At 43.6% G+C, this 288,358-nt stretch overlaps 1 protein-coding gene across 2 annotated transcripts; it reads right to left on the reverse strand.

Moving 5' to 3' along the window:
• Positions 1-28,491: 28,491 nt before the first annotated feature.
• On the reverse strand, positions 28,492-217,966 carry SHC3 (SHC adaptor protein 3). 2 transcript variants are annotated; one of them, XM_077299832.1, is made up of 13 exons: positions 216,200-217,966; positions 214,639-215,272; positions 174,717-174,787; positions 111,786-111,849; positions 81,022-81,141; positions 68,381-68,434; positions 65,041-65,092; positions 64,829-64,955; positions 64,292-64,448; positions 63,185-63,281; positions 62,504-62,698; positions 59,653-59,939; positions 28,492-40,534 (listed from the first exon to the last, which is right to left on the reverse strand). In XM_077299832.1, the coding sequence occupies exons 2-13, from the start codon at positions 215,176-215,178 to the stop codon at positions 40,406-40,408; spliced, it is 1,893 nt and encodes a 630-aa protein (XP_077155947.1). In that variant the 5' UTR covers positions 215,179-215,272; positions 216,200-217,966; the 3' UTR covers positions 28,492-40,405. The 2 variants fall into 2 exon arrangements, with proteins under 2 accessions (XP_077155947.1, XP_077155942.1); XM_077299827.1 differs by lacking the exon at positions 216,200-217,966 and having other exon boundaries at positions 214,639-216,142.
• Between the last annotated feature and the right edge of the window lie 70,392 nt (positions 217,967-288,358).

Below are 288,358 nucleotides of genomic sequence, written 5' to 3' on the forward strand. Positions count from 1 at the left end.
ATACGCTGCTCACACATACACAAATGTGTACCCGGCCTAACCCCTTGGTGACAGAGCCAATTTTGTCCTTAATGACCAAGCCAATTTTCACAGTTTTGACCACTGTCACTTTAAAAGGCTATAGCTCTGAAACGCTTCAACGGATCCCACAGATTCTGAGACTGTTTTTTCATGACATACTACATATGTACTATATGTTCATGGTAAAATTTATTCGATATAACTTGTGAGTATTTATGAAGAAAAAGTAAATTTGGCAAAAATTGTGAAAATTTAGAAATATTCAAACTTTTAATTTGTGGGCCCCTAAATCAGAGAGTCATATCGCACAAAATAGTTAATAAATTATTATTATTTATTTATATAGCACCATTATTTCCATGGTGCTGTACATGTGAAAAGGGGTTACATACAGGTTAACATTTTCCACATGTCTACAATATTTTGGAAACACAATTTTTTTGGTTAGGAAGTTATAAAGGTTAAAAGTTGACTAGCGATTTCTAATTTTCAAAAAAAAAATTAGCCCAAAAGTGACAAAATTCTAAAAACTGCACCTCTCAAGGTGCTCAAAACCACATTCATGATAGTGATCACGATACTGGGGATGGTAAAAACTGACCCGAATCATGTTCTCTGGGGTCTCAGCTACACCTGGAGATTAGCCGAAACCCCGGAGATTTTCCGACGCTGGGCGGCGCTATAACCTTATTTCTGCCGCCGTTAACTGCCGCCGTTAAAAGGCATATCGGCAGTCATTAAGGGGTTAATCCTCTGCTCTTTCTGGGATTTTTGGTCCAGTGGGTGGTCCTTTCAGTGATTGACAACTATTTGTGTATAAGTGTGCATACAAAGAAAACTGTCAACGCCTGATGGGACTGCCCACTGGACCAAAAATTCCAGAACATCAGATGATTAAATTATTTAAACACAGGTGATACTGAATCATTTCTCACAAAACTACATATCAATCTACTCAGCTTTTCCTGCTCTGCCACATGATGTCTGCAGATGGGACTGCATTTTCATGACAACAGCTTCACTTTAGTCCTTTTTTAAAGTATAGAAAATCTTTGATTCTGCACATAAAAACATATAGAGAAAAAGCACAAAAAATACAGATCAAAAGCGATTTTAGATACACATTGGACAGGAGTTTCCATTAAATCTCATCCAGTTTGCTTGGACATTTAGGCTGTATACACACAGCATAAATGCTGCATTTTTTTGCTGCATTTAACTCTCTAATTATAGTGGATGTCATTTCATGAAATCTCCTGGACACTATGCATCCAAACACATTGTTGAAAACATGCAAATAGTAATTAGCATTTAACCCCTTCACCCCGAAGCCTGTTTTCACCTTCCTGACCAGGCCAATTTTTACAATTCTGACCACTGTCACTTTATAAAGTCATAACTCTGGAACGCTTCAATGGATCCCACTGATTCTTAGAATGTTTTCTCGTGACATTTTGTACTTCATGAAAGTGGCAACATTTATTTTACATGACTTGCGTTTATTTGTGGGAAAAAATGAAAATTTGTCGAACATTTTGCAATTTTCAAACTTTTAATTTTTATGCCCTTATATCAGAGAGTCATATCGCACAAAACAGTTAATAAAGAACATATCCCACATGTCTACTTTACAATAGCACAATTTCTTAAACATAATTTTTGTTTTGTTAGGTTTGTAAGTTTTGTTAGGAAGTTATAACGGTTAAAAGTTGACGAGCCATGTCTCATTTTTACAACAAAATTTGCAAATCCATTTTTTTTAGGGACCACCTCACATTTGAAGAGACGTGACTTTGAGGGGCCTATATGACAGAAAATACCCAAAAGTGACACCATTCTAAAAACTGCACCTGTCAAGGTGCTCAAAACCACATTCAAGAAATTTGTTAACCCTTCAGGTGCATCACAGGAATTTTTGGAATGTGGAAGGAAAAAAATTAGCATTTACCGGTACTTTTCTTTCACAAAAATTTTCCTTTAGACCTAATTTTTTTTACTTTCGCAAGGGTAACAGGAAAAAATGGACCATACAATTTGTTGAGCAATTTATTCTAAGTATGCCAATACCCCATATGTGGGGGAAATCTAAAGTGTGGGCACACGGCAGGGCTTGGAAGGGAAGGTGCGCGATTTCACTTTTTGAATGTAAAATTTGCTGGTATAATTAGCGGAAGCCATGTCATGTTTCGAGAGCCCCTGATGTGACTAAGGCCGGCCTCACACTAGCGAGTTTTACGGACGTATGAGCGCATAAACTACGTCCGTAAAATACGCATTACACACGGCCCAATGAATCTCTATGGCCCAGCTCCTATCTGCCGTATATTACGCATCCGTAATATACGGTCTTGTACGGACGTAGAAAATCGCAGCATGCTGCGTTTGTCACCGTATTGCGCAAAAAAATCGCCAATGAAAGTCTATGGGGGTGAGAAAAATACGGATTCCACACGGACCAGCAGTGTGACTTGCAAGAAATACGCAGCGGTGTTAGTGAAAAGCCGGTAATTCAATTGCCGGCTTTTCATTTCTCCTTCACAAACCCGACATGATATGAGACATGGTTTACATACAGTAAACCATCTCATATCCCTTTTTTGCATACTCCACACTACTAATGTTAGTAGTGTGTATGTGCAAAATTTGGGCGCTGTAGCTGCTAAAATAAAGGGTTAAATGGCGGAAAAAATTGGCGTGGGCTCCCGCGCAATTTTCTCCACCAGAGTGGTAAAGCCAGTGACTGTTGTGACCCCAATGGCGAGGGTCTCAGAGGAACGTGGAAGTCTGCAGAATACAAAAATCCAGCTCATAGGGCAGTGGTAACTGGGTTGACCATATATCTACTCCTAACGCCAACACTAGAAGTAGCCGGGGATCATTCCTACGTTGATTCTAGATGACACGCGCCAGCCGGAGAATCTAGCTACCCCTAGTAGAGGAAAACAAAGACCTTTCTTGCCTCCAGAGAAGGGGACCCCAAAGCTGGATAGAAGCCCCCCACAAATAATGACGGTGAGGTAAGAGGAAATGACAAACACAGAAATGAACCAGGTTTAGCACAGAGAGGCCCGCTTACTGATAGCAGAATAAAGAAAGGTAACTTATATGGTCAACAAAAACCCTATCAAAATCCACACTGGAAATTCAAGAACCCCCGAACCGTCTAACGGTCCGGGGGGAGAACACCAGCCCCCTAGAGCTTCCAGCAAAGGTCAGGATATAGATTGGAACAAGCTGGACAAAAATACAAAACCAAAACAAATAGCAAAAAGCAAAAGGCAGACTTAGCTGATATAACTGGAACCAGGATCAGTAGACAAGAGCACAGCAGACTAGCTCTGATAACTACGTTGCCAGGCATTGAACTGAAGGTCCAGGGAGCTTATATAGCAACACCCCTAACTAACGACCCAGGTGCGGATAAAAGGAATGACAGAAAAACCAGAGTCAAAAAACTAGTAACCACTAGAGGGAGCAAAAAGCAAATTCACAACAGTACCCCCCCCCTTAGTGAGGGGTCACCGAACCCTCACCACGACCACCAGGGCGATCAGGATGAGCGGCATGAAAGGCACGAACTAAATCGGCCGCATGAACATCAGAGGCGACCACCCAGGAATTATCCTCCTGACCATAGCCCTTCCACTTGACCAGGTACTGAAGCCTCCGCCTGGAGAGGCGAGAATCCAAGATCTTCTCCACCACGTACTCCAACTCGCCCTCAACCAACACCGGAGCAGGAGGCTCAGCAGAAGGAACTACAGGCACAATGTACCGCCGCAACAAGGACCTATGAAATACATTGTGAATAGCAAACGACACAGGAAGATCCAGACGAAAAGATACAGGATTAAGGATTTCCAATATCTTGTAAGGCCCAATAAAACGAGGTTTAAATCTGGGAGAGGAGACCTTCATAGGAACAAAGCGGGAAGAAAGCCACACCAAATCCCCAACGCGTAGTCGGGGACCCACACCGCGGCGGCGGTTGGCAAAGCGCTGAGCCTTCTCCTGTGACAACTTCAAGTTGTCCACCACATGATTCCAGATCTGCTGCAACCTATCCACCACAGAATCCACCCCAGGACAGCACAAATGACCGCACATCCCTTGACAAGGAAGGCCACCAAAAGGACCTGGCCACCAGATCTCTGGTGCCAAAAATTCCCGGGTGACCTGCCAACACCGAGGAATGAACCTCGGAAATGACTCTGCTGGTCCACTTATCCGGGACAAACAGTCTGTCAGGTGGACAAGACTCAGGCCTATCAGCCTGAAATCTCTGCAACACACGTCGCAGATCCGGAGAAATAGCTGACAAGATAACTCCATCTTTAAGAATACCAACAGGATCAGCGACTCCAGGAGCATCAGGCACAAAGCTCCTAGAAAGAGCATCGGCCTTCACATTCTTTGAACCTGGTAAATACGAGACAACAAAATCAAAGCGGGAGAAAAACAATGACCAGCGGGCCTGTCTCGGATTAAGGCGTTTAGCAGACTCGAGATACATCAGATTTTTGTGATCAGTCAAGACCACCACACGATGCTTAGCACCCTCGAGCCAATGACGCCACTCCTCAAATGCCCATTTCATGGCCAACAACTCCCGATTGCCCACATCATAATTTCGCTCGGCAGGCGAAAACTTCCTAGAGAAAAAGGCACAAGGTTTCATAACAGAGCAACCAGGGCCTCTCTGCGACAAAACGGCCCCTGCCCCAATCTCCGAAGCATCCACCTCAACCTGAAAGGGAAGTGAGACGTCAGGCTGGCACAAAACAGGCGCCGAAGTAAACCGGCGTTTCAACTCCTGGAAAGCCTCCACGGCAGCAGGAGCCCAGTTAGCTACATCGGAGCCCTTCTTGGTCATATCCGTCAAAGGTTTCACAATGCTAGAAAAATTAGCGATAAAACGACGGTAGAAGTTAGCGAAGCCCAAGAACTTCTGAAGACTCTTAACTGACGAGGGCTGAGTCCAATCAAGAATAGCTCGGACCTTGACTGGGTCCATCTCCACAGCAGAAGGGGAAAAAATGAACCCCAAAAAGGGAACCTTCTGTACACCAAAGAGACACTTTGAGCCCTTGACAAACAAAGAATTTTCACGCAAAATTTTAAAGACCAACCTGACCTGCTCCACATGCGAATCCCAATTATCAGAAAAAACCAAAATATCATCCAGATAAACAATCAAAAATTTATCCAGATACTTCCGGAAAATGTCATGCATAAAGGACTGAAAAACTGAAGGCGCATTGGAGAGCCCAAAAGGCATCACCAAGTACTCAAAATGACCTTCGGGCGTATTGAATGCGGTTTTCCATTCATCACCTTGCTTAATGCGCACAAGGTTGTACGCACCACGAAGGTCTATCTTGGTGAACCACTTGGCACCCTTAATCCGGGCAAACAAGTCAGACAACAGCGGTAAAGGATACTGAAATTTGACAGTGATCTTATTTAAAAGCCGATAATCAATACAAGGTCTCAAAGATCCGTCCTTTTTTGCCACAAAAAAGAATCCCGCACCAAGAGGGGAAGAAGACGGACGAATATGTCCTTTTTCCAGAGACTCCTTGATATATGAACGCATAGCGGTATGTTCAGGTACCGACAGATTAAACAGTCTTCCCTTAGGAAATTTACTGCCTGGAATCAAATCTATAGCACAGTCACAGTCCCTATGAGGAGGCAGTGCACTGGACTCAGACTCACTGAAGACATCCTGATAATCAGACAAATACTCCGGAACTTCCGAAGGCGTAGAAGAAGCAATAGACACAGGCAGGGAATCCTCATGAATACCACGACAGCCCCAACTTGAGACTGACATAGCCTTCCAGTCCAGGACTGGATTATGGGTCTGTAACCATGGCAGCCCTAAAACGACCAAATCATGCATTTTATGTAAAACCAGGAAACGTATCACCTCGCGGTGTTCAGGAGTCATGCACATGGTAACCTGAGTCCAATACTGCGGTTTATTTGCTGCCAATGGTGTAGCATCAATACCCCTAAGAGGAATAGGATTTTCTAATGGTTCAAGAGTAAATCCACAGCGCTTAGCAAATGAGAGATCCATGAGACTCAGGGCAGCACCTGAATCTACAAACGCCATGACAGGATAAGATGACAGTGAGCAAATCAAAGTTACAGACAGAATAAATTTAGGTTGCAAATTACCAACGGTGACAGGACTAACAACCTTAGCTATACGTTTAGAGCATGCTGAGATAACATGTGTAGAATCACCACAGTAGTAGCACAAGCCATTCCGGCGTCTATGAATTTTCCGCTCATTTCTAGTCAGGATTCTATCACATTGCATTAAATCAGGTGTCTGTTCAGACAACACCATGAGGGAATTTGCGGTTTTGCGCTCCCGCAACCGCCGGTCAATTTGAATAGCCAGTGCCATAGTATCATTCAGACCTGCGGGAATGGGAAAACCCACCATAACATTCTTAATGGCTTCAGAAAGGCCATTTCTAAAATTAGCGGCCAGTGCACACTCGTTCCAATGTGTCAGCACGGACCATTTCCGAAATTTTTGGCAATACACTTCAGCCTCGTCCTGCCCCTGAGACATAGACAGCAAGGCCTTTTCTGCCTGAATCTCAAGATTGGGTTCCTCATAAAGTAAACCGAGCGCCAGAAAAAACGCATCAAGATCAGCCAATGCCGGATCTCCTGGCGCCAGCGAAAAAGCCCAATCCTGAGGGTCGCCCCGTAAGAACGAAATAACAATTTTTACTTGCTGAGCAGAATCTCCTGATGAACAGGGTCTCAGAGACAAAAACAATTTACAATTATTCACGAAATTCCTAAACTTAAACCTGTCTCCGGAAAACAGTTCAGGAATCGGTATTTTAGGTTCTGACCTAGGATTTCTGATAACATAGTCTTGTATGCCCTGCACACGAGTAGCCAGCTGGTCCACACTTGTAATCAAGGTCTGGACATTCATGTCTGCAGCAAGCATAGCCACTCTGAGGTAAAGGGGAAGGAGAAAAAAAAAAACTCAGAATCTTCTTTCTTATAATCCCTCTTCTGCAATGCATTAAACATTTAATACTGGCCTGGCAAACTGTTGTGACCCCAATGGCGAGGGTCTCAGAGGAACGTGGAAGTCTGCAGAATACAAAAATCCAGCTCATTGGGCAGTGGTAACTGGGTTGACCATATATCTACTCCTAACGCCAACACTAGAAGTAGCCGGGGATCATTCCTACGTTGATTCTAGATGACACGCGCCAGCCGGAGAATCTAGCTACCCCTAGTAGAGGAAAACAAAGACCATTCTTGCCTCCAGAGAAGGGGACCCCAAAGCTGGATAGAAGCCCCCCACAAATAATGACGGTGAGGTAAGAGGAAATGACAAACACAGAAATGAACCAGGTTTAGCACAGAGAGGCCCGCTTACTGATAGCAGAATAAAGAAAGGTAACTTATATGGTCAACAAAAACCCTATCAAAATCCACACTGGAAATTCAAGAACCCCCGAACCGTCTAACGGTCCGGGGGGAGAACACCAGCCCCCTAGAGCTTCCAGCAAAGGTCAGGATATAGATTGGAACAAGCTGGACAAAAATACAAAACCAAAACAAATAGCAAAAAGCAAAAGGCAGACTTAGCTGATATAACTGGAACCAGGATCAGTAGACAAGAGCACAGCAGACTAGCTCTGATAACTACGTTGCCAGGCATTGAACTGAAGGTCCAGGGAGCTTATATAGCAACACCCCTAACTAACGACCCAGGTGCGGATAAAAGGAATGACAGAAAAACCAGAGTCAAAAAACTAGTAACCACTAGAGGGAGCAAAAAGCAAATTCACAACAGTGACTGAGGGCAGATATTAATAGCCTACAGAGGGTTCATGGTTATTGGCCCCCCCTGGCTACAAACATCTGCCCCAGAAAAGGCACATCTGGAAGATGCGCCTATTCTGGCACTTGGCCACTCTCTTCCCACTCCCGTGTAGCGGTGGGATATGGGGTAATGAAGGGTTAATGTCACCTTGCTATTGTAAGGTGACATTAAGCCAGATTAATAATGGAGAGGCGTCAATTATGTCACCTATCCATTATTAATCCAATTGTATGAAAGGGTTAAAAAACACACACACACATTATTAAAAATTATTTTAATGAAATAAACACACAGGTTGTTTTAATATTTTATTGCTCTCTCAATCCACCTGAAGACCCTCGCTTGGCAAAATAATAAACCAACAATATACATACCTTCTGATGAACTGTCACTTCCCACGAAGTAAATTCATCTGAAGTGGTTAAATCAATTTACAGGCAGGAGCTATGCTAAAGCACTCGCTCGTGTCTGTAAACCCCGGGTACTGAAAGGAAAGCAGGGTGATCTGTACTTACATTGAGTCGCGGTGAGGCGCCCTCTGCAGGATGAACTCACATGAACTCGAGCATGGGAACTTTTCCAAGGCTGCAGTTCATGAGAACATCCAGCAGAGGGCGCATCACCGCGACTCAATGTAAGTACAGATCACCCAGCTTTCCTTTCAGCACCCGGGGTTTACAGGTCCGAGCGAGTGCTTTAGCACAGCTCCTGCCTGTAAATTGATTTAACCCCTTCAGATGGATTTACTTCGTGGGACGTGACAGATCATCTGAAGGTATGTATATTGTTGGTTTATTATTTTGCCAAGCGAGGGTCTTCAGGTGGATTGAGAGAGCAATAAAATATTAAAACAACCTGTGTGTTTATTTCATTAAAATAATTTTTAATAATGTGTGTGTGTTTTTTAACCCTTTCATACAATTGGATTAATAATGGATAGGTATCATAATTGACGCCTCTCCATTATTAATCTGGCTTAATGTCACCTTACAATAGCAAGGTGACATTAACCCTTCATTACCCCATATCCCACCACTACACGGGAGTGGGAAGAGAGTGGCCAAGTGCCAGAATAGGCGCATCTTACAGATGTGCCTTTTCTGGGGTGGCTGGGGGCAGATGTTTTTAGCCATGGGGGGGTGTTGTGAATTCTGCTCTTGGGCTCCCTCCGGTGGTTGTAAGTGGTAGCGCTGCTGTCTCTGAATCACAGCATTTATCAGGTGTGTTCACTTTGTGCAATTTGGACTGGGCTATTTAGTCTTGCTTCACCCTTTAGTTAGTGCCAGTTGTCCATTGTTCCTGGAGGATTCACATCCCTGCCTGGTCTCTTCTGCTTTGCAGTTCTTTTCAACAAAGATAAGTTCTGGCCTTGATTTTGCTGTCCACATGCTGTGGTCTTATTGTTCAGTTCTTTTCTATGTTTTGTCTTGTCCAGCTTGGTCTGTATAAGGATTTTTTTTAGCCAAGCTGGTTTCTCTGGAGATGCAGATATACCCTCCATATCTTTAGTTAGCTGTAGAGTTTTTGTATTTTCTGTGGTGGATATTTTCTAGTGTTTTAATACTGACCGCATAGTACTCTGTCCTATCCTTTCTATTTAGCTAGAAGTGGCCTCCTTTGCTAAATTCTCATTTCAGTCTGTGTATGTTTTTTTCTTTCTCCTCTCACAGTCAATATTTGTGGGGGGCTGCCTATCCTTTGGGAATTTTCTCTGAGGCAAGATAGTTTACCCTTTTCTATCTCTAGGGGTAATTAGTCCTCCGGCTGTGTCGAGATGTCTAGGGAGCGCTAGGTACATTCCACAGCTACTTCTAGTTGCGGTGTTAGGTTCAGGGTCTGCGGTCAGTACAGGTACCACCTTCTCCAGAGTACGTCTCATGCTGCTCTTAGACCACCAGATCATAACAGTACAACTGGCCAACAATGAGTTAGCCGCATCTCAGAAGAAGGGAAGGAAAGTGCTGAGCCATTTTTTTTTCTGTAGTCTGTTGTTTTTTGTTTTTTTTTTTCTCTTCCCTCTTTGCCTCTGGGTGGCTCAGTAGTTCGGCGCCGGTATGGATGTTCAGGGATTGGCTTCTCGTGTGGATCAACTTGCTGCTAGAGTACGGGGTATTTCCGATTATATCGTTCAGACTCCAGTTTTAGAGCCTAGAATTCCAACTCCTGATTTGTTTTTTGGGGATAGGTCCAAATTTCTGAGCTTTAAAAATAACTGTAAACTGTTTTTTGCTCTGAAACCCCGTTCCTCTGGTGATCCCATCCAGCAGGTTAACATTATTATATCCCTGCTGCGTGGTGACCCCCAGGATTGGGCATTTGCCCTGGAACCTGGGAATCCGGCGTTGCTTAATGTAGACACCTTTTTTCAGGCGCTTGGGTTATTGTATGACGAACCTAATTCAGTGGATCATGCTGAGAAGACCTTGTTGGCCCTGTCTCAGGGTCAAGAAGTGGCAGAATCATATTGCCAGAAGTTTAGAAAATGGTCTGTACTGACTAAATGGAATGAGGATGCCTTGGCGGCAATCTCCAGAAAGGGTCTTTCTGAATCCGTTAAAGATGTTGTGGTGGGGTTCCCCACGCCTGCTGGTCTGAGTGATTCTATGTCTCTGGCCATTCAGATTGATCGGCGCTTGCGCGAGCGCAGAGTTGTACACACTATGGCATTGTCTTCCGAGCGGAGTCCTGAGCCTATGCAGTGTGATAGGATTGTGTCTAGAGCTGAACGACAAGGATTCAGACGTCAGAATAGGTTGTGTTTTTACTGCGGCTATTCTGCTCATGTTATTTCTGATTGCCCTAAGCGTACCAAAAGAATCGCTAGTTCTGTTACCATCAGTACTGTACACCCTAAATTTCTGTTATCTGTGACCCTGATCTGCTCATTATCGTCATTTTCTGTCATGGCATTTGTGCATTCAGGCGCCGCTCTAAATTTAATGGACTTAGAATTTGCCAGACGTTGTGGTTTCCCCTTGCAGCCTTTGCAGAGTCCTATTCCTTTGAGGGGCATTGATGCTACACCATTGGCTAAAAATAAACCTCAGTTTTGGACACAGCTGACCATGTGCATGGCACCAGCCCATCAGCAAGATTGTCGTTTTCTGGTGTTGCATAATTTGCATGATGCTATTGTGCTGTGTTTCCCATGGTTACAGGTGCATAATCCGGTATTAGATTGGAAATCTATGTCTGTGACTAGTTGGGGTTGTCAGGGGGTTCATGGTGACGTTCCTGTGATGTCAATTGCCTCCTCCCCCTCTTCTGAAATTCCTGAGTTTTTGTCAGATTTCCAGGATGTAGTCAATGAGCCCAAGTCCAGTTCCCTTCCACGGCATAGGGACTGTGATTGTGCTATTGACTTGATTCCAGGCTGTAAGTTCCCTAAGGGCCGACTTTTCAACCTGTCTGTGCCAGAACATACCGCCATGCGTAGCTATGTTAAGGAGTCCTTGGAGAAGGGGCATATTCGGCCATCTTCTTCACCATTGGGAGCAGGTTTTTTTTTTGTTGCCAAAAAAGATGGCTCCTTGAGACCCTGTATTGATTATCGCCTCTTGAATAAGATCACGGTCAAATTCCAATACCCTTTGCCTTTGCTTTCTGATCTGTTTGCTAGGATTAAGGGGGCTAGTTGGTTTACTAAGATTGACCTTCGAGGGGCATATAATCTGGTTCGTATTAAGCAGGGTGACGAATGGAAAACTGCGTTTAATACGCCCGAGGGCCATTTTGAATATCTTGTGATGCCATTTGGACTCTCTAATGCTCCATCTGTGTTTCAGTCCTTCATGCATGATATATTTCAGAATTATCTTGATAAATTCATGATTGTATATTTGGATGATATTTTGATTTTTTCAGATGATTGGGAGTCTCATGTGAAACAAGTCTGGATGGTATTTCAGATCCTTCGTGATAATGCCTTGTTTGTGAAGGGGTCTAAGTGCCTCTTTGGAGTACAGAAGATTTCTTTTTTGGGCTTCATTTTTTCTCCCTCATCTATAGAAATGGATCCGGTTAAGGTTCAGGCCATTCATGATTGGATCCAGCCCACATCCGTGAAGAGCCTTCAGAAATTTTTGGGCTTTGCTAATTTTTATCGCCGTTTCATTGCCAACTTCTCCAGTGTGGTTAAACCCCTGACCGATTTGACGAAGAAAGGCACTGATGTTACGTATTGGTCCTCTGCGGCGGTTTCTGCCTTTCAGGAGCTTAAACGCCGATTTGCTTCTGCCCCTGTGTTGCGTCAGCCGGATGCTTCTCTTCCTTTTCAGGTTGAGGTTGACGCTTCTGAGATTGGGGCAGGGGCCGTTTTGTCTCAGAGGAATTCTGATGGTTCCTTGATGAAAACGTGTGCCTTCTTTTCTCGAAAGTTTTCGCCTGCGGAACGCAATTATTATGTCGGCAATCATGAGTTGTTGGCTATGGAGTGGGCATTTGAGAAGTGGCGACATTGGCTTGAGGGGGCCAAGCACCGTATTGTGGTCTTGACCGATCATAAGAATCTGATTTATCTCGAGTCTGCCAAATGGCTGAATCCTAGACAGGCCCGATGGTCCCTGTTTTTCTCCCGTTTTGATTTTGTGGTCTCGTATCTTCCGGGTTCTAAGAATGTTAAGGCTGATGCCCTCTCTAGGAGCTTTTTGCCTGATTCTCCTGGGGTCCTTGAGCCGGTCGGTATTCTGAAGGAAGGGGTGATTCTTTCTGCCATCTCCCCTGATTTACGACGGGTTCTTCAGAAATTTCAGGCTGATAAACCTGACCGCTGTCTAGTGGGGAAATTGTTTGTTCCTGACAGATGGACTAGTAAAGTGATTTCGGAGGTTCATTGTTCTGTGTTGGCTGGTCATCCTGGGATTTTTGGTACCAGAGATTTGGTTGGTAGGTCCTTTTGGTGGCCTTCTTTGTCACGGGATGTGCATTCTTTTGTGCGGTCCTGTGGGACTTGTGCGCGGGCCAAGCCTTGCTGTTCCCGCGCTAGTGGGTTGCTTTTGCCTTTGCCGGTCCCTGAGAGGCCTTGGACGCATATTTCTATGGATTTTATTTTGGATCTTCCGGTTTCCCAGAGGATGTCAGTTATCTGGGTGGTTTGTGACCAGTTTTCTAAGATGGTTCATTTAGTACCTTTGCCTAAGTTGCCTTCCTCTTCTGATTTGGTTCCGTTGTTTTTTCAGCATGTGGTTCGTTTGCATGGCATTCCGGAGAAGATTGTGTCCGATAGAGGTTCTCAGTTTGTTTCTAGGTTTTGGCGGGCCTTTTGTGCTAGGCTGGGCATTGATTTGTCTTTTTCTTCCGCATTTCATCCTCAGACAAATGGCCAAACCGAACGAACTAATCAGACTTTGGAAACTTATTTGAGATGCTTTGTGTCTGCTGATCAGGATGATTGGGTGGCTTTCTTGCCATTGGCCGAGTTTGCCCTTAATAATCGGGCTAGTTCTGCTACCTTGGTTTCACCCTTCTTTTGTAACTCTGGTTTTCATCCTCGTTTTTCTTCAGGGCAGGTTGAGCCTTCTGATTGTCCTGGGGTGGACTCTGTGGTTGACAGGTTGCAGCAAATTTGGGCTCATGTTGTTGACAATTTGGTGTTGTCTCAGGAGGGGGCTCAGCGTTTTGCTAACCGTCGTCGCTGTCTTGGTTCCCGGCTTCGGGTTGGGGATTTGGTCTGGTTGTCTTCCCGTCATGTCCCTATGAAGGTTTCTTCCCCTAAGTTTAAGCCTCGGTTTATTGGCCCTTATAGGATTTCTGAGATTATCAATCCAGTGTCTTTTCGTTTGGCCCTTCCAGCCTCTTTTTCCATCCATAATGTTTTTCATAGATCTTTGTTGCGGAAATATGTGGTGCCCGTTGTTCCCTCTGTTGATCCTCCTGCCCCGGTGTTGATTGATGGGGAGTTGGAGTATGTGGTTGAGAAGATTTTGGATTCTCGTTTTTCGAGGCGGAGGCTTCAGTATCTTGTCAAATGGAAGGGTTATGGCCAGGAGGATAATTCTTGGGTTGTTGCCTCAGATGTTCATGCTGATGATTTGGTTTGTGCCTTTCATTTGGCTCGTCCGGATCGACCTGGGGGCTCTGGTGAGGGTTCGGTGACCCCTCCTCAAGGGGGGGGTACTGTTGTGAATTCTGCTCTTGGGCTCCCTCCGGTGGTTGTAAGTGGTAGCGCTGCTGTCTCTGAATCACAGCATTTATCAGGTGTGTTCACTTTGTGCAATTTGGACTGGGCTATTTAGTCTTGCTTCACCCTTTATTCAGTGCCAGTTGTCCATTGTTCCTGGAGGATTCACATCCCTGCCTGGTCTCTTCTGCTTTGCAGTTCTTTTCAACAAAGATAAGTTCTGGCCTTGATTTTGCTGTCCACATGCTGTGGTCTTATTGTTCAGTTCTTTTCTATGTTTTGTCTTGTCCAGCTTGGTCTTTATAAGGATTTTTTTAGCCATGCTGGTTTCTCTGGAGATGCAGATATACCCTCCATATCTTTAGTTAGCTGTGGAGTTTTTGTATTTTCTGTGGTGGATATTTTCTAGTGTTTTAATACTGACCGCATAGTACTCTGTCCTATCCTTTCTATTTAGCTAGAAGTGGCCTCCTTTGCTAAATTCTCATTTCAGTCTGTGTATGTTTTTTCCCTCTCCTCTCACAGTCAATATTTGTGGGGGGCTGCCTATCCTTTGGGAATTTTCTCTGAGGCAAGATAGTTTTCCCTTTTCTATCTCTAGGGGTAATTAGTCCTCCGGCTGTGTCGAGATGTCTAGGGAGCGCTAGGTACATTCCATGGCTACTTCTAGTTGCGGTGTTAGGTTCAGGGTCTGCGGTCAGTACAGGTACCACCTTCTCCAGAGTACGTCTGTGTGAGGCCGGCCTTAACAGTGTAAAGCCCCACAAGTGACACCATTTTGGAAACTAGACCCCTCAGAGAACTTATATCGATGTGTATTGAGCACCTTGAATCCACAGGTGCATCCCAAAAGTTTATAAAATAGAGCCGTGAAAATATAAAAATAACATTTTTCCCAGATAAATCATTTTCTAGCTCAGAATTTTGCATTTTCATAAGAGTAAAAGGAGAAATTGCACCATACAATTTGTTGTACAATTTATTCTGAGTGCTCAGATACCCAATATGTGGAGGAATACAACTGTTTGGATGCACAGCAGGGCTTGGGCTAATAAGTGACACCATTTTGGAAATTAGACCCCTTTGGGAACTTATCTAGATATGTATTGAATACCTTGAATTCCCAGGTGCTTCACAGAAGTTTATAACGTTAAGCCGAGAAAATAAAAAAAAAAATCTAATTTTTCTAGTAAAAATCTTTTGAGCTCCAAATTTTCACAAAGGTAACAGGAGAAAATGGACCCTAAAATTGTTTTGCAGTTTCTTCTGAGTTCACCAATACCCCATATGTGGTCGAAATCTACTTTTGAGGCACAGTGTAAAGCTCAGAAGACAAGTAGCGCCATATGACAGTGCAGATTTTGCTACACTGGATTGGGGATTCCATGTCACATTGGCAAAGCCACTGAGGTGCGAGAACAGCAGAACCCCCATAAGTGACCCCACTTTACAAACTAAACCTCTCAATGATTTCATCTAGGGGTGCAGTGATTATATTGACACCACAGGTGTGTCACAGATTTTTTTTTTAACCATTGGGCAGTGAAGAAAAAATAATTTACATTTTTACCACCAAAATTTTGTTAGCCCCAAATTTTAGATTTTCTTTCTGGGAAAACAGTAAAAATGGCACCAACAGTTGTCTCACAATTTCAGCTGAATGTAGAAATACCTCATATGTGGCTGCACAATACTGATTAGCCATAAGGAGAGACTTGGGAGGGACGAAGCACTATTTGCCTCCTGGAGCACATATTTTCCCAGAATAGTTTGTGGATTCCATATACAGAGCCCCTAAGTGCTAGAAAAGCAGAATCCCCCCTCAAGTGAACCCATTTTGGAAATTATACCCTTTTGGGAATTTATCAACAGGTGTAGTGACGATTTTGACTCCATGGGTTTTTTCAGAAACAAGCAGCAGTGGATATTGCTGAGTGGAAATTGCAAATTGCCGGTGTAGTGACCAGTACGTTGCAGTCACCAGTACACTATGCCCAGCCTGTGCTTCTGGAGGAACGCACCTGTAAGTTAGGCAAACCCTCATCATTACAGAAACACCAAGCATGTGGGCGCTAAATGTGGTTTAGTCACACTGGGGCTCAAAAGGGATAGGGGCATTTGGATTGGGAGCAGAGACTTTGCTGAATTTCATTTGGGGGGCAAGGAGCCATTTCGCTTTTCAAGAGCTTTTGTGCTGCCAGTAACCTGGAAGCCCATATATTTCCATTAACAGATGGCAGACCTGGATGAGGGCTTACTTTTTTGTGGATTGAGTTGAAGCTTTTATTGGAAACATTTTACATAAAATTTAACTCATTTATCCGGCGCTTTATGCTGATGTAGAGATCAGATTGAAGAATCCATTTTGTCTTCCTCTACTCAGAGACGTATATGAAGAAACTTGAGCAAGGTAGACATTTCCTTTTATGGACGCATTCCTTTGCCATATTGTAACCTGCATTCCAGAAGTGAACGTTATCAGTAGAATAGATACTCTTTGTTAGAGAATATGAGCCCTTGTACGCATGTCTGTAAATGCTTATCTCATTCCTATATAAACAGGAGGGGTGAGCCCAGTGAGTCAGAGGCGAGCTCCTGGGCGATCCCTGCATATGAATACACATCTCTTGTGCTGTGTGTTATTACTTGGATCTCTCTACATCAGAAAGCCAGGGACGGATGAGGACTCAACAATTTTGGCGCCCGAACAGGGACCTGAGGAGAGAGTGTTTGCTCGAGATTTACCTGCGGATACGGACAACGGAGATCTCGGATAATGGACGGCAAATGAACTGAAAAACCTGGCCAGGTAAGAGACATTATTAGTTCTCTTTTATCTGCCCTGTATTATCCGAAAGATCTCTATGAGCCGTGTCACGCTGGGTTAGTCTAGTAGTGAGTAGATACCTATAAAACTCGGGTTACCATATTGTATAGATTTATGAGTCTAGTCCCTGGCAGTGTGTGAACAGTGTGTGAACAGTGTGTGAACAGTGTGTGAACAGTGTGAAGGTTGTGACATGTTGTGAAAGAAGAATAGAAGTACGTAGAACAATAAGCCACGATTGTTAGAACAAGGTTATTGGTGAAGTCAGCCTAACTGGGTTATGAGGTAGCGTCCTTCTGGGAGACCTCCGCCCATGCTTGACTCTCCTATAGAACTTGTTTCTACATTCCCTGGATAAGGTGTGATAGAATGAGCCCAGGACGCGGTTTTCATGAGCCTGGGACAAGTATGCTAACTGACACAGAAAGTTTTGTGATCTGTATGGTGTTGCTGGGTCTGTGTGCATAATAGCACTTAAGTACGTCCTGCATATTAGAAGAAACAGAGCAGACAAGCCCTTCAATATTTTAGCTCCCTAGGAGAGAAGGCAACGAGACGCCACCAACAGAGGAAGTGGTTGTCCAAACGTCACCTGGGGTAGAAATAGCAAATATTGAAAGGATATTTTAGCTCCCTAGGAGAGAAGGCAACGAGACATCACCATAGAGTAAGTGGTTGTCCAAACGTCACCTAGGGTAGTCATAGCTAATATTGAAAAGAAAAATGGGAAATAAACAGACCAAAACTGTCTTAGGACAAGTGGAAGCAGCAGATATCATACAGGAAAGATGTGGAAAGATAGTCAGAAGACAGATTAGAAGAGTAAGAGGAAAATTGGGAATTTCAGAAGCACTTATGTTCAGTACAGAATGGGAAAGACTGAGTAAAGAACGAGGTGGAATTATCAAAGACAATGGGTGGGAAGAAATCATACATTGTATGATAGAGGTCTCAAAAACAGCAAAAGAGGAGAATTGGAAGTATGATCCAGACACTTCCAAATGGATCATGGGAAAGGGAAAAAGTTGTGACATAATCCCACCACCTTACCTAGATCCAAAAGCCCAATCATTTGTACCATCTGGAAGAGCAGAAGGAGGAAAACAATTTCCAGCCTTGTATCCCAATCTTGGTGGGGTAGGAGGATGGGAATGTTCACACTGTGGACAACAAAATCCAGATTGGAGAAATGATTGCCTAGCCTGTGGTACACCTAGATATGGCGCTGTACTTGCCCCTGTTAGGGTAGTACCAAGACCTTTTAGAGAAGCTGGTGCTGACGGGGTAATGAACACCAGATATCATCAGACCAGACAATACTTCCCTTGGTCCCCTGCTGAGGGTATGTCCCTCTTACATAACGCACCAGATCCTATCCAGTTTCCAGTTAGATTTGCACAGTATATACAACAAATCATGCAGACTCATGCTGGGGTCTGGGCGGACGGGGAAGAATTATGTAGAATGAAAATGTCCCCCGGACTTTTTCAGGAATTATTGACACACTTACAGCCCAATAGACCAGTGGCAGAAGGGGGTGCCTTACAGACAGAAGCATCAGGTACCCAGTTCACAGAGGCATTAATAATTTTCATGAGGGGAAAACAGAGGGAAAGGGGGTCTACAGGTGTGATTATGCAGAAATTTGGGCAAAATATTGAAGAATATAGTCAGGAACTAGAAAATAGCTTTAGGGATGAAGGATTGGATTTGACTGATGCTTCAGTAAGGAGACTTTTTACAAAACAATTAATAGAGGGGCTAGATCCGAAAATCAGAGAAAAATTTAAATCCTCTACTCCAGATTGGAGAACAATTGAACAACCAAATATTGTGAAACAACGATGTTTAGGAATAGCCATGGATATGAGAGAGAATCATAAGCCTGTTAGAATAGCACAAGCTAATACAGGAGGAAGAATGAGACACAATTTTCCTTGTCACTACTGTAAAAAGCCAGGTCATTTCCAAAGAGAGTGCAGGAAGAAGTTGGCAGATATAAAGTCAGGCAAATTTGTTCCCAGAAATAACCCTCCCCAAACGGACAACCAGCAGAAATCTACCATCATAGATGGTTCCATACCAGATTCAGATTGACTCGATGTGTTACAAACTTCCCTACCAGCTAGGAGACCTATGATACAGGTGAATGTGGGGGGGAGAGAGATTCCATTTTTGATAGATACAGGTGCAACTTCCTCAATTTTGAATCAAGATTTTCTTCCAAATCCGGAAGATATTTCAGAACAAACAACTTTTGCTGAGGGTTATGATGGGGTAATTCGAACACTGCCATATACTGTGCCCCTAGAGGTCTCATTAGGACCTAAATGTTTTGCATCCAGATTTTTGTATGCCAGAGGTGCCCCAACATGTTTGTTAGGAACTGATGTCCTAAAGAAATTAGAAGCTAACATCCATTTTAGGGACGATGGCACAGTTATGTTGACTATCCCTGATGATGCAGAAACATTAGAACAATATGTCAGAATTCAGGCTTTTGAGGATTATGCTGAAGAAAAAGAGTACACCATAGATCTAGACCTCTCAATGGTCCCAGAAACACTGTGGGCACAGGGTGACACTGATGTGGGATTATTACATATCTCTCCTGTAAAATTATCTGTGCAACCAGGAACTGTTCTCCCACAGCTCAGACAATACCCTGTGAGTGCCCAGCAGGAACTAGCGATTACAAAACAGATAGAGGGATATAGAGAGAAAGGAGTTTTGGTAGAGATACAATCACCTGCTAACACTCCTCTGTATCCAGTCAAGAAGAGAACTCTTGATAAGAGTTCTATGCCCAAATATCGTATGGTACATGATCTAAGAGAAATAAACAAAGTTCTAGATCCAATCACCCCAGTTGTACCCAATCCTCATACGTTACTATCACAGATACCAGCCAGTTCTCAAGTGTTTACTGTAATAGATCTTTCAAATGCATTTTTCTCGGTTCCTTTACACCAAGATAGTTGGCATTTGTTTGCATTTACATTTAAGGGCAAACAGTTGGCGTGGACACGCCTTCCACAGGGAATGATACACTCCCCTACTCTTTATTCAAATGCCCTACAAACAGTTCTTCAAAGGTTTGAACCTGAATCACAGGTAGTAATTTTGCAGTATGTGGATGACCTACTACTTTGCTGCCCAGATCTAGAAACAGCAGAAAGGTCCACTGTGAGTTTACTATGTTTTCTAGGAAAAGAAGGGTGTAAAGTGAATAGACAAAAGCTACAAGTTTGTCAGATCAAAGTGGTCTTTCTAGGTCATTGCATTTCTCAAGGTAAAAAGCATCTTACACCTCAAAGAACTGAAGCAATAAGACAGATGAATGAGCCTAGAAATCATAAACAGCTACGAGCATTTTTAGGAATAGTGTCTCATTGTAGACAATGGATTATACATGCCAGTCAACTAATGCAATCACTATATGACTGTGTAAAAAGTGAACCTTATTTGTTGACAAAAGAAGGTCAGATTTCGTTCCAACAATTAAAAGATGCCCTTGTTTCAGCTCCAGCGTTAGGGCTACCAGACTACACCAAACCATTTCAGCTTATGGCTGCAGAAGTTGATTCCCATGCTACAGGAGTTCTTACCCAGAAGCATGCAGGGAAACAAAGACCAATTGCATATCTTTCAGCAAGGTTAGATCCAGTAGCCAGGGCAGCGCCAACCTGTGTACGTGTGGTTGTTGCTGTCTCGCTATTGTTGGACAAAGCATCAGAAATTGTCCTAGAGTATCCACTCACAGTTCAAACTACGCATGATGTTTATGGGATATTAAACCAGGTCCAGCCAAAACACATTTCCATGGCCAGACATTTGCGGCTACAGTGTTCTTTGCTGCTCCCCTCTACTATCACATTTGCAAGGCTTCAGACTCTCAATTTAGCTACACTGCTACCTCTCGAGTCTGAAGGGGGGAATAAGGACACTGATCCACACGCAAATTTTTTCCCTACAGACACACATGATTGTACAGAGCTCATTTTACAAGAAACGGTAGGCTTACCCAATGTATCCGAAACACCACTTCAAAATCCAGATTTAGAGCTGTTTATAGATGGTAGTAGGTTTGCAGATGACACAGGTAATTTCCATACAGGGTATGCAGTTGTGTCAGAATCTGAAACTCTCAAAGCAGAACCTCTTCCACCGAAACAGTCTGCACAAGAAGCAGAACTAACAGCATTGATTGAAGCGCTAAAAATAGCTGAGAATCAGACAGCTAATATATACACTGATTCTAGGTATGCACATGGTATTGTGTTTGATTTTGGAGTAATCTGGAGAGCTAGAGGTTACATGACAGCGTCAGGACAACCTGTAAAACATGCTTCTTTGATCAAACAGATCTTAGAGGCTGCACAAGAAACAAAAGAAGTAGCAGTAATTAAGGTAGCTGCACATGTGAGATTCGACACTAGGGAATCTAGGGGAAATGATAGGGCTGATAAAGCAGCCAAGGCAGCAGCGGTCAAACCCTTACAGCAGGTTCATACTGTAAACCCCACAGAAAATACTGAAGATAGACTGAGACAAGCACAGGAAGATGCAGGAGAAGAGGAGAGGGACAGGTGGAAAAAGGAAGGGGCAGAAGAACAAGCAGGAATTTGGAAGAAAGATGGACTAATATGTCTACCTAGAGCCTGGTACCCGATTGTAGTTGGTGGACTGCACCACCCTACTCATGTGTCTGCAAATGCAATGACACTACTGGCAAAGCAAGTCTGGTTGGCTCCAGGTTTTGGCAACTACGCAAGAGACTATTGTGCAACATGCGCTATATGCCTGGCACATAATCCTGGACAGACAACAAAGACCCCTATGAAGCACCACGTCCGACCTCTCTATCCGTTTCAGCGATTACAAATAGACTTTATCCAGCTGCCAAAAAGTAATGGGTATGAGTATGTGTTGGTGTGTGTGGACATGTTCTCAGGGTGGCCAGAGGCCTATCCAGTTCGGAAGGCTTCAGCTAAAAACACTGCTGTAAAGCTAGTTGCCGAACTGATACCCCGTTACGGTCTCCCTGAAGTGATCGAGTCAGATAGGGGTACTCATTTCACTGGAGAAATATTTCAAAATGTACTGAAAATGTTGGGTGTTGAAAGTCAGTTACACACTCCGTACCATCCTCAAAGTTCTGGTAAGGTGGAACGCATGAATGGAACTTTAAAATTAAAAATACAGAAAGCCATGGCTGAAACAGGAAAGCCTTGGACAGAATGCCTTCCACTGGCCCTTTACTCAATACGCAATACCCCAAGGGGTAAGACTAAACTGTCTCCATATGAAATTTTGTTTGGCAGGACTGCCAATTTAGGATGTTATTTTCCACAACAACTTGTGTTAAATATTGAGTCATTGACTTCTTATGTGCAAAATCTTCAGAAACAATTAACTAAGGTGCATGCACAAGTTTTTACTTCCCTTCCAGATCCTGACAACACTGAAGGAAGTCACAAGTTGGAACCAGGTGATCAAGTCTATGTAAAAAGACACACCAGAAAGGCTCTTGAACCAAGATTTGACGGACCCTTCCAAGTCCTGTTGACAACACCTACATCAGTCAAGCTCGAAGGAAAGGCATCATGGATACATGCAAGCCATTGCAAAAGAGCAGTATAAAACTCAGAATATTGATGTTAATAGTGTTAACCTCAACGGAGGCATGGGATAGACTGAATTCTCTAACCCCTTTGAACAATAGATTCGTACATCATAGAAAATTAGTACATGACTTGTTAAATAATACACAACCCCTAGCAGATTGTTGGATCTGTACCCATTCACCAGTATCAGCCACAAGTATACCTTTTCTAGCAGTTCCCGTATCAGCAGAAGAAATATTCGCTTGGCCTAATTGTTCAGACAACCTGGCCAACAACCAAACTGGTAATGCTAGGCTGTGGAATACTACAATCGCCATACCAATTGTGGGATGGGTAGAATTTCCTTGGTGGCAGGGTAATCTCTCAGGGAGTAATACACATCTACAATATTTAGCATTCAGGGGAGGAAAATGGGTACCTAGAAATAAGACTGGATTAACTGATTTAGGACAGGTCCCCACTGAAAATCTACAGCTCAGTTTCAGTACAACCACCGACTCTTCTTATGCTTTCAAACCTACAATGTTGGAAAGGTACATACATAATAGAAAATGGGAACATTCTGCGTTGTTCCCCCAAGGTGATGCAAACAGTTGTACAAGTAAGTCAGGAAACCTGATTTGTAATGAATCTGATGAGTATGTCAACGGAATGCATGTATGTGGGAATCCCGCAGCCGGGTACTGTAGCCCCTTGGGACAAAAACCCTCTTGGTGTATGCTTCAGAATGTATCTAGATTTGTGGATTTGGCTCACAGATTGGTATTGCAGCACTCAGCTCTATGGGATCTGCCTGAAGGTACATTTTGGATATGCGGAGAAGGAGCATATAAATGGCTTCCCGTAGGTATAAAGGGTACTTGTACATTAGGACGCCTAACCCCAGCTACTTTCATAATTTCGAATAAACAAGTGAATATGCAAGCCGTGCCCAAGCACACACTGTATAAAAGAGCTGCAGATAACTCACCACGTCCCTCAGGGAGACCACACATAGTGCAAATGGGTATAGCCAATAAAATTGTCAGTTCTATTTTTATTTATCCTATGTTAACACAAATGTGGGATAAATTAGTTAGAGCCACGGATTATTTAGATGATCAGATCTGGGATATATTGGATATACTAAACACTAGTATAGCTGTACAGAATCAGCTTATAATAGTCGTCAACCAACATACCCTGGTATTGGATTATCTAACTGCCTCACAAGGGGGTATGTGTCAAATCATCGGACCCACCTGCTGTCATTATATAGACCCGAATAGTACGATGAGTATGACATTCAAATTAAAGGATGTACAACGACTCAGAGATCAGTATGATAAAGACAATGACCAGAATAAGGATAGCTGGTGGTCTGATACTTTCTCTTTTCTCAACCCAGCCAACTGGTTCAGAGGAATCGGCGGGTGGGTTGCTGGGATTATGCAGAGCATAATACATATAGTTATGATTATTGTAGTCATATACGTACTATTCCAGATTGTGCTCAAGAGTATCTCAGTATGCACAGATAAATTTTGTGTAATGGATGCAAGAGTATAAATTTTCTTCTTCATTCTTATGTTATCCTCTAGTGATTCTAATTAATATTACTGTACTAATTTTTGTTTTTATATTTTAGTATACTTATTGCAGAACAAAGAAAAGGTTGTGAGAGTTAAACGGAAGAATTGATAGTAGATTTGATTCTCTTATTGAATACAAGCGTGTACATGTGTAATACCAAAAATAAAGGCTTTGTCTTTGGCCCTGTGGTAATCTAAAATATGGATATGTTAAAGGGGGATTTGTGATAGATTATAAAAGGAATATGTCAAAGGGGGGAATTGTAGAGATCAGATTGAAGAATCCATTTTGTCTTCCTCTACTCAGAGACGTATATGAAGAAACTTGAGCAAGGTAGACATTTCCTTTTATGGACGCATTCCTTTGCCATATTGTAACCTGCATTCCAGAAGTGAACGTTATCAGTAGAATAGATACTCTTTGTTAGAGAATATGAGCCCTTGTACGCATGTCTGTAAATGCTTATCTCATTCCTATATAAACAGGAGGGGTGAGCCCAGTGAGTCAGAGGCGAGCTCCTGGGCGATCCCTGCATATGAATACACATCTCTTGTGCTGTGTGTTATTACTTGGATCTCTCTACATCAGAAAGCCAGGGACGCATGAGGACTCAACACTGAGCACTTACTTTTTCCATCTAAACCTCCAAGTGACGTGACAGATGAAACCCCTGATGGATTCATTTACTATAATGAGGCAGCAGATTTACTCTGGACTCCGTCTGGCCACTGTTCAGTGGTGTCCTTCTTTTCAGAAGCGCACAAAACTGTAGCTGACGGCACTTTTATGTAATCCTAAAAAGACGGACACTACTGGATCATAGGTCCTATGGCGTCCACAGTGCCTCCATCTACCTCATTATAGGGAATCTTCAGCCAAAGGTTCCATCCGAATTTCATATTTCAGAGATTTACATGGAAACCCCGGTGTAGGTGCTCAGCGCAAAGTGCAGGATAAATGTGCGAGGTACTAGTACTGCTGTTTGTGAGAACACAGTTCCCGCAGAGCAGTATTAGTATGGTGCATGTAAGGTAGGGGTTAATCTACATGTAAACACAATCTTATAGATGTGTTTGGCAAAATGATAAAAAAATACAGCTCATCTCACAAAAAAAGCAAGACCTTATATAGTGAAGCTTATGTAAAACTGAAAAGTTATGGCTGCTACAACAATGAAAGGATGACCAAAAAATAAATCTGTAGGTCCCAACCATTCTTGACCCAGTGAGATGGTCCCAGACTTGGGTCCACAACCTGTCATCCGGGGCAATAGGGCGTGGCAATAAATTTGCCGTAGAGCGCTATACATACAGAGGGGGAAATAAGTATTGGATCCTTTGCTGATTTTGTAAGTTTGCCCACTGACAAAGGCATGAACAGTCTATAATTTTAAGGGTAGGTTAATTTTATCATTGAGAGATAGAATATCAAAAATAAAATCCAGAAAATCACATTGTATAAATTATATAAATTTATTTGCATTTTGCAGTGAGCAATAAGTATTTGATCCCTCTGGCAAACAAGACTTAATATTTAGTGGCAAAACCCTTGTTAGCAAGCACAGCATTCAGATGTTTTTTGTAGTTGATGGTGAGGTTTGCGCACATACCAGGAGGAATTTTGGGTCCACTCCTCTTTGAGGATCATCTCTAAATCAAGATTTTAATGCTGTCGCTTGGCAACTTGAAGCTTCAACTCCCTCAATAAGTTTTCTATGGTGTTAGGGTCTGGAGACTGGCTAGGCCACTGCATGACCTTAATGTGCATCTTTTTGATCCACTCCTTTGTTGCCTTGGCTATAGGTTCTGGGTCATTGTCTTGCTGGAAGACCCAGCCACGACCCGTTTTTAATGTCCTGGTGGAGGGAAGGAGGTTGTCACTCAGGATTTTACGGTACATGGCTCCATCCATTCTCCCATAGTGAAGTAGTCCTGTGCCCTTAGCAGAGAAACACTCCCAAAATATTATGTTTACACCTCATTGCTTGACAATGGGGATGGTGTTTTTTGGGTCATAGGCAGCATTTCTCTTCCTCCAAACATGGCAAGTTGAGTTAATGGCACAACATGAAGAGCAGACTCACCAGAGCCTTGTCAGATGACAAATGCACTCTCAGGGTGCAGCAGGCCCCCAATAATAAATGCTAAAGCAGCACAGGTGCAAGCTACTGATGAGAGCAACCACCCACTTGCCCAAACATTAGAGGGGTTGGCTGCCTAGTAGCAAAAATGCACACAGGTATGGCTTGCATAAGACACTATTCACACAGATAAATGTGATGCACAGTGTCTGGGCAACCTATTGATCATGCCCATAGTATTAGCAGGCGGGCCGTCCAGCACTATATATATACATGCAACACACAAGAAACAGCATAAAGGGGCCCTGCTGCACCTTGCAAAATGATAAAAAGTGCGAAAAAGATGAAAAATTAAATAATGTATATAATACATGAGATGAGGTATTAGTTACAATTTTGGCCTTTGGCCCTGCGAATGCATTTGTCATCTGACAAGGCTCTGGTGAGTCTGCTCTTCATGTTGTACCTTTTTTTTTAGTTTTTAGATGTTAGCAAGTTGAGTTAATGCCAAAGACCTCAATGTTTGTCTCATCTGACCACAGCACCTTCTCCCAATCACTCATAGAATCATCCAGGTATTAACTGGCAAACTTCAGACGGGCCTGCACATGTGCCTTATTGTACACAGGGACCTTAAACCTTTACAGCGTAATGTGGTTTTCTTGGTGACTGTGGTCCCAGCTGCCTTGTGATCATTAACAAGTTCCCCCTGTGCAGTTTTAGGCTGATCTCTCACCTTTCTCACGATCAAGGATACCCCACAGTGTGAGATTTTGCATAGTGCCCCAGATCGATGTCGATTGACCGTCATTTTGTATTTCTCCCATTTTTTACTATTGCACCAACAGTTGTCTCCTTCTCACCCAGCATTAAGGTTTTGTAGCCCATTCCAGCTTTGTGCAGGTCTATGATCTTGTCCCTGACATCCTTATAAAACTCTTTGGTCTTGCCCATGTTGTAGAGGTTAGAGTCTGACTGATTAACTGAGTCTGTGGACTGGAGCCTTTTATAAAGGTGACTATGTAAGACAGCTGTCTTTACTGCAGGTAACGAGTTGATTAGGAGCGTCTACCTGGTCTGTAGGAGCCAGAACTCTTAATGGTTGGTAGGGGATCAAATACTTATTTCTCACTGCAAAATGCAAATAAATTTATGTAATCTAGACTGTGTGATTTTATGGATTTTATTTTTGATATTCTATCTCTCAGTGGAAAAATTAACCTACCCTTAAAATTATAGACTGTTCATGTCTTTGTCAGAGGGCAAACTTACAAAATCAGCAAGGGATCAAATACTTATTTCCCCCACTGTACCTCATCTTTTACCTTCTTTCGCTTCCATAAATGTTAAAGGAATTGTGTCATGTTTATATTTCAGGAGTACACTGCTCCCATGCCCCCGAACCTCATACCTGCTGGGAGGCAGCGTGCTCCTTCTTGATGGACAGTTTGAACCGGTGACATTGTTGCTCCGCTGGACTGAATTGTGCTCTTTTCAATGCTGCTTACAGGGGAAGTTTTTCCTTTGCAACATCAAAGATGCGCAGCGCCACTGAAGCTGGCTGGATCCAAGGAGCCGGGCTAAGAAGTTCTATTCATAAGAAGTTGTAAGTGATGTGCTCCTTACCTAGAAGACCAGTCACCACTGCTAGACTGCAGCGAAACCCCGGAATGATCAGTATTTCTGCTCTCCTACAAGAAACTGAATGTATCAAGATGTTTTGGAACTTTAGTTTCCATTTTCTCATCATTTGCATATCATTAACATGTCTATCGATACTGTTATTTCCATAATAACCCATCAATTCCTTCTTAGTAATGCAATTTCAATGCTAAGGAGTGTGTATGTGTGTCTGTGGTTTGTGAATTTAGTGTGTTATACATATTGATGAGGTTGGTGTATACGTAATATATACAGTATGGTGCGTGTGCACATAATTTCTTTATATTGCCATCAGAATGACAGACATCGCATCATAACCAGAGTTATACGAACCAATTGAGCAGATGAGAACTTATCCTAGAGTATATTGAGTGCATAAAGAAAGCTTGGATTGTATGTGTTTAACGTTGTGTGTGTATTTCTATGTATATGGTAGTGCTCCTTGTATATAATGTGTGTAAACTATAGAAGGAATATGCATGTAGGAATGATTATTTTTTGCAAGAGGTGGTGGTGGAGAGAATACTTGTGGTATTTTCACTCGCAGGGCAGGGTTCTCTCTCCTCCTGTACAAGTCGTGACTAATGCTGTAAAAAAATTCCTGTTTACAGATATTTTGCAAATTTTAGTACAAAAATAATGTTATAGTAATATATGAATCAATAATATCCAAGATTAAAAAAGACATGCACAAATGTTAAGTTTTTTTCCCATACGGGATTTTTGCCATTAGCATATTTTATTAAAGATAATTATTTAACAGTGCCCTTAGCGCTCATTTTCAACAAATTCAAATGCAAGAAATACATTGGTACAGAAAGCATACTGGAAACAAAGAAAAAGAATGATCTGACCAAGTTTTATGCTAATCTTTGCTTCACTAAATCGGATGTTGGCTGGATTTAAAGCTGCAAAAGTAAAAATTTTTGTTTCAATAGACTATAAACCAAAAGGTCTCCAATTACAATACAGAATAGAAACGTCTTTTCTTGATCTTTTCTGGATATAAGATCTTTTTCATGTTACTCGTGCACATTTTACAATTGCCATAAATTTATATGGACACAAAGAGAATATTTTATTGTCAATTGAACAAACTGTACAAGATAAAAATTTATTTCGGTACAATTCTGCCAATAATGCTAAATTCAGCATAGCAAGCATTCGTCTTAAATTGCTGTTATCTGTGTTTTGCGTTAAGGCATTTGCTTAGAAAACTCCTCCAGTATTATTACATTATGTACTAATATGTGTATAGTTAAAAAGTGTGTTGAACTCGACTATAACAAAAAAAAACATAGTCGCTAACATCTTGGCTGTAAAACTAGCCATGATGGTCAACGTCCAAAAAAGTTGTACAAATTGCTGTTTTTCATTTCTTCGAATATAGAGTTATATCACTGGTTTGTTTAAAAGCAGCAAGAAGTAAAAGTCTTAATATGTCAGGAACTAGTAGCATTGTAGACATCTAAAGAAAAAATCATTTTATTCCAGAAAAAGAAAACAACACTCCAAATTCATATATATGTAGATACCATAAAACTGAATAAATATAAAAGAATACAGTGCAAATGGCTGCTATGAGAATAAAGAGAAACCAACATTTTGCAATACAGGGAATAATTACTGTAACCTAATTTTGACACAATTTTCACATTTGCATGATAAATTCAAAAAATACATTATTTACAACTTTATCATAGTAAATACTAGGAATAAATAGTAATAAATAGACATTTTTATTCTAGAACTAAAAGAAAATACATATTAAACACCCTGCACTCATAGAAATACACCTCAGGCATTAAATTGACCTTTATTTTTTACGATTTTCACAAACTTTTAAGGGATTTCCAGACTGATACATACTATAAAGAAAAAAAGGTGCCATGATTGGAATGGGAGGAGTGATCCACCCCAAATAAACGACCTTTCTTAGAAACTTGCTACACTGAAAATTGCTCTTTTCCATAAAACTTCCAGAGCATTGAAAAAAGGCAGGTTCATAAAGTCTCGACAAATGTGATGTCCTTTACGTTCAAAAAGCATTTTATCCTAAAACTCATTGGATTCACAATTTAATGCAAATACCATGCCTTTTAATGGAAAAAAAGATTTGAATATTACCATGCCATGCTTCAAAGCACACCACTCGAGTACGAAAAGCATCAAAGAGGTTAAGAGCATCGATAAGTGACATATGTTTGTATGTATATATGATATGTATAGATAGATGCATATATATAGAGATATACCGTGTATGTGTATATATACATAGATATATATATGCATATATATATTGTATATAAATTAAAAAAAATAGCTCATAATTGCATAGGAGAAGCTGGGTTTATTCTATAACCACAACGTAGTGGAAAACAATACTAGATCAACATGATCTGGGAAAATGAATGCAGAAAATACTTTGTATACTGCCTCCATTTACGTGAACGCGTACCTAGCTGAAGTCATCTCTGCCTGCTTTGTACATATCCATGGACCATGTAATTTTTGGCAGAAAATTCTGCAACTCTTTTGTTCATATGAAACAAATCCATTCAGATACATAGAACCAATTTACAGTTGCAAAAATTTGTGCCACAAAATTTGCAGGATAGGAATTTAACCCAAAAGGTACATTTCCACTTGACAAGTCCTTTGTAGAATTTCTGCAGTGAAAGATCAGCAGTGAAATCCGTTAATAAATACGTCTGGCTTTCAATGACAGAAAGGTACTGCCTTTACTCACATCCATATGCATTGCACAAATTGACGTGCTACAGATTCCAAATCCACAACCTGAGTCAATTTCTGCAGCTAATCTTCCTTCAGTATGGGAATTAGGTTTTGTTTTTTTTAATTCACAATGCTGTTCCTGTAATATGCAGCAGATAATTCAAAAGGGAATCCACAGCAGAAAATCCACTCCAATTACACTATATGGAAACATATCCTTACTGTAATTATATTAACCCCTTAGTGACAGAGCCAATTTTGTACTTAATGACCGAGCCAAATTTGCAATTCTGACCACTGTCACTTTATGAAGTTACAGCTCTGGAACACTTCAACTGATCCCACTGATTATGAGAATGTTTTTTCATGACATATTGTACTTCATGATAGTGGTAAAATTTCTTCGATATGACTAGTGTTTATTTATGAAAAAAAAACAGAAATTTAGCAAAAATTTTGAAAAGTTTGCAATTTTTCAAACTTTTAATTTTTGTGCTCCTAAATCAGAGTTATAACGCACAAAATAGTTAATAAATAACATTCCCACATATCTACTTTGCATCAACATAATTTTGGAGACACAATTTAATGTTCTCGGGACGTTATAAGGATTAAAAGTTGACCTCACATTTGAAGCGAGTTTGGGGAGTCAATATAACAGAAAACACCCAAAAGTGACACGATTCTAAAAACTGAGGTACGGAAAACCACATTCAAGAAGTTTATTAGCCATTCAGGTGCTTCACGAGAACTAAAGCAATGTGAAAGGAAAAAATTAAAGCTTTACTTTTTTCACAAAAAATTTACTTTGGAACCAAACATTTTTATTTTCACAAGGGTATCAGCAGAAAATGGACCACAAAATTTGCTGTGGAAATTTCTCCTGAATGCGACAATACCCCATATGTGCGGGAAAGCCACTGCTTTGGCGCATGGCAGGGCTCTGAAGGGAGGGAGCACCATTTGACTTTTTGAACACAAAATTGGCTAGAATCAAGGCAGGCACCATGTCGTGTTTGGAGACCTCCTGATGTACCTAAACAGTGGAAACCCCCAATTCTAACTCCAACCCAAACACAGCCCTAACCCCAACCCTAACCCCAACACACCCGTAACCCTAATCCCACACCTAGTTATACCTCTAACCACAACCCTAACCCCAACACCACCCTAACCACAACACCACAACCCTAACCCCAACACACCCCTAACCCTAATCCCAACCCTAACCATAACCCTAACCACAATCCTAATTCCAACACCACAACCCTAACCCCAACACTACTCTAACCCCAACACCACCCTAACCTCAACCCTAGCCCCAACCCTAACCCTAGGCCAACCCTAGCCCAACCCTAACTCTAACACTAGCCCCAACTCTAACCCTAGCTCTAACCATAACCCTAACTCTAACCCTAGCCCAATCATAACCATAGCTCTAATCCCAACCCTAACCCTAGCTCCAACCCTAACCCTAGCTCTAACTCCAACCCTAACCCTAGCTCCAACCCTTACCCTAATGGAAAAATGGAAATACATTTTTTTATTTTATTATTTTTACCTTACTAGGGGGGTGATAATGGGGGGGTTGATTTACTATATTTTTATTGTGATCACTGTGATAGGGTGTATCACAGTGATCAAAATTAACCAATAGGAAAAATCTCCTATTGTTGCTGGGTGCGGCAGATCTCGACAGGCGCCATTTTCTTCCCGGTAGAAGACACCGAGGGCTGGAGGACAGAGCCGGAGAGACTGGGGGACACCGGAGATACCTGGCAGGCTCAGGGGACCCCATTTCACTCTGCTCTGATGTGCTAGATCATATCAGAGGAAAGAGAAATAAATAGGAAATCTGACTTTTTGTTTTCTTGCGGTCAACGTTATTCCGTGAATAAAAGTGATCACAACACTGGGGACAGAAAAAAATGAACTGAATCATGTTCTCCAGGGTTTCAGCTACCCCATTAGCCGAGACACCAGAGATTTTCCGACTCTGGGGGCCCTATAACCTTATTTCTCAGCGTCGTTAAAAGCAAATAAGTACCCTTATTTGCCACCATTAAAAGGTGTATTGGCGGTCATTAAGAGGTTAAAGGGCACATATCACCATGAAAATGCTGTCCAGTCCACTGGAACCATGCTACAGAGCATGGGGAGCATATAGATTAATGAATTTTGCAAGAACAGATTCAGTATAACCTGTGTTTTAATTGCATAAACCTCTGCTCTTTCTGGGATTTTGCTCCAGTGGGTGGTCCTATCAGTCACTGGCAGCTTTCTTGTGCATATGGAGATAACTGTCAATCACTGATAGGAGCAACCACTGGATAGGACCATCCACTGGATAGGACCGCCTACTGAACCAAAAATGACAAAAATAACAGAGGTTTCTGTGACTAAAACAGAGATTCTACTGAATCTTTTCTTTGAAAACTATATATCAACCTGCTCTGATCCACCCTGCTCTGTAACATCGTGCTTGCACATTGGATCACATTTTCATAGAGACAGGTTTCCTTTAGATATAAGGTCATTTAATGCTTTTCTCCTAGAAGGCTGTTTAGGTTTTTTTTCCAACAACTTGTACCTCCATGTGCCCAAACACCCTAGATCACGGCTTCTCAAAGATTTTCTGCAAAGGTCTCACTAGAGTAACCAAGGTGAATCCTGGATCTCACTAGACAGACTAGGCATGTCACTATTGAGGCCCCTGGCTGTCTATCAATGTGCCAGGGAGTGATTAAAGTGAGAAGAAACAAAATCCAGCTCACCATACTGACATTCCCAAAGACTCGGAGCACGGAACCGCTGTGTCAAGGCGTGGACGAACAGGAAAAGGAAGAAGATCCAGCTCAACGATGTAGTGAAAAATCCATAACTTTATTCACTTCCAATATATCGTGTAAGGATAAAACATCAGCATGCAATAGAATTAAAAACAAAATCCAAGATCAACGCGTTCCAGTGATTAAAGTGCCCTCACTGTATATTGAGCGATGACTGTAACAGCTCCCTGCACCGCCTTGATTAGGTGAAGTGATTTTCTCCCTATAGTCATGCTTCCAGTAAAACATGGTTAAAATGCTATTTACCTGCCCATTAACATTATATCTGCAGGTAAATATAAGGAGGAGACAGATTTCCATTAAAGGGGTTTTCCCACAAACAAAAGTTCATTTTAATAAATGATCCCCTGTTGTAATGTCTGTATACCCTTTTGCTTCCTCCCCTGCTTAGGAGCTGTGGTATGATGAGACCATGTCCCTGTACGGTCAGACACAGCCATTACACAGTACACAGCAGGGACACATTTATAAGATTATCTCAGCGCAGGAATATTTTATTTAAACACATCCAATTGTGGAACTTATTATTATTCCAAGATCAATTGATTAAAATTAACTTTAGTTCCTGGGAAAACCCCTTTAACGACAAGTAGGAGGAAGCAAACTCGCTCATTTTAGGTACATTCAATACTTGACTACTTTCCTTAGCTCAAGAGTACATTGCATTTCAAACCTCTTAAAATACAAGTTCTAAGCAAAATGTTTATATTTTATCTTAGCTAATTAGATATATTTAGCCAAGCTTTTATTTACCCATAGTTCTAGTGAATGATTTATCTATATATACAATTTATTGTAAATTTATAAAACATATTCTCATACTGTCCCATATTACAATGGACAAGGAACCAGTTATATACATAAAAAGAACGGATACAGACATAGGGTAAATGTGAAAACAAGATCATGATAAACGTTAACTCTATCCCCAAATGTGTTGCTTTTAATGCCGTTGTATTAATATTAAAGCTGTTGCTTTCAAAACGGTAATCTAAATACTTAGGAATTATTTCTGAAATATTACACATAACGTCATATATACTGTACATACTGAATTTTTTCTCAAGTATCAGTCATCATGTGCAATCCTTAAAAAATTTCTTATAAATTGGCTGCCGAACATGACCACTTACAGCCATAAGTGTAAAACCAATCTAAATATAAGAGATCACCCACGGCAAGATTTTGCTATATCTACAATGTACAATTATTTTTTTTCCATACAATATTGTTCATTTGTTTAATAAAGAAATACGTTGATTCTTGTCTTTTTGGTGAATATTGAATTTATCTGCACAGCGAAGGCATGCAAGACTCATGTTTCCCATACAGTGTGAATATCAATGCATATGAGCATAGCTACACAAACTTCTAGACTTACTACTAGACAACCTGAACAATATGTCAGCAGGTACTTGTAACTTGCAAGAATTTTACTAATTCGGATAATGGAATATCTATTAGTACGAGAATCAGGACTTCCTCTCCTAGTAAAACATAGGTCAGGGAAACCCAACCTATTCCGTTAATAGCACATAAATAGTTAAGAAGCATTAAATGAGAAATTCCATAAAGTGCTGGTCAAATTTCCAGGCAGGTTATAATTTACACTATTTACCCTTGGACCTTTTTATTCTATGTTTTCCCATGACATAATCTGGTTCATCGGACAAAGTTATAGTATAACTTCTTCATTGCTGTCAAACTTGATACTGGCTCAAAAGCAGAAAAAAATAATTTTGAGTTGTGCAAATGGATTATGGAGGGGATACTGTGGACTGGTACAATAATATGTGTGACACCAAGCTAGTCCTCTACCGACCTAAAACTGTAGTCTGATTCTTTAAGTTATTAAGTAAATCCAACCAAGGGGCCAAAATCTTAATCTCAGATGCTGGAGAGCTACCTTCCCTCTTGGTATGTACCATAAATTTGTGACCATCTACAACATACACACAAAGAGAAAGAAAAAGCCAATAGCTGGAAGACAAATCTGAAACCTAGAGAAACATGATTCATACAGAACCCCGGTGGAGAATGTCATTATAATGAGGCAAACAGAACCCAAATTCTACAACTTTGGGCTTTGTTTGATATTTTTTCTGGTGTCAGACTATTGAGTCAGACATGAAAGATAGACACCGCTGGTAAAAAAGTCAAACCTAGTCAATTGTTGCAGATTTTGGGCTTTGTTTGCCTCATTATAGTCAATGGCTTTGTCTGAGTTCTGTCTGAGTCCCGATTTATTGGGTTTCAGACTGAAGCCCCAGACAGACAGCAAAGAAAGCACTAGCATAATGTGAAACTAGCCTAAGAGGCAAAACGGAAATGTGATTCTTCCAGTAAAGATGTGAGAAAAACAGGTAGAGAACAAAATTGCCCTTTATGGACTTAACGAAGAGGTTTGTTCTGTATGTCCGGTTGTGAATAAACAACATTTATTTTTTTAATTCTGTTGAATACACAGTAGATATTTTCTACATATGGACTGGAGAATCTATCGGGAATACCAACCCCAAATTGTCCTATTGCTCTTCTAGAGGCAATATAAGTTCTCTTCGTGACCAAGGAAAGCTTGTATGTATGACATCTCCCACCTAATTTTCCTTGATGTCTGTGGGATGGACAATTTTTCAGCTAACTTTTTAAATTGGCTTGAAAACTTGATTTCTTAATGAAGGCACATTGGATTTGAACAAGAAAGGTGTCATTTACATTGTTACTCTATGCGGCCACGCCACTTTTTTGATTAGAAAAATCATCCTGACAGGTTCCCTTTTAATTATAATCACAATTTGTTTTATTTTGATATGCTGAAAAAAGTATCACCAAGTAGTAAAACCAGTCTAACATATTCTAAATCAGCAGTATTATAACCCATACTTAGAATTTATTTAAACTTGCACTACAGAGTCCTCTGCAGTTTTAGTCAGTCTTTCCTAAGATTGTAGACAGCAAGAGTACCACAGTCTTCAGTGCTAATTTTTAATAATCAGAAAAGCCCTTACAGATGCCTGACAGATCCCATTTAAGTAAATGTGGTTTGTCAAGATTCATATAGATCCATATGAAAATGAAAACACAACGGTCATAGGTCCATTAGGTGCAGAAGCAATGATGCTAGTTTGTAAAGAACATAACCATTTTATGCTTACCTAAAGGATGATCACTGAATCTATCTGGAGGTAGCGAAATTATTATTATACATTTGTATAGTGCCTTTCATTCCATGGTGCTTTACATATGAAAAAAGGGGCAAATATAGACAAATACATTAAACATGAGCAAAAAACAAGGCACACAGGTACATAAGGAGGAAGGATCCTGCCCGCGAGGGCTCACAGTCTGCAGGGGATGGGTGATGATACACTAGGAGAGGATAGAGCTGGTTGTGCGGTGGTTCAGTAGGCTGAGGATCACTGCAGGCTGTAGACTTGTCGGAAGAGGTGAGTCTTCAGGTTCTTTTTGAAGGTTTCTATGGTAGGTGAGAGTCTGATGTGTTGGGGTAGAGAGTTCCAGAGTATGGGGGAAGCATGGGAGAAGTCTTGGATGCGGTTGTGGGAAAAAGAGATGAGAGGGGAGTAGGGAAGGAGATCTTGAGAGGATCGGAGGTTGCGTGCAGGAAAGTACCGGGAGATCATGTCACAGATGTATGGAGGAGACAGGTTGTGGATGGATTTGTATGTCATTGTATGGGTTTTGAACTGGAGTCTCTGTATATTGTGTATGTGTATTTTAAGAAAATGGACTGATATATTTTTGGAACTAAGAATCAAAAATCATAATAATTACTGCATCTCTATTATTTTTTTCAATGTTGTACATAAAATGTTTAAATTATAATAAATTTAAACACCACTCCAGCATTTTTATTTTTCACTGTTGCAGAGATAGCTTGACATAATGTTACAAGAGCCCTGGGAAAGCCAGTGTGGCTATCTCTAGAACAGGACCGGCACAGGAGGTGAGTATAATTGTTATTATTTTACTAGGGAGAAACATAGGGATTAAGAATGGCTTGTTCATGTAGTGGACAATCCCTTTAGGCAACTTTCTAAAAAGTCTTCATAAAACATGTACTACCACCTTGCTGTAGCAGAGTGTTTACAATTCCTTTATCTGTGCTATACCGACATGTTACAAATTTGTCTGTTCTCTTCTCTCAGTGTTAGAGATAGCAGGAGAGAAGGGGAGTGAGTTTAATACAATTCTGCAATGGGCAGTTAAGAGAGGATCTCAGAGTGCACACAACACTGACTCTAAACAAGGAGGAAATGCTGATACATGAAAGCCGGAGACATGGAGACAGCAACACCCTCTATACCCAGAGACTTCACATCCAGCCTGTATTACTTGAAAAGCCACTCCCACAAGAGAAAAATGTAAAACTTGGATCAAATTGTAAACTGCACATCAGAAGGTCTAAAAATGAAAAAAATAATGAAGATTGCATACTCAACTAAAAGTAGCTACTAAAATAGGTGAAAAACCTTTTCTTTTCAACTTCAAAGGTATCCATAGATTTAAAAGCCACTGCTTGGGCGCATGGCAGGGCTCAGAAAGGAGGGAGCACCATTTGACTTTTTGAACACAAAATTGTCTGGAATCAAGGCAGGCTCCATGTCGCATTTGGAGACCACCTGACATACCTAAACAGTGGAAATCCCCCAATTTTATCTCCAACCCAAACACAGTCCTAACCCCAACACACCCGTAACCCTAATCCCAACCCTAATTATAACTCTAACCACAACCCTAACCCCAACACCACCCTAACCCCAACACCACAACCCTATCCCCAACACACCCCTAACCCTAATCCCAACCCTAACCATAACCCTAACCACAATCCTAATCCCAACACCACAAACCTAACCTCAACACAACCATAACCTCAACCCTAGCCCCAACCTCAACCCTAGCCCCAACCTAACCCTAGGCCAACCCTAGCCCAACCCTAACTCTAACCCTAGCCCCAACTCTAACCCTAGCTCTAACCATAACCCTAACCATAGCCCCAACCCTAATCCTAGCCCAATCCTAACTGTAGCTCTAATCCCAACCCTAGCCCCAACCCTAACCCTAGCTCTAACCCCAACCCTAACCCTAACACCAACCCTTACCCTAATGGAAAAATGGAAATACATTTTTTTATTTTTTTACCAAACTAAGGGGGTGATAATGGGGGTTTGATTTGCTATATTTTTATTGTGATCACTGTGATAGGGTGTATCACAGTGATCAAAATGAACCAATAGGAAAAATCTCCTATTGTTGCTGGGTGCGGCAGATCTTGACAGGTGCACTGTGCATGCGCCCGCCATTTTAGGTGAAAAACCTTGTCTTTTCAACTTCAAAGGTTTCCATAGATTTAAGTAATATTTGTCTATAATTGAGAATACTGATAAAAACACAGCGACAAATATTCTGAGCTGTAAAATAATGATACTTACAATCACATATTCCTCCATCATCTTCTTCAGCTTCAAAAACAGCAACATACAATCTATTTTTTCAATTTTGGTCAATTACGGACACTGGGGGCTTTTGTGGAGATTTTGAAATTTGATCAATTCAATGCATCAAAATAGTCTTTGAAACAAAGCCTATTGATTACTATGTAAAAAAGTGCAATTCCCTACAAATAGGTGAAGCAAGATGTTACACAAAAAGAAAATAAAAATGTCTTAATTCATAATTAATCATCATACCGCTCATTAATGCGACGTTGACATGATCTTACCAACATCCATGTTGTCCGTTTGGTATATTTCCTTATGTTACACAAATATATGGTTACCATGAATCCTTGACCGAAATTCAGTTTTGATGGTGTACCACTGTCTACCATTCCAAGATCTTTTTAAAGTTAAAAGCGCTTCTTGTAGCATGCACCAACAATAAATGATATATACTGTATGGGAAGAAATTGGATGACATTCTACAGTACATAATGCTGCCGTTCAGTGGCAGCTAATGCTACATCCTAGTAATGCATTACAAAGATGAAAAAATATCTATGCTCTTCACTTATGTCATTGTAGGAATAATACATATAAAACTATTTAGAAATGTGTACAAGAAATTGTAGATAAAAATAACAACTTTATAGGCTCAGGCACAAATAGGCCTTCAAATATAATATCATATAGAATATATATTTTGTTACATACAGCAATACACCTGAAATACAATAAACCAAACATTGCATCATATCAAGTGATGCCGTAAAAGATACCAATTATACATTCTTTTCTTATTTTTTTTGATAAAATGCTTTTTGAATAAATAGGTACCACTATGCTAGCCTTATCAGTGCAAAGTTAGTTAAAATTTGTAGTACAATAGGATATTAATACCCCTGACCCTATAACCAGCTTATATCACCTGTGTCTCATAGCAGCTAGAAAGCTGCATGTTCTCTAATCGTACAGTTTGTAAACTGCTAACAATATAATTAAAAGCCTATAAAAAAAAATCCCAAATCGCTGGATTTTTTAAATTCTATATAACAGTACATATTGGTTGGTGTATTCAAGCAATCACATCCACCAACAGAAAAAAAATCATTTTGAAAACTGCGGGTATCTCCAAAGGTTTTTGACACCTTGCAGCACTAAATAGTATTTCTCTATTTTTTGTCCAGTCTTCTTGTTTTGTGCTTATTAGGTAAAACCATGATCAGATCATGCAGCATTTTACTTATTAAATCAGAACACTGCATTTGATGTCAAGCTGAAATACCACAATTATTGTTCTGTTATCAATAAAACATACCAGTCTTATTCTTTTTTCCATAGTCTCCAAAAATATAAGTATATTTATATCTATATATACATATTTCAGTGTATATATACACACACCGTATATTCACATTAAGGGATCGAACAATTTTATAAAAATTATGGTTCAAGAAGCGCCACTTATTGTATGGATCAAGTGTATTGGCTTGACCCATAAGAATAGTGTTCCTATTGCACCGGCTTCTGATGCGGCCTCCATAAAGATACACTGGCGTAGTGGAAGTGACAATAGTATCAAGGCCTTCCCTCTACAGGCTGTTTCAAGCATAATTCACTTCCAGAGGATACAATAGGCAAATGGTTTTCCAGGTGGTGATTGATGAGATGACCAATGCTGTCAAACACACGATCTTTCGTTCTAACCTGAAAAAAGACAAATTTGAAACAAAATCTTTGATCAGTATTCGTTAACCCCTTCATGACCCAGCCTATTTTGGCCTTAATGACCTTGCCGTTTTTTACAATTCTGACCAGTGTCCCTTTATGAGGTAATAACTCAGGAACGCTTCAACGGATCCTAGCGATTCTGAGATTGTTTTTTCGTGACATATTGGGCTTCATGTTAGTGGTAAATTTAGGTCGATAATTTCTGAGTTTATTTGTGAAAAAAACGGAAATTTGGCGAAAATTTTGAAAATTTCGCAATTTTCACAATTTGAATTTTTATTCTGTTAAACCAGAGAGTTATGTGACACAAAATAGTTAATAAATAACATTTCCCACATGTCTACTTTACATCAGCACAATTTTGGAAACAAATTTTTTTTTTGCTAGGAAGTTATAAGGGTTAAAATTTGACCAGTGATTTCTCATTTTTACAACAAAATTTACAAAACCATTTTTTTTAGGGACCACCTCACATTTGAAGTCAGTTTGAGGGTTCTATATGGCTGAAAATACCCCAAAGTGACACCATTCTAAAAACTGCACCCCTCAAGGTGCTCAAAACCACATTCAAGAAGTTTATTAACCCTTCAGGTGTTTCACAGCAGCAGAAGCAACATGGAAGGAAAAAATGAACATTTAACTTTTTAGTCACAAAAATGATCTTTTAGCAACAATTTTTTTATTTTCCCAAGGGTAAAAGGAAAAACTGGACCACGAACGATGTTGTCCAATTTGTCCTGAGTACGCTGATACCTCATATGTGGGGGTAAACCACTGTTTGGGCATACGGCAGGGCTTGGAAGGAAAGGAGCGCCATTTGACTTTTTGAATGAAAAATTGGCTCCAATCTTTAGCGGACACCATGTCGCGTTTGGAGAGCCCCCGTGTGCCTAAACATTGGAGCTCCCCCACAAGTGACCCCATTTTGGAAACTAGACCCCCCAAGGAACTTATCTAGAAGCATAGTGAGCACTTTAAACCCCCAGGTGCTTCACAAATTGATCCGTAAAAATTAAACAGTACTTTTTTTTCACAAAAAAATTATTTTAGCCTCAATTTTTTCATTTTCACATGGGCAACAGGATAAAATGGATCCTAAAATTTGTTGGACAATTTCTCCTGAGTACACTGATACCTCACATGTGGGGGTAAACCACTGTTTGGGCACATGGTAAGGCTCGGAAGGGAAGGAGCGCCATTTGACTTTTTGAATGAAAAATGATCTCCATCGCTAGCAGAGACCATGTCACGTTTGGAGAGCCCCCGTGTGCCTAAACATTGGAGCGCTCCCACAAGTGACCCCATTTTGGAAAGTAGACCCCCCAAGGAACTTATCTAGAAGCATAGTGAGCACTTTAAACTCTCAGGTGCTTCACAAATTGATCCGTAAAAATTAAAAAGTACTTTTTTTTCACACAAAATTTCTTTTAGCCTCAATTTTTTCATTTTCACATGGGCAACAGGATAAAATGGATCCTAAAATTTGTTGGGCAATTTCTGCTGAGTATGTTGATACCTCATATGTGGGGGTAAACCACTGTTTGGGTGCATGGCAAGGCTCGGAAGGGGAGGCGTGCCATTTGACTTTTTGAATGGAAAATTAGCTCCAATCGTTAGCGAACACCATGTCGCGTTTGGAGAGCCCCTGTGTGCCTAAACATTGGAGCTCCCCTACACGTGACCCCATTTTGGAAACTAGACCCCCCAAGGAACTTATCTAGATGCATAGTGAGCACTTATAACCCCCAGGTGCTTCACAGAAGTTTATAACGCAGAGCCGTGAAAATAAAAAAATAATTTTTCTTTCCTCAAAAATGAGTTTTAGCCCAGGATTTTTTAATTTTCCAAGGGTAATGGGAGAAATTGGACCCCAAATGTTGTTGTCCAGTTTGTCCTGAGTACGATGATACCCCATATGTGGGGGTAAACCACTGTTTGGGCACACGGCAGGGCTCGGAAGGGAAGGCACGCCATTTGGCTTTTTGAATGGAAAATTAGCTCCAATCATTAGCGGACACCATGTCACGTTTGGAGAGCCCCTGTGTGCCTAAACATTGGAGCTCCCTAACAAGTGACCCCATTATGGAAACTAGACCTCCCAAGGAACTAATCTAGATGTGTGGTGAGCACTTTGAACCCCCAAGTGCTTCGCAGAAGTTTATAACGCAGAGCCGTGAAAATAATAAATGTGTTTCCTTTCCTCAAAAATATTTTTTTAGCCCAGAATTTTTTATTTTTGCAAGGGTAACAGGAGAAATTGGACCCCAAAAGTTGTTGTCCAGTTTCTCCTGAGTACGGTGATACCCCATATGTGGGGGTAAACCACTGTTTGGGCACATGCCGGGGCTCGGAAGGGAAGTAGTGACGTTTTGGAATGCAGACTTTGATGGAATGCTCTGCGGGCGTCACGTTGCATTTGCAGAGCCCCTGATGTGCCTAAACAGTAGAAACACCCCACAAGTGACCCCATTTTGGAAACTAGACCCCCCAAGGAACTTATCTAGATGTGTGATGAGCACATTCAACCCCCAAGTGCTTCACAGAAGTTTACAACGCAGAGCCGTGAAAATAAAAAATCATTTTTCTTTCCTCAAAAAAGATGTTTTAGCAAGCAATTTTTTATTTTCACAAGGGTAACAGGAGAAATTGGGCCCCAATGTTTGTTGCCCAGTTTGTTGTGAGTACAGTGATACCCCATATGTGGGGGTAAACCACTGTTTGGGCGCACGTCAGGGCTCGGAAGGGAAGTAGTGACATTTGAAATGCAGACTTTGATGGAATGGTCTGCGGGCGTCACGTTGCATTTGCAGAGCCCCTGATGTGCCTAAACAGTAGAAACACCCCACAAGTGACCCCATTTTGGAAACTAGACCCCCCAAGGAACTTATCTAGATGTGTGATGAGCACGTTCAACCTCCAAGTGCTTCACAGAAGTTTACAACGCAGAGCCGTGAAAATAAAAAATAATTCTTCTTTCCTCAAAAATTATGTCTTAGCAAGTAATTTTTTATTTTTGCAAGGGTAACAGGAGAAATTGGACCCCAACAGTTGTTGCCCAGTTTGTCCTGAGTACGCTGGTACCCCAAATGTGGGGGTAAACCACTGTTTGGGCACACGTCGGGGCTTGGAAGGGAGGGAGCACCATTTGACTTTTTGAATGCAAGATTGGCTGGAATCAATGGTGGCGCCATGTTGCGTTTGGAGACCCCTGATGTGCCCTAACAGTGGAAACCCCTCATTTCTAACTTCAACACTAACCCCAACACACCCCTAATCCTAATCCCAACTGTAGCCATAACCCTAATCCCAACCCTAACCCCAACACACCCCTAACCACAACCCTAACCCCAACACACCCGTAACCCTAATTCCAACCCTAGCCCTAATTCCAACCCTAACCCTAAGGGTATGTGCCCACGTAGCGGATTCGTGTGAGATTTTTCCGCACGACTTTTGAAAAATCTGCAAGTAAAAGGCACTGCGTTTTACCTGCGGATTTACAGCAGATTTCCAGTGTTTTTTTGTGCGGATTTCACCTGCGGATTCCTATTGAGGAACAGGTGTAAAACGCTGCGGAATCCGCACAAAGAATTGACATGCTGTGGAAAATACAATGCAGCGTTTCTGCACGGAATTTTCCGCACCATGGGCACAGCGGATTTGGTTTTCCATAGGTGTACACGGTACTGTAAACCTGATGGAAAACTGCTACGAATTCGCAGCGGCCAATCCGCTGCGGATCCGCGGCCGATCCGCTGCGGATCCGCGGCCGATCCGCTGCGGATCCGCGGCCGATCCGCTGCGGATCCGCGGCCGATCCGCTGCGGATCCGCGGCCGATCCGCTGCGGATCCGCGGCCGATCCGCTGCGGATCCGCGGCCGATCCGCTGCGGATCCGCTGCCAAATCCGCACATGCCATAACCCTAACCCTACCCGTAACCCTAACCCTAGTTCTAACCCTAACCCTAGTTCTAACCCTAACTACAGTGGGAAAAAAAAAAAAAAAATTTTCTTTATTTTATTATTGTCCCTATCTATGGGGGTGATAAAGGGGGGGTTTATTTATTATTTTTTTTATTTTGATCGCTGTGGTAGAACCTACCACAGCGATCAAAATGTACCTGTAAGGAATCTGCCGGCCGGCGGGCGTACTGAGCATGCGCCCGCCATTTTGGGAGATGGCGGCGCCCAGCGAGGAGACGGCCGGACACCGGGAGGATCGGTAAGTATGAAGGGGTGGTGGGGGGGTGGATCTGAGCACAGGGGGGGTGATCGGAGGACGGGGGAGCGGACAGCAGGACGGGGGAGCGGGCAGGAGCACGGGGCAGCGGAGCACAGGACGGAGGGGACCGGACCCCATAACGGAGCGGTGGGGGGGCGATCGGTGGGGTGGGGGGTGGTCACTTCAGGTTTTCCAGCCATGGCCGATGATATTGCAGCATCGGCCATGGCTGGATTGTAATATTTCACCTGTTTTTTAGGTGAAATATTACAAATCGCTCTGATTGGCAGTTTCACTTTCAACAGCCAATCAGAGCGATCGTAGCCACGGGGGGGTGAAGCCACCCCCCCTGGGCTGAAGTACCACTCCCCCTCTCCCTGCAGATCGGGTAAAATAGGAGTTAACCCCTTCACCCGATCTGCAGGGACGTGATCATTCCATGACGCCACATAGGCGTCATGGGTCGGATTGGCACGGGTTTTCATGACGCCTATGTGGCGTCATGGGTCGGGAAGGGGTTAAAGGGATAATTCAGGTAATATATTACTTTGTAAAATAATTAAGATCCTTGGAGATCCCCCTCAGCTCTGGTTTTATTTATTTAATTTATTTATTGTATTTACAGTTGTGCTCAAAAGTTTACATACCTCAGCAGAATTTCTGCTTTCTTGGCCTTTTTTCAGAGAATGACAACACCAAAACTTTTTCTCCACTCATGGTTAGTGGTTGGGTGAAGCCTTTTATTGTCAAACTACTGTGTTTTCTCTTTTTAAATCATAATGACAACCCAAAACATCCAAATGACCCTGATCAAAAGTTCACATACCCTATTTCTTAATGCCGTGTATTGCCGCCTCTAACATCAATGACAGCTGGAAGTTTTTGTGATAGTTGTGGATGAGGTTCTTTATATTGTCAGATGTTAAAGTGGCCCACTCTTCTTCGCAAAAAGCCTCCAGTGGGCTGTCTAGCATGAACTGCACGCCTGAAATCTCTCCAGAGTGGTTCAATGATATTGAGGTCAGGAGACTGAGATTCACACTCCAGAACCTTCACTTTGTTCTGCTGTAGCCAATGACAGGCCGACTTGGCCCTTTGTTTTGAATCATTGTCATGTTGGAACATCCAAGTACGTCCAATGCACAGCTTCTTTGCTGATGAGTGCAAATTTGCCTTCAGTATTTGCTAATAACGTGCTGCATTAATCATTCCTTCAACTTGGACCAAGTTTCCTGTGCCTTTCTAGCTCACACATCCCTAAAACATCAGTGATCCACCTCCGTGCTTTACAGTAGGAATGGTGTTCCTTTCATCATAGGCCTTGTTGACCTCTCTGCAAATGTAATGTTTATGGTTGTGGCCAAAAAGTTCAATTTTGGTCTCATCACTCCAAATTAACTTGTTCCAGAAGTTTTGAGGCTTGTCTCTGTGCTGTTTTGCTTACTGTAAGTGAGATACTTTGTGGCATTTGCGCAGTAATGGGTTTCTTGACTTGACCATGCAGCCCATTTTTCTTCAAGTGCCTCCTTACTGTACACCTTGAAACAACCACACTGCTAGTTTTCAGAGAGTCCTGTATTTCAGCTGAGGTTATTTGTGGGTTTTTCTTTGGATCCTGAACAATTTTCCTGGCAGTTGTGGATGACATTTTTGTTGGTCTACCTGACTGTGGTTTTGTTTTTACAGAGCCGTGTTTTTCCATTTGTTAATCATAGTTTGAACGCTGCTGACTGGCATTATCAATTCCTTGGATATCTTTTTTGTATCCCTTTCCTGTTTTATACAGTTCAACTACCTTTTTCCATAGATTGTTGACAATTCTTTTGCTTTCTCCATAACTCACAATCCAAAAACGTCAGTGGCTGGATGAAAGATGCAAGAGTCTGTCTGGATCCCAGAAACTCACTCAGCTTTTATGCACACACATTGATTATAAGCAAACAGGTCACAGGTGAGGATGTTACCATTCAAACCCATTTGTGTCAACTTCTGTGCATGTTATCAGGCCAAAATCACCAGGGTATGTGAACTTTAGATCATAGTCATTAGGATGTTTTGGGTTGTCATTGTGATTTCAAAAGAGAAAACACAGAAGCTTTACCATAAATGGCTTCACCCAACCACTAACCATGAGTGGAAAAAAAGTTTTGGTGTTATCATTCATACTCTCTGAAAAAATGCCAAGAAAGCAAAAATGCTGTCGGTGTATGTAAACTTTTGAGCACAACTGTATCTTACTTATAAAGTGTCATTACATGGAATCTGTCAGTAGGATCAACCCTCCTATTGACATGTAGGCTCCAGGATGTTACATAAAATGGTACCTTGAGATCTGCAATCTGATATTTTATTTCAAAGACATTCACGTTTTTCTTACATGTAAATGAGCTGCTCGGGACTATGGGCTGGACATTGATCTGCATGAGAATCTACAGACATTACTGTAAATAAAAGGGGAGTTACCAGTGTGAGATCAGTAACTAACACAGAACTGAATTTTGTCTCCTTAGAAACACTTTAGCAGATTCTCCTGCAGATCAGTGTTTGGCCCATAGTACTGAGCAGCTCATTTACATACAAGAAAAACATGGATTTCTCTGGAATAAGATGTCAGATCAAGGTATCATTGTATTTAGCTTCCTATAACCTACATGCCTTTATAGACAGCTTTGGAAGGTTAATCTGACTGACAGATTCCTTATAATTCCGCATCACTTTACAGACATCATCATCACTGTCCTCATTGGGGCTCACAATCTAAATTTCCTATCAGTAAATTCTTGGAGTGTGGAAGGAAACTGGAGTATCCAGAGGAAACCCATTTCAACATGGGGAGTACATACAAACTCCTTACAGATGTTGTCTTTGGTGGGATTTAAAGCCAGGACCCCAGCACTGCAAAAACAACAGTGCTAACCAACGATTTTGAGGTCCACCCAGTCTTCTAGTTTGTGCTTGTGGTCTCAAATCAGACATACTCACCACACAGCTTGTCATAGGCTACACTGCAATTACTGGCTATTTCCCTTGCGGAACAATTTACATTTTACTCAAAAATATACATATAAAGAGAAAATTCAGACAAACTAAAAATTTTACAGTGGTCTCTTAATTTTTGCCAGAGCTGTATATTCAACACTACAGATTTGCAACTCAAATTAATTAAATGATAATCCAAGTATTGATAGTATTTTGTTTTCAACTCAATCAAGAGCCTTTTGATAAACAACATTTTTGGCTTTTCCTTCCGATGCAAAGATGAACAGATTTTTGGCAGTTCCAACTCTTGAACAGGCCACGTAAAGTTGACCATGAGAAAAGCATGGTGATTGCAAATCAATCCCTACTACTTTCAAGGACTGTCCTTAATCCTTGTTAATGGACATTGCAAATGCCAGTCGAACTGGAAACTGGAGGTGTATAAAATCAAAAGGCAAATCAGATGGAATGAGTGGAATTCTCGGAATGAAAATGTCCTCTCCTTTGGCACATCCTGTCAAAATGATTGCTTCAACTACATGTGTAAACTGGTTCCTAATCAAGAATCTTGTTCCATTACACAGCTTTGGTGGATCTAAATTTTTCAACAGCAGAATAGGTGCTCTAGGTGTTAGAAGGAGTTTATGCGGGCTGTGTATCTAATCCTATCCTGTGTGATACTGTCTGCTGAGCTGTGTATCTAATCCTATCCTGTGTGTTACTGTCTACTGAGCTGTGTATCTAATCCTCTCCTGTGTGATACTGACTGCTGAGCCGTGTCTCTAATCCTATCCTGTGTGATACTGTCTGCTGAGCCGTGTATCTAATCCTATACTGTGTGATGCTGTCTGCTTAGCCGTGTATCTAATCCTATCCTGTGTGATGCAGTCTGCTAAGCTGTGTATCTAATCCTCTCCTGTGTGATGCTATCTGCTGAGCCATGTATGTAATCCTATCCTGTGTGATACTGTCTGCTGAGCCGTGTATCTAATCCTATCCTGTGTGATACTGTCTGCTGAGCCGTGTCTCTATTCTTTTCTGTGTGATACTGACTGCTGAGCCGTGTTTCTAATCCTCTCGTGTGTGATACAGTCTGCTAAGTTGTGTATCTAATCCTCTCCTGTGTGATGCTGTCTGCTGAGCCATCTATCTAATCCTATCCTGTGTGATACTGTCTGTTGAGCCGTGTATCTAATCCTAACCTGTGTGATACTGTCTGCAGAGCCGTGTATCTAATCCTATCCTGTGTGATACTGTCTGTCGAGCTGTGTATGTAATCCTATCCTGTGTGATACTGTCTGCTGAGCTGTGTATTTAATCCTATCCTGTTACTGTCTGCTGAGCTGTGTATCTAATCCTTTCCTGTGTGATACTGTCTGCTCAGCCTTATATCTAATCCTATCCTGTGTGATACGGTCTGCTGAGTGGGTGGGGATATGTGGAGTGGGCGTGGCTTGATACATACATACACGCACACACATACACTCAGCTTTATATATATATAGATACCCCCTTCTTATAGACAAAATGTTGGTTATCATAGGGCAATCAATTGATCAGACAGACTTGATTGAAGAAAAATTACCCAAACAAATGTGGATTAAAGTAACCAATTATTCAAATAGCACATCTTATTATAATATGGCTAGGAATCATGAAAATTATCGAGTTCCCTGCAAATAATAGGAATATGATGAGGTCGAGTACCCATGAAGTAAACACTCTTCACATGGCCCGACACAGGTCATGCGCCGCTTAATTGATTCCATTTACATTGGTATATACACATGTGGTCAAAATTGTTGGTACCCCTCGTTTAATGAAATAACTTGAATCTGACAAAAATAATAATAAATTAAAAATCTCTGAAAATGAACAAATGAAAGTCAGACGTTGCTTTTCAACCATGCTTCCACAGAATTAAAAAAAAAACCTCATGAAATAGGCCTGGACAGAAATGATGGTACCCTTAACTTAATATTTTGTTGCACAACCTTTTGAGGCAATCACTGCAATCAAACGATTCCTGTAACTGTCAATGAGACTTCTGCACCTCTCGACAGGTATTTCGGCCCACTCCTCAAGAGCAAACTGCTCCAGTTGTCTCGCGTCTGAAGGTTGCCTTTTCCAGACGGCATTTTCTGCTTATTACAAAGATGCTCAATAGGATTTAGGTCAGGGCTCATAGAAGGCCACTTCAGAATAGCCCAATGTTTTCCCCTTAGCCTTTCTTGGGTGTTTTTAGCTCTGTGCTTTGGGTCATTATCCTGCTGCAAGACCCATGACCTGCGACTGAGACCAAGCTTTCTGACACTGGGCAGCACATTTCTCTCTAGAATTCCTTGATAGTCTTGAGATTTCATTGTACCCTGTACAGATTCTAGACACTCTGTGCCAGATGCAGCAAAGCAGCCCCAGAACATAACATAGCCTCCTCCATGTTTCACAGTAGGGACAGTGTTCTTTTCTGGATATGCTTCATTTTTCCATCTGTGAATATAGAGCTGATGTGTTTTTTCCAAAAAGTTCCAATTTTGACTCATCTGTCCATAGGACATTCTCCCAGAAGCTTTGTTACTTGTCAACATGTGGTTTGGCAAATTTCAGTCTGGCTTTTTTATGATTTTTTTTTTTCAACAATGGTGTCCTCCTTGGTCGTCTCCCATGACGTCCACTTTGGCTCATACAACGACGGATGGTGCGATCTGACACTGATTGTCCTTGAATAAAGAAAATTGGCGCGCACTCAGGATGATGAGGGAGCGAGGTGCAGGTGTAGTGGGCTGTGAGGAGCCCCATGTACATGGAAGGCATAGTACACCGCACACTCCGTAAGTATTTTGCAACAGTGAAAATTTATTTAAAGAAACAACTATGCAATGTGAAAGCGACCAGAAGTAATTATGACGTTTCGGCCCTACCAGAGCCTTAATCATATAATCGCTAGGGAAAAAAACAGAAAAACATACATGAGTATACGGTATACATAATAAACAATATTCAACATAAACAAAATAAAAACCCGTCTGGATAAAATAGCAAAGAGAGTGGAAAAGAAAAAAGGAAAAAACATAGTAACTGTGGGAACATGATATGCACAATATCAGAAACACCGCGCACATCTGTGGAACAGAAGGCATAAGCATTGTTGCAATCATAGGGGAAGAGAAGGCTGAGGTAGCCAGGTCACATGACTATATACATATGAGAAACAAAAGGATGTTTTTACCTTATTAATGCAGAGGAGAGAGGATAAAGATCCTTGAAGGGAGAGGCAAAAACTGCAGAGAAAATAGTTGAAGCATATAAGTAGGAGGAGGTACAAGGAGGACACACTGGTCATAGTTGAATGGTGTGTAATCTACCTTAAGTGCCAGATTGCTGAGGGCATACAAACGCATAGGCTGCCCTACTGTGAGGGTCTGTGGACAAATGAGAGTGGATAGGTAATGGTAAATAAAAATAGTAACAGCGCCTGCATATGCATAGAAAAGAAGGTGGTGTCAGGGTCCAGGGAGTAATGTAAGAAGATTACCTAATGTATAAGTTTGCTAAGCGGCGCTCCCGCGCCCTGCTGTCAGTATGTAGCGTGGCCGGCGGTGTTATGCTTTAAATGCGCATACCGCATTGGCCCCTCACATATAGGCTCCTCCCCCTGGTGGGGTCTTTTGATATAGAATTCTACTATACTACCATCCCCGTAAATATCAATCATCAGACTTTTGCCTACATAATTTCTGCATTTGCCCCTTTCATATAGGCTCCTCCCCCTTGGCACCTTATAAGTCCGACCTGTTGTCATTTTACCTACTCAATACTTATGTGCATTAACGTTGTCCTTTTATATTACACATGCCATTACATAATGTCCTTTTAATCACAATATCAGGGCCTGGATAGCGCCTGCTATCTCTAATATTTACCACTGACTTGTACGCAGACTCTTCTATTTTCTACTGGTCCTGGGAGCCGTACACTATAGCGCCTGTGTCACCTAGCAACAGGGCACATATAATTCCACCGCACTCTCAACGGTTACACTCTATGCTGCTGACCAAGCGCTGCGCCTGGGTTCCCTAGCAACCAGGTATACACAGAAGCGCTGGCCGCGCATGCGCAGTAACTTCCTTACACCGCCGACATCACTTCCGGTTTCGGAAGCCCCACTTCCGGTACGCGCGTTTAAAGCATAAAACCGCCGGCCACGCTACATACTGACAGCAGGGCGCGGGAGCGCCGCTTAGCAAACTTATACATTAGGTAATCTTCTTACATTACTCCCTGGACCCTGACACCACCTTCTTTTCTATGCATATGCAGGCGCTGTTACTATTTTTATTTACCATTACCTATCCATTCTCATTTGTCCACAGACCCTCACAGTAGGGCAGCCTATGCGTTTGTATGCCCTCAGCAATCTGGCACTTAAGGTAGATTACACACCATTCAACTATGATCAGTGTGTCCTCCTTGTACCTCCTCCTACTTATATGCTTCAACTATTTTCTCTGCAGTTTTTGCCTCTCCCTTCAAGGATCTTTATCCTCTCTCCTCTGCATTAATAAGGTAAAAACATCCTTTTGTTTCTCATATGTATATAGTCATGTGACCTGGCTACCTCAGCCTTCTCTTCCCCTATGATTGCAACAATGCTTATGCCTTCTGTTCCACAGATGTGCGCGGTTTCTCTGATATTGTGCATATCATGTTCCCAAAGTTACTATGTTTTTTCCTTTTTTACTTTTCCACTCTCTTTGCTATTTTATCCAGACGGGTTTTTATTTTGTTTATGTTGAATATTGTTTATTATGTATACCGTATACTCATGTATGTTTTTCTGTTTTTTTCCCTAGCGATTATATGATTAAGGCTCTGGTAGGGCCGAAACGTCATAATTACTTCTGGTCGCTTTCACATCGCATAGTTGTTTCTTTAAATAAATTTTCACTGTTGCAAAATACTTACGGAGTGTGCGGTGTACTATGCCTTCCACTGATTGTCCTTGAGCTTGAAGTTCACCTTAATCTGTTTAGAAGTTTTTCTGGGCTCTTTTGTTACCATTCATATTATCTGCCTCTTTGATTTGTCATCAATTTTCCTCCTGCGGCCATGTCCAGGGAGGTTGGCTACAGTCCCATGGATCTTATATTTCTGAATTATATGTGCAACTGTAGTCACTGGAAGATCAAGCTGCTTGGAGATGGTCTTATAACTTTTATCTGTAACATGTGTGTCTATAATTTTCTTTCTAATTTCCTGAGACCTCTCATTCCTTTACTTCCTCTGGTCCATGTTGAGTGTGATACACACCATGTCACCAAACAGCACAGTGAGTATCTGTAGCCCTATATACAGGCCCACTCACTGATTCCAAGATTGTAGAGACCTGTGATGCTAATTAATGGACACACCTTGATTTAACATGTCCCCTTTGCCACATTATTTTCAGGGGTACCATCATTTCTGTCCTGGCCTATTTCATGAGTTTTATTCATTTTTTCTTAATTCTGAGGAAGCATGGTCGAAAAGCAATGTCTGACTTTCATAGTGCATTTTCATAGATTTTTAATTTATTATTACTTTTGTCAGATTCAAGTTATTTCTGTGATCATTGTGGGTTTTTCTGTCATTAAACGAGGGGTACCAACAATTTTGGCCACGTGTGTACATGCTGGCAGCACACTAAACTCTTACACATCTCCTTAAGAAAGCAACAAGACGAAACAGAAGTCGGGGCAGTGTGGAGAGCGTTTCCTTTATATACCATGGGTAAGTTTAACACATTGATGTGTTATCCATTTTATAACCACATTGGTCATATTTATGGGCCGGTCTTTCTAGATTCTGTGTGCTTTCCTTTTCTTCTCAGTTACTTGGATTATTATATTTTTATTCAAGTCATTATTTGTGTTGTTATAGGATGCACACATTGATACATTTAATACCAATATTCATGGTACTCTGTGATTGCTTGTTTAGCAAGCTATGGGGTTGGTGTTGATCTTTTTTATTAATATACTATGATACATAAGGTAGTATTTAAGGTTGAAGGAAGACTCATTTTATGTTTAGTGTCATGTGTGGACCATTACCATTTTAGTGTTTCCCATGGGTTACGTTACAGTATACATTGATAGTTCTCCATTTTCTTCATTCCTCTTACCATTGTTCTCACAGATTTTTTATGTACTGTTTTTAATGTGTTTCAATAAAACATGATTTTTATTATACTTGGTAGCTTATGGGTACTACGTCTTTGCTTCTTTTTGCTAGAGATGCAGCGTAAAATAAAGAAAAGGGGGTTACATACCCAAGTTTATTATGTAAGAATTGCTAGGTAATTGTAAAAGGCTATTATGTAGTACATCCAACCCAAGGACATATAATTCCAGTGAAAGGTTTTTATACTTGCAATACTGAGAATGTAATTTATGTTTTAAAGTGCCCTTGTGGTAAAGCATATGTGGGTCAAATATCGTATCCAGTTAAAACCACTTGACAAAACAATTTGGAGAAACAATAGAAGCACAATATATTCATGAGGGTGGACATAGAGAGTGTAATCAATGGTGGTTTGTTGAGGAAACAATTTTTGGAAAAAACACACAACAAATGGAGAAGAAACTTCGCCAAACAGAAATATTTTTGATTTATACGACGGACACTGTAAGTCCAAAAGGAATTAATCAGAATTGTAATTTTAATGTGCTCTTGTAAGGAAAAGAAAAAAAAAACTCCATGCACACGTTAGGGGTTAGTAGATGCCCATATAATGGAAGGAGCTCAAAGCGAACCTGTCAGCAGGAATGTGCACAGTAACCTACAGACACTGTCAGGTCGGCACCGTTATACTGATTAATAATACCTGGGTTGATTAAATCCATCTTGTGGTTGTTGTGTAACCTTTAATTTCAGTTCTGAGTTAATGATATGCTCGTGCTCTGGGGCGGCCTGTGGGGGGGCAGATCAGTGAGGCATCAGTAACCTGTCAGAAGCCATACTGATGAATACCTAAGCAGAGCACCACATGAAGACCCCCACAGGCTGCCCCGGAGCACGAGCATATCATTAACTCAAAACTGAAAATACAGATTAACCCGTTCATGACCGTGGGATTTTTCGTTTTTCCGTGTTCGTTTTTCACTCCCCTCCTTCCCAAAGCCATAACTTTGTTATTTTTCTGTCAATTTGGCCATGTGAGGGCTTATTTTTTGCGGGACGAGTTGTACTTTTGAACGACATCATTGGTTTAACCATGTCGTGTACTAGAAAACGGGAAAAAAATTCCAAGTGCGGTGAAATTGCAAAAAAAAGTGCAATCCCACACTTGTTTTTTGCTTGGCTTTTTTGCTAGGTTCACTAAATGCTAAAATTGACCATTATGATTCTCCAGGTCATTATGAGTTCATAGACACCTAACATGACTAGGTTATTTTTTACCTAAGTGGTGAAAAAAAATTCCAAACTTTGCTAAAAAAAAAAAAAATTGCGCCATTTTCCGATACTCGTAGCGTCTCCATTTTTCATGATCTGGGGTCAGTTGAGGGCTTATTTTTTGTGTGCCGAGCTGGCGTTTTTAATGATTCCAATTCGGTGCAGATACGTTCTTTTGATCGCCCGTTATTGCATTTTAATGCAATGTCGCGGTGACCAAAAAAAGTAATTCTGGCGTTTCGATTTTTTTCTCGTTACGCTGTTTAGCGATCAGGTTAATGCTTTTTTATTGATAGATCGGGCGATTCTGAACGTGGCGATACCAAATATGTGTAGATTTGTTTTTTTTTATTGATTTATTTTTATTGGGGCGAAAGGGGGGTGATTTAAACTTTTATATTTTTTTTATTTTTTTCACATTTTTTTAACTTTTTTTTTTAACTTTTGCCATGCTTCAATAGCCTCCATGGGAGGCTAGAAGCAGGCACAGCACGATTGCCTCTGCTACATAGCAGCGATCTGCTGTTTGCTGCTATGTGGTAGAAAATCAGGTGTGCTGTGAGCGCCGACCACAGGGTGGCGCTCACAGCTACCGGCAATCAGTAAACATAGAGGTCTCAAGGACCTCTATGGTTACAATGGAGAAGCATCGCCGACCTCCGATCATGTGACGGGGGTCGGCAATGCGCTCATATCTGGCCGCCCGGCCGGATGCGGTAGTTAAATGCCGCTGTCTGCGTTTGACAGCGGCATTTAACTAGTTAATAGCGGCGGGTGAATCGCGATTTTACCCACCGCTATTGCGGGCACATGTCAGCTGTTCAAAACAGCTGACATGTCCCGGCTTTGATGCGGGCTCACCGCGGAGCCCTGCATCAAAGCAGGGGAGCTGACATCGGACGTACTATCCCGTCCAATGTCAGTAAGGGGTTAAACAAGAACAACAAGACGGATTTCATCAACCAAGATATCATTAATCAGTATAACGGCACCGACCTGACACTGTGTGTAGGTTACTGGGCGCAATCCTGCTGACAGGTTTCCTCATTGTGCACTCTCAGCAAAACTGTGTAACCCCGACATTTGTATGTACTTCAGCACGCCCACACGTGGATGCACAGTATATGTCATATGTCCATTATGTGCTCAGTGATCACATGACATATGCCATTTAAAAGGTACTTAGGATGCATTATGTATGTGAGAAGAAGGGGGAACTATCCCCAAAATGAGGCATTGGTGGGCAGGCGGCCAGTTCCTTCCTGCAGTGTCTCAGCACGTAGGAGTTTCTTCTGTCTATCTACAGCAATGTCCGTTTAATGTAGCAGTATGCTCCGACAGTTAACTGCTTTTTTTGTATATATCCTTGCTGGTCTGTGGTTTTTGCACTTTATTATATAAAAACATTTCTATTTGAAGAATACATTCGTCAGATGTTTCTTTCAGCTTATATGGCATATTCTGATGTGTTATACATTTAGCATTGGAAATGCTCCCAAGTGTCCTTTTCGCTGGTGATCTGCTGCAGTGGAAAATCCGCAGCAAAAGAAAATTAGTGGGATTGACGCATATTTCACCCGTTTTATTTAAAAAAAGAAATCCATTGTGACATTGAAAGCATAAATTTACATCCAACTGATTTTGAATCAGTAGCCAAGGATAGTGTACACATTGGTGAATGCTCATTACTCGAGATTTCCGAGCATGCTCAGGTGTTCTCCGAGTATCTTGGGCATGCTCGTAGATTATGTTTGTGTCCCCGCAACTGCGTGATCTGCAGTTGTTCGACAACCTGAACACATACAGGAATTGCCTGTTTGTTAGGGAATCCCCACATGTATTCAGCAGACGCAAATCATACAGCTGCGGAGACACAAACATAATCAACATAATCTACGAGCACGCCCAAGATACTAGGAGAACACCCGAGCATGCTCGGAAAACACGAGTAACGAGCACACTCGCTCATCACTACCCAGCACTCATCCCTGTATTTAGGACCAGATACTGTGCAATATACTGTTTTATTATTATTATGATGGATTTATTTGAATGCATGGCCATCCCTAGACACCCAGGCACATGCTGCGATTACTTCCAGAATTTTATGTGCACTTGCAGCTATATATACACCAATTAACTTGCAATACCTAGAAAAACAAGCCATAAGGTTATGCATATCGAGGAGTGTCGCTCAGTAGCTAGTAAGCTTCTCATCTTTGGATGTCTATCCCCACACTGAGGCTCTTCTCAGTACTTTGAGCTTTTTGACCAATCTCATACGTCAGTCTGAAAATATGGAACCTGAGCAGCAGATCCAATAAGTAGATGAGGATGAAGAGAAAGACGTAAATGGGATGGTCCAAGAAAGGAACTAAGTAAGAGAAAGCTTGGGTCATGAGCATCCAATTGTAACAAAAAAGATATCTTTGCAGACTTGCTATAGTTTTGCTGTTTTGAAACAAAGTATTAGGCTAAGTGCACACGTTGCAGAATTGCCGCGGAAATTTCCGCGGCAATTCTGCAACTCCTGCCGCGGGTATATCGCATGCGGAATTGGCATGCATATTCCCGCAGAAAACTAACGTTTTGCAAGCATAATTAGCTTGCAGAATGCTGGCATTTTCCAAGCGATCTGTAGCATCGCTTGGAAAACTGATTGACAGGTTGGTCACACTTGTCAAACATAGTGTTTGACAAGTGTGACCAACTTTTTACTATTGATGCAGCCTATACTGCATCAATAGTAAAAGATAAAATGCTAAAAATAATAAAGAAAATAAAAAAAATGGTTATACTCACCTTCCGCAAACAGTCGATCTCCTCAGCAGCTTCCGTTCCTATAGATGGTGTGTGTGCAGGACCTTCGATGACGTCGCGGTCACGTGATTGCGACGTCATCGCGGTCATGTGACTGCGACGTCATCGCAGGTCCTTCACACACACCATCTATAGGAACGGAAGCGGCCGCGTGCACTGATGAGAGGCGGGAAGGCTCCGGGGCCATCAGAGGGTGAGTATATCACGATTTTTTATTTTAACTCTTTTTTTTTAACAATTATATGGTGCCCAGTCCATGGAGGAGAGTCTCCTCTCCTCCACCCTGGGTACCAACCGCACATGATCTGCTTACTCCCCCGCATGGTGGGCATAGCCCCCTGCGGGAAGTAAGCAGATCAATGCATTCCTAGGTGTGCGGAATCCCCGAGATTCCGCAAATTTAATGAACATGCTGCATTTTTTTCCGGAATGCGATTCCGCTCAGGAAAAAAATGCTGCATGTGCACAAAAAATGCGGATTGCATTCTATTAAATAGGATGCATAATGTGAGCGTTTTTTTCACGGTTTTATAGCGTTTTTATAGCGAAACCCCCCCACAAAACGCTAAAAATCTGCTACGTGTTACATTAGCCTTAATGTGTACGGCTTTTATCTTGGATGCAATCATATTACTCTAAAAACAACGTGGGCAATGCCATGAAGAGGCCCTCACGAGGGAACATCACACCGGTGCTGCCTAGGACTATGGTATGGTGTTGCATAATGTATGGTAGCTGGTCCCATCTAGTCTTTATTCCAGTAACATTATTAGCTCAGTGCTACATTTCTTTGGTCATGAAACCATTGGTACAGCTATTTCTAAAAAGTGCCCCAGAAGATGTTTTTTAACACAACAGCGCCAGGCCACATGTTGCTCATGCTACTTGTGAGCAGGCTGTGTGGCCAAAACATGCTACCATGGTTTTCAGTGTCTCCAAACTTGTCTCTCATAGAGCATACTTGAAACATCATTCATCTGCAATTACTAAGGGAGCTTCCATCAGCGGATCTTGATGATTTTCCCAAGTGCATTCAGCGTGGCAGAAAATTCCTCACACAACCATTATTACCCCATTAATACCATGCCAATGCATGTGAGTGTATTTAAAGTATATGTGGGGAACTCTTACTTGAGATTGAATAAATCGAAATATTTTAAAAATTTTACTTTCATTTTTTTGGCCATATGCATATCACTAACATGTCTAGCATTCCTGGGATTTCCATATCTCCACGACTCTTCATTCTTGTTGTTGCAATTTCAATGTTTCATTCTTGTTGTTGCAATTTCAATGTTGAGGTGTGTATATTGTAAAAAATGGATCATTTTATTATTTTATTTAAATCCCTTCCTTACTGGTTCTAACAAGAGTTGCAAGCCCCAATCTATTGGTACAGGACTCTTATGTCCTGGTCCTCGATTAGCTTAAATTTTAACATTAATTATTGCCAGGGCAACGTTTCAGTATTTCGCTGCTTTTGATCTCTATGCAATACCAGAAAACGGGGATTGAATCCCTGATTGTTACTATTACAAAAATAACTTACATACAAGAAAGAATGCATTAATTTAGGCATAAAACTTAAAGTACAGGTTATCACAGTTGTTTTCTGATCTAAAAACGCAAAGTACTTACCGTGCCTTCAGGATCTACCAGAAGAAGGTGTTTGGCTTGTCCATTGTGCATGCCAGTCAGCACATAAGAACCGGGATTATTGATGCTTTTTCTAACAAGGAAATCTCCGTCCTTCGTAAGTAATTTCTCGGCCTCCTTCCTGCACATTTCTCCTACATACCAGGTTTCTGATTTCAGTTCTTCATTAATAGTTAAGATGGCAGCTCTGGATAACAGTGGACTAGAGCAGTCTACTGAGGCATCTTTATTTAACATGGGCTGGTGCTTCAAAGCATCTTCAAATGGTTCTGCAGGAAGGTTATTAACATTATTGTTAAAATTATTACTGGTTGTAAATAGATGATTCTCAATATAATGGATACTAATAAGGGATGAGTGACCGTGCTCTGCTAAGGTGTTATCCGACCATGTTCATGTGCTAACAGAGTGTCTGCGACGTTCTCGAAAACATGCTCCTTCATGTCTCGCAGCTGTTTGACATCCGAAACACATACGGGGATTGCCATTTTGTTAGACAATCCCTCATGTGTTGCTGGTGTCCAACAGCTGTAAGACATACAGGAGCAGGGACTCAAACATATTTTTTGAGCAAGTTGAAGACACTCTGTTAGCACCCGAGCATGCTCCGATAACACCTTATCAGAGCACGTTCACTCACCACTAATACTAATCTCATTTTAAAGCTAGGAGTACGTGAAGAGATATTGGTTAAAGATTAGAAAGGACAAAGATAATAACTATAAATGTCATATGCATATGATTCTATGTAGGAATATTTGCTTTTCCCGAAGTCTTCTGCCCTTGCACTCTTATCTATAATCCCTATTTGAATTTATGCGAGGGAGAGAGAAAAACAGAATTATTCAGCACACATATGACACATGTGAAAGTGGAACTGTTCACCTACGATCACAATTTAAATTACTGGGTTGTTTTTAACAGGCTTGAGAAAGGCTCATTGTAGCCGAAACATTGCAACACCACAAGGGCTGTTAAAGTCCTTTTTGAATTTTGATAAGTATTGGAGTGCTGCCTCTTTTTTATATTTTCTAGATAGATAGATAGATAGATAGATAGATAGATAGATAGATAGATAGATAGATAGATAGGCAAACAAGATTTAATTCTTGTTGGCAAAACCCTTGTTGGCAAGTACAGCAGTCAGACATTTTTTGCAGTTGATGATGAGGTTTGCACACATCAGGAGGAATTTTGGTCCACTCCTCTTTGCAGATCATCTCTAAATTATTAAGATTTTGAGGCTGTTGCTTGGCAACTCGGAACTTCAACTCCATAAGTTTTCTATGGGATTAAGGTCTGGAGACTGGCCAGGCCACTTCAAGACCTTAATGTGCTTCTTTTTTCTTTTTGAGCCACTCCTTTGTTGCCTTGGCTATATGTTTTGGGTCATTGTCTTGCTGAAAGACCCAGCCATGATCCAGTTTTAATGTCTTGGTGGAGGGAAGGAGGTTGTCACTCAGGATTTTACGGTACATGGCTCTATCCATTCCCCCATTGATGCGGTGAAGTAGTCCTGTGCCCTTAACAGAGAAACACCCCCAAAACAATGTTTCCATATCCATGCTTGACTGTGGGGATGGTGTTCTTTGGGTCAAACATGGCGAGTTGAGTTAATGCCTAAGACCTCATTTTTTGTCTCATCTGACCACAGCACCTTCTCCCAATCACTGAAAGAATCATAAAGGTGTTCACTGGCAAACTTCAGACGGACCTGCACATGTGCCTGAGCAAGGGGACCTTGCGGGCACTGCAGGATTTTAAACCTTTATGGCATAAAGTGTTACCAAAGGTTTTCTTGGTGACTGTGGTCCCAGCTGCCTTGAGATCATTAACAAGTTCCCCCATGTAGTTTTAGGCTGATCTCTCACCTTCCTCATGATCAAGGATACCCCATGAGGTGAGATTCTGCATAGTGCCCCAGATCGATGTTGATTTACAGTAATTTTGTATTTCTCCCATTTTTTTACTATTGCACCAACAGTTGTCTCCTTCTCACCCAGCGTCTTACTTATAGTGATGAGCGAGTGTGCTCGTTACTCAAGATTTCCAAGCATGCTAGTGTGTTCTTTGAGTATATTGGTCGTGCTCGTAGATTATGTTTGTGTCGTCGCAGCTGCATGATTTGTGGCTGTTAGACAACCTGAATACATGTGGGGATTCCCTAACAAACAGGCAATCCCTGCATGTGTTCAGGTTAACTAACAGTTGCAAATCATGCAGCTGCAGCGACACAACCATAATCTACGAGCACGACCAAGATCCTCGGATAACACCCCAGCATGCTTGGAAATCTCAAGTAACGAGCACACTTGCTCATCACTACTTACTTATGGTTTTGTAGCCCATTCCAGCTTTGTGCAGGTCTATGATGTTGTCCCTGACATCCTTATAAAGCTCTTTGGACTTGCCCATGTTATAGAGGTTAGAGTCTGACTGATTAATTGAATCTGTGGATAGGAGTCTTTTATTAAGGTGACTATGTAAGACAGCTGTCTTGAATGCAGGTAACGAGTTGATTAGGAGCGTCTAACGGGTCTGTAGGAGCCAGAACTCTTAATGGTTGGTAGGGGATCAAATACTTATTTCTCACTGCAAAATGCAGATAAATTTATATAATTAATACAATGTGATTTTCAGGATTTTATTTTTGATATTCTATCTCTCAATGTTAAAATTAACCTACCCTTAAAATCATATACTGTTCGGGTCTTTGTCAGTGGACAAACTTACAAAATCAGCAAGGAATCAAATACTTATTTCCCTCACTGTAGATAGATAGATAGATAGATAGATAGATAGATAGATAGATAGATAGATAGATAGTACTTACTCATATCAAACAAATCTTTTCTAGGGCTTATATCCTTACAGCTGTCCACTGATCCACAGAACAAACCATCCACACTCCGCTGAAGCGCTCCTAGCATTTTCTTGTTCATGTGTTGTGTGTTCACATATGTGGGTGCATTGTTTGCATTATTAGCTGTTGACTTTCCTTCTGGAACACTGTATATGTCCAAAGAAGCTGAAAAAGTTATTATATTATTTAACAAAATGCAACAATAGGAAAGTAATATTTTTCTCAAGCCTACGCATACCAAACCATAAGAGGTTGTCCAAAACTACCAGTGAATTTTATACTATACATCTATTAATTTAAACTACTTTTCTAATGTACTTCAATTAAAATTCCATATCTTTTCCTCCCTTAACTTCTTGTCTGTGTTTTTTTTTTTCCTACTTCTGATGACCATTTGTTTGCATCTCAAAGTGCGCAGTGGATGTTCTCAAAGGGGTCATCATCGGAGGACTTGGGTTGCTGACACTACCACCGCTTATTTTTCCTCCCTGAAACAAAGCTTTTCAGCGGGCACTTACCACAGTTTCTTTTACCTTTATGCCCTAATAGCCTCAGATTAACAGGGGTTAAAAAAGCCCAAACACAAACTACAATAGACTATTTCTGTAGGAAATTGACATCTGCTAAAAGAAATGCTGTGTGACATCTTACCTTGTCTTTTTACAGCTTGCTGAAAGTTTTCAATAGACTTTTCAACCAGATGACGACCTTGGTAGTAAGTTTGCTCTCTTCCAGTAGAAGTCATAAACTAAATTAACAATAACATAATTTGTATGAGTTATATGAACATTTCCTGTATAATATATTTGACTTACATGTATTGTCTCAATATTACAATATTACAAGCTACTAAAAAGGAAACAAGATGTTTTTGTTATTAGTAATTGCAGATATTACAGTATGCTACATCTTTTCAACAAATCCGAAGATTTCGGGCTTAGTAGTGTGATATGATTATATATATATATATATATATATATATATATATATATATATATTATATTAGATCAGAAAACATAACAGTTCCATGTGCCAATGTGCCATTACTGTCTGATCGCTACGGGTTGAATTGGAACAGATAATAATGGAGAGGTGCTGCTACTTTTCCACTGGGAGTTCTCGGGGATCAATGTGGATACTACTTGTTGGAGATTTACAGTATAGTGTAGCAAATCTTTATTTCTTTCATTGAAATTACATTAAAGTTGTACCTATAATTTCACCCAAAATCAGAGTAAAAGAAAAGTTTTGCTTTCTCATCGCCCACGTCAGTTTAATATGTGTAGAAAATGTCCAAATTCTCATGTTCTTCACCTTGGCATTCTGATAAGGCAGTTCTTTTTCATCAGCATTCTGCCAGTACAATAGGTGCTGGAAACTAATTTCTCTCTTTTAACTTTGTTTCAGCCCTTACTTATTTCATTATAAAAAAAAAGGGCTATGACAAATAACTTAGGGGTTCTATACTTATTCAGAAAGCTACAGGGATAGGGACAGCTTTGTAACATATGCTGATGCCCCCCACACCTGTGAAGACATAGGACAGTATGTTCTGATGACTTACTCAGAAGGTGCAGTCTTACCTATGTAATTTGAACCGCAGAAGGAATCCCCCACATTGTTTCTAGGGAATAATAATTCTGATATACTCCAAATGACAAAACTACATGATATACCGTGTAAACCGCTCATACGTACATACTTAGAATAGGGAAAATAAAAACCCTCCTGACTACTTCATGGGTTTATGGTATATACCTGTGAGTTATCTCCATGATTTAGATGCTGAGCTCTTAATCTCTCATCAATGATTCCTCCTGGGGGTGGAATTTTATTAGGAATACTGTTATAATATTGGGGTTCTGTTGTAGTTCCGTCTTCTTCAGGCCATAATGGGTCATCTAAGCTTTGCATCCTAAAAAAAAAAAAAAGAAAATCATAATTTTTGTTGATCGTGGTAAACTATGCTGCTATTCGTACAGTAATTCAACCTTCTGCACATATTTGAATCTCTGCACTAAATCACACATATAACAGTATAAATGTGAAAAATGGTTACAAACGTTGCCAGAGGCAGAGAAAAGTAGGGGCGGACACAGACAGAAGGGGCCCCTGTGGAAGAACAATAAATGACCCCTTTGTAGTCCAATATCCCATCATGATGCACAATTTCACCTAATTTGGAGGTAGAGGTGGGCCGCATACTACTTGGGCAAAGGTTGCACCAATGGTACAGTATGTCTGCCCAGGAGGAAAAGCATAAAAGCAAAGATATGGCCTGTGAATTAATATTACCGGTCAGGAAATGCGGGCATCTTAGAAGGGCACTGCAAATACTGTTTGAATCGAAGCTCAAATGCTTGGCCTATAGTGCTGATAACATCCTGAGCCAGTCCGTCACTGCACTCCAGAATATGACAAGCTGGAGGAAACACGAAATGTGCAGATATCTTAGTATAAGCCCTCCAATAGCAGCAGTAGTGATCATTTATCATAATAGATCTTACCTCTACGATTAACAGGATCTTTCGCCACATAGGCAACATAGTCTGTAGCATCCTAGTAGACAAATAAAGGCGTTACACTTTTTGTTTAGATTTTTTGAGGATAGTTTATCCATATAAAGAATTTGATTTTTTTTTTCCCATTTTATATTTGATTAGGTTATACTTATACTTTTACATACCTTTACTTTAGATATTGATTAAGGCTTAGTACTCATTCTTTATCAAAAATTCAATAATGGCAGTCCAGCCAATACATATTTCATCATTACTATAACATAGCATCCCCATCTTATTCTTTCTACGCAGTGTTGAGAAATGAAAAACTACAGTTACTACGTTGCTCAACATTGAAATTGCACTAAGAATGGAAAGTCTTGGAATTATTGAAATCAAAGGATCGATGAACACGTTACTGGTATGCAAATTATGAAAAACGCAAAATTTTCAAAACATCTTAATTTATTCAGTACTGAGTATTAGCCTGACACGCAGAAATACATGCACTTGGCATGCTATCAGTGAGGTTATTAATGGTCGTCTGAGGAATGCTTTGCCAGGCTGAATGCACTAGGGCACACAAATCATCAAGATCCGCTGCTGGCAGCTCACTTTGTAATTGACAATCAATGACATCCCATATGTGCTTGATAGGAGACAGGTCTGTAGACACTGTAAGCCATAGCAGTACATTTTGGTCACGTGCCATGCTCACAGTAGCACAAGCAACATGTGGACTCGCATTGTCATGAAGGGGTCACAGTCCTAAAGATGCTCCGAGGACCATGGGATGCTAGTTACACCCCAGAGACATACATGTAACCATTAATCCCTTAAGAACCAGGGGTATTTCAGTTTTTCCGTTTTCATTTTTCGCTCCCCTTCTTCCCAGACTCATAACTTTTTTATTTTTCTGTCAATATGACCATGTGAGCACTTGTTTTATGTGAGACGAGTTGTAATTTTGAACGACACAATTTGTTTTAACATATCATGTACTGGAAAATGGTTAAAAAAATTCCAAGTGCGGTGAAATTGTAAAAAATTGCAATTCAACAGTGTTTTTTTGTTTTCCTTTTTACTATGTTCCCTAAATGCTAAAACTGACCTTCCATTATGATTCTCCAGGTCATTACAGGTTCATAGACGCCAAACATGTCTAGGTTCTTTTTTATCTAAGTGGTGAAAAAAAATTCCAAACTTTGTTTAAAAAAAAAAAAATTGTGCCATTTTCTGATATCCGTAGCATCTCCATTTTTCATGATCTGGGCTTGAGTGAGGGCTTATTTTTATTGATACCATTTTGGTGTAGATAATATCTTTTGATGGCCCATTATTGCATTTTAATGAAACATCACAGCGACCAAAAAAATGTTATTCTGGCGTTTTGACTTTTATTCTCGTTATGCCGTTTATCGATCGGGTTAATTCTCTTTTTATATTGATAGATCGGGTGATTCTGAATGTGGCAATACCAAATACGTGTATGTTTGATTTTTTTATATTGTTTTATTTTGAATGGGGCAAAATTTGAACTTTTATATTTTTTTATTTTTACAAACTTTTTTTACTATTTGCATGCTTCAATAGTCTCCATGGGAGAATAGAAGCTGCAGTACTTCGATTGCCTCTGCTACACACAGAAGATCAGATCGCCTGTATGTAGCAGAAATGCTCAATTGCTATGAGCGCCAACCACTGGGCGGCGCTCATAGCAATCTGGCTATGACAACCATAGAGGTCTGCTGGAAACCTCTGGTTGTTGTGCCGTCCATTTGGCGACCCGCGATCACGTGACGGGTCACCGATGGGAGAGATAAAGGACGCACTTCAGGTAAGCGCGAGTTAAATGTCATTGTCAGAAATTGACAGCGGCATTTAACTAGTTGACAGCCGCGGGTGGATCCCGATTCCACCTGCGGCTGTTGCAGGCACATGTAAGCTGTATAGATAAGCTAACAAGTGCCCGGAAAGGTGCGGGCTCAGCGCCGGAGCCCACACCAACCAGGGTGAGTCCAACAAGGGCGTATTATTACGCCCAACGTCGGAAAGGGGTTAAAGTGTATGGCCAAGTTGGAATATATGTAAGGATATTTTTTGGTGGACAAACTATAGTGATATGGATGTTTCATCTTCAGGGGGACATCACTCCCCAGTCTCGTGGCTTCCTGTTTAAAATGGCATAGTTTTCTAGTAATGAAACATTGTTTAGACCAGTGACAGGGATGCTCTCCTGGACATCTTCAATGCTGCAGCAGCGCAATAGAAAGCTGGCCTCTGACTGGGTGCTTCAGCGATCTTAGTAACTTTAGACCAGCTCTTATAACCTCTATTAGAATGAGCCTGTACACATTGGGCATTGAGACATGACTGCCAGACTGCAGTGGTGGCCAGTACCCTGGACCATGAGCATTAAGATTGAAAATGTCTCCTTTCTTGAAAGCTGCGGCAAGTTGCTTGTTTACACACTTTCTAATTGGAACTGTTAGTAATGTTGAGAATAATACTTTTATTTTATTTATATAACTAAAATGAAATACAGTATGCATATAATAGCACTAAATGCAATCGGACTTTCAGGTCTGTCAACTTCATCTCTGAACTTAGAAATACTCCGCCGAAACCATCTCTTTACAGTAAAAATGCTGCATTCAAAATGCCCTTTTTCAGTTTTTTAAAAAAATTTCACTGTGTTTTTGCAGTGCTTTTTTGCAGCTTTTACTGGTGCAGATTACTTTAGCGATTTGTCTACAGTACATGTTTAATAAAGTTAGTTTTATTCACCAAAAACGCTTAGTAGCATTTTTGCAGCATCCTTGATCTTTCTCATTCCTTTTTTATGGGTGAAAAAATGCTGCAAAAACGCTGAAAGAATTGACATGTTGCAGATTTCAAAAACAATGCAGTTTCCAGTTCAGTCAAGAAAAAAAAAACAGGCATACATTTTTACTATGCAATAAAAAAAAAGCTGGAAAAAAAAAGCAGCAAAAAAAGCATTGTGTGAATGTAGCCTAATAGCAAGCATGTAATACAGCAAAGCTCTATAAAATAAGGAAATTACTACTAAATAAATTAAAATGAATACTGTTTTTCTATTTTTACAAACCTCTGCCCCGGCTGAGAGAAGAAGTTTAAACACTGCCTGTGACATGTTTGCTGCTGCATATACGAGATTTTAGCCTCTCGTGTGCTATGACCCTACTTCAGTTGTCAAAAGAGGGAATTAGATAAATGCTTTTATAATATCACCATGGTAAGAAGTGATAGGAATCATTTCATGTGTCTGCTGGGTTTTCTCTTTATTGCTAGTAATTACATGAAACCAAATATGTTACGTACTTACCGGATCACCACCAGATGCAAAGGAAATGGACTGCATATGATGGTTTGCTATGATCTGTACAAGAATAAACAGTGGAAATAACCAGTTATCAACTGTATATTTGTTTTTAGATACCTAAAAATATTAATTTATACAATAGTAATAAAAATAGTAATTTCAATATGTATTATATGATGTTTAGGAATTCATTTCAAGAATGTGGGCATTTAAATATATTCATAGCACTAGCAAATAAATAATATACAGTGCCTACAAGTAGTATTCAACCCCCTGCAGATTTAGCAGGTTTAATAAGATGCAAATAAGTTAGAGCCTTCAAACTTCAAACAAGAGCAGGATTTATTAACAGATGCATAAATCTTACAAACCAAAAAGTTTTGTTGCTCAGTTAAATTTTTATAAATTTTAAACATAAAAGTGTGGGTCAATTATTATTCAACCCCTAGGTTTAATATTTTGTGGAATAACCTTTGTTTGCAATTACAGCTAATAATCGTCTTTTATAAGACCTGATCAGGCCGGCACAGGTCTCTGGAGTTATCTTGGCCCACTCCTCCATGCAGATCTTCTCCAAGTTATCTAGGTTCTTTGGGTGTCTCATGTGGACTTTAATCTTGAGCTCCTTCCACAAGTTTTCAATTGGGTTAAGGTCAGGAGACTGACTAGGCCACTGCAACACCTTGATTTTGTGCCTCTTGAACCAGGCCTTGGTTTTCTTGGCTGTGTGCTTTGGGTCGTTGTCTTGGTGGAAGATGAAATGACGACCCATCTTAAGATCCTTGATGGAGGAGCGGAGGTTCTTGGCCAAAATCTCCAGGTAGGCCGTGCTATCCATCTTCCCATGGATGCGGACCAGATGGCCAGGCCCCTTGGCTGAGAAACAGCCCCACAGCATGATGCTGCCACCACCATGCTTGACTGTAGGGATGGTATTCTTGGGGTCGTATGCAGTGCCATCCAGTCTCCAAACGTCACGTGTGTGGTTGGCACCAAAGATCTCGATCTTGGTCTCATCAGACCAGAGAACCTTGAACCAGAGTCAGTCTCAGAGTCCTCCAAGTGATCATGAGCAAACTGTAGACGAGCCTTGACATGACGCTTTGAAAGTAAAGGTACCTTACGGGCTCGTCTGGAATGGAGACCATTGCGGTGGAGTACGTTACTTATGGTATTGACTGAAACCAATGTCCCCACTGCCATGAGATCTTCCCGGAGCTCCTTCCTTGTTGTCCTTGGGTTAGCCTTGACTCTTCGGACAAGCCTGGCCTCGGCACGGGAGGAAACTTTCAAAGGCTGTCCAGGCCGTGGAAGGCTAACAGTAGTTCCATAAGCCTTCCACTTCCGGATGATGCTCCCAACAGTGAAGACAGATAGGCCCAACTCCTTGGAAAGGGTTTTGTACCCCTTGCCAGCCTTGTGACCCTCCACGATCTTGTCTCTGATGGCCTTGGAATGCTCCTTTGTCTTCCCCATGTTGACCATGTATGAGTGCTGTTCACAAGTTTGGGGAGGGTCTTAAATAGTCAGAAAAGGCTGGAAAAAGAGATAATTAATCCAAACATGTGAAGCTCATTGTTCTTTGTGCCTGAACTACTTCTTAATACTTTAGGGGAACCAAACAGAATTCTGGTGGGTTGAGGGGTTGAATAATAAATGACCCTCTGAAAATACTTTTCCCAATTTAAAAAAAAAATAAACAAAGAAATAACATTCTTTTTTGCTGCAGTGCATTTCACACTTCCAGGCTGATCTACAGTCCAAATGTCACAATGCCAAGTTAATTCCAAATTTGTAAACCTGCTAAATCTGCAGGGGGTTGAATACTACTTGTAGGCACTGTATTTGTGTACCTTGAAGAGTAACCGTCATTTTAATTTTAATTTAATAAATAACATGAAAATAAACAACTTTGTAATATATCTTATCACTGAAATCAGCTTCTTTCTCCTCCTGGACTGATCATTCATTCTAAATTCAAGAGTAAGGACAAAGTCAAAGTTGGTACTCATAAGACTCTATGGAGAGAGTAGAAGGCAAAACAGGAGCTAAAGGCAGACACAGACATTCTGCTGCAAGTCCTCCTGAAACGATAATTAGGCCGGAGTCAGACTAAACATATGACAAATCGGTCCGAGTCTCCCTGCCGAGAGTCGCACGAGTGTTCTCCGTATGGTCATCCGTGTGTGATGCGTTTGCAATGTGATGATGCGATTTTCTCCCACCCATTTATCTGTATGACATCCGTGTGATACGCGTATGGCTTGATATTTCTCACTGATTTTCCCCATTTAATTTAATTGCTCAATGGGCTGAAATGAGGAAAATGTGTGCGTATTAGTCGCAAGCTAGCGTGTGGTGTCCGAGTTTTTCTCGCACCCATAGGCTTGTATTGGCGAGTCTCGGACGATATATATATTGCAGCATGTTGAGATGTTACATGCACGTCGAATACATCTGAGAAAAAAAAGCTGATTTTCTACGGTAGTGCAACGCCGGCTTTACACTTTAACCGCTTTACCTTCCCAAGTCTGTTTGCATTTTCATGACCGGGTGAAATGTTACAATTCTGACCAGTGTCACTTTGTGAGGTCATAACTCTGGAATGCTTCAATGTATCTCACTGTTCTGTTTCTGAGACTGTTTTTTCGTGACATATGGTACTTCATGAAAGTGGTAAGATTTATTCAATATGACTTGCATTTATTTGTGAAAAAAACCCTGAAATTTGGCAAAAATTTTGAACATTTGCAAACTTTTGATTTTTATGCCCTGAAATCAGACTTATGTCACACAAAATACTTAATAAATAAAATTTCCCACATGTCTTCTTTTTTATATAAAGTTATAAGGGTTAAAAGTTGACCTGCGATTTCTCTTTTTTTCAACAAAATATACAAACCAATTTTAGGGACCACATCACACTTGAAGTGACATTGAGGGGTCTACATGACAGAAAATAAAAACTGCCCCCTTCAAGGTGCTCAAAACCACATTCAAGAAGTTAGTTACCACTGCGCACGCTTCACAGGAATTTTTAAATGTGGAAGGTAAGAAAATAACATTTAACTTTTTATCGCAAAAATTTGACTTTAGACCCCAATGTTTTTTTTTCTTCACAAGGGTAACAGAAGAAAATGGAACCCAAAATTTGTGGTGTAATTTCTCCTGAGTAAGCCGATACCACATGTGGTCAAAAACTACTTTTGAGGCACAGTGCAAAGCACAGAAGAGAAGAAGAGCCAAAATTAAAGTTCAGATTTGGCTGGACTGGTTTGAAGGTGCCATGTCATATTGACAGATCCCCTGAGGTGCCAGAACAGCAGAACTCCCCATAGGAGACACCATTTTACTAACTACGCCTCTCAATTAATTCATGTAAAGGTGCCGAGATCATATTGACACCACAGGTGTGTCAGAGAATTTTATACCATGCCAATGAAGAAAAAAAAATTAAATTTTTACCACCAAAATTTTGTTTTGGTCCTTACCGCGTTGCGTACCCAGCTCCTAATAACGTGGGCGGTCACCTGACACACTGCGTCATGCTGGTCCTAGACGAGCCGCCATCACTGCTCGCACCTCGCGTGGCGCTTCCATACAGGATCTCTGCCCCCCATAGGAGCGCAAAGATGGAGTAGCTGCCACTGGCCGGGGCAGCTCTCCAACTCTACGTCTGGAAGATAACCTGCTTACCGCACTTACTGCTTCCAGGAACATTGAAAAACCACGGAGCTGCATGCATCAACGCTTGCCAGTAAGGTTTTGATTACTACTTCATTTTCTGCCTTTTCCTTTAACCAGCTCCGGTTTTTGGTATTGATGCATCTTGAATACAGTGGCAGGCTGTAAATCACTTTTCAGACTTTATTTTAGTTTTTCAACTTGGTTGGCTTTACTGGTGGTACCGGTATAAATAGTTCGGTACAATTCCTCCTTTCATACCAGCACAAATTATTGTAGTTTTATTTTTTGTATCCCCTACAACAGTGTGGTTATTGTTTTTTTGCTGCAGGTATTATATTTTTTTGACACCTGCGCCGCTTTCACTATATCTAAAATTTTGTTTTAGCCTAAAATTTTGCATTTTCACACTGGGAAATGATACAAATGGCACCAAAATGTGTCTCACAATTACACTGAATGTGGAAATACCCCATATGTGGCTGTATAGTACTGCTTAGCCACATGGCGTGATTCGGGAGGGACAGAGCGCTATTTGCCTTCTGAAGCGCAGATTTTCTTTGAATAGTTTGTGGACTCCATATACAGAGCTCCTAAGTGATAGAAGAGCAGAATTTCCCCTCAATTAACCCAATTTTGGATTTTATACCCTATAGATGTAGTGACGATTTTGACTCCATGGGTGTTTTCCAGAAACAAGCAACCGTGGCTGTTGCTAAGTGAAAATTGCAAACTGACGCTGTAGCTACAGAAATGTCAAGCTTGTGGACACTAACTGCAAGTTTATAAGCAGGCAGCTGGTATTCTATCTGTAATGGAGTGGCCAGCACAGTCACCAGATCTCAACCCCATTGAGCTGTTGTGAGAGCAGCTTGACCGTATGGTACGCAAAAAGTGCCCATCAAGCCAAACCAACTTGTGGCAGGGGCTTCTGGAAGCATGGGGTGAAATTTCTCCAGATTACCTCAGCAAATTAACTGCTAGAATGCCAACGGTCTGCAATGCTGCAATTGCAGCAAAGGGAGCATTCTTTGACGAAAGCAATGTTTGAAGGAGAAAATTATGATTTCAAATAAAAATCTTTTTTTCGAACCTTGTCAATGTCTGGACTAGATTTTAGATTCATTTGGCAACTCATTTGATTAATAAAAGTATGAGTTTTCATGGAAAACACAAAATTGTCTTGTGGACCCTAAACTTTTGAACGGTAGTGTATACAATCAGTACAGTGCATGTGCAGCTTACTGTACATGTATTTAATTATTAAAAGATTATTTTTCTGAAAAAAAATGGAGTTGGCTCCCTTCAAAAGTTTCTTAACCAGTAGAGGGAAAGCCGATGGCTGGGGGGCTGTTTATAGCCTGGAAAGAGGGTAAAACCTATGGAGCTTCCCAGGCTATTAATATCAGCTCACAGCTGTACACATAGCCTTTACTGGCTACTAAAATTTGGAACCCCCCCAAAATGATGTAGGGTCCCCCTGTATTTAATAACCAACAAAGGCTAGGCAGACAGCTGATATTAATAGCCTAGAAAGGGGCCATGAATATTGCCCCCCCAGGCTAAAAACATCAGCTCTCAGCCCACCCAGAAAAGGTGCATCTATAACATGTGCCAATTCTGGCACTTAGCCTCACTCTTCCCACTTGTCCTGATGTGGTGCAAGTGGGGTAATAGTTGAGGGTTGATGGGGGAATTTGTTTTGCCAGGTGACATCATGTGAAGAGATTAGTAATGGAAAGGCGTCTATAAGGCTTCCCCATTACTAACCCCATATTGTATAAAAACACACACCCAGAATAAAGTCCTTTATTTGAAAGAATGACATAGATTCCTTTAATAAATCTTAATTATGCCAAACTTATAGCATCGCCCATTCCAGTGATGCCATTGTCCTCTGCAAGAGGACGTTCTACCCACACTGTAATCCATGTCTTGGGTATAAACAGTTTTCCAAGTTGCAACTGACCAGTTGCAACTGCTTGCCTGCTAAATATTGTGATTGATATAGGTCGCAGTATTTAGAGGGTTAAAGTGCCAAGAGCAGTGCGGGCATTGCTCCTGCTCTGAGATCCGGGTGTCAGCTGTCAGAATCAGCTGACACCCTGCAAGAATCACGCATGCACAGCCTCTGTGCACGCAAAAGCTCCAAGGTCATAAAGAGGTTAAAAAGGTCAATAGGTATGTAATTTTTTTTATACTTGGTATAAATGCTGTTGTTCTCTTGAGCCCGCTGATGTTTTCTTTAGTTCCTGCATCTCTCTAGATATGGCCACATTTTCCATGAGCAAGCGGGGGGCCCACTCGTTGTCAGGGACACCGGCATACTATGGAGCTGGTGCTTCAAACTGAAATTCTTACCTCTCCTCATTCTCCGCTGGCCGCAGGTCCAGTCTCTTCTGCGTCTTCTAACTCTTTGACGTCTCAGGGCAGAGGACGCAGTGATGTCACTACAGTGCGCCTTCTGCACTGAGCAGTGCAAAGAGCCAGAATAGGCTAAAGACACCATAGTTGAGTAGACTGAGCTGCGGTCATTGGGGAAGGAGGAGAGGGAAGTATTTGATTATTTATTTTTTATCTATGGAGTCTATTCTCTGTGGATCATTACATGGGGACCATTCTCTATGAAGCATTATATGGGGCACATTATTCTGAATGCTGCATTATTGTCATTCTGTGATAGGGGAGCGGGGCCTCTAACTGTCCCTGGTACTGGGACCCTAACTATCACTGTCTCAGGGGTACTCTTTGACCTCACTATGCTCCTGTTAATCCCTGGTCTGTCTCCTCCCTCACCCCATGTAGTAATGTGAACAAGACACAAAAGACAAACCAAGGATAACAGAAACCCTCTATCATACAAAAGCACCAACCAACAAAAGGGAAGAGGATAGGGACAGGGAGGAATAAACTAAACAAGAACAGGTTGCATATGCCAAATAATTTAAGAAAATACAAAAATACACAAGACCCCCAAAAAGGAAGAAGCTATTTCGAAATGTGTGTCGGGGCACCACCTGCAGCCAGGTTATGTATATTCTATTCATGCAAAACTTGTATCTCCTCACCACTATTACCTAGTTACTGAATAGCACTATGCATTTGAGTTTATGCACTATGCTGATTAAAGCTTGATAATGACATTATACATGTGCCTTCAGCATTAACTAGCATTGCCATAAGCACCATTGCTACTATTAATATGAAGGGTGAATATCGTTTTTTAGGTGAGGATTGTTTTCCTGTGATATTCTTTTAGGTCTTGACCTTGTGATTTTCTACCTAGCACTGAAATCTACTAGTTATTTGATTATTTACTAGGTATACTACTAGACCTTAACAATACAGTATTTATTGGATATATATTTTTTTTATATATATATATATTTTTTAATATAAATTTGGAACTTTCCAATACTATTTATTACTTATACTGTTGAAGGGTCTATTAGTATAAGGATACGTTATCGATTGGAAAATTCTTTGCTTATTTGTCGAATTTTATAAGCACTAACTGTATGAAAATTATTTCTCATAAATGAATTAATGTTGATTCCTTTTTGCTTTTACTAACCATGAGAGACCAATTTATCTAAAAGAAAATGAATCACTCATATAGCTACTTAGATATTAATTATCCTGTGCTTGCAGATCCATTTGGTGCTTACCCACTGATTAATTCTTTTAATTTATGTATGTTTTTCAGTATTTAATAAAGATTTTTTGTATTTTCTTAAATTACGGTATTTGGCATATGCTTCCTGTGTAGTTGTAGTAGGTTTAATCTTTAATGTGGAAGTGCTGCTTATAGCTAGGCCAACTCTTGTTTGTTTTGCAAACAGTAACAGGGACCGGAAGATAAACACACAAGTACTACAGAACACCTCCACAACAACTTCTGTCCAAACAGTTAGCTTAAGTACACAGCACAGGAAAACGAATCCCCAATAGCAACAACAAATTCGTATTCAGCAAAGCGTCTCCTAAGAGCAAGGAAGCAGAGCTTTCCCTGGCAAGATAGAGAGGGTCTGGACAGGTTTTATAGGAAGAGGCAACAACCCTATCAGAAACAGCTGAAAATGGAGCTGCAAGTTTCTGACCAGCATAGAAAGGGTTGTTAACGTCTTCAGCACTAAAGGAAACCAAATACGCAGAGATCTTCTACCCCAAGATCTCCCTGGCTGATGTGACACAATGGTGACAATTATATGGGACCCATTATTCTGTATGCAGTATTTTATGGAGCTCATTATTCTGTAAGGAGCATTATATGGGGTTCATTATTCTGTATGCAGCATTATATGGGGTTCATTATTCTGTATGCAGCATTATAAAGGGGTCCATTCTATGTGGAGCATTATATGGGGCCCATTCAGTATAGAGCAAAACATGGGGCCCATTCTGTATAGAGCATTATATGGGGCCCATTATTTTATATGCAACATTATATGGGACCCATTATTCTGTATGCAGTATTTTATGGGGGCCAATTATTATGTATAGAACATTATATGGTGCCCATCATTCTGTATGCAGCATTATATGAGGCCATTATACTGTATGGAGCATTATATGGCATCCATTCTGTATGGCACATTATACGGGGCCCATTCTGTATAGAGCAAAACATAGAGCCCATTCTGTATGGAGCATCGTATTGTGCATATTATTCTGCATGGAGCATTATATGCGGCCATAATACCGTGTAGAGCATTACATAGCACCTATTATTCTGCACAGCGCATTATGTGTGGCCATTATACTGCGTGGAGCATTACATGGCACCCATTATTCTGCACGGTGCATTATATAGGGCCCATTATTCTGAATGGAGCATTATGTGAGGCCCATTATACTGTATGGAGCATTACATGAGGTCATTATACTGTATGGAGCATTATATGGGGTCCATTATACTGCATGGAGCATTATATGCGGCCATTATACTGTATGGAGCATTATATGGGGTCCATTATTCTGTATGGAGCAATATATGGGGCTCAGTCATTATATTGTATGGAGGACTATGTGGTGCTCATAATACTGCATGGAGGACTATACTGTCCTGTCTAAAATGAAAACTTTTGAAACACCCGAGGGCACGCACTGTGCTCTACGAGGACTCTCTGGTTTCTGAGCTATTGTAGAATTTACAATAGATATCACTCATGTAATGTAAGAAGTGAAATTTTTGGCGTTGTACTATACCTATATTTCTCTGCTGGATCGGTGCATCATGAATCGTGGTATGTGTTAAAGGGGCCACTGAGGCTTTTCCGCCTGAGCACATGAAAACCTGGAGCCGGCCCTGTACCTGGCTATAAAACCTTCACTATCATTAAATAACAGAACACAGCCTGATAAGTGACAAAACGCTAAATTCTGTGTTTTGATCCATACCACATGCTGTCCTAAGATTACATAGCGCAAACCTGCTGATAGATTCTCTCCAAAAAGTCTAGTGGCTTAATTCATTAAGATTCACATAGCGCAGTCTTTTGAAGAGTGTGCTTGAGAAAGATGTGCCTAATTCATTAAATGGACTCTGTCACCCCAAAAATCGTATCAGAGCTAAGCCCTCCGGCATCACGGGCTTATCTACAGTATTCTGTAATGCTGTAGATAAGCCCCCGATGTAACCTGAAAGATGAGAAATACAGGTTATATTATACTCACCCAGGGGCGGTCCCGCTGCGGTCCGGTCTGATCGATGTCGTGATCCGGGTCCAGCGCCTCCCATCTTCATTCGATGACGTCCTCTTCTTGTCTTTTTGCAGTGGTTTCTGCGTACTTTCAGGCGTACTTTGTCTGCAGTGCACAGGTGCCGGGAAAGGTCAGAGAAGTTCCGCGGCAAGAAGACAAGAAGAGGACATCATCGTAAGAAGATAGGAGGCCCCGGACCGGACCGCGACACCCATCGGACAGGACCACAGTGGGACCGCCCCAGGGTGAGTATAATCTAACCTTTATTTCTCATCTTTCGGGTTACATCGGGTCTTATCTACAGCATTACAGAATGCTGTTGATAAGCCCCTGATGCTGGTGGGCTTAGCTCACATACGATTTTTGGGGTGACAGAGTCCCTTTAAGAGGCACACAACTAGCATGTTCTTCTGTGGACCTGTGCTAGAAATGTCACTACTGGAGTAACATTTCTGGCATTAGGTACGTTAGGGACACCACAACTTTTCATGAATTTCTCAAGTGGACTCTTCCTGGCCCATCTATGTCCACTTTGGCAGAGCTGTACAAAATTGGCATGAAACCGGCAAAAGCTGCTAAATTTTGTATGGATCTTTGTGTTGCACAAAAATATTGTGACATTTGAAGGTGTTTTAAACCACAATTCTGGCAAAAAACATCTTAATGAATTGGTCTTAGAGTTACATACAGGGAAGAAGAGACCATATCTCGAAAATGGAGACGTACTGGTGAAAAAAATAATGCCAGATTCACGAGAACAGTAGCATTTCCATTAGTTAAAAAATTGACAAATTTCTGAGAAGTGGCAAGTCATCTTTCAAAGGGGTTGTCTGGCCTTGGGATGCAAATTTGCAGTCACTCTACACTGAGCTCTGTGATAATTCTCCGATGTCGGCACCAAGAGTGGGCGGTCATCTGCATTGCATACTTACAGCCACATTCCGACTAAATGAGTCCGGCCTGGCACAATCCACTTGCACTGAGCTAGGCCACGCACGTCTAGTAGGCATGTGACCGCATGTATGCTTATCGTATACTTGTGGGTATGTGATCCTGGCACCACAGAACCTTCAGAGAAGAAACCCCAAAGTCAGACAACCCCTTTAACCTTATGTTGTAATCATTGATGATGAATGCTTCTCTCATAACAAGACATGACCCCATCCCCTGCAGATTGTGAGCCCTCGCGGGCAGGGTCCTCCCTCCTTATGTACCTGTGTGCCTTGTTTTTTGCTCATGTTTAATGTATTTTTCTATATTTGCCCCGTATTCACATGTAAAGCACCATGGAATAAATGGCGCTATAAAAATGTATAATAATAATAATAATAATAATGTACTGGACTGTTGTCTCTTCCAGTTTGTTTTATGGAACCACTGTACATTATCATTCATTCTCAAATATAAATCTTTTAAACTAATTCCTGTTTTTAAATGCAACGATTTGGGTGCAAAACCTGGGCCACGAAAGAATTCACATTCCTTTCCATCTTTCTTTAGCCACCATTAGCAGAATAGTGATGGCTATAGGAATTTGGTACTTTGAAAATGGAGGTAACAAAGGGGTTGTCTCAAAGCTGTAGACAAAATTGGCTAGAACTACACATTAAAAAAGTAAAAGTTTAATAGCCCCACCGCGATTTTCTAGTAAACCAAGATGGTCACCTTGACAGATGCTAACTGCATGTAGCACTAAGGACACTCGCATTTTTTTATGATCCTCCTCTTTCAGCCACTTCTTCACTCCCCATTCTTCTCTGTTAATATGTTAGTCCATGCATTTCTCCATTATGTACATTTATTGCAGACACCGGTACTCGGCCTTCCTGCCTTGTATCCTTTTCCATGACAAATGTATTTCGAACTGTTGCTTTGGTAACCGCTGCCTGCCTCAGCCAACATTTTGCGGGGGCATTTCATGTTCATTCATTGATGTGATTTGCTTAATACAAGGAAGAAGGACCACTAACTAACCATCTAAGCTTCATATTACACTCGGAGAATTTGGCTTCTTTTTGAATATTTCCATCAAATTTATAACTGGACTGCAACAGAAATTCTACATTCGCATGATCAGCAACTTAACGTGGGCCTGTCACCGGGTCAAAAGTCGACATCTGTCTCTCTTATTTTATTCCTGCTGCTCACCTGAGTTTTCTTTTATTTCATTTTTTTTTTTTATCCGCCTTACAGTTTCAGAGATACGAGACTTTGTATTTAGCCCTAATTTTTGTGGTCTCAAAGAGTAATAATGCAAAGCAGCCTAAAGATAAGTCCCAAATAATACTGTGAGCAACACCCCCTTGGCAACAACCATAAAAACTAGCACTATTAAAAAAAGCCAATTCTTCTGGAGTAGAGATAACTAAATAGAAAAAAAATAGACATGCTGGGGTGTCCATCGTGAATGGTTTGAAATTCTGGCCATTTTCAGACCAATGTGAATGTTGATGGGTAGAGGAGACTCAGGGATAAACTAATTAGGCTGGGGTCACACTTGCGTGTGCAATGCGTGAAAGTCGCACAAGTCTCTCGCATCAATACCTGGCACTGCCGCCAGCACTCGGGAGCGGAGTGTGTGGCTACATGTATTTCTATGCAGCTGAACGCTCCGGTCCCGAGTGCCGGCGGTATTGAGGTGAGAGACTCGTGCGACTTTCTCGCATTACACTCACAAGTGTGACCCTGGCCTTTGATGAGGTGTTTTCAACCTCTAAAACCTCCATTTGTGGGTATAAAACACAGTATCTGGTCAACTAAGGTGAGTTCATAAATATCACTAAGAAATAACTATTCTTTAGTAGGATCTTGTTTATAATGATCAGTTTTCATTTTTGACACAACAGGACAACCTCTTCGTCCATCTTATCATACTTATATTCTTTTATATGTACTTAATAAAACAAAAGGGGAAGAACAAAATAAAAACTAATAAGCAGCACTAAATAAATTCATGAACATCATTCTGTTTTTTTCTATAGAATTGCTCATCTCATTCTTCCACGTCAGCGTTTCATAAAATGCCACATTTTTGATACTGACAGATTTTAGGTAAAATATGAGTTATTATGGTTTATTATGATTTTACTATGCTATAGAATGATACAGTGCCGCAAAAAAAATAAAAAGAATTCTTTAGGCAGACTGGACTATAAAAGATAAATGGGTGATATCGCAAGAAAGAAGCAATGTGTTTTTTTTTAATCAGTTTATCATAACCTAAAAAAGGCATTGTCTATATGGAGAGTTGTTCATACCTGTTTTGAATCAGGAGTCATCATATTTAAGCTGGTTGTAGATATATTCAGAGTTATACACATTCCTGCAAACTGGAGGTTGCTCTTCCCTAAGATGCTTGAGAGGATTTTATTTGCTGGCTAGAAAAAAAAAACACACTTGCATGAGAAAAAGAGGAAGCAAGGGCTGGTGCATTCCATTTTTTATTCTTAGAGCATCGTTAATTGTTTCATTTCCTTTATTACAATAGAATAATTCAACTAACTATAATATCCTTCTATTATTATAATAGATATAATACACCTCTCTGGAGACAGCAGGCCCCCAAAAACACTTAAAGGCAACCAGTTATCTGATTCATGCTTCCCAAACTGCGGCCATCATGAGTCAGAGCCAGGCTGCACTATCTCAGACACGTATGCCGGAAATATTTCAGCGTTTCAGAAACAAAATACTTTGAAGGGAATCTGTCATCAGGTTTTTGTTATGCAATCTAAAATCTGCATGACGTAGTGTCAGAGACCCCGATTCCAGCGATGTACAGTGGGTACGGAAAGTATTCAGACCCCTTTAAATTTTTCACTCTTGTTTCATTGCAGCCATTTGGTAAATTCAAAAAAGTTAATTTTTTTCTCATTAATGTACACTCTGCACCTAATCTTGACTGAAAAAAACAGAAATGTAGAAATTTTTGCAAATTTATTAAAAAATAAAAACTGAAATATCACATGGTCATAAGTATTCAGACCCTTTGCTCAGACACTCATATTTAAGTCACATGCTGTCCATTTCCTTGTGATCCTCCTTGAGATGGTTCTACTCCTTCACTGGAGCCCAGCTGTGTTTAATTAAACTGATTGGACCTGATTTGGAAAGGCACACACCTGTCTATATAAGACCTCACAGCTCACAGTGCATGTCAGAACAAATGAGAACCATTTTGTAAATATTTTTCCCAGCAATATGCGCTCCTGAAGGATGATGATGGAACTCGATATTCTGATTCAAGGATGATTTTTATTTCAAACTAAAATTTTAGTTTGAAATAAAAATCATCTTTGAATCAGAATATCGAGTTCCATCATCATCCTTCAGGAGCGCATATTGCTGGGAAAAATATTTACAAAGTGTTATCGCCTATGAAAGCACTGTTCAGTGCGCTCATCAGTTCCCAGATCTCTGCAGCAAACTGAATGGAAAGAGGAATGGAGTGATCCATGGATTGGATCTATACGCAGTATATCAAGACACCAAAAAGGTGAGTGGATTCACACTGAGTATACACCTTTGTAAACTAACTACTCAACTCAGAAGTCTGCGCTTCCCATTTCTCTCCCTATAATCCCCTCTTGTTTTATACAAATGAGAATCATGAGGTCAAAGGAACTGGCCAAGGAGTTCAGAGACAGAATTGTGGCAAGGCACAGATCTGGCCAAGATTACAAAGAATTTCTGCAGTACTCAAGGTTCCTAAGAGCACAGCGGCCTCCATAATCCTTAAATGGAAAAAGTTTGGGACCACCAGAAGGCTTCCTAGACCTGGCCATCCAGCCAAAGTGAACAATTGTGGGAGAAGAGCCTTGGTGAGAGAGGTAAAGAAGAACCTCAAGATCACTGTGGCTGAGAGATGCAGTAGGGAGATGGAAGAAAGTTCCACAAAGTGAACTATCACTGCAGCCCTCCACCAGACAGGCAGTCAGGCCCACCCAGCTCTCCTGCTGTCTGTCTGTGAAGTGCACATAGTACATCACCCAGCTTTGCGCATAGACTTTCCTCTGCTCCTAGCATTGTGATGGTATGTTCACCCACCCAGTCCACCCAGCTCTCCTGCTGTCTGTCTGTGAAGTGCACATAGTACATCACCCAGCTTTGCGCATAGACTTTCCTCTGCTCCTAGCATTGTGATGGTATGTTCACCCACCCAGTCCACCCAGCTCTCCTGCTGTCTGTCTGTGAAGTGCACATAGTACATCACCCAGCTTTGCGCATAGACTTTCCTCTGCTCCTAGCATTGTGATGGTATGCCTTTCAGCTAACCCCCAATTTACTCTGTGATATTTATGACCTTGTTTACTTAGTCTTGATTGTATGCATCTGGTCCACCCTTAATTCTCTGACCAAGATGAGCAGAGACCACTCCTCTCTGCTCCACACCTGAACGCACTTAGTTTTCCATATATTGCATAGCACAAGTCTGCATGACTTCAGTCTGCAGTGTGATTTCTAGAAGTGTGTTCTAAAAGTGTGGATTACATTAGAATTAAAACCTGAATTGAACCTGAAGGGAACTGAAGGTAACTGGCCAGTCACTGCAAACAATGTTTCTGCTTTTTTTCACTTTCACCCCTATAATCCTTCACTTTCTGCTACCTCCCCTGATCCCCACACCAAGTAAGGAACTGTTTATCTCTGCTTCAATCCTCCCCATCCATCTCACCTCCTCCTCAGAACTGTTCATTAACATACAATCCTCTGTCTCAAAGCACAGGCAGCCCCCTCACGCCCTCTCCTGCTCCCACCTGCTAACACTATCTCTGCTCCTTCTCACTGCTGGTGATATCTCTCCAAATCCTGGTCCTCCTCACCATATTCCCACAGTCATTTCTACCTCCCTCCCACCCACGCTCCATCACAAACTTCCGTAACCTCTCTAACCTTATACCCATTCACCCAGCCCCCGCTTCCCCAGTCCCACTAGCAGGAGCTCTATGGAATGCTCGCTCTGTCTGTAACAAGCTTTCCTACATCCATGATCTTTTTGTTACTACCAAACTTTCCTTCCTCGCCATCACCGGAACCTGGCTCACCCCTTCTGACACAGCCTCCCCTGCTGCACTCTCTTACGGTGGCTTCCACCTTTCTCACACACCCCGCCCCAGCAGCAAGCATGGTGGAGGAGTTGGTTTTCTCCTGTCAGATAACTGCTCCTTCACCCCAATCCCACTGCCACCCTCTGTTACCCTCCCTTCCTTTGAAGTGCACTCTGTGCGCATCTACTCCCCCTCCAACCTCCAACTGGCTGTCATTTACCGCCCCCCAGGGCCAGCCACCATCTTCTTTGACCACTTCACCACCTGGCTACTTCATTTCCTTTCTGCAGACATCCCCACTATCATCATGGGCGATTTCAACATCCCCATTGACACTTCCCTCTCAGCTGCCACTAAACTTCTATCTCTCTCTTCCTTCTTCGGCCTCACTCAATGGTCTTCTGCAGCCACTCACAAAGATGGTCACACACTGGACCTCATCTTCACCCGCCTCTGCTCCCTATCTAACCTCTCTAACTCACCTCTTCCTCTCTCTGACCACAACCTTCTCACATTCTCATCTCTCTCCACTCCATGTCTAGAGTCCCCACCCCACAAACTTTCACACCCTCGCAGAAATCTTAAACATCTTGACCTACATTCATTCTCTGAATCCCTCCTCCCTCTCACAGACATAAGTTCCATACACAATGCGGATGACGCTGCCGCTCTATATAACACCACAATAGCTGTAGCTTTGGAATCTGCTGCCCCACTTACACATACCAAAGCTCGCAAAATCAACAGACAGCCCTGGCACACCAGCCTGACCAAAGAACTGAGGCGAGCTTCCAGGGCTGCTGAGCGCAGATGGAAAAGATCCCACTCCAACGACCACTTAATCGCATTCAAACAGTCCCTCACTACTTTCAAGACTGCACTCGCCACAGCTAAACAAACCTACTTCTCATCTCTCATATCCTCCCTGTCTCACAACCCTAAACAATTATTCAACACCTTCAATTCTCTCCTCCATCCCCCAGCACCTCCTCCCTCCCCACTTATCTCTGCTGAAGACTTTGCCTCATTCTTCAAGCAGAAGATTGATAACATCAGAGACAGTTTTGGTCAACAAGCCCCAGAGCCCTTCCTCCCAACTTCCCTACCCTCCACCTCCAAAACCAACTACTCCACCATTACAGAAGATCAACTCGCCACTCTACTCTCAAGATCGCATCTCACCACCTGTGCACTTGACCCGCTCCCATCCCACCTCATCCCAAACCTCACCACAATCTTCATCCCAACCCTAACCCATCTCTTCAACCTATCACTAACAACTGGTGTTTTCCCCTCAAGCTTTAAACATGCCTCCATCACACCTATCCTCAAAAAGCCCTCTCTTGACCCATCCTCTGTATCTAGCTATCGCCCTATATCACTTCTCCCCTATGCCTCCAAACTACTGGAACAACACGTCTACCTTGAACTGTCCTCCCATCTCTCTTCTTGCTCCCTCTTTGACCGCTTACAATCTGGCTTCCGGTCACACCATTCCACTGAAACTGCCCTAACTAAGGTCACCAATGACCTCTTAACCGCCAAGAGCAAGCGACACTACTCTGTTCTCCTCCTCCTCGACCTGTCGGCTGCCTTTGACACAGTGGACCATTCCCTATTATTACAGACCCTCTCATCCCTTGGCATCACAGACTTGGCCCTATCCTGGATCTCATCATACCTAACAGACCGGACATTCAGCGTCTCCCACTCACACACCACCTCCTCACCTCGCCCCTATCTGTCGGAGTCCCACAAGGTTCAGTCCTTGGGCCCCTGCTCTTCTCCATTTACACCTTTGGCCTGGGACAGCTCATAGAATCTCATGGCTTTCAGTATCACCTCTATGCTGATGACACACAGATCTACATCTCTGGACCAGATATCACCTCCCTACTAACCAGAATCCCTCAATGTCTGTCCACTATTTCATCCTTCTTCTCCACTAGATTTCTGAAACTTAACATGGACAAAACAGAATTCATAATCTTTCCCCCATCTCACGTGACCCCCCCAACGAACCTATCCATTACAGTAAATGGCTGCCCACTCTCCCCAGTCTCACAAGCTCGCTGCCTCGGGGTTATCCTTGACGCTGATCTCTCCTTCAAACCACATATCCAAGCCCTTTCCACTTCCTGCCGACTTCAACTCAAAAATATTGCACGAATCCGTTCATTCCTCAACCAAGAATTTGCAAAAACCCTAGTCCATGCCCTCATCATCTCTCGCCTTGACTACTGCAACCTCCTGCTCTGTGGCCTCCCCTCAAACACTCTCGCACCCCTCCAATCTATTCTAAACTCTGCTGCCCGACTAATCCACCTGTCCCCCCGCTATTCTCCGGCCTCTCCCCTCTGTCAATCCCTTCACTGGCTCCCCATTGCCCAGAGACTCCAGTACAAAACCCTAACCATGATGTACAAAGCCATCCACAACCTGTCTCCTCCTTACATCTGTGACCTCATCTCCCGGTACTTTCCTACACGCAACCTCCGATCCTCACAAGATCTCCTTCTCTACTCCCCTCTTATCTCCTCTTCCCACAATCGTATACAAGATTTCTCTCGCGTATCACCCCTACTCTGGAACCCTCTACCACAACACATCAGACTCTCGCCCACCATCGAAACCTTCAAAAAGAATCTGAAGACCCACCTCTTCCGACAAGCCTACAACCTGCAGTAACCACCGATCGACCAAACCGCTGCATGACCAGCTCTACCCTCACCTACTGTATCCTCACTCATCCCTTGTAGATTGTGAGCCTTCGCGGGCAGGGTCCTCTCTCCTACTGTACCAGTTATGACTTGTATTGTTCAAGATTATTGTACTTGTTGTTATTATGTATACCCCTCCTCACTTGTAAAGCGCCATGGTATAAATGGTGCTAAAACAATTAATAATAATAATAATAATAATTTATGGCAGAGTGGTACGACGGAAGCCTCTCCTTAGTGCAAGACATATGAAAGCCCGCATAGAGTTTGCTTAAAAAACACATGAAGGACTCCCAGACTATGAGAAATAAGATTCTCTGGTCTGATGAGATGAAGATAGACCTTTTTGGTGATAATTCTAAGCAGTATGTGTGGAGAAAACCAGGCACTGATCATCACCTGCCCACTACAATCCCAACAGTGAAATATGGTGGTGGCAGCATCATGCTATGGGGTGTTTTTCAGCTGCAGGGACAGGACGGCTGGTTGCCATTGAAGGAAACGTGAATGCGGCCAAGTACAGAGATATCCTGGATGAAAACCTCTTCCAGAGTGCTCTGGACCTCAGACTTGGCCGAAGGTTCACATTCCAACAAGACAATGACCCTAAACACACAGGTAAAATAACAAAGGAGTGGCTTCAGATAAATTCTGTGACTATTCTTGACTGGCCCAGCCAGAGCCCTAACCTAAACCCAATTGAGCATCTCTGGAGAGACCTGAAAAAGTCCACCAACGTTCCCCATCCCACCTGACGGAACTGGAGAGGATCTGCAAGGAAGAATGGCAGAGGATCCCCAATTCCAGATGTGAAAAACTTGTTGCATCATTCTCAAGAAGACTAATGGCTGTACTAGCTCAAAAGGGTGCTTCTACTCAATACTGAGCAAAGGGTCTGAATACTTATGACCATGTGATATTTCAGCGTTTCTTTTTTTAATAAATTTGCAACAATTACTACATTTCTGTTTTTTCAGTCAAGATTAGGTGGAGAGTGTACATTAATGAGAAAAAAATGAAATTTTTGAATTTACCAAATGGCTGCAATAAAACAAAGAGTGAAAAATTAAAAGGGGTCTGAATACTTTCCGCACCCACTGTATCATTTCATTTACTTGATTCAGCAGTTACAACAAAATCACAGTTTTCTTTGCTGCAGGTATAGCAGAGCTTGAAATGCTGAGCCCGGTGTAACCTCACCCACACCACTGATTAGCAGCTTTCTTTGTACATTGCATGGCATATTGACTGAAAGCTGCTAATCACTACTGGGGGTGTCATTGGACTAGGAGGCATGAGGCAGCTTGTCATCTAGTTATTTTGTCCTGAAACAGCAAAACACAGCCAAGTATGTGAAGCATTGCTGGAATCAGGGTCTAAGCCCCTACATCATGATGATAGGTTACATAGCAAAAAACCTGCTGACAGATTCCCTTTAATGATCAGGATGGGGACTATTGCCAGGGACATAACTAGTCTTGTGGTACCACTGGACAGCTTTTCCCAGTGCTGCTGCAGCCGACAGACAGGTCTTCAATCATCTAGAGTGGAAAATGGGATCTTTGAAATAATTTTTTTCTGAAAAAAACTTGTGTTTCATAGAGAAATATACCAAGTATAAGCCAAGATTTTCAGCCCATTTTTTTAGGCTGAAAGTGCCCCTCTCGGCTTATACTCGAGTCATTGTCCCAGGGGGGTCGGCGGGGGGAGGGGGAGCGGCGGCTGTGACATACTCACCTGCTCCTGGTGAGGTCCCTGCATCTCCGGTCTCCGGGTGCTGACAGCTTCTTCCAGCTTTGAGCAGTCACATGGTACCGCTCATTACAGTAATGAATATGGACCCGACTCCACTCCCATAGGGGTGGAGCTGCATATTCATTACTGTAATGAGCAGTAACGGTGACCGCTCAATGCTGGAAGCAGCTGTCAGCGCCCAGAGACCGGAGATGCAGGGACCGCGCCAGGAGCAGGTGACTATAATGGTGAGGGGGAGCACTGCGCGATATGCACCTGTCCTCATTCCGGGCGCTGCTCTGTCTTCCGTATCCTCTGCAGTGACGCTCAGATCAGAGGGCACGATGACGTGGTTAGTGCGCGCCACCCTCTGCCTGGGCGTCAGTGCAGAGGATGCGGAAGAAACAGCGACGCCGGAACGAGGACCGGTGAGTATTGCGAGTGCCAGGGGCCTGAGTGACAAGAGGTGTGTATGTCATTTTTTTTTTCTTATGGGGCCATATTCAACGTTTGTGCAGCACTATATGGGGCAAAAATCTCTATGGAGCATCTTATGGGGGCCATACTCAACGTTTGTGCAGCACTATATGGGGCAAATATCTTTATGGAGCATCTTATGAGGCCATAATCAACGTTTGTGCAGCATTATATGGGGCAAATATCTTTATGGAGCATCTTATGAGGCCATAATCAACATTTGTGCAGCATTATATGGGGAAAATATCTCTATGGAGCATCTTATGGGGCCATAATCAACATTTGTGCAGCATTATATGGGGCCCATCATGAACTGTATGGAGCATTATATGGGGCTCCTGATTCAATATGGATATTCAAAAACACTTAACCTACTGATATCTCAATTAATTTCACTTTTATTGGTTCCTATTTTTATTTTTTAAATTTACTGGTAGCGGCTGCATTTTCCACCCTAGGTTTATACTTGAGTCTTTAAGTTTTCCCAGTTTTTTGTGGCAAAATTAGGGGGGTCGGCTTATACTCTGGTCGGCTTATACCCGAGTATATACGATATGTATATCTTCAGAGTTTCCTGGCCTTGGACCCAAAATTTCAATGTTTTGTTCATCGAACTACTTAGTTATCACTTTTGCCTTCTGACATGATGCTGCATCATGCTGGGAAAAGTATTCTTCATCACCAAATTACCAGAAAATTCCCCTGATATCGATCCCTGTCAGAACATATGGTCAATCATCAAAACACAGGTGCATAAATATGAACACAGATATTGTTATAAACTACAATCACTGATTAAACAAGAATGGGCTGCCATCAGTCAGGATCTGGCCTAGAAGCTGATATCCAGCATGTCTGGGTGAATTGCGGAAGTTGTGAAAAATACTTGCCTTTCAAAAAGCACAATAAAAGCTAGATACGATTTTCTGTGTCATAGCCTGAATGTTCAGAGTTAGAAGGGTAGGAAAGGGCTGCATAAAAAAACTTATAGTCTACCAGTCAACTATACCAATAATGGTGGCCATACAATAAGGCCATATAGAAGTTTCACAGGGTTGTGACTGTGTGAGATGTGTGTTGGCTCACCAGGGTGGTTTAATTGCAGCTAAATGTGATTGTACTCACATCTGAATAATCTTTATACTTGTTGCTAATAGATTTGTTTCTTTGTAGTTAATGTTGCTAACTGACCAGAAGATGTCGCTGTTGTTTGAGCATGTTTAAAAATGAAAGACAGGAAGAGGAAGTGCAGTCTTCTTAGGCAGAGTCTGCAGGAATGAGGAGTGTATGAGGCTGTGCTGGAGAGGATATGGTGACATCCCCTCGTGACAGCACACGACTGAATAAAGAGCAGTGGCAGATTGAAGCTGAACTGAACCATTATCTGAACCTGTCTGGATGCGAGGGAATTCCTGCTGTAAAAGCTGTTAAAGAGCAGAAGGGACTCAGGACCTGTAAAGTGAAAGGTGCCGCATCCTGTGGACGTATGTAGTGCTCTAAAATTTCCTGAGCTGACTTTGGTCTTGATAAAACACAGTTGACCTATACCAGCAGATGACATGGTTCCCAAAATCATCGCTAATTGAGGAACCTTCACACTAGACCTCAAACAGCTTGGATTGTGTGCCTCTCCACTCTTCCTCCAGACTCTGGGACCTTGATTTCCAAATAAAATGCAAAATTTACTTTCATCTGAAAACAACACCTTGGACTACTGAGCAACAGTTCAGTTCATTTTCTCCTTGGCCCAGGTAAGACTCTTATGGTATGGTCTATTGGTCATGAGTGGCTTAAAACAAGGAATGCGACACTTGTAGCCCATGTTCTGGATACGTCTGTGTGTGGAGGCTCTTGAAGCTATGACTCCAGCAGCAGTCCATGTAATAATAGAACAACACGGCACTCGTAGTAGTGTATAGAGTAGGTGCTCAAGTAGGGTATACAGCACAACAAATCCAAATCCGAAAAAACTTGGCACTCTAGATGGATAATTATCATATGCAAAAGGTTTATTGATGTGCGTCCATAAAGGCAAGTCGAACGTTTTCGGTCCACATCCGGACCTTCATCAGAACAAATATAAGAGATGTGGTGCAAGGAGAACCGTTAATCCTGTCTCTATAAATTCCAATAGTGGTAGGGTAGCCTGGATGCAGCAAGAAGTCTCTGTCCACATAGGCGCACGTGTAATGTGGCCGGAGTCGCTGGGTAAAGCAATTAACGGTTCTCACCAGCACCATATCTCTTATATTGGTTCTGATGAAGGTCCAGATGTGGACCGAAAACGTTCGACTTGCCTTTATGGATGCACATCAATAAACCTTTTGCATATGATAATTATTCATCTAGAGTGCCAAGTTTTTTCGGATTTGGATTTTCCAGCAGCAGTCCAATCCTTGTGAATCTCCCCCAAATTTTTGAATGGCCTTTTCTTAACAATCCTTTCAATGTTGCGGTTATCCCGGTTGCTTGTGCACCTTTTTCTATCACACTTTTTCCTTCCATTCAACTTTCCATTAATATGCTTGGATACAGCACTCTGTGAACAACCAACTTCTTTAGCAATGACCTTTTGTAGCTTACCCTCCTTATGGAGTTTGTCAATGACTGACTTCTGGACATCTGTCATGTCAGCAGTCTTCCCCATGATTGTGAAGCCTACTGAAACAGGGGCCTCTTTAAACTCTTAGGAAGCCTTTGCAGGTGTTTTTTTGTTAATTATTCTAATTTACTGAGATAATGACTTTTGGATTTTCATTGGCTGTAAGCCATAATCATCAACAATAACAGAAATAAACACTTGAAATAGATCACTCTGTTTGTAATGACTCTATATAATATGAGTTTCACTTTTTGTATTGAAGAACTGAAATAAATTAAATTTTTGATGATTTTCTAATTTTGTAAGAAGCATCTGTGTATAAATTCATAAACATTGTGAACCACTGTGCAAGACCACAGACGAGCCCGTGATTTGCACTCAATTAAACCAATTTTCTCTCAGGGTGTAATAAGGTAACTGCGGTACGTTCAGATGGGCATGCCAACAGGTAAATTGCCATAAAGTAAATAGCATAAACAGTTCTCTTGGGTGCTAAGCTGTCCGGCACAGTGGATATAGTCTTCTGGAAAAATGTTTGTTTGGTGTGTTTTCTATGTCTGCTTATCAAAATCGAGTAGGAATATCTTCGTTCCTAAGTAAAATAGTTACTGACACTGAACTGTGTGGAAATTAGATCTTTTCTCGTCTGTGACTCCGTTGTCTCTTGAACAACACCCTCAGTGCATGTTTTACAAATGTGAGAAAAAAAATATATATATATTCTAGCACATTCTATATTATGGATATATTTTACCCTGATAGTATTGTTTCTGTCGTTGTTGTCCACAGCAAATTTTCAATTTTTCAAGACCACTAAAAAAAATTAAAGATGGGCTGAAATTGTTTTTTATGGGCGTAAAAGACAGGGTTTTTTGGACAATTTTCATACACACTCCAAATGAGTGCATTATGGAGGCACTATGCGATGGCAAAAAGCGTGCCTACAGGTTCAAAATACATATCCATGAGCTCATTGAGACAGGGCTATAGTGATGCAAATCTTTTTTTTATTACCGCATCTACAGAATACAGACTTATGTGAGTTGTCCAGACTAAAAGGGGCTGGGAGCTGTAACAACAAAACAAGCTAAATGATACTCACCAACTCGCACCTACCTTGATCCAAAGCAGACCAAGGAGTAGACACAGAAAGAGGAAATATCACCATTCTATCAAAAGCAGGACCTGTGATTGGCTGCAGTGGTCAGATGACTTGACCAGCGTGCCATCAGATGTTTTTCTGATGATGCGCTAATCAAGTCGCAGCCAATCACAGGCATGGTGATGGTGATGTCTACTCTTCCACTATGAGCACTGTAGTGCCGCGGTGTTCACACCATGCAGTAATGAGACAGTAACCCAGGAAAGTTCACAGTAAATGTATTTAATGTCCAAACAACTCACAAATTGAACAGTACACTATATCCTCTGGATCGCAGCCGAGGTGTCACAACAGTTCCTATCCGAGATCGATGCCGAAAGAGACTGCACCACCGTATCATGCTGCGGGGTGCCAGGTGTTCGCTGCTCTTGGCTCTGTGTTACCTCACACAAGCTGAACGTTGCAGAGCCACCTGCTCTGCCACTTGCAAACAAACACTGATATACCCAACCCTTTTCTACAGGGTTTTTAAATGGAATATGTGGCCGTGGGCCACTTGTAAAACCCAACCTGGAGGCGTCAAACTTTCCCACTACCATTCTGTAGTTCGCTCCAAAAAAAAGCCCTTAACGGCTTTTTCTAAACATTGCCATAGTCAAATAACTTGACCAGGTCCACACTTATTTTTATTTAGCATTGCAACCACAGCTATGTCTGTGACTGCAATGCACTACAGCAGGTTTAATACTGTTCTATATGCTCCTGGGAGATACATAGCGACCCTCACAAATAATACTTGTCACTGCCTCACATACCCCCCCTGTTCAAACTTGTGGGGTTGAACATTTGTCACCATACATGGAGCCTGTGACAGGGCATCTGCATTTCCCTGCGACTTTCCCACCTGATGTTCCACTGAGAAACTAAAGTTTGGTATGGACAGGAACCATCTGGTTACCCGAGCATTCCTCTCTTTTGCATTGCTCATCCAGATGAGAGGTGAATGGTCCATTATCAAACGAAACTGATGCCCAAGCAAATACTAGCATAGGGACTCAAGGCCCTTTTAATTGCCAGGCACTCCTTCGCCACTACGCTATAATTTTTCTCCACCGGCATCAGTTTCCTGATTAAGTAGGTGATTGGGTATTCATCCCTGTTCACCAATTGCCACAGTACTGCTCCTAGACCTACCTCTAAGGCATCTGTTTGCATGATAAATGTTCCCTTGAAGTTGGGGCTGATGAGGACAAGCTGTCCACACAATGCCAACTTCAGAGACTGGAATGCTTCCTTCACTTGAGGATTCCACCTGACCATAACTGACTTCTTAGCTTTTAACAGATCAATTAGGGGTGTCGATCTCCCTGCAAAATTGGGTATAAACCAGCGGTAGTATTCAGTGATGCCAAGGAATGCCTTCACCTGTTTGATACTTAACAGCTTGTGCCAGTTTTGAATGGCATCAACTTTGTTTATTTGGGGTTTGATAACCCCAGGGCCAATCACATATCCTAAGTACCGTGCTTCGGTAAATCTTACTGCACATTTTCTCGTGCATACAAATGTCCTCATAATATCAATGAGACCCCTCCATCAATAAATAATGGGCATACAAAGAGAAAAATGAAGAGACTAGATCCAAGGTAAATATAACAATAAAAACAATCTATTTATTAATTAGCAATAAGGTAAAAACGACTTGACATAACACCAATAACAAAGTGAGAAACAATCACATGAACGGAGTCGTTACAGAGCCAGAGACTGAGATAACCTCCCTCTAATACAAATATCTGCCACTCACGGCACGGCTGGCTTGACTATGTATACACGGCATACTATAGGGGAACATCATAGGTCTGATCTAATAAATAAAAACCTCAAAAATATAAATGGTCTAAACCTAACTTAAATACCGTATATACTCGAGTATAAGCCGACCCGAGTATAAGCCGACCCCCCTAATTTTGCCACAAAAAACTGGGAAAACTTATTGACTCGAGTATAAGCCTAGGGTGGAAAATGCAGCAGCTACCGGTGAATTTCAAAAATAAAAATAGATGCTCCATACCGTTCATTATGGCCCCATAGCTGTGCCATATAGTGCTCTACACCGTTCATTATTGCCCCATAGCTGTGCCATATAGTGCTCTGCACCGTTCATAATTGCCCCATAGCTGTGCCATATAGTGCTCTGCACCGTTCATAATTGCCCCATAGCTGTGCCATATAGTGCTCTGCACCATTATTGCCCCATAGCTGTGCCATATAGTGCTCTGCACCATTATTGTCCCATAGCTGTGCCATACAGTGCTCTGCACCATTATTGCCCCATAGCTGTGCCATATAGTGCTCTGCACCATTATTGTCCCATAGCTGTGCCATATAGTGCTCTGCACCGTCCATTATTGCCCCATAGCTGTGCCATACAGTGCTCTGCACCATTATTGCCCCATAGCTGTGCCATACAGTGCTCTGCACCATTATTGCCCCATAGCTGTGCAATACAGTGCTCTGCACCATTATTGCCCCATAGCTGTGCCATATAGTGCTCTGTACCATTATTGCCCCATAGCTGTGCCATATAGTGCTCTGCACCATTATTGTCCCATAGCTGTGCCATACAGTGCTCTGCACCATTATTGCCCCATAGCTGTGCCATATAGTGCTCTGCACCATTCATTATTGCCCCATAGCTGTGCCATATAGTGCTCTGCACCATTATTGCCCCATAGCTGTGCCATATAGTGCTCTGCACCGTCCATTATTGCCCCATAGCTGTGCCATATAGTGCTCTGCACCATTATTGCCCCATAGCTGTGCCATATAGTGCTCTGCACCGTCCATTATTGCCCCATAGCTGTGCTGCTGCTGCTGCTGCAATAAAAATAATAAAACACATACTCACCTGTCTTGCTTGCAGCTCCTCGGCGCCATCTTCCCGGCGTCTCTCTGCACTGACTGATCAGGCAGAGGGCGGCGCGCACACTATATGCGTCATCGCGCCCTCTGACCTGCACAGTCAGTGCGGAGAGACGCCGGGAAGATGGAGACAGCGCCCGGCGTGTGGAACGAGGGAAGGTAAATATGTAATACTTACCTGCTCCCGGCGTCCCGCTCCTTCCCCCGGACAGCTGGTCTTCGGTGCCGCAGCTCTTCCTCTGTCAGCGGTCACCGGCACCGCTTCATTAGAGAAATGAATAGGCGGCTCCGCCCCTATGGGAGGTGGAGCAGCCTATTCATTTCTCTAATGAGCGGTCCCACGTGACCACTCAGGGGAAGAGGCTGCGGCACCCGGAGACCGTGGGACGTGTAGGGGGGGCGACAGGAGCCCCGGAAGCAGGTGAGTATATGACAGTGCTCACCCGCCGACCCCACCACCGATCATGACTCGAGTATAAGCCGAGGGGGCACTTTCAGCCCAAAAATTTGGGCTGAAAATCTCGGCTTATACTCGAGTATATACGGTATATATGCTCCTCCTACATCAGTCAGATGCCGGTTAGCTAGCCAAGGCTACACCAACAGTAAAAAACAAGATGGTAGTAATACCTGCAGTCATGTTGTATAGCCGAAGAGAGAGGGAGGTATCCCAGCCTAGAGTGCACCTCACATTTTCTCGTGTTCGCTGTTAACCCCGCGATTCTGAGAGAATCCAGCATTGCTTGTATTTGGGACAGGTGGGAATTCCACATTGGCTCAGTGGTTAGCACTGCAGCTTTGCAGTGCTGGGGACCAGGGTTCATCCCACCAAGGATAACATCTGCAAGGAGTTTGTATGTTCTCCCCGTGTTTGCGTGGGTTTCCTCCAGGTACCCCGGTTTCGTCCCAAACTCCAAAGAGATACTGAGAGGGAATTTAGATTGTGAGCCCCAATGGGGACAGTGTCAATAATGTCTGTGGAATTAATGGCACTATATAAGTGAGTAAAATAAATAGAAAAACAAATAAAATAAATATTCCAGTTGGTACTAAAGATGACAATATCCTTTAAATATGCTGACGCGTACTTCCGATGAAGCTCTAATACTATGTCCATCAGCCTCTACAATGTGGCCGGAGCCCCATGTAATCCGAAAGGCAAGACAACATAGTGATAGCGACCCTCTTGTGTTATAAAGGCGGTCTTTCTTTTGCCGATTCTGTCAGTGAGACCTGCCAGTAACATTTGGTGAGATTGAGCCTGGTGAAGTACTGGTCTTCTCCCAGTCTCTCAATTAGCTCATCCACCTGGGGCATTGGATAGAGGTCAAACTTTGATACCTCATTCAATTTCTTGAAGTAATTACAAAAGCGTAATGACCTATCTGGCTTTGGAACTGGCACAATGGGGCTAGCCCACTCACTCCAGGATTCCTCGATGACTCGTAACTGGAGCATTTGCTTCACTTAAGCCACAATGGCTTGCTTCTGGGCCTCTGGCACTTGGTACAGTTTCATCTGTACCCTTACCCGAGGCTCGGTGACAATGTCATGCTGGATCACTGAGGTCCGCCCTGGCAGCTCCGAGTTTACGTCTGTATTCCGTTGCACCAGAGCCCGAGCCTCCTGTCGCTGCTGTTTTGTGAGAGCATCATTTATTTTAACCTCAACCCCCAGCCACGTCCTTGACTGGTGACTCTTTTATTATACGGGCAGCTCTGCGCCGCCTGGGCATCCATCAGATGCTCCTTTAATATGGGCTGGACTGCCTCAATCTGGTCCTGCATGCTTGCCACGTGCTCAATGACACTCTTATGTGGAGTTGGCTCCTGTTCCCACAACTCCTTGTCTGCATCCAGCAACCCCCTTGGATGCTTACTATACAATAGCTCAAACGGAGAGAAACCCGTGGACACCTGTGGTACCTTGTGGATAGTGAACATTAGGTAGGGCAATAACATGTACCAATCCCTCCCTTCCTTGAAGACCACCTTTTTGAGCATGGCTTTGAGGGCCTTGTTTAACCTCTCCACCAACTGTTAGGTTTGTGGGTGCTACACGGACGTGTGTGGCTGTTTAATCTGGAGCAGCTTACATAGCTCCCTGGTCACCTTGGACATAAAAGGAGTCCCCTGATGGGTAAGAATCTCCTTTGGCAGCCCAAGGCAACAAAGCATTGCAAACAGCTCATCGGCAATTAATTTTGCCGAGGTGTGGCAAAGTGGTATTGCCTCTGGGTACCGTGTGGAGTAATCCACTACGACCAGAATATTTTGTTGGCCCTTGGCGGATTTCACTATTGGGCCCACCAAATCCATTGCTATCCCCTCAAAGGGTACCTCTATGATGGGTAGAGGCACCAGTGTACTTCGGAACCTTGCAATTGGTGTGGTTAGTTGGCACTCGAGACATGACTCAAAATCCCGTTGGACCTCCGTTCTCTTTCCAAAAGAACCACTGCAGTATGCGTTCTTGGGGTTTTTTTTACCCCTAAGTGCCCTCCCAGCATGTGTGTGCATGTGTGTACCATCTCTAGCATGGCCCAATGGTACGACTGGGTCACCACCAGCTATACTACTACTTCATCTCGGATTTTATCCACCCTATCACCCTATACAATAAGTCTTGGTTGACAGCCATTCGGGGAAAAAACGTTTCTGCACCCGGGTGCTGAGCCACTCCATTTATTTCCACCACCCTTTCTCGTGCCCATGCCAGGGTGGGATCCTGGAGCTACAGTCCCAAACATACCAGGGACATTTCCACCTATGGGATCACTGGGGTCTCCTTAAACTCTCCTGCCAATACTTCTAGGGGAAACCTATCGGGGTAACACTCTGTCCCTAGGTTGGCGACCCCTATGGCAGGTATTCCTGACTCTGGATCTTCAGGTTCTGTCCCCAAAATAACTTTTACACTCGGAGGGTTAACCCTGTGCTCCCACAGGGACCAGAACAGGGGCCAGTCCCTTCCCAATACAGCCCCATATGGAAGTCTTTACCATTTTACCACCACGACCTATTTCTCCACATGGGGTAGAAAACGTAGCCTCTGCTGTTGGTACTCTTGGAGTTCCCCATGTATGCCCACCACCCCAACTTTCCAACCATTAGGGTTGCCTCTGGCAACTAGTGACCCATGAACCAGAGTCACTAAGCTTCCTGAGCCCAAGAAAGCCTCCATCCGGTACCCATTGACGAGTACCTGACACAATTGGGGTTCGCTGCATGCAGCGCCTGGGGATGCAGTGCAGGCTTACTGGGCACACATAGAGTCTCTGCGCATAAACCCACAGTCCATGCCACATGTCCGGGCCCTTGATATCACCAGCACCTGATAGTGGAGGCGCCAGTAGTCATTGAGACCATTTTGGGGGAAACTAGTCTCCTGCCACTCTCGTTCTGAGGTACTCCATCAGTAGGGACTCAGGGCTGACTGGCCCCAGCAGAAGGTCATGGACTTTTTCCAACTCCTTGGCTGGCGGTGCCCGTCGTGACAGCTGAAGTGGAGCAGTGTCCCGTATAAAATCCTGAGTGGCCGTATATTGCTTAATCAGTCCAACCACCTGGTCTAGAGTGCCCGGGTCCCCTTGCCCCACCCAACGCTGTATGGCTGCTGGCAAAGCTCTCACCAACAGTTCGACCACCACTCTCTCCACCATCTGGGTCAAAGTCACAGGTTGGTGCCACCTTTTCCCAGGCTGCAGTAAGTTATAAACCTGAGACCGGAAAGGCTGGTCCTCCACAAAAGTCCATGAAAACACCCGTTTGGCTCTCAATTAAGTATTAACCCCCAATTGGGCAAGGATCTCACCTTTTAGCTTTGCATAGTCCTGGGCATCCTCCCAATTGAGGTCAAAGTAGGCCTTTAATGCATCTCCCCTCAGGAACAGAGCCACCACTTGGGCCCACTGGGACTTTGGCAGGTTCTCCCGTTCTGCAGTGTGCTCATAAATGGTGAGGAAAGCTTCCACGTCGTCTTCCAGACTCAGCTTTCTCAATGCGGAACGGACCTTGTCCCGGACCTTAAGACGCCCCATGGTCAGTGCTGGAGGGGCCTCACTCAGGGCTGCAATCTTCTGCAGCAACAGGTTGTTGGTCTGTTGCTGTTGTTGCTGTGGGAGGACTAGCTGCCTCTGCATTTCCTCCATCTTGTCCACCTGCCTGGCTTGCAGTGTGGCAGGTCTAACGACAGACATGCAGCTGGCGATGGGTTCATGCTGCCAGCATTCTCCCACCAAATGTAGTGCCACGGTGTTCACAGTAATGAGGCAGTGACCCATGAAAGTTCACAGCAAACGTATTTAATATTCAAAAAGCACCAACAACAGTTTTTTGTCCAAAATATCAAAAAAATACTTTATTTTCATAAAAATATTAAACAGGTTCAGGGGGAACATAGGGAAACATGCAGCAATGCGACACGAAAAATGCCCAATGCATGCAAGTATGTTTCTAACTATACTTTTTTCTATGCTATACGTGTTTTGTCACATATAGATTGTCACCTGGATATCTAATTATGGGTATACATCTGTTAATGGCTGTGCTGTGTACCAGCCGTATTATGATTACTCTTGATGGAACCCTTGGTTTATATATATGATTTATGCGCTGTCCAATGCATTGGACATTTTTTGTGTCGCATTGCTGCATGTTTCCCTATGTTCCCCCTGAACCTGTTTAATATTTTTATGATAATAAAGTATTTTTTTGATATTTTGGACAAAAAAACTGTTGTTGGTGCTTTTTGATTCTTTCTTTTTGAGTTTTGCAGTTTGTCCTACAATTGTCCATATGAATATTGGGGGTTACCTTTGGGCTCTATTGTTGGGTCTTTTTCTCTGTCATCTATTCCCCGATTGTATATGATGTCATTTTCTTTATACTTAGTATTTAATATTCAAACAACTCACAAAATAAACAGCACATGGTATCCTCTGAATCACAGCCGGGGAGTCACAACAGTCCATATCTGAACTGGATGCTGAGTGCGACTGCACCACCGTATCATGCTGCGGAGTGCCAGGCATTCGCTGCTCTAAATTACCTCACACAAGCTGGACGTTGCAGAGCCACCTGCTCTGCCAATTGCAAACAAACACTGACACACCCAACCCTTGCTACAGGGCTTTTAAATGGAATCTGCAGCCATAGGCCACTTGTAAAACCCAGACTGGAGGGAGTGAACTGCCTTACTACCATTCTGTGGTTCACTCCAAAAATAAAAGCCCTTAACGGCTTTTCCTAAACATTGCCTTTGTCAAATAACTTGACCTGGTTCACACTTACATTTATTTTGAACTGCAGCCACAGCTATGCCGGTGACTGCAATGCACTCCAGCGGGTTTAATTCTCTTCTATGTGCATCCTGGGAGATACTTAGCGACCGTCGCATATAATACCTGTCAATGCCTCACAGCACAGACCGCAGAGTGGCTTGCACTGGATCCGGTTGGATGCCGCTTGGTAAGAATTAGTTTCTTATTTTTTTACATTTCCCAGCCAATGGGAAACTTTTATAACCCCTCTAAATAAATACTGCCTGTATTCTGCCAGAGATCAGCCGATACGGTGACTATCCTCTGCAGCTCAAGGAGATTACTAGTAAAACCCCTCAGAACCTAGATTCTCCTTACAAATATTTTGCATTATGACTTTATGAGTCATGCAAGTACTAGATCTACTCATTCTTTTTTGGTGTCATTGATTATATGCATTAAATATGTTCATAGGAACTAAAGGCCACTTCAGCTCAGAAACTAAATAAAAAATCTACATACATTAAAAAAAAAAGAAAGCTTGTCATATGAACGATGCAGCTATCTTCCAGAAAATGTATTCTCAGGGCTTCAAATCTGCATAGTATGAGTCACGACACGAGTAAATCATGGCAGGATTCTTCAGCCTTGCGAGGATTGCTGGTGTTACCAAAAGGCCTTCATTGTATGTATTAGGCCGGAGACACACTGGTGCGAGATACGGCCGAGTCTCGGTGGTTAAAAGCAAGCTGTGGCATCGGCACTCCGGAGCGGAGCGTGCGGCTCCATGTATTGCTATGCAGCTGCACGCTCCGCTCCGGAATGCCGGTGCCACAGCTTGCTTTTAACCAGCGAGACTCGGCCGTATCTCGCACCAGTGTGTCTCCGGCCTTATTCAGACTCTGTCTTATACCATATTATTAACGTTAGAACATTAACTATAGGTGATGGAACTCAGTATTATTATAGAGTTTGTATTACAACATATGCTAATGAATTCCTCCCACCAAACAATGTGGAGATATTCCTGTCCATGATCCCTAGGAATACAGGAATACACAATTTAATATTGTCCTGGTAGCTTGTTAATCTACATATTGGAAAAATAACATTTACTAGAAGTGGTGGAACTTGAAGCTCATGGGCCCCAATGCAAAAGCTCAAATGGGCCCCCAATTATTGCACATCTTCAACTTTTCATATGGGTCAAAACGACCCCCTAGGCTCCAGGGCCCGGATGCGATTGCAACCCTACCTCTATTATAGTTAGCTACTAGCTAGTTGACAACTAAAAATGAATTGTATGCCCTATCTGCATTCAAAAAGACCTTCTATGAGTTAAAATTTAAGTTCTAACGGTCAAGGTATGTTCACACATAGTTTTTTGCTTTGGATTTTTTTGGATAAAACGCTTCTAAAAGAAATACGGTTTCGTAAGAATATGTATTTTTGAGCATCACTGTTGTTTAGTGGGGTCCTGGGTTCAAATGCCACCTAGGACAACATCTGCAAGGAGTTTGTATGTTCTCCCTGTGTTGTGTGGGTTCTCCGGTTTCCTCCCAAAGACATACTGATAGGGAATGCAGTTTATGAGCCCCAATGGGGACAGTAATGATGGTGATGTCTGTAAAATGCTACAGAAAATGGTGGAGCTATATAAGCAAGATTTTTTTTTTCAGGCATTGCTTCGTGTTTTCACACACGATTTCGGCTTTTTTTATTTTGTTTTAACTATAGTATGGGGTGTATCAGTATGGTGGTGTTGTTTCTAGCATGTATTCACTTTGGGCTGCCCGCAGGGAAAATGCAAGGCCTCTGCATTAGGGCTAGATGTGGACTGCCCTTGTCAGGGCGAGAGTTAAGGTACCTTCACACTAAGCGATGCTGCAGCGATATAGACAACGATGCCGATCGCTGCAGCGTCGCTGCAGCGTCGCTGTGTGGTCGCTGGAGAGCTGTCACACAGACAGCTCTCCAGCGACCAACGATGCCGAAGTCCCCTGGTAACCAGGGTAAACATCGGGTTACTAAGCGCAGGGCCGCGCTTAGTAACCCGATGTTTACCCTGGTTACCAGTGTAAATGTAAAAAAAAAAACCACATACTCACATTCCGGTGCCCGGCGTCCGCTTCCCTGCACTCCTCCTGCATCCTGTGTCAGCGCCGAACATCTCCGGCATCTCCCACAGAGCAGAGCGGTGACGTCACCGCTCTGCTTTACGGCCAGCACTTACACAGGATGCAGGAGGAGTGCAGGGAAGCGGACGCCGGGCACCGGAATGTGAGTATGTGGGGGGTTTTTTTACGTTTACGCTGGTAACCAGGGTAAACATCGGGTTACTAAGCGCGGCCCTGCGCTTAGTAACCCGATGTTTACCCTGGTTACCAGTGAAGACATCGCTGGATCGGTGTCACACACACCGATCCAGCGATGTCTACGGGAGATCCAGCGACGAAATAAAGTTCTGGACTTTCAGCAACGACCAGCGATCTCACAGCGGGATCCTGATCGCTGCTGCGTGTCAAACACAACGATATCGCTAGCCAGGACGCTGCAACGTCACGGATCGCTAGCGATATCGTTTAGTGTGAAGGTACCTTTAGGGGGAATGAGTCTATGTAGCCCAAATAGTGATTTATAGAGCTACAGTAGACTATTCACCCTCCTTCTTGGAATTATCAGGATTGTTACTACTCCCTTCCCTGATGTCTGACTACTAAAGGGCGAAATTATATTTTTCTTAACCTATTCAGTATATTAAGATTGGCTCATCATCACCCTTTGAGCAACACTCTGCATCTCTTTTGCATCAACCATAGACTTTATCATAGTCATTATCATGATTTGGCAACTTCACTCTTCGACCATTGTCAGTCATTCATTGATTGTTTATCCTGCCTAGTGGGACCTACTTTACTATGATTATCTGTCCATATTACTGATTAGATGCTCATTGTCTAGTCACTCTTGTTGACCGTAGAGTTGGATATTTGGTATGTCTGTGGCCCATTTGAAGTATTAGTAATCCTCTGATGCATTAAGAGCGTCCGTTGGGTTCCTGGATTTATCGTTGCTACTACTGATGAGCGAACATGCATGGATAAGGTGTTATCCGAGCATGCTCGGCGGGGAAACTGAGTGTCTTTGGCGTGCTCGAATACTATATTCGGCACCAGCAACACATGAATGCATTGCCTAACAAACTGGCAATTCATGCATATGTTGCAACTGTCGTGCACGTTTGCTCATCACTAGTTGCTGCCTTTATAGTCTGAACATTTGTATTGGAGATGGTTCATGATTATAAGTCAATATAGAGGTGGCACAGGTGACATATGTCTTGACACGTTTCATTGCAAAAACCTTTTTTTTTAAAAAAAAAGTGAAAACAACTATAAAATAAAGCGTGAGAAGTACATTTTTCCCATAGTGTATGTGCAGAAAACACACAAAAAAATGACATAGCCTGTTTTTCTTACCGCACCAACATGTGCACTACACTTGCGTTTTTGGTTTCAAAAGAATTGGAAGTGTAGAGATCAGATTGAAGAATCCATTTTGTCTTCCTCTACTCAGAGATGTATATGAAGAAACTTGAGCAAGGTAGACATTTCCTTTTATGGACGCATTCCTTTGCCATATTGTAACCTGCATTCCAGAAGTGAACGTTATCAGTAGAATAGATACTCTTTGTTAGAGAATATGAGCCCTTGTACGCATGTCTGTAAATGCTTATCTCATTCCTATATAAACAGGAGGGGTGAGCCCAGTGAGTCAGAGGCGAGCTCCTGGGCGATCCCTGCATATGATCACACAACTCTTGTGCTGCGTGTCATTACTTGGATTCCTATATTAGTAAGCCGGGGACTGATAAGGACTCAACATTTCCTGGCGCTCGAACAGGGACCCGAGGTGAGAGTATTTACTCAAGATTTACCTGCGGATACGGACAACGGAAATCTGGGATAATGGACGGCAAATGAAAAAAACCTGGCCAGGTAAGAGACATTATTAGTTCTCTTTTATCTGCCCTGTATTATCCGAAAGATCTCTATGAGCCGTGTCACGCTGGGTTAGTCTAGTAGTGAGTAGATACCTATAAAACTCGGGTTACCATATTGTATAGATTTATGAGTCTAGTCCCTGGCAGTGTGTGAACAGTGTGTGAACAGTGTGTGAGCAGTGTGAAGGTTGTGACATGTTGTGAAAGAAGAATAGAAGTACGTAGAACAATAAGCCACGATTGTTAGAACAAGGTTATTGGTGAAGTCAGCCTAACTGGGTTATGAGGTAGCGTCCTTCTGGGAGACCTCCGCCCATGCTTGACTCTCCTATAGAACTTGTTTCTACATTCCCTGGATAAGGTGTGATAGAATGAGCCCAGGACGCGGTTTTCATGAGCCTGGGACAAGTATGCTAACTGACACAGAAAGTTTTGTGATCTGTATGGTGTTGCTGGGTCTGTGTGCATAATAGCACTTAAGTACGTCCTGCATATTAGAAGAAACGGAGCAGACAAGCCCTTCAATATTTTAGCTCCCTAGGAGAGAAGGCAACGAGACGCCACCAACAGAGGAAGTGGTTGTCCAAACGTCACCTGGGGTAGAAATAGCAAATATTGAAAGGATATTTTAGCTCCCTAGGAGAGAAGGCAACGAGACATCACCACAGTGATTGTCCAAACGTCACCTGGGGTAGAAATAGCTAAAATGAGAAATAAACAGACCAAAACTGTCTTAGGACAAGTGGAAGCAGCAGATATCATACAGGAAAGATGTGGAAAGGCAGTCAGAAGTCAGATTAGAAGAGTGAGAGGAAAATTGGGAATTTCAGAAGCACTTATGTTCAGTACAGAATGGGAAAGACTGAGTAAAGAACGAGGTGGAATTATCAAAGATAATGGGTGGGAAGAAATCATACATTGTATGATAGAGGTCTCAAAAACAGCTAAAGAGGAGAATTGGAAGTATGATCCAGACACTTCCAAATGGATCATGGGAAAGGGAAAAAGTTGTAATATAATCCCACCACCTTACCTAGATCCAAAAGCCCAATCATTTGTACCATCTGGAAGAGCAGAAGGAGGAAAACAGAGGGAAAGGGGATCAACAGGTGTGATTATGCAGAAATTTGGGCAAAGTATTGAAGAATATAGTCAGGAACTAGAAAATAGCTTTAGGGATGAAGGATTGGATTTGACTGATGCTTCAGTAAGGAGACTTTTTACAAAACAATTAATAGAGGGGCTAGATCCGAAAATCAGAGAAAAATTTAAATCCTCTACTCCAGATTGGAGAACAATTGAACAACCAAATATTGTGAAACAACGATGTTTAGGAATAGCCATGGATATGAGAGAGAATCGTAAGCCTGTTAGAATAGCACAAGCTAATACAGGAGGAAGAGTGAGACACAATTTTCTTTGCCACTACTGTAAAAAGCCAGGTCATTTCCAAAGAGAGTGCAGGAAGAAGTTGGCAGATATAAAATCAGGCAAATTTGTTCCCAGAAATAACCCTCTCCAAACGGCCAATCAGCAGAAATCTACCATCATAGATGGTCCCATACCAGATTCAGATTGACTCAATGTGTTACAAACTTCCCTACCAGCTAGGAGACCTATGATACAGGTGAATGTGGGGGGGAGAGAGATTCCATTTTTGATAGATACAGGTGCAACTTCCTCAATTTTGAATCAAGATTTTCTTCCAAATCCGGAAGATATTTCAGAACAAACAACTTTTGCTGAGGGTTATGATGGGGTAATTCGAACACTGCCATATACTGTGCCCCTAGAGGTCTCATTAGGACCTAAATGTTTTGCATCCAGATTTTTGTATGCCAGAGGTGCCCCAACATGTCTGTTAGGAACTGATGTACTAAAGAAATTAGAAGCTAACATCAATTTTAGGGAAGATGGCACAGTTATGTTGACTATCCCTGATGATGCAGAAACATTAGAACAATATGTCAGAATTCAGGCTTTTGAGGATTATGCTGAAGAAAAAGAGTACACCACAGATCTAGATCTCTCAATGATCCCAGAAACACTGTGGGCACAGGGTGACACTGATGTGGGATTATTGCATATCTCTCCTGTAAAACTATCTGTGCAACCAGGAGCTGTTCTCCCACAGCTCAGACAATACCCTGTGAGTGCCCAGCAGGAATTAGCGATTACAAAACAGATAGAGGGATATAGAGAGAAAGGAGTTTTGGTAGAGATACAATCACCTGCTAACACTCCTTTGTATCCAGTCAAGAAGAGAACTCTTGATAAGGGTTCTATGCCCAAATATCGTATGGTACATGATCTAAGAGAAATAAACAAAGTTCTAGATCCTATCACCCCAGTTGTACCCAATCCTCATACGTTACTATCACAGATACCAGCCAGTTCTCAAGTGTTTACTGTAATAGATCTTTCAAATGCATTTTTCTCGGTTCCTTTACACCAAGATAGTTGGCATTTGTTTGCATTTACATTTAAGGGCAAACAGTTGGCGTGGACACGCCTTCCACAGGGAATGATACACTCCCCTACTCTTTATTCAAATGCCCTACAAACAGTCCTTCAGAGGTTTGAACCCGAACCACAGGTAGTAATTTTGCAGTATGTGGATGACCTACTACTTTGCTGCCCAGATCTAGAAACAGCAGAAAGGTCCACTGTGAGTTTACTATGTTTTCTAGGAAAAGAAGGGTGTAAAGTGAATAGACAAAAGCTACAAGTTTGTCAGATCAAAGTGGTCTTTCTAGGTCATTGCATTTCTCAAGGTAAAAAGCATCTTACACCTCAAAGAACTGAAGCAATAAGACAGATGAATGAGCCTAGAAATCATAAACAGCTACGAGCATTTTTAGGAATAGTGTCTCATTGTAGACAATGGATTATACATGCCAGTCAACTAATGCAACCACTGTATGACTGTGTAAAAAGTGAACCTTATTTGTTGACAAAAGAAGGTCAGATTTCGTTCCAACAATTAAAAGATGCCCTTGTTTCAGCTCCAGCGTTAGGGCTACCAGACTATCACATTTGCTAGGCTTCAGACTCTTAATTTAGCAACACTGCTACCTCTCGAGTCTGAAGGGGGGAATAAGGACACTGATCCACACGCAAATTTTTTCCCTACAGACACACATGATTGTACAGAGCTCATTTTACAAGAAACGGTAGGCTTACCCAATGTATCCGAAACACCACTTCAAAATCCAGATTTAGAGCTGTTTATAGATGGTAGTAGGTTTGCAGATGACACAGGTAACTTCCATACAGGGTATGCAGTTGTGTCAGAATCTGAAACTCTCAAAGCAGAACCTCTTCCACCGAAACAGTCTGCACAAGAAGCAGAACTAACAGCATTGATTGAAGCACTAAAAATAGCTGAGAATCAGACAGCTAATATATACACTGATTCTAGGTATGCACATGGTATTGTGTTTGACTTTGGAGTAATCTGGAGAGCTAGAGGTTACATGACAGCGTCAGGCCAAATTGTAAAACATGCTTCTCTGATCAAACAGATCTTAGAGGCTGCACAAGAAACAAAAGAAGTAGCAGTAATTAAGGTAGCTGCACATGTGAGACTCGACACTAGGGAATCTAGGGGAAATGATAGGGCTGACAAAGCAGCCAAAGCAGCAGCAGTCAAACCCTTACAGCAGGTTCATACTGTAAACCCCACAGAAAATACTGAAGATAGACTGAGACAAGCACAGGAAGATGCAGGAGAAGAGGAGAGGGACAGGTGGAAAAAGGAAGGGGCAGAAGAACAAGCAGGAATTTGGAAGAAAGATGGACTAATATGTCTACCTAGAGCCTGGTATCCGATTGTAGTTGGTGGACTGCACCACCCTACTCATGTGTCTGCAAATGCAATGACACTACTGGCAAAGCAAGTCTGGTTGGCTCCAGGTTTTGGCAACTACGCAAGAGACTATTGTGCAACATGCGCTATATGCCTGGCACATAATCCCGGACAGACAACAAAGACCCCTATGAAGCACCACGTCCGACCTCTCTATCCGTTTCAGCGATTACAAATAGACTTTATCCAGCTGCCAAAAAGTAATGGGTATGAGTATGTGTTGGTGTGTGTGGACATGTTCTCAGGGTGGCCAGAGGCCTATCCAGTTCGGAAGGCTTCAGCTAAAAACACTGCTGTAAAGCTAGTTGCCGAACTGATACCCCGTTACGGTCTCCCTGAAGTGATCGAGTCAGATAGGGGTACTCATTTCACTGGAGAAATATTTCAAAATGTACTGAAAATGTTGGGTGTTGAAAGTCAGTTACACACTCCATACCATCCTCAAAGTTCTGGTAAGGTGGAACGCATGAATGGAACTTTAAAATTAAAAATACAGAAAGCCATGGCTGAAACAGGAAAGCCTTGGACAGAATGCCTTCCACTGGCCCTTTACTCAATACGCAATACCCCAAGGGGTAAGACTAAACTGTCTCCATATGAAATTTTGTTTGGCAGGACTGCCAATTTAGGATGTTATTTTCCACAACAACTTGTGTTAAATATTGAGTCATTGACTTCTTATGTGCAAAATCTTCAGAAACAATTAACTAAGGTGCATGCACAAGTTTTTGCTTCCCTTCCAGATCCTGACAACACAGAAGGAAGTCACAAGTTGGAACCAGGTGATCAAGTCTATGTAAAAAGACACACCAGAAAGGCTCTTGAACCAAGATTTGACGGACCCTTCCAAGTCCTGTTGACAACACCTACATCAGTCAAGCTTGAAGGAAAGGCATCATGGATACATGCAAGCCATTGCAAAAGAGCAGTATAAAACTCATAACATTGATGTTAATAGTATTAACCTCAACGGAGGCATGGGATAGACTAAATTCTTTAACCCCTTTGAATAATAGATTCGTGCAACATCATAGAAAATTAGTACATGACATTTAAATTAAAGGATGTACAACGACTCAGAGATCAGTATGATAAAGACAATGACCAGAATAAGGATAGCTGGTGGTCTGATACTTTCTCTTTTCTCAACCCAGCCAACTGGTTCAGAGGAATCGGCGGGTGGGTTGCTGGGATTATGCAGAGCATAATACATATAGTTATGATTATTGTAGTCATATACGTACTATTTCAGATTGTGCTCAAGAGTATCTCAGTATGCACAGATAAATTTTGTGTAATAGATGCAAGAGTATAAATTTTCTTCTTTATTCTTATGTTATCCTCTAGTGATTCTAATTAATATTACTGTACTAATTTTTGTTTTTATATTTTAGTATACTTATTGCAAAACAAAGAAAAGGTTGTGAGAGTTAAACGGAAGAATTGATACTAGATTTGATTCTCTTATTAATGATATAAGCGTGTACATGTGTAATACCAAAAATAAAGGCTTTGTCTTTGGCCCTGTGGTAATCTAAAATATGGATATGTTAAAGGGGATTTGTGATAGATCATAAAAGGAATATGTCAAAGGGGGGAATTGTAGAGATCAGATTGAAGAATCCATTTTGTCTTCCTCTACTCAGAGATGTATATGAAGAAACTTGAGCAAGGTAGACATTTCCTTTTATGGACGCATTCCTTTGCCATATTGTAACCTGCATTCCAGAAGTGAACGTTATCAGTAGAATAGATACTCTTTGTTAGAGAATATGAGCCCTTGTACGCATGTCTGTAAATGCTTATCTCATTCCTATATAAACAGGAGGGGTGAGCCCAGTGAGTCAGAGGCGAGCTCCTGGGCGATCCCTGCATATGATCACACAACTCTTGTGCTGCGTGTCATTACTTGGATTCCTATATTAGTAAGCCGGGGACTGATAAGGACTCAACAGAAGCTTGGGGTAAGCAGATGTGAAGAGTTGTTTTAGTGTGGATTTTGGCACCCAATGCACACCGCACCAAAAGACCGTGTGTGAATATACACTAACAGATGCTCCCTTTCTAGCCTATTAGACTGGTCCTTAAATTACATGTTTGCTTTTTTTTTTTTTTACACTACATTCCCTTATAGAAGCTTCCTTAGCTGTCATGGCTTTTCATGGCAACATCTGCCGACCGCCAAAGGTGGGTAGGAATGATGGGTCTTATTTATCGAATCTGCCCAATAGAAAATCATCTATCTAGTACGGTACGTGAATCAAAGGTGTGAAGTCTCGTTGGTTAGCTTTTTGATCCCCAATAAATGACCAGCACAATAGTCGAGATACACTAAATCTGGAGCTGTCAAGAAGTCTAACTGACAATCATAGGCAGCAGAGTGGCACAGACAGTGTGCCATCCTAAATAAAAATAAAAATTTTTGGTAAATAATTTTAAAAAGGGCATTCTTCAAATTTTTGTTTGGTGTGGGGGGGGTAATTTTTGCACATGCTTAGTAAAACAGTATAAACTACCTCTAGGAAGTAATGACAGTAAAGTTACCACACATAATCCCGCCCCCCACCACATTACCACACATAATCCCGCCCCCACCACATCACCACACATAATCCTGCCCCCCACCACATTACCACAGATAATCTCGCCCCTCCACCAAATTACCACACATAATCCCGCCCCCCACCACATTACCACACATAATCCCGCCCCCACCACATCACCACACATAATCCCGCTCCCCCACCACATTACCACACATAATCCCGCCCCCCCAACACATCACCACGCATAATCCCGCCCCCACCACATCACCGCACATATTCCCGCTCCCCCACCACATCACCACACATAATTCCGCTCCCCCACCACATTACCACACATAATCCCACCCCCACCACATCACCACACATAATCCTGCCCCCCACCACATTACCACAGATAATCTCGCCCCTCCACCAAATTACCACACATAATCCCGCCCCCCACCACATTACCACACATAATCCCGCCCCCACCACATCACCACACATAATCCCGCTCCCCCACCACATTACCACACATAATCCCGCCCCCCCAACACATCACCACGCATAATCCCGCCCCCACCACATCACCGCACATATTCCCGCTCCCCCACCACATCACCACACATAATTCCGCTCCCCCACCACATTACCACACATAATCCCGCCCCCCCAACACATCACCACGCATAATCCCGCCCCCACCACATCACCACACATAATCCCGCCCCCCACCACATTACCAAGATGAAAAGTACCTTTCTTCTCTTGAATACTCCTTTGGTGCCTGGGACAGCTTCACACACTCTGCTGAAAGCTTCTCTACAACAAAGAACATAAAATCACATTACTTAATTTATTCTTTAATATTAACCCATTATCTACCAATGTCCTTTTTTTGGGACGCCTAATCTTTAGCTTCTAGCAACTAAGATTTTATCATTTTTATAATTAGGTCTAATTTTTTGTGTTGTGTTTGTAAAATGAATGTTTTCAAAATAGGAAATCATGTCATTATCATGCCTTTTCCAGCCGGCATGTTTCAGCTCTTTCCAAAGATGCTCAATAGGATTTAGGTCAGAGCTCATAGAAGGCCACTTCAGAATAGTCCAATGTTTTCCTCCTAGCCATTCTTGGGTGTTTTTAGCTGTGTGTTTTGGGTCAAGACCCATGACCTGTGACTGAGATCAAGCTTTCTGACACTGGGCAGCACATTTCCCTCTAGAATCCCTTGATTTCTTTGTACCCTGCACAGATTCTAGACACCCTGTGCCAGATGCAGCAAAACAGCCCCAGAACATAAGACCCCCTCCTCCATGTTTCACAGTAGGGACAGTGTTCTTTTCTTGATATGCTTCATTTTTCCATCTGTGAACATAGAGCTGATGTGCCTTGCCAAAAAGTTACATTCTTGTCTCATCTGTCCATAGGACATTCTCCCAGAAGCTTTGTGGCTTGTCAACATGTAGTTTGACAAATTCCAGTCTGGCTGGATGAGTCCTCCTTGGTCGTCTCCCATGAAGGCCACTTTGGTTTATACAACAACGTATGGTGCGATTGACACTGATGTTCCTTGAGCTTGAAGTTCACCTTAATCTGTTTAGAAGTTTTTCTGGGCTCTTTTGTTACCATTCGTATTATCCGTCTCTTTGATTTGTCATCAATTTTCCTACTGCAACCACATCCAGGGAGGTTGGCTATAGTCCCATGGATCTTAAATTTCTGAATAATATGTGCAACTGTAGTCACAGGAATATCAAGCTACTTGGAGATGGTCTTATAAGTTATAACCTTTACCTTTGACATGTTTGTCTATAATTTTTTTTCTAATCTCCTGAGACCTCTCATTCCTTTGCTTCCTATGGTCCAACTCTTACCAGGAAAACGCAAAAGTAAAAAAAACAGACAGCTTTTAATGTTTGGATGTATTTATTAGAAGCATCATAGGCTCAATTACTCTGTCTTGAGTGATTTTCCAAACTTGTTAGTTATGTTCTGTGATATGATCTCCCCAGAATCTGCAAATATCACCTAGAAAGGAATAAAAGAAATTGCAATTATTATAAAGCTCACCTTCTGCTTAATTTTCCTGTAAATGGTTGTTCTCTTCCCCAATACACGCTTATGTCATCTCATCCTTGTAACAAACAGGGAATCCCCGTATGTGTCGCGGCTGTCGAACAGCCGAGAGACATGCAGCCGCAATGTCTCGAATATATTTTTTGCGCACACCGGTTAGCACACAAGCATTACCCTGTTGCCCTCTAAACCCCTTTTATAAAGGGGTTTTCCAGAGAGGTGAAATTATTTTAAAAACTGTTTGGAAGATTATTAAATAACAAAACAAAGATTTCTCTATATCTGCAGGTGAATAGCATTTGTACACATAAGACATAACAGGTTCACTTGAAATAATTTATGTGATCCAGACGGTACCAGAACCGTGATGTAGGATGCAGTATTTCTAGAGGAGCATGTAACTATAGTACATGCAACTATCTACTCTATGATGAGACACTGCTCAATCTGTGGCCATCGCATGTACAACTTATTTTTAAAGTACTGTAGGTTTGTCAGAACAAAGTTACGCTATGACGTAAGCACATATTCATGTAGGACAAGTTTCCGGAGAAGAAGCTTACCTGTAGGTCCGAAATCTGCAGATCAGTTTTGCAGAAAAAGATCTTTGAAGTGATATGTTAATGACGTGCTTGTTGACCATCCGTCAGTCAATCAGCTGACACAGCTCCTCCCTCTGCTTTATTGATTGACAGCGCTGGCATTATTTGGGCGCTTTACTTAAGCTGCTTGTATTTGGATGAGACATTCCTGAAGAAAATAAATAATATATGTATTACATTCAAAATACAAATTCTAGACACTGCAGACTGCTATAATGTCACACATGCATTATGAAGCCACTGAGACAGAGGGTGTTTCATGCTGTTTACATTACTGGGGGTGCCTAAGGAGGATTTTTTTTTCTACAAAACGCTTAGATTAAATTAAAAAAAAAAGAAATAGAAAAAGAAGCAACACTCACCTTACCAATGCTGACACTGACAAATCCCTACCCCCGTGCCCCCTTCCCACCTGGTATCTAGTTTCTGCTGCCACAATGGTATCCTGTAACAGGGGCATGTGACCTTGCAGCTAACCACTGGCTATCATGGATAATAGCTGAGATCAATGATTGCCTGCAGCGGTCAAATGTTCCTGTTATGCATGAGACATCATAAGGGAACCAGGAGGTAAAGAGCAGCAGAAAACCAGACAGTACTAGGATAGGATCAGTGGAGGATCGGTGAAGTGAGTATTGCTTTTTGGTTTATAATCAGTCTGAAGATCTTTAAAAAATGTCCCTCCCTAAAAAAAACCCTTTAAACTCAAATCCAGAGCATAGCAAGCTTATTAAGGACAACATATGCCATGCCATGAAAACAACAAAGACACCCCATGCATATGATAAAATTAGTTACCTTTCCTCATTGTCTGCATATTTCCCCAGTCGTTTCTATTGACCATTAAGGACAGTGGCTTTGTGTTTTGCATTTCTGTTGGTATTCTGCAAGTCTACTGACATTATCACTAGGACATAAGTAATTTTAGCACTTGGATTTGCGTTCCATATAATTCACCTATTTGTTTTCTGATAGAACATTATGTTAAAATTCCATAATTGATTGATTCAGTAGTTCGGGTTAAAAAAAACTCATGTTCGATGAATCTGAAGCACACCTACTGCCAAAAATGAAAAAGTTATAGTATGTTAAGAAATGTAGTGCTGTTTGGCTTTTGTAAAACACTTTGTGATGAAACGCTGAGGGAGCCACACCTTGCCACCCCACCGGACGTCAAAATTACGTCAGAGAGATCACGTGGTACGGCCTCGCCATGTGCACCAACGTGACATTCCACACCCCCTAGGGACACATAAGGTCAGCTTGGCACAGTTTTACACAGACCCACCCCTGTCCACACGGGCCCAGGGAGGTACAGGGAGTGAGAGAAGGTGGCCCATGCAGTCACTGACGTGGAACCACACTCACCTACAACCATGACAGGCTGAGAGGCCCCTTTCACTAGCCCCAGTGAAACAGAACCTTATCACCCCGGTAGGACAGCCACCAGTTCCTGATTCGATATACTCCTGGTCCGTTAACAGGGTTATATCGGGCCAGAAACCAGCCCCCAGTAGCATATGGGTTTGTGGATTAAGGTAAAAGAGCAGCCCAAGGTTAAATTATATATTTAAGGTCACACTAGACAATACACTATATATACACAATGGTTTCACACATGTAATGGTCAGATATGCAAATACAATATTGGTAGGACAAAGGGTATACGAGGAACATATAGTCAGTTACCAGTTAGATGAAAGACCTGGCTTGCAGGGGAGGACGGCCACATGGGAGGCTTATGGTGTTCTCTGTGTTAGACTTGTCCTCACACGATATCCTCACAACCTCCCAGAGAAAAAGTCAGGGGAAATGCTTCACACAAACCTTTAACCCTTTGGGTCACTTCGCCTCCTGCCCTCTGGGCTGAACCTAAATATCCTCCCCTGGAGGTTTGGAGATAACTCTCCCAAAACCTATGAAGTATTATAACTCCTGTATGGGTGGTCCTAGGGCAGTGGTTCTTGTGCCATCAGATCTGACCGGGCCCCTGCTACTCATAGAGACTAAACACAATTTTGCTACCTAGCGGCTAGTGGCTGTTCCATGTATCTTCCTTACTGTGTGTGTTAGAATGACTGGAGACCCTGACAGATGTTTGCCCTGGTTTGAGGATCTCAGAAATATATATGGTGTACAGCTAGGACATATAATATTTCCAGAATTCCTTCATGAAATCCTAGCTGGCTGAGCAAAGGACTCAAGCATGGGACAGGGCATGGCTTCGATCCACAGGGGGTCTTCCTATAGAAGGTTGCATACCAGCCCTAGAGAGGGGGGTGGGAATTATTTTCTTTGGTTGAGCTGGTCAGGTGTCATGTTGCCATACACATGCTGAAAGGGTTTGATCAGGCCCCATACTATACAGCCGATTGACATGGAATTATATCTCTAATATTCTTCAAACACTTGTATCAAGCTTTCAGTTGCTGGGACAAGAATTAGGTATCTGACACCAGTTAATGTCAGTCATTATCTGCCAACCATTAACCCATAGAATCTCTTTACTCTGTTAGGTTTCCCAGAGCTCTCATAATAGTAGGTGCCTTTCTATTCCTCTCCTCTCATTTTATTATTTTCACAAATCAATAGTACAAGTGAACCAAATAAACCTTGTAATAAATCTTGTAAGAGAAAAATGCTTCTTTCCCAAATTATCGACCACTTCTACTGTTTCCTGTAGTGACCATTCACTCTCAAAAACTGCTCAGATCTGTCTGTAGTTCTGTATTTAGTGAAGGATCAAATTTCAGCTGCTGCAGTCTATGGAGAGGGAAAGGAGTTGGAGGGAAACAAAACCTGATAGACACATATAGATTTAACTTCTAGTGCAAAGGTAAACACAAATATTTTAGGAGCCAGGAGTCCTCTTATGTCCAGAATGTGTGTTATTTCAAATGTATATGCATATGAGAGCTTATCCTGAACATACCCTGAAAGTGCAGTTACAGTGCCATGAAAAAACAAAGGGAAAATAAGCAATTGTAAGTATACAGTGTTATATAATATGATGATTGCAATATATTAAGAGGATAAAAACTTTGATGGGAGGAGTGCTTCTTTAAAATAGGGTCTTGAAGCTATGGCTTGGGCTAGTGGTTGAGTTTTGTGCTTTTATTTTATTTTTTTATCTTTAAATATATTTTTACACTGTACAACCATAAAGACATAAAAACTTTTGAAGGGTATATTACCTGAAATTATTTTTTTTTATTGCCGATTTCTTCGGTAACTGCATCTGACATGTTATCCCTAGTTACAGGAAAATATAGCCTCCTGAAATACCCTTTTTAGTTGATTGGGATTCACTTAAACCCAGGGACTACTTACTCCTAAATGACAATTACACTATCTACTGTACAGCTGCGTTTATAAAGACAAGGGCAGCAAGCGCCTCTCTTCTGCAGTTGTATGATTTGCATTCAGATGCTTACAGGAAGATATTTTAAGACATTTGCTGGTCTACAAGTAATTATAATTAATTTGTCACCAGGTTTATGCAGTCCTATCTGTAGGCAGGGTGATGTAATGGCAGACTCCCTGATTAAAGCAGTGCTTTACTTACTTGTTTAGATGCTACAGTTTTGACAAAGTCACAGTTGAAAGGTTGTAGCATGAGCCAAGAGTCTTCATATTAAATATAGCCTTACTTTGCCCTAGTGCCACTGATTGACAGCTTTCTCCCTACTCAACATGAGCCAACTTTTTGGGAAAATGTTCGCCAATCTCAAATTCAGCACAAATGTTGCACATTCGGATTCGTGTTTGGATTAGCGAGCATTTTTGCTAAAAATTGGCAAAACTCAGCCAAGTTTGGTAAATTACTGAGTTCACGAAGGGCTCTTGTAGATGTCAGTGTTTCTGGTAGCAGCACGGGCCGCAAAACGTCCCGAACAGATGCACACTGATGACACAAGGATAACAACTTTTCCCACTTTTTCTCACTGTGCTAGCGATGATCTAACCGACGTCACCGCAGTTCAGGGGCCCAGCTGGGAACGCAGCCTCTATGACCGGCAGAAACCTCGATGACGTTACTGCTAGTCATTGATGCTGCGCTTGCAGCAGCTCATTCCTCAGTGATTCTCAGCCTGGACGGTCGCATCTTGGCACCATTCAGGTTGAAAACTGTTTATCCCCAGACATAGATTGTGGTGTGGGACAGAACGACGGACAGGTGAGGGATATAGCTGTTTTTTATTTTTGTTTTATTACAGGAGACCCTGACTTTAGTGGAATGGTTGATGACTTGAGTATGGTTTAATTTAGATTACTTAAAGGTGTCTGTGTCATTCTTTCAATTAAAGAACTTTATTGCGGCTGTGTGTTTATTTACAATATATAGGATTAGTAATGGATAGGCATCTTGTAGATGCCTCTCCGTTACTAAGCCGTGGGCTTGATATGGCTGGAAAACACAAAGGTGAAATCAACTCCACAAACATGAACCCCACTTGCCATCACCCCAAGGCAAGTAGGAAGCGCCGGGCAAAGAACCCGAATTGGCGCATCTAATAGATGCACCTTTTCTGTGGTGGCTACGGGTTGCTATTTTTGGGCTGGGGTGGGGCAATATCTATGGCCTCTTACCAGCCTGAGAATACCAGTCCCCAGCTGTCAGCTTTAGCTTGGCTGGTTGTCCAAATGAGGGGGACCCCACGCCATTTTTTAAAATTATTTATTTAAATAATTTAAAAAACAGCTTGGGGACCCATCTATTCCTAATAAACAGCCTTGCTAATGCTGACAGCTGAGGGTTGCGGCCCACAGTGCATTTGCCAGTTTTGCCTGGCTGGTGTTCAAAAATATAGGGGAACCATGTCATTTTTTAAATTATTATTTATTTATATCACAATCGATGGGTCAATTCATGCCACTTTTCCTGGTGTCTTCCCCTAATTTTAGCTGTTTTGGAAGCTTTGGAAGGTGTTGTCTATGCGTTTGGTTTTGCCCCCCATTGAAGTCAATGGGGTATATTCGTCAAACCGTTCAGCAAACATGTTTGTTGAACATAGGGATGTTCGCACATCCAAACTGACCTGAAGCTTGAAAGGCTCATTCATCTGTACTCCCTACTACTGTGCATCTGTAGAAAACTGTCAACCAATGGCAGGTGGGTAGGACATGATAGCAGCTTATAAATGCAAGAAATTCAGATAAAAAAAAAAACTTTTAGAGACTGGCAAGCTGCACTAAGATTACCGTAGTATTCATTTGGTCACATGTGAGTTTTAAAATTGTTGCAATATTACAGAATCGCCCATATATATGGAAAAAAGTATTGATGTTGCAGTGTAGTCTAAGTAGACATGTGTAACAAAAAGAGAATTCTGCAATGTCCCTAGGTTCTGTAATGCCCATGGCCAGATTGCCCCGATTATAATGCAAAGCACTGGTGGTAGAGACTCAGCAATGGGCAATGCAGCACCGTTGCCTGTCATATACAATCATACATTCCTCCTATATAATTGACTATAGTAGTATTGCAGCATAAAGCTTTCCCTGGCCAGTACCCTCTATATAATGTAGGCGGTATAATGATGTCATTGCGCTTCATGTATCCGTAGAGGTGTGACAGAGACTGTTGTGTACCTGCCCCTGAAGACATCAATTTACGCACTTTGAAAATTAACTAACGCTTTTACTGCATTTATTGTGTAATGTGAAACATGTAAAGTGTAATGTGATTAATGCAAAGTGTTATACGTACTGATGCTGTTGTGTGGGTAGTGTAAGGCAACACTTAATTTAACTCTAGTACACTCAGATCAGGGGTAGGGAAAGTATAGAATCTTGGCTAGTTCTTAAGTAGTGATAAATAGGAACATTAGGATAGGTAAGGCAGTGGCGGCCCTTATTAGTGGGCAGGGATAGGAATAGTATAGGATACAGATAAACATTTGGGACCAGCCCAGAATGGAAAGGGACAAGGTTCGGAAAAAAGGGGAATTTGTTCCTGATTTAGTTAGGGAAGGAAAATATGAGGATTGTGACAAGTGAGAGTTTAAGGTGCAGTAGACTGGAGGCAAGTGGAGTACATATCATTCTGGTAACATAAGGTGGTACCAAATTTCCTGCTGACCTTACTGTAATGTCAGGAGCCTAAAGCCAGAACTAGGCACTGAGTGTAACTTAATCCCTTCCATACAGAGGAAGGCAGATGAGGAACCGTGAGAGGGAGATGTAAAGGATCTCGGGAGTGTTGTGGGGCCAGACGTGAAATCCCTGAGGCTGACAGGAGGGTCAAGCGTAGGATAGTCCAAGTTGAACGTAAGCAAAGGCTTGAAATGTACTGTGTTGATGGAACTGGAACCGGAGGGTGCTGTGCCCGATACTGTGTGTTAAAGACTGATGTAATTGAACTGTCCAGTAAAGTTGAACTTGTTAAAGTGAACCGAGTGTCCCCTGATGTGTGTGCGGCTGACCCAGGAGCCAAGGAGGTGGATGCAGCAGAGGCTTCCGGCCTACAAGTGAGTGCAAAGCAAACTTGACAGCATAGCGAATATGACCTGACACATTTATAACACTATTAACTTGCAAATTAACCCTTTTCCTTTAGGATAATAGCATTATCTGATGTGACAGGTTCCCTTTAACCTCTTCCCGACCTTTGATGCAGCGTATGCGTCATGAAAACCTGTGCCAATCCGACCTGTGACGCAGCATATGCGTCATGGTCGGATCGCGCTCCTGCAGGCCGGGTGAAAGGGTTAACTGTAATTTCACCCGACCTGCAGGGACAGGCAGGGGCGCTGCTATCATGAAGCAAGTTGAGCACTTTGCTTCAGGCGGCAGCTCATCCCTCAAGCCAGGGGGCGGCAGAGCGGCGGTCAGAACACGTGGTGCTGTTGCCGACTCTCCCTGTAATCCCTGCAGACCCTTGCCTTGCTGGCACTCGGAACCTAACGTGACTGCTACCTTACCAGCAGCAGTGCCCTGTCTCCCGACCCTGGGGACACACATTGCTGTGTGCTGGGACTCGCAGAGCAGTAAGTAAACATCTCCTGACTCCTGCCCATGCTCTGCTGCACCACGGCTCCGTGACTCCATCATAGTTCACCGCTTCCCTCCATCAGACTCCTCAGCCTTGTCTCTGCCTGTGTGCACACAGTAGGCAATGTTTGCTCCCACTGGCATCCTGCCCGGCATCTCTATATGCTGCTGCTGCACTGTGCATGTATGTGTATGTAATGTATAGCGCTGTTCACATGCACAGGATTGGATCTCGGAGTTGCACACTACTTATACAATTGTGTAGTGATACAGCAGCTATGGGTCTGCCCCCTAGTATATAGTCCTATAAGTCTGTATTCTGTTGCACACTTGAGCACTATAAAAAACTGTGTCTATGGTGATAACTGCACCCAAGTAATTGTGCCACATCCACAGCAGTGTGTCTGTCTTGTCTTGCACACTTGAGCCCTGTGTGTGTGTATATATACTGTAAATCCCTTTGATTTAAGGGTGTGTGTCCTAAAAGCATTTCACCCACTTCTTAATTTTTGGTGGTGCTCAGTTATGACACATCAGGACTGACATCACCACTCGGCGCAAGTTGGCAAGTGCCAGAGTCCACAAACTGTTGTGGACATGGCATGCTATGGGGCTCGTAAGTCGTGGGGCCCCAGTACCAGTGCCAACACAGTTGAAAAAAATGATGAGTGAGGGAGCCACCCGCTGATGCTCCCTCTCCCATCATTCCCCCTCTGTGTCTGAGCTCTGTGACGTCTTAGCGCAGAGGGCGCAATTACATCACTACAGCATATCCTTTGCGTCGGGCAGTGCAAAAGGTCAGAATACGCTGAGGAGACCAGAGCAACAGGCTACAGGGAGAAGTGAGTATTTAGTTTTTTTTATGTCTGGAGTATATAGGGCCCATTATACTGTATGAAGTAATATTTGGGGCCCATGATACTGTATGGAGTAATATATGGGGCCCATTATACTGTATGGAGCATTATGTGGGCCCATTATACTGTATAGAGGACTATGCGGTGCCCATAATTCTGTATAGAGGTCTATGCGGTGCCCATAATTCTGTATGGAGGACTACGTGGTGCCTATTATACTGTATGGAGGACTATACTGGCTACACTCACCGTGTTTCACTCTGTGACTACAGACTTTCTAATCCTCCCAGGACTCGCACTGTGCGCTGCGTGGATTCGCCAGTTTCTGAGCTATTGTAGAATTCATAATAGATATCGCTCATGTAGTGTAAGAAGTAAAATCTTTGGCATTGTACTATACCTATATTTCCCTGTACATCATATGTAAGTATCTCTTTTTATCCAGGAGAATGGGATGATTTTTTTTCTCACTTGTTTTTTGTTTGCAGTCAGTTTTTTTTCTGAGCAGTTATTAATCTTTTACAGGATCATTTACAGTCCCCTATGTTATAGAATTGTAATGTAACCGTAAATATTGCATGTTATACTGAGGTATCCATTTTTTTCTCCCACCCATAGACTAGAATGGGTGAGTCATTCAATTGCAGAGCCAAATCGCAGCATGATCTGAATTTCTCACGCCGGATCAGTTTGAGAAAAAAAATGTTTCTCTGCGTGGCCCCATTGTATAACATCGGTCAGTGTGCTATCTGATAAAAAATCCTGCCTGATTTATACACTGGTTTGCACGAGCATTGGACTACTGGATTGTCATTATTGCTTTATTTTCTACATTCCTATAAATGTAATAAAAATACCGCAAGTCATGAAAAACCTGTTTAAGCTATCTCAAATTTGGAAGTTCTCCCCTATCTTCTGGATAGGGGATGACTTTCTGTTTGTTGTGGATTTTACTGCGGGGACCCCGATGATCCTGGGAAATATAGCTTTGAAGAGCACCATGTAAACGGAGCTGTGGTCGATCATACACACTGCAGCACCATTCACATGTGGCTCTTAAAATATCTCCTATAAGAGAGTGGTGAGGAGCATAACAAAGCATAGCAAAAATTCACTAATCTGGGGTGGGACATGTTATAACGTGTTATGTGGGCTGGAGGGGTTTGTGTGGCAGGGCTGCTTTTTTGTCCCAGTCTGGCCCTGCTACAGGACCGCTCTGCAGCCATCATTGTCTGTCTGTATGCTTGTGCCAGGCCCGCCATTGCCATTAATAATCCTTGTTCTGGATTCTTCTGTGTGGTTCCTGTATGTACGGTGATGGCGCTGATGTACCATATTTTCTGGTGTATAAGACGACTGGGCGTATAAGACGACCCCCAACTTTTCCATATAAAATATGGAGTTTGGGATATACTCGCTGTATAAGATGGGGGTCATCTTATACGCCCAGTCATCTTATACGGCGTGTGCGGTGCGGATGGTTCCCAGGATCTGAGGAGAGGAGACTCTCCTTCAGGCCCTGGGATCCATATTAATGTAAAAAAAAAAAAGAATAAAACTAAAAAATATGGGATATACTCACCCTCCGATGGCCCGCAGCTCTCAGCAGTGCAAGGGCCGGCCTCCGTTCCTAAGGATGCAATGAGCAAAGGACCTTCGATGACGCGACGTCATCGAAGGTCCTTCGCTTATTGCATCCTTAGGAACGGAGGCCGCCACTTGCACCGCTGAGAGCTGCGGGCCGTCGGAGGGTGAGTATTTCCTATATTTTTTATTTTTATTCTTTTTTTTACACGAATATGGATCCCAGGGCCTGAAGGAGAATCTCCTCTCCTCAGATCCTGGGAACCATACAGGACCGCTCCCTGCACGGCACCCGGCGTATAAGACGAGCCCCGACATTTGAGATGATTTTCAGGGGTTAAAAAGTCATCTTATACGCCGGAAAATACGGTACTTGTGTTCGGACATAATTTTTTCTATTTCTCTAAATTCAAATGACCACTATTGCACAAATGTTTACAGGATAGAAAGAAATCTGTATGAACAAGGTTAAGTTCTACCGATTTTAAAAATGTACTAGGGGGGGGGCGCCGTTTTGCACTTCGCCTCAGGCGGCAGAGAGGCTAGGTTCACCCCTGGGGACAGGGGGAGTGGTACTTGAGCCCAGGGGGGGGTGGCTTCGCCCCCCCGTGGCTACGATCGCTCTGATTGGCTGTTGAAAGTGACGTTTCAGTTTCACTTTCAATCAGAGCGCTAGTAATATTTCACCAATGAAAATTGGTGAAATATTACAATCCAGCCATGGCTGAAGCTGCAATAGCATCAGCCATGGCTGGGGATGGCGATCTGCCCCCCGCCACCGATCTTGTCCCCACGGTCCTCCGTCCTGTAATTGCTGTCCTCCGCTCCCCTCCGTCCTCCTGTCTGCTCCCCCCGCAGTCCGATCCCTCCCCCCGCTGTCCGATCCTCCCCCCTCATACTTACAAACCTCCGGTGTCCCTCCCGTGTCCGTCCGTGTGCTCCATGGGCACCGCCATCTTCCAAAATGGCGGGCGCATGCGCAGTGCGCCCGCCGAATCTGCCGGCCGGCAGATTCGTTACAGGTACATTTTTATCGCTGTGATAGGTTCTATCACAGCGATCAAAATAAAAAAAATTATAAATAACCCCCCCCTTTATCACCCCCATAGGTAGGGACAATAATAAAATAAAGAAAATTATTTTCTTTATTTTTTTTTTACACTAGGGCTAGGGCTAGAACTAGGGTTAGGGTTAGAATTAGGGTATGTGCACACGGTGCGGATTTGGCTGCGGATCCGCAGCGGATTGGCTGCTGCGGATTCGTAGCAGTTTTCCATCAGGTTTACAGTACCATGTAAACCTATGGCAAACCAAATCCGCTGTGCCCATGGTGCGAAAAATACAGCGCGGAAACGTTATGCTGTATTTTCCGCAGCATGTCAATTCTTTGTGCAGATTCCACAGCGTTTTACACCTGTTCCTCAATAGGAATCCGCATGTGAAATCCGCACAAAAAACACTGGAAATCCGCAGTAAATCCGAAGGTAAAACGCAGTGCCTTTTTCCTGCGGATTTTTCAAAAATGGTGGGGAAAAATCTCACACGAATCCGCAACGTGGGCACATAGCCTTAGGGTTAGGGTTGGAATTAGAGTTAGGGTTGGAATTAGGGCTAGGGTTGGAAATAGGGATAAGATTAGGCTGTGGTTAGGGTTATGGTTAGGGGTGTGTTGGGGTTAGGGTTGGGATTAGTGTTAGAGGTGTGTTGGGGTTGGGGTTGTGGTTAGGGATGTGTTGGGGTTAGGGTTGTGATTAGGGTTATGGCTAGAGTTGGGGTTAGGGTTAGGGGTGTGTTGGGGTTAGTGTTGGCATTAGAATTGAGGGGTTTCCATTGTTTAGGCACATCAGGGGTCTCCAAACGCAACATGGCGCCACCATTGATTCCAGTCAATCTTGTATTTAAAAAGTCAAATGGTGCTCCCTCCCTTCCGAGCACCGACGTGCACCCAAAATAGTGGTTTACCCCACACATGGGGTACCAGCATGCTCAGGACAAACTGGGCAACAATTATTGGGGTCCAATTTCTCCTGCTACCCTTGTGAAAATAAAAAATTGCTTGCGAAAACATAATTTTTGAGGAAAGAAAAATTATTTTTTATTTTCACGGCTCTGCGTTGTAAACTTCTGTGAAGCACTTGGGGGTTCAAAGTGCTCACCACATATCTAGATAAGATCCTTGGGGGGGTCTAGTTTCCACAATGGGGTCACTTGTGGGGGGTTTCCACTGTTTAGGCACATCAGGGGCTCTGCAAATGCAACGTGACGCCTGCAGACCATTCCATCAAGTCTGCATTTCAAAAATCACTACTTCCCTTCCGAGCCCCGTCGTGTGCCAAAACAAAGGTTTACCCCCACATATGGGGTATCAGTGTACTCAAGACAAACTGGGCAACAACTATTGGGGTCCAATTTCTCCTGTTACTCTTGTGAAAATAAAAAATTGCTTGCTAAAACATCATTTTTGAGGAAAGAAAAATTATTTTTTATTTTCACAGCTCTGCGTTGTAAACTTCTATGAAACACTTGGGAGTTCAAAGTGCTCACCACATATCTAGATAAGTTCCTTGGGGGGTCTAGTTTCCAAAATGGGGTCACGTGTGGGGGGTTTCTACTGTTTAGGCACATCAGGGGCTCTGCAAACGCAACGTGACGCCCGCAGACCATTACATCAAAGTCTGCATTTCAAAAGTCACTACTTCCCTTCCGAGCCCCGACGTGTGCCCAAACAGTTGTTTACCCCCACATATGGGGTATCAGTGTACTCACAACAAACTGCGCAACAACTTTTGGGGTCCAATTTCTACTGTTACTTTTGTGAAAATAAAAAATTGCGGGCTAAAAAATAATTTTTGAGGAAAGAAAAATTATTTTTTATTTTCACGGCTCTGCGTTATAAACTTCTGTGAAGCACTTGGGGGTTTAAAGTGGTAACCGCACATCTATATTAGTTCCATGGGAGGTCTAGTTTCCAAAATGGGGTCACATGTGGGGGAGCTCCAATGTTTAGGCACACAGGGGCTCTCCAAACGCGACATGGTGTCCGCTAACAATTGGATCTAATTTTTCATTCAAAAAGTCAAATGGCGCTCCTTCCCTTCCGAGCCCTGCCGTGTGCCCAAACAGTGGTTTACCTGTTGTGAATTCTGCTTTTGGGTTCCCTCCGGTGGTAGTAGGTGGTAATGCAGTTGTCCCTGGGTTGCAGTCCTGGTCAGGTGTGTCTGCTGATTGCAGTTCTGACTGGGGTATTTAGGTGTGCAGGATTCATTAGTCCTTGCCAGTTGTCAATTGTTGTTGGGAGGTGTTGGACCTCTCCTGGTTCCTCCTGTCTTTCTGCCAAATCAGCAAAGATAAGTGTCTGGTTTTTTTTTCCTGTGGCACACATGCTCTGTGCTTCACAATTCAGTGCTATTCTTTGTGTTTTCTTGTCCAGATTAGATTGTGTCAGTATTTTCTCAGTCTTGCTGGATTCTCTGGAGTGGCAGATATACATTCCATGTCTTTAGTTAAATTGTGGAACTTTTTGTATTATCTGTTGTGGATATTTTTGGAAGGGTTTTAATACTGACCGCCTAGTAATCTGTCCTATCCTTTCCTATTTAGCTAGAGTGGCCTCTTTTGCTAAATCCTGTTTTCTACCTGCGTATGTCTATTCTTCTCCTACTCACAGTCATTATTCGTGGGGGGCTGCCTATCCTTTGGGGGTCTGCTCTGAGGCAAGATAGCATTCCTGTTTCCATCTATAGGGGTATTTAGTTCTCCGGCTGTGTCGAGGTGTCTAGGGTTTGTTAGGCACACCCCACGGCTACTTCTAGTTGCGGTGTTAGTTCAGGATTTGCGGTCAGTACAGGTTCCACCGACTCCAGAGAAAGTTTTCATGCAGCTCCAAGGTCACCGGATCATAACAGTACAACTGGCCGATAATGAGTTAAATGCATCTCAGAAGAAGGGAAGAAAGGTGTTGAGCCATTTTTTTTTCTGCAGTCTGTTTTGTCTTCTCTTCCCTCTTTATTTATGGGTGGCTGAGGAGTGACCGCCACGCGACCAATCACAAGCCGCGACGTCATCTAAGGTCTTTCAAGCGCTCATTCTCAGGAACGGAAGCTGCCGGTTACATCGGTAAGTGTTATGACCCCAATGGCGAGGGTCTCAGAGGAACGTGGAAGTCTGCAGAATACAAAAATCCAGCTCATAGGGCAGTGGTAACTGGGTTGACCATATATCTACTCCTAACGCCAACACTAGAAGTAGCCGGGGATCATTCCTACGTTGATTCTAGATGACACGCGCCAGCCGGAGAATCTAGCTACCCCTAGTAGAGGAAAACAAAGACCTTTCTTGCCTCCAGAGAAGGGGACCCCAAAGCTGGATAGAAGCCCCCCACAAATAATGACGGTGAGGTAAGAGGAAATGACAAACACAGAAATGAACCAGGTTTAGCACAGAGAGGCCCGCTTACTGATAGCAGAATAAAGAAAGGTAACTTATATGGTCAACAAAACCCCTATCAAAATCCACACTGGAAATTCAAGAACCCCCGAACCGTCTAACGGTCCGGGGGGAGAACACCAGCCCCCTAGAGCTTCCAGCAAAGGTCAGGATATAGATTTGGAACAAGCTGGACAAAAATACAAAACCAAAACAAATAGCAAAAAGCAAAAGGCAGACTTAGCTGATATAACTGGAACCAGGATCAGTAGACAAGAGCACAGCAGACTAGCTCTGATAACTACGTTGCCAGGCATTGAACTGAAGGTCCAGGGAGCTTATATAGCAACACCCCTAACTAACGACCCAGGTGCGGATAAAAGGAATGACAGAAAAACCAGAGTCAAAAAACTAGTAACCACTAGAGGGAGCAAAAAGCAAATTCACAACAGTACCCCCCCCTTAGTGAGGGGTCACCGAACCCTCACCACGACCACCAGGGTGATCAGGATGAGCGGCATGAAAGGCACGAACTAAATCGGCCGCATGAACATCAGAGGCGACCACCCAGGAATTATCCTCCTGACCATAGCCCTTCCACTTGACCAGGTACTGAAGCCTCCGCCTGGAGAGGCGAGAATCCAAGATCTTCTCCACCACGTACTCCAACTCGCCCTCAACCAACACCGGAGCAGGAGGCTCAGCAGAAGGAACTACAGGCACAATGTACCGCCGCAACAAGGACCTATGAAATACATTGTGAATAGCAAACGACACAGGAAGATCCAGACAAAAAGATACAGGATTAAGGATTTCCAATATCTTGTAAGGCCCAATAAAACGAGGTTTAAATTTGGGAGAGGAGACCTTCATAGGAACAAAGCGGGAAGAAAGCCACACCAAATCCCCAACGCGTAGTCGGGGACCCACACCGCGGCGGCGGTTGGCAAAGCGCTGAGCCTTCTCCTGTGACAACTTCAAGTTGTCCACCACATGATTCCAGATCTGCTGCAACCTATCCACCACAGAATCCACCCCAGGACAGTCAGAAGGCTCCACATGACCCGAAGAAAAGCGAGGATGGAAACCAGAGTTGCAGAAAAAAGGCGAAACCAAGGTGGCGGAACTAGCCCGATTATTAAGGGCAAACTCAGCCAACGGCAAGAATGTCACCCAATCGTCCTGATCAGCAGAGACAAAACACCTCAAATAAGCCTCCAAAGTCTGATTGGTTCGCTCCGTCTGTCCATTAGTCTGAGGATGGAAAGCAGACGAAAACGACAAATCAATGCCCATCCTACTACAAAAGGATCGCCAGAACCTGGAAACGAACTGGGATCCTCTGTCTGACACAATATTCTCAGGGATGCCGTGCAAACGAACCACGTTCTGGAAAAACACAGGAACCAGATCGGAAGAGGAAGGCAGCTTAGGCAAAGGAACCAAATGGACCATCTTGGAGAAGCGATCACATATCACCCAGATAACGGACATGCCCTGAGATAGCGGAAGATCAGAAATGAAATCCATGGAGATATGTGTCCAAGGTCTCTTCGGGACAGGCAAGGGCAAGAGCAAACCGCTGGCACGAGAACAGCAAGGCTTAGCTCGAGCACAAGTCCCACAGGACTGCACAAATGACCGCACATCCCTTGACAAGGAAGGCCACCAAAAGGACCTGGCCACCAGATCTCTGGTGCCAAAAATTCCCGGGTGACCTGCCAACACCGAGGAATGAACCTCGGAAATGACTCTGCTGGTCCACTTATCCGGGACAAACAGTCTGTCAGGTGGACAAGACTCAGGCCTATCAGCCTGAAATCTCTGCAACACACGTCGCAGATCCGGAGAAATAGCTGACAAGATAACTCCATCTTTAAGAATACCAACAGGATCAGCGACTCCAGGAGCATCAGGCACAAAGCTCCTAGAAAGAGCATCGGCCTTCACATTCTTTGAACCTGGTAAATACGAGACAACAAAATCAAAGCGGGAGAAAAACAATGACCAGCGGGCCTGTCTCGGATTAAGGCGTTTAGCAGACTCGAGATACATCAGATTTTTGTGATCAGTCAAGACCACCACACGATGCTTAGCACCCTCGAGCCAATGATGCCACTCCTCAAATGCCCATTTCATGGCCAACAACTCCCGATTGCCCACATCATAATTTCGCTCGACAGGCGAAAATTTCCTAGAGAAAAAGGCACAAGGCTTCATAACAGAGCAACCAGGGCCTCTCTGCGACAAAACGGCCCCTGCCCCAATCTCCGAAGCATCCACCTCAACCTGAAAGGGAAGTGAGACGTCAGGCTGGCACAAAACAGGCGCCGAAGTAAACCGGCGTTTCAACTCCTGGAAAGCCTCCACGGCAGCAGGAGCCCAGTTAGCTACATCGGAGCCCTTCTTGGTCATATCCGTCAAAGGTTTCACAATGCTAGAAAAATTAGCGATAAAACGACGGTAGAAGTTAGCGAAGCCCAAGAACTTCTGAAGACTCTTAACTGACGAGGGCTGAGTCCAATCAAGAATAGCTCGGACCTTGACTGGGTCCATCTCCACAGCAGAAGGGGAAAAAATGAACCCCAAGAAGGGAACCTTCTGTACACCAAAGAGACACTTTGAGCCCTTGACAAACAAAGAATTTTCACGCAAAATTTTAAAGACCAACCTGACCTGCTCCACATGCGAATCCCAATTATCAGAAAAAACCAAAATATCATCCAGATAAACAATCAAAAATTTATCCAGATACTTCCGGAAAATGTCATGCATAAAGGACTGAAAAACTGAAGGCGCATTGGAAAGCCCAAAAGGCATCACCAAGTACTCAAAATGACCTTCGGGCGTATTGAATGCGGTTTTCCATTCATCACCTTGCTTAATGCGCACAAGGTTGTACGCACCACGAAGGTCTATCTTGGTGAACCACTTGGCACCCTTAATCCGGGCAAACAAGTCAGACAACAGCGGTAAAGGATACTGAAATTTGACAGTGATCTTATTTAAAAGCCGATAATCAATACAAGGTCTCAAAGATCCGTCCTTTTTTGCCACAAAAAAGAATCCCGCACCAAGAGGGGAAGAAGACGGACGAATATGTCCTTTTTCCAGAGACTCCTTGATATATGAACGCATAGCGGTATGTTCAGGTACCGACAGATTAAACAGTCTTCCCTTAGGAAATTTACTGCCTGGGATCAAATCTATAGCACAGTCACAGTCCCTATGAGGAGGCAGTGCACTGGACTCAGACTCACTGAAGACATCCTGATAATCAGACAAATACTCCGGAACTTCCGAAGGCATAGAAGAAGCAATAGACACAGGCAGGGAATCCTCATGAATACCACGACAGCCCCAACTTGAGACTGACATAGCCTTCCAGTCCAGGACTGGATTATGGGTCTGTAACCATGGCAGCCCTAAAACGACCAAATCATGCATTTTATGTAAAACCAGGAAACGTATCACCTCGCGGTGTTCAGGAGTCATGCACATGGTAACCTGAGTCCAATACTGCGGTTTATTTGCTGCCAATGGCGTAGCATCAATACCCCTAAGAGGAATAGGATTTTCTAATGGTTCAAGAGTAAATCCACAGCGCTTAGCAAATGACAGATCCATAAGACTCAGGGCAGCACCTGAATCTACAAACGCCATGACAGGATAAGATGACAGTGAGCAAATCAAAGTTACAGACAGAATAAATTTAGGTTGCAAATTACCAACGGTGACAGGACTAACAACCTTAGCTATACGTTTAGAGCATGCTGAGATAACATGTGTAGAATCACCACAGTAGTAGCACAAGCCATTCCGGCGTCTATGAATTTTCCGCTCATTTCTAGTCAGGATTCTATCACATTGCATTAAATCAGGTGTCTGTTCAGACAACACCATGAGGGAATTTGCGGTTTTTCTATCACATTGCACCGAATTAGGTGTCTGTTCAGACAACACCATGAGGGAATTTGCGGTTTTGCGCTCCCGCAACCGCCGGTCAATTTGAATAGCCAGTGCCATAGTATCATTCAGACCTGTGGGAATGGGAAAACCCACCATAACATTCTTAATGGCTTCAGAAAGGCCATTTCTAAAATTAGCGGCCAGTGCACACTCGTTCCAATGTGTCAGCACGGACCATTTCCGAAATTTTTGGCAATACACTTCAGCCTCGTCCTGCCCCTGAGACATAGACAGCAAGGCCTTTTCTGCCTGAATCTCAAGATTGGGTTCCTCATAAAGTAAACCGAGCGCCAGAAAAAACGCATCAAGATCAGCCAATGCCAGATCTCCTGGCGCCAGCGAAAAAGCCCAATCCTGAGGGTCGCCCCGTAAGAACGAAATAACAATTTTTACTTGCTGAGCAGAATCTCCTGATGAACAGGGTCTCAGGGACAAAAACAATTTACAATTATTCACGAAATTCCTAAACTTAAACCTGTCTCCGGAAAACAGTTCAGGAATCGGTATTTTAGGTTCTGACCTAGGATTTCTGATAACATAGTCTTGTATGCCCTGCACACGAGTAGCCAGCTGGTCCACACTTGTAATCAAGGTCTGGACATTCATGTCTGCAGCAAGCATAGCCACTCTGAGGTAAAGGGGAAGGAGAAAAAAAAAACTCAGAATCTTCTTTCTTATAATCCCTCTTCTGCAATGCATTAAACATTTAATACTGGCCTGGCAAACTGTTATGACCCCAATGGCGAGGGTCTCAGAGGAACGTGGAAGTCTGCAGAATACAAAAATCCAGCTCATAGGGCAGTGGTAACTGGGTTGACCATATATCTACTCCTAACGCCAACACTAGAAGTAGCCGGGGATCATTCCTACGTTGATTCTAGATGACACGCGCCAGCCGGAGAATCTAGCTACCCCTAGTAGAGGAAAACAAAGACCTTTCTTGCCTCCAGAGAAGGGGACCCCAAAGCTGGATAGAAGCCCCCCACAAATAATGACGGTGAGGTAAGAGGAAATGACAAACACAGAAATGAACCAGGTTTAGCACAGAGAGGCCCGCTTACTGATAGCAGAATAAAGAAAGGTAACTTATATGGTCAACAAAACCCCTATCAAAATCCACACTGGAAATTCAAGAACCCCCGAACCGTCTAACGGTCCGGGGGGAGAACACCAGCCCCCTAGAGCTTCCAGCAAAGGTCAGGATATAGATTTGGAACAAGCTGGACAAAAATACAAAACCAAAACAAATAGCAAAAAGCAAAAGGCAGACTTAGCTGATATAACTGGAACCAGGATCAGTAGACAAGAGCACAGCAGACTAGCTCTGATAACTACGTTGCCAGGCATTGAACTGAAGGTCCAGGGAGCTTATATAGCAACACCCCTAACTAACGACCCAGGTGCGGATAAAAGGAATGACAGAAAAACCAGAGTCAAAAAACTAGTAACCACTAGAGGGAGCAAAAAGCAAATTCACAACAGTAAGGTCCAGGCTGTGTCGGAGAGGTGAGTATATCAATATTTTTTATTTTTATTCTTTATTTTACACATTAATATGGATCCCAGGGCCTGAAGAAGAGTTTCCCCTCCTTCAGACCCTGGGAACCATACAGGATACCTTCCGATACTTGGTGTCCCATTGACTTGTATTGGTATCGGGTATCGGTATCGGCGATATCCGATACTTTTCGGGTATCGGCCGATACTATCCGATACCGATACTTTCAAGTATCGGACGGTATCGCTCAACACTAGTTATGGCGTTTGTGGATTCAGGCGCCGCCTTGAACTTAATGGATTTTGAGTTTGCCAGGCATTGTGGTTTTCCCTTGCAGCCTTTGCAGAATCCTATTCCTTTAAGGGGGATTGATGCTACACCTTTGGCTAAAAATAAGCCCCAGTTTTGGACACAAGTGACCATGCACATGGCGCCAACCCATCAGGAAGATTGTCGATTTCTGGTGTTGCATAATTTGCATGATGTTATCGTGCTGGGATTCCCGTGGTTGCAGGTACATAATCCTGTGTTGGATTGGAAATCTATGTCTGTGACTAGTTGGGGTTGTCAGGGGGTTCATAATGATGTTCCTTTGATGTCAATCTCCTCTTCTTCCTCTTCTGAAATTCCAGAGTTTTTGTCTGATTTTCAGGATGTATTCGATGAGCCCAAGTCCAGTTCCCTTCCACCGCACAGTGACTGTGATTGTGCGATTGACTTGATTCCAGGCAGTAAGTTTCCTAAGGGCCGACTTTTCAACCTGTCTGTGCCTGAATATACCACCATGCGGAGTTATGCTAAGGAGTCTTTGGAGAAAGGGCATATTCGGCCATCTTCTTCACCGTTGGGAGCAGGTTTTTTTTTGTTGCTAAGAAGGATGGCTCCTTGAGACCTTGTATTGATTATCGCCTCTTGAATAAGATCACGGTCAAGTTTCAATACCCTTTACCTTTGCTTTCCGATTTGTTTGCTAGGATTAAGGGGGCTAGTTGGTTTACGAAGATTGACCTTCGGGGGGCATATAATCTTGTTCGTATTAAGCAGGGTGATGAATGGAAAACTGCGTTTAATACGCCCGAAGGCCATTTTGAATACCTTGTGATGCCATTCGGGCTCACTAACGCTCCATCTGTATTTTAATCCTTCATGCATGATATCTTCCGGACTTATATTGATAAATTCTTGATTGTATATTTGGACGATATCTTGATTTTTTCCGATGATTGGAAGTCTCATGTGGAACAGGTCAGGATGGTATTTCAGATCCTTCGTGACAATGCTTTGTTTGTGAAGGGGTCTAAGTGTCTCTTTGGGGTGCAGAAGGTTTCTTTTTTGGGCTTTATTTTTTCTCCCTCATCTATGGAGATGGATCTGGTTAAGGTTCAGGCCATTCATGATTGGATTCAACCCACATCCGTGAAGAGCCTTCAGAAATTTTTGGGTTTTGCAAATTTTTATCGCCGGTTCATTGCTAACTACTCCAGCGTGGTTAAACCCTTGACTGATTTGACGAAAAAAGGCGCTGATGTGGCTAATTGGTCCTCTGCGGCTGTCTCTGCCTTTCAGGAGCTTAAACGCCGATTTACTTCTGCTCCGGTGTTGCGCCAACCAGATGTTTCTCTTCCGTTTCAGGTTGAGATTGATGCTTCTGAGATTGGGGCAGGGGCCGTTTTGTCTCAGAGGGAGTCTGTTGGTTCTTTGATGAAACCGTGTGCCTTCTTCTCCCGCAAGTTTTCGCCTGCTGAACGCAATTATGATGTCGGCAATCGGGAGTTGTTGGCTATGAAGTGGGCGTTTGAGGAGTGGCGACATTGGCTTGAGGGAGCTAAGCACCGTATTGTGGTCCTGACCGATCATAAGAATTTGATTTACCTCGAGTCTGCCAAACGGCTGAGTCCTAGACAGGCTCGATGGCCCTTGTTTTTTTCCCGTTTTGATTTCGTGGTTTCGTATCTTCCGGGTTCTAAGAATATTAAGGCTGATGCCCTTTCTAGGAGTTTTTTGCCTGATTCTCCTGAGGTCCTTGAACCGGTCGGCATTCTGAAAGGAGGGGTGGTCCTTTCTGCCATTTCCCCTGATTTACAGCGGGTTCTTCAGGAATTTCAGGCTGATAGACCTGACCGCTGTCCTGTGGGGAAATTGTTTGTTCCTGACAGATGGACTAGTAGAGTGATTTCTGAGGTTCACTGCTCTGTGTTGGCTGGTCATCCTGGTATTTTTGGTACCAGAGATTTGGTTGGTAGGTCCTTTTGGTGGCCTTCATTGTCACGGGATGTGCGTTCTTTTGTGCAGTCCTGTGGGACTTGTGTGCGAGCCAAGCCTTGTTGTTCCCATGCTAGTGGGTTACTTTTGCCATTGCTGGTCCCTGAGAGGCCCTGGACGCATATTTCTATGGATTTTATTTCTGATCTTCCGGTTTCCCAGAGGATGTCGGTTATCTGGGTTGTTTGTGACCGGTTTTCTAAGATGGTCCATTTGGTGCCTTTGCCTAAATTGACTTCCTCTTCAGAGTTGGTTCCGTTGTTTTTTCAGCATGTGGTTCGTTTGCATGGTATTCCGGAGAATATTGTGTCCGACAGAGGTTCCCAGTTTGTTTCTAGGTTTTGGCGGGCCTTTTGTGCTAGGCTGGGCATTGATTTGTCTTTTTCTTCTGCATTTCATCCTCAGAAAAATGGCCAGACCGAACGAACTAATCAGATTTTGGAGACTTATTTGAAATGCTTTGTGTCTGCCGATCAGGATGATTGGGTGGCCTTTTTGCCATTGGCCGAGTTTGCCCTTAATAATCGGGCTAGTTCGGCTACTTTGGTTTCGCCTTTTTTTTGTAATTTTGGTTTTCATCCTCGTTTTTCTTCTGGGCAGGTTGAGCCTTCTGACTGTCCTGGTGTGGATTCTGTGGTTGACAGGTTGCAGCAGATTTGGGCTCATGTGGTGGACAATTTGGTGTTGTCTCAGGAGGAGGCTCAACGTTTTGCTAACCGTCGTCGGTGTGTTGGTTCCCGACTTCGGGTTGGGGATTTGGTTTGGTTGTCTTCCCGTCATGTTCCTATGAAGGTCTCTTCCCCTAAGTTTAAGCCTCGGTTTATTGGTCCTTATAGGATTTCTGAGATTATTAATCCGGTGTCTTTTTGATTGGCGCTTCCGGCCTCTTTTGCTATCCATAATGTCTTCCATAGATCTTTATTGCGGAAATATGTGGTGCCCGTTGTTCCCTCTGTTGATCCTCCGGCCCCTGTTTTGGTTGATGGGGAGTTGGAGTATGTGGTTGAGAAGATTTTGGATTCTCGTTTTTCGAGGCGGAGGCTTCAGTACCTTGTCAAATGGAAGGGTTATGGCCAGGAGGATAATTCTTGGGTTTTTGCTTCTGATGTCCATGCTGCTGATTTGGTCCGTGCCTTTCATCTGGCTCGTCCTGATCGGCCTGGGGGCGCTGGTGAGGGTTCGGTGACCCCTCCTCAAGGGGAGGGTACTGTTGTGAATTCTGCTTTTGGGTTCCCTCCGGTGGTAGTAGGTGGTAATGCAGTTGTCCCTGGGTTGCAGTACTGGTCAGGTGTGTCTGCTGATCGCAGTTCTGACTGGGGTATTTAGGTGTGCAGGATTCATTAGTCCTTGCCAGTTGTCAATTGTTGTTGGGAGGTGTTGGACCTCTCCTGGTTCCTCCTGTCTTTCTGCCAAATCAGCAAAGATAAGTGTCTGGTTTTTTTTTCCTGTGGCACACATGCTCTGTGCTTCACAATTCAGTGCTATTCTTTGTATTTTCTTGTCCAGATTAGATTGTGTCAGTATTTTCTCAGTCTTGCTGGATTCTCTGGAGTGGCAGATATACATTCCATGTCTTTAGTTAGATTGTGGAACTTTTTGTATTATCTGTTGTGGATATTTTTGGAAGGGTTTTAATACTGACCGCCTAGTAATCTGTCCTATCCTTTCCTATTTAGCTAGAGTGGCCTCTTTTGCTAAATCCTGTTTTCTACCTGCGTGTGTCTATTCTTCTCCTACTCACAGTCATTATTCGTGGGGGGCTGCCTATCCTTTGGGGGTCTGCTCTGAGGCAAGATAGCATTCCTATTTCCATCTATAGGGGTATTTAGTCCTCCGGCTGTGTCGAGGTGTCTAGGGTTTGTTAGGCATACCCCATGGCTACTTCTAGTTGCGGTGTTAGTTCAGGATTTGCGGTCAGTACAGGTTCCACCGACTCCAGAGAAAGTTTTCATGCGGCTCCAAGGTCACCGGATCATAACATTTACCCCCACATGTGAACTATCAGTGTACTCAGGAGAAATTGCCCAATAAATTTTAGGATTCTTTTTATCCTGTTGCCCATGTGGAAATGAACAAATTGAGGCTAAAATAAATTTTTTGTGAAAAAAAAGTACTTTTTCATTTTTACGGATCAATTTGTGAAGCACCTTGGGGTTCAAAGTGTTCACTATGCATCTAGATAACTTCCTTGGGGGGTCTAGTTTCCAAAATGAGGTCACTTGTGGGGGAGCTCCAATGCTTAGGCACACAGGGGCTCTCCAAACGTGACATGGTGTCCGCTAACGATTGGAGCTAATTTTTCATTCAAAAGTCAAATGGTGCTCCTTACTTTCCGAGCCTTGCCATGTGCACAAACAGTGGTTTGTGACCACATATGAGGTATCGGTGTACTCAGGAGAAATTGCCCAACACATTTTAGGATCCATTTCATCCTGTTGCCCATGTAAAAATGAAAAAATTGAGGCTTAAAGAATTTTTTTGTGAAAAAAAAGTACTTTTTCATTTTAAGGATCAATTTGTGAAGCACCTGGGGGTTCAAAGTGCTCACTATGCATCTAGGTAAGCTCCTTGGGGGGTATAGTTTCCAAAATGGGGTCACTTGTGGGGGAGCTCCAATGTTTAGGCACACAGGGGCTCTCCAAACGCGACATGGTGTCCGCTAAAGATTGGAGCCAATTTTTCATTGAAAAAGTCAAATGGCGCTCCTTCCCTTCCGAGCCCTGTTGTGCGCCCAAACAGTGGTTCCCCCCCATATATGGGGTATCAGCGTACTCAGGACAAATTGTACAACAACGTTCGTGGTCCAGTTTCTCCTTTTACCCTTGGGAAAATAAAAAAATTGTTGCTAAAACATCATTTTTGTGACTAAAAAGTTAAATGTTCATTTTTTCCTTCCATGTTGCTTCTGCTGCTGTGAAGCACCTGAAGGGTTAATAAACTTCTTGAATGTGGTTTTGAGCACCTTGAGGGGTGCAGTTTTTAGAATGGTGTCACTTTTGGGTATTTTCAGCCATATAGACCCCTCAAACTGACTTCAAATGTGAGGTGGTCCCTAAAAAAAATGGTTTTGTAAATTTCGTTGTAAAAATGAGAAATTGCTGGTCAAATTTTAACCCTTATAACTTCCTAGCAAAAAAAAAATTTGTTTCCAAAATTGTGCTGATGTAAAGTAAACATGTGGGAAATGTTATTTATTAATTATTTTGTGTCAGATAACTCTCTCGTTTAACAGAATAAAAATTCAAAATTTGAAAATTGCAAAATTTTCTAAATTTTAGCCAAATTTCCATTTTTTTCACAAATAAACGCAAAAATTATCGACCTAAATTTACCACTATCGTGAAGCCCAATATGTCACGAAAAAACAATCTCAGAACCGCTAGGATCCGTTGAAGCGTTCCTGAGTTATTACCTCATAAAGGGACACTGGTCAGAATTTCAAAAAACGGCAAGGTCATTAAGGCCAAAATAGGCTGGGTCATGAAGGGGTTAATGTTTGGAAATGTCATGTTTTGTATGAGTATTATTATTCATATTTTCTAAATGCGGGCTGCCGCAACTTTTCTTCCCTTTCACTCATTAATTAAATAAAATCCAGCTCATTCCCCACATTTCAAAAATAAGTGGATAAAGAAAACTCTCAGGAAAAAAAAATGTAAGCAAAATAATAGAACACACAGAAGCTTTCATAGCTTTCTTCCAATAATATACAATTTATTTTCAGGATATGCTGTGTACTTTGAGGTTACAGTATTAGTAACAAGGTTACCGAATAAAAACAGTCTAGACAATAAACAAATCCATTTTCACAATCTGAGCTTGTCATGCCAATCCGCAAAACCTGCTGCTACTTTATTGTTAGACTGCTTTGTGAAATACAGATGTGGTAAAATGTTGTTGTATATACGTAGGTATCATACCTGTCACAGCAAAACTTTATATGGGGAAATGATTTGTCTATTACTAATGGTATAAGGTAATAATGGCAGGAAATAGCACACTACCATGATATGTCAAGGCAATGGGAATTAAAGAGAACCTGTCACTTGCTCAAAAAAAATGTAGTTAAATCCCATGTACAAACTCCTGAGCGCCGTAATTCTGCCACTCTATTCTGTTTAAGGATACAACACTCCATTGAAGAGATATTCACCTTTTGTTTTCTCTGCAGGGCAGTATGTGAGATTTCTGTTCACTGTCTACATCTGAGTGTATTTTCAGAGTCTTCTCTGGGGAAAAGCGCTTTCACCCCTCCCACCTAGATGCTGCCAATCACAGCTCAGAAGACGGTCTAGCGTGCTATCACTCTCAGATGCTGCTGAGCTGTGATTGGCAGCATGTGAGAGAGAGGGTTGAAAGCACACGCCTTCAGAGAGGACTCTGAAGAAAGGCCTAGTTGGAATGCAACGCTAAGATTTTAGATAGTGAGCTCCAGAAGAAACAAACCTGAATATCTCTGCAGAGGAGCAACACAGCACAAAACGGAAAAGAGCGGCAAAATCACCAGAGCCCAGGGATTCATTTTTAATTCAATTTTTTTGTGCACGTAACAGGTCTTCTTTAAACAGTATTATTGCTTTACAACAATGATTAGATCTGATGGGAAAACAAAACATATAGTAATTTGATATAAAAAAGAATAGCAATTGTACCCACATTTTCACCTAGCTAGATGATCAATTAGAATTTGTTCAAGAACTGTTAGCGCCCACTCATGAGTGCTATTCACTGTTTTATCGGATAGCACTTGGACCAATGTGATACTATTGGGGCAGTGCTGATCTGCATTTTTTTTCTACACACCGAATTAGCCTTTGAAAAAAATTGCAGCATGCAGCGAGTGGCTCTGCAAATAGAATCACATGCACCCATTCAAGTCTATGGGGTTATGTAAAGCATCGACTTCTCCTGGATGTCATCTGAGTACAGTCTGATTTATGTGGACAGTGTCCACTGGACACAGAAAATGGAGAAGATGGAGAAATTAAATTCTCCGTTTTCTCTGCACCTGTGATACAATTCTCTCATCTGAGAGAATCGGATGACAGTAAACTTACACTAGGCTCAAACTGTGATCAGGGTTTGAGCCAAGTGTCATTTACATAATCGATCTGATCTTCTCACATGAGAGAATCAACTCTTGCGTGAACGAACCCTTATAGTATTTTTTCGGTTTTTGCACCAAAAAAGCTCATGGGAGTTTCAAACAGCAGTCTAGTTTCTGTTATTATTTGCATAAAAATAGAGATGAATAAATACATTACCAAAGTCCCTATTTTGAAACTAGACCCTTTATTTTTATGATCACACCCTCAAATACTAGACAACTTTGATGCTTACTATTGCTCAGAAAAAATAGCTGCCACTTTTTAGGATGCTTTTTAGGATGGCTTATAAAGTAATTACTTTCTATAAATCTTATCAAAATCTATTACTATATTAGATTATATAACTATAGCTTACAGATATTTGGAAAATTCTAAAATTTACAAACTTCTAGGAATACTGTAAATACACAAACTTACTCTTATATAGTGTTTGCACATGAACAACTAAAATCAACTGGTTTTATTATTCTGCTGTTATAAATTTAACATTTGCCAGATTATAACATTTGTTCAGTTTGCATGTTAAATCAAGGAGCCTTATTTTTGGTCAACTAGGGCATGCAGTTACAATCAAATTTATTCAACCTCCTTTACAAATTAGGTTTATTGCCAAAAGTAACACACCTTCTGCTATCTATGATGAACTAAAGAACAAATGTAAATAGCTCAACACAAATGATATAACAAATAGAGATGAGTGGATCGATCCGTGGAAGGTCAAGTACTGTGACTTGTACAGTGGTGGTCAGTACTTGGACCCTCACAGATCAGTGGTTCCCAGAGGAGCACAGATTGTATGGCATTTCCTTCTCCACAGTCACTGGATATGTCTCTTTGTTCTGTAGTGTATAATCTCGTAAGGTCAGCGGAGTCCTCGCTCTCTCTTTCTCCCCTACAGAGTGTAAGCTCTTAAGTCAGCGGAGTCCTCTCTCCTGTAATGTATATTGTCAGCAGGGTCCTCCCTCTTTCCCTTACTGAGCTTAAGCTCTTATAATCAGCGGAGTCCTCTCTCTTTCCCCTACAGAGTATAAGACTTATGGTTAGTGGAGTCCTCTTTCTCTCTTGCCTGTAGAGTGTAAGCCCTTATAATCAGCTGAGTCCTCTCTCTCTCTCTCTTGCCTGTAAAGTGTAAGCTCTTATGGTCACCAGGGTACATTTGTTCTCTCTCTCTAGTATACCATAAGCTATTATAGTCGGATGAGTTCTGTCTCCCTCATCTGTAAAGTGTAAGCTCTTATGGTCACCAAAGTCCTCTTTTTTCTCTCTTCTGTAAAGTGTAAGCTATTATGGCCAGCAGGGTCCTCTATTTATCTTCTGTACCTCTTATGATCAGCAGAGTCCTCTCTCTCCTGTGCAGGGCAATATTTTATGGTTAGCAGAGTCCTCTCTATCTCCTGTAGAGTCTAAGCTTTTATGGTCAGCGGGGTCCCCCCTCTCTCTCTCTCCTATAGAGTGTAAGCTGTTATGGTCAGTGGGGCTCTCTCCATGGGCGCAGAGGTTGCAACCGGGCTTGTGCGCATGGAGGCCTATGCGGGTGAGCGATCCACCGTCGCCAACTTCCTCCGACGCACATCCAGTTGAAGGGTATTGCGGCGCATAGACCTGTCACGTCCATGTGTGGAAATGCAAGCTAGTTTCAGAAGAGGATGCCACATGGGTAGGTATGTATAATTTTTTTTTGAGCATGAAAGAAAAGCGGCAAATTGTGGGACATATACCAACATGGAGCCAAGGATAAGGGACATATACCAGGATGCAACATGGAGCCAAGGATAAGGGACATATACCAGGATGAGGGACATATTACCTGGATTAAGCACAGTATAAAGGACATAAACCAGAATAAGAGACATATTACCAGGATGGGTTTATATACAGTGGATAAAAAAAGTATTTAATACACTGCCGATTTTGCATTGCAAGTTTTCCCACCTACAAAGAATGGTGAGGCCTGTAATTTTTATCGTAGATACATTTCAACTGTGGGAGACATAATCTTAAAAAAAAAAATCACACTGTATGATTTTTACATAATTAATTTGCATTTTATTTAATGAAATAAGTATTTAATGCAATAGAAAAACAGAAGTTAATATTTAGTACAGAAACCTTTGTTTGCAATTACAGAGGTCAGACGTTTCCTGCAGTTTTTGGCCAAGTTTGCACACATTGCAGCAGGGATTTTGGCCCACTCCTCCATACATATCTTCTTCAGATCTTTCAGGTGTCAGGGTTGTCGCTGGGCAACATGGAGTTTCAGCTGCCTCTAAATATTTTCTATTGGGTTAGGGCACTCCAGGACCTTGAAATGCTTCTTACGGAGCCACTCCTTAGTTGCCCTGGCTGTGTGTTTCATGTCATTATTATGCAGGAAGACCTAGACATGACCCATCTTCAATGTTCTTACTGAGGGAAAGAGGTTGTTGGCCAACATCTCGTGATACATAACCCCATCCATCCTCCCTTTAATATGGTGCAGTCGTCCTGTCCCCTTTGAAGAAAAGCGCACCCAAAATATGATGTTTCCCCCACAATGCTTCACAGTTGGGATGGTGTTTTTGGGGTTGTACTCATCCTTCTTCCATCTCCAAACCTGGCGAGTGGGGTTGATGCCAAAAGGTTCTATTTTGGACTAAGCTAACCACATTATCATCTCCCATGCTTCCTCTGGATCACCCAGGTTGTCATTGGCGAACTTCAAACGAGCCTGGACATGTGATGGCGTGAGCAGGGGGATCTTGCGTACCATGTAGGGTGTTACTAATGGTAATGTATGAGATTGTAGTCCCAGCTCTCTTCATGTCATTGACCAGGTCCTGACCATGTCATTGACCAGTAACCTTTCTGTGAATCATCCTTACCCCATGAGGCGAGATCTTGCATGGTGCCCCAGACCAAGGAATACTGACAGTCATCTTGTGTTTCTATAATTTTCTAATAATTGTGCCAACAGTTGTTGCCTTCTCACCAAGCCGCTTGCCCATTGTCCTTTAGCCCATCTCAGCCTTGTGCAGGTCTACAATTTTGTCCCTGGTGTCCTTAGGCGGTGCCTTGCATTTGACTATGGTAGAGAGGTTGTAGTGTGATTGATTGTGTGGAAAGGTGTCTTCTTTATAGGTAACAAATTTAAACAGGTGCAATAAGTGCAGGTCTGTGAGAGCCAGAATTCTTGCTGGTTGGCAGGTGATCAAATACTTATTCCATGCAATAAAATGCTATTTAAGTATTTAAAAATCATACAATCTGATTTTCTGGTTTTTATTTTTAGATTTTGCCTCTCACAGTTGAAGTGTAGCTACGATAAAAATTTCAGACCTCTTCAGTCTTTGTTCTTTGTAGGTGGGAAAATTTGCAAAATCAGTGGTAGTGTATCAATATTTTGTGAGGATGGGGCCCAGTGTAAGGGACACATACCAGGATGGGGAATATATACATACCAGGATGGAGGATATACAGTATATACTAGAATGGGTGATATACAGTGGGGCAAAAAAGTATTTAGTCAGTCAGCAATAGTGCAAGTTCCACCACTTAAAAAGATGAGAGGCGTCTGTAATTTACATCATAGGTAGACCTCAACTATGGGAGACAAAAAAATCCAGAAAATCACATTGTCTGTTTTTTTATCATTTTATTTGCATATTATGGGGGAAAATAAGTATTTGGTCAGAAACAAAATTTCATCTCAATACTTTGTAATATATCCTTTGTTGGCAATGACAGAGGTCAAACGTTTTCTGTAAGTCTTCACAAGGTTGCCACACACTGTTGTTGGTATGTTGGCCCATTCCTCCATGCAGATCTCCTCTAGAGCAGTGATGTTTTTGGCTTTTCGCTTGGCAACACGGACTTTCAACTCCCTCCAAAGGTTTTCTATAGGGTTGAGATCTGGAGACTGGCTAGGCCACTCCAGGACCTTGAAATGCTTCTTACGAAGCCACTCCTTCGTTGCCCTGGTGGTGTGCTTTGGGTCATTGTCATGTTGAAAGACCCAGCCACGTTTCATCTTCAATGCCCTTGCTGATGGAAGGAGGTTTGCACTCAAAATCTCACGATACATGGCCCCATTCATTCTTTCATGTACCCGGATCAGTCGTCCTGGCCCCTTTGCAGAGAAACAGCCCCAAAGCATGATGTTTCCACCACCATGCTTTACAGTAGGTATGGTGTTTGATGGATGCAACTCAGTATTCTTTTTCCTCCAAACACGACAAGTTGTGTTTCTACCAAACAGTTCCAGTTTGGTTTCATCAGACCATAGGACATTCTCCCAAAACTCCTCTGGATCATCCAAATGCTCTCTAGCAAACTTCAGATGGGCCCGGACATGTACTGGCTTAAGCAGTGGGACACGTCTGGCACTGCAGGATCTGAGTCCATGGTGGCGTAGTGTGTTACTTATGGTAGGCCTTGTTACATTGGTCCCAGCTCTCTGCAGTTCATTCACTAGGTCCCCCCGCGTGGTTCTGGGATTTTTGCTCACCGTTCTTGTGATCATTCTGACCCCACGGGGTGGGATTTTGCGTGGAGCCCCAGATCGAGGGAGATTATCAGTGGTCTTGAATGTCTTCCATTTTCTAATTATTGCTCCCACTGTTGATTTCTTCACTCCAAGCTGGTTGGCTATTGCAGATTCAGTCTTCCCAGCCTGGTGCAGGGCTACAATTTTGTTTCTGGTGTCCTTTGACAGCTCTTTGGTCTTCACCATAGTGGAGTTTGGAGTCAGACTGTTTGAGGGTGTGCACAGGTGTCTTTTTATACTGATAACAAGTTTAAACAGGTGCCATTACTACAGGTAATGAGTGGAGGAAAGAGGAGACTCTTAAAGAAGACGTTACAGGTCTGTGAGAGCCAGAAATCTTGATTGTTTGTTTCTGACCAAATACTTATTTTCCACCATAATATGCAAATAAAATGATAAAAAAACAGACAATGTGATTTTCTGGATTTTTTTGTCTCAGTTTGTCTCCCATAGTTGAGGTCTACCTATGATGTAAATTACAGACGCCTCTCATCTTTTTAAGTGGTGGAACTTGCACTATTGCTGACTGACTAAATACTTTTTTGCCCCACTGTATATTCTAGGATAGGGCCCAGTATAAGGGACATATATACTAGTATGGGTGATATACTGTATATACATATATATTTAATATATATATTAATATATATTTAAATATATATATTTTTGCAATTTCACCGCACTTGGATTTTTTTTCCTGTTTTTCAGTACAAGATATGGTAAAACCAATGGTGTTGTTTAAAAGTACAACTCATCCCACAAAAAACAAGCCCTCACATGTCCATTTTGACCCAAAAATAAAAAATGTATGGCTCTGGGAAGAAGGGGAGCAAAAAAAGGAAACGCAAAAACGAAAATATCTCCGGGGTTAAGTGGTTAAATATTTGGAACACAGCGGCAGAGATGCACTTACAGGGGTTCTCCTGTGAAAAAAAGTAATCACCTCTCCACAGGATAAGTGAAGACTTATTAATTGGTGGGAGTCTGACTGCTGGGACCCAGTTGGTAGATTGTGGAAGTTTTATCTCCATTAGACTTGAGTGGCATGTTCGACTTGACCACTGATCCATTCATTCCCTCAGTGGCTGCACTTGTTTTGTTCTGGAAGCCCAAAGAAAATGAATGGAGCCGCGGTCAGACATACCACCTTCCGCTCGATTTTAAAATGGGGATAAGTCTCTTATCATGGATAGAACTTCCTCATTCTTCCGATCGGTGCAGTTTCTAATGGTCGGACCTAAGCGATCACCTATCTTGTGGAGCCCATGGATCAGTGATGACTTGTTTCAACCAAAGAACCCTTTAATGTAAACTACCGTAATTATACATCCCAGTTATGGGGGCGCACAGTGGATGTGCAGGAGCCGCCTGTGTTTTACAATCAATGCACCACTATAATGCGAGAAACCTGAAACTGCCACCAGCACTCGGGATCAGAGCGTTCAGCTGTATAGAAATACATACAGCCGCACGCTTTGGTCATGAGTGCCGGTGGCAGTGGTGGGTATTGATGCGAGAGACTCGTGCGAGTTGCTCTCATTGCACTCGCAAGTATGACAGTGGCCTAACAAGGATAACGGCTTACAGATATTTGCATATAGCTGTAGGGTGGGCCCCTAGAGTCCATTCCCTTTGTGGCCCAAGACACCCAGTCCGACCCTGTCTGTACCCATAGCAATTAGATCAACATGTGTACAAATATTAGTGGGGCACTTCATACATAATGCAACAGCTAATCCCATATAAGTTTATATAAGACAAAGAAGGCTTTTTTTTAACAATAATAAAACATTTGTTTTTATTGTACTCAGTGGGATCTCTTCCTTGTCTTATATATACTTATATGGAATTAGTTGTTGCCGTACCCATAGCAGTAAAGAGGAATTGTTTGCAGTTTTGCAAATGGAATGGAGCAAGATCCCTCAGGATGTCTTGAATACCCTGGAGGTTACAATGCCCTGTTGGTGTGGTAATTAAAGTAAAACGTTATGCTGCAAAATACTAAGTTATGGCATTATAAACAATGAATTACTCTCTATGTTAATAAATGATAAATGAAAAATCATTTTTTGTTTAATTAAATGACAATACCGATATTCCAAAGCATTTTGGTTAAAATAAAGGTCTTACATGATGACAACTTCATGCACTTTCAGTTCAGCACCAGGAAAATGGCATCACAATAACCAGACAGATGTCATCACACTTTAAAAAAAAAATGCAAAATTATACATGTCTCTTGTTGCATTACATAACCTGGCTCCTTCATAAAGAATATTAACACAGCTCGCACGCTTTATATTGTGCCAACTGATACTTTTCTGAGCAGATGGTGACAGAGATGACTAACACCAGTACAGTCATATCTGCGGAGCTGTATACATTTAAATCCGATTTTAGTATTTTAATACATTTATCCGGCCTCTGCCAGTTATTTTACTTAACACCATTACCAACATTTCTTATTTTCTATTTGTAACAAAGAAAATCATACACTTTTCTAATATACTGTACGTGTCTTTAAAGTGAACCTGTCAGCTGAATTTGGCGGGACCGGTTTTCGATCATATGGGCGGGGTTTTCGGGTGTTTGATTCACCCTTTCCTTACCCGCTGGCTGCATGCTGGCCGCAATATTTGATTGAAGTTCATGCTCTGTCCTCCGTAGTACACGCCTGCGTAAGGCAATCTTGCCTTGCGCACGCCCAGTATGCTTTGCCCAACTGCGGGCAAAGCCGAAAAGCATTAGTGTGCATGCGCCGGCGCACTATGTCCTGGGAGTATTTCACTGTGTTCCGGGACGTAGTGCACCGGCGCATGCGCACTAATGCTTTTTGGCTTTGCCCGCAGTTGGGCAAAGCATACTGTACGTGTGCAAGGCAAGATTGCCTTACGCAGGCGTGTACTACGGAGGACAGAGCATGAACTTCAATCAAATATTGCGGCCAGCATGCAGCCAACGGGTAAGGAAAGGGTGAATCAAACACCCAAAAACCCCGCCCATATGACCGAAAACTGGTCCCGCCAAATTCAGTTGACAGGTTCCCTTTAAAGGGAACCATCATGCAAAAATGGCTATTAACCTGCAGGTTAACCCTTTCACCATTTGCATTTTTTTTTCTGTTCCCCTTCTTCCCAGAGCCATAACTTTTTTATTTTTTCGTCAATATGGCCATGTGAGGGCTTATTTTTTGCAGAATGAGTTGTACTTTTGAACAACACCATTTGTGTCACACAAGACACATTCATGTGCTTACTTAATATGAGAAGTGGTGGAATAATTACAAATACTATGGTTACCCAATAATAACATTAATAATGTGTTAGGTGATATATAAAATGACTGCTTATATTTAGGTTATATTGTTAATAAATTAAATTGTTTAAGGCAGAGATGGGGAAACTCCAGTCTGTGAGCTGCATAAGGCCCATCGTGGATTCCTTAATCAATGTCATATCTATTTCCAGATGCAGCCTTCTCTGTTTGCCAGTGATAGGAAAAAGGTTCTTTTCATCATTAATTTTCTGACAGATGAAGCTCTTGCATGGGCTTCACCTTATGTGGAAAAGAGTACTGACTTACTAAATTACTTAGTTTTCTTCATCACAGCTATGGATCAAGTGGATCCATATGGATGACCCGAATCATTGTGCTACAGCTGAAACCAAGTTGCATAGCCTATGTCAAGGGCGGCGCTAAGTAGCAAGATATACCTTTGAATTCCGCCACTGGATAGCAGACACCACGTGGAATTTAGCTGCCCAGAGGAGTCAATTTTGACAAGGATTATCAGAGCTACCGTATATACTCGAGTATAAGCCGACCCGAGTATAAGCCGACCCCCCCTAATTTTGCCACAAAAAAACTGGGAAAACTTAATGACTCGAGTATAAGCCTAGGGTGGGAAATGCAGCAGCTACTGGTAAATGTCAAAAGTAAAAATAGATACCAAGAAAAGTAAAATTAATTGAGATATCAGTAGGTTAAGTGTTTTTGAATATCCATATTGAATCAGGAGCCCCATATAATGCTCCATAAAGTTTATGATGGCCCCATAAGATGTTCCATATTAAAATATGCCCCATATAATCCTGCATAAAGGTTAATAAAGGCCCCATAAGATGCTCCATAGACACATTTGCCCAATATAAGGCTGCACAAATGCTGATTATGGCCCCAGAAGATGCTCTATAAAGATATTTGTACCATATAGTGCTGCACAAACCTTGATTATGGCCCCATAAGGTGCTCCATACAGACACTTGCCCCATATACTGTAGTGCCCTACAAACGTTAATTATGGCCCCATACAGACACTTACCCCATATAGTGCTGCACAAACGTTATGGCCCCATATAGTGCTGCAGAAACATTATGGCCCCCATATAGTGCTGCACAAACATTATGGCCCCATATAGTGCTGCACAAACATTATGGCCCCATATAGTGCTGCACAAACGTTATGGCCCCATATAGTGCTGAACAAACATTATGGCCCCCATATAGTGCTGCACAAACGTTATGGCCCCATATAGTGCTGCGCAAACGTTATGGCCCCCATATAGTGCTGCACAAACTTTATTGCCCCATATAGTGCTGCACAAATGTTATGGCCCCATATAGTGCTGCACAAAGGTTATGGCCCCCATATAGTGCTGTACAAACGTTATGGCCCCCATATAGTGCTGCACAAACATTATGGCCCCCATATAGTGCTGCACAAACATTATGGCCCCCATATAGTGCTGCACAAACATTATGGCCCCCATATAGTGCTGAACAAACATTACGGCCCCATATAGTGCTGAACAAACGTTATGGCCCCATATAGTGCTGCACAAACGTTATGGCCCCCATATAGTGCTGCACAAACATTATGGCCCCATATTGTGCTGCACAAACATTATGGCCCCCATATAGTGCTGAACAAACATTATGGCCCCATATAGTGCTGCACAAACGTTATGGCCCCCATATAGTGCTGAACAAACATTATGGCCCCATATAGTGCTGCACAAACATTATGGCCCCCATATAGTGCTGCACAAACATTATGGCCCCATATAGTGCTGCACAAACGTTATGGCCCCATATAGTGCTGCACAAACATTATGGCCCCCATATAGTGCTACACAAACATTATGGCTCCCATATAGTGCTGCACAAACATTATGGCCCCCATATAGTGCTGAAAAAACATTATGGCCCCTGTTGTGAATTCTGCTCTTGGGTTCCCTCCGGTGGTTGTTGGTGGTAATGCAGTTGTCCCTGGGTTGCAATCCTGGGCAGGTGTCCCTGCTGATTGCAGTGCTGACTGGGGTATTTAAGGTTGCAGGATTCATTAGTCCTGGCCAGTTGTCCATTGTTCTAGGACGTTTTGGATCTCAGTCTGGTTCCTCCTGCCCTGCTACCAAATCAGCAAAGATAAGTGTCTGTTTTTTTGTTTCTGCAGCACACATGCTGTGCGCTTTACAGATCAGTGCTATTCATTGTTTTTCTTGTCCAGCTTAGACTGTGTCAGGATTTTTCCAGTCTAGTTGGATTCTCACGAGATGCAGATATACGTTCCATGTCTTTAGTTAGATGGTGGAATTTTTGTATTATCTGCTGTGGATATTTTCAGGGTTTTAATACTGACCGCTTAGCATTCTGTCCTATCCTTTCTATTTAGCTAGAGTGGCCTCTTTTGCTAAACCCTGTTTTCTGCCTGCGTGTGTCTTTCCTCTTATACTCACAGTCAATATTTGTGGGGGGCTGCCTATCCTTTGGGGTTCTGCTCTGAGGCAAGATAGGATTCCCATTTCCATCTATAGGGGTATTTAGTCCTCCGGCTGTGTCGAGGTGTCTAGGATTGTTAGGTACATCCCACGGCTACTTCTAGTTGCGGTGTCAGTTTAGGGTTTGCGGTCAGTATAGGTTCCACCTACTCCTGAGAAAGTCTCTCATGTGGCTCCAAGGTCACCGGATCATAACACGCCCCATTTAGTGCTGCACAAACGTTATGGCCCCGTATAGTGCTGCACAAACGTTATGGCCCCATATAGTGCTGCACAAACGTTATGGCCCCCATATAGTGCTGCACAAACATTATGGCCCCCATATAGTGCTGAACAAATATTATGGCCCCATATAGTGCTGCACAAACATTATTACCCCATATAGTGCTGCACAAACGTTATGGCTAGGGTTGAGCGAAACGGGTCGGCAATTTTCAGAAGTCGCCGACTTTTGACCCCTGTGTGGGGTCGGCCATGAAGTCGGCGATCTTCTGAATCTGGAATCGGAATTCCGATACCGATTCCCGATATGTTTAAGATATCGGGAATTGGTATCGGAATTCAGATTTAAGTGTAAAATAAAGAATTAAAATAAAAAATATCGCTATACTTACCGTCTGACGGGCCCTGGTACTAACTGGGAACCTTCCTTCCTTAGAATCAGCCTTCCAGGACCTTGCGGTGACGTCACGGTGACGTCGCGGCTTGTGATTGGTCGCGCGGCCGCCCATGTGACCGCTCGCGCGACCAATCACAAGCCGCGACGTCACCGTGACGTCACCGAAGGCCCTGGAAGGGCTGATTATTAGGCAGGAAGGCTGCCGGAAAGAAGCAGGGCGTGTCCGAGGGTGAGTATATACCTAATAGGAATATACTCACCCTCGGCTTCGTTCCGGCAGCCTTCCTTCCTAATAATCAGCCCTTCCAGGGCCTTCGGTGACGTCACGGCTTGTGATTGGTCGCGCGAGCGGTCACATGGGCGGCCGCGCGACCAATCACAAGCCGCGACGTCACCGTGACGTCACCGCAAGGTCCTGGAAGGCTGATTCTAAGGAAGGAAGGTTCCCGGTTAGTACCAGGGCCCGTCAGACGGTAAGTATAGCGATATTTTTTATTTTAATTCTTTATTTTACACTTAAATATGGATCCCAGGGCCTGAAGGAGAGTTTCCGCTCCTTCAGACCCTGGGAACCATTGGAAACCCAATGCACTGCATTGGGTTTCGAGTTTCGGCCGACCCCGACCCCGACTTTTTTATAGGATCGGCCGATTTCACTCGACCCGACTTTTGAAAAAGTCGGGTTTCGTGAAACCCGACCCGATCCTATAAAAGTAAAGGTCGCTCAACCCTAGTTATGGCCCCCATATAGTGCTGCACAAACTTTATTGCCCCATATAGTGCTGCACAAATGTTATGGCCCCATATAGTGCTGCACAAACATTATGGCCCCATAGATGCCCCATACAGATATTTGCTGCGATAGTTGCTGCCATTTGCTGCCATAAAAAAAAAAATAATCACATACTCACCTCTCCGTCGGTCAGGCCACCGGATACTTTCAATAGTCACCCGCACCTCGTTCCGGTGCCACTCCATGTTCAGCACCGACGTTCAGGAGAGGGCGCGCACTAACTACGTCACCGCACCCTCTGACCTGAGCGTCACTGCTGAAGACAGAGCGGCGCCCTGAACGAGGAAAGGTGACTATCGCACAGCGCTGTTCCCCCCTCCCCGTATACTCACCTGGTCCTGGCGCGGTGCAGTCCCTGCTTCCCCGGCGCCGCAGCTTCATCCTGTACTAAGCGGTCACCGTTACCGCTGATTACAGTAATGAATAGAGGTGGAGCCGCATATTCATTTACTGTAATGAGCGGCACCATGTGACCGCTCAGTACAGGAAGAAACTGAAGCTGCTGCTGCCGGCACCGGGGAAGCCAGGGACCTGCAGGGACCGCGCCTGGACTAGGTGAGTTTTTTTAGACAGCCTCCACTCCCCCTCCCCTGCCGACCTCTGGGTATGACTCGAGTATAAGCTGAGAGGGGGACTTTCAGCCCAAAAAAGTGGGCTGAAAATCTTGGCTTATACTCGAGTATATACGGTAATTAAGGATGAACTTGCAAGGGTTCATCACCCCTGAAAATTTAGAGGACTTTATTCAACTATGCATCTGAATTGATCAGAAACTCACTGAACTAAGAAAGGAAAGACTGCAAGTATTTGGAAACACTCTTAATTACTCCTTTACTCCATCAGCCTTGAAGCACCAACAGGAAATGGAAAGTGTGCCTGAACTCATGCAAATTGATGAAAGCTGTAAAGTTCTCTCTGCAGTAGGGAAGGAGAGGCGATGTACAGAAAATGTATGCCTCTAATGTGGGGGCACTGCACAACTGTCCTAATAAAAAGACCATAGCTTTCACAAATGCCAAAACTCAAAGCGATTTAGACCATTTTGAACGTTCAGATCCAGTTATGCAGACCATCTCATCTGTAATGCAGGATAAAGGCAAAGAGCAATCACCATGGTCTCATTTTGTCATTCCCATACAGGTCAAAATTGGGAGCCAAAAATACAATGCTCTGCCATGTTAGATTCTGTAGCAGGAGGACATTTTATGGACTTACAATTTACACTTGATAATAACAGCAAGTAGGGCTAAATCCAGGACAAATCGATATGGAAACTGTGGATGAATCACTTTTATCTTCTGGATCTGTTACTCACGTGACAATTGAACTTGAAATTTGTATTGAACAGAATCATTATGAAGCTGTTTGTTTCCATCTTATTTTGTTTCCCAAATTTCCAGTTATTATAGGAATTCCCTGTTTTTTTAATCCATAACCCATCTATCAACTGGGCACCAGGGACCATTACCTTTCCCTCTAAGTACTGCAAGAACAATTGCCATGCTACTTTATCTGTTCTCATATAAATTCACCAGAATTATGATAAACTACCACCTCAGTACCAACAGTTCAGTAAGGTCTGCAGTAAGAAGAAAGCCGATCAACTGCCTCCTCATCGTCCTAACGACTGTCCCATTGAATTACTTCCTGGAGCATTCATTCCATTTGGGCGAATTTAAAATCTTTCTGAACTGGAATTGAAAGTACTAAAGGAATACCAAGATGAAAATTTAGAGAAATGCTTCATTCAACCTTCTTCTTTACCAGCTGCAGCACCCTTGTTTTTTGTATAAAAGAAAGACTCAACCCTGCAGCCATGTATTGATTACAGGGAAATAAATAAAATTACCATTAAAAATCACTACCCACTCCCCTAAATACATGAGTTACTGGATAGACTGCGTTCTACCAAGATTTTTACCAAGCTCTATCTAAGAGGGGCTTGTAATCTCAAACAAATTCACCCAGGAGAGGAGTGGAAATCTGCCTTTAGAACTAGATATGGACATTTTGAATACCTTGCTATGCCTTTCTGCTTTAGCAACACCGCTGCCACGTTTCAGCAATTCATTAATAATATTTTTCCAGATTTCTTGGATCGATTTTTATGTTGTGTATCTTGATGATATTCTTATATTTATAGATATCTTGGAGGAGCATAGCAGTTATGACCAGTTAGTCCTAAACCATCTACAGGAGGATCAGCTCTATATCAAACTCGAAAAATGTGAATTTGAACAAACCAGGACTCAATTTCTCAGATAAATCATCTTCCCAGAAGGTCTGAGCATGGATCTCAGTAAAATCAGAGCAATAGTTGACTGGCCTACCTCAATAAATCAAAAAGATGTCCGGAGCTTTACAGCTTTGCAAATTTCTACAGAAGATTCATTAAAAACTTTTTTTAAAAATGTTACCAATTACTTCACTCACAAAGAAAACCAAAGTGTTTTCCTGGTCTCTAGAGCCACAAGTTGCTTTTGATAAATTAAAGACTCTTTTCACTTCCGTACCATTACTAGTCCATCCAAATCCTGAACTGACGTTTATTGTCAAAGTAGACACATCAGATTCTGTGGTGGGAACCTTTTTATCACATTGAGTTGGGGACCAGATGCAGCTTCATCCATGTGCATTCCTTTCTCATACCATGTCATCTGCAGAAAAGGATTATCACATTGGAAATCAGGAACTTTTAGCCATTAAAGTTGCCTTCTTTGAATGGAGACATCTTTTGGAAGGGGCCAATTATCCAGTGATTTTCCTTACTAACCACAAAAATTTAGAATTCATCCGTATAGCTAAGACGTTGCCTGCAAAGCAAGCACATTGGGCCTTATTTTTCTCCAGGTTTAATTTTATAATTTCTTATCAGCCTGGTTCAAGAAATGGCAAGGCTGATGCTCTGTCCAGGATATTTAAGGATCCTCAGGAGATATCTAACACTGACTGTACCATTCTAACCCCCAAAAAATTGGGGGGAAAACAGGACACCAAAGAATTGTTAACAAAGATTAAAGATAGATACCAAACTGACTTTTTCCTTAACCATCCTTCTAAAGACATGGACATGTGTACTGTGCACAATCCTCACCTCTAGGACTCCTTCAACCTCTTACAGTTAAATCCATGACCTGGAGATCAATCTCAATGGATTATATCATGGACCTACCCCCTTCTAAAGAAATGACTGTTATCCTTGTTGTGGTGGATTGGCTCACAAAGATGGCCCACTTTATCCCAACTAAAGGGTTTCCTACCGCTGAAGAAACCATAGAATTAGTAGTCAAAGAGATATTTAGGCTTCATGGAATTTCTGACAATGTAATTTCTGTTAGAAGTGTTCAGTTTACATAAAAATTTTGGAAAAGCTTTTGTACAGCTTTAGGAGTTACTGTCAATTTGTCTACTGCCTTCCACCCACAATCCAGTGGCCAGACTGAAAGAAATAATCAAACTGTCAAGCAATACCTGCAATGTTTTAGTTATTACCTACAACATGACTGGGTAGACAATTTACCAACAGCAGAATTTGCTTATAATAACTACACGCATAGTTCTACATCACAAAAGCCCATTTTTTGCTAACTATGTCTTGCATCAGGTATTTATTCCTAATCTTCCTTTGAAAACTTTGGTTCCTGCTGTTATTGACAGATGTACAAAGTTGCGGAGAGCTCAGGAAGAACTAATTGAGAGGTTACAGAATCCCCAAGAAGATTACAATTGAACTGCGGTTAAACATCGCAAAGCCCCTTCTACCCTCTAGGTTGGTGACAAGGTTAGGCTTTCAACAAAAAAATCTGAAAATGAATGTACCATCTTATAAATTGGGTTAAAAATTCATAGGACCTTTTCAAATTTCTGCATAAATTAACCCAGTTGCTTTTCGTTTAAAACTTCCTAACAGCCTGTATTCCATGTATCCTTGTTCAAACCATGCAGTGAGAAGCCATTTCCAGGAAGAACTCAGACAACTCCTCCACCTGAAAAAGTCCATAGTGAAGAAGAGTACATTGTGGATAAAATTATGGACTTTAAAAGATTTAGAGTAAGATTGCAACATTTGGTGCAATGGAGGGGTTACGGACCACAAGAGAAGTCATTGGAATTGGTGGAAAACGTCCATGCACCCAGGCTTACAAGAGCCTTTCACGAGAGTCATCCAGAGAAGCCAGTGCCTGAGATGTCCATAGGCCATCCTGGAAGGAGGGGAGTACTGTCATGATTCGAAACCAGCAGCTCTTGTGAAATGCTAGCAGCACTCTACTTGTACTTGTTGACAACAGCTTCTTATTATGAAAGATACATCATCAGGGGGAAGTGATAGAAGCAGGGTGAGTGACAGCAGCTCCACCACACAGTTTCTCGAGAGCAGTTATAAAAGCTATGGGGAGGCACTAGTCTCAATCACCCTGCTTTTATTATGATGTTATAATGATGTCTCATTACAGCAAGAAGTTACAGCTGGCAGAGACAGAAGCAGGTGGGGTGATAGAGGCTGTAAAGAAGGGAGTGCAGCCCCAACTCCCGATGCAGCCCCGTTTGAGAATGCTATCAAACTAAACAGAAAGTGAAGTAAAAAAAAACACATTTAGGGATTAGCTGCTTAAGAAGTGTAGGGTGTAAAAATAGATATTTAGAAAGGACCTTTTAGTGTCCGGCCACCCCTTTAAAAAGTAGTCTATAGGCACATTGCGCCATACATAACTTCTAAATCAGGAAGAAACTACCCTAGAACGTACTTGCATGTAGATGCAGTGCTGATACATTTACCATAATGACAACCCAAAACATCCAAATGACCCTGATCAAAAGTTCACAGTCAAGTCTTTTGTGGTAGTTGTGGATGAGGTTCTTTATTTTCTCAGATGGTAAAGCTGCCCACTCTTCTTGACAAAAAGCCTCCAATTCCTGTAAATTCCTGGGCTGTCTAGCATGAACTGCGCGCTTAAGATCTCCCCAGAGTGGCTCAATGATATTGAGGTCAGGAGACTGAGATGCCAACTCCAGAACCTCCCATTGTTCTGCTGTAGCCAATGACAGGTCGACTTGGCCTTGTGTTTTGGATCTTTGTCATGTTGGAACGTCCAAGTACATTTTATGCACAGCTTCTGGGCCGATGAGTGCAAATTTGCCTCCAGTATTTGCTGATAACGTGCTGCATTCACCTTTCCTTCAACTTTGACCAAGTTTCCCATGCCTTTATAGCTCACACATCTCCAAAACATCAGCGATCCACCTCCATGCTTTACGGTAGGAAAGTTGTTAGGAATGTTGTTGCTCTTGTTGACTTTTCTCCAAATGTAACGTCTATGACTATGGCCAAAAAGTTCAATTTTGGCCTCATTACTCCAAATGACCTTGTTCCAAAAGTTTTGAGGCTTGTCTCTGCACTGTTTTGCGTATTGTAGGTGAGATACTTTCTTGCATTTGCACAGTAATGGATTTCTTCTGGCAACTGGACCATGCAGCCCATTTTTCTTCAAGTGCCTCCTTATTGTGCATCTTGAAACAGCCACACCGCTAGTTTTCAGTGAGTCCTGTATTTCAGCTGATGTTATTTGTGGGTTTTTCTTTGCATCCCGAACAATTTTCCTGGCAGTTGTGGATGACATTTTTGTTGGTCTACCTGACCATGGTTTTGTTTTACAGAGCCCCTGATTTTCCATTTGTTAATCACCGTTTGAACGCTGCTGACTGGCATTATCAATTCCTTGGATATCTTTTTGTATCTCTTTCCTGTTTTATACAGTTCAACTTCCTTTTCCCATAGATCTGTTGACAATTCTTTTGCTTTCCCCATGACTCACAATCTAGAAACGTCAGAGGCTGGATGAAAGATGCAAGAGTCTGTTTAGATCCCAGAAACTCACCCAGCTTTTATGCACACACACTGATTACAAGCAAACAGGTCACAGGTGAGGATATTACCTTTAGTAGCCATTCAAACTCATTTGTGTCAACTTCTGTGCATGTTATCAGGCCAAAATCACCAGGGTATGTGAACTTTTGATCAGGGTCATTTGGATGTTTTGGGTTGTCATTATGATTTAAAAAGAGAAAACAGTAGTTTGGCAATACATGGCTTCAACCAACCACTAACCATGAGTGGAGAAAAGTTTTGGTGTAATCATTCATATTGTCTGAAAAAAGGCCAAGAAAGCAAAAATTCTGCCAGGGTATGTAAACTTTTGAGCAGAACTGTATATCCTAGTCATGTATTCTGTGTATAGGATGGTAAAAGTATGCTAGGAAACATGGCGATCACATTATTCCACTAGAAAGCTCCAATAGGATAATATGACATAGGCTAGAATTGTGTCCTGAAACTGTCTTTTCCTGCATATAATTAGCCATCTTTCTATCATTTGACCAGGACGACCAGGATGGGGGGTTTACATAGGACCCCTTAAAGTATCTCACCCACAGACAATCAGTCTGTGAAACCAAATTTCTACAGTCTACTTTGCAAAGATCTCTTACCGATCTAATCGGTAAGAGCTTTCTGTATTTGCTATGTGACTTGTAGTTATTTCATCTTTTTGTCATTTTTACAGGCACTCTACCTTTTGTATTTTAAATCTAAAATGTAATAAGCATGACCCTTGCTGCTAAACATGCCCACAACCTTTAAGAGAGAGAGTATATCCTGACTGTATTACCCTGTGCATGCGAAAGTGCTAATTTATCTTTATGGAGCTAGAAAGCTGGGTGAGCGGGTGTGCTAGTGTGTTACTCAGAATAGGTGTCCATCTACACCTACTCCGCCCTGCCTGTGAATCCCAGCCCCGCAATGTGAATAAATCAGAAGACACTGCGGGGCTGGGATTCACAGGCAGGGCGGCCGCACAGTCAGCTAGACTGCATATGAGGACAGAGGACGGGCAGCGCTCACTGCGCCTGCCCAAGGCATGACAAAAGAGCACAGGCGCCGGCTGATTTCAAAACAGCGCTGACGAGGCGGCGCCCGGCGCCAAGAAGACTTGAGTGACGACTGTGTGGCGTCTGCAGCAGGGGGGGAAAGGCCTGCCTCCAGGACTGAAGAAAGGTATTTAGGACAAATTACAAAATGGATAATTTCTGCAATTACAGCACCAATAACTAAAAGAGCCACCTTGTCAGAATGCAGCATTACTGCTGCACAAGGTGGCTCTTTTAGTTTCAAACGCCTGGGGGGGTGACAGGTTCCCTTTAAGCATCTGCTTCAGGATGCCATTGAACCGCTTGCACAGACTGTTAGTCTGTGGGTGGTACAGGATGTTCACCAGATGTTGCACCTGTATCTGCTAACAGAGGAACTCCATCAGCTGTGACATGAACTGGGTCCTTCGGTCAGTGGTCATTTACTGGGGAAAAGCCACTTGGGAGAAAAACTCCAGTAAGGCAGTGGCCACCTTTTCGGCCTGAATGAATGACAAAGCTACTGCTTCTGGGTACCGGGTGGCATAGTCTACTACTGTCAGTATGAAGCATATCCCGGAGCTGCTTGGAGTGGCCATCGGTCCAACCAGATCCTGGTAGATCCACAGCCACCCTCCTGAAAGGCTCTTCAATATTGGGCAGAGTTATCAGTGCAGCTTTGGTGCGCCGAACCACCTTCCCCACCCTCTGACCGGTGTCACACGAAGTAGGCAGCCACATCTGCCCACATCCTTGGCCAGTAGAAATGTTGGGTAAGCCTGGCCATTGTCTTTGTGATCCCTAGATATCCAGCCATCTGAATCTTGTGCGCAATCTGCAACAGTTCTGCACTGAACGAATAGGGTACCACTAACTGTAGGTCCCTAGGCCACGCCTCCAGTGAAGCCTGCTGAATCATTACCCGGTACAACTGCCATTGGTCCCAGACCAAACTCTCAAGGTCTGAGTCCAAAAGAGGCTGTGCTGCCTGCTCCTTGAGAGATTTCAGGCTGTTGTCAGTTTCCAATGCCATCTGGAACCCCTGACTGGACGTGGCTAGAACAGACAAGAAAGATAACATCTTCTTTCAGTTGCTCGGCACCTATCTCCTGGCCTCCATCAGACCCAGCAGCCACTTGGCCAGAAGGGGGAAACCGTCGGACCCCGGAACTACCACTGTGTGTGACAGTGACCACTGCTGCTGCAACCGCAGGTAGTGCCCACTTCCACTCTGCTTATGACCAAGTCCCCAGTCGACTGAATAACCTGGCCCTCTGACATCCCGGTTGTGGAGGAACCCTGCAATGAGGCCTTACCTGGGAGTCCTCGCTCTCCTAGGACAGCCCTGCCCTCAACTGCATGCTCCCCTCCACAGCTGTCTGCCCCCTGTCTGTCCACTCTTTGACAACCTCACATTACAACTAATGACAGCATGCTGACTGGCCACACTCTAAGGCATTATCACAGCTTGCTTGATTGATCTCCTATCCCCACACCCCGAGGGGAGAGGGACACAGTACATCACCCACCCCTACATCCCCATCAGTAGGCATTAGCGATGAGCGAATAGTGAAATATTCGGATTTTGGGAAATCGGCATGAATAATTTCTAATATCCGTGTATTCATACCAAATAACGAATCCAATGCAAATCAATGGAAAAGCCGAATATTTTTCTGCTGGACCCACCAAACAGGTCTGGGGGCATGGGAAGAAAGCTGAAATGGATGGGAAAGAGCTAAAACTAAATGGGAACAACATGGATAAGATACCTGCAGACCTACCAAACCAAAAACATTTTTTAAGGGAAAAATGCTAAGAAACATTTTTTCCTTCAGAATTACATGTATATAATGCTAAATAAAAAAATGAAAAAAAAATTACACCTACCCTTTAACCCCTTAATCCCATATGACGTACTATCCCGTCGAGGTGGGGTGGGCCTTAATTCCCACCGACGGGATAGTACGTCATAGCGATCGGCCGCGCTCACGGGGGGAGCGCGGCCGATCGCAGCCGGGTGTCAGCTGCCTATCGCCGCTGACATCCGGCACTATGTGCCAGGAGCGGTCACGGACCGCTCCCGGCACATTAACCCCCGGCACACCACGATCAAAGATGATCGCAGTGTACCGGCGGTACAGGGAAGCATCGCGCAGGGAGGGGGCTCCCTGCGGGCTTCCCTGAGACTATCGGTACAAGGCGATGTACTCACCTTGTACCGAGCGTCTTCTCCCTGCAGTCCCCGGATCCAAAATGGCCACGGGGCAGCATCCGGGTCCTGCAGGGAGTACTTCCGGGTGCCGTGCAGACGCTGGTAAGCCTGCAGTGCCTGCACGGCTGTATGTCAGATTGCCGATCTGACAGAGTGCTGTGCACACTGTCAGATCGGCAATCCGTGATGTCCACCCCCCCCCCCCCCCCCCCGGGACAAAGTAAAAAAGTTTTAAAAAAAATTTCCACATGTGTAAAAAGAAAAAAAAAAAAAACCCTAAATAAAGAAGAAAAAAAAAAATATTATTCCCATAAATACATTTCTTTATCTAAAAAAAAACAAAAAAACAATAAAAGTACACATTTCGTATCGCCGCGTCCCTAACGACCCAACCTATAAAACTGTCCCACTAGTTAACCCCTTCAGTGAACACCGTAAGGAAAAAAAAAAAAACGAGCCAAAAAACAATGCTTTACTATCATACCGCCGAACAAAAAGTGGAATAACACGCGATCAAAAAGACGGATATAAATATCCATGGTACCGCTGAAAATGTCATCTTGTCCCGCAAAAAAACGAGCCGCCATATAGCATCATAACCAAAAAAATAAAAAAGTCCTCAGAATAAAGCGATGCCAAAATAATTATTTTTTCTATAAAATAGCTTTTATCGTATAAAAGCGCCAAAACATAAAAAAATGATATAAATGAGATATCGCTGTAATCGTACTGACCCGACGAATAAAACTGCTTTATCAATTTTACCAAACGTAGAACGGTATAAACGCCTCCCCCCAAAAGAAATTCATGAATAGCTGGTTTTTGGTCATTCTGCCTCACAAAAATCAGAATAAAAAGTGATCAAAAACTGTCACGTGTCCGAAAATGTTACCAATAAAAAGTCAACCCGTCCCGCAAAAAACAAGACCTCACATGGCTCTGTGGACCAAAAGATGGAAAAATTATAGGTCTCAAAATGTGGAAATGCAAAAACTTTTTTGCTATAAAAAGCGTCTTTTAGTGTGTGACAGCTGCCAATCATAAAAATCCGATATAAAAAACGCTATAAAGGTAAATCAAACCCCCCTTCATCACCCCCTTAGTTAGGGAAAAATAATAAAATTTAAAAAATGTATTTATTTCCATTTTCCCATTAGGGCTAGGGTTAGGGTTAGGGCTAGGGTTAGGGCTAGGGTTAGAGTTAGGGCTAGGGTTAGGGTTAGGGCTAGGGTTAGGGCTAGGGTTGGAGCTAAAGTTAGGGTTGGGGCTAAAGTTAGGGTTGGGGCTAAAGTTAGAGTTAGGGTTAGGGCTAAAGTTAGGGTTGGGGTTAGGGCTAGGGTTAGAGTTGGGGCTAGGGTTGGAGCTAAAGTTAGGGTTGGGGCTAAACTTAGGGTTAGGGTTGGGGCTAAAGTTAGGGTTAGGGTTTGGATTACATTTACGGTTGGGAATAGGGTTGGGATTACATTTACAGTTGGGAATAGGGTTGGGATTAGAATTAGGGGTGTGTCAGGGTTAGGGGTGTGGTTAGGGTTACAGTTGGGATTAGGGTTAGGGGTGTGTTTGGATTAGGGTTTCAGGTAGAATTGGGGAGTTTCCACTGTTCAGGCACATCAGGGGCTCTCCAAACGCGACATGGCGTCTGATCTCAATTCCAGCCAATTCTGCATTGAAAAAGTAAAACAGTGCTCCTTCACTTCCGAGCTCTCCCTTGCGCCCAAACAGGGGTTTACCCCAACATATGGGGTATCAGCGTACTCAGGACAAATTGGACAACAACTTTTGGGGTCCAATTTATCATGTTACCCTTGTGAAAAAACAAACCTGGGGGCTAAAAAATAATTTTTGCGAAAAAAAAAGAATTTTTATTTTCACGGCTCTGCGTTATAAACTGTAGTGAAACACTTGGGGGTTCAAAGCTCTCAAAACACATCTAGATAAGTTCCTTAGGGGGTCTACTTTCCAAAATGGTGTCACTAGTGGGGGGTTTTAATGTTTAGGCATATCAGGGGCTCTCCAAACGCAACATGGCGTCCCATCTTAATTCCAGTCAATTTTGCATTGAAAAGTCAAATGGCGCTCCTTTCCTTCCGAGCTCTGCCATGTGCCCAAACAGTGGTTTACCCCCACATATGGGGTATCAGCGTACTCAGGACAAATTGTACAACAACTTTTGGGGTCCATTTTCTCCTGTTACCCTTGGTAAAATAAAACAAATTGGAGCTGAAATAAATTTTGTGTGAAAAAAAGTTAAATGTTCATTTTTATTTAAACATTCCAAAAATTCCTGTGAAACACCTGAAGGGTTAATAAACTTCTTGAAAGTGGTTTTGAGCACCTTGAGGGGTGCAGTTTTTAGAATGGTGTCACACTTGGGTATTTTCTATCATATAGACCCCTCAAAATGACTTCAAATGAGATGTGGTCCCTAAAAAAAAATGGTGTTGTAAAAATGAGAAATTTCTGGTCAACTTTTAACCCTTATACCTGCCTAACAAAAAAAAATGTCGGTTCCAAAATTGTGCTGATGTAAAGTAGACATGTGGGAAATGTTACTTATTAATTATTTTGTGTGACATATCTCTGTGATTTAAGGGCATAAAAATTCAAATTTGGAAAATTGCGAAATTTTCAAAATTTTTGCCAAATTTCCATTTTTTTCACAAATAAACGCAAGGTATATCGAATAAATTTTACCACTAACATGAAGTACAATATGTCACGAGAAAACAATGTCAGAATCGCCAAGATCCGTTAAAGCGTTCCAGAGTTATAACCTCATAAAAGGACAGTGGTCAGAATTGTAAAAATTGGCCCGGTCATTAACGTGCAAACCACCCTCGGGGCTTAAGGGGTTAACATAGTTCACACAAAGCGTTTTGGCTTTAGTTTTTCCTTTTAACGTTTGTGAGGGCTCTCACTCCTACATTTGGGAGGTCCCTCCCTCATGTCAAATAGCTATCAAGTTAGTGGAATACATATGTCCCATCCTTTTACAATGCCATTTCAAACATGCTGTGAGGAAACCAGATTATTTCTTAATTACCCAGATGACTATATTTAGCAAACCAAGAATAATGTACTTTTTCTCTGTATGTTTGTATTTAAGTGTTGATTTCTGGTTAGTCAAGAAAACAGACTTTTGTTTGTGTGAGCCTAGAATATTGAATTGTAAGCTGATATTTGATATAACATAGTGTGCTCTTATCCTTGATGAATAGTGAGGTCTACTGATATGCTAATCATTCATTGTATAGCTCAGATAGTTTGCTGATTTTTAGGCTGTGTGCACACGTAGCAGATTTTTTTCGCGGTTTGTCGCTATAAAAACGCTATAAAACCGCGAAAAAAACGCTAACATTAAGCATCCTATGTAACAGAATGCAATCCGCATTTTTTGTGCACATGCTGCATTTTTTTCCTGAGCGGAATCGCAATCCAGAAAAAAACGCAGCATGTTCATTAAAATTGCGGAATCGCGGCGATTCTGCACACATAGGAGTGCATTGATCTGCTTACTTCCCGCACGGGGCTGTGCACACCATGCGGGAAGTAAGCAGATCAAGTGCGGTTGGTACCCAGGGTGGAGGAGAGGAGACCCTCCTCCACGGACTGGGCACCATATAAGTGGTAAAAAAAAAAGAATTAAAATAAAAAATAGCGATATACTCACCCTCTAGCGGCCCGACCTTCTCAGAGGCTTCCGAGGTGTGTGTGTAGGACCTGCAATGACGTCGCGGTCACATGACCCGCGGTCACGTGACCGCTACGTCAATGGAAGGTCCTGAACACACAGCATTAGGAACGGAAGCCGCTGAGGTGAGTATAACCTTTTTTTTTTATTTTTTTATTATTTTTAACATTCTATCTTTTACTATTGATGCTGCATAGGCTGCATCTATAGTAAAAAGTTGGTCACACTTGTCAAACACTATGTTTGACAAGTGTGACCAACCTGTCAAACAGTTTTCCAAGCGATGCTACAGATCGCTTGGAAAACGCTAGCATTCTGCAAGCTAATTATGCTTGCAAAACGCTAGTTTTCTGCGGGTATATGCATGCAAATTCTGCATGCGATATACCCGCGGCAGGAGGCGCAGAATTGCCGCAGAAATTTCCGCGGCAATTCTGCAACGTGTGAACTTAGCCTTAAAACAGAGGAGGAAAATCTATTCAAATAGATTACATACTCAAACAAGGCAACTTGGTCGTCACCATTCTTCCCCTTATCTGTGAGGGTGGACTGAAGGACACTGGTAAATCTAAAAATGGGTTCCATGCTTCTGTATAAAGAGACTCAGAGTCAGAGAGACTGAGCAAGAGAGACAGCTGGAGATTCTGCCAAACATCCAAAGAACCAGAGACAGGACAGCAGCCATTTTACATCATGGCTCCATCACGAGGGACATGGATTTATCATGCTATAGGAAACAACCTAGGGGTTTTTGGCTCTGGTTGGAAGGATATGGATCTGCTCCATTGACCATCGCTGAGCCACGGATATATTGGGAGGAAGCCAGAATTGGGACCCGCTTGTCGCCTGGCTCCGTGGAGATGTTTGGATAGGCCAGGTTGTGACTCTTGTGTCAACTGGCCTTGCACCTTGTATGGACTCAATGGACTGTCATCTTCCTACGCTCATCGTTACCTCCTCTCTGTGTATGTACCACAGGTGGGGTAGCCGACCCTGGGAGCTCTGACGTAACATCTGCCATTATCCAGGTGGGTCAGAGGAAGGGTGAGACTCTGTAATGTGCACCATATTGGGGAATTTTTCTGGGACTGTTCTATGTGTTATCTGCCTGTTTTGTGGTTTAATAAAGCATTGCCACACTGTTTTATCCTCACCCTGTGTTCTCTGAGTAGCATTATGACCACATTAAGAGAGCGGTTGTCAGGAGGCATGATCCCTTTTCCATGCAGTTCCAGCTAGCGGACATGGGCGCACATCGACCCCCCGTTTCCCCACACATGTCCATTTGAATTTTGGGCTTTGCCTGCCACGACCACCCTGTCCACCACCATGTCATTATGTGCCCCTCGCTTACAGTTTGCAGAGAGCCAGCAGGTGCCTTGAAACCCAAGTTTGGTAAGGGCCCTCAGGTGGCCCTGTATCATATATTTGGTAGAGCTCTCACGCCTACATTTGGGAGGTCCCTACCTCATGTCAAATAGTTAGCAAGATAGTGGAATATTTACCATCCCTTTACAATGCCATTTAAAACATGCCCATTTGAATTTTGGGCAGCGCCCGCCACCACCACCATCACGTCCACCGCCATCTAATTATGCAGCCCTCCCTTCACATATTCAGAGAGCCATTTTTGCCATTGGATCCTACTGGAACAACTGAACAACTGTCATAGAGGGTGAAGCTGCTGTAAAGTGAATATAATACAGGAGTTGGGGAGCTGTATGATCAATGTCAGGAAATTGGACTCTACCGGATACAAAAAGCATTAGAATTAAATTCTGAATACAGTGTATGCAAGTGAGTGCCTCTATTGTCAGTTTGTCAGGCCCGAAACCCATGTCAGGAACATGTACAAGCCTCATTTTACTTAGAAGCAGACTCCTCAAAGGAAAGAGACAGGAGTGCCATTGACCAATCTGCACAAGCCTATGGTCACGGGTTTACCACAGTGGAGCGGAGCCGGAAGACTGCAGCATCTGGTTGCTCCTACTACGCTGAGAAGAAGCACTTCTCCAGTGTATTAAATGTGTTTATTTCTTGCAGAACAGGGATTAATCAGCCATATTGGAAAACTCCTACATTCATCTGTGCTTGGTTAGCTACTCTTTTCCCTCATAAAATCTGGGCTCGATTACCTAGTTATTGTCAGTGTTAGCAATTTGCTGCATGATCTTGGAGTGGGAGAAGCTGGTGTTGTGAAAGAGCTGGAGGAGTTTATTAGCGACTGTTGGCTGGTTTGTACACTTGGAAATCCCTAATCCTTCCCTGTTTTACTTTCTTCCCCCTCCCTACACACCCTGGTGAATACCTCTGTTATATGTGAGTGTATATTTTGTGTGTGTGTGTGGAGTTTTCAGTTTACCCTTGTCTCTGTTACCCTGTCTGTTGGGTTGGTGTACTGCAGTTCACAGTAGCGCCTCTCTTTCCCAGGTGGGGGAAGGGGACAGACGTAGGGCTGTTCTAGGAAATAAGGCAAGGGTGACGGCCCCATATTCTTCACCATCTGAAGTATCTGGGGGACAGGGCGAGCTAGGGTGGCCCTAGTGTTAGGGCCAGGAAAGGTGCCCCTGGTCCCAGGTCACTCGTCAGTCAAATCGTGACAACCACGCACTTCTTCTCAAAACTACCCAACCAGGCAGTTGGCAAATAATGGGAACACTGGTTCTTCTACTACATGGGTCTTATTATTTGGTCATTGACCGATTTGAAATTTGGGATATTTACCTCTTAATATATATGTGGTAGCTGGGAACTGTATCCTCCTTTACATTGATTAATGCACTGTCACTTTATTATATATTCTTTATAATAGGAGGTTATATTGACGCTTTTGTACCTCCCTTCCCATATCCAGTGTCTTTAGTGTGACACTCTCCATTGGTGCACCTGTACCTTTTATTCATATAGCTCTGTTTTTGATACTTATGGTCTAAATGTAATTGACTGTATTTTATTATACATTATTTTGCAATTAAAGTATACCTTTTAATTATTTTTGTAATTTTTGTGATGGCCATGCTTCAGTTCTTGTATTCAATATATATAGAGCATGTTTCATTGCTCATTTTATTATTTTGTGTAAAACTGAAAACCTGAAGAATTGTGTGGAGCATATTAATGCATTCATGTCACAAAATGTCCAAGTGCAGACTCAAAAATCAGCATCAGGCTATCAGATACACACTTAAAGAGACTGTAAGAAGGGCAACAAAATTAAAAAATTATAATAATAGAATATATAGATTGTGAGTAGAAATTTGAACTTTGCACAATGTATATAGGTTTCCAAAAATTACCCCAAGAGTTCCGTACCCTTGTGAGGTATACATAGATTAACACTAAATAGTTGTTACAGAAGCAGGAGGAGAAGGAGGAGGTGATTTCCTGAACAAAATGGATTTGGATGGTAAGGGAAGGATGTTAAGACAACTTCCAAAAAAAACAATTTGGCCTGCATTTAAATAACGTTGCTGTCATCCGTAGGGCTTAAAAAGTCAGAAGAGATCCAGCCCTTGTTCAATTTTAGAAGAGTCAGCCTGTCTGCATTTTGCATTACAGACGTGTGCGCCTATCCATTATGATTGCACCTGCCGAACTAGAAACCCGCTCAGACAACACACTCATGGCAGGGCATGGCAGCACCACCAAGGCGTACAAGGAGAGGTTGAGCCAAGTGTGCATCTTGGACAACTAATTTTTAAATGGCACTGAAGAATCAGGAAGGACTCTGGTATGGTCACTTAAGTAGTCCTTCACCATCCTGGTCAACATCTCCCTCCTCGTCATAGTTACAAACACAGATAACCCTTGCTGATGGGACGGTCTCATGAAAATGGCCCAGCTAGTGGACATTTTTCCCCAGCCCCGAGTGGCACCTGGTGTGCGTGGCCCTCCCCTGTAATCCTTGTGGGTGAAAAGAGCCGGTACCTCTGCCAGCAGCGTTGTCTGAGGGTAATATTTTTAGCAAGTCTTCCACTACGGCCCTCTGGCATGCATGCATTGAAAATGGCACATCTGCCTCTGACATTAGAGAAGCAAATTTTTCCTTGTACCATGGGTCAAGAAAGGGGCACAGCCAGTATTTCATGGTGGAAAAAATGTGTTTCACGCAAGGGTCTTGGGAAAGACATCTGGATGTAAACTCTGCCGTGTGTGGCAGACTACAAAGTCAAACATTTAATGTCCTCACCAGAAACAGCACTAACCATCCTCTCCTCCTCACAATGCATAGCCTTCTCCTCCTCCACTTGAGACCATCCATTCTGAACAGACATGAAGCTGGGATTGGGAATGCCCTCTGTAGCGTGAGCAAAATCTCCTGCTCCTCCTTATTCTCCTTCTCCTCTTCCTGTTCCTCGTTATCACCCAATGTGGCCTGAGAATATTGTGTGAGGCTGGGCTTGTGGTATCAGCTACTGTACAATCTTGTGCCATAGCCACCTCCTCATCATTCAAAGCTTCCTCTTTGAGATTCTGCAGCAAGCATTTTAAAGACAGAGCAGCGAGATGGTTACACTGACAATAGCGTCATCAGCGCTCACCATCTTGGTGCAAACAAACAACTAACCTTCACAATCTTCAGCTCTTAAAAGAGCTTTTTGGAATGAATAACGCTCACTCTAAGCTCCTATCACTCTCCCTATGCTCTTACTACACTCTCCCTACGCTGTTTCTGGCTGCAATGTGCGCAAGATGGTGCAGCAGCCTTTAAATATCCCCTATGATGCTGGAAGACCAACCAATCCCAATAATGCCACACCAATGATGGCACCGGCATTACTGTGATTGGCAAGCCAGCCCAGCATGTTCATTGTCTGCAAATAAAGCGCCAAACATGCTGGTCAGAGGCGAATACCTAATTACTCGCCGAGTAACAAGTAGCCCGAATACCATACTATTCGTGGGAGTAACAAATAGTGCTGAATGTATTCTATCATCACTAGTAGGTATGTTAATCACATTTACATCAACAGGGGTGGACATTATGTTTTTGTTTGGAGGATGAGGCCTCTAGGGTTCAGTGGTCACATACTGATACACTAGCCACACCAAGTCTGTCCCAAGCAAAACATTTGAGAGGCTATTCGAGGATACACCCACCTCCCGCACCCCTTTCCCGGTGCCCCAGTCCAAATACACCTTGGTGATGGTCAGCGCCAGTTCGATTTCTCCAATCACGGAGACAGTGAGGGTTTTCCCTGGTACCAAATCCCGTGGGGTCACCAGCAAAGGCAGCACAAGAGTCATCTCAGTGACTGTGTCCTGCAGTCCCCTGACCATGGCCTGGCCTATGGCGTAGGGCTAAAAGTTGTCAAGAGACCTCCCACCACCTCCACCCGCACACATAGCAGTGGATGGTTTCTGAGACAAGGACAAGTCCTTCTGGTGCTAGGGACACATGGCTCTGAAGTGTCCTGGCTGTTTACAGAGATGACAGTTCCCCCACCAAGGTGGAGAGGGAAGCATGGATAGGTGCCCCCCTGAGCTTGGGGGTATGGACAGCAGGCACTGAATTCATCTTACTACCTCTTCAGCCAGCAGAATTCTTGGTCTCTGGAGTCTTGATGTTGGAGTACTCAATGGCAAGTGTCGTTGTTGCAAAGGGCCCCTTTGGCTTCCGGTCACGGAAATACTGCTGGAGGTTCTACAGTGCAGTTCCACAAAAACTGCTCAGTTGCGATGAGCTCCTTCAGCTGCTTGACAGTGGTGAGCTCTAGTCATGCATTCCACTAGTCAATTTCTCTCAGTAGATCCCACATGTGATTGGCTCAACTGTCTGCAGGACCCCGCTGCATACTCCGGAGCTCCTTCCGATACATCTTAGGGGTCAAGTTAAACTACTGGACCAGAGCCTGCTTGACATCCTTATAGCTCGAGATGGTCTTGCTGGGTAGGTACCCAAAGATTTCCAGGGCCTTACCCCTGAGGTGAGGGTTTAAAAATTGAACTCACTGGTCCTCAGGAAGATTGTTTTGATGGCAAATTTTTTCCAATGCCAGCAAAAATGTGTCCAAGTCCCCTCCTTTTTCCAGCAGGGGGAAGTTCCCTGCTTGTTGCTTTGGGACCTGGATCTCAGGGGACTCGCCACTGGCTGGGGTCTGCAGCTAGAGCTGGAGTTGGAGCTGAAGCTTGTCGATGGTGCTCACAATGATGTTTTGACATGAGGATCTCGAAGGTAGCCTTGTCCCCAGCCTGATATGGCTAGGGCAGAAGCTGGGGGCACAGGCAGGTGGTGAGCATTCCACTGTGGGACTGACCGCTGGGAATTGGCTCTTTGGGGAGCCTTGTATGTACTCCCCATCTGCTTGAGCAACATTCGCTTTCACCTCCTCCTCACTGTCCATAGAAATTGGCCATCATCCTAGCTCTGCCCCTGGTGCCACTGGCCATCCTTGCAATCTTTGGTCACCGACGCAGAGCTGCAACCTGGTGTACACACACATTACAGTATTTGATGGCTTGATGTTCAACCGTAGGATGCTGGCAACCACATGGAAGATGTGGGGGACAGTTATTTCCAGTTTTTTCCAACATGCTGCATGGCATGACCTACATTGGCTGAGAACAAAGGCTCATATCATCGCATATGCACTTAACCACTTGGTCAGTCACTCCCTTTCCCACCCCTAGGACAGTCCTAGCCTCCCTCCCACTTGCGGCCAAAACTCCAAAATTTATGATGGATCATAATTTCTCTATGAAAGGTCATAGGGTGGCTCAGTGGCTAATAATAATAATAATACATTTTTATTTATATAGCTCCAACATATTCTGCAGCACTTTACATTATAGAGGGGATTTGTACAGACAATAGACATTACAGCATAACAATAAACACAGATCAAAACAGATACCAAGAGGAATGAGGGCCCTGCTCACAAGCTTACAATCTATGAGGAAAAAGGGGAGACATGAGAGGTGGATGGTATCAATTGCTTTAGTTGTTTGGACCAGCCATAGTGTAAGGATCGGGTGTTCATGCAATGCTGCATGAACCGGTTATTAGCCTAATTATGTAACAGTACAGATACAGAGGCTAACATCGAAGCCTTGCCTTCACTGGGGTCCTTGATTCCAATCCCACCAAGGACAACATCTGCAAGGAGTTTGTACGTGTTTGCATAGGATTCTGTCAGGTACTTCAGTTTCTTCCAACACTACAAAGACATTCTGATAGGGAATGTAGATTGTGAGCCCCAATGGGGACAATGCTGATAGTATCCAAAATAAAAAAAAACAGTACTTTCAGACCTGAAGTAATGCAAAGAAAAGTTCATAATCATTTAGAAACAATAATATTAATGTTTTAACTCAGGAAGAGTTCAGAAATCAATATTTTGTGGAATAACCATGATTTTTAATCACAGCTTTCATGCGTCTTGGCATGCTTTCCACCAGTCTTTCACACTGCTTCTGGTGTAAAAAATGTAAGAAGTTCTTCTTTGTTTGATGACTTGTGACTATCCATCATCCGCATGATTACATTCCAGAGGTTTTCAATGGGGTTCAGGTCTGGACACTGGGCTGCCAATGACAGGGTTTTGATGTGGTGGTCTCTTAATTTTTGCCAGAGCTGTATATTAATAATATGAATTTTAGGGTAACTGTTTTTTTCAAACCTTTGAATACCATAATTTGTACATTTTAGGCTGTTTATTTGCTTCTTTCTCACATGAAAATCAGCAAAATAAAAAAAGAAGATTAAAATCAAGCATAAACACTCTGATCATGAATATCCACAATGATAAAAAAATGTGACAACAACTGCATCAGAAGAATGAATGCACACAAGTTTGCTATGTTTTTGAATTCTAAGTGTCTAATGCCATTTTAAAACAAAATCAGAAAAGTTCAGGCCCTGTCTCAGGTCTGATGATCCAGTTTGATAGCATCATAGCTCCCTAGGATTCTGTTGGCTTTGGCCATTATAGCCATGGACACATCAGGATCCGCATCTATAACATGGGCGCAGTAATACTCCTGCATTATGTTCTCTTGAAACTGACCTAAAAGAAATATGACTTTATAGAACCTAGTTAGATAAAATCGGACATTTTATCCGGCCTCACCAAATTCTTTTTTTTATTAACAAAAACTAATTACAACCATTAATGCTCTTAGGTTGGTGTATAAGTTGTTTGGACATGTATGCAAAAATACTACACAAAAAATATGAATGACGAGGTCTATGGATGCCAATGTTTTGCTTTTTTTGTGTAACCCTATATGTCAGAATGAATCTGTATTTTTTTTTACAATTTCTAGTTCTTTATTTTATTGTCTGACTTGAAAGGAATTAGGGTCTAAGGGGTAACGTTTCTCCTTATGGAGAGTGACATACCAGCTGGCTTGTCAAGGTAAGGAGGCTTATTTGCCGTACAATGCTCCTCTGGGAAATTAAATATGCAAATTGCCTCTTCTGAGAAAAAGAGGACTTAACTCTATAGTGCCACCTGTTGGAAGTAGCGATCCTACAAGTCACAATCAACCCTCTAACGAGTCGTGCAATATGACTTAGGATAAAAGCCAAATCAGTATCTCAATTCGCAGACACGGTGTTTCGGGCTGTTGGCCCTCATCAGTGCGAAGCATGAGAACTGATTTGGCTAGGTGAGAGGCTCTGGACTGGGGTCTAAGGGGTAATGTTTATCCTTTACATGACGAGGGCCAACAGCCCGAAACACTGTGTCTGCGAATTGAGATACTGATTTGGCTTTTATCCTAAGGGTACCGTCACACAGTGCAATTTTGATCGCTACGACGGCACGATCCGTGACGTCGCAGCGATCGTATGATTATCGCTCCAGCGTCGTAGACTGCGGTCACACGTTGCAATCACGGCGCTGGAGCGATGCCGAAGTCCCCGGGTAACCAGGGTAAACATCGGGTTACTAAGCGCAGGGCCGCGCTTAGTAACCCGATGTTTACCGTGGTTACCAGCGTAAAAGTAAAAAAAAACAAACCGTACATGCTCACCATCTGATGTCCGTCCAGTCCCTTGCCGTCCGCTTCCTGCTCTGACAGATCCGGCCGTACAGTGAGAGCAGAGTGCAGCGGTGACGTCACCGCTGTGATCTGCTCTCACTTTCCGGCCGGCAGACAGTCAGAGCGGGAAGCGGACGGCAAGGGACCGGACGGACATCAGATGGTGAGTATGTACGGTTTGTTTTTTTTACGTTTACGCTGGTAACCACGGTAAACATCGGGTTACTAAGCGCGGCCCTGTGCTTAGTTACCCGATGTTTACCCTGGTTACAAGCGAACACATCGCTGGATCGCTGTCACACACAACGATCCAGCGATGTCAGCGGGTGATCAAGCGACGAAAGAAAGTTCCAAACGATCTGCTACGACGTACGATTCTCAGCAGGATCCCTGATCGCTGCTGCGTGTCAGACACTGCGATATCGTAACGATATCGCTAGAACGTCACGAATCGTACCGTCGTAGCGATCAAAATTGCACTGTGTGACGGTACCCTAAGTCATATTGCACGACTCGTTAGAGGGTTGATTGTGACTTGTAGGATCGCTACTTCCAACAGGTGGCGCTATAGAGTTAAGTACTCTTTTTCTCAGAAGAGGCAATTTGCATATTGAAAGGAATTATAATTTCATATTTTCCCAAAGATGCAATACTAAGTAATATACCTTCTAATATTATTTACTTTTCAAGTAGGAAAATTTAGTAAGCCAATTAAAAACAAATCAAAATACTTAAAATTGAATTTAGTTAAATTTCTATACTGAACAGAAAACTACAATCATACAATAAAAACAAAACTTGTCCTACCTTGTTATCTGTGTTCTTGTATTGAAATCAAGAGATCTCATGGAGCGTAAAACTTCTATGCATCCTAAATACTGCAAGAAGATAACAGATCTTGGTAAGAAAAAAATACTTTCAAAGTATTGGTCATGCACATCAATCAGTTTGAGTTTTGTAAAGGCCATAAGACATGTTAGAGGCACCTGTGGCTATATAGGACATATCTTACTTCCAAACACTGAAACATAGCTGGTAATACAGGTACATAACTAATATAGTAAACTTCACATCACTATTTTAAGAAAAAACTGAAGTCGCAGAGAAAGACTGAAACATATTGAGCTTACATATTTATATATAGCTGGTTATTTGAAGCCTAACTGGGCTGAAGAACTTTCAATAGAAGTTGACCAAACCAGGGTTTGACCGACAACTTTTTCACCCTCCAACTTAACCCCACCATAAACACGTACAATCAGCTTAACCTAGTATGCTTGTATTCTTAGAAGAAAGAACACAATAATCAACTAATTATATCCAATTGATTGTTTCCATGAGAGCAATTGAGAATACCTTCACAGTTCTACCTATTTTCCAAATTGACTGACCTTTCATATCTTAAAGTAATGATGGACTGTTATTACCCATTACTTAGTTGAGCATTTTTTTGCCATATTCTGGCTTAACCCCTTCACCCCCAGTCTGATTTCACCTTCCTAACAAGGCTAAATGCTACAATTCTGACCACTGTAAATTTATGAAGTAATAACTCTGGAAAGCTTCAACATGTCCCAGTGATTCTGACACTGCTTATTCATGACACATTGTACTTTAATTTAGTGGTAAATTTGAGTTAATATTTTTTGCATTTATTTGTAAAAATATCCAAAATTTAGCGAAAATTTAGCAATTTTCACATTTTAATTTTCGTGCCCTTAACCCCTTCATGACCGGCGGTATTTTCGTTTTTGCGCCATAACTTTTTAATTTTTTTAGTCAATATGGCCATGTGAGGGCTTGCTTTTTTGTGGGACGAGTTGTACTTTTGAACGACGTGATCTCTGATTGTATGAGGGCTTACTGTTTGCGTGCTGAGCTGACGTTTTTAAAGAAAACATTTTGGTGCAGATACGTTCTTTGGAACGCCCGTTATTGCATTTTAATGTTGCTGTGACTAAAGAAACGTAATTCTGGCATTTTGACTTTTTTTCTCGTTACGCCATTTAGCGATTAGGTTAATTTTTTTATGTTGATAGATCAGGCGATTCTTAACATGACAATAACAAATATGTGTATGTTTGTTTTTATATATATATATATATATATATATATATATATATATATATATACTAGCTGTTTCCAGCCAGCTAACGCTCGGCACGCTAATGGCTATCTAATGTGGTGGGCGGGATTATCTGCGGTAATGTGTGGGGGGCGGGATTATGTGTAGTAATGTGGTGGGGGGCAGGATTATGTGTGGTGATGTGGTGGGGGGGCGGGAATATGTGCGGTGATGTGGTGGGGGGCGGGATTATGTGTGGTGATGTGGTGGGGGGGCGGGATTATGTGTGGTGATGTGGTGGGGGGGCGGGATTATGTGTGGTAATGTGATGGGGGGTGGGATTATGTGTGGTGATGTGGTGGGGGGCGGGATTATGTGTGGTAATGTGGTGGGGGGTGGGATTATGTGTGGTGATGTGGTGGGGGGCAGGATTATGTGTGGTGATGTGGTGGGGGGCGGGATTATGTGTGGTGATGTGGTGGGGGGTGGGATTATGTGTGGTGATGTGGTGGGGGGCGGGATTATGTGTAGTAATGTGGTGGGGAGGCGGGATTATGTGTGGTGATGTGGTGGGGGGGCGGGAATATGTGTGGTGATGTGGTGGGGGGGCGGGATTATGTGTGGTGATGTGGTGGGGTGGCGGGATTATGTGTGGTGATGTGGTGGGGGTGGGATTATCTGTGGTAATGTGGTGGGGGGTGGAATTATATGTGGTAATGTGGTGGGGGGCGGGATTATGTGGTGGGGGGCGGGATTATGTGTGGTAATGTGATGGGCGGGCAGGATTATGTGTGGTAATGTGGTGGGGGGGCAGGATTATGTGTGGTAATGTGGTGGGGGGTGGGATTATGTGTGGTGATGTGGTGGGGGTGGGATTATGTGTGGTGATGTGGTGGGGGGCGGGATTATGTGTGGTGATGTGGTGGGGGGTGGGATTATGTGTGGTGATGTGGTGGGGGGCGGGATTATGTGTAGTAATGTGGTGGGGAGGCGGGATTATGTGTGGTGATTTGGTGGGGGGCGGGATTATGTGTGATGGGGGGCGGGATTATGTGTGGTAATATGGTGGGGAGGCGGGATTATGTGTAGTAATGTGGTGAGGGGCGGGATTATGTGTGGTAATGTGGTGGGGGGCGGGATTATGTGTGGTAATGTGGTGGGGGTGGGATTATGTGTGGTGATGTGGTGGGGGAAAGGATTATGTGTGGTAATGTGGTGGGGGCGGGATTATGTGTGGTGATGTGGTGGGGGGGCGGGAATATGTGTGGTGATGTGGTGGGGGGCAGGATTATGTGTGGTGATGTGGTGGGGGGGCGGGATTATGTGTGGTGATGTGGTGGGGGGGCGGGATTATGTGTGGTAATGTGATGGGGGGTGAGATTATGTGTGGTGATGTGGTGGGGGGCGGGATTATGTGTGGTAATGTGGTGGGGGGTGGGATTATGTGTGGTGATGTGGTGGGGGGCAGGATTATGTGTGGTGATGTGGTGGGGGGCGGGATTATGTGTGGTGATGTGGTGGGGGGTGGGATTATGTGTGGTGATGTGGTGGGGGGCGGGATTATGTGTAGTAATGTGGTGGGGAGGCGGGATTATGTGTGGTGATGTGGTGGGGGGGCGGGAATATGTGTGGTGATGTGGTGGGGGGGCGGGATTATGTGTGGTGATGTGGTGGGGGGGCGGGATTATGTGTGGTGATGTGGTGGGGGTGGGATTATCTGTGGTAATGTGGTGGGGGGTGGAATTATATGTGGTAATGTGGTGGGGGGCGGGATTATGTGGTGATATGGGGGGCGGGATTATGTGGTGGGGGGCGGGATTATGTGTGGTAATGTGATGGGCGGGCAGGATTATGTGTGGTAATGTGGTGGGGGGCAGGATTATGTGTGGTAATGTGGTGGGGGGTGGGATTATGTGTGGTGATGTGGTGGGGGTGGGATTATGTGTGGTGATGTGGTGGGGGGCGGGATTATGTGTGGTGATGTGGTGGGGGGTGGGATTATGTGTGGTGATGTGGTGGGGGGCGGGATTATGTGTAGTAATGTGGTGGGGAGGCGGGATTATGTGTGGTGATTTGGTGGGGGGCGGGATTATGTGTGATGGGGGGCGGGATTATGTGTGGTAATATGGTGGGGAGGCGGGATTATGTGTAGTAATGTGGTGAGGGGCGGGATTATGTGTGGTAATGTGGTGGGGGGTGGGATTATGTGTGGTAATGTGGTGGGGGTGGGATTATGTGTGGTGATGTGGTGGTGGAAAGGATTATGTGTGGTAATGTGGTGGGGGCGGGATTATGTGTGGTGATGTGGTGGGGGGCAGGATTATGTGTGGTGATGTGGGGGGGCTGGATTATGTGTGATGTGGTGGGGGGGCGAGATTATGTGTGGTGATGTGGTGGGAGGGTGTGTTTATGTGTGGTAATGTGGTGTGGGGTGGGATTATGTGTAGTAATGTGGTGGGGGGTGGGATTATGTGTGGTGATGTGGTGGGGGCGGGATTATGTGTGGTGGTGGGGGGCGGGATTATGTGTGGTGATGGGGTGGGGGGTGGGATTATGTGTGGTGGTGGGGGGCTGGATTATGTGTGGTGATAGGGGGGCGGGATTATGTGTGGTGATGTGGTGTGGGGATGGGATTGTGTGTGGTGATGTGGTGGGGGGCGGGATTGTGTGTGGTAATGTGGGGGGCGGGATTATGTGTGGTGATGTGGTGGGGGGGTCGGGATTATGTGTGGTGGTGGGGGGCGGGATTATGTGTGGTGATGGGGTGGGGGACGGGATTATATGTGGTGGTGGGGGGTGGGATTGTGGGTGATGATAGGGGGGCGGGATTATGTGTGGTGATGTGGTGGGGGTGGGATTATGTGTGGTGGTGGGGGGCGGGATTATGTGTGGTGATGGGGTGGGGGACGGGATTATGTGTGGTGGTGGGGGGCGGGATTGTGGGTGATGATAGGGGGGCGGGATTATGTGTGGTGATGTGGTGGGGGGTGGGATTGTGTGTGGTAATGGGGTGGGGGGCGGGATTGTGTGTGGTAATCGGGTGGGGGGCGGGATTGTGTGTGGTAATGGGGTGGGGGGGCGGGATTGTGTGTGGTAATGGGGTGGGGGGCGGGATTGTGTGGTAATGGGGTGGGGGGCGGGATTATGTGTGGTGATGTGTTGGGGGGCGGGATTGTGTGTGGTGATGTGGTGGGGGCGGGATTATGTGTGGTGATGTGGTGGGGGTGGGATTATGTGTGGTGGTGGGGGGCGGGATTATGTGTGGTGAGGTGGTGGGGGCGGGACTATGTGTGGTAATGGGGTGGGGGGCAGGATTATGTGTGGTGATGTGGTGGATGCGGGATTGTGTGTGGTGATGTGGTGGGGGGCGGGATTGTGTGTGGTGATGTGTTGGGGGCGGAGCTGCTGTGCAGGGGGCGGGATTAGCGAGTAATCACGATGCCTCTTATATATATAGATATATATTTTTTTATTATTATTATTATTTTGAATGGGAAAAAGGGGGATGATTTGAACTTTTTTTGTTTGCATATTTTTATAAACACTTTTTTTTTACTTTTGGCAAGCTTCAATAGTCTCCATGGGAGACTAAAAGCTGCCATAACCCGATTGGCTCTGCTACACACAGGTGATGATCACATGTCGGGGTCACCGATGGGCAGGAATTCCGGCGCACTTGCCGGAAGCGTGTGTTAAATGCCACTGTCAGAGTTTGACAGCGGCACTTAAAGGGTTAACAGCCGCGGGTGGATCGCTGTTAGTGGCACGTCAGCTGTTCAAAACAGCTGACATGTGCTGGAAAGATGTCGGCTCACCGCCGGAGCCCATATCAAAGGGAGGTTGTCCGACATCGGCGTATTATTACGCCTGATGCTGGAAAGGGGTTAAACCAGATAGTTTTATCACACAAAATATTTAATAAATAACATTTTCTATATGTCTACTTTACATCAGTATAATTTTTAAAAAAAATTTTTGTTAGGAAGTTACAAAGAGGTTGATCAGCAATTTTCCGTTTTCCAACAAAATTTTCAAAACCAATTTTTTTTTAGCGACCACATCCCATTTGAAGTAGCTTTGAGGGCCTATGTGACAGAAAATACCGCAAAATATGCAAAAGTTACAACCTTTTAAAAACTGCACCCATCAAAGTGCTGTGAACCACATTCAATAAGTTTATTACCGTAACCCTTCAGGTGTTTCACAGGAATGAAAACAATTTTTAAGGATAAAATAAAAATGTTACTTTTTCCAGTAAAAATGTTTCTTTAGCCCCACAGCCCCAGAGAAGTACAATTTGTTCTGCAATTGCGCCTGAGTACACCAATACCCCATATGAGGTGGAAAACTGCTATTTGGGCACATGGCATTGCTTGGAAGGGAAAGAGTGCCATTTGACTTTTGAAACACAAAATTGGCTGGAATAGATAGAGGATGCCATGTCATATTTGCAGAGCCCTGATATACCTAAACAGTGGGCTCCAAGTGACCCCATTTTGGAAACTACATCTCTCAAGAAATTGATCTAGCTGTGTGGTGAGCACCTTGAACCCACAGGTGCTTCACAGAATTTTATAACGTTGACACGTGAAAATAAAAAAAAAATCGATTTTTTTTTTTTTCCCCACAACATGTTGCTTTAGCCCCAATTTTTTTTCACAAGGGTAACAGGAAAAAATTGACCCCAAAGTTTGTTGAGAAATTTCCTCTGCGTACACCTAATCCCCATATTTGGTGTAAAACAACTGTTTGGGCAAAGGGCAGGGCTCAGGAGGGAAGGAGCACCATTTGACTTTTGGACTACAAAGTTGGCTGGAATAGATAGCGGATGCCATGTCACGTTTGCATAGCCCCTGATGTGCCTAAACAGTGGAAACCCACCTCAAATAATCCTATTTTGGAAACTACACAGAATTTTATAACTTTGAGCCATGAAAATGACACAAACAATTTTTCTCACAAAAATGTTCGTTTTACCCCAAATTTTTCATTTTCGAAATGATAACAGAAGACACGGAAATTCACATTTTTTTCCAGTAAAAGGTTGCTTTCGCCCAAGTTTTTAATTTTCAGAATGGGTAACAGGAGAAAATGAATGTTACTATTTTGTTACACAATTTATCCACATACCCCATATGTGGTCGAAAACTACATTTGAGGCACAGTGCAAAGCTCAGAAGGGAAGGAGTGCCATATTGGATGGCAAATATTGCTGGAATGGTTTGAGGATTACATGTCATGCCAGAAAAGCAGGCCCCCCATAAGTGACCAAACGTAGCAAACTATGCCCCTCAATGAATTCATCTAGGGGTGCAGTCAGCATATTGACACCACATGTGCCTCACAACATTTTATACCATTTGATGATGAAGAAAGAATAATTACATTTTAAAAATGTTGATTTAGCCCCAATTATTTAATTTTTATAAGGGCTAATAGGGAAAAATGTACCTCAGATTGTTGTGCAATTTATCCTGAGTGCACCAGTACCTTACTAGTAATCAGGAACTACTTTTCAGGCACAGTGGAAAGCTCAGATGGGATGGAGCACCATATTATAGTGCAGATTTTGCTGTTATGGTTTGCAGGTGCCATGTAACATTGGCAGAGCCCTTGATGTGCCAGAACAGAAGAACCCCTTATAAGAGACCCCATCTTACAAACTACAACTCTCAATGAACTAAGGGTGCAGTGATCATATTGTCACCATGAGTATATCACAGAATTTTATTCCATTGAGTGGTAAAGAAAAATAATTACATTTTTACAACAAAAAAAAAAATAATTTTAGCACCAGATTTTACATTTTCACAAATGGAAATGGGCAAATATGGCACCAAAATTTGTCCCACAATTTCTGCTGAATGTGGCAATACCACATATGTGGCTGTACAGTAATGCTTAGCCAGGCTCGGAAGGGAAGGAACGCTATTTGACTCTTGGAAAACAAAAGTTCGTAGAATAGTTTGCAGACTCCATATACAGAGCCCCTACGTGCCAAAAGAGCAGAATCCCTCCTTAATTGATCTCATTTTGGAAATTATTCCCTTCTGGAAATATATTTCCAAGTGTAGTGCCAATTTTGACTCCACGAGGTTTTCCAGAAACAAACCGCAATGGATGTTGCTGAATGAAAGTTGTAAATCTGCCATTGTATTGACCTTACATTGTAGTGGCCAGCACATTGTGGACAGCTCATGCTTCTGGAGACATGGACCCCATAAATAAAGGGGTTCTCATTGCTAGAGAAATGCAAACATGCAGACGCTAACTGTTGTTTAGGCACACTGTGGGGCTCAGAAGGATTATGATTTGGGAGTGCGAAGTTTGCTGAATTTCTTTTGGCGTGAAGACGAGCCATTATGCTTTTCCAGAGTCTTGGTGCTATCAGTAACGTAGAAACCCCATATATTTCCATTGACACATGATGGCCTTTAGTGGGGACTTTTTTTTGTGGATTGAGTTGAAACTTTTAATGGGAATATTTTACATATCATTTTGGATCACATTTATCCTGTGCTCTATGCTGAGCACTTATCTAGGGGTTTCCATCTTAATCTCTGAATGACATGATTCAAATGAAACCTCCAATGGATGCATTTACTATATTGAGGCAACAGAGTTATTCTGGACTCAGTCTGGCCTCTGTTCACCATAGCTGGCAGGTCGTCATGACTAGCGAACCTTTCAAAGTTCGGTTAGGATTCGAAGACCTCCTTTTGCCCTACGCATAGACAACACCTTAAGGGGTGACAACAAGCTTCCTAAACAGCAAAAATTAGAGACAAACACCAGGAAAACTCATGTCAATTGACCCACAGTAGAAATTTGCAAATGGCAAAGCAGCAGTCAGCCATGGGTCATGCATGAGGTATCAGGGCCTGGCCCAGCACTTACAGCTTGGAATTTAATTTTCAATGTGGAACTGTTGGTTAAGGGAGCAGTATAAGCCTCATGCAACACCTCCAATTTTTTTATTCCAGCCACAGTCAGATGGTACAAACCATCAGTTTCATAGACTACTATTGGTAGAAAAAGTAAATACTAGTAACAGAGGTAGTTGACTGATCTATTGACCCACAGTAGAACCTTTTATAATGTAACAGAAGCAGTCAGCCATGGGCCATGCATGAGTTATCAGGGTCTGGCCCAACATTTACAGCTTGGAATTGGAGTTTTAATGAGGACCTAGTGGTTAAGGGAGTGGTGAAAACCTTCTTAGCTGGGAGACCTGATACTTCATGCAACACCTCCATTTTTTTTATTCCACCGACACTCAGATGGTACAATCATTGGTTTCATAGACTACTATTAATATAAAAATGTAAGTACAGTAACAGGTAGTTGGCTGATCAATTAACCCACAGTAGAAGCTTTTATAATGGCACAGAAGCAGTCAGCCATGGGCCATGCAGGATGTATCAGTAATGTCGCAGCATTTACAGCTTGGAATTTAAGTTTCAATGAGGACCTGGTGGTTAAGGGAGTGGTGTAAGCCTTCTTAGCTGGGAGACCTCATACCTGATGCAACACCTACAATTATTTTTTTCCAGCCACACTCAAATGGCACAAACATTAGTTTCATACAATAATATTGGAAGTGAAAAATGTAAGGAAAGTAACACAGGTAGTTGACTGAAAGGAAGTGCAGGCCTGCTTGTCTAGGAGACCTTCCTATATGGGCAACTGTTATGATCCTTAGTGGCTGAGGATCACAGATAGGACTAGCTAAGTTACTGAACATAGAACAAGCTCTAGGGAGGTGGTAACTGGACTGACCGCAAAACCTGATCCTAACCAAACACACTAAAGGTAGCCAGTGAACGTACCTAAATTCCTGGACGTCTCGACGCAGCCTGAGAAACTTGCTACCCCTATAGAGAAAGTAAGACCTCACTTGCCTCAGAGAAATGACCCCAAAGATATAGGAAGCCCCCAACAAATAATAAGGTAAGGTAAGGTGAGGTAAGGGGAAAATACAAAATGTAGAAATGAAAACAGATTCAGCAAATGAGGCCCACTAATACTAGATAGCAGAAGACAGGCAGGGAACTGTGCGGTCAGTAAAAAACCCTATACAAAATATCCACGCTGAGAGTTCAAGAACCCCCACACCAACTAACGGTGTGAGGGGAGAAACTCAGCCCCCTAGAGCTACCAGCAAGCAAGGAAATCACATATTAGCAAGCTGGACAAGGACAAATAAATAACCAAGAAACATATAGAACACTGATGAGCAAAAAATAACCAAACAGAAACTTAGCTTCTCTTGGCGAGACTGATAACGAAGGAATTCAGGAAAGATCAAAATAGCACTGAATACATCGACAGCAGGCAACAACTGATAGTCCAGGTGAGCTAAATAGGAAACCAGCTAACAGATAACAAGACAGCTGATCCAGCCTCAGACCTGCAGAATGACACAAAGAGCCACCAGAGGGAGCCCAAAGACAGCACTCACACAGTACCACTTGTGACCACAAGAGGGAGCCCAAAAACAGAGTTCACAACAGGCAACCCACCAGATGGAGACCGAACGTGGAGTCTCCACATTTCAAAAACTTATTGTCACACAGCACAAAAGTGGCATCAGTTTCCACAAAGTAGAAATAGTATAATAGGCCTCTGATACACCTTCTACTACAGGCAACCCACCAGATGGAGACCCAACTTGGAGTCTCCACATTTCAAAGAATAATTGTCACACACCACTAACGTGGTATCAGTTTTCACAGAGTAGAAATATTATAAAAGGCCTCTGACACACCTTCCACCACAGGCACCCACCAGATGGAGACCCAACTTGGAGTCTCCACATTTCAAAAATTTGTTTGTAATATCATCAGCAGTAGCAACAGCAGGCACAGAAGACACCACAAAGATGGCACAGACTGCAATAGCGCGAGATCAATACATGACATTAAAAATGACACCATCACCTAGTCTGCCCAATCTCCCATTGGGGTGCAAAAGTCATCAGAAATCCATGACTTGTTCATTTTAATAAAAGTTAGGCAGCCTACACTTTGAGGGGACAGCCGTATGCGCTTATTCGTCAAGACACCACCAGCAGCGCTGAAGACATCTTCTGAGAGAACACTGGCTGCCGGGTATGACAAAACATCCAAGGTGTGAAAGACAAGCACAAGTCACTCTTCCATTTTTGAAGACCAAAATGTAAAGGCTCCAAACCACCCCTGATGGCATTGATATTGAACTCCAGATACTCCTGCACCATCCTCTCCAGTCTTTCACAATGTGACAGACTCGTACTCTGCTGGTGCACGGGCTGGTCTAAAAAATGTGTTAAACGACTCACAGAAATTGCTTATGCTACTTGCACTGCTGCTGCTAATGTTTGGGCGATGACGCCTTGACGTTACTGGGGTTGGATGTCTACAACTGGGATGCACACTGTGTGCCACACTACTGTCTTGGGAAAAACCACTCTTAAGATTGTCTACAAGCGTATTTTGATATTCCAACATGCGCGCATCATTTCCAGGGGGGAAGCATTTGGCGAAATTTACTCTTGTACCATGGATCTAACTGAGTGGCAACCCAGTAATCAGCAGTATTTCTAACCCTAAGAATACAGGCATTGTGTTGAAGATAGCGCAGCAAGAAGGCACTCATGTGTCGGGCGCTTCAATGAGGTCCAAGTCCATGCTATGTTGGTGGAGCGGTAACACTCAAGGTTACTTCCTCAGTCCCCTTAATCCAACCATGGACAACAGAGCGTGTATCATTATCTACATTTCCTGACTGTTGCACTTTCATCATCTCATCCTCCTCAATATGATCCTCGGTTACGAAATCTTCACTAACAGTTTGTCTGGTACCATGAGCCCCCTTGATTGCTGTAAGCCACCCTCTCTGTGTGACGACAGTCCAAAAATTTGAGATACTGTTATCCTTCCACATCCTACTCTGCTTCCAACTCTTCCTCTGGGACCATCATCTCCTCAAACAGACTATTCAAACTCTGCTCCAGCTTGTAGATGACTACAATAGCACTAACCATCTTAGTAGCCATTTCAAATTTATGCATGTCCAGGGTACATTGGCCAGAGCTCATCAATGCTGCCACAGCCACTGCAAAATGTGTAGAGTGTAATTTAACTGTGTCGGAACATCGCTAATCAAATGGTTAACAGGTAGGCCAAAAGACCTCTGTAGCTGTGCAAGTTGGTGACATGCAGGGTGTGATCATCAGAAGTGAGCACACAGCAACCGTGCTTTCTGCAACAGCGCATCAAGGCCGGGATAGTGACGGAGAAATTGCTGTACCACAAGGTTGTGGACGTGAGCCACATAAGGCTTGTGTGTGAGGTTGCCAAGGCATAGGGCCGTCACCAGGTTTGCACCATTCTCACACACGGCCTTCCCTGGCTTCAGTTTTAGTGGAGACAGCCAATGCTCTAACTTGGCCTCCATACCTGTCCACAACTCTTGAGCTGTGTGACTGCGATCTCCAAGGCATATTAATTTAAACACTGCCTGTTTGCGGTGAGCCATGCCTGTGCAGTATGGCAGGTGGGGGAGATTCTATCTGCACTGTTAGAATGTGTGTCTTATTAAGGAAGAGGTTGAGGGTACAGGTGGAGGCCATAGAGGAGTTAGAGGAGACAGAAGCAGTGGAGGAACTGTTAGATACAGAGGTTCGTCCCTCAAGTCCTGGGGCTTCAAAGACTTGTGGAGCAGCCCCTTGACCACCTGCCCCCATAGCCACCAAAGTCACCTAGCTGGCAGTCAGCAAAATGTAACGCTTCTGCCCATGTTTGTTCGTCCAGGTGTCAATGGTGAAATGCACCCTGACAGACATAGATTTTTTCAGGAAATGGGTGATGTTGTTGGCAACATGCTGGTGTAGTGCAGGCACAGCTTTCTTTGAGAAGTAAGGGCGACTAGGCAACTGGTACTTTCAGACACTGTCTATATCCACCAGACAGAAAGGCAGCATTTCTATGGCCAAAAGATTGGAGTTGGTGGAGTTCAAGCTCCTAGCTTTCCCATATACTGGAGGAAATATTATTTTATGTGACCACAACTGTGGGATAGAGAGCTGGCTACAGTGCGGACTACGGAGAACAGGACAAACTGCTGTAATGTGAGTGAGGTGCAGGCGAAGATATTAAAGCGAATTGAGAAAGATATTTGTGCTAGGTGACAAAAAACAGCAGTCATGTCAACTTCCATAACAGCTGACTGGCTCTCACTCACACCTACTGTGGTCAGTAAACAAACGTAGTTTCTGCAGCCAGAGAATTGTGTGTGAACACTTAGAATGTTGACGAAGGAGGAAGAAGCAGAAGATGGAGTTGATGGGACAGCCAGTGGTTGGCAAGGCCTGCTAATCTACATTTTAGTGCAGTGAGATTCCCACACTAAGGCATATTAATCACACATGTGCTGGTTCATGCATGTGGTCAAATTATTGCAATTTTGCCTCTACTGATTTTTTTTTTTTCAAATTTGACAGATAACTTGTGTCTCAAAAAACGTCCAGGCTAGGCAACCCTTGCTGCCCCTGCGAACTGCACACTTGAGACTGGTGCTGGCCACAGGCAGAGTTGGGGCTGAGTATGCAGTGCTTGTCATGGTTGTATCACTTCGTGTCTTTGTGGGAAGCCGCAAAATTAACCTCCTCATCTTCATCCTCTTCCACCTTCTCTGTTGAACTGAATACCTCTGGGTTCACACCAAGTGGGATCTACAACCTCATCATCATCCTCTTTGTTCTCACATTCCTCACGCTGAGATTCACCCTCCTCCTCTTCCTGCCTTTACAACACAGTACTCTCCACGTGTGCCTCTGATATCGGAGTCTCATTAAGGTACCTTCACACTGAACAACTTAACAACGATAACGATAGCGATCCGTGACGTTGCAGCATCCTGGATAGCGATATCGTTGTGTTTGACAAGCAGCAGCGATCAGGATCCTGCTGTGACATCGTTGGTCAGAGCTAGAAGGCCAGCACCTTATTTCGTCGCTGGCTCACCCGCTGACATCGCTGAATCGGTGTGTGTGACGCGGATTCAGCGATGTCTTCACTGGTAACCAGGGTAAACATCGGGTTACTAAGCGCAGGGCGCGCTTAGTAACCCGATATTTACCCTGGTTACCATTGTAAATGTAAAAAAAAACCAAACGCTACATACTTACATTCCGGTGTCTGTCGGGTCCCCCGGCGTCCGCTTCCCTGCACTGTGTAGTGTTTGTTTTTTTTTACATTTACACTGGTAACCAGGGTAAACATCGGGTTACTAAGCGCGCCCTGTGCATAGTAACCCGATGTTTACCCTGGTTACCCCGGGACTTCGGCATCGTTGGGCGCTGGAGAGCTGTCTGTGTGACAGCTCTCCAGCGACCACACAACGATGAAACAGCGACGCTGCAGCGATCGGCATCGTTGTCTATATCGCTGCAGCGTCGCTTAATGTGACGGTACCTTTAGGATCACTTCCACGCTTGGTAGTAACGTCTGGTGATGAGGGTCTGGGTTCTGCTACGACCCTACTTTGTCAAGCCCCAGATCCAAAATGAAAAAAATGTTGGTGATTGGTGCAGATGCTTTTCTCCTCTGGTTTCTGTGATTCTTCGGAGAAATCCTCTGATGCCCATGGAATACAATGTGTGAACAGCTGTTCAGAATGGCCCATCTGAGGTTTCCCACAGTCAGTTGGGCGTTTCGAAATGTTGAAGCAGGGGAAACAAGGGTGATTGGGGTGCCACCTCTGAGGATTTTACTGTATGTGATGTTAAGGTGGAGGAAGAGGAGGAGAGGCCACTTGATGCAGTGCTTGCCATCCACTCAAGCACATGCTCTTTCATCTACAAGGTGTACCACTGTGCAGCTGCCAAAGAAAGGGAGTTGAGTAGGCAGGCCAGTAACAGATGTGGTCAGTGGTCTTTGGATAGGACAAGACGGTGTTAGTTCAGTTGCGCTTTCATTCACATTAACACCTCACCCACGTACACATTGAACACCAAGCCTCTTCCCTCTTCCACCACAACCTCGCTTTTTCCCACTCATGCAAGTAGCCTTCCCCTCATGTACCCTGCTGTTTCACATCTTTAGGCCCACAGCTGTCAGTCACCTGTCACTATATGAACAATCACCATTTATTTTCTTAGATAAGTGTGCCTGAACAAAACTATTATGCCTAACAATTTTTAAGTGGAAAGAGCCTTCTGATTTGACACTGAAATACAGTTTTAGCACAAAATATTTGGAGTAACTAATTGTGCCTCGTGGCTACAACACTATATTAGGCCTAACAAATTTTAAGTGGAAATTTGGCTTTCTGATTTGCCACTGAATCACAGTTTTAGCACAAACGATTAGAGTAGCTAATTGGGCCTCGTGGCTGCACCACTATATTAGGTCTAACGATTTTTACGTGGAAATCTGGCCGTCTGATTTGCTACTGAAACACAGTTTTAGCGCAAATGATTTGGAGTAGCTAATGGGGCTTCCGCAGACTGCTACACAGACTATGATACTGTCATAACTTCTGTACAACGTAAACTAAATGATATATCGATGGAATCGGGGTTTTTGTACCTACATCATGCTGCAGTCAAATTACATAGCAGATACCTGCTGACAAATTCCCTTTAATCATAACCTATTAATCCAAAGAAAGTAAAGAAAAAAACTCATCAGACAGATATTAATTCCATATTAGGGGAAAATAAGAAAATCAGAATAAATCCCTTGAATCCATAGAAATCGAGTTTACCTAACCTGTATTATTAGACATTTTTCAGAAAAAAGTCATCCAGACCTTCCTTTTACTTTTTTAGTGGATCGGCCATCTCTTACCTGTCACACCGCCGGAAGTCCGCGTCCACTGCAGTTCTCGCGATAACTTAGCTTACCGCGAGAACTGCCATGCACGTGATCGGGAGTTATCTCAAGTCACTAGGCTAGCTCTCACAGTCAGCTGACTGCGAGTGCTAGAGTGTAGGTCATGGTCGGAGAGTTATCTCCGGTGGTCATCTACAAGTTCTGCTATGTCTGGATGTCAGGCATCCAGATGTAGCAGAGCTGGACTTGTCGTGGGACACTCGTTAAAACTGTGTGGTGTTTTATTTCATTAAAATACGAGTCTATTACCTCAATACCCGGCACTGCCTCCGGCACTCGGATCGAAGTGTTCAGCTACATAGAAATACATGCAGCCGCACACTCTTGTCCCAAGTGTCAGCGGCAGTGCCAGGTATTGAGCTACGAGTCTCATGCAAGTTTCTTGCAAGTATGACCCCGGCCTAACACCGATTTCGTGTGTGTGTCTTTATTTAAGGCCGGGATCACACTTGCGAGAAACTCAGACGAGTCTCGCATCTTAATACCCGGCACTGCCGCCGGCACCCGGGAGCGGAGCGTGCAGCTGCATAGAAATACATGCAGCTGCACGCGCCGCTCCTGAGTGCCGGCGGCCGTGCCAAGTATTAAGATGTGAGACTCATCCGAGTTTCTCGCATGTGAGATCCTGGCCTAACTCTTTATGTACCATTTTATTATGTTTATTACTAAACATTGGGCTTGGTATTATCTGTTATCTGACGTATCTATCTATCGTATCTATTTATCATATCTATCATATCTATCTTATCTATGTATATCTTATCTATCTATCCTATCTATCATATCTAAATATCTATTTATCTATTATCTATCTATCAATATATCTATCTAGCTATCTATAGATATATCTATCTATAGATAGATACTGTAGATACTGTAGATAGATAGATATATATGGGTTAGATAATAGATAGGATAGATAGATAGATAGATAGATAGATAGATAGATAGATAGATAGATAGATAGATAGATAGATAGATAGATAGATAGATACGGTAGACAGATATGGGATAGATAGATAATATGGGCCATGGCACTCCTGGGAGCGGAGCGGGCGGCTGCCTAGAAATACATGCAGCTGCATGCTCCGCTCCCAAGTGCCGGCGGCAGTGCCAAGTATTAAGATGTGAGACTCGTCCGTGACCCCTAGGAAGAAGCTACGTGCGAAACACGCGTCGGGGTTTCCGGCCTCCTATTAGTCCATACCAACGCAGGTAATAATATGGTATCACTACCTCCTTGATCTGTACCTGGCATTTATCAATGGCTTTTTTATACCTACCTCTACCTTGTAATTTTGCACTTGCATTTCACTAGCAAACCATTTTATCTTGCTATTTGATTATGAAGCACTAGCCCCTTATTGAAAACCTTTTTTAGGATTTTTCCTTTTGACCCCTTATACTGATATAGTTTTTGGATCACGCACTTGCACTTTAATAGTTAATTAGCTTTGATCCTATAGGTAGTTCATTGACAATCCAGTGCCTGCTGTTTCATTTAATTGTTATACATATTATTGGCATGGTGGCAATTTGAATATTGTATTTTCTACTTGGATTATGTTATGGATTATATGGAGTTCACTCTGCCCTGTTTCTGAGTCCCTTACATATACTAATTATGATTTGGTGAATTTTAATTCAGTGTGAATAAAATATTTTATATTTTATTTTTTTTGGTCTTGTATTTCCCTTTTCCTCTGTATCTATAGATAGATACGATAGATATGGAATAGATAGATAGATAGATAATAGTTAGATAGATATGATAGATAGATAGATAGATAGATAGATAGATAGATAGATAGATAGATAGATACGATAGATATGGAATAGATAGATGATAGATAGATAGATAGATAGATAGATAGATAGATAGATAGATAAATAAGATAAGATAACTCCGGTCCTCAGGAGCCACCAACAGGTCATGTTTTCAAGATTTCATTATTATTGCTCAGGTGATAATTGCATCACCTTCACAGACAATAATTCCATCACCTGTGAAATACTAAGGAAATCCTGAAAACATGACCTGTTGGTGGCTCTTGAGGACTGGAGTTGGGGAACGCTGCGATAGATAATAGATAGATAAATAATAGATAGATACAATAGATAGATAGATGCGATAGATAAATAGATACGATAGATATATATAGTTATAGATAGATAGATCTACCTATCTACCTATCTATCTATCTATCTATCTATTTATCTATTATCTATCTATCTATTGTATCTATCTATCTATAGATGTATCTATCTATCTATCTATTTATCTATTATCTATCTATAGATGTATCTATCTGTGTGTGTAAACATTATTCTTCAATGGAGAATGTTAAAGAAGTTGGACAAGGAAATTACATCATAATTTTTTTTTTGTATATCTTTATTTAGCTTATAAAAACACACACAAATCCGCATGAAAAACGCGGATGTACGCAGGGTCCAACCCGCAGCGTTTACTGACCGTGGGAACATATCCCAATATACCTGCAAACAGGAAATCACTTTTTTTTCCTTCCCAGAAGCCAACTTTCAATTAGTTTATTTAAAGTGACAAAAAAATGCATGCAATGAAAAAACACATCAAAAACCCATGCGGAAAAAACGCATCAAAAACGCATGTAAAAAACGCATCAGAAACGCAGGTGACCTGCCAGTGACATCAGGGGCAGATTTGGTACAGATTTTACCCGTGTCAAATCCTGAGCAAATCCTGATGAAATCCTGACCGTGGAAACATAACCTAAGGGTATGTGTCCACGTTCAGGATTACATCCGGATTTGGTGCGGATTGAACGCTGCATACAGTCGCAGCGTTCAATCCGCAGTGTTCAGATGTTACAGCATAGTGCAGTGGATTTTATGAAATCCCGTCTCCACTATGCATGTGAACACGCATCTGGTGGCCCTGCTTTTTACGGACATACGGCGCGTCTTTTTAGAACTCAGCATGTCTGTTTACCTTGCGGCAACGCTCCATCGTGGCAAGGTAAAACACAGGGCCCTATGTATAGGGTGCGGAGATTCCGGATGTATACAATGAACACTGTTGTGAATTAGACTTTTTTGGCTCCCTCTTGTGGTCACTAGTGATATAACTCTGGGATTGTCTTTCCCTAGTTTGGCACCCACCTGGGTCGATAGTCCAGGGGTGTTGCTATATAAACTTCCTGAATTCTCAGTCTGGTGCCTGGCATCGTTGTAATCAGTTCCTTTCTGTTTGCTCCTGTCTGCTGGTCCTGGTTCTTGCAAAATTAAGCTAAGTCCTGCTTCCTTGTTTTTTGGTTATTTGCATTGCTCTTATTTATTTGTCCAGCTTGTACTAAATGTGATTCCTGATTTTGCTGGAAGCTCTAGGGGGCTGGTATCCTCCCCCCGGGCCGTTAGACGGTTCGGGGGTTCTTGTATATCCAGCGTGGAAATTTTGATAGGGTTTTTGCTGACCGTATAAGTCATCTTACTATATTCTGCTATTAGTCAGTGGGCCTCTCTTTGCTAAATATCTAGTTCATTCTTACGTTTGTCTTTTCTTCTTACCTCACCGTTATTATTTGTTGGGGGCTTGTATCCAACTTTTGGGGTCTTTTCTCTGGAGGCAAGAATGGTCTATCTTTTCCCTTCTAGGGTTAGTTAGTTCTCCAGCTGGCGCGAGACGTCTAGAACCAACGTTGGCACGTTCCCCAGCTGCTGCTATTTGTGGTGCTAGGATTAGATATACGGTCAGCCCAGTTACCACTGACTAATAGCAGAATATAGTAAGATGACTTATACGGTCAGCAAAAACCCTATCAAAATTTCCACGCTGGATATACAAGAACCCCCGAACCGTCTAACGGCCCGGGGGGAGGATACCAGCCCCCTAGAGCTTCCAGCAAAATCAGGAATCACATTTAGTACAAGCTGGACAAATAAATAAGAGCAATGCAAATAACCAAAAAACAAGGAAGCAGGACTTAGCTTAATTTTGCAAGAACCAGGACCAGCAGACAGGAGCAAACAGAAAGGAACTGATTACAACGATGCCAGGCACCAGACTGAGAATTCAGGAAGTTTATATAGCAACACCCCTGGACTAACGACCCAGGTGGGTGCCAAACTAGGGAAAGACAATCCCAGAGTCATATCACTAGTGACCACAAGAGGGAGCCAAAAAAGTCTAATTCACAACAGAACACATCCGGAATCACCGCACGTATAGAAGGGGGCGGCGGTTTGGGCAGAGCGAGTTTTCCGCTCCGTCCAAAGCGCTGTCAATATGGACCGTGGACACATACCCTAACAGGCTGCATTTTCTATGCAGCTGTCATGCTCAGGTCAGAAGAGCCGACGGCCAATCCAAGCATTGCGATGCCATCGTCGTCCATGTTATACGGCCGACAGACTGCTCTCATATGCGTTCTCTTGCTAGAGGTTAAACACTTACATTTCTTTTGCTATCTATTGGTTGGCTTATTTTATACCAAAATTGTGGTGCATGTGATTTATATATCTTAAATTTGTTATCCAGGACTTGTTTTTTTCTTTTATGGAGCTAAGAATTTACATGTACGTAGTTGCTAACTAACCTGCCTATTCTGCCAGCACCAATCTCTGCTAGGTCAGAGAAGTACCAGACTGCACCTGTCAGCAATTCTACTGCTTAATTTGACTTTACGTTTACAGAGCAGCTCCTTCTCTTCTGTTCTACTCTGTCAACGGGGCGTTACTGCTGACATCATGCTGCTTGACACCCAACTCCTCACAGTTAGGCAGCAGAGATTCGTCTGACAATTAGCATTACATCCGCAGTGACACCCCATAGACAGAGCAGAGTGAAAAAATGAAGCTGCTCTATTGCCTTGACATTGTGACATCACCATAAGCCAATGAATCGCCTGCAGGAGCAGTCCATGACTGCTGTGAGATGACAGAAATGGTCACAACAAGCAGGTAGATCACAACTACCTGCCTGTAAGTTCATAGCCCCCAGTGGCGTATCCAGGGGGGGGCAGCCGGGGCATGTGCTCCGGGTGCAGCCGACAGGGGGGCGCCAGCGGGGCCGCCTGATGATGCGGCATTACGGCGGTCCAAGCCAGGCTCCTCGTCAACGGCATTCTGCCACCCCCACAGTGAGATAATCCCGTTCGTTCTCTGAGCCGGCAGTCAAATTGACAGCCAGCTCAGAGAAAGTGCTGCTGCTGCGCGTCGCTAGTACCCAGTTCGGCTTGCATTGTGAGACGACAGTCCCTTCCCTTCTCAGTATAAGCCAGCGCCTGCGCCCCCGACAACCACTGAGAGGCGCTGACCGCCGCTGGCACTTCCGCATCAGGGAAGCGCCAGCAGCGGCTGACGTCACTCAGCGTGTGACAGGCTGTTGCTTCGTTCGTTGCGCCGGTGTTCAGTTCGGGTGTGTAGTGTTGCGTTGGACGGTGACGTCGGTGCCGGTGGTAAGTGCTCCAGACCGCGGCCGCGGGGACCAGGTAATGGAGCTGAAGTCTGAACTTTGAAGACACCGACCGACCAAGTCACCGAACTTACAGAATCATTTCTGAATGATTATCTTTGAAATGAGCCTGCCTGCATGCATGATAGGGGGAGGGGGAGGGAGCAGCGGCCAGGGGCAACAACGCAAAATGGGTATGTGTCACTTGTGAGTCTGAGGACTGTGAAGCAAAGGCAAAGCCTTAGCCAGGTGGGCAGCTGGATGAAAGACTGAGGGAACATAGCATGATATGGGGGGGGATGCGGATGGGGCAGAAATCAGGACATTAAGGGGGCACAACAAATCAGGACAGTATGGGGGCACAAATCTGGACATTATGGGGGCACACATCTGGACAGTATGGCCCATAAATTTATAGGAATGTACCTTGGCTTGGAAAGGCTAGATACACCACTGATAGGCCCAAACCAAAAGAAAAAAAATACAAGAGTCTTGGATAACCCCTTAAACCACTTCCCAACTGGGGGGAGGTTCCGTTTTTTGAGCTTTAATTTTGTCCTCCCCATAAAATTTTATTTTTATTTTTCTGTCAACATAGCCATGTAAGAGCATGCTTTTCTGCAGAACGAGTTGTAATTTTGGATGACATCATCCATTTTATCATGTGATGTACAGGATAGCAGGAAAAAAATTCGAAGTGTGGCGAAATAATGAAAAAAAGCGCAATTCCACAATTTTTTTTTTGTTTGTTTTCTCTTACCACAACATTCATTTTATGGTAAAAATGATCTGGCAATATCATTCTCCAGGTCAGTACAATTATGGTGATACTAAATATGCATGGTATTTGTTTCTATTTCAGTGGTGAAAAAATAATAATTCAGAAATTTGTAAAAAATAAATATATATATATACAGTACAGACCAAAAGTTTGGACACACCTTCTCATTTAAAGATTTTTCTGTATTTTCATGACTATGAAAATTGTACATTCACAATGAAATTATGTCTTATATTCTAGGTTCTTCAAAGTGGCCACCTTTTGCTTTGGTGACTGCTTTGCACACTCTTGGCATTCTCTTGATGAGCTTCAAGAGGTAGTCACCGGGAATTGTTTTCAATTCACAGGTGTGCCCTGTCAGGTATAAGTGGGATTTCTTGCCTTATAAATGGGGTTGAGACCATCAGTTGTGTCGTGCAGAAGTCTGGTGGATACACAGCTGATAGTCCTACTGAATAAAGTGTTAGAATTTGTATTATGGCAAGAAAAAAGCAGCTAAGAAAGAAAAACGAGTGGCCATCATTACTTTAAGAAAAGAAGGTCAGTCAGTCCGAAAAATTGGGAAAACTTTGAAAGTGTCCCCAAGTGCAGTGGCAAAAACCATCAAGTGCTACAAAAAAACTGGCTCACATGAGGACCGCCCCAGGAAAGGAAGACCAAGAGTCACCTTTGCTTCTGAGGATAAGTTTATCCGAGTGACCAGCCCCAGAAATCGCAGGTTAACAGCAGCTCAGATAAGAGACCAGGTCAATGCCACACAGAGTTCTAGCAGCAGACACATCTCTACAACAACTGTTAAGAGGAGACTTTGTGCAGCAGGCCTTCATGGTAAAATAGCTCCTAGGAAACCACTGCTAAGGACAGGCAACAAGCAGAAGAGACTTGTTTGGGCTAAAGAACACCAGGAATGGACATTAGACCAGTGGAAATCTGTGCTTTGGTCTGATGAGTCCAAATTTGAGATCTTTGGTTCCAACCACCGTGTCTTTGTGCGACGCAGAAAAGGTGAACGGATGGACTCTACATGCCTGGTTCCCACCGTGAAGCATGGAGGAGGAGGTGTGATGGTGTGGGGGTGCTTTGCTGGTGACACTGTTGGGGGTTTATTCAAAATTGAAGACATACTGAACCAGCATGGGTACTACAGCATCTTGCAACGGCATGCTATTCCATCCGGTTTGCTTTTAGTTGGACCATCATTTATTTTTCAACAGGACAATGACCCCAAACACACCTCCAAGCTGTGTAAGGGCTATTTGACCAAGAAGGAGAGTGACGGGGTGCTACGCCAGATGACCTGGCTTCCACATTCACCAGACCTGAACCCCATCAAAATGGTTTGGGGTGAGCTGGACCGCAGAGTGAAGGCAAAAGGGCCAACAAGTGCTAAGCATCTCTGGGAACTCCTTCAAGATTGTTGGAAGACCATTCCGGTGACTACCTCTTGAAGCTCATCAAGAGAATGCCAAGAGTGTGCAAAGCAGTCATCAAAGCAAAAGGTGGCTACTTTGAAGAACCTAGAATATAAGACATAATTTCAGTTTTCTCTAGTAGCCTTCCACGACAGCCACCGGGAGGTTGTCTCCATACCCTAATGGGGGACAGGAAGCACAAGAGGTTAAAAACCCCTCCCACCTCCCATTAACCAGTGTCCTTCCTGTCCCCCATGGGGCATGGAGAGGTTACTGGTGTGCTGCAGCGGCGGCTCTAGCAGTGTACCTGTGTTTCATTTCTTCTGCTGGGCACTAATGGTCGGGTCCCTCGGGGCTTCCTCCTGCGCTGTGCCTCCCGTCTCCTCTGGATTCTGGGACCACGTTCCCGGTCCTCCTGCATCCTCTTGCGGGGACAAAGCTGGCCGGTGAGCCCATCCCGGAGGCCTCCCTGAGCTCTCTGGCGTCTCCCCCTCCTGACGCACGCTGTTCGGCGACCCGGAAGTCAGGTGATACTCCACTTCCGGGTCGGCGCTCCTGTACAGGAGCGACATAGGCCAGCGCAATGGATCACCGAACGGCGTGCGAGGCACGCTGCATCCTCGCACGCCTGCCTGGGACGGCGGAGGGGGAGGGGTGGCGAATTGCCTCGCGCTGGTGCAGGCTTATTTTCTATATAAGCTGCGAAGACGTCTCAGGTAAGCCAGCTGTAAGTATGGACTCGTCTTGCCCTGCAGCTGCAGAGCCCAGCGCTCCTCAAGCCCTAGTAAGTGTGGCAGAGATGGGTCCCATTTAAAGGTAGTTTTATATACACCTTCTTACACCGCTTCCTCTCTCTTTGCAGGGAGTCAAGTCTGGCCCTAAAAACATTACCAAACGCAAATGTGCTACCTGTAATGTGAAAATGCCACTAGATTGGGAGAAAAAGTTGTGCCAACCTTGTACAGATAAAATTGTCCGGGTGGAACACCCTTCATTGATTGAGGAAATCCGCTCCCTGGTTAGGCAGGAAGTTCAAACCTCTCTGGCCACGCTCGCCCCATCCTCACCTGGTCCATCTCTCCCCAAAAAGAGAAAAATCCAGGAGTATTCTGAGTCAGAGTCTGAAGGATCTTATACGTCTTCTTATGTCAAATGGGAGGATGTGTTACCCCATAAATCTGCGGAAATTAGGAAATATCTTTTTTCCTCTGAATACATTGAGGAATCAGTTCCTCAGTCTATACAAGACAAACTTTTCGGTATACATACTGAAAAACAACCTGGGTTTCCCGTCCATAAAAGCATAATAGATATGATTAATAATGAATGGGAATTGCCTGAGAAGCGTCTAACAACTCCTCCAGACTTTAAACATCGGTTTCCTCTTGATGAGGACGCAATAAAATGGAACATCCCAAAAATAGATGTTCAGGTGGCTAGTGTGGCTAAAAAAACGGCTCTGCCGTTCGAGGATTCCTCCCAGTTGAAAGACCTCTTAGATAGGAAGATTGAGAGCCTTCTCAAAAAATCCTGGGAAACATCTACCTCGGCATTAAGATTCAATATTGCATCCACCTGCGTGGCCCGCTCTCTCTTCCGCTGGATAGAAGAGCTAGAAAACCACATCTCTCAAGGTACTCTGAGAGAGGAAGTTCTGGACTCCCTGCCTATGCTGCATAGAGCAACTGGGTTCCTCGCAGACGCCTCAATGGAATCTATCCGGGTGGCAGCCAGATCCTTGGTCCAGACAAATTCAGCCAGAAGAGCTCTCTGGTTAAAAATGTGGAGCGGAGACGTCACTTCCAAAATAAAACTATGTTCCATTCCCTTTAAGGGTGACTATGTGTTTGGGCCCTCGTTAGATGACATCTTAGAGATAGCCACAGACAGAAAGAAAACTCTTCCTGAACAGAGGCCTCCCAGGAAGCGTTTTTTTCGAGCCTCCCAGTCCCAGCCCTCCCAGGGTAAAGGGAAAGGAAAAACCGGGAGGTGGAGTTATGCTATGGGGAAGCCTAAAAACATCCTTATTCCCCAGCAAACTCAACAAGAAAAACAATGACTCCGATCCGGTGGGGGGGAGGCTTTCGAACTTCGTTCACAGTTGGCAGTATATCTCCAACAGCCCCTAGGTGGTCAGTGTTATACAACAGGGGCTTCTGATAGAGTTCGATGCACCTCCCCCCAGGATCGTAAGAGTCACCTCCCTGTCATCTCGGGAGACTCAAAAGTTGATGATGGCTGGAATTCAGGACTTGCTAGACTCAAGAGCTATCTCCATGGTCCCGGTGAACGAGCAAGGGAAAGGGCACTATTCCCGTATCTTCATGATAAAAAAGCCTTCCGGGCAATCTCGGATTATAATAAATCTGAAAGCTCTCAACAAATATATAACTTACCGCAAGTTCAAGATGGAGTCAGTAAAAACAGCCATTCCTCTAATCACTCCTCATTCATATATGGCAACAATAGACCTCAAGGATGCCTATTTCCATATTCCAATGCATCCTCGTCACAGGAAATACCTAAGATTTGCGGTCCAATTCAATCAAAAAATCTTACATTTCCAATACAATGTTCTCCCCTTCGGGATCTCCTCAGCCCCAAGGGTGTTTTCCAGAGTCATGGCGGAAACGATAGCCCATATCAGGAGCCAAGACATCGCTATAGTGCTGTACTTGGACGACCTTCTAATAATTGGTCCTTCCGCCGAAATTCTCAATCAGAGAATTTCCAAAACTCTGAACATCTTACAGCTTTTGGGTTGGATACCAAATCTAAAAAAGTCTCAGCTATCACCATCAAAGGTGAGGAAATTCCACGGGGTCCTCTTGGATTCAGAAAATCAGAAATCCTTCCTACCAGAGGAACACCGAATAAATCTAATTTCCAAGGTCTCAGACTTCAAAAGACAACGTTCTCCGACTCTACGGGCCGCAATGTCTCTCCTGGGGTCGATGACGGCCTGTATACAATCAGTCCAGTGGGCTCAGAGCCACTCAAGAGTACTGCAGGCACACATCTTAGGGAACTGGAACGGGAATCCAAATTCCCTGAACAGGAGAGTGTACACTCCTGGGAAGGTAAAGGTTTCGTTAACCTGGTGGGCGATACAATCAAACCTGCTAAAGGGAGTAGACTGGGTACAAGATCCACTGATCACGGTGACAACGGATGCCAGTCAAAAAGGTTGGGGAGCAGTTGTCTCGCAGATCCCATTCCAGGGTCACTGGAATCAGAGAGAAAGCTCCAGTTCCTCCAACTCCAGAGAATTGATGGCAGTGGAGAGGGCCCTTCTGGCGGCCAGCAGTCTCATTATAGGTCAACATGTCAGAATTTACTCGGACAATATGACGACTGTTGCGCATCTAAAACACCAGGGAAGTCCGAAGTTCAACCAGTTGAGAGCAATATCAAACAGAATATTTTGCTGGGCAGAGAAACATCTCCTCTCACTATCAGCAATACACCTCAGGGGGTCAGTGAATGTTCATGCGGATCTCCTAAGCCGTCACGACTTGCATCCAGGAGAATGGAGCCTGAAGGCAGACATTTTCAGTATGTTGACGGACAGATGGGACTTCCCGATATAGACCTTCTAGCGTCAAGTCAGAATGCACAGGTCGAGAACTACTTCTCCCTAAACCCCAAAGACAGGTCTCGAGGAGTAGACGCCTTCGCTCATGCATGGAGGTTTCATCTAGCATACGTGTTTTGTCCAATACCGTTACTTGCGAAGACCCTCCGGAAGATCCGGGACAATCAAGTCCAGACTATTCTAGTAGCTCCGGCATGGCCGAAAAGAAGCTGGTACCACCTCATAAAAGAACTGAAGGTGGATGGTCCAGTTTTTCTTCAAGCATCAGAAGATCTTCTCTGCCAAGGCCCCTTTTATCATCCGGAACCACAAAGGTTCAATCTAGCAGCCTGGCTATTGAAGCCCAGGTACTAAGAGCTAAAGGTCTTTCAGAGTCAGTAATCTCTACCCTACAGAAGTCTAGAAAACCTATCACCAATGCCATATATGGCAAAATTTGGAATAGATTCTCCTCGTGGTGTCATCCTCATAATCCTGACCCTTTCCATCCTAATATCTCACAGATATTAGATTTTTTACAAAAAGGTTTGGAGTTGGGGCTGAAGCCAAGTACCTTGAAAGTTCAGGTGTCAGCCTTGAGCTCTGTCTTCAATCAAGACCTTGCAGGTCATCGTTGGATAAAGAGGTTTATGGTCGCAGCATCAAGGCATTGCCCAAGAAAACAAATTTTTGTACCATCATGGGACTTAAACATAGTTCTAAAGGGCCTTATGGCTCCTCCATTTGAGCCATTATCATCCTGTTCCTCGCAACTTCTGTCCTGCAAAACGGCTTTCTTGGTTGCAATTTCTACTGCAAGACGAGTGGGGGAAATACAGGCCCTTTCAACTAGAGAGCCTTATCTTACCATAAGAGATGACTTCCATCGTGTTCCGACCAGATCCATGTTTTCTTCCAAAGGTAGTGTCAGAATTTCATCGATCACAGGATATAGTCCTCCCATCGTTCTGTCACAATCCTTCAAATCCGGAAGAACACAGATTTCATACTTTGGACGTACGTTGTATAGTGTTGTACTATTTAGAACATACTAAATTGTTCAGAATAGACAAAAATCTCTTTGTTCATCTTTCTGGCAGAAACAAGGGCAAGAAGGTAGCAAAGAGTACCATTGCCAACTGGATAAAGAAGGCCATTGCTGAAGCATACCTAACTCAGAATATAGCTGTTCCTGCGGGCCTAAAAGCCCATTCTACCAGATCTACTTCTGTGTCCTGGGCTGAAAGGGCTGGTGCTTCAACAGAGCAGATTTGCAGGGCAGCAACATGGTCTTCCTTGCACACTTTTACTAAGCATTATAGATTGGACTTCTGATCCAACCGGGATCTTGCCTTTGGCCGAAAGGTTCTTCAGGCTGTGGTCCCTCCCTAAATACAGAATTGGTTGGCATTCCTCCTGGTGGCTGTCGTGGAAGGCTACTAGAGAAAATAGAATTATTCTTACCGTTAATTCGGTTTCTAGGAGCCTTCCACGACAGCATTAATTCCCTCCCAATGTTCTTGGATAATTTTTTTCTGAGAACCTAAAAGGTAACCGGTGCTATGGGTTCAGTTGTAAGTCACTGGTTAATGGGAGGTGGGAGGGGGTTTTAACCTCTTGTGCTTCCTGTCCCCCATTAGGGTATGGAGACAACCTCCCGATGGCTGTCGTGGAAGGCTCCTAGAAACCGAATTAACGATAAGAATAATTCTATTTTTTCACACTTTTTTATTAAATATATAATTCCACATGTGTTAATTCATAGTTTTTATGCCTTCAGTGTGAATTTACAATTGTCATAGTCATGAAAATACAGAAAAATCTTTAAATGAGAAGGTGTGTCCAAACTTTTGGTCTGTACTGATATATATATATATAGATATATATATATATATATATATATATATATATATATATATATGTATATATATATATATATATATATATATATATATATATATATATATATAATGTATCCCCGTTTTCCAAGAGCTTTAACATTTTCAATTTTAGGGAGATGGGGCTGCAGGAGACAACTATTAGATCAGCCATGATTTGGATCTGCACTTGGGGATTCAGGTTATTTTTTTAGAGTGAATAAGAATGAAATGCTGTCAGATACAGTTAGGTCCAGAAATATTTTGACAGTGACACACGTTTGGGTATTTAAGCAGTTTACCAAAAAATATTCAAGATGCAGTTATATAATCAATATGGGTTTAAAGTGCAGACTCCTGGATTTAATTTGAGGGTTTTCATATGTTAATTAGAGTAAGGGTTTTGGAACTAGATATCTTTAATATGTAACTGCCTCTTTATAGTGGGACCAAAAGTAGTTAGAAAATTATCTCGAAAGCTCTTTAAAGGGCTGCATGGGCTATCTATTCCCTCTTTAATCCATCATCATTTAGGCAGGTAAAAGGTCTGGAGCTAATTCTAGGTGTGGTATGTGCATTTGGAAGCTGTTGCTGTGAACCCACAACATTCAGTCAAAAGACTTCTCAATGGAAGATAAATAGACCATCATTAGCCTGAAAAAAAGAAGAAATCCATCGGAAAGATAGCAAAAATTTTAGGAGTGGTCAAATCAACAGTTTGGTACAGTCTTCAAAAAAGGAGCAAACTGGAAAGTTTGGGAACTGAAAAAGGCCTGGACATCCAGGGAAGAAAGCAGTGGTGAAGGATAGCATAATCCTTTCCATGATGAAGAAAAAGTCCTTCATAGCATCCACCCAAGTAAACATTCTACAGGAAGTAGGCGTTTTCTTTATGTGTACCATAAAGAGAAGAGCAAATAAAGAGGCTTCACCACAAGATGTAAACTATTAATCAGCCTTAAAATGGAAAGGCTAGACTTTGCCAAAAAGCATCTAAAGAAGCCAGTCCAGTTCTGGAAAAACACATTTTTTGGGACAGAAGAAACTAAGATCAACCTGTACTAAACTGATGGGAAGAAGAAAGTATGGAGAAGGCTTAGAACTGCTCATGATCTAAAGCATACCATATCCTCTGTAAAACATGTTGGAGGCAGTGTGATGGCATGGTCATGCATGTCTTCCAATGTCTTCCATGTCTTTATTGATGATGTGAATGAAAACAGAAGCAGCTGGATAAATTCTGAAGTGTACAAGGCTATACTTTCTGCTCAAATTCCACCAAATGTAGCAAGGTTGATTGGACGGCGCTTCTCAGTGCAGATGGACAATGACCCCAAACATACTTTGAAAGCAACCCATGAGTTTTTTAAGGCAAAGAAGTAGAATATTATGCAATAACCGAGTCAGCCACCAGATCTCATAAGATAAATATGCGTACGCTACTAATGATGGTGCTCAGGTAGGTTCCCACACCATGTGATATTAGATAGAAGAACCTGGCACAACTTAATGCTGTGTGAAGAATTTATTTTTAGTACCAACAAACGTTTCGGTCCCCAAATTTGGGACCTTCCTCAGTTACGTACTAATGGACTTAATAGGAAGGTGTGATGTTTGGAATGCAGACTTTGATAGGATAGTCTGCAAGCATCATCATGTCGCATTTGGCGAGACACTGATGTGCCTAAACAGTGGAAACCCCACACAAGTGACCCTATATTCGAATTGATCTAGTGATTCCTGGAATGTAAATTTTATAATGTATTGGCATACGTAAGTTGTGTAGAGTGCATCAGGTTGGCACACATGAGTAGTGTTGAGTGCATTAGGTTGGCATACGTGAGTTGTGTAGTGTACACCAGGTAGGCATATTTGAGTTGTGTAGTGTACATCAGGATGGTGCATGTGAGTTGTGTAGAGTGCATCAGGTTGGCATACATGAATTGTGTAGTGTGCATTAGGTTGGCATACGCGAGTTGTGTAGTGTACATCAGGATGGTGCATGTGAGTTGTGTAGTGTGCTTCAGGTTGGCATACCCAAGTTGTGTAGTGTATGTTAGTTTGGCATACGTGGGTTGTGTAGTGTGCATCAGGTTGGCTTAAGTGAGTTGTGTGTGTATGCCAGGTTGGCATATGTGAGTTGTGTAGTGTACGTCAGGTTGGCATATGTGAGTTGTGTAAGTTAGGCATAAATTTATAAGCCCATGGATGTTTGTTACAGTTTGAAGCATACTTTTATATACAGGCCGGGTTTGTCAGGTAAGGTGTCGCATTGATACATTGATAAGTGGTGTCCTTGCATATCTCCTTTATGTAACACACTGGGCACCTCTTTTGCGACCTACCTTTCTTTGTGATTTGAGGGACCTCATCTGGGAAATGTTGGCCTGTTACAATACGAGCACCTTCAGTTCCGGAAGTATTGGGGCCCACTCCTTACTGACTTCCAAAGATGAGGGACTTGATCACTACTTTCTGGAATTGAAGGTACATACCAGTCTAGTGGCCTGCACATCGTGATAGCATGAAAGAGTTGTACATTGCCACCTGTACGATGTCCACTGCCAGCTTCTTGTACCACAACTTGGCTTTTCTCATCGCACTGTACGGCTTTAGGACTTTATCAGAGAGTTCAACTCTCATAATTTTCTTGTTGTAGCCCATTACATTACTCTGGTTTGGAGACCGGTGTTGAGGTACCTGGTACAGTGGTGGAGGTGCTGCCATTACCATGTATGGTGGTCAAGAAAAAGACATCCCTCTAGTCCTTGTACTTGACCACCAGCATGTTGTTGCTACATTGGGCTCTGCTCTCACCTTTTCTGAGCAGCTCCCCAATTAGCATTTTAGGGAGGCCTCTCTAATTTTGCTGACAGTTCCACATTTTGCGGTAGCTCTTACAGAGAGGGACTTGAAGAGTAAGATGCTGGTATCAAAGTTATCTACATAGAGATGATAACCTTGATCCAGCAGTGGGTGCAACAAATCCCACATAATTTTTTCAACTCACTCCCAGGACAGGAGGACATTCAGGGTGTGTACTTCCCTTAGCCATTCAATCTTGATGTCCTACCCTTCATAAACTCTAAGCCTGTGGGTGTAATCTTGGGCACTCTCGCACAGCTTGTAGAGTTTAATTCCGCACCTGGCCCTCTTATTGGGCAGGTATTGCTGGAATTTGAGCCTCCCCTTGAAATGGATTAGGGACTCATACACAAAGAATTTCCTTTAGGTAATGTACTGGTTGCTGTAGTGATCAATGACCAACTGAACTTTGAAAAGTCAGTCAAAGTTGGGGTCATCTCGGGGAGGACATTGTGCATTATCACTGTAATGCAAACATTTATGGATTGCCTCAAATCATTTACAGATCATAGCCATGTGGAACAGAAGAGTGTTGTATAAAACAAAAACACTCCAATACTGCCTAAGTTCTGGTTTCTTCACTAACCACATCTGAAGGACAAGGCCCCAAAACTTCATCATTTCTACTGCTAAATTGATGGTGTTACACATACATTAAATAAACATAGTACAATGTGAGTGGTATATACATTAACCCCTTCATGACCTTGGGATTTTCTGTTTTTCCACATTCGTTTATCGCTCCCCTCCTTCCCAGAGCCATAACTTTTTTATTTTTCTGTAAATATGGCCATGTGAGGGCTTATTTCTTGTGAAACAAGTTGTATTTTTGAACGACATCATTGGTTTTAGCATGTCGTGTACTAGAAAACGGGAAAAAAATTCCAAGTGCGGTGAAATTGCAAAAAAAGTGCAATTTCACACTTGTTTTTTGTTTGGCTTTTTTGCTAGGTTTACTAAATGCTAAAACTGGCCTGCCATTATGATTCTCCAGGTCATTACGAGTTCATAGACACCAAACATGTCTAGGTTATTTTTTATCTAAGTGGTGAAAAAAAATTCCACACTTTGATTAAAAAATAAAAAAAAATTGTGCCATTTTCCGATACCCGTAGTGTCTCCATTTTTCATGATCTGGGGTCGGTTGAGGGTTTATTTTTTGCGTGCCGAGCTGGCACTTTTAATTATACCATTTTGGTGCAGATATGTTCTTTTGATCGCCCGTTATTGCATTTTAATGCAATGTCGAGGCGACCAAAAAAACATAATTCTGGCGTTTCTAATTTTTTTCTCCCTACGCCGTTTAGCGATCAGGTTAATCCTTTTTTTTTATTGATAGATCGGGCGATTCTGAACGCAGCGATACCAAATATGTGTAGGTTTGATTTTTGTTTTTTATTGATTTATTTTGAATGGGGCGAAAGGGGGGTGATTTAAACTTTTATTTTTTTTTATTTTTTTCACATTTTTTTTTAACTTTTGCCATGCTTCAATAGCCTCCTTAGGAGGCTAGAAGCTGGCACAACTCGATCGCCTCTGCATCATCAGATCGCTGCTATGTAGCTGAATTGCAGGTGTGCTATGAGCACCGACCACAGGGTGGCGCTCGCAGCTAGCTGGGATCAGTAACCATAGAGGTCTCAAGGACCTCTATGGTTACTATGCAGAAGCATCGCTGACCCCCAATCTTGTGACGGGGTCGGCGATGCACTCATTTCCGGCCCGATGGCCGGAAGCACTGGTTAAATGCTGCTGTCAGCATTTGACAGCAGCATTTAACTAGTTAATAGCGGCGGGTGAATCGCGATTTCACCTGCCGCTATTGCGGGCACATGTCAGCTGTTCAAAACAGCTGACATGTCCTGGCTTTGATGCGGGCTCATCGCCGGAGCCCTGCATCAAAGCGGGCTATCTGACCTCGGACGTACTATCCCGTCCGAGGTCAGAAAGGCGTTAAACATGGTAGCAGCACTAAACACACAAGAAAAAAGCTAGTAGCTCTAATTTGTATAAGTCTGCGGATGAGTGCTGTATTTTTCACAGGATCAAATTCCACTCAAAAAAGAGAGTATCTCAATCCCTTCGAATTCTATTACTGCACACCATAATCCATAAACCTTAGGGATAACACTCGACATTCACTTGAAAAAAAAACAATGCATATCCATTTCTCCTCAAGAAGCAAGGATCCATAGGATCTAATATATACCATTTAGGGATTTTGTTCCATGTCCACTTAGAGACATGATCAATCTCTATGTACCCAAAAATAAGAGCCCAGCTCAAATAGTCAAGTGCATCTAGCCATATGTTCAGTATCCCATCCAGGGATTGCTCAAGGCCCACAGGTCCGAAATATGAACAATAGATCTGTATTTAAATAATAGGAACAATCTCACCTATTTTGTTTGGCTTGTCATTTCTCCACATTCCAATCACAGTACATGGGTAGGTTGAGGTTCCTTTCACCCTGTCTCCCCACACATTCCTTATTAAAGATTCATTGGGGGAGTATAGGAAAATGTGTGGTTCCTCATACCAAACTTAGAACAGACTGTCAATTCAAAACAGTGTGACCAGAGCTGCTGCCGTATTTCTGAGAGATCGCATTTTATATTTACCGCAATCGATCCCCTGCGTTCATAGCATGCAATGTCATTTGTGGGTTGCGAGACGCCTATCCAGTATTTGGTGGTAATGGGGTTAATAATACTCTTTTTTGCTAGACTGTAGATGTATTTACTCAGAGGTACCTACCCTGCCCCCTTTTCTGCTACTATATCATTTCTACTGCATCTACAGGGGTCCAGTTAGAAAATGATGAGGGGAGGTTTTGTGCCAAAAATTGCTGGGTGAACAAATTTCTCTAAGCCACCATGAGGTTTACAAAATCCTCAGAGAAAATGACTTTGAAAAAGTTAATTTCTGTGAGGCCTTGGGTGTCAAATTTGATTATTGATTTCGCCACAAAATCAGGAATCTGTGTTGCATAATATTCGAGGGGTGGTAAGGTCTATACGGGGTCAGTAACAGTGGGAGCTGGTTCATTTTTTCCCTGGGGCATCTGCGTGGCGGTTCAGTATCACTTGAGGAGGAGGAGGAGAGTAAAAAATAAAGGAAGGTGGCATCCTATCCCTCACTAGTAGTGTCCGGGACAAGGAAGGCTTATGCTTCCTCTGCTGTATACAGTGATTGGGATGAGCAGGACATTTTTTCACATATGTGGTGTTTGTGTGAGTTCCAAATTTTATTCAGGGGTGTGTGTGTGTGCGTGCGTGTGTGCGTGCATGCGTGTGTGTTTGATGTAAACTTTTTTTTTATTTAGAACAGAAAAGAAAAAAAGAAAATAATCTAGAAAGAAAAACATAAAAATACAATTTTAACAATCTAATAATTTTTTAAAATATAAAAAACAAATTTACTAAACGGATGTTATGAATGCCAGCAATTATCTTACACTAACTCTGACTATATTCAGCAAAAAAACTGCAGTAGATGCCGATTACTACAGTATATATTATCTGCCTCTAATATAGTCCTAGCAACTAATCTAATATTTTTTTCTTTTTTCGCACAAAAATTTAAAAAACAGCAACCAGAGGCCGATCTGTGATGTGTCGCTGATCAGTACTCAACGGCTGTAGGATGCATGCACGGATGTGATTTTTTTTTCTGCTTTCCTATCCGACACTAACCCTGTCTAAATTCAGTATAAAATACTGTAGTATAAGCTGATTATTATAATGTAAACTATTGTTATTCAATTCTTTTTTCACACAAAAAAAAAAACCAACAACAGGAGGCCGATCAGTGATGTTCATCATTGACCAGTGCTCCACAGCTGTAGAATGCAGGCACGGATGTGGTGCAAAAAGGAGAGAAAAAAATAGGAGAAAAAAATCCTTGCCAAAAGTGAGCACGGACTCTAAACAGTGATGCGTCTGATTAGCGGCTCAACAGCTGTAAGACACACGTATGGAAATGGTGCAAAGGGGGGGAGAACAAATAGATCAAAAAAGTCATGGAAAAGAGCTATTTGATTGCGTGTCACTGATCAGTGCTCGGCGGCTGCAGGATGCATGCACGAATGTGGTGCAAGTGGGGGGGATAGACAAGGATGCACAGACAAAAAAAAGTGCCAAAAATTGAGTGATCAAGTACTAATCAGCGATTAAGCACTGGTCAGCGCTCGGCAGAAGAAGGGGGGAGGTTAGGGGGTTGGGAAAGAGGGAAAAAGGGGGTAGAGGGGAGATTAGGACAGATTATGAAAGACCAAGGATCAGGAAAGGATCGGGAACTTCTTTCAAGAAAAAGATGAACACCAGCTGCAGTGATGGCACAGGCTTCAAAAAGTCTGTGGCACCACAAGGCCCAGCACAGTGTGACAGAATAGCACTATGACCGCTCTAAAAACAGTGCAGGGCGGTCATACTGAGGTCAGATCGCGTCTGTGCTCTCTGATTGGTGCAGTCGACGTCATCGCCATAGCTGCGTCTGGTAATGCTGCCATTGCTAGGCTGCAGCACCAATCAACTTCATTGCCTGAAACACAAAAACCGCCATGAGTGGCTGTTCAGAATTGAACGGCCAATCACAGCAATCGTAGTTGCGGGGAGCATTGCCACTCCCCTGGAGAATCAGCATGCACTTTAATGTGATCAAAGTTTCTGCAGTTGTGGTGCCTCATTACACATGGGCGGACATACCGCCTGTTCAACCTGTGCAGCTGCACAGGGGCCCGGAGGCTCCAGGGGGCCCCTGCAGGCAGGGCCGGCGTTAGGGGCAGGCAGCTGCCTATGTCCTCGCTCCCCCAGGGGCCCCCAGCTAGCGGCACATCACGCAGCTGCTATGGGGCCCCTGTGAGGCAGGGGGCCCGCCTGCCGCCAGCGCCGACTCCCCCGCCGCATCTAACTATACCGGCGTCTGCCGGTACAGTTCAAAGCAATGATGGAGGCTGCGCTGTATACTATGAGGCTGCGCTGTATACTATGAGGCTGTTCTGTATACTATGAGGCTGCGCTGTATACTATGCTGGCAGTGCTGTATACTATGCGGACAGTGCTGTATACTATGCGGGCTGTGTTGTATACTAAGGTGGGTACATTATACGTTATCTTCTATGGGGGAGGCTGTGTTATATACTATGGGGGGTGCATTATATTCTATGGGGAAGGCTGTTTTATATACTATGGGGGGCTGCATTATATTCTATGGGGGCTACATTATATTCTATGGGGAGGTGGGCTGTATTATATTGTATGGGGGCTGTATTAGATTTTATGAGGGAGGATTGCATCATACTCTTTGATGGGGCTACATTATATTCTATGGGGAGGTGGGCTGTATTATATTCTATGGGGGCTGTATTATATTTATATTCTATGAGGGGTGATTGCATCATACTTTATGGGGGGGGCTACATTATACTATATGAGGGTGGCTGCATTATATTCCATGGGGGTTACATCATACTCTGTGGGGTGGCTGCATTATGCTCTATGGGGTGGCTGCATTATACTATATGTGGGCTGCATTATACTGTATCAAGGACTATGGGGAATACATTATACTATATAAAGAACTATGGGGTGCATTATACTGTGGGAAGTGAATTATAGGACTGAGGACTGAGGAGTGTATTATACTATATGGAGGATTATGCGGTGTGTATTTTACAATATGGAGGACTGTGGTGCACATTATAATATATTGAGGACTATGAGGTGTATTATACTAAACAAGTAAAATGCTGCCTATTCATCCATTGATTGGATTGGTTATGCCGGAACAGAAATCATTGTTCTCAGCAGCACATCGCTGTTGTAAACTGTAGGTGTGCTGCTGGTAACATGATACTGTACGGTGATCTGTTAGTGATCTATTAGTGATTGTTCTGTTCCCATCATTCTTTCTCAGACGGTGTAAAGAGGCCAGGAAACAAGCGTTGAACAACTTCAGTATTGTCGATCACATTCCTTTAGTGGCCTGAACTCAGCGCTTGTAAATACAATAGAAATGCTTCTGTGTGATGTGATGTTAGGATTTGAGGCCCCATTTTAAACTTTGCTCAGGGCCCCACTTTGCCTAAAACCATCCCTGCCTGCAGGGTGGCTAATAATGAGGGCAATCTGGCCAGTTTATCCGTCTCCGGGGGGACCCTGGCCAGATTGCCATCATGGGATTGCAGCTCCGCTGCCTGCAAGAGAAAAAGGCAGCGGAGCTGCAGGGAATGGATCCATCCTGCTTCCTGCCACACAGCAGCGGCTGAATGACATCATCATTTAGCGCCATGGCTGTGTGAGACAGGAAGCTGCCAGCGATGGTGCGGCTTCAGGGTACTGTGTGAGCAGAGGTGAGGTGTGTGTGTGCAGAGAGGTGAATGGTGCTGTGTGTGTGTGTAGGTGGAGGAGAGGGCAATGATGGGGGTGACGGGGCCGAAGGCAATGATTGGGTTGATGGAGAGGGCAATGATAGGGGTGGTGGGGCAGGAGGAAATGATGGTGGCAGTGGAAAGGACAATGATGGGGGTGGTGAGGAGGAGGCAATGATGGAGGTGGTGGAATGGGCAATGATATGGGGTGGTGGGGGAGAAAGCAATAATGGAGGTGGTGAAGAGGTCAATCATGGGGGGGTGGGGGAGAGGGCAATAATGGGATGCGGGGGATTTATAATGGGTTTAAGAACAGGGGGAGGTGGAGGAAAACATTATTATCGATTATTATGTCTAACACAGTCCCTTAGTATAAAGTGTACTCACTTATGTATAGCACAGTCCCTTAGCTTTGTCACCTTAAAAGGAGGGGGGCCCAGGCTGATTTCCTGCACAGGGGCCCCAAGCAGTCTGTGTCCGCCCCTGGCATTACAGATATGATGTGTCCATACATCCAAGGTGGGTAAGTAATTAACAACCTGGACATATGAATACGTCCATGGTCGTGAAGGGGTTAGAAAATGATAATTTTAATTTTGTGAGAAATGGCTCATATACAGTACAATGCCACTGCTGTGTACTGGCATAGTATATTGCTAATGTCAAAGAAAAATAGGTTTCTGAGAAAATGTACCCTACATAGCTCAACATCAATGTGACAAATAAATAAATAATAGATTAAGTATACATCTGAACTGGAGATTTCCTGCACTGTAAATGCTGATAATATAAACTATATATGGTCCTTGTGCTAGGATCTCAGAGGCGACTACCTTACATTGCCACTAAAACTTGCTTGCACACAGTCGGTGTAATGTTACGTATGTGAAAAAATAGCATTTTCAAACAACTGCCATCTCCTAGATCTCGGCTTGGGGGCCGCATTAGTACATTGTCTGAATTGCGACATTAAGTAACAGAGCCCATCTGAGCATATTTACAATACTAGCCGTATTTGGTGCTGTTTGAGATGCGGTTCTGATGTAATTTTTTTTTATCCAAAGCTAGAAATTAATTCAGGGGGAAGTAAAAGTCCCTTTATAAATTTAGTTATAAACTGCATGTGTGATTCCAGTCTTTGGGTGAATTCACAGCTGCAACATTTCTGCAGATTTTCAGTGCAGTTTCCTCAATTTTTGAAGAAAACCTATTCTGGTGTAGCACAAAACAAGCAAACTGTGGACTTTCTAATCCTCATCATGTCAATTCTGTCACGGACATGGACTTTTTGCAGGTTTTCACTAAAAGTGAAATCCACAACAAAATCTGCATGAAAATTCCCACCCGACACCTAGTACGTTGTACTATAATTACTTTGAAATCCAGACTAAAAAAAAAAGTCGGCCTCAGATAATTATAAAACATAATATATATCTCTAATTACAGCGAGAACATTTGTTTTTACGACTTCGCGCGCACAAGCCTGTTACCAACAAAAGCCCAGAACGAACAGTATTTTACTGAATGCAGAGGAGGTGGGTGCAACTAGGATATTAAGCCACAAGTACAGATTCGGAAAAACAACAGAATTGTCACCGAAAATAAATTACTAGTGCTGGGGGGAAAAAGAGTAACACAAATGTTATCGGCTCGTCATTGGAATTCAATAAATAAATGAACAATTAGAATTCGATAATATGGTGAAAACATCTAATAAGTTGAAAAATTTAAAAAAAATTTGTGTGTGATGCTCAAGTGCTCTCTTGGCCTTGGGAACAAGGGTAGTAACATATATGTCACATATAATATATATTCACATATATTCTACCTATGTGTATTGGGAGGAAGGAAGGTGTGAACTGCCATATTGTGCAATTAGGTGGTAACTGTTCTGTTCACAAAACTGGGAGCGTTTTATCAGTGAAACAGATTCATGCAACAGTTACTTGTTATTCTGCATGCATGAAATGGCACGTTGTAATATATTATTATATTTGTATGATATTAGATATAGAATATAAATACAATTGAGAAGACACGGTCAAGGAACATATCTGGACCCCACATGCGGTCTTTAATCATTCTTCACCCACTGATGTAGAGTCAAGTATACAAGATTTAAGACAATGAAAACGCACATAGCCAAAAGAATGACTTCAGTGGGATTGTGCTTTAATTACGGGCACAGAGATCTTAATGAACAGCAAATTAATTCGCCTAAGACATCCACTGTATTCATTAATTCACCTGCTTCGTCTTCAGTACGACACACAAATGAATCTATTAACAATCTGTAAAGCTCTAACAATCCTGTAAGACCAATGGAACCATTTGCTCATATATAAATGTGTCAGCCATTATTTTACGCAATGTATAGGTGGAATGATAAGAGACCCATATGAATAAAATGGTTTTCTAAAGGCTAAACCAAACTAATGTGAGAAAAGCAGACAAGGAGAAAGCAGCAGACCAACCTTCACAATGTACGTCACTCCAGGTCCCTGAATTTTCTCATTCGAGTGCAGCCATCCTCGAGAAGGCTTATTGACGAAGGTGCTACTTTGATTCCAATCTTCGCCTCCAAGATGCATTTCTTCCGATCGTGTTTTTTTCCCTGTGCTCATCCTGCTCACGTCCTGCTGAGAACATGGAGGGGTAGAGACAAGGTTACATGCGTTCTCTGAAGCCCCTGCTGATGTACTAAGAGCAGGAGAGCTACCCTGTAACTTGGAACCAGCAAGCTCCTTTACTGCGGAGGAAAGGTTCTTTATACCCAACAGGCTGCCCGTGCTGGAGAGTTTCATGTGAGACACTTTGTGTATAAATGTACAAAGAGAGGTGGGTCCATCTTCCTGGTCCTTTTGTAAGTCTGTGGTCGGAACCAGGCACGGAATCGTAGCTGGGTTACCGGCGACTGTAGAGGCTTTACTGTTCGTGGACAGGTTGTACAAAAGATCATCGACCGGGGTCACAGATTCATTCTTGAAACGGTTATACTTGGTACGTTGAAGCATGCCCTTTTATCTAGTTTCATTCATACGTTGTGGCAAATCCGATGCCAATCTAAGATACACCTTTGTTACCATTTCCAGAGGTTCATAGTGGCACCTGTAAAACCAAATGCAATAAACACGTCAACCGTATAATAAAATAGTAAAAAAAAAAAAAGATCATTAATTGTTGTTCTGTTTTTTTTTTTTCTTTTTTTCTCTAGAAGAAAGAAAAAAAAACGTTTCTACGTCCGTGCAGCTTTAGGTTCGGAAGCAAGGCAGGAGCAGACAGTTCTATATGACATTCCACTTCTGGTTAGAGCTGCCAACTCGCTCACAGCAAAAGCATGACTCACACAAATGAGGAGACCCTTTTCAACAAAAGGCTCAGTGAGCACGGCAAATCACTTCCTGTAGCACAAAAAACATCCACCCACTTACAGCACACTAGAACCAATCAATTCTCAAATTTCCTTTCCCAACTTCACAAAAGGATCATTTCTTCAAGTTTTATCAATTTTACTCCCCCTCCAAAGGTGATGTGCACCTGTAATACCCGGAGCAGGTCACATAGAATATAGTCCTGCTATATAGGGTGATCACACATCGCCAACTACCGTAACCATACTACATACATGATGTAAGTACACCGGATACGAAATCGTATATGAAAATGCTAACATTACCGGCTGTAACAAGTAGACAATTTATAGAGCATGCTACCGCACTATACAATCTCCTACGACCTCCACAAATAAACGAGAAATAACAGAGATGTATAAGTGATCTCCCACTACTAGACCTCCCTAACACATGCACCCACTACATAAGGCTGTGGCACAGACAATGTAAAAAGGCTAAATAAACTTTCAGAGATATTTCATTAGTCTCATGTCTGACACATGCAAGATGTCAGCTCCCAGGAGTGAGGAATAATGGAAATGTCCCATTTCATGTCAGAGCGAGCTTGCAGTGAAGTGCAGAATAGCCTTTCATTAAGCACACGACACGACCCGCCGCAGTGTTCTCCCAGACTTCATCTTACCCTCATCTAGCAGCACACGAACGGTGAAGACTCCCATTCTAGGCAGTGGCTGCAGATATCTAACGCAATGAACGCTCTCTAAGCCCCCAAATGCTTTTCTTCTCTATGTACTGTACAAAGAAAAATGGCAAGATGTGAATGAAAGCCTATTTATGTGAATGAAAGGGCTGGCTGGCATATCAATAATTCTGTGAATGAAGCAGGGCCATGCAGCCTCTGCCTGGCAATCCCTTGGGTGCTAACCATTCCATCCAATGAGAGACAGCCTGGATGACTCATTCAACAAAGGCTTGCTAAATAGTGGAAGAGTCCATTTTGATCGCAGGCAGCATTCGACAACATCTAACCTAATTACGCAGCTTTTTGAGAAACAATTACATCTCCTTAGCCTGACAAAGAAACAGATGCCGAGGATGAATAAAATCTGAGCGTTGCCGGCTGCAAGCTAGAAATCCATCTCTTTGAGGACTATTAAACTAATACCTGCTTCATTCATGAACGTGCGCATTCTGCCCAATGTGCCTATTGCAGCACATTACATTGACATATTGAGCCACAGAGTCTTGGATGATCCTCTACCGGGAGTCGCGCAGACTAGAGGTTTAACCCTTTGCTTTCCGCACCTTTGTATGCACAAATTTCCTGGTAATACAGCAATGTATCCTTTTGGACACTGTTGTGTGATTCTTTCAAATAGTAGTGCATTTATGATTATTAATATTATTATCAGACAAACAGACTACATTAACAATTATAACTAATACATTTTATATAAAGAGGCCGAGCTCGGTAAATAGTGATGAGCGAACGTGCTCTGATAAGGTGTTTCCCGATCATGCTCGGTGCTAATCGAGTGTCTTCAGCATGCTCGAAAAATATGTTTTTCTAGTCCCCACGGCTGCCTGTCTCGTGGCTGTTCGACAGTTGCAACACATGCAGGAATTGTCTAACAAACATGTGATCCCTGCATGTGTTATGGCTGTCAAACAGTGGCGAGACATGCAGCTGCGAGGACTCGACCATATTTTTCGAGCACGCTGAAGACACTCGTTTACCACAATAGCATGGTCGGAGAACACCTTATCAGAGCACGTTCGCCCATTACTATTGGCAAACTACTCCTATTAATTGTCATATACTACAGATGTAGGTTAAGGGGTAATTTTATTTCTTTACCTTAAGGGGTTAAAGAGATATTGACATCTCAGACATGAAAGTGTCAGATAGGTACAGGTCTCACTGCCAGAACCCATGCCTATCTCACGAATAGGGCAAGCTCGTTCGGCTATTTGTTGAACCTACCATATATCTGAATGGAGAGGACCATTCACGCACATCATCAATTCATTCACATATGGCTATTAAAAAGGAGCCCCCTTTAAAAAAATAAATAGGTGTGGGTTCCAGAAATAAAATTAACTTTTATCAGGAATTTATCACAAATTCTGTGGATATAACCTGAATGTCCTGGAGACAAATATTCAATGTAATGTTAATTTTAAAGGGTTGGCTCAACATCGTAAATTGGTAAAATTACCATCTACTTGTAAAAAGCAGCAACTTTGCAACTTAGCTTTTAACAAAAGTTTTGAAAGCTGTTTACTGTACAGCTGGAAAGTGCAGCTATGAAGCCAGTCGGTCCACTGGATCTGGCTAGCTTCTGAGTCCCTGAGCTCCTTTCATGGTACGAAGGCAACGATACTTCCGCTTGTAGCATCAGAGAGCGCACAGTTCAGAACCGCAGCCCGATCACCCTCTAGTCTGAACCGTCAATCTTCAGGAGTGGGAGAGAATAATAGGAAGTGCAGTTCATGTACGGAAATGCTAAACAGTCATTTTGTCAGCACAATCAAACAATTGTGAAAGTGAATGAATTTTTGGTATATTGACAATGAAAAGACTGTAAAAATGATATTAAAATGCCCAAATCTCTGGAAGAAAAACAAACATAATTACTAAACTGTTCCCACCTCTGATCTTCTGGTTCATTTTTACACTTTGGGTCGAAATCAGAACGTGGATGTTTGCGTTATCATTGGGGCCCAATGTTTGAGCTATAAAATCTATGTGTCATGTATCTACCTACATAAACATGTGCTACGAAGTTTCCATTATAGGATACACAATTTGCAGAAAAATCTGCTTAAGCATCACAGCCGGCACAATAGTCATGTTAAAATAATTCAGAATCTCTGAATGAAACCTGGTGCATAACATTTATTTGCCATTTTAAACACCTTTTTCCATTTTGCATGACTAGGGGGCATGGCCTCAGCAGATAGTGGACATAGTGTGCTCTAAATGGGTGTTAAATGCATCTATATGGTCCTAAATTGTGCCACTGACTAATTAAAATACAAAAAATTCTGATCAATCAGACTAAACTCACCAAATCTAATTGAAGGCAGATGTCAGTCAGATCTAATGCTCATTTACACACACAAATTGTGGTCAGATTGGACAGAAATTGGTCAGGTATCTCTGTAAGTGCAAATGAACCCTTTGCTTGAATGCACAAGATTATCCTATTTGGGACGGTCCTAACCTATACTATAAAAACCTTACCATATATCAAATGAGGTAAATGTGAATATGTCAAGCAGGACCGAGGCCCCGACTAGTGGACACCTAGCCATGGGTAGCTATAGCTACGTAATGACCAGCTCAAAGAAAAGGGAATCAACACCCTTATGTGCGCTGAGTGCAAAAACCTGAAACAAAAGCCTAAAGAGAGAAACTGGAATATAAGTTGGTCTACATGCAACGTGTAGCGGTTAGGACCATCCCGAAAAGTGTCAACTTGATGTGGTGGGATTGCTTTTTACGTTTTTTTAATCAAAATTTTGTTATCTAAGTACACTATGTTTTTTTTATGCACTATTGCTGTTATTTTATCTACTGCAGTGTATTTACTCATTTCGTTTAAGTATTTTATGCAGCAAAGGTAATACTAAAAATGAAGTCTATTCTCCTGTATAGCCAATGAGTGACTTAAGGACCCCATACACATTTAACTAATGTCAGACGAACCAACTGATATCAACGGTTAACTGTCTAATATCTATGGGGTCCTGGCCAACTGATGGTTGGGAGAGACGTCAACTGAACATGTCTGCTTTTGCATTGTTCTCCAGGAGATAAGTCACCGGCCAACATGTCAGCTGGTGGGTTTCTAATAGAGACTGGCAGAGCGCTTGGCCGAATGAGCGCTCCCGAGTATGGGAGAGTAGGATGAGATGCCTGTTGGCTGAACGATCGACCAAAGCTTCTTCAGCTGTCAGCCATCTAACGTGTATAGCCAGTTTAAGGGACTAGGCTAAATTACAGAAATATGGCTTACTAGTAAGGTATTAGATACAGTATAAAGCAAAGATATACAGAACGAGAATGCAGAAGAGATCATGATGACCCTCCTGTATTAAAGCACAATTAATAACCTGAAGACTGTTTAAAAATTAGACCATTTTAGAGAGTCTGCCCCAATGTGTTTTATTCATCACAAGGCAAGAAAGCTAGAAACTACCACTCTTTTTGGATGTCTCTTACCTCCCCCTGTAAAACAGTCAGGGGGAATGAAGCAGAATGAGATTTTCGGCAACAAAAGAATTTTGGAACCAAATTTCTGCATCATATAAATCCCCATAAGCCGCTATATTTGTATATAAACAGATATAAGATTGAAAATGTCTACAAAAAACACAGAAAGAAGGCGTTTGACAGAAATAAATGCATTAACAAAGCCATAAGATGTTTTCCTTTCTGTTATGGAGAATAGGACACATTTTGGGAAAGAGTGAAAAGTACAAGCAGCATAAAGACTAAATCCTTAGTGGCCCTTTGTGTGAAGTGGCCCTGTTGTGGCCCAATTCAATGTACGGCATAATGTAGTCATCGGCTTATAGAACCGTCGTGAATCATTGTGTTTTCTTCCGAATGCTGAGCAGCAATGAAAAGGAATCGTTGTTTTAAACCTGTAAAACGCCACTATGTCATTAGTGACAAATTGTCATTCTTTTTCTCCTTCGTACTTCCAGCACAGGAGGGGTTTCGAATGCAACAACGTTAGTATAAACGGCAACATTTCAGACTACCTGACTTTCCAAGGGAACAATTCATACAGCAGCAAGCAGGATGATATACCGTGAGAACCCTCCCTTAGCAACAAGGGGTTGCCATGGCAACACACAAGGGAACAAGGATATGTTGGAATTTGTCAATGAAATCATTAGGATCTGGTAGGAATAAAGAAAAACAAATAATGGTCAATTATGTATTGAAACATCGTGGGTGTATTACAAGTTTCATGACGATATAGAAAAAGGTCTGGGCCAAATGTGTATCCAGGCAATTCAGAAAGGGAATTTCTGTCCTGCAGGATTAAGAATGCGTGTTACCATGTGAGCGTTTGCTCCAGAGAAGTTCCTACGGATCATCAGGAAGAACTGAACCTAAAAGCACCATTTAGCAATACATCCAGGAATTCTGGAGTGTAAAGCTATCAGGAGCTGTTCACACTAGTTTTTTTGCACATGTTTACTTCTGACTGCATTTAGTGACAATTGGTGCAGACAAGCAATCCTTAGTCGTAGATTTAATGTATAGAGAGTATTCTGTGTATAAGCCTATAGGGGTTGTCTGGTCTAAATCGATAAGTCTGTAGTCACTCTCTGTGTGACTGCAGATGTATGAATCCCCCCATGCACTGTGCGCTGCGAGGACTCGCCAGGTTCTGAGCCCGGACCGGGGGTATATATGCGTTATGCATACTCCCGGCCAGAACCTGTCCAGTGGGCTTGACCTCGCTCCATACGCTTGTATTGAGCAAGACCGCGCCCACTGAACACTAGATGCAACAAATAATCGCAGCGCACAGTGAGTGCGCTGGTGGGATTCAGAAATCTGCAGGCACATAGAGTCACTGCAGACATCAATTTACACCATACAACCCTTTTAGCTATGTGACCTGGCAAACCCAAGTGTTGACAACACGTCATCTGCCAATACTAGTACTGATGCCAATGTCGTGCTCGCGCCCAGACTGGTTGGCGCGGGCGTGCGGGGGAGTGGCCCCACTGGACCACAGACCAAACCTCCCTGGAAGGGGCGTAACTAAGTAGCTTCCTAGGTGTTCGCTGGAGCCTCTAATGGTGAGGTCAGACTTGTGCAATAGGAAGCTACCAGGTACCACTCCAGGGTGGAGTCTGGTTGTGGCTGCTGATCCCACCGGGGAACGGAACATAGACAAGCAAGCGGGCACGGCTGGCACATAGGCAGGCAGACGGGTACAACAGGAACACTGTCAGGCAGGCGGGCAAGGCTGGCTCTCTGGCAGGACTGGTAGACAAGACTGGTACACTGGAAGAACCGGTAGGGACCGGTTTGCAGGCAGGTATGTAGAACGGGTAAGAACCTGTTCAGACACGAGGACCTAGGAGTAAGTAGATAAAGACCGCAAGAGCGGATGCAGAGAGAAAGCACAGGAGCTAGAGCCAAGAACAGAAATGCAGGAGGCGGAGCCAAGAGCAGGAGGTGGAGCCAAGTGCAAAACCGCAGGAGGCGGAGCCAAGAGTTGGAGGCGGAGCCAAGTGCAGACAGGCAGGAGGCGGAGCCAAGAGCTGGAGGCGGAGCCAAGTGCAGACAGGCAGGAGGCAGAGCCAAGGGCTGGCGGCGGAGCCAAGTGCAGGGGAGGTAGAACCGCAAGGAGCGGAGCCAGGTAGAACCGCAAGGGGCGGAGCCAGGTAGAACCGCAAGGGGCGGAGCCAGGTAGAACCGCAAGGGGCGGAGCCAGGTAGAACCGCAAGGGGCGGAGCCAGGTAGAACCGCAAGGGGCGGAGCCAGGTAGAACCGCAAGGGGCGGAGAGGAGCTGCGGGAGGGGTCTCTGCAGCAAAGCTGAGCAGAGCCACAAAGAATGTGGAGAGAAGCTGCAGCAAGGGATACCTGCAACAGCAGAAGAAAAGCTGAGTAGAAAGGAGCAGAAACGCAGAAGTGAGGAGCAGAGGTAAAGTAACAAAGGTTCAGAGCAGGCAGAGCTGCAAGAGTGCGAAGTGTAAGCAGACTGAGAATATAAGGAAAGACAACAGGGAAGGAAGCCAAAGACTAGGAGACCGAGGTAAGACTAAGTGCAGACAAGGCAATGGAACAAGACACAAGGACAAAGACACTGGGACCAGGATATTCTGCCTCCTGGTGGGCGGACAACAAGACCAAGGAAATAACACAGAGAATCCTCCAGAGAGGGAGTAACTCAGAGAAAGGCCAGGCAAACTCAGAAGCAAGACACTAACTGAGCTAACACATTGCACAGGCCCAGGCCAGTGGGTGGAGCTGAACTAAATACTGGAGGTCTCCTGGCAATTGGTCAGGAACAGATTGGACAGATGCACCTGATTCCTATAAGAACCAGAGAGTTCAGGCGCCGCCCCTCTATACACAGAACTATGAAGCATGCAGAGAGCAGAGACACAGAACATGGAGCTGGCAAGAAACAGAAACCACATCATGGCCTGGAGCAGTGGGTAAGATAGTGTGAGAAATGCGAGGCCATGCCGTGATGCCAGCAGAGTTGTTACAGTACCCCCCCCTTTACGGCCCCTCTTCTTCAAGCCCGCCAGAATAACTTGTAGAAGAAGGATGGGAGCACACATAGTCCAGGCCAACATGACATCTTCAGGGTAGAAGGCGGCAGGAGGGTCACCAGGTATCTCAGAAAACAAAGTCTTTTGGTACTCAACAGGGTTAGCTTCCACAATGAGCAGGACCACCTCCTCCAGGTACATAGGTAACAGGGACTTGAATGCTGCCGTCTTAATATCTTCACCAGCCAGACACTTGGAAACTGGAAACCGTCTCATAGGATTCAAATTTTGCCCAACAGGTAGTAGAGAAGCTCCCGGATACTGAACACAGGAAAAGTCACTAGAGATGAGTGTGGAGAGCATCAGCTCCACCGGGTCAGAGAAAATTTGAGGTGAACAAACTTCTGTTTTGAAATCTTCACCAGCCGGCCACAAGGACGCAGAAGGTATAAACATAGGAACCATCTTCTGCCCGTTATCCAGAAGAAATCGTCCAAGCGGCGGGGATGTTCCTAGGAACGGAATACAGGTAAAGTCGTTGGAGATGTGTGGAGAGATAGTCACCGCTTCCCCATCTTCGGTGACATTAGCACATCTTGACTCGACGACTAAGTGTTTACTGGTATAGTCGCTGGAGATGTGTGGAGACATAGTCACCGTTTCCCCATCTTTGGTGACGTCAGCACAGCTTGACTCGACGACTAGCAGACCAGCAGAAGAAGATGTCACTGCTGAGTGTCTTTGACGCATGGGAACCAGACACTTCTCAAGACTGGGTAAGTTCAAACGAAGCACCTTACTGCAACTCTTGACCAGAGCGGGTGGTAGAGTCCTTGGCTTAGAATGACCCATGGGCATAACAGACAGCATACGGAAAACAAACTTCTTCATGTATAAGGCTCCAACTTGGAGCTGTAGTTGTCCTTGCAGGACTAGACTGCTCTTTAGCAGGGTTCGGCCATTATCAGGCAACGCCCACACTGGGTTCTGGAGCTGAAGAACAGAGACCATACACCGACTCCGTATGACAGGCGGCTTAGACACACCAAAGCTCCCAGAAGGCAGAGAAACAGTCATTAACTTAGATGGAGAGGAAGTACTCTCGCCAGGGGCAGCCTCTCCAACTGGCCCGAGGTTTTGGAGCTTAAGATCCCCTGGACAGAGGCCATCCAGGTGTTCCTCACAACAGCAGCGACATTGTATGCCCTTCTTATGGCTGATTTCAGGCTGCTGCTTTGCCAGCCCACTCTCATCAACCTTCTTAGGCTTCACACAGGTTGCTGCTTTAACGGGTAGAGGAACAGGAGGGTCACAGACAGTCATGGCTTGACGTGGGGGTTTCTTCACGGGTTTCGCCCGTCTGGAGCGCCTCTCGGATCTAGATGGGGAAGACTTAACAGGAGATGCAGTACTTGGCTCATCGAAGGCTTTACAGAAAGCCACCAGGAAGGCCGGCAGATTCGAGATGATGGGGTCCCCTGCTTCCCAAAGGGGGTCGCACCACATCAAAGCATCTCCTCTTAGGTAGGCCATTAAGAAACCTACTTTCAACCAGTCAGTGGGGAATTGGGGAGCATGCCACTTGAAATAACGCAAGCACCGCTCCAGGAACACACGACATTGCTTTGGATCCCCATAGTAGCATGGAGGATCTGCTGGCATGGATTCGTCATTAGGAGCGCAGGCTTGAATTTCATCCAACAGCTCATTGGAGATGACAATTGGGGATGGAGCAGTGAAGGATTGGCTTTCGGACTGGGTAAACATTTCCCTCGGAGGCCAATACTGGCAAGAAGAGAGTTCATCTTGTTCCGAGAGCGAAGGCACATGGGACTCAGCGGGGACCATGGCCTGTGCAAACTGTCATGCTCGCGCCCAGACTGGTTGGCGCGGGCGTGCGGGGGAGTGGCCCCACTGGACCACAGACCAAACCTCCCTGGAAGGGGCGTAACTAAGTAGCTTCCTAGGTGTTCGCTGGAGCCTCTAATGGTGAGGTCAGACTTGTGCAATAGGAAGCTACCAGGTACCACTCCAGGGTGGAGTCTGGTTGTGGCTGCTGATCCCACCGGGGAACGGAACATAGACAAGCAAGCGGGCACGGCTGGCACATAGGCAGGCAGACGGGTACAACAGGAACACTGTCAGGCAGGCGGGCAAGGCTGGCTCTCTGGCAGGACTGGTAGACAAGACTGGTACACTGGAAGAACCGGTAGGGACCGGTCTGCAGGCAGGTATGTAGAACGGGTAAGAACCTGTTCAGACACGAGGACCTAGGAGTAAGTAGATAAAGACCGCAAGAGCGGATGCAGAGAGAAAGCACAGGAGCTAGAGCCAAGAACAGAAATGCAGGAGGCGGAGCCAAGAGCAGGAGGCGGAGCCAAGTGCAAAACCGCAGGAGGCGGAGCCAAGAGCTGGAGGCGGAGCCAAGTGCAGACAGGCAGGAGGCGGAGCCAAGAGCTGGAGGCGGAGCCAAGTGCAGACAGGCTGGAGGCGGAGCCAAGGGCTGGCGGCGGAGCCAAGTGCAGGGGAGGTAGAACCGCAAGGAGCGGAGCCAGGTAGAACCGCAAGGAGCGGAGCCAGGTAGAACCGCAAGGGGCGGAGCCAGGTAGAACCGCAAGGGGTGGAGCCAGGTAGAACCGCAAGGGGCGGAGCCAGGTAGAACCGCAAGGGGCGGAGCCAGGTAGAACCGCAAGGGGCGGAGCCAGGTAGAACCGCAAGGAGCGGAGCCAGGTAGAACCGCAAGGAGCGGAGCCAGGTAGAACCGCAAGGAGCGGAGCCAGGTAGAACCGCAAGGAGCGGAGCTAGGTAGAACCGCAAGGAGCGGAGAGGAGCTGCGGGAGGGGTCTCTGCAGCAAAGCTGAGCAGAGCCACAAAGAATGTGGAGAGAAGCTGCAGCAAGGGATAACTGCAACAGCAGAAGAAAAGCTGAGTAGAAAGGAGCAGAAACGCAGAAGTGAGGAGCAGAGGTAAAGTAACAAAGGTTCAGAGCAGGCAGAGCTGCAAGAGTGCGAAGTGTAAGCAGACTGAGAATATAAGGAAAGACAACAGGGAAGGAAGCCAAAGACTAGGAGACCGAGGTAAGACTAAGTGCAGACAAGGCAATGGAACAAGACACAAGGACAAAGACACTGGGACCAGGATATTCTGCCTCCTGGTGGGCAGACAACAAGACCAAGGAAATAACACAGAGAATCCTCCAGAGAGGGAGTAACTCAGAGAAAGGCCAGGCAAACTCAGAAGCAAGACACTAACTGAGCAAACACATTGCACAGGCCCAGAACACTGGGTGGAGCTGAACTAAATACTGGAGGTCTCCTGGCAATTGGTCAGGAACAGATTGGACAGATGCACCTGATTCCTATAAGCAGGGGCTGACTGGCATTTTTCAGCCTGGGGGGCAATCACAAAGCAGTGGCCCTTCAGTTGCGGTGGCCCTACTTTTCCCTAATAATCTCTGGCCACTGCATAAAAGTAGCAGAGATAACAGGCTTTAAAAACAGACTGGTTCATAGATATGGGAACAGAACGGAGCTTGCTGCATAGATATGGTAGCAGAACCAAGCTTGCTCCAGAGATATGGGAGCAGAACCGAGCTTACTCCAGAGATATGGGAGCAGAACCGAGCTTACTCCAGAGATATAGGAGCAGAACCGAGCTTATTCCGGAGATATAGGAGCAGAACCGAGCTTACTACAGAGATATGGGTGCAAAACAGAGCTTACTACAGAAATATGGGAGCAGAACGGAGCTTACTACAGCAGTATGGGAGCAGAACCGAGCTTACTACAGAGATATGGGAGCAGAACGGAGCTTTCTACAGAGATATGGGAGCAGAGCAGAGCTTACTGCAGAGATATGGGAGCAGAGCAGAGCTTACTACAGAGATATGGGAGCAGAGTGGAGCTTACTGCAGAGATATGGGAGCAGAACTGAGCTTACTACAGAGATAATGGAGCAGAACCGAGCTTACTGCAGAGATATGGGAGCAGAACGGAGCTTTCTACAGAGATATGGGAGCAGAGCAGAGCTTACTGCAGAGATATGGGAGCAGAGCAGAGCTTACTACAGAGATATGGGAGCAGAGTGGAGCTTACTGCAGAGATATGGGAGCAGAACTGAGCTTACTACAGAGATAATGGAGCAGAACCGAGCTTACTGCAGAGATATGGGAGCAGAACGGAGCTTACTACAGAGATATGGGAGCAGAACTGAGCTTACTACAGAAATAAGGGAGCAGAACCGAGTTTAATAAGTCTACTACATGGAACCAAGCCTGCTACATAGAAACTGGAGCAGAACCGAGATTATGGCATACATACGGTACCATAATCTAGATTACTACATTGATACAGTTCTAGAACCAAGCTTACTGCTTAGATATGGTGCCATAACGGAGCTTACTTACAAACATACATACAATAATACGGCTACACAGTGCCTACTACTATCACCACTACACAGAGAATACATAATATTATAATATCACCATTACCTCTATATGAAACTACATTCTATACAAAGACCAATGACACCACCATACACCCTTTACTATGACTGAATCACATTTAGCTGCTACTAAATAAAAAAAAGGTACCTAAAAAGAGCAATATTACAACCTAACAGTAACCGTATATTGGTAGATACCAGTTCCGCAGAACAAGTGATTACAGTACAGTTATATATAGTAACTTACACACGACGTTCTTTCTGATTCAGATCGTTCACTTTTCTATCTGGCCCAGACCGACATGACAACTTCTCCAGCCAGGACTCGTCTGCACAGATTACTATAAAGGCACATTTGACTTCTCACATTTCTACCGCCGTCCCCATCTATTCCCAACCTACAAAAACTCCCCACTCTGTGTGCACCTGCAGTGTGGACCACTGACCCCAATATTTAATCAATTGTGTCATTGCTAGGATTACTCCCACCCCCCAAAATTAAAATATCTCACAGAAAGTAGTAATGCCCCTACTGTGCAACGACATGTATGGGCCTTTGAAGGATATAAATATATAAATACAATTGTAAATGCATTAATTAAAAAAAAAACCACAATACTAAGTGCTATTAACATGAACTCTGTATTTACTGTCAGTGTACAGGTAATACAGGGATCACCAGTGACATTATACACAGGAGCTCTGTAAAAAGTGCCAGTGTACAGGTAATACAGTGATCACCACTGCCAGTGACATTATATACAGGAGCTCTGTATACAGTGTATGGTGTCAGTGCACAGGTAATACACTGACTCACCAGTGACGTCTCTAGCTGAAGTCCTTCATCTTTGCTTTTCTCATTCATGCAGCACAGACCGCCATCGCTTCTTCCAGCCAGGACTCGCCTCTGCATAAAAAAAACACAGTTATCTAGAGCACATTCCCCACTTTTTCCCTTTCTTCTACACTACACATCTGAATACAGAGGTCCACCCACAATCAATATATAATTGGTTATTATGCAACCTCATAGATTGCAAGCTTACGAGTCCCCCATCATGTGCAGTCCCCCTTACCTCCCACTTCATGTGCAGCCTCCTTTAACCCCCAAAATTCCATCATGTGCATCCTCCTTTAACCCCCAAAATTCCATCATGTGCAGCCTCCTTTAACCCCCCAAATTCCGTCATGTGCATCCTCCTTTAACCCCCCAAATTCCGTCATGTGCAGCCTCCTTTAACCCCCCAAATTCCAACATGTGCAGCCTCCTTGAACCCCCCAAATTCCATCATGTGCAGCCTCCTTTAACCCCCAAATTCCATCATGTGCAGCCTCCTTTAACCCCCCCAAATTCCATCATGTGCAGCCTCCTTTATCCCCCCAAATTCCATCATGTGCAGCCTCCTTTAACTCCCCGAATTCCATCATGTGCAGCCTCCTTTAACCCCCCCAAATTCCATCATGTGAAGCCTCCTTTAACCCCCCAAATTCCGTCATGTGAAGCCTCCTTTAACCCCCCAAAATTCCGTCATGTGCAGCCTCCTTTAACCCCCCCAAGTTCCATCATGTGCTGCCTCCTTTAATCCCCCCAAACTCCATCATGTGCAGCCTCCTTTAACACCCCCAAATTCCATCATGTGCAGCCTCCTTTATCCCCCCAAATTCCATCATGTGCAGCCTTCTTTAACCCCCCAAATTCCGTCATGTACAGCCTCCTTTAACCCCCCAAATTCCATCATGTGCAGCCTCCTTAACCCCCCCAAATTCCATCATGTGCAGCCTCCTTTAACCCCCCAAATTCCGTCATGTACAGCCTCCTTTAACCCCCCAAATTCCATCATGTGCAGCCTCCTTAACCCCCCCAAATTCCATCATGTGCAGCCTCCTTTAACCCCCCAAATTCCGTCAGGTGCAGCCTCCTTTAACCCCCCAAATTCCATCATGTGCAGCCTCCTTTATCCCCCCAAATTCCATCATGTGCAGCCTCCTTTATCCCCCCAAATTCCATCATGTGCAGCCTCCTTTAACCCCCCCAAATTCCGTCATGTGCAGCCTCCTTTAACCCCCCAAATTCCATCACGTGCAGCCTCCTTTAACCCCCCCCAAATTCCGTCATGTGCAGCCTTCTTTATCCCCCCAAATTCCATCATGTGCAGCCTCCTTTAACCCCCCCCAAATTCCATCATGTGCATTCTCCTTTAACCCCCCCAAATTCCGTCATGTGCAGCCTCCTTTAACCCCCCCAAATTCCGTCATGTGCAGCCTTCTTTATCCCCCCAAATTCCATCATGTGCAGCCTCCTTTAACCCCCCCCAAATTCCATCATGTGCATTCTCCTTTAACCCCCCCAAATTCCGTCATGTGCAGCCTTCTTTATCCCCCCAAATTCCATCATGTGCAGCCTCCTTTAACCCCCCCAAATTCCATCATGTGCATTCTCCTTTAACCCCCCCAAATTCCGTCATGTGCAGCCTCCTTTAACCCCCAAAATTCCATCATGTGCAGCCTCCTTTCACCCCTCCCCACTTCTTCATTTGCAGTTACCCACCATTTAATTTAAAAAAAAAAAAAAAAAAAAAAAGGTTTTTTTATACTTACATCACCACTCGCTCCCTTGCAGCGCCTCTCTGCTAGCGTCCTGGCCGCCGGGACATGTCGGCACGTGCGCGATGACGTCATCGCGCACGCCCGACACCTGACCCGGAAGTATAGAGAGATATCATGGAGGGAGCAGGAGCTGTGCAGCCGTCAAGCTGACAGCCGCGCACAAAGCTCCCGGACCCGGCGCGGACGTGTGCGCCGACTGTGACTGCTGCCGGCCGCTTCACAGTGCAGCGGCCGCGTCACAGTGCAGCGCACACGGCCGCGCACAATTTGATGCAGCTTTGCACACAATTTGCAGCTTTACAGCCACCACCAGGCGGCCGGCCCTGATCAGCTGCAGGGGGAGCGGCCCGGGGGGCATTTGCATCTTTGCAACCCGGCCCAGTCCGCCCCTGCCTATAAGAACCAGAGAGTTCAGGCGCCGCCCCTCTATACACAGAACTATGAAGCATGCAGAGAGCAGAGACACAGAACATGGAGCTGGCAAGAAACAGAAACCACATCATGGCCTGGAGCAGTGGGTAAGATAGTGTGAGAAATGCGAGGCCATGCCGTGATGCCAGCAGAGTTGTTACAGCCAAGAAGCTAGAAGTGACAGACAGACAATGCAACATTTTAACAGCTGATGCCCCCATGTTGCATAGTCACTATTAATGATGATCAGGGGCCGCACCGATATGAGTGACCTGCTATTGACATGCCTCTCACTAAGGCCACGTTCACACATTCAGTATTTGGTCAGTATTTTACATCAGCATTTGTATGTCAAAACTAGGAGTGGAACAGTTAGGGCTCATTCCGACCTGCGATGAAATCGGACAAATGCAATCCGATACAAAATCGGATTGAATTCGAACCAATGTTGTTCTATGATTGTGTCTTCATCTGCGTTTTTTTTTTTTCAGCTCAGATCGGAACACGAGTGGACTGGAAAACAGTCACAGCATGCTGCGATTGAAATTGGAAATCGGATCGCATCCCGCAATAGAAGTCAAAGGGTGCGAGAAAAAATCACACAGCACCCGCACCATGCGAGTGCTGTCCGATTTTTACACATCGATCGCATTTGAAAAGCAGGCAATTCATATACCATGTACAGTAAAATCACACTGACAGGTTGGAATAGAATAGATGTATACATATAGAATACACATATATACACACATATATATATATATATATATATATATATATATTTATACTGCTCAAAAAAATAAAGGGAACACTTAAACAACAGAATATAACTCCAAGTAAATCAAGCTTCTGAGAAATCAAACTGTCCACTTAGGAAGCGACACTGTTTGACAATCAATTTCACATGCTGTTGTGCAAATGGAATAGACAACATCTGGAAATTATTGGCAATTATCAAGACACACTCAATAAAGGAGTGGTTCTGCAGGTGGGGAACACGACCACATCTCAGTACCAATGCTTTCTGGCTGATGTTTTGGTCACTTTTGAATGTTGGTTGTGCTTTCACACTCGTGGTAGCATGAGATGGACTCTACAACCCACACAAGTGGCTCAGGCAGTGCAGCTCATCCAGGATGGCACATCAATGTGAGCTGTGGCAAGAAGGTTTGCTGTGTCTGTCAGCTTACTGTCCAGAGGCTGGAGGTGCTACCAGGAGACAGGCCAGTACACCAGGAGATGTGGGGGGGCCGTAGGAGGGCAACAACCCAGCAGCAGGACCGCTACTTCAGCTTTTGTGCAAGGAGGAACAGGAAGAGCACTGCCAGAGCCCTGCAAAATGACCTCAAGCAGGCCACAAATTTGCATGTGTCTGCACAAACGGTTAGAAACCGACTCCATGAGGACGGTGTGAGTGCTCAACATCCACAGATGGGGGTTGTGCTCACAGTCCAACACCGTGCAGGACGATTGGCATTTGCCACAAAACAACAGGATTGACAAATTCACCACTGGCACCCTGTGCTCTTCACAAATGAAAGCAGGTTCACACTGAGCACATGTGACAGACGTGATAGAGTCTGGAGATGCCGTGGAGAGCGATCTGATGCCAGCAACATCCTTCAGCATGACAGGTTTGGCAGTGAGTCAGTAATGGTGAGGGTTGGCATTTCTTTGGAGGGCCATACAGCCTTCCATGTGCTCGCCAGAGGTAGCCTGACTGCCATTAGGTACCGAGATGAGATCCTCAGACCCCTTGTGAGACCATATACTGGTGCGGTTGGCCGTGAGTTCCTCCTAATGCAGGACAATGCCAGACCTCATGTGGCTGCAGTGTGTCAGCAGTTCCTGCAAGATGAAGGCATTGAAGCTATGGACTAGCCTGCCCGTTCCCCAGACCTGAATCCGATTGAACACATCTGGGACATCATGTCTCGCACCATCCACACAACATCACGTTGCACCACAGACTATCCAGGAGTTGGCGGATGCTTTAGTCAGGTCTGGGAGGAGATCCCTCAGGAGACCATCCGCCGCCTCATCAGGACCATGCCCAGGCATCATTCCAACTCCAGACCTCTGTGGGATATTAGTTGTGATTTACATTGATAATTTTTAGGCTTTATTGTTCTCAACACATTCCACTATGTAATGAATAAAGATTTACAACTGGAATATTTCATTCAGTGACATCTAGGATGTGGGATTTTAGTGTTCCCTTTATTATTTTGAGCAGTATGTGACACACATATGTATATATGTATATATATTACATACATAGAAGAAAAGCCGGCAATTCAGCATCCTCGTAGTGTAGAATCACTGCAGGAGCCGACAGGATAGAAGAGATGGATTACATACAGTAAATACAAATAGAATAGGTAGATATACAGATGTAGGTTTTTGGGGTCCCCCATTTTAGCATGTGAACTGCTATTCCTTGTCTGAGGGCACCGCGAACCTGAGAAAGTTCTCCTGCTCACGGTGCCGTCAGGCAGTTCCTGCAAGTGTATGGCCAATGAACTCAGTTCACCTATGTGACGTCGGCGCGAGCGCCATGGGAAATTTTCCCACAGTGCTTGCGCTGATGTCAGAAAGGTGACGTGAGTTCATTGGCAGTGAACTTGCAGGACCTGTCTGACGGCACACTCACTGTGCCCTCAGACAGGGAATAGCAGTTCACAGTGCTCAGTGTCTACTGAATGACAGATTGCATGGTCGCATCATGCAACCATTCAGACTGCCATCTAGATGTAGCAGAGCTAGACTCGTCGTGGGACAAATGGATTAAAAGCGTCTCTGCGGAAAGGTGAGGAATATTGTTGTTTGCTTTTTTTACCTCTTTTGCAGATGACGAGGACATTGGGGGAAAGGGCAAGGTCATAAGTATGGTTTAATTAAGAATATTAAAGGAGTCTGTGTCATTCTTTCAATTAAATGACTTTTTTCTGGGTACCTGTGTTTTCTTACAATGTGACAATGTGGTTAGTAATGGGGGTGTCTTATTGACACCTCTCCATTACAAACCTCGGGGCTTGATGTCACCTGACAGTACAAAAGTGACATCACCCCCCAACTATCACCCCACTTGCCAACGCTGCAGGGCAAGTGGGAAGAGTGAGGCTATGTGCCAGAATTGGCGCATCTTAGAGATGCGCCTTTTCTGGGGTGGCTGAGAGCTGATGTTTTTAGCCTGGGGGGGCAAGTATCCATGGCCCCTACCTAGGCTATTAACCCCTTCATGACCCAGCCTATTTTGGCCTTAATGACCTTGCCATTTTTTGCAATTCTGACCAGTGTCCCTTTATGAGGTAATAACTCAGGAACGCTTCAACGGATCCTTGCGGTTCTGAGACTGTTTTTTCGTGACATATTGGGCTTCATGATAGTGGTAAATTTAGGTCGATAATTTCTGAGTTTATTTGTGAAAAAAACGGAAATTTGGCGAAAAATTTGAAAATTTTGCAATTTTCACATTTTGAATTTTTATTGTTAAACCAGAGAGTTATGTGACACAAAATAGTTAATAAATAACATTTCCCACATGTCTACTTTACATCAGCACAATTTTGGAAACAATTTTTTTTTTTGCTAGGAAGTTATAAGGGTTAAAATTTGACCAGTGATTTCTCATTTTTACAACAAAATTTACAAAACCATTTTTTTTAGGGACCACCTCACATTTCAAGTCAGTTTGAGGGTTCTATATGGCTGAAAATACCCAAAAGTGACACCATTCTAAAAACTGCACCCCTCAAGGTGCTCAAAACCACATTCAAGAAGTTTATTAACCCTTCAGGTGTTTCACAGCAGCAGAAGCAACATGGAGGGGAAAAATTAACATTTAACTTTTTAGTCACAAAAATGATCTTTTCGCAACAATTTTTTATTTTCCCAAGGGTAAAAGGAGAAACTGGACCACGAATGTTGTTGTCCAATTTGTCCTGAGTACGCTGATACCTCATATGTGGGGGTAAACCACTGTTTGGGCGCACGGCAGGGCTCGGAAGGGAAGGAGCGCCATTTGACTTTTTGAATGAAAAATTATCTCCATCGTTAGCGGACACCATGTCAGGTTTGGAGAGCCCCTGTGTGCCTAAACATTGGAGCTCCCCCACAAGTGACCCCATTTTGGAAACTAGACCCCCCAAGGAACGTATCTAGATGCATAGTGAGCACTTTAAACCCTCAGGTGCTTCACAAATTGATCCGTAAAAATGAAAAAGTACTTTTTTTTCACACAAAATTTCTTTTAGCCTCAATTTTTTCATTTTCACATGGGCAACAGGATAAAATGGATCCTAAAATTTGTTGGGCAATTTCTCCTGAGTACGCCGATACCTCATATGTGGGGGTAAACCACTGTTTGGGTGCACGGCAAGGCTCGGAAGGGAAGGCGCGCCATTTGACTTTTTGAATGGAAAATTAGCTCTAATCGTTAGTGGACACCATGTCGCGTTTGGAGAGCCCCTGTGTGCCTAAACATTGGAGCTCCCCTACAAGTGACCCCATTTTGGAAACTAGACCCCCGAAGGATCTAATCTAGATGCATAGTGAGCACTTAAAACCCCCAGGTGCTTCACAGAAGTTTATAACGCAGAGCCATGAAAATAAAAAATTATTTTTCTTTCCTCAAAAATGATTTTTAGCCCGGAGTTTTTTATTTTCCCAAGGATAATAGGAGAAATTGGACCCCAAATGTTGTTGTCCAGTTTGTCCTGAGTACGATGATACCCCATTTGTGGGGGTAAACCACTGTTTGGGCACACGGCAGGGCTCGGAAGGGAAGGCATGCCATTTGGCTTTTTGAATGGAAAATTAGCTTCAATCATTAGCGGACACCATGTCGCGTTTGGAGAGCCCCTGTGTGCCTAAACATTGGAGCTCCTGCACAAGTGACCCCATTTTGGAAACTAGACCTCCCAAGGAACTAATCTAGATGTGTGGTGAGCACTTTGAACCCACAAGTGCTTCACAGAAGTTTATAACGCAGAGCCGTGAAAATAATAAATGTGTTTTCTTTCCTCAAAAATATTTTTTGCCCAGAATTTATTAATTTTCCCAAGGGTAACAGGAAAAATTTGACCCCAAAAGTTGTTGTCCAGTTTCTCCTGAGTACGCTGATACCCCATATGTGGGGGTAAACCACTGTTTGGGCACATGCCGGGGCTCGGAAGGGAAGTAGTGACGATTTGGAATGCAGACTTTGATGGAATGGTCTGCGGGAATCATGTTACGTTTGCAGAGCCCCTGATGTGCCTAAACAGTAGAAACCCCCCACAAGTGACCCCATTTTGGAAACTAGACCCCCAAGGAACTTATCTAGATGTGTGGTGAGCACGTTCAACCCCCAAGTGCTTCACAGAAGTTTACAACGCAGAGCCGTGAAAATAAAAAATCATTTTTCTTTCCTCAAAAAAGATGTTTTAGCAAGCAATTGTTTATTTTCACAAGGGTAACAGGAGAAATTGGACCCCAATATTTGTTGCCCAGTTTGTTGTGAGTACGCTGATACCTCATATGTGGGGGTAAACCACTGTTTGGGCGCACGTCAGGGCTCGGAAGGGAAGTAGTGACATTTGAAATGCAGACTTTGATGGAATGGTCTGCGGGCGTCACGTTGCATTTGCAGAGCCCCTGATGTGCCTAAACAGTGGAAACACCCCATAAGTGACCCCATTTTGGAAACTAGACCCCCCAAAGAACTTATCTAGATGTGTGGTGAGCACGTTCAACCCCCAAGTGCTTCACAGAAGTTTACAACGCAGAGCCGTGAAAATTAAAAATCATTTTTCTGTCCTCAAAAAAGATGTTTTAGCAAGCAATTTTTTTTTCACAAGGGTAGCAGGAGAAATTGGACCCCGATATTTGTTGCCCAGTTTGTTGTGAGTACGCTGGTATCCCATATGTGGGGGTAAACCACTGTTTGGGCGCACGTCAGAGCTTGGAAGGGAAGTAGTGACATTTGAAATGCAGACTTTGATGGAATGGTCTGCGGGCGTCACGTTGCATTTGCAGAGCCCCTGATGTGCCTAAACAGTAGAAACACCCAACAAGTGACCCCATTTTGGAAACTAGACCCCAAAAGGATCTTATCTAGATGTGTGGTGAGCACTTTCAACCCCCAAGTGCTTCACATAAGTTTATAACGTAGAGCCGTGAAAATAAAAAATAATTGTTCTTTCCTCAAAAATTATGTTTTAACAAGTAATTTTTTATTTTTGCAAGGGTAACAGGAGAAATTGGACCCCAATAGTTGTTGCCCAGTTTGTCCTGAGTACGCTGGTATCCCATATGTGGGGGTAAACCACTGTTTGGGCACACGTCGGGGCTTGGAAGGGAGGGCGCACCATTTGACTTTTTGAACGCAAGATTGGCTGGAATCAATGGTGGGCCATGTTGCATTTGGAGACCCCTGATGTGCCTAAACAGTGGAAACCCCTCAATTCTAACTTCAACACTAACCCCAACACACCCCTAACCCTAATCCCAACTGTAGCCATAACCCTAATCACAACCCTAACCCCAACACACCCCTAACCACAACCCTAACCCCAACACATCCGTAACCCTAAATCCAACCCTAATCCTAACCCTAATCCCAACCCTACCCACAACTGTAACCCCAACACAACCCTAACCCTATCCTTAACCCTAACCACAAGCCTAATCTTAACCCTATTTCCAACCCTAGCCCTAATTCCAACCCTAAGTGTACCGTCTCACATAACGATTTACCAACGATCACGACCAGCAATACGACCTGGCCGTGATCGTTGGAAAGTCGTTGTGTGGTCGCTGGGGAGCTGTCACACAGACCGTTCTCCAGCGACCAACGATGCCAAGGTCCCGGGTAACCAGGGTAAACATCGGGTTACTAAGCGCAGGGCCGCGCTTAGTAACCCGATGTTTACCGTGGTTACCAGCGTAAAAGTAAAAAAAAAAAAAAACGTACATACTCACATTTCGGTGTCCTTCAGGTCCCTTGCCGTCTGCTTCTCGCTCTGACTGAGTGCCGCCGTACAGTGAGAGCAGAGCACAGCGTTGACATCACTGCTGTGCTGTGCTCTCACTTTCCGGCCGGCAGACAGTCAGAGCGGGAAGCAGACGGCAAGGGACCTGAAGGACACCGAAATGTGAGTATGTACGGGGTTTTTTTTTTACTTTTACGCTGGTAACCATGGTAAACATCGGGTTACTAAGCGCGGCCCTGCGCTTAGTAACCCGATGTTTACCCTGGTTACAAGCGAACGCATCGCTGGATCGCTGTCACAACGATCCAGCGATGACAGCGGGAGATCCAGCGATGAAAGAAAGTTCCAAACGATCTGCTACGACATACAATTCTCAGCAGGGTCCCTGATCGCTGCTGCGTGTCAGACACAGCGATATCGTATGGATATCATTGGAATGTCACGGATCGTACCGTCGTAGCAATCAAAGTGCCACTGTGAGACAGTACCCTAACTCTAATTCCAACCCTAACCCTAAGGCTATGTGCCCACTTTGCGGATTCGTGTGAGATTTTTCCGCACCATTTTTGAAAAATCCGCAGGTAAAAGGCACTGCGTTTTACCTACGGATTTACAGCGGATTTCCAGTGTTTTTTTGTGCGGATTTCACCTGCGGATTCCTATTGAGGAACAGGTGTAAAACGCTGCGGAATCCGCACAAAATTGACATGCTGCGGAATATACAACACAGCGTTTCCGCACGGTATTTTCCGCACCATGGGCACAGCGGATTTGGTTTTCCATAGGTGTACATGGTACTGTAAACCTGATGGAAAACTGCTACGAATTCGCAGCGGCCAATCCGCTGCGGATCCGCGGCCAATCCGCTGCGGATCCGCGGCCAATCCGCTGCGGATCCACGGCCAATCCGCTGCGGATCCGCGGCAATCCGCTGCGGATTCGCAGCCAAATCCGCACTGTGTGCACATGCCCTAACCCTACCCCTAACCCTACCCCTAATTCTAACCCTAATTCTAACCCTAGTTCTAACCCTAACCCTAGTAGAAAAAAAAAATATATATTTTATTTATTTTTATTATTGTCCCTATGGGGGTGATAAAGGGGGGTCTTTTACTTTTTTTTATTTTGATCACTGTGATAGGCTATATCGCAGTGATCAAAATACATCTGAAATGATTCGGCGGGCGCAGTGCGCATGCGCCCGCCATTTTGGAAGATGGCGGCGCCCATGGAGAAGCCGGACGGACACCGGGAGGCCCGGTAAGTATGAAGGGGGGTGATCGGATCACGGGGGGGGGACCGGAGCACAGGGAGGGGGGAGTGTTATGACCCCAATGGCGAGGGTCTCAGAGATATCAGCAAGTCTGCGAAGTACAAAAATCCAGCTCATAGGGCAGTGGTAACTGGGTTGACCATATATCTACTCCTAACGCCAACACTAGAAGTAGCCGGGGAACATGCCTACGTTGGTCGCTAGATGTCTCGCGCCAGCCGGAGAGCTAACTACCCCTAGAAGAGGAAAACAAAGACCTCTCTTGCCTCCAGAGAAAAGACCCCAAAAGTTGGATACAAGCCCCCCACAAATAATAACGGTGAGGTAAGAGGAAATGACAAACACAGAGATGAACTAGGTTTAGCAAAGAGAGGCCCACTTACTAATAGCAGAATGTAGCAAGATAACTTATATGGTCAACAAAAACCCTATCACAAAACCACACTGGAGATTCAAGAACCCCCGAACCGTCTAACGGCCCGGGGGGAGAACTCCAGCCTCCCTAGAGCTTCCAGCAAGGATAGGATACAGATTAGGTACAAGCTGGACAAAAATGCAAACAAAAACAAATAGCAAAAAGCAAGAGAGCAGACTTAGCTTAATCAGGAACCAGGATCAGTAGACAAGAGCACTACAGATTAGCTCTGATATCAACGTTGCCAGGCATTGAACTGAAGGTCCAGGGAGCTTATATAGCAACACCCCTGACCTAACGACCCAGGTGAGCATACAAGGGATGAATGACATACCCAGAGTCAAATCACTAGTAGCCACTAGAGGGAGCCAAAAGGTAAATTCACAACAGTACCCCCCCCTTAGTGAGGGGTCACCGAACCCTCACCAAGACCACCAGGGCGATCAGGATGAGCGGCGTGAAAGGCACGAACTAAATCGGCCGCATGCACATCAGAGGCGACCACCCAGGAATTATCCTCCTGACCATAGCCCTTCCACTTGACCAGGTACTGAAGCCTCCGCCTGGAGAGACGAGAATCTAAGATCTTCTCCACCACGTACTCCAACTCGCCCTCAACCAACACCGGAGCAGGAGGCTCAGCAGAAGGAACCACAGGCACAACGTACCGCCGCAACAAGGACCTATGAAATACGTTGTGAATGGCAAACGACACCGGAAGATCCAGGCGAAAGGATACAGGATTAATGATTTCCAATATCTTGTAAGGACCAATGAAGCGAGGCTTAAATTTGGGAGAGGAGACCTTCATAGGAACAAATCGAGAAGACAGCCATACCAAATCCCCAACGCGAAGTCGGGGACCCACACCGCGGCGGCGGTTGGTAAAACGCTGAGCCTTCTCCTGTGACAACTTCAAGTTGTCCACCACATGACTCCAGATCCGCTGCAACCTATCCACCACGGAATCCACCCCAGGACAGTCAGAAGGCTCCACATGTCCCGAGGAAAAACGAGGATGGAAACCAGAGTTGCAGAAAAATGGCGAAACCAAGGTGGCGGAACTAGCCCGATTATTAAGGGCAAATTCAGCCAACGGCAAGAAGGTCACCCAATCATCCTGATCAGAAGAGACAAAACACCTCAAATAAGCCTCCAGAGTCTGATTAGTTCGCTCCGTTTGTCCGTTAGTCTGGGGATGGAAAGCGGACGAAAACGACAAATCAATGCCCATCCTACCACAAAAGGATCGCCAGAACCTGGAAACAAACTGGGATCCTCTGTCCGACACAATATTCTCAGGAATGCCGTGCAAACGAACCACGTTCTGGAAGAACACAGGAACCAGATCAGAAGAGGAAGGCAGCTTAGGCAAAGGAACCAGATGGACCATCTTGGAGAAACGATCACATATCACCCAGATGACAGACATGCCCTGAGACACCGGAAGATCCGAAATGAAATCCATAGAGATGTGTGTCCAAGGTCTCTTCGGGACAGGCAAGGGCAAGAGCAACCCGCTGGCACGAGAACAGCAAGGCTTAGCTCGAGCACAAGTACCACAGGACTGCACAAATGACCGCACATCCCTTGACAAGGAAGGCCACCAAAAGGACCTGGCCACCAGATCTCTGGTGCCAAAAATTCCCGGGTGCCCTGCCAACACTGAGGAATGAACCTCAGAAATGACTCTGCTGGTCCATTTAGCAGGCACAAACAATCTGTCAGGTGGACAAGAGTCAGGCCTACCAGCCTGAAATCTCTGCAACACACGTCGCAGATCTGGAGAAATAGCAGACAAGATAACTCCTTCCTTAAGAATACCCACAGGTTCAGCGACTCCAGGAGCATCAGGTACAAAGCTCCTAGACAGAGCATCGGCCTTCACATTCTTAGAACCTGGTAAATACGAGACCACAAAGTCAAAACGGGAGAAAAACAATGACCAGCGGGCCTGTCTAGGATTCAGGCGTTTAGCAGACTCGAGATACATCAGATTTTTGTGATCAGTCAAGACCACCACACGATGCTTAGCACCCTCGAGCCAATGACGCCACTCCTCAAATGCCCACTTCATGGCCAACAACTCCCGATTGCCCACATCATAATTTCGCTCTGCCGGCGAAAACTTCCTAGAGAAGAAGGCACAAGGTCTCATAGTAGAGCAACCAGGGCCTCTCTGCGACAAAACGGCCCCTGCCCCAATCTCCGAAGCATCCACCTCAACCTGAAAGGGAAGTGAGACGTCAGGCTGGCACAAAACAGGCGCCGAAGTAAACCGGCGTTTCAACTCCTGGAAAGCCTCCACGGCAGCAGGAGCCCAGTTAGCTACATCAGAGCCTTTCTTGGTCATATCCGTCAGCGGTTTAACAACGCTAGAGAAATTTGCGATAAAACGACGGTAGAAGTTAGCAAAACCTAAGAATTTCTGAAGACTCTTAACTGACGAGGGTTGAGTCCAATCATGAATAGCTCGGACCTTGACTGGATCCATCTCCACAGCAGAAGGGGAAAAAATGAACCCCAAAAAGGGAACCTTCTGTACACCAAAGAGACACTTTGAGCCTTTTACAAACAAAGAATTTTCACGCAAAATCTCAAAAACCATCCTGACCTGCTCCACATGCGAGTCCCAATCATCAGAAAAAAACAGAATATCATCCAGATAAACAATCAAAAATTTATCCAGATACTTCCGGAAAATGTCATGCATGAAGGACTGAAAAACTGAAGGTGCATTAGAGAGCCCAAATGGCATCACCAAGTACTCAAAATGACCTTCGGGCGTATTGAATGCGGTTTTCCATTCATCGCCCTGCCTAATGCGCACAAGGTTGTACGCACCACGAAGGTCTATCTTGGTGAACCACTTGGCACCTTTAATCCGGGCAAACAAATCTGACAACAGCGGCAAAGGATACTGAAATTTGACAGTGATCTTATTTAAAAGCCGATAGTCAATACAAGGCCTCAAAGATCCGTCCTTTTTGGCCACAAAAAAGAATCCCGCACCAAGAGGGGAAGAAGAAGGACGGATATGCCCCTTCTCAAGAGACTCCTTGATATATGAACGCATCGCGGTATGTTCAGGTACCGACAGATTAAACAGTCTCCCCTTAGGAAACTTACTGCCAGGAATCAAATCTATTGCACAGTCACATTCCCTATGAGGAGGCAGTGCACTGGACTTAGACTCGCTGAAGACATCCTGATAATCAGACAAATACGCCGGAACTTCCGAAGGCGTAGAAGAAGCAATAGACAAGGGCAGGGAATCTCCATGAATTCCATGGCAGCCCCAACTTGACACTGACATAGCCTTCCAGTCCAAGACTGGATTATGGGTCTGTAACCATGGCAAACCCAAAACAACCAAATCATGCATTTTATGCAGAACAAGAAAACGTATTACCTCCCGATGTTCGGGAGTCATGCACATGGTAACCTGTGTCCAAAACTGCGGTTTATTTTTTGCCAATGGCGTAGAATCAATACCCCTAAGAGGGATAGGATTCTCCAATGGCTCAAGAACAAATCCGCAGCGCTTGGCAAATGACAGATCCATAAGGCTCAGGGCAGCACCTGAGTCCACAAACGCCATGACAGGATACGATGACAGTGAGCAAATTAAAGTTACAGATAGAATAAATTTAGGTTGCAAATTACCAATGGTGACCGGACTAACAACCTTAGTAAGACGTTTAGAGCATGCTGAGATAACATGTGTAGAATCACCACAGTAGTAACACAAGCCATTCTGGCGTCTATGAATTTTCCGCTCATTTCTAGTCAGGATTCTATCACATTGCATTAAATCAGGTGCCTGTTCAGACAACACCATGAGGGAATTTGCGGTTTTGCGCTCCCGCAACCGCCGGTCGATTTGAATAGCCAGGGCCATAGAATCATTCAGACTTGTGGGAATGGGAAAACCCACCATCACATTCTTAATGGCTTCAGAAAGGCCATTTCTAAAATTTGCAGCCAATGCACACTCGTTCCACTGGGTCAGCACGGACCATTTCCGAAATTTTTGGCAATACACTTCAGCCTCGTCCTGGCCCTGAGACATAGCCAGCAAGGCTTTTTCTGCCTGAATCTCAAGATTGGGTTCCTCATAAAGCAAACCAAGCGCCAGAAAAAACGCATCAATGTCAGCCAATGCCGGATCTCCTGGCGCCAGCGAGAAGGCCCAATCCTGAGGGTCGCCCCGTAAAAAAGAAATAACAATTTTTACTTGCTGAGCGGAGTCTCCAGATGAACAGGGTCTCAGAGACAAAAACAATTTACAATTATTCCTGAAATTTCTAAATTTAAATCGGTCTCCGGAAAACAGTTCAGGAATCGGTATCTTAGGTTCTGACATAGGATTTCTGGTAACATAATCTTGTATGCCCTGCACACGAGCAGCAAGCTGGTCCACACTTGTAATCAAGGTCTGGACATTCATGTCTGCAGCAAACACAAGCCACTCAGAAGTAAAGGGGAAAAGAAAAAAAAAAAATGAGAGAGAGAAAAAAAAAAACTCAGAACTTTCTTTCTTATAATCCCGCTTCTGCAATGCATTTAACATTTAATACTGGCCTGGCAAACTGTTATGACCCCAATGGCGAGGGTCTCAGAGATATCAGCAAGTCTGCGAAGTACAAAAATCCAGCTCATAGGGCAGTGGTAACTGGGTTGACCATATATCTACTCCTAACGCCAACACTAGAAGTAGCCGGGGAACATGCCTACGTTGGTCGCTAGATGTCTCGCGCCAGCCGGAGAGCTAACTACCCCTAGAAGAGGAAAACAAAGACCTCTCTTGCCTCCAGAGAAAAGACCCCAAAAGTTGGATACAAGCCCCCCACAAATAATAACGGTGAGGTAAGAGGAAATGACAAACACAGAGATGAACTAGGTTTAGCAAAGAGAGGCCCACTTACTAATAGCAGAATGTAGCAAGATAACTTATATGGTCAACAAAAACCCTATCACAAAACCACACTGGAGATTCAAGAACCCCCGAACCGTCTAACGGCCCGGGGGGAGAACTCCAGCCTCCCTAGAGCTTCCAGCAAGGATAGGATACAGATTAGGTACAAGCTGGACAAAAATGCAAACAAAAACAAATAGCAAAAAGCAAGAGAGCAGACTTAGCTTAATCAGGAACCAGGATCAGTAGACAAGAGCACTACAGATTAGCTCTGATATCAACGTTGCCAGGCATTGAACTGAAGGTCCAGGGAGCTTATATAGCAACACCCCTGACCTAACGACCCAGGTGAGCATACAAGGGATGAATGACATACCCAGAGTCAAATCACTAGTAGCCACTAGAGGGAGCCAAAAGGTAAATTCACAACAGGGGAGCGGACAGGAGGACGGAGGAGCGGACAGGACGACTTAGGGGGGCGGACCACGTAACGGAGCACTGGGGGGGCGATCGGTGGGGTGGGGGGGGACAGATTAGGTTTTCCAGCCATGGCCGATGATATTGCAGCATCGGCCATGGCTTGATTGTAATACTTCACCGTTTTTTTGGGTGAAATATTACAAATCGCTCTGATTGGCAGTTTCACTTTCAACAGCCAATCAGAGCGATCGTAGCCACGAGGGGGTGAAGCCACCCCCCATGGGCTGAAGCACCACTCCCCCTGTTCCTGGAGATCGGGTGAAATTGGAGTTAACCCTTTCACCCGATCTGCAGGAGCGCGATCCCTCCATGACGCATACGCTGCGTCACAGGTCGGATTGGCACCGACTTTCATGACGCAGCGTATGCGTCAAAGGTCGGGAAGGGGTTAATATCCACCCGCAGCTGTCTGCATAGCCTTTGCTGGTTATTAATTATAGGGGGACCCCGCGTAATTTTTTTGGGTCCCCCATTTTAATAGCCAGTAAAGGCTAAGTATAGAGTTGTGAGCTGATATTAATAGCCTGGGAAGCTCCATGGGTATTACCCCCTTCCCAGGTTATAAACATCTGCCCCCAGTCGTCGGCTTTCCCCCCGGCTGGTTAATAAAATTCCATGGGAGCCCATGCCATTTTTTTCCGAAAAATAATCTTTTATTAATTAAATACATGTACAGTAAGCTGCACGCACACTTCACTAATTGTATTTGTCACTGACATCTGTATATCTACCTATTCTATTTGTATTTACTGCATGTAATCCATCTCTTCTATCCTGTCGGCTCCCGCAGTGATTTTTCAGTACACGGCAGATGAATTGCCGGCTTTTCTTCTATCTATCTATGTAATATATCACTCTGTGATTTAACCGTATGCAGCACATGAAGCCGGCTTTTATTCTATCTATCTATCTATTAAATATGTCTATATATATGTTTTGAAGAACATTTCCTTTGAAAATGATGTGTAAATGACTTAGAGAATTTCTCTATGTAAAAGCTCATGTTAAAATTGCATCGCAGTCGGATAGCAATCACACTGCATTTGGATGTAACTCGTATGCTAGGTGTGAATAATCGGATTGTACTCGCATAAAAAACGCATGACACTCACTTCACACTTGCATTACACTCGCCCGACACTCCTGCATCAAAATCGGACCGATTTAAAAATCGCTAATGTGACTCCAGCCTTAGAGGAAAAATATTTTTCACCCACTCCTGGATTTGGCGTACAAATACCGATGTGAAATACTAACCAATTACTGAATGTGTGACAATGGCCTTAACCCTTTCACAACATCCGTCATTACATGTATGGTGTATGTCGGAAGAGGGTGTACGGAGGGGGCCCACCCAATACTCGGCAGGTAATGGCTTTGTATTACAGCCAGGACCTGCCTCTAAGGGCTCATTTCCACATGCGAGGCACACGTCCGTATCTCGCATGTGGAAACCAAGCTGTGGAGCCGCATAGGAACACATGGAGCTGCACAGCTCCGCTCCAAAGTGCCGGCGCCAGAGCTTGGTTTCCACATGCGAGATACAGACGTGTGCCTCGCATGTGGAAATGAGCCCTAAGAATCAGTGAAGCGCTTTTTAACCTGTTAAATGCTGCTGTCAAACTCTGATAGCAACATTTAACAAGCGCCAGCATGGGGTTTTGTCATTCCATCTCCATCTACCCTTCTGCATGACGTGATCATGGGTCGGCGATGGGTTGCTATGACAGCAAGGGGTCTGTTGAAGGCTTCCATACTTGTCATTACAGAGCTCCCTTGAAACCTAGTCTGTGGTTCAGCTTAGAAGGAAACCATGATTTTTACTATATGCAACAATACTGTGGTATTACTGTATATAGCACAAGCGATCAGACGATCGCAGCTTCAAGTCCCCTAAGGGGACTAATAAGCAAAGTGAAAAGTAAAAAAAAAAAAAAAAAGGAAAAAAATATGGAAAAAAAAATAAAAAAACATGAAAGTTCAAATCACTCTTGGTATCCATTAAGAATAAAGATTAAAAAAAATAAAAAGAACAGATACAGTATGTGGTATCGTCGCATTTAGAAAAGTCTGATTTATCAAATTATAAAAATAATTAAGCCGATCTGTAAACACTGTAAACGAAAAAAAAAAATGTAAAAAACAACAAAACTAAGTTTTTTGGGTCGCTGTAATGCCACAAAAAATGCTGTAGCAGATTAATGTCTATGTGTACAGAAAATTATAAAGGTTATGGCTCTGGGAAGAATATGAGGAAAAAAATTAAACAGAAAAACGGAAATTGGCCACATCATGAAGGGGTTAATGCTATGAAATAACAAACTAGCAAAGGGTTGCTTAAAGGGTAATGCAAATCCACTCACTTTTTTCTAAGGAAATTATAATAAATGGGACAGGTGCACATTACCTGCTGCTTGTACATGCAATCATGTCTGATATCTGTAGATGTCACACCACTGGCCCAGCTAACCACAGCAATAGAACGGGAGACATGTACCAGGATGGCGGTTATAAATACTAGGATAGGGTCTAGGATAAGGGACACATACCAGAATGGGATGTATATTGTGTATACTTATCTATATATATAATTGTCTAAGGGTTTTTCCGTCTGTCTGTCTGTCTGTCTGTCTGTCTGTCTGTCTTTCTGTCTGTCTGTCTGTCTTTCTGTCTGTCTGTCTGTCTGTCTGTCCTGGAAATCCCACCTGGCGGCCTCGACCAATCAGCGACGGGCACAGCATGGCGACGATGATGTCATAAAGGCCAGGCCTCGACCAATCAGCGACGGGCACAGTCTGCCACGAATTCCGGAATCATCATTGTCCATATACTACGGGGACATGCATATTCTAGAATACCCGATGCATTAGAATCGGGCCACAGTCTAGTATATATATATATATATATATATATATATATATATATATATATATATATATATATATATATATATATATGTATATATATATATATATATATATATATATATATATATATATATATATATATATATATATATATATATATATATATAAAATACCCAGAAAAATGGAACAGCACAACTCCTTATACTTAGCTTCGGGTGCAATGCCCATAGACCACCCGTCCACCGGTCGTCTCCAGTCAATATTCAAAAAAAAAAACAGGCAGCACTCCGTTTTCAGAAAAATATGCAGGACTTTAATTAACCCACATGTCTCAGCGACGTTTCGGCTCAACTGAGCCTTTCTCAAGCCTATATATATATAATCAGGATGGGCCCGGGATAAGAGACATATACCAGGATGGAGGATATATATACCAAGATGAGGCAAGGATTAGGTACATATATACCAGTATGAGGGACATAATACCAGGAAGGAGGGCACGTATATTTATACCAGGATGAAGGACATATACACACAGATGAAGGATGTATTGTCACGTATGTGTCAGAGGCTGCAGACCATTGCACTGCATCTGTCTGCAGAAGGTCTCAGCAGTTTGATTTGCAGACTTCTGCCTGGTCCTTCTGATGCTAGGACCCAGTGGCCTCCTCCCCTGGTGCTAATGGCCACACCTGGAACCGAGTGTTGATTCACTTCCTGCTTGCAAGCGTGGGAGATATTTCCATTTGCATTTCCCTGTTGAGGCTTGGTGCTGTAGCAGTCGGCTATCGTCCGTTTTGGAGTTTGGAGGACGTTGGTGTTTCTCTCTGAGTATTCTCAAGCTAAGTGTTCCCTTGTTTCATTTGCCTATCCCAGTCCTTAGCAGTAGTGAGGATTGACTATCGCTCATCCTGTCCTTCCCGGTGCAGGGCTTATCACCAGGGTCAGGCAAAGATTAGGTATCCTGCTCAGCGATAGGTGTGAAACCTATATAGGGATGATAGGACAGACAGGATGACATTAGATCTGTCTAGGGGTCTCAACTCCCCCTTCCCTAGTATTTGGTTCCCTTTCCCTTTTCTCTGAACTTGCTTCATTTTTTTAATGTCTTTTTTAAAATGTGGTGCCCAGAACAGGACACAGTATTCCAGATGAGGCCTGACCAAGGAGGAGAATAGAGGGATAATTACTTCACGTGATCTAGACTCTATGCTTCTCTTAATACATCCTAGAACTGTGTTTGCCTTTTTGCTGCTGCATCACACTGCTGACTCATGTGCAGTCTGTGATCTATTAGTATACCCAAGTCTTTCACATATGCTGTTACTTAGTTCTATTCCCCCTTTCATATATATTATCAGGATTTGGAGTGGGCAAGATCCAAATCTTGTACTGGGGCCCATCAAACTCTGGGTATGCCAGTGGCTGCAATAATAACTTCCTAACTAAAACATGTGACTACTACAGCCAATCACTGGGTCAGCAGTGATACCAGGTAGAAGCCATGAAAAATTCAAGACTGTTGACTGACTTCAGCGGTCATCTGTTGTAGAAGGGATTTCACCACTGCAGCAGTGTAAACAGAGAAAAGCAGGGAGTTGTGAACTGGTGGTGTCGAAGCAAAAGGGGCTTAAACAGGTACAGTATGTACTGCTTATTTTGCAATTTTAAAGAATAACCAGTCTCTGACCCAATTTTTATTTAAAATGGACAACCCTTTTAAAAGTAAAATAAACAAAATTCAATACACATTTAGCATATGGAACATTACCTTTATAGGAGAGCTCGTTTTAGAGATGTATGATCAAAATGGCAAAATCATACTTACTTATCAAAAGTCTCAATTTTGCTAGGATATTTCTGAAAAAGAAATGAAGCTTCACAAAACCATGCCCAAAGTGTCATTTTTTGGGGGGATGAGACTTAAATGTCCCGAATTTTGCAACTTAAGTGATATCATGATTCCAGTCATACTTGGCAACACACCTAAACTTAATGATTCTGAAGAGCCTATTTCAAATTCAATGGCAAAGGAATGGATTGTGAGCCTCACAAAGCATACAAAAGACGCATTCAAAAAATGTAATAAGCATTGGAAATAATTGCGTTTCAAGCCCAACAACAGGAAAGTTAACAAAGTTGCCTTCTAAGGCCAGGGTCACACTTGCGAGTGCAATGCGAGAAACTCGCACGAGTCTCACGCATCAATACGCGGCACTGCCCCCGGCACTGTGGACTGGAGCGTGCAGCTGCATGTATTGCTATGTAGCCGCATGCTCCAGTCCCGAGTGCCAACCAAAGGTTCGCACACACACAGCTACCCTTGTTCTGTTGCACCAAAATGCGGTTTCACTGCAAACAACCATGGTTTTTAAGAGGGGCAAACAAAGACAGAAGATGGCCCCAGTGCAACAACAGTATATGGAAAAACACAAAATATAGAAAAAAAAACATAATAATTAACCCCTTCACGAACTATGCCATATTGGTACATCATAGGTGGCCTCCCTCTTGCCTCCGTCTCTTTAAGGCCGGCGTCCCACTTGCAACTGCAAACTCACGTGAGTCTCTCACCTCAATACCTGGCGGTTCAGCTGCATAGAAATACATGCAGCCGCACACTCCAGTCCCGAGTGCCAGCGGCAGTGCCGGGTATTGAGGCCTAATGCGGGCTCTGGCACTGAGCCTGAATCTTTTCAGGCACATGACAGCTGATCTCATCAACTGTCATGTGCCCCTAACAGTGCTTGTCATTGCAGATCTGCTATGAGCACCACCCCGTGGCCGGCGTTCATAGCAAATTACCAATTCTGCTAAAAATAGCAGGGCTCCGCTATGTGTAACACAAGTGATCAGAAGATTGCAGCTTCAAATCTCCTATGGAGACTATTAAAGCAAATGAAAAGTAAAAAAAAAAATGTTTTTTAAAATATGTAACTCCTTCACCTCAACTCCTGTTTTCACCTTCCTGACCAGGCCAATTTTTTCAATTCTAATCACAGTCACTTTGTGAGGTAATAACTCTGGGGCGCTTCAATGGATTCCACTGACTCTGAAATTGTTTTTTTCGTGACATATTGTACTTCATGATAGTGATAACATTTATTTGACATGATTTAGGTTTATTTGTGGAAAAAGTGGAAATTTGGCAAAAAAAATTGAAAACTTTTGCAATTTTCAAACTTTTAATTTTTATGCCCTTATAACGTTGAGAAGTGAAATAAAAAAATCACATTTTTCCACAAAAATGTTTTTCAGCCCCAAATTTTGCATTTTCCCAATGGTAACAGGAGAAAATGGACCCCATAATTTGTTGTGCAATTTCTCCTGAGTACACCGATAACCCATATGTGGTCAAAAACTACTTATGAGGCACAGTGCAGAGCTCAGAAAGAAAAAAGCGCCATACTGGAGTTCAGATTTTGCTGGACTGGCTTAACGGTGCCATGTCACATTAGTAGAGCCCCTAGATTCATCTTGAGGCTCGGGGTGCTAGCACCGACAGTGGGTATTGCTGCAGGGTGTCAGCTCTCACATAGAGCTGACACCCGCATCCGATCGCGGCGGTGCTCACACGATCGCAGCACCGTATGTATAGTTCTCTTTGCGGGAACACAGCTCCCGTACAGCAGTATATATGGCACATGTTGGGAAGGGGTTAAAAAATTAAAATATAAAATTTTGCCTCTATACAAGTCACTTGTATGACCACACTTAGAATACTGTGCACAGTTCTGGTCTCCGGTGTATAAGAAAGACATAGCTGAACTGGAGCGGGTGCAGAGAAGAGCGACCAAGGTTATTAGAGGACTGGGGGGTCTGCCATACCAAGATAGGTTATTACACTTGGGGCTATTTAGTTTGGAAAAACGAAGACTAAGGGGTGATCTTATTTTAATGTATAAATATATGAGGGGACAGTACAAAGACCTTTCTGATGATCTTTTTAATCATAGACCTGAGACAGGGACAAGGGGGCATCCTCTACGTCTGGAGGAAAGAAGGTTTAAGCATAATAACAGACGCGGATTCTTTACTGTAAGAGCAGTGAGACTATGGAACTCTCTGCCGTATGATGTTGTAATGAGTGATTCATTAATTAAATTTAAGAGGGGACTGGATACCTTTCTGGAAAAGTATAATGTTACAGGGTATATACACTAGATTCCTTGATAAGGCGTTGATCCAGGGAACTAGTCTGATTGCCGTATGTGGAGTCGGGAAGGAATTTTTTTCCCCATGGTGGAGTTACTCTTTGCCACATGGGGTTTTTTTGCCTTCCCCTGGATCAACATGTTAGGGCATGTTAGGTTAGGCTATGGGTTGAACTAGATGGACTTAAAGTCTTCCTTCAACCTTAATAACTATGTTACTATGTAAATATAAAAGTTCAAATCACTCCCCTTTTACCCCATGGAAAATAAAACAATTAAAAATACATTTGGAATAGCTGCATTCAGAAATGTTTGATCTATCAAAATATAAAAATAATTAACTTGATTGGTAAATGGCGTAACAAGAAAAAATAAATAAAAACGCCATAATTACGTTTTTTGGTTGCCGCAACATTCCCATAAAGTGCAATAACAGGCGATCAAAACATCATATGTACCTCAAAATGGTATCAATAAAAAACAAAAATGGTATCAATAAAAACGTCAGCAAAAAATAAAGGCTCATCCAACCCCAAATCCCGAAAAATGGAGATGCTACAGGTCTCGGAAAATGACACAATTTTTTTTTTACAAACTTTGGATTATTTTTCACCACTTAAATAAAAAAGAATCTATCCATGTTTGGTATCTGCAAATTCATAATGACCTGGAGAATCATAATGGCAGGTCAGTTTTACCACTGAGTGAACATGGTAAAAGAAATCAAAAAAACAATTGTGGAATTGCACTTTTTTTGCGATTTTACGGCACTTGGAATTTTTTTCTCGTTTCCCAGTGCACTGTATGGCACAAGCAATGGTGTCGGTTAAAAGTACAACTTGTCCTGCAAAAAATAAGCTTTCACATGGCCATATTAACGAGAAAATAAAAAAGTTATGTCTTTGGGAAGAAGGGGAGGAAAAAATTCAAACTCAAATATGGAAAATCTCAGATGTTGAAAGAGTTAAAATAATAATTTATCAATATGCTAAGGCCCTTATTAGTTTATATGTCCTGCCCTCTACTTTGATAAATCCCCACTGATGTATGTGTATGTACTTACCTCACTTTACACTTTTTTTTTGGGGGGGAATGAATGTATGTTTCTGGACAGCAGACAGAAGATTAAAGAAAGGATTTCCTTTGATGGATACAAAGTCATCTCATTTAAGGGTCTTGAGATAGCACAGACCTGGAAAATAGAGAGCTTGCAAAAGATTCCTTCCACTGCAGGTCAATTACCTCCTTTCATCACAGCAAGACCAAAGCTGTTTCACAGCCCATTTTTATACACTCAATTATTATTCCAAGTATGTGGCAAACAGTAGAATGAGATTGTGTGTATAAATGGCTTATATGAAATTACGATAATATTTAGAAAAACATGGATATGCTGTATTCCATTCAATCTTGCATCACGTAAGACCGTGGCATTAATAATTACAAGTTGCATCACTTTGCTGTATTGTCTGCCATGGTTGTATAAAGCAATGCTCTGTTTTGTTCAGAGTCTATAATCTGAGGGGGATAAGAGACCTACGCGTTACTTATATGGAAATGAAGCTCAGCCATGCTAGGGTTAAACAGCTGAGTCGTGACTGCTTGTAGCAGTCAAATTCTCTCCAAGGATAAATAATTAAAGCTTCAGAAAGAATAAGCACACAGGAAGCAGCAGAGATTGGATGTACGTAGGTGTTAAGGGCATTCATTTTTATCCAATCGCTGAATAAAGAGTGCAATATTCATGCAATCTTGTTCATTCACTGATACGTGACCTGCACTACAATGGGAGTCTGCAGCACTGAGTACTGCATCACAGACAAGAAAGCTTTTCACACAGTACCGTAGATGTGTCCATCCATACTGGACATTCCTAAAGAAAGCACAGTACGATAGGAGGTTATGTGTTAATCTGAACAGTGTACAAAGAGTCAAGAAGTATTTATAATAAGGATTAGCAGGATTAGGATAAGGATTAGTGATCAGTGAAGGTGCTCTGATAAGGTGCTATCCGACCATGCTCGGGCGCTAAACGAGAGTCTTCGACATGCTCGAAAAATATGTGCAAGTCCCCGCGCTTGTATGTCTCGGGACTGTTTGACAGCCACAACACATGCGGGGATATCCTGTTTGTTAGGCAATCCCTGCATGTGTTGTGACTGGCGAGCAACCGCGAGACATGCATGCGCGCTTGGACTTGAACATATTTTTCGAGCACCCTAAAGACACTTTGTTAGCACATGAGAATGCTCGGATAACACCTTATCCCAGAATTTATCCTGACCACTAATTAACATATTACTTTTATGATTATGGAAGGTATATGGCCATAATGTGCATTAAATCAAGTCATGAAGTTCTAATATTTGCTTCAAAATGAGTCCAGTCATTGATTGGTTTAACATTTTTGCACTGATGACCGGAAAAACTAAACATCTTACAAACAGGTTTGTGTAGATGTTTATAATCCATTTGACTAAAAATCTGATGTTTTAATAGATTGAATCGAAGTTTCTTTCAGCAAAGTTAACAAAAGTTCAAAAACTTCAAGCTTTATTCAAAATACATGCATGACCGATTCAAGGACAAGTGCTACTCGTAGTTTTCACAGTTAGCAATCGTACTCATCATATTCTATGGGGCTGTGCACATGTCCAATTCTTTCCTTGGACCAAGAAAATAGTCAATCAGAGAAATGTTCAATTTTGATCCAAGAGTAGGATCAAAATTGGCAATGCAAGCCTAGGAGGTCCATGACATCCGTGTATGGTCCGATTTTCACGGACTGACAGAATGGAGAGGGTGTAGAAACCTTTTTTTTCTCTCTGCCACTGATAAAAATTGATGCCAGTCTGATCAGAATAATTGGATTGTTTTCTCCGATGGAGAGAAACGGTCGTGTGCAACTATCCATATGATGATACACTGGAAGGACTCTGCCCATTTCCCGATAAGTAAATATGCACCCTCAATGTTATCTTATATATGGTTTAAAGTACATAAATATATAAAAGTAAAAACACTGTGGTATGATAAATTAACCCTTTCATTGCCAGTTTGTTTTTACATGTTTTGGGGGGGGTTTTTTACATTTTGTGAAACTGGTAGGACAATTTTCACACTTTTGACAAGTAAAAATAAAACCAAAATTACAACATTATAAATTGATATTAAAATGCCATACAACATACTTCAAAAAGTAGACACCTGCCACAATGCATAAAATGCTGTTCAACACTTTTTCTATCTGCAAGCACCTTCATGGAATTGTCCATCAAAGTGAAATATTTTATATACAATGCTTAAAATGAACCTGACACCTGATACATGCTGCCCGATCTGTGGGCAGCATGTATCAGACACTGGCTGTATGATATCAACCATGTATGTTTGACTCTGAAATGCGGAGGCATTTCAGAGAAAAACATACTTTAATAGCTGCAAGGGACCGAGCCCGCACTATAGACTAGTCCAAAAGGTGGGCTTTTCCCCCACCTGCCGCCCTGGATTGACAGGACTCTGCTTACATGTGCAATCCAGGGCTTGTCAATCCAGGGCAGTGGGTGGGGAATAGCCAACAGGGACCCGCCTGTTTGACTAGTCTATAGTGTGGGCTCAGCAGCCATTAAAGTATGTTTTTCATAAGTCACTTCCAGGTCACACAAAGCGCAGCGTGACCCAGAGAGTCTAAATAGCCACCAGGTGAGCAAAAATAAACTTGGCACTTAAATTGGTGACTCAGAAGAGGTCCCACTAGGGAAGACGGCGATAGGTAAGTATATTAATTAATTGACAGTACACTACTTTTACATTTACACCGATTTAGAGGAAAAAAGTTAGGTCTCATTAATACGTGGAGACATGTCCAATTTTGATCCACATGTGATCCAAGTTACACGGACTGCCAGAATAGGAGTGGAAAAACTGTTTTTTCTGCACATATGAGAAAAACTCTTAACCCTCGGCCAACATACTGATCAAAGTATGATCCCCAAAAATCGGTCTGCTTTTCTCGTACTTGAAAAAAATTAGACATCTGAATGAGACTTTAGTGTGAGCGCTTCATTAGGTGGACTGTTTTGTGTATTTTACAATGGAGGCGAGTATATATGAATCAATTCTATGAGGACAACATGCAATTTCCAAACGACATACTTTTTTCCAACACTGTTTTCCATGCTCTGGACAAATTTCTAGACAATTTTCACTCTATGTGACTGGAGACTGCTGAATCATATCAGTCTGTTATGCGCACACTGTCATGATTCCACTGAATTCCCAGTATAGTGACTGCAAGTACGTAATTTTCATAGTTATGTTATGGAAATTTGGTTTAGATAAATCTATCCCTGTGTGTGCTGCGGCCGTTCCCAATAAGACTGAGTATTTTGAGCGCTCATCAAGAATGGACTGTACACTATGGTGACAGAATAACATTCCATCAATACTGATGATTTATTGTACATACATGGTTTTATAATTGCATATAGAAAGGGGGTGGTTAGGGGTGGTTAGTTAGTTAATTACCATATTGTCAAGCTCCTCTGTTATTGGTTATCTAAATATATATGGAATATTGTGATTAATGCACATATGAATGCTGATTAAGCAACTAAAGTGTAGCTGTCTCCGTTTTCTGCATCTAGGACAAAGTTGAGACATCTGATCATCAGTTAGTACATCTGGTGCTGTTCCGCTTTTTGCTTGGAAAGCCCCAAACAATCTGTCTGGCTTATATCAGTTTATGTCAGCCATTTTAAGCAATTGATTATAGTGTATATATTAGCTGTGAGTATATATGAGTTTATATGCAAGTGAGATCTATATGAAATATATATATTTCCATCACAATCCCCCCTTAGATATCACTTGCCCTAATCCTAACCTCCTGTCCCAAAGCGCTGCAACTCTTTTGTGCTGCCGGTGAGCTGATGCATGCCTAGCGCATACACCCCCCTCCGTTCAGACTTTCGCAAATGGGCGGTCAGGAGATCTGTCCCTAACAGGGGGTTCATGGCTTTGTAATCATAGTCTCTTAGTCAACAGCATGTGTAGTCAGCGGTGTGTATTCTTTATCAGGTAGGTCATCTATCCGGTCAGGCAGGGCATCCACATCATTCTGGCTTGGGTGTATCTTCAGGTATGGGAGCTTTCTTGCAGTGCGATGCGTGGATCCAAGTGGGTCTTCCCTCCAGTTTCACAGAGGTTGGTGTCATCAGCAGCACTTTGGGAAGGACCATCAAATCTGGGATCGAGTGGTGTTCTCCTTACAAACTTTTTCACCAACACCCAGTATCCTGGCTTCAAGGAGTGCTGTCATGAATCCCCAATGGCTAGGGATAGCGCAGGACAAGCAAAGTATAATAAATATCGGACGAGCTCTAGGGTGATGGAACCTGGGCTGACCGCTGCCCTACGCCTGACAAACGCAACTAGAGATAGCCAGGGAGCGTTCCTACGTTGGTTCTAGACGCCACGCACCAGCCTAAGAGCTAACTAGTACTGCAGAGAAAACAAGACCTCACTTGCCTCCAGAGGAATTAACCCCAAAGGTATAGTTGCCCCCCACATGTATTGACGGTGAAATGAGAGGAAGGCACAAACATAGAGATGATGTATATAGTTTTAGCAAATAGAGGCCCGCTGAAAACTAGAAAGCAGAATGATACAAAAGGGGACTGAGCGGTCAGCAAAAAACCCTAATCAAAAAAACCATCCTGAGATTACAAGAACCCATGTGCCAACTCATGGCACATGGGGAGAACCTCAGTCCACTAGAGCAACCAGCTAGCATAGAGACATTCTAAGCAAGCTGGACCAAAAACCAAACAACTGAAAATCAGCACTTAGCTTATCCTGAAAGATCTGGGAGCAGGTAGGCAGGAACCAAACAGAGCACATCTGAACACATTGATAGCCGGCAAGGGAAATGACAGAAAGGCCAAGTAAAATAGGAAACACCCAGCCTCTGATGGACAGGTGGAAACCAAAGGCCGCAACCCACCAAAGTCACCCAGTACCAGCAGTAACCACCAGAGGGAGCCCACCAACAGAATCCACAACAGTACCCCCCCCTTGAGGAGGGGTCACCGAACCCTCACGAGAACCCCCAGGGCGATCAGGGTGAGCTCTATGGAAGGCGCGGACCAAATCAGTCGCGTGAACATCGGAGGCGACCACCCAGGAATTATCCTCCTGACCATAACCCTTCCACTTAACCAAATACTGGAGTTTGCGTCTGGAAACACGAGAATCCAAGATCTTTTCAACAACATACTCCAATTCTCCCTCCACCAGCACCGGAGCAGGAGGCTCGACCGAAGGAACAACGGGCACCTCATACCTCCGCAACAACGACCGATGGAACACATTATGAATAGCAAACGATGCCGGGAGATCCAAACGAAAAGATACAGGGTTAAGAATCTCCGAGATCCTATAAGGACCGATGAACCGAGGCTTGAACTTAGGAGAAGAGACCTTCATAGGGACAAAACGAGAAGACAACCACACCAAGTCCCCAACAAGAAGTCGGGGACCCACGCGGCGACGGCGATTAGCAAACTGCTGAGTCTTCTCCTGAGATAACTTCAAATTGTCCACCACCTGATTCCAAATCTGATGTAGCCTGTCCACCACCACGTCCACTCCAGGACAATCCGAAGATTCCCCCTGACCAGAGGAAAAACGAGGATGAAACCCCGAATTACAAAAAAAAGGAGAGACCAACGTGGCAGAACTAGCCCGATTATTAAGAGCAAATTCGGCCAGTGGCAAAAAAGCAACCCAGTCATCCTGATCAGCAGAAACAAAACACCTCAAATAAGTTTCCAAGGTCTGATTAGTTCGCTCCGTCTGGCCATTTGTCTGAGGATGGAATGCAGACGAGAAAGACAAATCAATGCCCATCTTGGCACAAAACGTCCGCCAAAATCTAGACACAAACTGGGATCCCCTGTCAGAAACGATATTCTCCGGAATCCCATGCAAACGAACCACGTTCTGAAAAAACAAAGGAACCAACTCAGAGGAGGAGGGTAACTTAGGCAAGGGCACAAAATGAACCATCTTAGAAAAGCGGTCACACACAACCCAGATAACGGACATTTTCTGTGAAACCGGGAGATCAGAAATAAAATCCATGGAAATGTGCGTCCAAGGCCTCTTCGGGATGGGCAAAGATAACAACAACCCACTAGCCCGTGAACAGCAAGGCTTAGCTCGAGCACACACTTCACAAGACTGCACAAAGGTACGCACATCCCTAGACAAGGAAGGCCACCAAAAAGACCTGGCCACCAAATCTCTTGTACCAAATATTCCAGGATGACCAGCCAACACAGAAGAATGGACCTCGGAGATGACTCTACTGGTCCAATCATCCGGAACAAACAGTCTTTCTGGTGGACATCGATCCGGTTTATCCACCTGAAACTCCTGCAATGCGCGTCGCAAGTCTGGGGATACGGCGGACAATATTACCCCATCCCTAAGGATACCAGCAGGCCCAGTGTCTCCAGGAGAATCAGGCACAAAACTCCTGGAAAGAGCATCTGCCTTCACATTCTTTGAACCTGGCAGGTATGAAACCACGAAATTGAAACGAGAAAAAAATAATGACCAACGAGCCTGTCTAGGATTCAAACGCCTGGCAGACTCAAGGTAAATGAGATTCTTGTGATCAGTCAAGACCACCACGCGATGTTTAGCACCCTCAAGCCAATGACGCCACTCCTCAAATGCCCACTTCATGGCCAAAAGCTCCCGATTACCCACATCATAATTGCGCTCGGCGGGCGAGAATTTTCTAGAGAAGAAAGCACATGGCTTCGTCACCGAGCCATTAGAACTTCTCTGTGACAAAACCGCCCCCGCTCCAATCTCGGAAGCATCAACCTCCACCTGAAAAGGAAGTGAAACATCTGGTTGACACAACACAGGAGCAGAAGAAAACCGGCGCTTAAGTTCCCAAAAGGCCCCCACGGCCGCAGGAGACCAATCAGCAACATCAGCACCCTTTTTAGTCAAATCAGTCAAAGGTTTAACAATACTGGAAAAATTAGCAATGAACCGACGATAAAAATTAGCAAACCCCAAGAACTTCTGAAGGCTCTTAACAGATGTAGGTTGTGTCCAGTCACAAATCGCCTGAACCTTGACGGGATCCATCTCAATAGTAGAAGGAGAAAAAATGTACCCCAAAAAAGAAATCTTCTGGACTCCGAAGAGACACTTTGAGCCCTTCACAAACAGAGAATTGGCCCGCAAAACCTGAAACACCTTCCTGACCTGTAGAACATGAGACTCCCAGTCATCAGAAAACACCAAAATATCATCCAAATACACAATCATAAACTTATCCAGATATTCACGGAAAATATTGTGCATAAAGGACTGAAAGACTGACGGAGCATTGGAGAGTCCAAAAGGCATTACCAAATACTCAAAATGGCCCTCAGGCGTATTAAATGCGGTTTTCCACTCATCACCCTGCTTTATCCGCACCAGATTATACGCACCACGAAGATCTATTTTAGTGAACCACCTAGCCCCCTTAATGCGAGCAAACAAATCAGTAAATAATGGCAATGGATACTGGTATTTGACTGTAATCTTATTCAGAAGGCGATAATCTATACAAGGCCTCAGGGAACCATCTTTTTTTGCCACGAAAAAAAAAACCTGCTCCCAGAGGGGACGAAGATGGACGAATATGTCCCTTTTCCAAGGACTCCTTAATATAATTCCGCATAGCAGTATGCTCTGGCAGTGACAGATTATATAAACGACCCTTAGGGAACTTACTGCCAGGAATCAATTCTATAGCACAGTCACACTCTCTATGAGGAGGGAGCGAATTGAGCTTAGGCTCCTCAAAAACATCCTTATAATCTGACAAAAACGCAGGGATCTCCGAAGGATTCGATGAAGCGATAGAAATCGGAGGTGCATCATCATGAACCCCCTGACATCCCCAGCTTAGCACAGACATTGTTTTCCAGTCCAGGACAGGATTATGAGTTTGTAACCATGGCAGACCAAGCACTAGTACATCATGTAAATTATACAGTACAAGGAAGCGAATCACCTCCTGATGAACGGGAGTCATGCGCATGGTCACTTGTGTCCAATACTGCGGTTTATTCATAGCCAAAGGTATAGAATCAATTCCCTTCAGAGGAATAGGAACTTCCAGAGGCTCTAGACTAAAACCGCAGCGTTTAGCAAATGACCAATCCATAAGACTCAGGGCAGCGCCTGAATCCACATAGGCATCGACGGAAATGGAAGACAGTGAAAAAATCAGAGTCACAGACAAAATGAACTTAGACTGCAGAGTATCAATGGCAAAAGATTTATCAACCCTTTTTGTGCGTTTAGAGCATGCTGATATAACATGAGCTGAATCACCACAATAAAAACACAAACCATTTTTCCGCCTATAATTTTGCCGTTCACTTCTGGACTGAATTCTATCACATTGCATAGTCTCAGGTGCCTGTTCAGAAGACACCGCCAACTGGTGCACGGGTTTGCGCTCCCGTAAACGCCGATCAATCTGAATGGCCATAGCCATAGACTCATTCAGACCTGTAGGCGCAGGGAACCCCACCATAACATCCTTAATGGCCTCAGAAAGACCATTTCTGAAGTTTGCAGCCAGGGCGCACTCATTCCACTGAGTAAGCACCGACCATTTCCGAAATTTCTGACAATATATTTCCGCTTCATCATGCCCCTGAGAGAGGGCTAATAAAGCCTTTTCAGCCTGAATCTCTAGGTTAGGTTCCTCATAGAGCAATCCCAATGCCAGAAAAAACGCATCCACACTGAGCAACGCAGGATCCCCTGGTGCCAATGCAAATGCCCAATTCTGAGGGTCGCCCCGTAGGAACGATATAACAATCTTGACCTGTTGAGCTGGGTCTCCAGAGGAGCGAGATTTCAAAGAGAGAAACAATTTACAATTGTTCCTGAAATTCAGGAAGGTAGATCTATCTCCAGAAAAAAACTCTGGAATAGGGATTCTAGGTTCAGACATGGGAGTGTGAACAACGAAATCCTGTATGTTTTGAACCTTTGCCGCGAGATTACTCAGGCTGGAAGCCAAACTCTGGACATCCATGATAAACAGCTAAGATCAGAGCCATTCAAGGGTTAAGAGGAGGTAAGAAGCAGCTAGACAGCAATTAAGGGCTAGGCAGCAAAACTCTGAAGGAAAAAAAAAAAAAAAACACTTTGTGGTCCGGCTATACTGTCATGAATCCCCAATGGCTAGGGATAGCGCAGGACAAGCAAAGTATAATAAATATTGGACGAGCTCTAGGGTGATGGAACCTGGGCTGACCGCTGCCCTACGCCTGACAAACGCAACTAGAGATAGCCAGGGAGCGTTCCTACGTTGGTTCTAGACGCCACGCACCAGCCTAAGAGCTAACTAGTCTGCAGAGAAAACAAGACCTCACTTGCCTCCAGAGGAATTAACCCCAAAGGTATAGTTGCCCCCCACATGTATTGACGGTGAAATGAGAGGAAGGCACAAACATAGAGATGATGTATATAGTTTTAGCAAATAGAGGCCCGCTGAAAACTAGAAAGCAGAATGATACAAAAGGGGACTGAGCGGTCAGCAAAAAACCCTAATCAAAAAAACCATCCTGAGATTACAAGAACCCATGTGCCAACTCATGGCACATGGGGAGAACCTCAGTCCACTAGAGCAACCAGCTAGCATAGAGACATTCTAAGCAAGCTGGACCAAAAACCAAACAACTGAAAATCAGCACTTAGCTTATCCTGAAAGATCTGGGAGCAGGTAGGCAGGAACCAAACAGAGCACATCTGAACACATTGATAGCCGGCAAGGGAAATGACAGAAAGGCCAGGTAAAATAGGAAACACCCAGCCTCTGATGGACAGGTGGAAACCAAAGGCCGCAACCCACCAAAGTCACCCAGTACCAGCAGTAACCACCAGAGGGAGCCCACCAACAGAATCCACAACAGAGTGCGTACCGGATACTGAATCTGGATCTGGCAATGAAGAAAAAACTCGAGAAGGGATATTAGCAAGTTTCTTGGTGAGTTCAATTACATAAGTAGACAAAGCATCATATTGCATAGTCAGCTGCTGAGGGAAGAATACCCCTAAATTGGGACTAGACCCAAACAAAATTTCATACGGTGACAGCTTTTCTGGGCCTCTGGGAGTGTGCCTTACACTAAATAGTGTGATTGGGAGTGTCTCATGTCATGGTTTGTTTGTCTCTTGGGCAACTTTCAACATCCTGTTCTTAAGTGTACCGTTTAGTCTTTCCACTTTCCCGCTACTCTGGGGGTGGTAGGGAGTGTGTAGGCCTAAAACTGACCCTACTACTGACCAGATCTCTCATGTTAGGTTTGCTATGAATGTGGGTCCCTGATCACTCTCTATCACTTCTTGAACCCCATATCTGCACACTATCTCTGAGAGTAGCTTCTTTGCAGTAGTCTTCACTGACTGGTTTCTTGCTGGGAAAGCTTCTAGTCATCCTGAGAACACGTCCATGACCATAAGGGCGTATTCAAAACCTCCACTTGGCAGCATCTGGATGTGGTCGATCTGGATCCTCTGGAAGGGGTACAGTGGTCTTGGCAAGATGATGTGTGGGAACTTTCTCCATTCTTCCAGGGTTGCAATTGCTGCAGGTCAAACAGCTGCTAGTGAATTTGGCTGTTAGGGTGGAAATCCCTAGAGCGAACCAGGAAGCACCTATCAGATCATTCATCTGTGTCTTTGATCTGTGTGTGGGCCCATGTGCCCATTGAACCACCATAGGAAACATGCTTTGGGGTAAACAGGGTTTGTAGTCCATTGAGTATACCCTTCCTCCTTGATGTGTTGCCCCTTCCGCATCCAGCTTTCCTTCTCCTCCTTCGGAGCCTGGTCCTGCAACTTCTTGAACAGATCCCAGGACGTAATTTTGTCAGGTTTCTTGTCTTCAGTCGTCATGTAGTAGCCGTCCGGTTCTATGACCTCTCCCACCTCTCCATATTGTCTTCCTTTGGCTGCTTCTTTGGCTGCCATATCCGCCATGCTGTTGCCCCGTGCCTCTACTGTATTCAGTTTTCCATGTGCTTTGACTTTAAATACTGCCACCATTTTTGGAAGTTGGAGTGCGTTCAGCAGGTCCTTAATGGCTCCATGATGCTTCATGGTTGTTCCGCTTGCTGTGATGAAGTCCCTTGCAGCCCAGATGGGTCCAAAGTCGTGTGCTATGCCATGCGAGTACGTTGAATCGGTGTATATGTTCGCAGTTTTGCCTTCTGCAATCTGGCAGGCCTTTGTCAGCACTATCAATTCTGCTTCCTGGGCTGACAGGCTAGACGACAGGCTTCTGGACCACAGGATTTCTTGATTGCTGGTCACTGCACATCCCGTGTGGATTCTTCCTTCATCATCTGCAAATCTGGAGCCATCCACGTAGAGGATCAACTCTGGGTTGGTCAGTGGCTCTTCTGCCACATTGGGTAGTCCTGCTGTTTCCTGCTGCATGATGCTGAAGCAATCATGGTCATCTGTCCGGAGCAAATCCAGAACCTTGTGGGAGGTGTCATGCAGATTTTGATCTGAAGGGTCCATATCTGTATCCTCCCTTGGGAGTGGGAGTAGAGTGGCCGGGTTGAGGACCGTGCATCTGGAGATGGTGGCATTGTCGGGCAGGAGTAGAGAGCACTGGAGGCAAAGATGCCTGGTGGTGGAGAGATGTTTTGGCTGGGTTTGGTTGAGAATTGCAGAGATGTCATGCGGAGTCAGGATTTCCAGTGGATGTCCAAGAATGATGTCAGAGGTTTTGTTCAGGAGGGCGTGTGTTGCAAATATTGCTCTCATGCAGGAGGGGGTTCCCCTTGCAACTGGATCCAGGCGAGCTGAAAAGTAGCCTAGAGGTCTCTGCTTTCCCCGTGAAGCTGTGTCAGGACTTCAGTAGCATGGCCTTCTTTTTCCATGAGGTAGAGACAGAATGACTTCTCATAGTCAGGTAGGCCTAGTGCTGGTGCTGAGACTGCAGAGTCTTTTAACTTCTTGAACAAGCTGAAGGCTGCATCTGTCAGGAGGAATGGGGTTACATTGATGCAATCGTACAGAGGCTGCATTAGGACTGAGGCATCAGGGATCCAGGCTCTGCAATACGAAACTAGGCCAAGGAAGGACTTTAGCGCCTTTGGAGTTGCTGGAGGAGCCATCTTCTCCACTGCGGTCTTCCGGTCATCTGTGAGGTGTTTCGTCTGGTGAGCAATACAGTGCCCCAGGAACGTAACTCACTTCAGACACCACTGGACTTTGTTCTTTGAGACCTTGCAGTGCTGCTCCACCAGGTAGAGTAGGAGAGACACGGAATGTGCTTTACATGTGTCAAAGTCAACTGCACAAAGGCTTAGATCGTCCACGTATTGTAGCAGGGTTACTTCTGCATGTTCTGTGATCCAGTTGGCGAGGACTGTGGTCATTGCCTTGGTGAATTGTGAGGGGCTGTTCCGGGCCCCCTGGGGCATCACCGCCCATGTGTACTGTGCCTCAGGGTGCGTGAAGGCAAACAGGAACTGGTCATCCAGATGAAGGGGAACACTGAAGAAAGCATTAGCCAGGTCGATCACTGTGAACACTGTTGCTGTGGAAGGCACATTTGAGAGCAGAGTGTGCGGATTCGGCACAATTGGGGGTTCAAACACTGTAGCATCATTCACAGCTCTCAGGTCATGTACCATTCTGAACTTGGCTGGCTGTCCTTTTACAGTCTTTTTCTTGACCGGAGAAGGAGACATGCAGGGGATGATGACTCCTATTTCCAGGAAAACCTTCAGTTGGTCTGAGACAGCTTGACTCTGGGCGATGGACAGGGGATACTGGGCCTTATGAGGATATGGAGTGCCTTGCTTGAGTGATACCCATACTGGGGCAACTTGAAGTTTTCCCACATCCTGGGGTCCCTTAGACCATAGACTTTCTGGTACTACGTCCAGTATCTCCTTGGGTAGGCCTCCATTGGTTGTTTGAGGTTCTTGTAGGGCCGCCAGCATGACTGACTCTTCTTGGGTCAAGGGTGAGGGAAGTGTCACGGTGCCATCTTCCTGGAACACTATGGTCGCCTTCAGCTTCTGTAGTAGGTCTGCCCCCAGCAGGTTGTGTGGGCAGGTCCTTGACACCATAAACTGGGCCAGAATAGAGTGTCCTGGCTGAGTCCACATGCACAGGGGCTTTGTAAGCTGGGAATGTCTGATTCGACCATCAATGCCCACGCAAGACACAGAGGATTCTGATAGGCAGGTGGGATCGGAGAGTTCCACATGTCTCATCACACTGCAGGCTGCACCAGTGTCCACAAGAAAAGATCTGACAATGCCATCCATCCACTTTCATGGTAATTTGGTTTATTGGTCCTGCAGATGGGGTTTTACATGTCAGGAGCGTGGTGTCTTGCGGACCTGGCTTGCCCCTGTCCTATGGATGGTGTACTTCACTGCTTTCTGCGCTGTTTCCTTGGCCTGCTCCTCTGGGCAGGGTCTTGGTTTGCGGAGGTGCTCTGCACCGGTAATGGCCCAATATGCTGCAGTTGAAACATTTGACATTTCTTCTGTCTTTGTAGGGTGGTTGTGCTTCCAGTTCAGTGGTCACCATAAGGGGGCTGTCTTCCACACTCCTAGTTGGGACTCAGTCCCTTTGGCTACTGTGAGTAGGGTGTCCATTGCTATTGACCTGTACTGGGGCCTGGCTACTATCAGTGGTTTCCTTATTGGCTCTCTTAGTCCATGCACAAAGGCCTGTGCCAACATTTGCCTGTATATATGATCATGAATGGTGGAGCCCAAGTCTTGGAAAACTTGCTTTACTCTGCCATGAAACTTCTCTACAGACTCTGTCTTGTCTTGGCTCTGTCATGTCATGTAAGCTAAAGGCTTGTCCTGCCAATCTGCTTTTGGCCCACTCTCTGAGCTGTTCAATTAGCTGTGGCCCTGACTCCCAGGTGTGTACATCTAATTCTGCTGGAAGTTTGAAGTGTTCCTTCAGGATTGGCCAGAATGCATCTACTGCTTTTATTTCCATTACAGCCCAGAGATCATTCCAGGTGGCTGCATATGTCCGCTGGTTCTGCTGCATTCTTCTGTAGAATGGCATGGGGTGCATCTCTGGGTCTGGAAGATTGTTCAGAATGCTGGTCACCTGACTTGGGGTGAAGTGCACATAGTGGAATGGTGGTGCTTCTATCTGCCCCTGCATTCTTGGTGCATGTGGGTTTCCTTTTCTAGTACTAGTCAGCATGTATGACATTCTGTCCCCCTCATCATCAAAGGAATAGTTGTGATAGCGCATACTGTGGTCAAGGACTGGCTGATAATTGGTCTTAGAAAGTGCCTTTTTGTGTGAGGATCCCCCCCCCCCGCTGGAACTGTGGGGGCTTATAGTTCCAGGATGGTCTAAATATTGGCTGCTCTGACCGGTGACATTGATCATCATCAGATGGTGGGGCCAGTGGTTCCCCCCTGACCCCGGGCCTGATGTGTCTGGGGGTGGCCTACTGCTGCCTGTGGGGTACTTTCTACAAGGGGATTGCCATCTTCTTCCCCCGAGATCATGACTGGCAAAGGCTGGCCTGTATTTGGGACATAGAAGGTGCCTTGTGCTGTGAGCAGTGGATACAAACACACCACATTGTTTGAATTTGTCATTTGCTGGACTGGCAACAAAGAAGAAGAAGAGGAGTGTGGAACAGGAGGAGATAGGTGAGGCAGAGAAGAAGGAGGAGGTAGAGGTGTAAGGTGCACAGGAGGCGGAGGTAAGGAGTGAGAAAAAGGAACAGAAGGAGGAGAAAATGGGAGGTGTAGAGAAGAGACAGGCGGAGGGGTTGAGGAGTGTGCAGGAGAAAGAGAAGGAGGTGAAAGGTGTGGTGAAGAGAAAGGAGGAGATTGAGGGTGTGCAGAAGGAGGTGGAGAGAGAGAAGAAAAAGAAACAGGAGGAGGGGTTGAAGGGAGTGAAGAAGAAACAGGAGGATGGGGAGGTGAAAGGTGTGCAGGGGAGGAGGTGTGGAGTGAGGGGAAGGAGAGGGGTTTAGTGAAGAAAGAGGAGGACAGAGCAATGAAGAAGGAGGAGAAGAAAAAGATGGAGGAGGGGGACAAGAGGAGAATTTCTTCCCTTTGGTGCAACCTGAGATAGCATGGTTGGAGTAATAATGCCCTCTCCCTGCAGGGATGGGCGGGGTGCACCACATGCTGAGAAATTCATCCTATACAATGGATTCTGCTGAGAGCAGACTGTACATGTCCAATATCTCCTGCCTGTATGGGGGAGGCGCTGATGGCTTAACACCTTTCCCCATCTTATACACATAAAATCACTTCCTGGTTTGTTCACATATCTTTCTGTACCTCCTAAACGGTGCAAGTTTGCTGCTACTTTATACCATGTATTTACATCATTCAGCAATTTACATCAACTAACTTTCCTTTTCAATACGTCATGCCATTCCGCAGTCTGAAGTCTGCCATTCTTATGAATCTCACATACTTTTTACCTTCTAAAATTCTTCACATACTTAACACCTTTGTGTTCTGCCACTATCTGGGGGGCTGTTTTCTCTTCAGGAAGTAAAAGACCCTCCTGCTGCTTGGCCACCTTATTCCCCATGGCAAAAACAAAAATGAAAAACAAAAAAAAAGGAAAAAAAACAACAACAACAAAAACTTCAAAAAGTTGGTATAAAAAAAGAGAAAACTTCAAAAAGTTTGGTGCAAGAAAACATCACACTTAAAAGTTTTAAAAGTTTGTTACAGAAGGAAAAACTTCAAAAACTAAAAAAAAATCTTAGCTTCTAACACTTCAGTCTGTGTCCAGATGCAGACACACACACTTCCCCTTTCTTATGCTGGCATATCCAAAGTCACTAAAATCATGTATCTAAAAACAAGTAGCTCACAGCAATAGTGATAGATACCACTCAGTTTCAGTTCCTCAATATTCCTAAGCTGCAGCTAACACTTATCTCAGAGTGCAAGAACAGGAGACCAAGCAAAAACGGATGTGACAGTGTGATTTACAATGGATATATCCGTGCTAACAGCAAAAGGGGAAGTGTGGAAAAGAGAAAAAAACTTTCCTTTGCAACTTTATGCACTTAAAGCAACAGTACATGACATGAACAATAACAGATAAACAGACATCCGGGAGAAATCGATGCCCTCTTTATTATTCTATGACACGTGCAGGCCGCTCTCGGAACAGACAACTGTCAATCGCACAGGGCACACCTGTGCCCGAGCCGCCTGGGTGACAAGCATGACAAGCGGGCATCCTACCACCAAGGTACTGGCTCGCAGGCTACGGGAATCTGTGGTGGCCCTCTAAGTTATCACCATCCGAGCCTGGACGCTGGGACTGCCTGTCCCTCCAATGCATGTGAATCCTGTAATAACTTATCGAGCGATTTGACCTCCTGTCATCTGTATCCCAGCAACCACAAACAAAACAGTCACTGTTCCAACTATCTCCCGGATCTACACAAACACAGAACACATACACGGCACACAGCAGACACCTTGGCTTATATCCCAGGGTTTGGATATGGGTGTGGACTTTTTACACTACCTGGGAATGCGGTGGTGACCACATCTGACCGGCAAGAGGTATAGACCTGGACTGGCCACAGGGGACATTCATGTAAGATGACAAGACTTTCTTACCTTACTTATGGAGCTGCGCAGTCTCCATCCCGTGAGCCGAGGCCGTGGCCAACACCTCCATCTCTCCGGTCAGCAGGGTCCCCGTGTGTTTCATCCGCTGCCCCATGTTGGGCACCAGATGTTATGGAAATTTGGTTTGGAGAAATCTATCCTTGTGTGTGCTGCGGCCATTCCCAATAAGACTGAGTATTTTGAGCGCTCATCAAGAATGGACTGTACACTATGGTGACAGAATAACATTCCATCAATACTGATGATTTATTGTACATACATGATTTTATAATTGCATATAGAAAGGGGGTGGTTAGGGGTGGTTAGTTAATTACCATATTGTCAAGCTCCTCTGTTATTGGTTATCTAAATGTATATGGAATATTGTGATTAATGCACATATGAATGCTGATTAAGCAACTAAAGTGTAGCTGTCTCCGTTTTCTGCATCTTGGACAAAGTTGTCTAGTCATGTGCTGACTAGAGTCTCAGACATCTCACTCAGTGGTACATTGATAGAAGTGAATAAGGTCTCCTTCACATGTTAGTGTCTCCAGTACGTGTATTGACAGTTTTCATATTTACCTGAGACACTTTCACATGTCCGTGGGTAAAACACATTAACAAGTCTGTTATTTTCAACTGCAAGGGCCGCAAAAATGACATGCATACATGCATAAAGATGACATCTGTGTGTCTGGGACATTTTGCGCTGTTCCCAGTTTGCTTCAACCAGTGTTCAGTTAAAAAATGGTTTTGGTCTCACCAATTTGCTGATTTTTTTTTCTGGGAAGCCTGATATTACTAAACTGGGATAGGGGACAATATCGCAAAAGGTTCCCAGGCTATTGATAACAGCTCAAGCTGTTTGCTTAGCCTTTACTGGTTAGCTTACGGGGGACCTCAAAATAAAAATGGGTCACCCTATAATTTCTAACCGGCAAAAGCTAAACAGACAGCTGTGGGATGATATTAATAGCCTGGGAAGGAGTCAGGGATATTGTCCCCTCTCCCAGGCTAACATCAGCCCGCAGCTGCCATTGAAATCCCTAAGATGCCCCAAATCTGGTGCTTAGCCTTGTTCTTCCCACTTGCCATTGTGCGGTGGCAAGTGAGGTAATAGGGTTGGGTTTAATGTCAGCTTTTTATTGTCAGCTGACATCAAGCCCAGGGGTTAGTAATGTAGAGGCATCTATAAGATGGCCCCTTTACTAACCCCATAGTCATATTGTAAAAAACACAGCAAGTACAAACTCTTTTAATTGAAAGACAAAAACTCCTTTATTTGAAATAAACACACCCAACCCTATTTTTCCCATTTACTACTGTAAAAATGAAAATAAGAAAAAAAAATATTGCTCACCTGCGCAACGACAATCCATTTGTCCCACAAAGAACTCAAGCTCTGCTACATCTGGATACAGTCTGATCAGAATGTTGAACTAAGAACCTCATGTTCAGTTATATATATTTTTGCCTAACGGCATTAGATCAATGTATGATTATTGGAGGTACTGTCCATTCTTTTTCAGCATATTGCATGATCTGTCCTTTTTTTCTTTGGATATGCACTCCTCCCATTTGGCACAGGTGATTTTAATTAGCAGGAGACAGCAAAGAAAGGGGTCTAACCCATTACTGCATTCACTGGAGAGCTTGAGGAAGGTGAGTTTCAATGCTCCTTTCATTTGGTGTTGGTGCTGTGTGGCGGCCATTGTTGCTGTGGTTTTGTGCTGGTGGGGCGGCACAGTCTGGAGTCATGGGGACTCAGTCTTGCACAATGGGCGCTGTGAGGCACCAGGCCGTCCGCCCTGCATTGTCGCTGCGACGGTGGTTGGCGCACGGCTCCACTCCGTTAGATCAATGTATGATTTTTGGAGATGCTGTCCATTCTCTTTTTCAGCATATTACATCTGTATTATATGGCTGAGCAGTGACATGATGCGACTGCTTAGCCATGAATCCAGGACACACTAAGCTGAGCTTGGGACACAGCTTCAGTGAAGAGCAGTAAAGTTATAAAGATTACCGCCGGTCACTGCCAGCTGTTCCCACACTCAGTTCAGTGTGAGCCGGAAGATGAACTGGGGTAACCTTCAAGACATCACCGTTAGCATCGTGAGAAAATTTAAGTTATCCAAAAGTACTAATTTAAAGGCTGCTGAAATCTTAGCTCATCCATCCCATTTGCCAAAGTGTGGACAGGAAATGAATCAGATATTGCACTTATGGGTATAGGGTTCCCTAGGCAGAAAAAAATTGCAAAACACTAAATGAAATCAGCAAGGAAGGGCTGAAAATGAACCCACTAAACTTTCAGAGACCGGAAAGTACGTCACTACACAAGCAGGTTATCACAGTGCATTAATGAGGTCACATTATAAATATATAAACAAATTGTATTTAATGTAATCTAATAAATGTTACTGAACTGGGTAAATTGTGAGGAAGTGGGATTTAATTTTGGACTACATAAAACCATTTTGTGCTACTGAACTGAGAAAGAGATCAGATCCTAATTTTACAATTATGCATTAATGCAGCAACAGCGAACATAATTATCACAGAACAAGCACAGCCCTGGGGCTCTTGAGAGAAACAAAAAGTAGTAGAACGCCCTAAACCTTCAGGGAGATAATTATCTACTGAAGAATAATCACTAGAATTACCCGATTTAAAAAAAAAAAACTATTCAGGGAAAAGAACATTCAATATTCCACCATTTTGTATGTGTCTTTCTTTCAAAGTGAACAAAAATCGTGTAAGTTTAGATATAAGAAAAAGTTAAAAGGGCTACTTGGCTTGGGCTAGCTAGTGTTACACATATTAGATACTAAAAATTTTGGTCTTCCAGTCTCCACCCATTTTTTATATGCTGGGGAGAAAGGATGCTTAGTTCAAAATTTAAAAACTTTCTGCAATGAAACAAGAGTAAATTAAAACAGCCCAGCACAAGAGATATAACAAATAGTTTCTCTAAATTCAACAAAAGAAAACAAAAAATGACTTTTTAATGACTATTGCAGTCTAAAAATTATTAAACGAACCCATTCATCACAAGAGTTTTTAATACTTAGTAGAATATCCTTTGACAATCATGACCTCAAAGAAATATAATGCATAACGAGGCAACAGCTTTTGGCACACAAAGAAACTTTTTGAAAAGTGATTGGCGTATAGCAGGAAAGGGGTGTGGAAGAGTGCAGCAAACAAGAGGGGTAAATTAAGAAGAATTATATTGGAGCTTAGGAAGGGGTTTGGCAGAGTGTGGACAACAGAAGAGGGGTAAATTACAAAGAAATGTATTGGAGATTAGCAAGGAAGGAGTGTGGCAGAAGGCGAACAACAGAAGAGGGATAAATTACAAAGAAATGTATTATAGGTTAGCAAGGAAAGGGTGTGGCAGAGTGCAGACAACAGAAGAGGGTAAATTACAAAGAAATGTATTGGAGGTTAGCAAGGAAGGGGTGTGGCAGAGTGCAGACAACAGAAGAAGAGTAAATTACAAAGAAATGTATTGGAGGATAGCAAGGAAGGGGTGTGGCAGAGTGCGGACAACAGAAGAGTGGTAAATTACAAAGAAATGTATTGGAGGATAGCAAGGAAGGGGTGTGGCAGAGTGTGGACAACAGAAGAGGGGTAAATTACAAAGAAATGTATTATAGGTTAGCAAGGAAAGGGTGTGGCAGAAAGAGGACAACAGAAGAAGAGTAAATTACAAAGAAATGTATTGGAGGTTAGCAAGGAAGGGGTGTGGCAGAGTGTGGACAACAGAAGAGGGGTAAATTACAAAGAAATGTATTGGAGATTAGCAAGGAAGGAGTGTGGCAGAAGGCGAACAACAGAAGAGGGATAAATTACAAAGAAATGTATTATAGGTTAGCAAGGAAAGGGTGTGGCAGAGGGCAGACAACAGTAGAGGGGTAAATTACAAAGAAATGTATTGGAGATTAGCAAGGAAGGGGTGTGGCAGAGTGCGGACAACAGAAGAGGGGTAAATTACAAAGAAATGTATTGGAGATTAGCAAGGAAGGGGTGTGGCAGAGTGCGGACAACAGAAGAGGGGTAAATTACAAAGAAATGTATTGGAGATTAGCAAGGAAGGAGTGTGGCAGAAGGCAGACAACAGAAGAGGGGTAAATTACAAAGAAATGTATTGGAGATTAGCAAGGAAGGAGTGTGGCAGAGTGCGGACAACAGAAGAGGGGTAAATTACAAAGAAATGTATTGGAGGATAGCAAGGAAGGGGTGTGGCAGAGTGTGGACAACAGAAGAGGGGTAAATTACAAGAAATGTATTATAGGTTAGCAAGGAAAGGGTGTGGCAGAGTGCGGACAACAGAAGAGGGGTAAATTACAAAGAAATGTATTGGAGATTAGCAAGGAAGGGGTGTGGCAGAGTGCGGACAACAGAAGAGGGGTAAATTACAAAGAAATGTATTGGAGATTAGCAAGGAAGGGGTGTGGCAGAGAGAGGACAACAGAAGAGGGATAAATTACAAGAAATGTATTGGAGCTTAGCAAGGAAGGGGTGTGGCAGAGTGCGGACAACAGAAGAGTAAATTACAAAGAAATGTATTGGAGATTAGCAAGGAAGGGGTGTGGCAGAGTGGGGACAACAGAAGTAGGGTAAATTACAAAGAAATGTATTGGAGCTTAGCGGGGAGGGGTGTGGCAGAGTGCAGCAAACAGAATAGAAGCAAATTACGAACAAATGTATTGGAGCTTGGCAGGCTATTATTTTTGTGAAACTTGACATTTTTTCATGTTGTTTTTAAGAACATGTTTGCTTTACATATTTTGTGAAGTCAGTTACCTCAAAGAACATAATGTAATGTCATAGCTAATACACGCTAAGGGGCGATGTTTGCATATATTTGTTCACTGGTCTATAAAAGTCAAACATAGTAGTGAGTCGCCCCGAGGGCAGTGGGGTACTCGGTACAGGGGGCGGTCGCAAGGGGAATGTCACGGTGGCTGCGCCTCGGTCCGTGACCCTGGGCCTCAACATTAAAGGGGAAAATGTTCAAAGTTTGTCGTGACGCCACCTGTGGAGTTTGGTCAGTAGTTGGACTGACGCTGTATTTAAGAGGTCCCCTGGGGGGTGTTATGGCAGCACGGGTGTTACACTTCCCACAGGTGAAGCAGGGTCCCCAGGGGTCCTATGGTGTGTGGCCAAGATGTTTGTAGGTGCCGATGAATAAATAGAGGAGACAAGTTGTAAGTCTTCACCTGGTTTACTATGGGTGACAGGCCACAGTCCAGGGCACCGGCAACAGCTCCATTAGGAGTGCAGGCAGTCCAGAGACAAGCAGAATCCCCTTGGCAGGTCAGGTAGAAGCCTTCCACTCTGTGCTTGCTGTAACTGAGGTACCTACTGCCGCTAAGTGTTCCCTGCAAAGTCCTAATTCGTTCCCCTGTCCTGGGACAGGTACCTGTATGGTAGGCAGCTTGAGCCGTGCTTACTGGAGTCTTTTCACGGTGACTCCAGGCTCCAAGGTGCTGCTGTACCACAGGTGAATATGGGCAAAGTCCATGTAATTCTGTGCCCTCTGGTTCTGCTCTGTGTCTTATAGCTCCACAGAAGCCTCGAGATCCCGGTACCCGGATTCTACACTCTGACTCTGTGGAGGCCTACTCGTAGCCTCCTGGAGTCCTGTATATCCACTGTGCTTCGTCCCTGTCTGTCCTCGCACACAGACTCTCTCTCCAACTGAACTCCACTCACTGGTCTCCTGGGACCAACTCTCTACTCCTCCTCCAAACCAGGATCTTTATCCAGGGAGGCTTCCCTAAAACAGGGTTTTGAGCTCCCCCTCCTGGCCTGGATTTGGAAGATGTTTCGTGTGTGATAACCTGCCAAATGGAATCTCACTTTTCTCCAGGCATAGCACTACCCTCCCTGAGAGGAAGGCAGCACTACTGTGGTACCCAAACTCCTGGGGTCCCACATCCCCCCTCCGTTAAATCCAGTACTTCTGGACTGGGAAAGGAAACATAACAACAGGTTAGAAGACATTTTATTTTGTAAAATATTTGAAATACATTAAAACAGGTTATAACTTTTCATCCCTTAAGGGAGGCATGGTTCTTGAACGTTGCAAACTAATCTGTTAATAAAAGTACATCTGATTTTGTCTTTTGTCCATAGAAACAAAGGAAGGCTCTACACACGCCGGCAAAGTTGGCAGAACCAGTGTGCACCTTGAGGGTGCCAAACTACTGTGTTTACAATAAAAGTCTTTGGGTAATCACTGTCCATTACTGCAATGTCCATTATAACCTGTAATGGAATACATACAAACATTTTCAAACAGGTAACACCAATTATTGACAGTCCCTGTAGCAGGCTGGGATTTGACCCTACGAGTAGACCTACGTACTCCCTGGTCTACCATGTCTGCTGTTGTGTACTCACTAGTGCATGTACTATGTGTAGGCCTGCATTGTGTAGGTATACTTGGTAATTGTATGAGACTTCTCAGACTCACCATAGGTCTGACAGTTTCACCAATAGCAGAGGGTGGATTTTCTGGTTCCACTGCTGGGGTGACATTTGCTGCTTGAACCTGTTGGTGCAGAGTCTCTTCTGGTTCAGGATGGCTCTGAGTCACTTCTCCTTCAGTTTCCAGCTGGGGAAAAGTCAAGACAGGTATCGCTATGGCCTGATGTATTTTGAGTCCAAGACTGGGGAAAATATCCGAGAACGGTGTGAATTTTCTTTTCTTCTTTTCTTCTTTTTCCCTGGGTGGAGATGTTCCTGGGTCTGTTTCTCTGTTCCTCAATTTATCAGGGCATACTTTGAGATGGTCTCTGGATACTGCAGTTGACGTTTCTCCTCCATCTTAGCTGATAAGGCATACTTTCGTGTTGTCGAAGTTTGAGGGTAGGATAGTATACGGTTCTGCTTCCCACTGGTCGTCAAGTTTGTGCAGTCTTCTTTTACATTTGAGCACTTGTTCACCTGGTGACAAGGGAATTGCAGGGGCATGTTGGTTATAGTCTCTCTCTTGCTTTTGTCTCGCTTGTGATAAACTTCTTTTAACGCACTCTTGTACTTGGCGGTACTTTTGTTGTCTCTCAATATCCCAATCTGTATCAGGTGAGGTATTTTCTGGGGTTAGGACTCCCATGTCTAGATCAACAGGTAGTTTACTAGATCTTCCTCTCATCAGGTATGCTGGAGTGCAGTTGGTGGAGTTCACTGGAATGTGGTTGTACAGGTTTACCAAGCCTGGTAACATCTCTGGCCATAAGTTTCTTTCATGTAAAGGCAAGGTCTTCAGTCAGTCAATCACTACTTGGTTCATCTTTTCACACATTCCGTTGGTTTGCCGGTGGTATGGTGTGGTTCTGATCTTTTTGCATCCATGCAGGTTGCAGAATTCTTGAAACACTTCCACTTCAAAGGCTGGTCCTTGGTCTGTAAGTACTTTTTCAGGATATCCATGTGGTCTACAGAAGTGCTGTTTGAAGGCTCTGGCTGCTGTCTTTGCTGTCTGATCCTTGACAGGTACAACTACCAGGAATCTGGAGTAGTGATCCACAATAGTCAAAGCGTAGACATAGCCTGACCGGCTTGGAGTTAGCTTCACGTGGTCTAAGGCCACCAGTTCACGTGGCTGTTTGGTGACTATGGGCTGTAGAGGAGCCCTCTGGCTGTTATGGTCCTTTCTGCGCAGGTTACAGGGGCCACACTCTCAGCACCACTTTTCGATGGCTTTCTCATGCCAATCCAGTAAAACCTTTCACATAGTAGGATCTCCAATTTCTTCCGTCTCAAGTGTCCTGCTCCATCGTGGTACGCTGTCATGGTTCCCAATGGCAGGGACATAGGCAAAAACAGGACTAGCTCTAGGAAGATGGAATCTAAGCTGACCGCGATGCTGAACCTCACGCACAACTACCAGTGGCCGGGGAACGTACCTGCGTTTTATCCCTAGACGTCTCGCACCAGCCGGAGATCTAGCTACCCCTAATAGAGGAAACACAGACCTGGCTTGCCTCCAGAGAAAACCCCAAAGTGATAGTAGCCCCCAACATATAATGACGGTTAGTTAAGAGGAAAACACATACGCAGGATGAATACAGATTCAGCAAAGAGAGGCCCACTAACTAGATAGCAGAAAATACAAAAGTGGACTTCGCGGTCAACTCAAAACCCTACAAAATACCATCCTGAAATGACTTTAAACTCCGGTATCAACTCATGACACCGGAGTGGTCATTTCAGTTCACTAGAGCTTCCAGCAGCAAGATTCATATAAATGCACGCTGTTGTGAATTTGGTTTTTGGGCTCCTCCGGTGGTCACTGGTGGTACTGGACTTGTGTGCTTCACTTTCTCTGTTCACCTGTTTCCATCAGGATATGGGTGTATCCTATTTAGCCTTGCTGCTCAGTTATTCTAGTGCCGGCCATCAATGTAACCAGAGCCTTTCTGTTGCATGTTCCTGCTTCTAGACTACTATCAGCTAAGTTGGACTCTTAGTCCTAAGTTTGTTTTGCATTTTTGTTCCAGTTCACATTTATGTTATTTTTCTGTAGCTGGAAGCTCTTGTGGGCCGAAATTGCCACTCCGGTGTCATGAGTTGACACATGAGTCTTAAAGTAATTTCGGGATGGTATTTTAATAGGGTTTTCAGCTGACCGTGAAGTTCCCTATTGTATCTTCTTGCTATCTAGTAAGCGGACCTCGCTTTGCTGAACCTACCTTCATACTACGTATGTCTTTTCCTCTGAACTCACCGTCAATATATGTGGGGGGCTTCTGTCTCCTTTTTGGGGGAATTTCCCTAGAGGTAAGCCAGGTCTGTTTTTTCCTCTATTAGGGTTAGTTAGTCCTCCGGCTGGCGCTAGGCGTCTAGGGATAAACGTAGGTACGTCACCCGGCCACTGTTAGTTGTGTGGTAGGTTTAGCTCACGGTCAGCTGGAGATTCCATCACCCAGGAGCTAGTCTGTAGTTTAAGTTCTCTGACGTTTCCTTGCCATTGGGAACCATGACAGTATGGCCGGCCAAGGGTTAAAACCGTTGGCAAAAGAAAGGAGAGAAAAAGAAGTCTGCAGATTTTTTTTTTTTTTTCCTTCTGAGCTTGCTTTTTAGTTGACTCAGTTGCATTTCTGCTCTAATTGCAGCCTTTGTCTCTCTCTCCTTCTAATCCTTGAATGGCTCTGATCTCACCTGATTAAAATGGATCCTCAGAGTTTGGCTACAGGTTTGAATAATCTTGCTATGAAGGTTCAAAATTTACAGGATTTTGTTATTCATGCTCCTATATCTGAACCTAGAATTCCTATACCAGAATTTTTCTCCGGGGATAGATCTCGTTTCCTGAATTTCAAAAATAATTGTAAATTATTTCTTTCCCTGAGATCTCGCTCCGCTGGAGATCCTGCACAGCAGGTTAAGATAGTAATTTCCTTGCTGCGGGGTGACCCTCAAAACTGGGCATTTGCATTGGCACCCGGGGATCCTGCGTTGCTCAATGTGGATGCGTTTTTTCTGGCTTTGGGGTTGCTTTATGAGGAACCTAACTTAGAGATTCAGGCTGAAAAAGCCTTGATGGCCCTATCTCAAGGGCAAGATGAAGCTGAAATATACTGCCAAAAATTTCGTAAATGGTCTGTGCTTACTCAGTGGAATGAGTGCGCCCTGGCGGCGAATTTCAGAGAGGGTCTCTCTGATGCCATTAAAGATGTTATGGTGGGGTTCCCTGCACCTACAGGTCTGAATGAGTCCATGACAATGGCTATTCGGATTGATCGGCGTTTGCGGGAGCGCAAACCTGTGCACCATTTGGCGGTGTCTTCTGAGAAGGCTCCAGAAAATATGCAATGTGATAGAATTCTGTCCAGAAGCGAACGGCAGAATTTTAGGCGAAAGAATGGGTTGTGCTTCTATTGTGGTGATTCAACTCATGTTATATCAGCATGCTCTAAACGTACAAAAAAGGTTGATAAGTCTATTTCAATTTGCACTTTACAGTCTAAGTTTATTCTGTCTGTGACCTTGATTTGTTCATTATCGTCAATTACCGCGGATGCCTATGTCGACTCTGGCGCCGCTTTGAGTCTAATGGATTGGTCCTTTGCCAGGCGCTGTGGGTTTGATCTAGAGCCTCTGGAAGTTCCTATACCTCTGAAGGGTATTGACTCTACACCATTGGCTAGTAATAAACCACAATACTGGACACAAGTGACTATGCGTATGAATCCAGACCATCAGGAGATGATTCGCTTCCTTGTGTTGTACAATCTACATGACGTTTTGGTGCTCGGATTACCATGGTTACAATCTCATAACCCAGTCCTTGACTGGAAAGCTATGTCTGTGTTAAGCTGGGGATGTCAGGGGGCTCATGGGGATGTACCTTTGGTTTCCATTTCGTCATCTATTCCCTCTGAGATTCCGGAGTTTTTGTCTGATTATCGTGATGTTTTTGAGGAGCCTAAGCTTGGTTCACTACCTCCTCACAGAGATTGCGATTGTACCATAGATCTGATTCCGGGCAGTAAATTTCCAAAGGGTCGTTTATTTAATCTATCTGTACCTGAACATGCTGCTATGCGAGAATATATTAAGGAGTCCCTGGAAAAGGGACATATTCGTCCTTCTTCATCTCCCTTAGGAGCCGTTTTTTTCTTTGTATCTAAAAAAGATGGCTCTTTGAGGCCGTGTATTGATTATCGACGCTTGAATAAAATTACAGTCAAATATCAGTATCCTCTGCCACTGCTGACTGATTTGTTTGCTCGAATAAAGGGGGCTAAGTGGTTCTCTAAGATTGATCTCCGTGGGGCGTATAATTTGGTGCGAATTAAGCAGGGGGATGAGTGGAAAACCGCATTTAATACGCCCGAGGGCCATTTTGAGTATTTAGTAATGCCTTTTGGTCTTTCAAATGCCCCTTCAGTCTTTCAGTCCTTTATGCATGACATTTTCCGTGAATATTTGGATAAATTTATGATCGTGTATCTGGATGATATTTTGATTTTTTCGGATGACTGGGATTCTCATGTCCAACAGGTCAGGAGGGTTTTTCAGGTTTTGCGGGCTAATTCCTTGTGTGTGAAGGGTTCTAAGTGTATTTTTGGGGTTCAAAAGATTTCTTTTTTGGGGTACATTTTTTCCCCCTCTTCCATTGAGATGGATCCTGTCAAGGTTCGGGCTATTTGTGATTGGACGCAACCTTCTTCTCTTAAGAGCCTTCAGAAATTTTTGGGCTTTGCTAATTTTTATCGTCGATTTATAACTGGTTTTTCTGATGTTGCTAAACCTTTGACTGACTTGACCAAAAAGGGTGCTGATGTTGCTGATTGGTCCCCTGCTGCTGTGGAGGCCTTTCGGGAGCTTAAGCGCCGCTTTTCTTCCGCCCCTGTGTTGCATCAGCCTGATGTTACTCTTCCTTTTCAGGTTGAGGTCGATGCTTCCGAGATCGGAGCTGGGGCGGTCTTGTCGCAGAAAAGTTCCGACTGCTCCGTGATGAGACCTTGTGCGTTCTTTTCTCGAAAATTTTCGCCCGCCGAGCGAAATTATGATATTGGTAATCGGGAGCTTTTGGCTATGAAGTGGGCTTTTGAGGAGTGGCGTCATTGGCTTGAGGGGGCTAGACATCAAGTGGTGGTATTGACCGATCACAAGAATTTGATTTATCTTGAGTCTGCCAGGCGCCTGAATCCTAGACAGGCGCGCTGGTCGTTGTTTTTCTCTCGGTTTAATTTTGTGGTCTCGTACTTACCAGGTTCTAAAAATGTGAAGGCGGATGCCCTTTCTAGGAGTTTTGAGCCTGATTCCCCTGGTGATTCTGAACCTACAGGTATCCTTAAGGATGGGGTGATATTATCTGCTGTTTCCCCAGACCTGCGACGGGCTTTGCAGGAGTTTCAGGCGGATAGACCTGATCGTTGCCCGCCTGGTAGACTGTTTGTTCCTGATGATTGGACCAGTAGAGTCATCTCGGAGGTTCATTCTTCTGTGTTGGCAGGTCATCCCGGGATCTTTGGTACCAGGGATTTGGTGGCTAGGTCCTTCTGGTGGCCTTCCCTGTCTCGAGATGTACGAGTTTTTGTGCAGTCTTGTGATGTTTGTGCTCGGGCCAAACCTTGTTGTTCTCGGGCCAGCGGATTGTTGTTATCTTTGCCTATTCCGAAGAGGCCTTGGACTCACATCTCTATGGATTTTATTTCTGATCTCCCTGTTTCTCAGAAAATGTCTGTCATCTGGGTGGTGTGTGACCGTTTTTCAAAGATGGTCCATTTTGTGCCCTTGCCTAAGTTACCTTCCTCATCCGAGTTGGTTCCTCTGTTTTTTCAAAATGTGGTTCGCTTGCATGGTATTCCGGAGAATATCGTTTCTGACAGGGGGACCCAGTTCGTGTCTAGATTTTGGCGGGCGTTCTGTGCTAGGATGGGCATTGATTTGTCTTTTTCATCTGCGTTCCATCCTCAGACTAATGGCCAGACTGAGCGAACTAATCAGACCTTGGAGACTTATTTGAGGTGTTTTGTGTCTGCGGATCAGGATGACTGGGTTGCCTTTTTGCCATTGGCGGAGTTTGCCCTCAATAATCGGGCTAGTTCTGCCACTTTGGTTTCTCCTTTCTTTTGCAATGCGGGGTTTCATCCTCGTTTTTCTTCCGGTCAGGTGGAGTCTTCGGATTGTCCTGGAGTGGATACTGTGGTGGATAGGTTGCATCGGATTTGGGGACAGGTGGTGGACAATTTGGAGTTGTCCCAGGAGAAGACTCGGCATTTTGCTAACCGCCGTCGTCGTGTTGGTCCTCGTCTTCGTGTTGGGGACTTGGTGTGGTTGTCTTCTCGTTTTGTCCCTATGAGGGTTTCTTCTCCTAAGTTTAAGCCTCGGTTCATCGGCCCGTATAAGATTTTGGAGATTCTTAACCCCGTGTCCTTTCGATTGGACCTCCCAGCATCTTTTTCTATCCATAATGTCTTCCATCGGTCATTATTGCGCAGGTATGAGGTACCGGTTGTGCCTTCCGTTGAGCCTCCCGCTCCGGTGTTGGTTGAGGGTGAATTGGAGTACGTTGTGGAGAAGATCTTGGACTCCCGTGTTTCCAGACGGAAACTTCAGTATCTGGTCAAGTGGAAGGGCTACGGTCAAGAGGATAATTCTTGGGTGACAGCCTCTGATGTTCATGCCTCTGATTTGGTCCGTGCCTTTCATAGGGCTCATCCTGATCGCCCTGGTGGTTCTTGTGAGGGTTCGGTGCCCCCTCCTTGAGGGGGGGGTACTGTTGTGAATTTGGTTTTTGGGCTCCCCCGGTGGTCACTGGTGGTACTGGACTTGTGTGCTTCACTTTCTCTGTTCACCTGTTTCCATCAGGATATGGGTGTATCCTATTTAGCCTTGCTGCTCAGTTATTCTAGTGCCGGCCATCAATGTAACCAGAGCCTTTCTGTTGCATGTTCCTGCTTCTAGACTACTATCAGCTAAGTTGGACTCTTAGTCCTAAGTTTGTTTTGCATTTTTGTTCCAGTTCACATTTATGTTATTTTTCTGTAGCTGGAAGCTCTTGTGGGCCGAAATTGCCACTCCGGTGTCATGAGTTGACACATGAGTCTTAAAGTAATTTCGGGATGGTATTTTAATAGGGTTTTCAGCTGACCGTGAAGTTCCCTATTGTATCTTCTTGCTATCTAGTAAGCGGACCTCGCTTTGCTGAACCTACCTTCATACTACGTATGTCTTTTCCTCTGAACTCACCGTCAATATATGTGGGGGGCTTCTGTCTCCTTTTTGGGGGAATTTCCCTAGAGGTAAGCCAGGTCTGTTTTTTCCTCTAATAGGGTTAGTTAGTTCTCCGGCTGGCGCTAGGCGTCTAGGGATAAACGTAGGTACGTCACCCGGCCACTGTTAGTTGTGTGGTAGGTTTAGCTCACGGTCAGCTGGAGATTCCATCACCCAGGAGCTAGTCTGTAGTTTAAGTTCTCTGACATTTCCTTGCCATTGGGAACCATGACAGCACGCTGGACAAAAGGTACAACTGATCCAAATGGACGATGGACAAAACTTTCACAAAAGGTACAGATGATCCACTTATCTGAATCAGCAGACTTGGAGCAGGTAGCAAGTAACAGAGGAGCTCTGGTAACATTGATAGCCGGCAAGTAAATGACTGAGAAGCCAGACTATATAGGAGACTCCCATTTCCTGATGGGAACAGGTGCACAGGAGATAAAAGACAGAAGTCAACCAGTACCACCAGTAGCCACCAGAGGGAGCCCACAAACAGAATTCACAACAGTACCCCCCCCTTGAGGAGGGGGCACCGAACCCTCATGAGAACCACCAGGGCGATCTGGATGAGCCCGATGAAAGGCGCGAACCAAATCAGAGGCATGAACATCAGAGGCAGTCACCCAAGAATTATCCTCCTGACCGTATCCCTTCCATTTAACCAAATATTGAAGTCTCCGTCTGGAAATGCGAGAGTCCAAAATCTTCTCCACAACATACTCCAATTCACCCTGCACCAGCACAGGAGCAGGAGGCTCAACAGAAGGAACAACCGGTACCTCGTACCTCCGCAACAAAGACCGATGGAAGACATTATGAATAGTGAAAGCTGCTGGTAGGTCCAAACGAAACGATACAGGATTAAGAATCTCCAAAATCTTATAAGGACCTATGAACCGAGGTTTAAACTTAGGAGAAGAAACCTTCATAGGGACAAAACGAGAAGATAACCACACCAAGTCCCCAACGCGAAGACGATTACCAGCACGACGATGACGATTAGCAAACCGCTGAGTCTTCTCCTGGGACAACTTCAAGTTGTCCATCACATGACTCCAAATCCGGTGCAGTCTATCCACCATCGTGTCCACTCCAGGGCAATCCGAAGATTCCACCTGGCCAGATGAAAAACGAGGGTGAAACCCCGAATTGCAAAAGAAAGGAGAAACCAGAGTGGCAGAACTAGCCCGATTATTAAGGGCAAATTCCGCCAACGGCAAAAAGGCGACCCAATCATCCTGATCAGCAGACACAAAACACCTCAAATAAGTCTCCAAGGTCTGATTAGTTCGCTCTGTCTGGCCATTCGTCTGAGGGTGGAATGCAGACGAAAAAGACAAATCAATGCCCATCCTGGCACAGAACGCCCGCCAAAATCTAGACACAAATTGGGATCCCCTGTCAGAAACAATGTTTTCCGGGATACCATGTAAACGCACCACATTCTGAAAAAATAGAGGAACCAACTCAGATGAAGAAGGCAACTTGGGCAAGGGTACCAAATGAACCATTTTAGAAAAACGGTCACACACCACCCAGATGACGGTCATTTTCTGAGAAACCGGAAGATCCGAAATAAAGTCCATAGAGATGTGCGTCCAAGGCCTCTTCGGAATAGGCAAGGGCAACAACAATCCACTAGCCCGAGAACAACAAGGCTTGGCCCGAGCACAAACATCACAAGACTGTACAAAAGTACGCACATCCCGAGACAGGGAAGGCCACCAGAAGGACCTGGCCACCAAATCTCTGGTACCAAAGATTCCAGGGTGACCTGCCAACACAGAAGAATGAACTTCCAAGATGACTCTAGTGGTCCACTCATCTGGAACAAACAGTCTCCCAGGCGGACAACGATCAGGCCTATCCGCTTGAAACTCCTGCAAAGCACGTCGCAAGTCTGGAGAGACAGCAGACAATATCACCCCATCCTTAAGGATACCCGTAGGCTCAGAATCACCAGGGGAGTCAGGCTCAAAACTCCTAGAAAGGGCATCCGCCTTCACATTTTTTGAACCTGGTAGATATGAGACCACGAAATTAAACCGGGAGAAAAACAACGACCAACGCACCTGTCTAGGATTCAGACGCCTGGCAGACTCAAGGTAAATCAGATTCTTGTGATCAGTCAAGACCACCACCTGATGCCTAGCACCCTCAAGCCAATGACGCCACTCCTCAAAGGCCCATTTCATATCCAAGAGCTCCCGATTACCAACATCATAATTTCGCTCGGCGGGCGAAAATTTTCGAGAAAAGAACGCACATGGTCTCATCACCGAGCAATCGGAACTTCTCTGCGACAAAACCGCCCCCGCTCCGATCTCGGAAGCATCAACTTCGACCTGAAAAGGAAGTGAAACATCAGGCTGGCGCAACACAGGGGCAGAAAAAAAGCGGCGCTTAAGCTCCCGAAAGGCCTCCACAGCCGCCGAGGACCAATTGGCAACATCAGCACCCTTCTTAGTCAAATCCGTTAGAGGCTTAACAACACTTGAAAAACCAGTTATAAATCGACGATAGAAATTAGCAAAACCCAAGAATTTTTGAAGACTCTTAAGGGAAGTAGGTTGCGTCCAATCACAAATAGCCCGAACCTTGACAGGATCCATCTCAATAGAAGAAGGGGAAAAAATGTACCCCAAAAAAGAGATCTTCTGAACCCCAAAAATACACTTTGAACCCTTTACAAACAACAAATTGGCCCGCAAAACCTGAAAAACCTTCCTGACCTGTTGAACATGCGACTCCCAGTCATCAGAAAAAATCAAAATATCATCCAAATACACAATCATAAATTTATCCAGATATTCACGGAAAATATTGTGCATAAAGGACTGAAAAACTAAAGGGGCATTAGAAAGACCAAAAGGCATCACCAGATACTCAAAATGGCCCTCGGGCGTATTAAATGCAGTTTTCCACTCATCTCCCTGCTTAATCCGCACCAAATTATACGCACCCCGAAGGTCAATCTTAGAAAACCATCTTGCCCCCTTAATACGAGCAAACAAATCAGTCAACAGTGGCAAAGGATACTGATATTTGACTGTAATCTTATTCAACAGCCGATAATCAATACAAGGCCTCAGGGAACCATCTTTTTTACCCACGAAAAAAAAAACCTGCTCCTAAAGGGGATGAGGATGGACGGATATGTCCCTTTTCCAAGGACTCCTTAATATACTCTCGCATAGCAGCATGCTCTGGTACAGACAGATTGAACAGACGACCTTTAGGAAATTTGCTGCCAGGAATCAAATCTATAGCACAATCGCAATCCCTGTGAGGAGGGAGCGAACTAGATTTAGGCTCCTCAAAAACATCACAATAGTCAGACAAAAATGCCGGAACCTCAGAGGAAGTAGATGAAGCAATGGAAACCAAGGGTACTCCCCCATGAGCCCCCTGACATCCCCAGCTTAATACGGACATTGTCTTCCAGTCAAGAACTGGATTATGAGTTTGTAGCCATGGCAATCCAAGCACTAAGACATCATGCAAATTATGCAACACAAGGAATCGAATCACCTCCTGATGGTCTGGAGTCATACACATAGTCACTTGTGTCCAGTATTGAGGTTTATTCCTAGCCAATGGCGTGGAATCAATACCCTTCAAAGGGATAGGGACTTCCAGAGACTCTAGACTAAACCCACATCGCCTGGCAAAGGACCAATCCATAAGACTCAGGGCGGCGCCAGAGTCCACATAAGCATTCACGGTAATAGATGATAATGAACAAATCAAAGTCACAGATAAAATAAACTTAGGCTGCAAAGTGCTAACTGCAAAAGACTTATCAACCCTTCTTGTGCGTTTAGAGCATGCTGATATAACATGAGTAGAATCGCCACAATAGAAGCACAACCCATTTTTACGCCTATAATTCTGCCGTTCACTTCTGGACAGAATTCGATCACATTGCATATTCTCCGGTGCCTGCTCAGAAGACACCGCCAAATGGTGCACAGATTTGCGCTCCCGTAAATGCCGGTCAATCTGAATAGCCATTGTCATGGACTCATTCAGACCTGTGGGCATAGGAAACCCCACCATGACATCTTTAACGGCGTCAGAGAGACCCTCTCTGAAATTCGCCGCCAGGGCGCACTCATTCCACTGAGTTAGCACAGACCATTTTCGAAATTTTTGACAATATATCTCAGCTTCATCATGCCCTTGAGAGAGGGCTATCAAGGCTTTTTCAGCCTGAATCTCCAAATTAGGTTCCTCATAGAGCAACCCCAGCGCCAGAAAAAACGCATCCACATTGAGCAGCGCAGGGTCCCCTGGCGCCAATGCAAATGCCCAATTCTGGGGGTCACCCCGCAGCAAGGAAATAACAATCTTAACCTGCTGAGCGGGGTCTCCAGCGGAGTAAGATCTCAGAGAAAGATACAATTTACAATTGTGCTTAAAATTCAAAAAACAAGATCTATCTCCAGAAAAAAACTCTGGTATAGGAATTTTAGGTTCAGACATAGGAGCATGTATGACAAAGTCTTGTATATTTTGAACCTTAGAAGCGAGATTATTCAGATTTGAAGCTAAACTCTGGATATCCATTTCTCAGCAGCTGAGATCTGAGCCATTCAGGGATTAAGAGGAGGGAAAAGCAGCAGACAGCAATTATGGCTAGACAGACTTCAGAGTAAAAAAAAAAAAAAAAAAGGTGTCAGAAACTTCTTTTCTCTCCTTCTTCAGCCAATACTTTTAACACAGTTAGGCCGGCTATACTGTCATGGTTCCCAATGGCAGGGACATAGGCAAAAACAGGACTAGCTCTAGGAAGATGGAATCTAAGCTGACCGCGATGCTGAACCTCACACACAACTACCAGTGGCCGGGGAACGTACCTGCGTTTTATCCCTAGACGTCTCGCACCAGCCGGAGATCTAGTTACCCCTAATAGAGGAAACACAGACCTGGCTTGCCTCCAGAGAAAACCCCAAAGTGATAGTAGCCCCCAACATATAATGACGGTTAGTTAAGAGGAAAACACATACGCAGGATGAATACAGATTCAGCAAAGAGAGGCCCACTAACTAGATAGCAGAAAATACAAAAGTGGACTTCGCGGTCAACTCAAAACCCTACAAAATACCATCCTGAAATGACTTTAAACTCCGGTATCAACTCATGACACCGGAGTGGTCATTTCAGTTCACTAGAGCTTCCAGCAGCAAGATTCATATAAATGCACGCTGGACAAAAGGTACAACTGATCCAAATGGACGCTGGACAAAACTTTCACAAAAGGTACAGATGATCCACTTATCTGAATCAGCAGACTTGGAGCAGGTAGCAAGTAACAGAGGAGCTCTGGTAACATTGATAGCCGGCAAGTAAATGACTGAGAAGCCAGACTGTTGTGAAATTGGATTTTGGGCTCCCCCGGTGGCCACTGGTGGAATTGAACTGGTGTGCATCATCCTCTCTGTTCACCTGTTTCCATCAGGATGTGGGAGTCGCTATTTAGCCTTGCTCCTCTGTCACTTCCATGCCGGTCAACATTGTAATCAGAAGCCTTTCTGTGCATGTTCCTGCTGCTAGACAACTCCCAGCTAAGTTGGACTTA

Source organism: Ranitomeya variabilis, chromosome 1 (genome assembly GCF_051348905.1).
Source record: "Ranitomeya variabilis isolate aRanVar5 chromosome 1, aRanVar5.hap1, whole genome shotgun sequence".
In the NCBI taxonomy this organism is placed as follows: domain Eukaryota; kingdom Metazoa; phylum Chordata; class Amphibia; order Anura; family Dendrobatidae; genus Ranitomeya; species Ranitomeya variabilis.

Excerpts from the sequence above, each read along its gene's own strand:
- SHC3 (XM_077299832.1), bottom strand. The coding sequence starts at position 215,178 with ATGCTTCAACGTACCAAGTATAACCGTTTCAAGAATGAATCTGTGACC. Across the intron at positions 111,850-174,716 it reads ACAAGAACACAGATAACAAG|AGAAGCTTTCAGCAGAGTGT; the intron begins GTAGGACAAGTT and ends TCTTTGTTGTAG. Across the intron at positions 59,940-62,503 it reads AAAAGATTTGTTTGATATGA|AACCATTTGAAGATGCTTTG; the intron begins GTAAGTACTATC and ends ACCTTCCTGCAG.